Source organism: Zalophus californianus, chromosome 2, assembly GCF_009762305.2.
Source record: "Zalophus californianus isolate mZalCal1 chromosome 2, mZalCal1.pri.v2, whole genome shotgun sequence".
NCBI classification, from domain to species: Eukaryota; Metazoa; Chordata; class Mammalia; order Carnivora; family Otariidae; genus Zalophus; species Zalophus californianus.
Genome location: NC_045596.1, coordinates 11410729 through 11654521, shown reverse-complemented (window position 1 = coordinate 11654521; position 243793 = coordinate 11410729). Strand labels below are relative to the sequence as shown.

At 41.8% G+C, this 243793-nt stretch overlaps 1 protein-coding gene across 7 annotated transcripts; it reads right to left on the bottom strand.

Moving 5' to 3' along the window:
• Positions 1-7946: 7946 nt before the first annotated feature.
• C1QTNF7 (C1q and TNF related 7) lies at positions 7947-108552 on the bottom strand. 7 transcript variants are annotated; one of them, XM_027600703.2, is made up of 4 exons: positions 108418-108432; positions 32279-32340; positions 14352-14597; positions 7947-8861 (listed from the first exon to the last, which is right to left on the bottom strand). In XM_027600703.2, the coding sequence occupies exons 3-4, from the start codon at positions 14587-14589 to the stop codon at positions 8230-8232; spliced, it is 870 nt and encodes a 289-aa protein (XP_027456504.2). In that variant the 5' UTR covers positions 14590-14597; positions 32279-32340; positions 108418-108432; the 3' UTR covers positions 7947-8229. The 7 variants fall into 7 exon arrangements, with proteins under 7 accessions (XP_027456504.2, XP_027456502.2, XP_027456499.2 ...); XM_027600701.2 differs by lacking the exon at positions 108418-108432 and adding an exon at positions 108092-108294; XM_027600698.2 differs by lacking the exon at positions 108418-108432 and adding an exon at positions 74775-75017.
• Between the last annotated feature and the right edge of the window lie 135241 nt (positions 108553-243793).

Sequence of the window (243793 nt, the reverse complement as noted above, 5' to 3'; positions counted from 1 at the left end):
GCGAGCGAGCAATAGGAAGCCAGTGAGTCATATGAGAAGCCCATGGTGTGCAGAAAGAAGTGAAAACATGAAGAGAAGTGTAGTCAAAGTCATTGCCGAAGGTGGGAATCAGGACCTGTCATGTCCTCCACTGAGGTTCTTGAGGACAGTTGGAGCCATCCAGCTCCCACAGGGTCCAATCAAAGCAGGACTCCTGTGTCCATTACTCCTGCTCTGAATTTGAAAAAGCTCTGCTTCAAAAACGACAGTTGCCATGTTTTACTTTTAATCAAGGGTGTGAAACTTGCCATGATCTTGCTTTTCAGAGTCGAATTGGGATTCCAGAGAATTCCAAACTTCCGTTAGAGCCGGAAGGGAAGCCCAAGGCTCATTTATTTAATTTGGGGAAGACAAATGGTTTCATCTCAAGGGTAGATTCTTGTCAGTGCATGATGAATGATGGAGATTTGGTTGAGCAGGGTCCTGAGGCTGCCCATGGGCCCAGTGAGAAGGAATGCAGAGATCACATAACAGTATCTGCCATGAGTTCAGAGATAGAAAGACAGCCATGTATTTTCCACCATGGATCTAATATGCAAATAGACTTACTGGGTTTAGATGACTTGTCAAAAGAGTTACACAAGCCTGGTTACTGTAATTGCTGGGGTTACATCTTACATCTTCTGACTTTCCACCCAGCTTCTCTTATGTCTTTCTGATTCAGTTAAATTTAGTTCTTTGAAGCTCTTTGGGGAAACTAAGAATTCCTTCTCATAAGAAAAGCTGCTTCTTATTATATGAAAAACTATGTGTACTGCCTTTCTGAAGGTCACTTGGATTCACATTACGCCTTTGCAGGGGAATTCTAGGGGAGTAGAGTTGCCAGATTTAGCAAATAAAAATACGAGGCTCCCAGTGAAACACTTGGGACATCTTTATACACAATAATGATTTGTTGTAGCTACCTGAGATCCAAACTTGATTGGACATCCTGAATTTAATCAGAATTTTATGCCTAGGAGGAGTCAAGTGGATACGGACCATGTGTGTGTGCCTGTGTCGTGGTATATTGATGAATATGTATTCTGGAAACTGACAGTCTCCCCTACCAACCATATAATTATTTTTTGCCAGTAGTCTGACCAACTGGACCGCTTCAGGTGGCTGCACTTTTTAAAAAAATTTTTATTGTTATGTTAATCACCATACATTACATCATTAGTTCTTGATGTAGTGTTCCATGCTTCATTGTTTGTGCATAACACCCAGTGCTCCACGCAGGACGTGCCCTCTTTAATACCCATCACCAGGCTAACCCATCCCCCCACCCTCCTCCCCTCTAGAACCCTCAGTTTGTTTCTCAGAATCCATCGTCTCTCATGGTTCGTCTCCCCCTCCGACTTACTCCCCTTCATTCTTCCCAGGTGGCTGCACTTTAATTTTAGTTGTCAGTATAGTCAGACCTGGGCGTTTTCTGTAGAAGACCCTTACAACTCCCTTTCATTATTTCAGAGTAATTTCAGTAACAACAGGGATGTACTGCAGTGCCAAGAATGTTATCTGAAGCTGTGGTAGGGATAGATTACAGAAACTTTGCCTTTTCCTACTGTTTATTTTAGCCAAGGCAGCATCTCACGAGCAATCTGGTAAAAGAAAATGTACGAGTATCTATGCAACCCCTTAGAGTTTAAGATTTTTCTACTTCCAGTGCTTTCAGATAATTTCTTGGAATTCCGACTAGATTGGGCAAGGTTTTATTTCAATAAATTCTGCCACCTTCATGATGGCACGGAGCGAAGCCATGGACGTGGTCTTCTTCATATCGCTGCTCATAAATGCCTTTGCCATCTGATAGATGCATCGATTCGGAATGACTTCATACTGTGGTTAATCCATTGGGTTTATAGTTCCGGACTAATAAAACTCAATAAAATGATGTCAATTCAAGACTCATTTCCTTCCCCGTTCAAGTTAGGGTGGGATAATTTTAAAAATATATAAACTAGGATTATTCTGGTTTATTCTTGCTTTAAAGAATCCTCTGGAATAGACATCCAGGTATGCCACCAGAAAACAAAGGATGATGTTTCACACGTAACTTACAATTTTAGTTTTTTTTTTCTTCTCTCCTTAGACTTTTCTCTGCAATCCTTTGGGACCATAATAGTGTACAATTCTTCTGACTATCCAAGAGCTTATATAAACACATTTTATGTAAAATAAGTAAAATGTTTATTATAAAAACGAAAATGAAGATCAAAAATGTGGAAATTAAAAAATCCGCATTAATCACTTATTTTCATTCAACTTTTTCTATGCACATATGCAATCACCCTTTAAAAGTGGGATAATTACTGAAATGCTTTTTAGTAATCCGCTTTGTTCTGTTTGTGTTTCATGACGATCTTATGGGGCCAATGCATTTCCATCCTCACTACTTTTTATGACCCTCCATATATTCTGTTGGATGAACGTATCACAGCTCATTTAACCAATATTCTATTATCACTTAGGCTATTTCCCACTTTTCCATATTATAAACTTTCCTGCAAGGCTCTCTCTGTAACTAAATCTTTGCACACATTAGTAATGATTTTCTTGACATACATTCTCAGAAATTGGAGACTTTGTGATTTTTGTATCTTAGACAAAACACAAAAGAAATATTTTGGCCATAGCAAGAGGGCACTGGGATGAAGGCATAGTTTCTCGCTTTTTTTGTGTGTGTTTTGTTTTTTGTGTTTTGAACACTCCTATTTGAAAATTGTGTGTGTGTGTTTAAAATTTTTTTCTCCAAAGGACTCTTCAGTTACCCAACATATTTGGCATGTCTTAGACTTGAGTACCAACCATACTTGGGACACAGGAGGCCTGTGCACAGTGTAATCCTGTTTGCTCCTGGCTTCTGTCAGGATTAGTCTGGACAAGATTGTGTGTGTGTGTGTGTGTGTGTGTGTGTGTGTGTGTGTGTGTGTGTGTGTCCTAACTATAGGGACTCTCTTTGAGGAAAACCGAGAGGAATTCAGGCTGCCTGATTTTTCTCAGCATGATGATAAACATGGTCATGTAAAAGATTGCCTGAGTTCTCCTTGGCAGAACTAAACCAGACCCATAGACTCAGCACCTGTCCCAGGGCTAGTCTTTGTTTCCTGTGCAGAGAAAGGGAGGTTAGAGCAGCTTTGTCTCCTTAGAGTTCGCAGAGCCCCCTGGTCGAGCCACACTGCATATTTTGATCAGGCAAGAGCCAGTCCTGATTGTGATGGGCTTAGCTGAAATAGGAAGAAAATGATGTTTACAGGCATCAAAGGAAGAAGATGGAGGAGTGGGACACTTTTCCCACAGTGCAATAATTCGTCTGTGAAACACATGTAAAGACTGAGGCTAAAAAGAACTTGGCACTGATCAATTCATCACATTTTTTTATTGAGCACATATTAAGGCCAGCACTGTGTAGAGCCCTTGGGTATAAAAAGATGAATAGGATAGATAGCCAAATGTAGTAATATATGGGCAGTGCAGGGGTGCCTGGGTGGCTCAGTCGTTGAGCGTCTGATTTGATTTCAGCTCAGGTCATGATCTCAGCGTTGTGGATTGAGCCCCACGTCAGGCTCTGTGCTCAGTGTGGAGTCTGCTTGAGATTCTCTCCTTCCCCCTCTGCCCCTCCCCTCACTCGTGCTGGCTCTCTGTCTGTCTGTCTCTCTCTTAAATAAATAAATAAAATCTTAAAAAAAAAAAAAGAAATATATGGGCAACGCAGTGACGCACAACTGTGGAATGGGTGTGTAATAGGAGAAGGACCCAGCATGATGATTAAGAGCGGACTCCGGGGTTCAACTGCCTGGGTCTTTGTGACCCTCTTTAGATAACATATTTCTTATCTTTTCTGTCTCTCAGTTTCCTCATCTGTAAAATAGAGAGAATAATTGCTGTAAGGACCAAGTGAGCTAATCCACGTAAAGCATTCGAAATAGTGCCAATTGTTCACTATGGCTATTGTAATTGCACTAGGTCCCAGATCATTAGGAAGATGTATGAGGTCACCTATAATTCCTCTTGGGCACAGGGGAAGAGGAATATTAGAGAAAACGAAGAAACTTCCTAGCTGAGTCTTAAAAGGTGAGCCAGGCAGGCAGACAAGACAGCAATGGCATGATGAGCAAATGAAACAGTGTGTGCAAAGGCTCTGAGGCACACAGGAACAAGGCATCCTAGAACTGTGGGTATCTTGCATTCACTTGGATTATAGGTTTCATGTGGTGACTTTTGGCAATGTGACTATAAAGTAAGCAGGGGCTAGATCCCAAAGGGCCTAATGTGCCTTGCTAAAGGATGTTTGTATTAATATTAGGTAGGATATCTTTTGCAAGTGCTTGAATACCCACCTCAAAAGGGCTTGGTAAAAAGGGAATGGAATGGCTACCATAAATGACAAGTCCAAGGGAAGACTGGCTACAGGCATGTCTAATGGTTGAAGTGACTCTCTATCTCGGTCCATTATGCTCTGTGACGGTAAGATAGCTCATAGAGGCTCACAGGCTCAAGTCCAGTGGGAAAGAATGAGATTCTCTCTTAGAGAAGTCCCAATAAAGTCTCAGTCTCTGATTGAGTCGCCTGAACCAATTATACTGGTGAGTGGAAAGCTATGCTCTGATTGTTCAGGCCAGGGATTTATATAGTATACGAGTCAATTCCATTTAGAAGCTCAAAGACTTAGCATGTAAAGGAGGGTGGTCCTTCAGAAGGAAATTAGGTATGGATACCAGAAAAAAAGATACGGAATGAATACCAGATTAGCAAAGTGCCCAAAAGTTCCAGCCCCCTTTCGTACTACAGGGATTGGAGGGCCATTGCTAGCCTTTAAGCTGTGGATTGACACGATCATATCTGTATTTGTGGAGAACGGATTGGAGGGTTGCATCTGGAGGCAGAGGGTCAGTTAGAAAGTTTTTACTCGTCTGGGGAAGTAACAATGAGTATACAAACGAAACCTTGGCACTGGGGATGGAAAGAGGCAATGACTCAGACTGTACATGTAAGAGCTGGAACCATTAAGGATTTTATACTGAACAAAATCCAGCGGGGAAGGGAACAGCAACATCCACAATGTCCCTTAGGTTTGGCTTTGGTGACAGGGTGGGTGTGGATGTTGTTTGCTGGAAGTGGAGGCTACAGAAGGCGAGAGAGAAGAAGGTATGAGACAACACGTTAGCCGATTTCTGAAATATTTATATGTCCATGATCTTTTTTCATAGGGTGGCAGAGAAGAAGTATATTCAGAGTTTATAGAACGTTCTTATCACCACAAACAACATCATTCACAATGATGAATGACCTGGGAATGCCCTTTTGCATGCACAGGTACAAGGAAACACACGTGTCCTGAAATTGTGCGACACAGGCACACACGTTTTGTGTTGGTCTCACTTTTTAAAAAAAATTTGTTTTGCTCTTTTATTCTCACCTGATTCTGACTAATGCATTCTTTCTGTGTTTTATCTATCTTTGCAAGTGACTCTAAATCCTTTCTGGAACAAGATGTTATATAGTTAATAAATCTCTCTTAATATATATTCATTACAAGTCAGCCCTTTCAAAGAATGATTGGAATGAGACTTAGAATTTTTTTAAACCAAAATCAGTCATCTATTTTTTTTACACAAATACCCATAAATGTGGATAAATGGTATCTGTCATTTCTTTTTTGAGGAATAAAAGACACCTATGTTTGCTTAAGGAGTTTATCCTTTTAATACCAAAATAGTCGTTCCTTTCTCACTTTAGCTCTCTGGTCCCTATCACCAGCCCACCAGATATTTCAAAATAAAATTCATTTTTGGGCCTAGAACCAGCTGAAGAAGCACGAGTTTAAAAAGGCTACTCAAAATAGGCTTTGTAATGAAAGAAACATTTAAAAGATAAGTAAACAATGTCCACAAAATGAACGCATGAATGGATCATGATCAGAAAAAAATTTAAATTACACAATAATCTTGTGGGTCATGACTGTCTACAAATCTCCTCCATTTCGAGTTTCTCCAGCAAATCCCATGGTCTTCAAAGGGCCCATATTTTCATGTTCCCCAGATGAGCTTCTGCTGTTGGCTGTTTTTTTTTTTTTACACTCTGTAGCCTGGCCTTCCAGGTCCAGCTATTATGTAGAAGCAGGTGACTATCTCAAACCACCTTTGCTTTCTCTTCTTTTCTACTTTCATTTCTCTTGGCCTTCCAGACCTGTGTCCCGACTCCAGAGGAGAGCAACCAATGGGCAAAGCATGGCAGGCAGAAGAAGATGATGGGAGATAGGTCTGTAGATGGGAGAAGTGAGCATTGCCCTTACATGCTGCTACTTAATCACTGCCAATGTCACCTCTGATCATGGCAGTCCCCACCTCTGGGGCACACAGGTGCTCCATGGTTCCTCATAAATGAAGTCCACATTTGTCAGGCTGGCATTTGAGGCTCTTCTGGGTCTCTGTTCTTACTTTCATGCTTTGTCCCTGTTACCTCTGTCCCCAATTTGGCCACTCTACGTCCCACCTACCATGGAAGGCACAGGGGGCAGAGGAAATTTCCCAAGCCCTCCTCTCTCACCCCTCAATTTTAGAGTAAACCTGTTCCTCTCAGCATTTCTTCCAGAGCATTTGTCTCTATGTCCAGTTTAACACTTAGCATATTTTAGCCTGCTCATTTCCAGAATTCTTGGTATTTTGTGTATGTGTATACATGTCATTTCCTTTCTTGTGTCCTTAGAAATTGGGTGGCAGGGGCTGTGCCGTATTCACCTTGGTGTTCCTCCACCATCACAGAAACCTGTGGTGACTCACACAGAGGAGGCATAAAAGTATTTATCAAATGAATGGGCCAAGGGAGAACACAGGGAAGGAGGATTAGAAGCCACCAAAAAGGAAGAGAGTAAGGGAATCCTACGACTGTCAGCTAAGGGGGTGGCAGATGGGAGGGAATCCTAACTGAGATGGAACGGTGAGGAACTGTGTTGCAGCGGGGAACCAGATGCCCATCCCGAGAGATGGCTGGACTGCGGGAGCCTTGAGGCTTGGAAGGGACAGTTTTTTGCTCAGACGTCTGGTCTCTCTCCCTCCTCCTCCCGTTCACCCCCATCAGTTCACTGTAAATCAGTGGACGTATGTTTCACTTTACTTGAATTCAATACCTTGGAAATCCACGAGAAATAATGCCTCCTGACAATGTAAAGTAGTGCCCTCATTTGTGCACAAGCTAAGAGGAATAATTATTGTCTTGGGAAACTGTCAAGCTAAAGGATTTAGGAGAATGCCCTCCTGGCTGATCTCAGTAACTTGTTTTTCTTCATTTCTATTACCCCTCCCGGGCCCCCTCTAACTCTGAGTTTTTTACCCCTTTCTGATGGCAAATACCAGTGGTGTTTTGAGGGTGAGATGGGGTGAATACAGCTGCTGATTCATGTTTCCCTTGTATTCCTCCCACCTCCTTAAACACACACCACTTAGAATGCTTAGCATTTTTCCATGTGTGAAAGTTTCTCTGGCCCCCTTCTCCAGGATAGAGCAGCTCCCATGTGCGTCCAGCTTCGAGTCAGTCTGTCAGGTGTTCATCTCACTGAATTTGATGGTATGCTCATCCAACACCAGCCTGTATGAACGTAGAGATTTTGTTTTAACTCACTATTAAATCTGACCCACCACCACAGTGTCTGGGTCACAGAGGCCTACTAAAGAGTTGTTGAGTGAATACATATACGAGTGTGAAGGAACAAATAATAAAACAAAGGAAGTTATCACTTCACTTTAGCTTGCCTGAAATTACTCAGTATCTCTTACCTCTAGCTTTTGACTTTTGAGAATTGTTAAAGACCTTGTCTAGGGTGTTATGATTCTCTTAAGTAGCAAGCAAAAATGTAATTTTATGAAGATTTAATGAGACAGTATCATTGCCAGCTGATTTTATCACTCAGGGAATTTAATAGAAAATTTGTTAACATTGTCTTTAATTTGTTTAAATATTTATGAACATTGCTTTCGAGAGGATTCTTATCTGGGGTTATTGTTTTATAGAATTCATTTTGGTGTGGTTTCAACCATTTGGTGGTTCATCTTGTTTTAATAGATGCTGCTAGAGTTCTCTGTAAGTGCTTTGGAATCTGAGTGGGAGTCTCTTTGGATCTCGTTTCTGCTTGCTCCACCTTCCAGGGCCCCAGATTAAATCAAAGTGTCTGCCACAAGAATCTTGGAACGTTCAGGACATGAGTCCAGATCACAGCTCATCATCTTCTGATATGGAATCTAGATAATCTGTGTCAACATATAGGAGAAATCCAGAGAACAAGCTGTCTGCCCAACCTGGGTCTGAGAAGAGGCCATTCTGGTCAGTGAAGAAGATCTCCAGCCAGACTTCATCTTCTGGCTGCAGATAGATGACCGTGGACCCCGAAGCCACGTCATGGTTCCCTGTGTTGGCGTCGAAGGTCTTTATCCGGTACTGCCCATTGTGGACCAGCCCGATTGCCAGATGCTTATTTGCCAATGTGATATCATAAGAAAAGTAATAGATCCCTGGGAAGGCACAGATGAACTTCCCTGTCGCAGGGTTGTAATGCTCTCCCTCATTGAAGAGGACCTTGTTAAATATAATCGGTAGCCTTTCTTCTGGGTAGCTGGTCGTGATGCCAACAGAAAAGGCAGATTTGAGCACAATGCTTCCACATCTACAAACTCCGGGCGGCCCTGGGTCCCCTTGCTCTCCTCTGTCCCCCTTTGCTCCGGGAGGCCCAACTGGACCGACTTCTCCTTTTTCTCCCTCTGGTCCCATGGGTCCTTTCTTCCCAGTCTCTCCTTGGTCCCCTTTCTCTCCAGCAAGGCCCAGGGGTCCAGTCTTACCTCTCAAACCTTTAAAAAGAGTTTACAGTTTAATTAATGGTTCCTCCAAATATACAGTCACAAATAGCATGCCCCACATAGTGCCAGCACACCCTAAATGTGTTTCTCCAGTCAACTTTCAACAGTACACTACTAAATACTAATGCATCTTTAAAAAAAAAATCACTGATGCATTAAAACAGAAATATAAAATTTTCATCAGAATTTCAGGTTAGTTTTCCTGAGTACATGAGAAATCATTTAAATGCTGTTTTGATGATGGATCATTTGCAACAAAATCAGTCACATACAGTATTTGTCACTACAGGAGAAATTCAATGAGCATAATGATTATTATTCCCCAGAGTGAGGTCATGGGGGCAGACAGAACCAGATGAATCCTTAGAGGCTATTTTGTCTTATGCCCCCTCCTACTTCTATCGGTATTAATAATACAAGGATTAATGAAAATTAGATTAGCTTGTATTTATTCAACATTTACTATGTCCAGGGATAGCACTTTATTCACAGGCATTGTCTTCTTTAGGTCTTGAAACAACTTTATGGATTAGGAAATTGTTATTGTTTTCATTGCAGATGGGGAGAATGAGTGGCAGAGAAGTTAGTTTGCTCAAGAAAATAGCTAGTAAGTGACGGAGCTGTGACCTGAACTCATGCCTGCCTGACTCTGGAGACTGAGCATCCCTCTGGGTCAGGGGCTAGAGTGTACCTTGTAAAGTGCACCTGGCACATAGTGAGGGCCCAATATGCTACAATAACCAAACAACAGTGATGGCCACCACTATGTCGTAGTTCTTTTTTGGAGGACAAAACAGTCCCAGAAAGGTGAAGAAACTCGCTTCTGAAGCAAGGCCAGGACTGGAATCCAAGTCCTAGTGTAATGATGCTTCCCCTTCGTCAAAGTGCCTCTTACCTGTGGGGCTGGGATCAAGAATCCTAAATTCTGTTTGGCTCTGCAGCTAAATGGTTGTATCATTTTAGGCAAGTCCCTTAATTTCTCTGGGTCTCCTTATATATAGAAAAGACATAATATCTGTGAAAGGATTTCAACAAATTCAAAATCACCACAGTGAAATATTTTTTGTTTGTCCAAATCTTTATAACTACAGATCAACCATACGCTAAATGAAGAGAAATTGTGATCATTTGTTGAAAGGGATAAGCAACATTTATTTAATTTTTAAACCATATATATATATATATATAATAACAAAGCATGAAAATGTCATTTAATTTTTATGGTCAAATCCATTCCATAAATAATGTTTGTATAATGATATACCCTCAAAAAATATCCAAATTATTGGAAATTTGTGATGTACTTTTGTAGTCAGGGAAAATATATTACTGATATACTGTGTAGTTTCACTCTTAACTATGTATTGGTTCTCAGGAATTTTATTAAGCTAAGCCTTTTTATCTTGATAGTGCTCAAATAAAAGAAAATATTCTTTTATTTGAATATTACATGTATATCAGTGTATGAGCTTAATTATTTTTCAGTGATTTGGCAAATGTAGGAATGAAATGTTCTGGATAATGTAAATTTGAGGAGAATTAATGCTTTACCCTTAAAACATACAGAATTTTGCTTTAATAATTCGGGAAAGAGGCTGTTTAACAATTTGTGATGCACAGAAGATTCTAATAATGAATGAAACCTTTTTTTGTGTGTGATGGGATCAGTGTTATTACTGATCACAGAACTGTCCTCAAGCTCTAGGTGGCTTTTGTTGTGAAGTTGAAATTCCACTGGTCCCAGCCAGAATATACTCTGGTATATTTCTTGAAATAAGGCCATAATAGTCTGATCTTTTGCTTCTTTTTGGTAGAAATAAAATATGAATACTATTTTATTGTTGAATTTACTTGTGAATCGAGGATCACAACTTCTAAATTGTTATTTTTATTTTCAATAGGAGCTTAACTTTTGCTGTCTCCATGAGTGATTTTGACATATTAATAAAAAAACTTTTTGACATCAGCAACAATTTCAACTATTAAATTTCTTTATGTACTCCAGTCCTCCTGCCTCTATGACTTTTGGCAGGTCACTTCTTGTCTGTGTTTCAAATACTCCACTTGTAATATGAAGAATTGGATTTAAGTCCAATCTCAGCATTTGGATTTTCTATGGTTATTGAATTAGATAATCAAGGATTAACTATAATTTGAAGTAATTCTTCCTGTTTGCATGAAGGATTTACACCTGTGATAAGGGACAATTAATGAATAATGGAAAGAAGGGATACATCACTCTCCCTCTTCCTATTCAGTTAGACATATGCTCGGGTAGAGAGGAGAATTATGGAATAGTGGTTAGTCTACACTTAGGTGCTGACTAAGGATTTCTTCTTAGTTCTCTAGGAAATGGGCTTACAAAGATTTCTTCTTCAATGTTATTTCTTTCTCCCATCTATCCATCCATCCATCCATCCATGGATTTATGTGTGCATGCATACATATATCTAAATCATGTAATATTGATTGACCCATAGTGCCTGACTAAATGCCAGGCACTATGCTATGGGCTGAGTGGGACCTTGACATGAATGACACCTGTTCCACCCTCAAGCTAGCTGTTACTATGTATTACACTGTGATCTGCAAATATAGGTCATAGCTAAGTTCGTGACTATCTAAAGCCATATAATAAACTAGAATGATCTGTTTCATGAGGCGGTTCTAGTGTTATTTGAAGATATCTATAGGGTTGTGCATTCAGATTAAGTTAAAGGGTGAGATTATGCTACAAGAGTAATTGCTACAGACCAGTGAGGGAGGCAGATATTTTTAACAGAAAATTTCTAATTTGGTATAACCAGTTCTGTACTTGTAATTTAAAGTAGAGAAGTTGGACAAAACTATGCTTGATTCTGTTTGCACTTGGTTGGATGCATGTAATTGGCATGTTTACCAAGGGTACATGAATGAGAAAACATATGTGGTGTCATTCAAGGGGACAGAAGAATCAAAGGCTACCACCCATGTTGTGTCCAGTTCCAGCTGCATTGAAAGCTTGTCCCTAAAGCTGCAGAGCTCCGTTACTGTTGTCTGTAAATGGGATGTATTTTTCTTCATTGATCGCAAAGGCATTCCTACCTTTCTTGGCTGTTACAGATCCTTATATGTGTATTTGTGTATATTGGATTTAAGTCATCTCAGGTTGGGGAGTCATTTTATTTTTTAACTTAAATATTTTCACTGTAACATTATTGTTGATTATAAAGACTTCTAACAGGGTTATGGTAGACATTAAGTACTAAATGTAAAATTCCTGACACAGTTCTTAACAAATGGCTACGATGATGATGATGATGATGAATATTATATGTTTCTATATTGGCCTCCCACACCCCCATGTTTGTTTATCAAGGCAAGGACAATGTCTTATCCATGTTTGTGTTCTCGTTGTCTAGAACAGTAAAATCAACCATGGACAATTTTACACTGCCAACCAAGGGATGTTTGGCAAAGTCTGGGGACATTTTTGTTGTCTTCGGTGGTGGGGATGCCGCTGGCATCTAGTGGGACGCTGTTAAGTGTCCTACAATGCACAGGATAGCCATCCCACATAACTAATTATTTGACCCCAAATGTCATTAGGGTGGAGGTTGAGAAACACTGGTGTAGAATAATACCAGATAGCAATATGTGCACAAGAAGCTTGTTGAAGAATAATGCATGGGTGGATAGACGAATATGGGACTGTAGCCAGCCTCTTATGGTTAAAACTGTAGCAATTACGAACATTCAATTTAATCTGAATGCATAGCCGCATACCTATTTTTAAATGACGCTAGAACTACCTCATGAAACCCATCACTCATTTCTAGTTTATTATATGACTTTGGATATTCAGGAACTTAGCTATGACTCATGTTTGCAGAGCACTGTGTGGTATGTAATGACAGCTAACATTTCCTGAGTGCTTACCACATGGCAGCTTTTCTACCAAGTGTTTTGCATGTATTATTGTGCTTAATCATCACAATCAGCCTTACTACTTCCAATTTACAAATGAGGGAACTGAGGCTAAAAGCGGCTATTTGCCCAAGGATACTAAGTTAGTAATTGAAGGAGCCAAGATTTGAGCCTAAATCCTACGGACTCCATTGCCTTCTTGGGTAAGCACTACATTATTGCTTCCAGACACAGTAAACTAAAAATGTTGGTCATATGTAACTCTGATCCTGGTGTTCTTACAGGATTTCAAGGCTATTCATGATCATGACACAGCAGTAAGTTATATTCATAAGTGTTACAATAGATAAGATGCTGAACCTTTACCTAAAGGTTTTTTTTTATCTAATATTGAACAATATTCATACACATTTGGTAGCTACCGATTTTCCAACTATTTTCTGCATGACAAATTCAGAAATGAATTATTATCTGGTAAATTGCATATATATTGTGCTACTGTTTCACATAACACCAGTAAATGAGGTGCAATGACTAGATAGAGACTTATTTCTTAGAATGGATTAACTTTTCTCTTCCTATCTTTTGTCCAAAGCTTTACACTCAGAAACTTGTTTTCAAAGATTGATGCCAAATCACTTCCTCTTTTAGAATTAACCCGGCTTCTCTAGAATTTCAATTTGGTTTACTCTGGAGGATTGCAGGGTCTGGCAATCTTCCTGGCCCAACCTATTTGTGGAGAAAAAAGTAAAAATTACTGAAGTGGTAGAGGGCAATTGTGTTGCCGTAAAGAGCTATAAGAGTCTACTTTTTATAGCTGTTACAGGACTGGTGGGAAAGAGATGAGCCAGGAAAGGTGGGCTATACAGTACTATTGTCATTTCATCTCTGAAAAGTAAAATCTAGAAGTCTTTTATGTAACTTTGCTCTGGATATTAGCGCAGAGCAGGATGGCACCTGTGCTTTTGGTTCCTGATTCCTGCCTCTGCTTCGTCTGTCCGTTTCCCTTCCTTGTCCATCCACGCCCTTGCACGTCCAGACATTGCCTGCTAGTTGTGATTGCCCTGTGGTCTTGGGCATCAATGTTTGAATCCAGCTCTGCTGTTCACTAGCAGTGAACTTCCCTCTTCAGTAATTAATTTTACCATGTTATTGCTTTGTGTTCTCATCTGTAAAATGGGATCACTGAAAGAATTGTCATTACAATAAAATAAGGTTGCAGGTAAAGAGTTTCTCGAGCAGTATCTAAGGCATAGTGAGGGCTCAGTATTAATTACGATTAAGGAAAGTGAAGTAGAGAAGGGATTTCAGGAGCAATTCTCATTAGAAAAGGCAACAAAGAACGGAAACAATTTAAGGTGGGGGTGAACCAGAGGTGTTTATTTATTCATTTATTTTTAAAGATGTATTTATTTATTTGAGAGAGAGAGAGAGAGAGAGAGAGAGAGAGACAGAGCGAGCATGAGCGGGGGGAGGGGCAGAGGGAGAGGAGAGAGAGAGAGAGAGAGAGAATCCCAAGCAGACTCCCCACTGAGCACAGAGGAGCAGAGTTTAGGGAACTTCATTGTTCATTACCTGCAGCCCCCTTTTCACCTTTCTCTCCTTTCCTGCCGTCTCTACCATCTCGTCCTGGAAGGCCGATCCGACCATGGGGCCCCGGGGAACCATTTGCTCCAGGGGGTCCTGGAGGTCCAGGTAAGCCAGGGATGCTGCAGATATATCTTGGGGAGTAGCTCTCTCCTTTGAACTGATTACCCCGAGGCTGTCCACTGGCACAAATGGCAAAACTTGTAACATAGAGCAAGATAAACATCTTTGGCTCTGGAAGAGAAACACAGGGACATAAGTGCACCCTTGGTGGGAGTTTTGGCATAAATGAACACGAGAATGGGCATCTGCAGGCACTCACTCCAGTGCTCACCTCTCCACGCATGTATAAAACCCCAGCTTACTCTCATAATTCCCTTGGAAACTATTAACACATTACTTATAGAGAGTTCTCAGTACCCCACAGAAGGGTTGGTGGAGATGAAGGATTGATTTAGACAATTTCAAAATGAAGCCACTTGTTGCATTTTTTTCTTCCTGTAGGGTCAATGACGGATTTTGAAAAATAATGCATTATTTTTAGAAAATTAGAAATGCTTATGAATAAGATAAACATTAACATTATTCTCACCACTAGAGATAATTATAATTTACATTTTGATGCACACATCCTTCTGGTCTTTCTATGCTGTGGAGGAAAGAGATATTATGCCACTCTTGTATTTTTTCAACTTTTTTCACTTAAGAGTATATCATGAGCATCTTCTCATGTCAAAAATTATTCGTAACATTAAAAAAAGTTGCATTCTTCTCCATTATCCTTTATGTACATGATTCTCCATTGTAGATATTTCCTTCCAGTTTTCTGCCAATATAAACACTATGCTAGACATTGGTATATCTAGTCTTTGCGTGCATCCATGATCGTTCCCTTAGAATTTATGGGCTTCCTAAGGCTGGAGAAAAGAAGAGGCATTCTCAGGAAAACCATGCTTTTCACTTGATAATCATGTGTAAAACCAATTAGTGTTAATTGGAGTACTGTGCATGTCCTGCAGTGGGGTCTCAAACTTTAATTTAAAATCTGCAGGATACAATGCCCTGGTGAACCATTAAGCAGTGAGCGCCAAGGCTCAGTTAAAGAGCTGAGTGAAATTAAACCATGCATGGTGTCACGTGCTTCTAGGGAAGCAGACAACAGGTCTCTTCAGCTATGATTTAATAGGACTTGGTTTTTCCCTCCACAAATAGGATCCTGAGAATGACGGATCATTTATTAGCATGACATTTGGTATATAAGCTAAGGGGTGGGTAGCATAGGCTGGGACACTTGATTTTCTAGGCTAAATGGTCCTTAGGATTAGCAGCTTCTTGGATGGGACAGTGTATACACATGGTTTTAGGGCAGTGTGAATTAATACTTTTTGGTTGGCTGAACTTGTGCTTTAATAAGAAATCTCAACAACACTTGATGTATATGCCTGGCATGTACTTGCCCAAAGGAAATTATCATAAAATGTGAAAAAAAATCAGATGGAGTTTCCTTGCTTTTTGACAGCCACATCAGAAAATTAACCAGGCACACTGTACCAGTTTTATGATACCCATGAGGAAATTGCAACATCTTGGAATTAGTTCTAGAAATTTGCCAGAGCATAGGAATGACAAACTGAGAAAAGCACAGTGTGCACATGTGGTTCAAAATAAATCTGATTCCTAGAAATCTTATTAGTGAAAAACTGAGGCAACTTACCCAAATATAGGCTCTGTATCCTTGACCAAATCTCCATGTCACCAGTGTCTCTCCCTGCATGTCCCCCCACCCTCAACTCCAGGAGAACATTTTTGCTGTGTACTGTCTGCTATAACATAGCACAAACTCAAAATTACTGATCCCATTGTTCAAGTGGGATTAAGGCACTTTCTGAGACGCCCAGAGGATCTCATAAAGATACCAGCCCTTTCAAGGGTGTCCCAGATGAAAAAAAAGTAAAGAACATTCTATCCATACCCCTGCCACAGTTAAAACAAACTACAGTGATTAAATTGCTAGCTTTTTCTTGTAAAAAACTGATTAAGGGAGGTTTTGAGAAGGAATTTGAAAGAGAAGGACATGCTCATAGGAGATACTCATAAAAAGGTGTTTAAAGAGACAAGGAATGTGATCCTGTAGCCAAGGTCAGGATTTGGTTCTACAAGGGACTTGAAATTATGTGGAGAGGAGGCACTTTGGGCAGTGGCATCTCAGACACTGGTGGATGCTGAAAACACAAACATGCCCACAGTCAGGGATCAGTCTATAAAGAAGCTTGTGGTAAGGTCCAGGTTATGGTGGGTAGAAGAAGCAGAAATTTTAAAGATGTGCTTGGAAGGATGTTAATATTTCCAATAGCCAGGCAAAAATGTGCTCAAAGAGGGTAAAAATGAACACAACTGAAACAGATGCATTCATTGAACAAATGGTTTGCCTTTCATTGACAAATGCATTAGAATATTGTCTGTGCTGTAGTCTAAATGCTGGAAGCATCCCCAGTTAGTTTTTTTTTTTTTTAGATAGGGAGGGGACAAGAGGAGGGGCAGAGGGGGGAGAGACAATCTTAAGCAGGCTCTACGCTCAGAGTAGGGCTCCATCTCACAACCCTGAGATCATGTCCCCAGCCCAAATCAAGAGTTGGATGCATAACTGACTGAGCCCCCCAGGCACTCTCCCCTCCCCACCCCCCATCCCACCCAGTTAGAATTTTTGAAAGGCACTCAAAATGATTATCCATTAACCATCCTCGTCGGAACACCAACATGATGTGGTGCCTGATGCATGACGACAGCATGGTGGTAAGTGGCCACTTGAGTCTTGGGACTCAATTTACTAGGATAACAAAGGGCTGCAGGGTATAAGGGAAAACTACAGTGGCATCACCCTGTAATGGTTCTTCATTTTACTTAAAAGTCAAAAGCCTTATGGTACATGGTCTTCAAGGCTCTCCTTGATTGGACACCCAACCTCCTTACTTCTCTGACTTCATCTTCCGCTTCTCTCCATCCCACTCTCCAGCTCCAGTCGCTTTGAGAAACACCAAGGAATTCAGAGTGACTGAATTCAGATGAGAGAGTGAGACATGTTCTGCCTTAAGGCATTCATACTGTCTCTTCCCTCTGTCTAGAACTCTCTGCCCCAAAGTGTCTACATGTCTCACTCTCTCATCTTCCTGTGTGAGTCTGCTCAAATACCACCCTCTCCCTGACGCCAGTTCTTACACTGTATTTAACATTGCAATTGCCTTTCATACCTCCTGACTGCTCCCTCATTCTGCTGTACTGTTTTCTCTTCTTCTTTGTACTCACCACCTCTAACTTATTAGATTATTATTATCTTTATTGTGTTTTAAAAATACTGTATATCTCCATCTGCTGGGATGTAATCTCCATGAGGGTCAGGGACTTTGTCTTAGTCATTGACTTCTACAATCATCTAGAACAGTGTTTGGCACAAAAAGGTTGTGGACAAGGAAGGAGATTTTTTGGGGGGCAGTTCTGAGTTTTGTGAAAAACAAGATGAAGAACCAGAGAGAATGGACTATGAGACTATTACAAGGGAAAGAGAAAAGAGAGACTTAAAGAAATATTCTGGAGTTTTGTGGGTCCCTTTCACCGTGTTTGAAAAATACAAACAAAAGACTTGAGTTGTTTTAATTTTGCATAGTCTAGAGTATTTAGAAGTATTTTAAATATTTACTTTTTTTGGTATAGATAGAACATGCACATTTATAAAATTAAAAAAAGTGTATGCAATGAAGGTAAATCTCTTCTCCCTCCTTCCAGTCTTCCAGACATGCAGTTTCCCTCTCTGGAGGCAATCACTGTTGCTAGTTTATTGTGTGTCCTTCTTCCCCATGTTCGCACAATATATGCAACTTTCTGTACCTAGCCTTTTCAGGTAGCTAAGAGATTTTCTCTTATCAGTATATATATATATATATATATATATATATATATACACACACATACTGTACATAGTTTATGACATGAGCAGCAAATAGCTTTTCCCAGTTTGCCTTTTCATTTTGTTCAAAGCATTTAAAAATATTTTTATCATGAAGACATTCCTGGGACACCTGGGTGGCTTAGTCGGTTAAGCATCTGCCTTTGGCTCAGGTCATGACCTGGGTTCCTGGGACTGAGCTCCATGTCAAGGAGGCGGCGGGGGGGGGGGGGGGTCCCTGCTCAGCAGGGAGTCTGCTTCTCCCTTTCCCTCTTCCTCTGTCCTTCCCTCCCAACTTAGACTCTCTCTTTCTCTCGTGTTCTCTCTCTCATGCTCTTGCTCTCAAATAAATAAATAAAATATTAAAAAAATCCAACATTCTTGAAGTTCAATTTATTGTTTTTAAAAGGCCTTCCTCACTTAAAGATAATAAAAAGATTTTTCCCACTTTCAGTTCTTTTGTTGTTTCATTTGTTCACATTTAATATTTGACCCATTAGAATGTTTTTCTTTTTTTTTTAAAGATTTTTATTTATTTATTTAACAGAGAGACAGAGAGAGAGAGAGCACAGGTAGGCAGAGCGGCAGACAGAGGGAGAGGGAGAAGGAGGCTCTCCGCCAAGCAGGGAGCCCGATGCGGGGCTCGATCCCAGGACCCTGGGATCATGACCTCAGCCGAAGGCAGCCGCTTAACTGACTGAGCCACCCAGGCACCCCCCCTTTTTTTTCAGTTGAAGATTTATTTATTTATTTGAGAGCGAGAAGGGGAGGGAGAGAGAGAGAGAGAGAAAGGGTTGAAGGGGCAGAGGGAGAGAGAGAGAGAGAGAATCTTAAGCAGACTCTGCACTGAGGGTGGAGCCCCATGCAGGGCTCAGTCTCACCACCCTGAGATCATGACCTGAGCTGAAACCAAGAGTTGGACACTTAACTCTGCCACCCAGGTGCCCCTAGAATGTTTCTGATAACAAGTGTGAGACAGGGATCCAACTGTATATTTTCAATACCTTATATTGAATAATCCATCCTTCACCCATTTTCCCACTGGTTTGCAGTGAACTTGGGTATTTTGGCTGGGACCGAACTATGTGGGTCATGGCTTTATAAACATTACAATATTTTTGAGAAAATCTCTTTATTGAGATTTAATTTACACACCATAAATTTGGCCAGTTTGAAGTATACAACTCAACATACACTATAATCCAATTTTAAATCATTTTCAAAACTACAAAAAGAAACCTCATACACATTTGCAGTCAGTCTTCATACAAAATATTTTGAAGGATTGCACTGAATATGCAAATTTATGTAGAATATGTGTTAAAATGTATTTTTTCCAACATCACGCTCCTTTGGAGTGAAAAAAATCAAAGATCTGGAAATACTGTTAATCTTGAACAGAGCTGTCCTGGGATGTTAATGTATCCTATTTTTCTGTAGGGATTACAAAGTAACAGGTTTTTAGTTTTTTGAACTTCTTTTGACTTTGTGGTAATTTAGATTTCACAGCCTTTATGTGAATGTGTATTTGAATCTGTAAAGCATGAATGTAGTATATAGTGTTTTGTAAGATTTTTCGTGATAGAACTCTTTGTTCTTGCTAAACGAGCCATGAAAAATACTTGGAGAAATACTGAATAAATCACAGCAAATATTGAACTTTTAGACAATGCACCCACAGATTGAGATTCCTTTTTTTAAAAAGTAAAATAAACCCATGTATATACAGTCAACTAATATTTGACAAGGAATCCAAGAATACATCCTTCATGGGAAAAGAATAGTCTCTTCAATAAAATGGTGCTGGGACAATGATATTTATGTGCAAAAGAATGAAATTGGATCCCTAACTTACACCCCTCAAAAAACAACTTGAAATGGATTGAAGATTTAAATATAAGATCTAAAACCATGAAACCTCTAGAATAAAACATAGGGAAAAAGATCCTTGACATTGGTCTTGGCAACAGTATTTTTGGATATGACAACAAAACACAAGCAACAAAGCAAAAACAAACAAGTTGGTACTACATCCTACTAAAAAGCTTCTGCATAGGAAAAGAAACTTTCAACAAAATGAAAAAGCAACCTAGAGAATGAGAGAAAAAAATTGCAAACCATGTTAATGGAGGTTAATATCCAAAATATAAAAGGAACTCATACAACTCAACAGGAAAAACCAAATAATCTGGTTAGAAAAGGACAAAAGATCTGAATAGATATTTTCCCAAAGAAAACATATAAATGGCCAACAGGTACCTGAAAGATGCTCAACATCATTAGTCATCAGGGTAATGCAAATCAAAACCACAATGAGATATCACCTTACATTTGTCAGAATGGTTATCAACAAAAAGAGAAGGAATAAGTTTTGCTGAGGATATGAAGAAAAGGGAACCTTTGTGCACTGCTGGTGAGAATGTAATTGGCATAGCCACTATGGAAAACAATATGGAGATTTCTCAAAAAATTAAAAGTAAAACTACCACATGATCCAGCAAACCCACTTCTGCATATATATCCAAAGGAAATGAAAACAGGATATCAAAGAGCTGTCTGCACTCCCACATTTATTGCAGCATTATTCACAATAGCCACGACATGGAGGCAAACTAAATGTCCATTGACAAATGAATAAGGAAAATGTGGTATACATACAATGGAATATTATTCAGCCATAAAAAGAAAGAAATCCTGCCATTTGTGACATCATGGATGAACCTTAAAAGCATTATACTATGTGAAATAAGTCAGAGAAAGACAAATACTGTATGATCTAACTTATATGTGGAACCTAGGACACTGAACTCAGAAACAGAGAGTAGAATGGTGGTTGTCAGGGTCTGGCAGGTGGGAGAAATGGGGAGATGTTGTTGAAAGACAAACTTCCACTTATAAGCTGAAAAAGTTTTGGGTATCTAATGTGCAGCATGGTGTCTATAATTAACAATACTGTCTTCATGTTTACTTGAAAGAGAATAGATCTTACTGCACGTGATTACTACACACAAAAAAATATTCTTACTGCACGTGATTACTACACACAAAAAATATTCTTACTGAACACAAAAATGATAATGATGCAAGGTGATGGATGGTGTTAATCTTGTAATAATCATTTCACAATACATACAGGTATCAAACCTTCACATTGTAGAACTTCAACTTATACGATGTTATATGTCACTTCTATCTCAATAAAGCTGGAAAAAAATGCAGTTGGTAGAATGTAAAATGGGGCACTGCTGTGCAAAACGGTAAATTAATTCCTTAAAAAATGTAATCTAGAATTACTATATGATCTAGCAGTTGCACTTTTGGGTATATATCTAAAAGAAGTAAAAACGGACTCAGATATTTGTACATCCATGTTTATAGCAGCAATCTTCACAAGAGCCATCAACAGATGAATAGATGAACACGATATGGTATATACACACAATGGAATATTATTCAACCATTAAAAGGAAGGGAATGTCGACCCATTCTACAACATGGAGGAATCTCGAGAACTTTCTGCTAAGTGAAATAAGCCGGTCACAAAAAGACAAATACTGTATGATTTTTACCTATGGATATATCTAGAATAGTCAAGATCATAGAGACAGAAAGTTAAATGGTGGTTACCAGGGGCTGGGGAGTGGGGTGGGGGGTTCATGTTTAATGAGTGTGAAGTTTTAGTTGAAGATGAGAAAGTTCTGGAAACGCACGGTGGTATGATGGTTGTAAAACAGTGTGAATATGAATATACTTGCTGTCCCAGAAATGTATGCTTCAAAGGTAAATTATATGTGATGTCTATTTCCCCACAATACAAAATACCAAGTGAACAAAACAAGATGAATTGGGAAGCAGGGAACCTACTAGTATTTTTATGACTGTGCTGGGTGTTCTAAAACATTGTTTACTTCATCATTACACTGCTTTTATGCAGTAGGTGATATCTTCATTTTACAAATAAGAAAATTGAGACTTTGAGGGATCACATCCACACAGCCATACGATGGCGCAGGCAGGATTTGAACTGAGCTCTTTTTGTCTCCAAACACTCCCGTTTTCTCCCACATCGTGTGAGGGAACTGTAATATTACTTCATGACAAAGGGCTGCACTTGATTATTAATTCGACTTGAGAATGTATTCTGCCTGGAAATCATTAGGAAAAAGATAGGTAACTAGGGGTGGCCAAAACACGACATATCCTTGGCCTGCAGAGGAAGAGATTTCACAACAGCAGGCTCTATCCCTCTCTAGCTGCACTAGGAGTGGCTCTAGGAGTGAGCAAGACAGGGTGGGGACCTGAGGTGTTCACATCCCAGCTGCTTCTGGTGTGTGGTTCCTCAGCTCTGTCCTTGGGGCTCCAGTCTCCCTCCTTAGAACTGCCTCTTCTGCTGGCCATGGAATTCCTTCCCTTCTGTCACTATGCAGCAAGCAGCACCTCACAACCATGTTGTGTTATGGCTATCTATCTAACTTGCTTTTTCTCCAAAATATAAACTCTGTGCCACCAACATTTTTAGGACCAGGACTGGTCTGCAGTGGAGCTCAACAGAGGTTGAATGAAGAAAATATTCATTCATCAATATCTCCTTAAAGAACAGCTTGTGATTTACAAAGCTTTGGCTGCTTTATATATAGTGCTACAATGGCACAACAGTAAAAAATGCTGACATTTGGCAAACATTTTGTAGTCTACAGAGCAATGTTAAGTCCGTATCATCTTTCCAAAAGACCCTTTTGTAGTAGATTGGACAGGGAACTGATGTCTCAAGAACTCAGGTAACTTGTCTATGGCCACAGAGCTCATGTCAGACCGGAGATTTGAACCCAGGCCTTCAGTTTCATGGAATTTTCTAGCAGAGCTGTCTAATAAACTCAGAAAGCTACCGTAATGAAACGGGCCACTGCATCTACATTTGCCAAAGTTCTATAAAAAGAGTAAACACCATACCTTGCTCTGGGTTGGTGGGTTGCTCCAGGATTCTAAATCCACAAGAGACTGAGGATCTTTCATGAGAGCTTCAGCGAAAAACTTGCTTTGGTACCAGACAGAAAAAGAGATCCAAGTTCTCAGAGGTTTCCAAATAGTTGTGCTAAAAATAATTTTCTCCTTTAGTCCCAAAGAGCCAAAGGCCCTGGAAGTCATTCATGGGGTGAGGCTCAATCAGGGGCTGGTCAAAATTATGGTTTTGTTTGAGATAAACCTTAAGCTCCTGCTTTCTTTTACTGGTACTTTTAGAGGTGCCTCCATCTCTGTGTGTCGTGGCCTCTTTTTCAGATTTGTTTACTTAAGTTTTTCCCTCTTCATTTGTTTTCCACTGGGTGGAAGTTTCAGGAAAAAAAAATTACTCACTGACTGGAAATTAGTTGTTAACTTAGAGAAAAGAGTTATTTCCTACTTGAGAATTTTCAAGGTAGAATCTTCAAATTCTGGAGATTGGGTGTTGTCTCATGGAACAAACAAGGAGAGGTGGTAAATATTCTTGGTAAATATGGCAGGAAAGGGGGCCCTCATCCTATGTGCTGTGAAATGGAAGAGGCTTATGAGCACTGCACTGATCTTTTCTTTGTTCTCTGCTGAATGGGTAAATGATTGGGTATTTTTAGAAGACTGATATGTCTTTGTTACTATAGAGAACTGATCATAACAACTCAAAAGGCAGAATGGTTCTCCAAAGCCCGTGACTACTCATCTTCGATGCAATCAATTTCTTTGTTTCCTTCTGATACGTACTTCTCACATCTCCTCAGCAACAGCAATATATAATTCATGATGCCGTTTATGGAAATTCAGTGACTGAAAAATCTTGTTTTTATCTTGCTTTCCCTACCATTCTTCTCAAGCATTTGAGAATGTTAATTGGAAGAAATATTTTCAAAGTTATCGAAGTAGACATTGATGATAAATTTGACCAAGAAGATGGATGGGCTCCCCATCCCGATAATCTTCATTTTTGCCCAGCTATCCACCCTCCCATCTGGAGGAAATAGTCTTTTGAATTTGTTGCCTGTCCAAAATATGAATGCTATCATAAGGTGGTAAAAACCACATGCTGGGCACAGAAGTGAGCAGGCTTTTGCTAAATTAGAGTAGGATTTTTTTTCAATTCAGTAGATTTGACATGTGGCATTTTGTCAGTGTAAGGTGTGCAGTATATTACTTGATATATTTATATATTGTAATATGATTGTTGTCATCATATTACATAGTTATAGTACAATAATATTGTCTATATTCACTATACTGTGCCTTAGATCTCTAGGGCTTATTTACTGCTCGTTCCGAGTTAGTACCCTTAAACACCTTCAGTTTTATCCCCCTCCTCTGATAACCACCATTTTGTAGAGTATGATCTTAATCAGATGTCCCCAGGTTTGTCTTCTCATCCTCAAAATAAAAAGGTATCTTTCATTATTTCTAAGTTTTCTCACAGTTCTTAATATTCTCCAACAAAGTGCTTGTGCCTGATGAGATTGAATTTGTAAAAAAAATGCCCCTCCTATACATATGGGTAGAGGTACAAGTCGCGTTGAAGGAGATATTTATTGAGAAAAGTCACTCAAGTGACTCTTTAGGTGCTGCGCAATATAAGGAGGCACTTGGCAGTAGCTCAATGAAAGTTTTTCCTCTCAGGGATTTTTGGCTGGAGAGGTGTTGAGATTATTTGCTTAAATGGTCTTCTAGAAGGAAGGAACCAAGGGTCCAATTCCTCTTTATGATGCAAATTTAAGGAAATTAGTCATGTACTATAGGGTTGGTCTGGTTCAAAGCTGGTCATCAAGAAAGGACGCAGTAGATCGCAGAATGGACCTGACCAGGAGGTAAGTGAGAATCTGGACAAAAAGGCCAAAAGCATTTCAGGGTGGCGGCTTTGGTACAGTATATGAATGAGCCTGCAAGTTTGTCTGCTTTCATTCATTCTGTCAGAGCAGATATCCTTTGGCGGACAGTGGTTAAACACACGGTGGTGGATTAAAAGGATTATTATATTAGAACTTAGTAAGGGGGTAATATGGAGTCAGCAAGAGCATCCCCTGCAAAAGCAACTACTGGAATGTGCGTGACTAGTGTTTAACTGTGTCACCATTTGGTGGCCGCTAAATCAACGGGAAGGGTGGGCAATCAAAGGTCTTTTTTTTTTTTGTATGTTTTACCTGGGTTGGAAGTAGGAATAACTCCTTTGAACCAAGCAAGCCTCTAGAATTCTTAGGTTGTTCATGGAGGGGAGAATTGAGGTCTTGAGTAGTCTACCTGTTAATAAGAGCAAATGGGATCCTAGCGATTCACTGAAAGCAAAGAATGGCACGACCAGACTGAACTTAGACAGGCAAAGCAGGTCACTGGGGTAAAATGCTGCCATTAGTTCAATACCAGTAGAACATCACACACCAACCCTTTGTCGTGTGTAAGGCTTGACTTAACTCTCTAACTTCAAGGAATCTCCCCTTCTAAGAGGCTGAACCAGAACACCAGTCCTTACAAGCTTAATTTCAGGTGTTTCAGCCTTTGGATGTGTTAATTTATTTATATAAAGTGATGGCTTTTTTTTTTTATAATTTTTTATTGTTATGTTAATCACCATATATTACATCATTAGTTTTTGGTGCAGTGTTCCATGATTCATTGTTTGTTCATAACACCCAGTGCTCCACGCAGAACGTGCCCTCCTCAATACCCATCACCAGGCTAACCCATCCCCCCACCCCCTCCCCTCTAGAACCCTCAGTTTGTTTTTCAGAGTCCATCCTCTCTCATGGTTCGTCTCCCCCTCTGACTTACTCCCCTTCATTCTTCCCCTCCTGCTATCTTCTTCTTTTTCTTTTTTCTTAAAATATGTTGCGCTATTTGTTTCAGAAGTACAGATCTGTGATTCAACAGTCTTGCACAATTCACAGCGCTCACCGTAGCACATACCCTCCCCAATGTCTATCACCCAGCCACCCCATCCCTCCCACCCCCCACCACTCCAGTAACACTCAGTTTCTTTCCTGAGATTAAGAATTCCTCATATCAGTGAGGTCATGTGATACATGTCTTTCTCTGATTGACTTATTTCTAAAGTGATGGCTTTTTAATGGGCTTTTCTCATTCACTCTTTGAAATAGCACAATCTCTGTCAAAGAACTTAGAACTAGTTTCGTGACGTCCAAAAGAGACAGATGTATTCTTACCGTACTGCCTTACCTTGGCCAAGTATTGATACAATTTACGGTTATTTATATTTGCTTTCCTGTGTCATCCCCAACTTCCTTAATTTCCCTTTAATGATTGAGAATAAAGTTTCTTGTTATTATTAAGGTATTTTTTCTGTTCTACAATATTAGATTTTAAAAATTATTTTTATCTCAGATAACTCATTATAATCTGTATCTTCTCAGACATATTCTTCTTCACAAAGAGAACTAGCCTTTGAAATTGTCTCCTACAGCATTCAGAGCTCTGATGGGGCTAAAGCTTGTTAGTGACTATTTCACTCAGCTTTTTTGATGCTTTTTTTAGAGACAATGGTGAAAGTGATAGGTAAAATAATATGCTGCAGGGAGTATTAGCTGAGAGTAAAAAATCAGATTCTGTTTTTACCTGCCAGTAATGCCAAGGCCAAGGTCTTCCTCTGCCTTTCCTATGCAGAGAAGTTTTTCCTCTCAGCTTGTGCTTTGGTTTTCCTGTAGCCTTAACTCACTTATCAACTGAAGTCAGTTCAATCTAGACCAATCCAATCAATGCCCACAGAGCATCTAACAGTGTGCTGGTTCAGCTCTCAAAAAAAGAGTTCAGGTTTGTAGTTTTGCCAATTTTTTTTTTTTTTTTGGTGTAAATACTCCCTTGATGGGGGGCATGTATTTTTTTGAATTAACATTTTTATTTTCTTTGGGTAGATACCCAGTGGTGGAATTATGGGATCATATGGTATTTTTAATTTTTTTGAGGAACCTCCATACTATTTTCCACAGTGGCTGCACCAATTTACATTCCCACCAACAATGCATGACAGTTCCTTTTTCTCCACATTGTCGCCAACATTTGTTATTTCCTGTCTTTTTGATTTTAGCCATTCTGATAGGTGTAAGGTGATGTCTCATTGTGGTTTTGACTTGCATTTCCCTGATGATGAGTGATTAAAAAAAAAAAAACAAAACACCTCCCATCATGGCCAATTTCAAGCCACCAACCTGACCTTGATTAAATGCAAAGTTGGGAAGATATGTGCAGAATTGGCCTTTTTGCTAAGTACTAGATTTATTAAAAAAAAGTTTTAGCTGATATACAATGAACACTTATATGCTATGACATTACATCCTGTTGAGGTGAATAATTTTATCATCCTTCTTTTAGAGATGAAGACTGTAGCAGTCTGATCCACAGTTGGCCCACCCAACCATTATACCATATACCTCCCCAGGGTGTTGTTAACTTTACAAGATCAGGTTCCTGCATCCAAAGAGCTTTCAGGAAGGTAGAATGCACACCTGACTCCTCCTCCTCCCTGGAGCACTAGATTCTGTCTGGAATCTAATCTCTTTCTTGCCTCGGTGCCTTATTCATTTCATCTCCTTCGGCTTGCAGGTTCCTGCTAACTGTGTCTTCCCCATGCCCCTTTCTTCATCTGCTCACATTTTTCATCCTTATCCATTACTTTGTCCAGAAGGTCTCCTTGATGCTTCAGAAAGTCTCCCTGATGCTCTCCATCAGGTACAGCCTTGTCTTCCCTTGAACCCTCCTGGCACATTATTTGAGCCTTTCTTAGGCACTTTGGCTCATGGATTCTCAATTAGGTCTATTGGTTCAGCATATCAGCAGATTAGGTCAAAACATTTGTATTTTTCAAAAGGCCTATGAGTAATTCTGATGGACAGCCAGGCTTTGGAATCTTTGTCTGATCTTTTCTTGTTCAAATGATGCCCTGTTTGTTAGTCCTTCCAAACCACAGGGTTCCAGTCATACAAATCTGGTCTTCTCCCTCTTTCCTCTTGTTCTTCTATTCATTATCTCATCACATACTTATTGAGCTGTTATTTTATGCTAGCTACTGAATGCTTGGTCTTGGTATTCAAGGGAGAGTAAACCTAGAGCTCTTATAGAGGAAAAGTTTAGTGGAGAAGACAGACATTCATCAAATAATCACAGAACTATGTTTAAGAGGATGTTAATTTGGACTTCCCATCATCTTGGAATTTCCTTTGAAGACTCAAAGCAAGGAATAATGGGCAATCAGTGTCCACACATCCATTTAAGACTTGCTAAGAACAGCTGGATCTGACACTGACCAGTGTCTACTTTCCATCCACATAAGAGAAAACTCGAAGTTAGAAAATGATTAATGGTTGGTTGGAGAGAGCCTTCAAAGTAGAGAGCTGTTGGCTGATAAGGGAGTGCTGATGAGTTCTCCCCTCCTTTCCTATGAGGGAGGTAAGGGAAGAGTGATACCCACTCTCCAGCCAAAAGATCACTGATAGTGTGAAAGGTGCCTGCAAGAAAGAAGGTGTTTATTCTTCAGTTGGATGTTTAACTAAACTGTGAAGCTAAAAGACTTGCAGCTTTCACAGGATCAGAGAAATGTGATAAACAGGTTCTGGGGGAGCTTGACCCACCCCTGGAGGTTGATGTCTTATGGGATCATAGAAACTAGAGAATTCTAGTTCTATAAAGGCGGAAGGCTGTCAGAGAAGGGAGCCAGTATAGGGGAAGCCATTAGAGAGACAAGGGTACAAGAGTTTCCTAAGAGGCAGGTGGTACTGGCAATGAAGCTGGGGTTGGGCCATCTAGATGGGAATTAAGCCAGGACAAAGTCCTCCTAGAGCTAGGTAGCCAGTAAGAAGTCACTGAGTACGTCACTGAGTACATCACTGAGTACAGAAGCTGAGGTCGGTGTGGGGCAAAGCAAAGTACCAACCAAGGAGTGAATCACCCATTCAGGGAACTGTGTAGTATGGAGGTCTCTCAGAAAGTTTCTAATGACCCTGGGAATATGTTCAACTAGAGAGAGTTGGCATTTGAAGACGAGGCACACCTGTGTGTGGCAGGAGAGAACCATGCAAATAGCACATACTGAGCAAAAATACTTTGATCATGTTTTTCTAATTCTTTTATGCTCTAATCTGACTCTAGACATGTTCAAAGTGGAAGGAGGGAGAAGAGATGGGGGAAGAGTGTAAAACCATAGCAGATCCTGAGCTGAAGGCATGGAAAAGGGAACAGGCTGTATTTTGGATGTGAAATGAAAGTTATGATTTAGATTTGTCTTTTTAATATCTGAAAATGAGTCACAATTAAATAATGAAACTGGGTCATGTAATTGAAAATGACCAGAAAGTTAAGGAATTTGCCTGAGATGTCATGAAAGGAAAAGGAAGAAGGATCCAAAAGAATTTGACTAGAATAAGTGATGAGAGAAGAATGAAGTTGTTTCTTACTTATGTCAAGCACAAATAAGGTCATTTGATAAACTCAATAAACTCTGGAGAGTGTTCTGAAGGAAAGGTGAGGGGTGTTTCAGGAGTATCTAGCAGGGTGACGTAGCTGAGACTATGGATCAGGGAGGGCCTGCCTTGAGATATGGCATCTGGCCTGAAATGTGAAACAGAAGCTGACATTAACCAGTAAGAGGTTTTGAGAAAACACTTTCAGGCTGAGGGATTGCCATGTGCAAAGGTCCTGTGGTAGAAGAGGATAATTTTGAAAGAAGGCCATTGAGAAGGAGCAAAGGAGAGCATGAGCCTGGAGGGAGGATGGCTCTCCTGGCCATGGAAAGTTCTAGTCTTTTTCCTGGGATAATAGGATCCCCTGAAGGACTGTGAACAGAATTTATGAGCCAGGCCATCAACTATCTCTCAACCCTGATAGGTCACAACAATGAGGATGGTATACAATGAGGTGATGCCTGTTTGCCACTTTCCCGGCTTTTCAGTGTGGTTTCTGAACCCAGTTGCTTTCACTGTAGGGAAAGAAGAGAATTCTTGTGAGAAAATTAGTTTGCATGTTCACTCACTCATTGAATGAACAAATGTTATTGACCCCTACTGTGTGTCAGGGCTTGTCCCAGGCCCTGGGGATCAGAGTTGAAAGAGGAAGAGAAAACCCTGATGTGCACAGAATTCGAATTTCACACCATTGGAGAAGGAAGGACCCTCAGAGGGCATCAGCCTGATTTTCCCATTTTACAGACCAGAAAACAGATGCAGTGAGAAAAAGTGACTTGCCCAAAGTTTACAATTACATATGATGTTAGAATTAGAACTCAGGTCCCTGTATGATTTCCAAGAGTCACTCCATGCATAGCATAGCCTCTCATCAAGCCCTCATTCCTAACTTCACATGGAGAAGACACTGCAGTATTCTTTATATATAGAAATATCCATTACTGGGGATAATTGAGAATTAACAAACAGCATTATCTCCAACCATAATACTCGATCCTTGCCCGTATGTCCAAAATATCACCGCTCATATTTTAAATCATAAGAAATGTTTTCAAAATTGCAGAACATTTCAAACATACATGAAAGTGATGCATACTGATGCCCCAGGCACCCGGCTGCCAACTGCAAGTTACCCAAGGGGATTATTATTTCCTCGGTGCCCTATTCACTTAGGCTCCCTTCCCCCCAACCCTAGCATTTGGTATGTTTTGAAGCAAATTCCACACATCATATCATTTATTTTGTAAATATTTCAGAAAACTTAGGAATTTTTATCATCTCGGATAACAAATAACAGAGCGATTGACACCCTGCAGCTCCATCGGCCCTTGAGACTTCTTAACCGAAAACGAGCATACTTTAGATAAGTCAAAAATGTCTTAAAAGCACTTTACTCACAGAATGCCATAGTGTGCACTAAAAGTTCTGAAATGTAATTTTATGGGGCTGTCAAGCTTTTTCAGGGACGTTTTCAGAGTGCAGTGGGAGCTCTCTGATGACCCGTTACAGAAATTCCAAGAAGCTGTGAGTTCAGTAGGGAAGGCCTCTCAGAGCTGGTCTTCCACCCTGCCGCACGTCCAGGATGGGCCCTGCTGGTGCCAGCTGCTGCAGTGTTTGGCTTTCACTAACAAAACCTGTCAAACTGTCCTGGGATTGTTTAGGAAACATCGGAGAACCAGTGCTGTTTTCAAAATGTTGGGTAATTCTGGAGTCTTGGCAGGTGAAGGCTAATGGGGTGATCTGAGTTGCCTTGGGAGCTGAAGAGTCCCTCGGCACCGAATGGGGCAGGTCAGCCCATCAGGTGTGTGCAAGGCTGGGCACTGCTGCTTCCATCCCCACTATGGTGCCATCCATCAAGAGAGATGGGGGGAGAACTTGGGCAGTGACACCCGGGCTGACAGACCACGAGAGCAAAACCTCTGTGTGTCTGCTTCACAACCCCTATGCTTCCAGGTTGTTCCAACTTCAATTTGCACACTTCCCTGAGAAATATGGGGCATATGAAAGCCGCCGTATCTTTGTGTGTGTGCATGTTCTTTTTTTTTAAACATTGAGACATGATTGGCATATAACATTATATCCGTTGCAGGTGCATAGCATAGTGATTCAGTATATGTGTATATTGTGACATGGTCACACAGTTTAATTAGCATCCATCACCACACATGGTTACAAATTTTTTTTTTCTTGCCAGGAGAACTTTTAAGATTTGCTTTCTTAGCAACTTTTAGATGTACAGGGCAGTGTTAACTATAATCCCCGTGCTGTTCATGGCACTCCCAGGACTTATTTATTTTATAACTGTATGTTTGTACCCATTGGCCCCCTTCACCTATGTCACCCATCCTCTCCACCCCCAGCCTCCAAAACTACCAATCTGCTTTCTGTAGGATGAGTTTGGGTTTTGTTTTTAGACTCCACACATAAGTGAGATCATACGGCATTTGTCTTTCTCTGTCTGACTTATTTCACTTAGCATAATGTCCGTCCATGTGGTGGCAAATGGCAGATTTCCTTCTTTTTTTATGGCTGAATAATATTCCATTGTATATACATACCACATTTTCTCTATCCATTCATCCATCGATGGACACTTAAGCTTGTTTCTGAGATGCCGCATCTTTGAATGATGAAAAATAAAAAAACAGTTACCATTTATCAAGCGTTTATTGTGCCAAGGCACTGTCCTAAGCACCTTATATGTATCTCTTGGTTATTCTTTACCATGAGCCCCAGGAGGTAGCTGCTAGGACTTCTTCATGGTGCGCAAGGGGACCGAAGTTAGGGGCAGATTGGTAGTGCTGGTGAGGGGCAGAGCTGGACTCCAAAACCCTCCTCCTCCCCAAACCAACAGCCTCCAATCAGCCTCCTGGTTTCTTCTACTATAAAGCTTTCCTGCCCCTCTGCCTGTCTTTGAGACTCTGCCAAAATGCAAGTGATGGTGGCTCACTCCCTTGCTATAGCAAGTTCAGAATAAATAGCCTTTTCTTGCTCTCATCTGGTTCATCTTCACTTATTTCCACAATGTGGATGCCCACAACCCTTTGTTTCATTTCTCAGTTGTCTAAAGTTCTAGAAGGGAAGAGGGGTACTAGTCATTGGGGCCCCAATAAATGTGGGGAAGCCAATCCCTACTTTTAAGGGGTTTGCAGTCTCTGTGGGGAATCTAGGCTTCTGTGCATGAGTTATACCTGATACAGACTCAGGTACAAGAATGCGCCCCTTACAGTGTGCTCCTCTCTTACTCATCTATGCCCCCCACATGGCAGCCAAGGGCTAGAATCTAAAGGTGCTCACTATATACTGGTGGATTAATGACTTATTCTAATTAGATGCCTGAATAAGAACAAGGAAGTTAGTCTTAAATGCTGATTGGGTTCTGGAGGCAACCACTGACCAGTATGGCCCAACAGCCATGCGAGTAGCTCCCCTACCTTCCTGTCTCTCTCCCCCGACCTCTTGCAACAGCCTCTGACCTGCTCTCTCTGGCCTTTCCATCTCTGCCTTCAAGTCCAAGCTCTCCTGTGTTACTAAAATGAACCCAAACAATGGGCACTTGATTAACAGAAATTTGTTAGATGAGTGAATAATATCACTTTCCTATTTAAATTCATTCTAATAGTTAAACCCGCTCTGTAATTTTTTTGATCCAAAATATCCATTAGATAGAACTTTGCCACAAGGCAAATGCAAGGGAAAATCACAGAAAGCACAAATGGGAAGAAGAATTATTTGCTGGTATGTGAGATGGCTTTGGTTGGAATGGTGAGACCCACCTTGTTCTTGGATTCCCAGAACACCTTGGAAGCCAAAAACATCGCCTCTCCCTTCCAGCTGGCTACATAGGGCCACTCTTTCTCTAATGGTCATTAAGAGGTATATATCTGCCCTCCGAGGCCATTAGTTAGTGGCCAGGGCAAGGGACCTATCGGAAGGGTTGCAACTAGCAGCCCAGAGGAGGTCCTTCAAGGGGCTAATGATCAACATCATTTATGGGGACTCCCAATTTGAAGGCAGCAAATAATAACACCCATTTATGAAGCACCTACTATAGAGAATCCTGACCATTTAGTGAAGTAGGTATTATTATCTGTTTATTAGAGATATGGAAAGTCAGGAGCCCAGATGAGAGAATTTGCAAAGGTCATGCTGCCACTAAGTGATAGATTTGGCATTCAAACTCAGATTTTTCTGACCCCCCCAAACAGACCTTTAGTTTAATGTGAGGACAGTAATACTGCTTAGCTCCTGTGATTGTTGTAAAGATTAATTGAAATAATCCACAGAAAATGAGTCCCAAGTTGCCTAGAGCATAGTAGGCACTCAGTAACTACTAGGTGAGTTAATATTGCTGGCATTATCTTTGCTGCTCTGACTATTGCAGTTTTGGCTCCTGGTCTCTGATGAATCTTCCGTCCTGTGTTCTCTGTGCCCACTTCGCCCCTGAAAACCACCCAGGGACCTGTCTTTGGTTTCAGGGAGGCCAGAGGTAACATGGCCAGTTAGTGATGAAACTTTTTATCCTGAGGGTTTTGAGAGTGTCTGTGTGACATTATCTAGGCAGAAAAATAGTGATGATGGTGGTGATAATAACAATAATAAAAATAAAATAATAATAATAATAATGATAGCTTAAATTTATTGAAAACCCCTAAACTCACTTCTTTGTGGGCATTTCAGTTCTATTCCAACTGCCCGGTGTTTCTAAATGTTTACCCGGATAACAGAAGACCCTTGTTCTCTGCTTTGCTTCTTGCTGAAAACATTTGAGGCATTCTGGAGGAGAACCATGGACATGAGCCAGTCTCAGAGTTAAGAGTGACAATAGACCCAACAAAGGCAAAGATTTAGCAGCAGGTGGTACCACTTGCACACACATCCCCTGCCAGCCAAAACAACATTCTCACTGACTCCATTCCAGTGGAGAGAGAGCTGGAAATCCAACAGTGACTCATAGTGTGCTTGGGAAGAAAGCTGAGTATAGTGGTTTTGGCAAAAAGGACAAAAGCAATGAAATGTTACCACAGTCTAAATTAGCAGGACTCTCCACATCTTCTCTCTTCCCACTGACATTTCTTTGTGGCAGCTGATGGAGTAAGACCACTGGCTTTGAAGGCCAAAGTCTTCATTGCCCAGCCATGCACCCTTGGGCAATTTGCATGAGCTCTCTAAACCTTACTTTTCTCTTCCATAAATTAAAAAATCTAAAATAGTTCAAACCAGGTATGATTGTTAAGATTAATGAAGTAATGCATCTCATTGACTGGCGTTTGTGCCACTCAAGAAATGTTGGTTTTTGTTGGTGAAAGGCGAAGCAATTCTAAGTCAGAAACATTCCTTTCTTTTCTTCCTTTTTTTTTTTTTTTTTTTAGCAGTATTTAGAATTTACCTGCTTGCTGGTGCTAGGAAATGCATGTCTTTGGTGGCGCTCCTTCTGGGCTCTAGATCTGTTTTCAGAATAATCTCATCTGTGTGGTTAGAGAAACTCCCTGAGAGAGTAACTTCTAAACAACTTTTTTAAGACTTGAAGGATGACGTCAGTATCTGGGAAAATAGGTGTGAGGCGGGGTAGAGTAGGCTGTCGAGGAAGAACTAACAGCTTGAGGAAAACGTGGCATGAGAGAGGACAGGATACGTCGGAGAAAGTAGGACAGAGCTGGTGAGGAGCAGAATATTGTGAGAAGCATGATGAGAAATGCAGGTGGGGGTTGAGGCAGAGGCTGATCACAGGAGTGGAAAGGCCATTGTGGATCTTGGAATTTAACTGAACAGCAATAAGTAGTACATGGAGAGTAGGATTGGGAGTGACAGGACCATACATACAGTTTAAAAAGATCTCTTGGACTGCCATGTCCAGAAGGAGTGGAGGAAGATAAGAATGAAGGGCTATGTAGACAGCACCCTTGGGCAAAGGCAGGTAAGAAACCACTCAACCACGGGACATGTTTCTAATGGAAACAATGACAGGTTTAGTTTGTTTATTTTTTTGTTTGGTTCTGTGTGTGCGCGCATGCGTGTGTGTGTGTGATTGCCTTCCAATATGTTTTCCTATTCATAGTTTACAAAGTTTTCATCAAAATGCATGTATTCTCTTTTAACCTCAAAATTTATTGTCTGTGCTCATTGCTGAGTATCATTGTCATACAAAATTATTCATATTTTATTTTAAATATGTGTTCATTAAAGAAAACTCGTAGAAGAGGAAAATGTGGAAAAGTAAAAGTAACAAAAATTATAGTTCTATCTCTCAGATAATCACTGTTACCATTCTGGTTTATTTTTTTCTGTTAGTTTTTGTTCTGTGTCTGTGTGTGTGAGCGTAGACCTTCTATTCAAAGATTGTGATATTATCTATCATGGTTGCTGCTCTTTCTTTCTTTTTCTTTCTTTCTTTCTTTCTTTCTTTCTTTCTTTCTTTCTTTCTTTCTTTCTTTCTTTCTTTCTTTCTTTCTTTCTTTCCTTCTTCTTCTTTCAATTGAAATACATCTGACACACAACATTGTGTATATTTGAGGTGTAAAACATGTTGATTTGATACATATATGTATTAAAATATGATTGCCATTGTAGCCATAGTCAGCTTTTTTAGAATCAACATATAAGTGATATCATACAGTATTTGTCTTTCTCTGTTTGACTTATCTCCCTTACCATAATGACTTTAAGGACCATCCATATTGTCACAAATGGCAGGATTTCCTTCTTTCTCATGGCTGAATAATATTCTATTATATATACCACAACTTTATCCATTCAATGGGTAATGGGCACTTAGGTTGTTTCCATATCTTGGCTGTTGTGAATAATGTCGCAATAAACGTGGGAGTGCAGATATCTCTTTTATATCCTGTTTTCTTTTCTTTTGGATATGTACCTAGAAGTGGGATTACTGGATCATCTGCTTGCTTTTTCTTTAACCTAATATTATATAATAAGCGTTTCTCCTCTGTTATTCTTTGGAACAATTAATGGCCAAATAATATTCATCAAGTAGTTATACCATAATTTATTTAATCTTCTCCCCCCCATGATTGGACAATTAAACTATTTCCATTTTTTTTTCTGTTATAAATGAGATTACATTGAAAACTTTTGTGGATAAGCCTTTATCCCTATTTAGGATTATTTCCTTAGGATAGATTCCCAGAAATGGAATTACTCCGTCAAATTTGGATGTTTTATGTCTCTCTTGGTACACGCTGCCAAACTGCTTTCCAAAAGGTTGTGTGAATTTATACTACCCTGTTCCTGTATGAAAACAAAATCCAGGAGAATGTAAGCTCCCCAACAGTCAGGCACCCTTAGTCCCTGGAACACAGACAGAGCCACAGAATCTTCGATTTGGAAGTAACGTTAAAGGTAGGCAAAGCTGACCTCTATTGATGCTTGATCATAACAGCATGTTTTGTGGAGAGGACATCGAAGCTTGTTCCACAGTGGTACTGACAATGACACCAGCTCTGGGTTGGGTGGCCCCAAATTCCCTACACAGCTCTAGCCAGGGGTTAAGCCCTGGTCATTTGTAATTTCACAGAACTAGAGCCATAGTGCCTAGTGGGTGCTCTGGTGACCTTGCCAGATGGGATACAAGTGATGAGACACATTGCCTGGGTTGAAGTCATCTCATTGTCTCCCTGGGTGGATGGCTCTGGCAAGACACCAGAGTTGCCTTCTGGTGTGGTCAGGTCTCAAGGGCATCAGAAGCCTTCAGTCTCCAGGGGGTTCCTCTTCTATGGAGTCTTTGAAGTATGAGCCACTTTTAAAAAGCTTTCCAGGAGCCCTTGCTCAAAAATCTGAGTTATGTGGCCAGGAGGTAGAATCTGTTCTTATCTCTTCTGCACCCAAAGTGCCAAGCCCTCCTGGCCTTTTTGCCGAAGCTCTACACTGACCTTGACCTACCAGTGAGCCTTTGCCCTGTTCATTGCTGGCCTTCTTTTGCTTTTCTTTTGCCCTTCAAGCTATCTAGAGCCTACCACTCTTCCAGATCAGCTGAAAGCTGGCTCTGCTAACTCTGGGCCATTCATTCACTTCACTGAGATTTATTCTACTCCCCTATACCAACTACTGGCCATATGCTGAGGTGTAGAGTTAGACAAGCCCTTTCTAGTTCTTATATACACTTTATTCTTGTGGAGCTCTATGACATTGCATGTTGTTGCTCTCTTTCAACCTGCAAGATCTTTCTCTCTGTTTCTTCATATGGTTCAAGCCCACACTTATTAAAAAAAAAATCTTCATTAACATTCAACTATGTGCCCAGGCATTGGTCAATACTGTTGACTCAATGAGGCCTCTGAATCTGCAGTGGGTTAGGGGGCTGAACAACTCCCAGGAGTTTCACTGAGTGCTGTCCTGGGTTCCACACTGTGCTGAAGGCTTGACACACATCCACTCACTTCATCTTCTTAAAACCGGAGAAGGTAGTTACTATTATTACTATTTTCACTTTATACATGGAAAAACCAGTGCACAAGAAGTATGTATCTTGCCTGAGACCATGCAGGCTTAGACTCTTAACCACTATATTTTACTACTTCTTTGTAAGTAACGACACACCAAAGATAGTAAGTGCTACAAAGAAGAAAAAGGGGAGTTGGTGTCAGAAGTTAAAAAGGGGGAACTATTTTAGTTCTAGGGGTCAGGGAAGACCACCCTAAGAAAGGGAAATTTAAGGAGATTCCTGAGGATGACTTAGCTGGGTGAAGACAGGAGAGGAGTCCTCCAGGAAGGGAGGAGAGCCTGAAGGTCCTATGGCAGGAGAGGGCTTTGGGAATTCTAACAAATGAAAGGACAGTGGGTTGGGGCTTACAGAGCAAGATGGCCTATAACAGAGGCAGAGAAATAGATGAGGCCAAATCATTTCAGGGCTTGAAGGGTTAAATTTTATCTTAAGAGTAATGGGAGGGGCACCTGGGTGGCTCCTCCAGTTGAGGCTGAGCATCTGACTCTTGATTTTGGCTCAGGTCATCTTTGTTATTCTTAAAATGATGCTCTGCTGAGTGGACAGTGGATTGGAAAGGGCTGGTGAAGGGAGATGAGTGATCGGTTGGGAGGCTGACGCAGCCAGTAGGGCAAGAGATAATCATGGTAGGCACTGTGGCAGCAGGAGATACAGAGAGAGGAGACCTATTTTTGTTTAAGTCTTGATTGATTAGACATTGTGTCCTATGGGAACCCCTCTGACATTGTCAACCCCACCTAGCTCTGGAGCACCCTCTCTCTGCTCCATAGCACCCCAACCCATGATCACACAGGTGATGGTCTTCACTTTATATTATCTGCTTTCTCTCTGGACTGGGCGCTATCTATTGTTTATTGTTTTGCCTACTGTTGGACTCTTACCACTAGAACAGTGCCTGCCACAGCGCAGGTGCTTGATAAATGATTTAAAAATGTGTTTAATCGGTCACTTACTGTGTGCTGGTCCCTGCACAGTCACTGTGCATTGTCTTGTGTGCTGCACTCAGTAACCCCAAATGAGGTGGTTAATATTTCATGCTCATTCTACAGAAGAGAAAACAAAGGCATAAAGGGCCTATCACCTTTATCACACTCATGTAATTACAAAGGGTTAGAGCCATGGCTCGAACTCGGGTTTGTTGGTGGCAAAGACCATGTGCCAGAACACCTAGCTACCTTCCTGCCTGCACCATCCACCAAGTTTGCACATTAGGGAAGCAGGGCTCTTGCCTGGATCATCACTGAATAAGAAATCCTGGCACAGTGCAGTAGGCAGCAAGTAGGTGTGCATGGAACTCTATCCCAACTTAGACAGTGTAGGCATACAATGGAATATTGTTCAGCTCTGAAAAAGAAAGGAAGTACTGATATATGTCACAACATGGAAGAACATTGAAGACATTCTAAGTGAAGGAAGGCAGACACAAAAATCCATGTGTTGTATATGTCCATTTGTATGAAATATCCAGAACAGGTAACTCTGTAGAGATGGGAAGCAGAGTGGTAGTTGCCAAGGGGTGGAGGTGGGAGTAAGAAATGAGAAGTTGACTGCTTAATGGTTACAGGGGTTTTCTTTTGGCATGAAGGAAATGTTTTGGAGCTTGATAGAGATGGTGGTTGTACATTGTAATGCACTAAATGTCACTGAACTGTTTACTTTAAGATGGTAAATTTTATATCATGTAAGTTTCACTTCCATAAACAGTAATGCATGGAAATGAAATGCACTAGCTCCAGGCTAGTGGTTAACTGAGGAGCAAGGAAAGGATCAAAATGGAGCCTCAGCTTAACTAGTAATTTTTTATTTTTTTAAATAAAGAAATAAACTTAAGAAATTTTCTTTATAAAAGATCTGAAATAAAAAAACTAGCATTATTTGAGTTATTGCTGGAAATTCTTCCATATAGAGAAGGGGAGCTAAGGCAAAACAGAGTGCCAGAGCTGAGAGTGAAGGCAGAGTTGGCCAAATTTTAGCCAAATTCTACATCCACTAAAGCCTCTGACTTTAATGTAAAAGGAGGGACTTTGAGGTCATGTGACTCAGACAGTGTGTGTGTGTGTGGGGGGGCGGGGCACAGTTCTCACCTTAGAATGAATGCAATGTCAATGTGAGATCTAACAAACTGCAAATATCAGCTTCCGATAAATTGGTCTCTCTTCCCTCAGATGGAGAAGGAGTTGTCTGAGATACCAGAGTACATCAAGTGGAGGGCTGAGTCTTCCCAACTGAGGCTCAATCAAATGTCATGGAGAGAGCTCGTGCCTCAACAGAGTAGCTGCCCAGGTTTGCAGGGAAGTAGAACTCAGGTACCAACACTTACTGAGAGGCCCTGGGACCCTGCCTGGGAATGCAGCATTGTGTACATATGTCAGTGTGGCTAACTTCCAGACTCACCTCTTGGGTGGGTTGTGTTTGCCTCCGTGTTGTAGCTGAGGAAATGGAGGCTCAGGTGAGGAACATGCCCAGTGTCAAAGAGGGAGCAAGACAGAGCTGGGAGTCCAACCCAGTCTGTCTGCTGGAGCTTGTGTTTGCTGCAGTGCAGAGCCTGCACAAAGAAGTTCCTGGATAGGCACTTGTTTAATAAATAAATGAATGGTAGCAAAACAAAATAGTTTTAATGGCCAAGTAGTTTGGTAAAGATTCACAGAATTCAAACTAGCTAGAGGGTAGGCATGTCCATAGGTTGTACAAATACAAAGTGGTACAACCTCTTAGGAATGCAAAATTTATATTGACAATATATACGAAGAGTCTGAAAATTGTGCAACTCTTTGTCTCAACATTTCTACTTTTATGATTTAATCTGATGAAAAATTTAAAAAACGTAGACAATGCTATATGTACAATGATGTTGATCACAGCTTAACATACTCTTTTTTGGTTATTAGAAATTATTTCTTTTACAGTTATAGATTGGTTAAGTCAATGGCACATCAACAAAAGGACTATTTTGTAGCCACTAGAATCTATGTTCTACAAGAACATTTAATGACAGAGGCAAATGTTTATTATATATTAATTAAGGGGAAAAATAGGCTGTCAAATAGTGTCTCTAGTGTTGGAACATTCATTTTGGCTTCAAGAAATAATAAATGTATCACAAAGATGAGAAGCCTCAATATCAAAATATTAATGTGGCTCTATTGTTGTGTGGAAGTGTTATGGGTGATTTATATTTTCGACTTTCATTTCCATTGTGGTTTCCAAATTTCCATGGGGGGCAATAAGCATATTCCTTTTGGTTTTAAAAAGTCAATAAATGTTGCATTAAAACAAAACAAACTCACTCTACCCTCCCAATGGACAATATCATGTGTAGATAGAAGGAAGGTCCTATTTCTCAAAGAAATAAAACATTGATAATATAAGAGATTATTTGTGGATATTTATTTCAGTGTATTTTCTCTTCCTCTTTTCTTTCCTTCCTTCCTTCTTCCTCCTTTCTTTTTTTCTTTCCTTCCTTTCTTTTCTTCTCTTTCTTTCTTTTTTTCTTTCCTTCCTTTCTTTTCTTCTCTTTCTTTCTTTCTTCCTTTCTTTCTTTCTTTCCTTCTTTCTTTCTTTCTTTCTTTCCTTCTTTCTTTCTTTCTTTCTTTCTTTCTTTCTTTCTTTCTTTCTTTCTTTTCTTTCTTTCTTTCTTTCTTTCTTTCTTTCTTTCTTTCTTTCTTTCTTTCTTTCTTTCTTTCTTTCTTTCTTTCTTTCTTTCTTTCTTTCTTTCTTTCTTTCTTTCTTTCTTTCTTTCTTTCTTTCTCAGTGTACAATTTTAGCTCCTTCTCTTCTTGGCGCCAGATTTAAACATTTGGTTAAAGTCCCCAATTCTCTTCTTCTACACTTTCTCATTGAGGAATTTGAGAGCAAAGAGTCTTGTATTTTAGACATCTGGGAATGGCCAAGATTTTGGATCAGTTTTGTGAAAAGATGTATTTGTTCAGTGGAGCAAGTGTGAAGCAAATGCTTTCAGCGTGTCTATTAATCTTAGTGGTCTGAGTGATGTAAGGGTATGCTCACTCATGTTTTATGATGTTTGGTTTCATAAAAATATGTTTGGTTTCAAGGCATTGGCCCCTGTTCTCTGTTGACTGGGAACAAATTTGGACAATGGAAGGCATCTTGAATTTTTTCCCAAACCTCGTTTGTTTTTTAAATATCAACTGGAACTCTGTGATGGTTATGACTAACACATTTGTGAGTTCATGAAAACATTTATTTTAATAGAAAAAAACCCAATAGAACAGCACTAGAACCAGAATGCCCTATGTCATATTTTGCCAAAAGTCTCCTGCTGGATGGTTGTAGGGATAGATTCAGATGGCTATTGCTGTTTATCAAGCTGAGAAGACATGGGGCCAGCTCCATTTAGGTCATGGACTGTAAAAGGTAGAAGAGGAAAAACAAAAGGATTTTCTAGGTGAGTTGAGGAAATTAAGCCTGATTTATTAGTAGCTGGGTCACAAGCAGCATTCTCTTCGGAAAACACCAGAGTTTAAGTTAATAATGCACCCAATGGTGCCCTCAAGAGCCATGTTAGAACATTTTTATCTTTAATCAGTCTTCAGAACTTTGAGATGGCACAGGGCAATGCTTATATTATAAGGTTCAGTGAAAAAGTCCCAACATAGAAATGTGCACATAGGATTTTGTAAGGAGAAAAATAAAAAGAAAAAAGACGACTCTACATTAAAAAAAGAGAGAAATATAACAAAATCTTTCTTGTTTTTTTTCATGATCCTGGAACTGTTTGTTGTTCTCTACCTTTATTTTCTGAAATTCATAATAATCATGCATTATTTTTATAATAAAAGACTCATTCATTCCTCCAACATGCAGTGCCAGTCACCGAGGTTAGGATTCAAAAATGATGTAGCCACTTATCTGCCACAAAGAAGCTTACAGCACTCTTGGGGGAGAGAGACAGATAGAAAAGAAGTGACCAGTGGCCATGAGGGAGGGATATGTGAGGTCACAGTGTGAATCAAAAAAGCAATGGTATTATATTTACATGCAGAGTCAAAATTTAAAAATAATCAAGTGCATATGACCATAATGACAAAGTCCTGTGTACATGAAAGAATATCATCTCTTTGAGTCCAGGTAGTTCTGTCTAGTTATGTGTGTTTCAGAGGATGGGATCCTTACCCTGGGATGATCCATTTTGTAGGGGCTGAGGGAGGGGCACACAAGTGTTGGGGTTGGAGCTTTGCAACTTGTCAATTCGAGAAATGTCATGACTCAGTTTCTCTGAATTGTCTCCACCTATAGAGGCTGTAACTCTCTTGTATTCATGCAGTTACCTTGCTCCCTTGGATCCTGTGTTTCAGATGGATAATCATCATCTTCAATTTCAGTCACTGAAGCATATCCTTTTTAGCAGGAAGTAGAATGATAAAGAGCTCAACAAATTAGTTAGAAATCACTTTTCAGAAAGAGAACACAGGCTCTGGATTGGGTCTCAAGGGGTTTTCTAAAGAGATAGTGCATTAACTTGGAATGTAGAGTTGTTTGTTTTGGCTGTTGAGAGACTTTTTGGGGTGTTTGTTAATTTTAAGCATCTCAGCCATGTTGTATGTGGTGGAGTTTGCTCACATTGGTTATCTCTTGGTCAAAGAAGTGTTAATCGTTTGTTACACAAACAGCTCTCAGTGTCTACTATGTGCCTGGCCTGTTCTCAGAGTTGGGGTGACAGCGGTCAGCAACAGACAAGATCCTTACCTTCATGGAGAGATAGGTAACAAACATGTAGACAAACAAATGGATAAGGAAATCGGTGTTAAATGTTGTGCAGGGGGTGGGTGTGGAGGGATTGTGTGCACACTGCTGGTGTGGTTCATTTTGATCACTTTTGTCAGCAGTCACCTGGGCAGGGTAGACTACATCTGCGCTTTGGGGTCAGAGTCCTCTGGGTCCTAATCACAGGCCTGGTGCCCACCAGACTTGCTAGCTGTGTGACCACAAGAGAGTTATATAACTAAATCTGAGCCTCTCACCTCTGTTTTATGGACAAGGATGCTCCCTGTCAGGGTTGTTGTGATCATAAAGTGGGTTAAGTGAAGGATGTGGACCGTGTTAGCTGCTCAGAAACAGAGTGGTGGACACTCCTTTGGATGCTGTCTCTATCCCTAATGCTGGTTCTGTTGGCATTGCTGGGACTCAGCCTGACAGCTTTTCTTTCTTGTAACATCTCAGAGGAAATAGCTCTGCAGGTACACCTGTGGCCTGCTGCATTGTCTTTCAGCTTTACTTACTTCCCAGGTGTGGCAAACTGAGCACAGGCCACCCAAAGACGTGCACGTCCTAACCCCTAGCACCTATCACTATGCGACCTTGCTTGGCAAAGGGGCTTTGCAGATGTATGATGTTATGTCTTGATAGAGGGAAATTATCCTGGGTTATCCAGGTCAGTCTCCTGATAAAAAATCAAGAGTCCTTACTAGAGGGAAGCAGGAGGGTTGGTGTTAGAGAGGGAAAATAATGTGAGGATGAAAGCCGAGGGAAACAAAGTCAGAGAAGGAGGTGCTATCTGATGGCTCTGAAGGTGGAGAAACGACCATGAGGCAAGGAATGTAGGCAGCCTCTAGAGAAGAAGAAGCTTCTCCCCTAGAGCCGCCAAGGAAGGAACACAGCCCTGGGAACCTGTTTTAGACTTCTCATCGCCCGAGCTGTAGATTAAGAACCATGTTGATTTAAGCCACCAAGTTTGTGGTAATTTGTAGCAATAGGGGAAACAAGTACAGGTGAAACCGGCAGATCCTGCCTGAGCCCCAGGCAACATGAGAGTAGGGGTCTCTGGGGCAGCTCAACATAATGATTTCTAAATCCAGCATACCTGTGCTTGAAGCCCAGCTCCACCACTTACTAACTGTGACCTTGAGAAAATTCCAGTCTCTGTGCCTCTGTGTGCCTTCTATAAAATGGGATGAAAGCTAATCTATATTTAGGATATATATTAGAAGATTGGCACGTAGCAAGTGCTTGGTAAATATAAGTTGTTATTAATATAAACAAGTTCTTACCGAATCGAATTATTATCTTTCTGGAATAATGGAAAATGAATAAATTTTTGGCATCAAGGTGCTGATAGAAGCTCAACAGAGAGTTGTTGAATAGCGTCAAAGGATTGTTTTAGTTAGTGTACACGTTCTTTTCCAGGGAGGGTTTTTTCAGGGGGGCCAAGGGCAGTTTCTTTCCCTTCCTGGTCACATGTGGACAATGGGACATGAGCTGGGTGACCAGCACTGATGCTCCTCAAAGCTCTGGGTTGTCTCTTGCTTGTAATTCAAAATTGATGTTGAAGCTGTAAAAGCCAAATAAAATGTTGCCCTGTGAACTTTTTGCAGTTCTGTTTGTCTCTAGTAGATCACAGACTGTTTGTTTCTGCTATGCAAAAAGTTTTTCCCCAGATAATTCTGAAAACCAGAGAAAGAGTACATTCACATGAAATTGTTATTTTTCTAAGTTTATCTATTAGGGTAATACTGTTCTCTAATTTAATTTCATATTTGAGAAACAGAAGACTTGCCATTTGTGTGAATTTAGCCTAAGGAAATAGTTTTTGATTCGACAGAAATATCTACATATAAAAATGTTCATTGCAGCTTTATTAAAAACAGCAAAAAAAATTGGAATAAATGGAAATGTTAGACAATGGGGGGTTGTTAAATATATCGTGGCATAGCCACTCAATGGAATATTATGCAGCTAGTTGAAAGTTTGGTCATAATGATTTTGCCATAATAGGGAAAATGTTTGCAATGTACTGATAGAAGAATCGAGACAAAATGATGTTTAGTGTGAATATAATGCTTATGATGATTATAACTCACATGTTAACAGCCTAGCAGAAAATATAACAAAATACCAACATCCATTGTGTTCACATCATGGAATTGTGGACTTTTTTCTCCTATTTTCCAAATATTTTGTAATATAGTTATTTATATATTTAAGGAAAAATTTAGTTAAAAGAACATACAATAAGCCAAAGCTTCACAATAGTGTGGAAGATGCCCAAGAAAATTATGAATGCAAACATTTATAACTTAAGTGAAAATCTGTACAGAGTTCTGATTTTCCTAGATTTCCTGTATAGTTCTGATTTCCTGCTGATTGCAGGAACCCCATGGTGAGCAATCTTGGCTTTTAGCACCTAGCAGGGCATGTGGAGACTGCTCTAACACATATGCTTTTTTGCTTTAAGATAGCTGCTTTGGTTTCACAAAACAAAGAAAAGTTTTGCTCTCCAAAAATAATTCAGTCCTGATAATATCAGTTACCTCCATTCCAGCTCAGGAGCTCTGGAGAAAAAAAGAAAATCTTTTCTTTATGGAGGGCCTGCTATGTGCCAGGCTCTGTGTTGAGTGCTCAAGTTCATTGTCTCCAGTCATCCTCATGGGTCTGTTAGGTAGGTCCTATTGTACATATCTGACAGACCAGATGCTCAGAAAAGTGAATGCTAGTTGTTTGAGGGAGAGGCATGTTCAGAGCCTGGGCTGTTGGACTCCACAACTCATTGTCTCAGCCAGGACTCTAGCTTATGAGGCTTCCCTGAGACCCTCTAGCTGATTCTGTATAATGCTCTGTTTTTCAGGGACCTGACAGTGTCTCCCTAGATTCAATTGCTCCTTACCATGGTAGCGTGTGGGGAGTTAAGTGTAGTTTATTTTTATTTATTTATTTTTTAAAAGATTTTATTTATTTGAGAGAGGGAGAGAAAGAGAGAGGGAGAGCACAGAGGGAAAAGCAGACTCCCTGCTGATCTGGGAGCATGATGGGGGCTTGATCCTAGGACCTCGAGATCAGACCTGAGCCAAAGGCAAACGCTTAACCAGCTGAGCCACCCAGGGGCTCCCAAGTGTAGTTTAGTTTTAAATAGGCAGGACGCAATGGTGTTTGAAAAATTCGTATATCAAAAAGCATATACAGTGAAAATGAGTCTTCCTTCCAGATCCATCTCTCATTCCCCAGGTTGTCTTCCCTGAGAAAACCACTGCAAATGGAGAGTGCTAATAAATACCAGTCTCAGGGACCCATTCTCAAGTTGTAATGATTTAGAATCTCCTAAGTTTGCCCAAGAATCTGGATTTTTAACAAGCCCCCCCAGATAATTTGGATGCAGGGTCTGGGGCTGAGGACCACTGGTCCAGTGATACTGTTATACCAAATTCAATAAAAAAAGAGCAAATTCACTCTGTATATGTCAACAATATTTCAGTGCATACAGCCTCTCAGGAATAAAGGTGTTTGATAAAATGTGTTCAACTTTTCTTGGTTTTACACACATTTATTTTTCAAGTTCTGGAGGCCGGAACATCCAAGGTTAAGATGCCGGCCAGTTCAGTTCCTGGTGAGAACCTCTTCTTGGCTTACAGATGAACACGTCTTGTCATAACCTCACATGGTGTGGGAACAGTTCAGTTCCTGGTGAGAACCTCTTCTTGGCTTACAGATGAACACGTCTTGTCATAACCTCACATGGTGTGGGAACAGTTCAGTTCCTGGTGAGAACCTCTTCTTGGCTTACAGATGAACACGTCTTGTCATAACCTCACATGGTGTGGGAACAGTTCAGTTCCTGGTGAGAACCTCTTCCTGGCTTACAGATGAACACCTCTTGTCATAACCTCACATGGTGTGGGGAGAGAGCTCTAGTCCCTCTTCCTCTTGTAATAACACTAACCCCACCAAGAGGGCTCCATGTTTACGACCTCATCTAAACCTAAGTACCTCCTAAAGGCCCACCTATAAATACCATCACATTGTGGGTAAAGGCTTCAACAGAGGTATTTTGGTGGGGACACAACATTCAGTCTATAACTCTGGGTTTCTAGTCCACTCTGCCATGTGTAGCTGAGAGCTCTTTTCAAGTTACTTTGACTGTTGGGATTTAGAGGCCTCATCCATAAGGAAAGCTGACTGAATCAGCTCAAGGGGATCCGAAGTGCTCCTCTGGGGAACCTAGAGCACTCTTCGGGGCTGAGATGGAGGGAGGTGTTGATAGCTGAGTAGGCAGGTTTCTATCTCAGTAGGCCAACTCCCACCCCCCAACTCATCATTCAACAAGAGCAGGTCCATCTTTTCTATCATCTCTCTAACATCCATCATCTAACATCCATCATCTATCATCTTTTTAAGAATAAACTCCAGACTGTTTGGATTTCACCAGCTTTTCCACTAACGCTCTTTGTCTTTTCCAAGACTCAATCCAGGATATCATTACGTTACATTTAATGTCTTATTTGATTTTGCCTCTGATTCAGATTTTCTTCAAACCAATGGTTCCAGAATAACAACAGAAAGAAATGTTTCTTTTCCATTAGTCCATATCCACTGGACTAACTGCTGGCTAGTTGTCTTCCACTTCCATGGCTTGAGGCTGACATTACAAATGAGGTTTAGCTGGGACGTAGTGGACAAACAAGGTCTTTGGAGTCAGGCTCAGCTGGTCTAACTTTTGCTCCCTGAAGGATATCAGACAATTCACTGAGCCTCCCTAAACTTCAGGATTCTCATCTGTAAAATGGGAGAGTAATACCTAATTTGCATGGTTTTGAAGATAAAGTGAGTTTGGCACAAGGTACATCTATAAGAGGCATTCCGTCCATGGTGGCAGATCTTCAGGTTCATATGGTGCCACCGGCCCTCAAGTCAAAAGACACCTAAGGCCTCCCCATGGCTGTACCATTGGTGTTGCCATCCAGGCACTTGTCCCCCTGCCCTGCTGAATCTCTTAAACATTTTGTGCCTGGAATAATATTTAACAGCAGCCTGCTCTCCCGCTCCAAGAAAAAACCCTCTGATATCTAATGTTTTGATCATACTGTCGAGATGGGATTTAAAACATGATTCCTAATTCAGTTGTTCCAAAGTGGAAAAAGATTACATAATTAATACATGTTAATCATAGAAAAATTAGGTTATATGGATAAACAAAAGGAAGAAAATAGAAATCAGCTGTAATCATCAGACCACCCAGAAATGACCTTGTTATCATTTTGGGATCTACATCTGGGAAGATCCATCTTCTCTTTCTGTCTTCTTTTTTAAATTGCACTATTCTATGCATTACTTTTTTTTTGGAATCCCATTGTCATTTACTCTATATTTACTCCTATTCCCATGTAATAAAATATAATTCTGGAATGTAATTTTTTGAAACTATATTATATGGATGTATTGAAATTGTCTTAACTAAGTCTATTGTTGGATGGTATGGTGGTTTCAATTTTCGCTTTTGCCAATAACATTGCAATACGCATCCCTCTAGCAAAATCTTTGTGCACCATTTTCCAATTTGGAAGTTTGAAGCCGGCAGCTATCATGCTGCGCCCACACCCTGTTTTCCTCTTACTTTCCTGGGGGGACTGTGTGCTCCTTTGAGGGCAGCGAGCACAGGCTGCTCTCTTCATTTTCATGTAACCCTCCGTGCATTTCTACTCTTTTTTTTTTTTTTAAGATTTTATTTATTTATTTGACAGAGACACAGCGAGAGAGGGAACACAAGCAGGGGGAGTGGGAGAGGGAGAAGCAGGCCTCCCACAGAGTGAGGAGAGAATGCATTTCTGTTGTCTTAAGCACCAGGTTTGTTGTCATTTGTCATGGCAGCTCTAGGAAATGCACACATCACTAGGGTAAGAGGGTGGACAGGATGAGACCAACACTCTGTCTCTGAAATGAGAAACACAGGCTAGGCTGTGTTGCTTAGGACAGTAAGGAAGAGCTACAAAATCTAAGAATTTCATAAAAAAGCAAAGAAAAAGAGCAAAGCAAAAGCTTCTACCTGTCAGAAACCATTTTGCCAACACTGATGAATATCATCCTGAACTTCTCTATAGGCACGTATTTAGATAGAAGCCTTGGTAGATATAGCTTTATAAAAATAAGTTCATACGATGTGTGCTATTTTTATAAACATGATTAAACCCAAGTCTACTTGTATTTACCAGAAGAAAAAGGAAGTAGAATCAAACTGAAGGAATTGTTGAACTACGCATAAATATTTGTTCATAACAAGAGCTATTAATTCCTAAAAGATATTTCTCAGGTGAAGACACAATTATGAAAAAAATATTAAGAGTTTGGCATGAATTTACTTTTTGAAAACTGGATGTTTCAATTGTACATGACAGGTATTTACTTTCTGCTGTGAAGGGGAGATTTTATGCACTTTCTTTTCCTTTCCACCCCTGGCCTTCCGATTTTTGTTAGTTACATTATTATTTTTAGATTTTTTGGAATTATAACATTTATATTCTGTTCCATCAACTCATTCCCACTGTTGCTCAGCTTTGGTTCTGTGTTTAAATGGATCCAGTGCTTATGGTTGTCCTTTTACGGTGCTGGGTGTTTAATTTCGATTCATGCCTTAGAATGCTGGATTTCATTGTCAAATATTTTTCAGAAAGCACTTTGTTGCTGTAGTCCTTGAATTCTTGCATGTTTAAGAACATTGGTTTCTTGTAATAGTGGTACAATTTGGCTGAGTAGAAAACTCTTGGGCTCCCCTTTTGCCCCTAGAACTTGGTTGATGTTTTTATGTTGAGTGTTGGTAGGGGTGGTTGAGAGGAATCATGTGATTCTTGTTCTCTACACGACGCAGACAGGACACGTCCCTTTGAATTTCAGTATCTTCACAGTACGTGTTCTGATGCATCTAAATTTGCTGATTTTTCCTGGGATATGGTGTGTCCTTTAAATCTTGAGATACCTGGGGGGATGGGCTTGATGGGTGATGGGAATCAAGGAGGGCTCTTGTTGTGATGAGCACCGGTGTTGTATGTAAGTGATGACTCACTAAATTCTACTCCTGAAATCCATATTACACTGTATCTTAACTAACTAGAATTTAAATACAAATTTGAAAAAAAAAAACCAAAAAACAAAAAATCCTAGAGGTACCTACCTTTCTTTACCTCAAGAAACTTTTTTTTTTTAAAGATTTTATTTATTTATTTGACAGAGAGGGAACACAAGCAGGGGGAGAGGGAGAAGCAGGCTTCCTGCCGAGCAGGGAGCCCGATGCGTGGCTCGATCCCGGGACCCTGGGATCATGACCTGAGCTGAAGGCAGACAGACGCTTAATGACTGAGTCACCCAGGCGCCCCAAGGAACTTTTTCTGAATTTTGTTTTTTCCCCGTCCCCTTGTGTTTTTCTGTTCAGAATACCAGTTTGAAGATGTCAGCCTGCCTCGTTCTTCAGTTTGAATTGTCTCGTTTACAATCATTTTGATCCCATTGTTCCTTTCTCTTTCATTTCGTGTGATTTCTTAAGGATGGCCTGCGTTTTCCATGGTTTTTATCTATTTTCAGTTGCTTCTAAGTTGACTTTCATCTCCATAATTGCTTTATTTTTAGCTTCCATTTATTTCCTGAGCTCTGCCAGTTCACTTTGTGACTGGTTTTCTTCTTATTTCTTTTTGGATTACTTCTATTCCCTCTCTGAACTTTTTTTTTTCCTCTGAAAACTATGCTGTCAATGATTTAATACTGAAGAGAACTAATGTCTTTGTTCTCTGGAATAGATCGTTTAGGCTGTATATTTTTTTTAATCTGCCTTCAGCATTTACTTTTTCTCCCTGTTTTCCCCCTCTTGCAATACTCATCCTGGGGTCTTTGCCACCTGGTTTCTTTCTTGGAATTACTCAAATATGAGTAGGTGCATCCAACGTTGATCAACAGTAGTGCAGAGAGGACATGGGGAGGGGTGTGGTTAACCGTATTAGTTTGTGGTCTCTGCCCTCCTATTCAACCTGCCCTGGTGAAATGTCCCCATCAGACTTTGGTCTCCAGGGGGTCAGTGTGGCTTAGGAAACGTGTAAAGTTGTGACTCCAGAGTTGTCCCTCCCTGTCCAATTCATCCCTTTTCATACCAGGCTGTAGTCCTTGAATTCTTGCATGTTTAAGAACATTGGTTTCTTGTAATAGTGGTATGATTTGGCTGAGTAGAAAACTCTCAGGCTCCCCTTTTGCCCCTAGAACTTGGTTGATGCTTTCATGTTGAGTGTTGGTAGTGGTAGTTGAGAGGAATCATATGATTCTTGTTCTCTACATGATGCAGACCAGACATGTCCCTTTGAATTTCAGTATCTTCCCAGTATGTGTCCTGTGGCTCTTCCAACCAGAGACTCCCAACCAGAGACTCCTAAACCTGTGAGGTACACAGCAGGGATGCCCACCAGTATTTCTGGTCTTATCCTCTTTTGAGACATACCCTTTGTCACCCCTCAAAGCTAGGCATGGTCAGATGAATTGCTTGGGCAGCAAAATGTGAGTAGAAGTAACATGAACCTCCTACCCTCTTTCTTCCCTTTCCATGTTGGACTGTGAAGACTCATGCCAAGACAGTGGTCTAGGAAGATGGTAAAGTTGGCTAGGTCTCTGAGCTCCTACTCTGTTACCTCATGTCGAGCATGTGACAATAACCATATTGTAGCATCAACAATATGTATCAATAAAAACAATAGAAAATACAGAAGCCTTTGCTGTTTTAAGCCACTGAAATTTGGGATTTATTTGTTTCTCCTGTAGAGTCTTTGACCAACATAGGGCAAGAAAAACCAACAATTTCTGTATCAAACATTAGAGAGCCTGGATATTAGGGTGGTGAAGGGGGCTTGTTGGAAGGTGTGCATCAGAGCAGACCATTTGTCACACGTCCAGGACACTGGCTAGCTTCACTGTCTTCCTTGTACATTGGAGGGAAAATTTTGTAGAATCTGCAAAGTGAAGGCCTCTTGTTGCAGAGGTTTCAGATTTCTTGAGTTCACCAGGAAATGAAACAATGGAACCTAACCTTTTTTTGTTGTTTGTTTCTCTTTGCTTCCTTTTCTACATCTTCTTTTGCCTAAATGTATTGCTGTTGACAGCCTCAATTACTACCTCAACAAACTCAGTTGACTTCTGATCAGTTACAGTGATCATGTATCCCTCTTAAAGAGCCAAGGGAGCTGCTGCCTTCAGGTCTTTTGGCAGTTTATAGTCTGTAAAGTTTTCTCTTTTTCTTTTCTTTAATCAAGTTATTTGTTCTCTGTGTAATTAAAAAACGTGTGTACAATCCTAGATGTTTCCTAAAATTAAACCTTGCATCTTTGAATTACTACCATGCCAAGAGACAGTTGAAGATGTCTTAGGTCTGGTCCTGTCTGTAGCCTGCATATTAGCTCCATAGTGACGTCTCTTCCCCAGAACCAGACCATCCAGTCTTACATCCCTGCCTGGTCATTCTTTAATGGCATGGCCCCAGGACAATTGCATAAATTTTCTGAGCTTATTTTCTCATCTGTAAAAATCCTATAATAGCAGTGGACTTTTTAATCCCACAGGAATACTGGGAAGAACTGATCAGCTATTATGTGGGAAAGCCCCTGGAGCAGTGCCTGGTCCCAAGGCGGCACTCAGTACACATTACTTGAAAGCAATTTGCTAATTTTGCAAGTGGCCTATCAGTTCATTTATTCCTGTACTTAACACATATATAGTTATTTATCATTGTGCAAGACATACATAAGGAGGTGATGGTGAAATTAAGGTAACAATGGAAATCAGATGTTGTGCGTATTCTGAGATTACAGTAGCTAGTGTCTGGGTGCTTACTATGTGCTCAGGCACTGGGCTACATCTGTATGTGGGTCATCTCATTTAATCTGTAGAATCAGCTCGACATATATTGCCGTCACTACCCCTACTCTAGAGATAAGGAAACTGAGACACAGAGATATGAAGGGACTGGCCCAGGTGACCTAGTGGCAGAGTTGGAGTGGACACTGTGGGCAGCATGACTCCAGCTGCACCTGTTTGACCAACAACTCCAACACCTCTAGCGATACCCATTGGCACTGGAAGCAGAGAGCTTCCTCAGGATGGATGGTTACAAAAGGTCTTTGGAGAAAAGGGTTCCTGAGCTCAGCCCTGAAGTTTGAGGAGGGGTTGCCCCCTTGGAGGAGACCTGAGCCTGGGCCGCTGGTGAGAGACCAGTACTGGATGGTAAGCATGAGTCCAATATGACTGTCTTTGCTGTTAGGTTTTGGGAAATGGATTCTAGCTGGGGTTCATTAGAACTCTGGGTAACCCCAAGTGTTTTAAAATGTTCACCTGGGTGTGGAAGAATGAAATAGCTACCCTCTCTCAGGCCTATAAGCTCCTTTTTACGTGGGGCCATACCTCATTCCCATTTGCATTGCTACAACCAAATACAGCGTCTGACCCATGACTGGCCCTCAGGAAATTGTTGGCTGAGTGAGTGAATAAATGAATGAATAAGTAGATTAATGACAGCAGCCGCGGTGGAGAAAAAAGCAATGAAGACCAGATTTATGGAAGAGCTCCTGTGTTGGTTGAGTTGCGCTGTGCTTGGGAGTGGGAAGTGGAGGTGGCACCTTCCAAAGTGGTTTGGATGATTTGGGGATTCTTGGAAGTAGAACTCGGTAGTTACCAGCATCAAGTTGGAGATTTCCCTGGCTGTGGATGGGGCTGCCTTGTTCGGCTATTAGGTGTCCCATGACTAAGTTAGCATCTAGAGTGAAACTGATTCCAAAGAATGTTGCTTGTTTTCATTTCTCAGAAAGCATGTTTCTAAAAGAAGCCTTAAAGGCTCTTGGAAGTGTTCACAGCCTAGAAGGTGTTAGGATCTTCTCGAGCTGCAAATTGTGAGCCTCTTGAAGATAAGCACCAGGACTTACTACTGTCTTTAAGCCCAGTGTGATTCAGAGCACGAGCTTAACCACTGTCTAGGGTCCCTCTTGGAATACTCAGCGGCCAGAAGCAGACTGTCACCTAAGGATGGATGGTCACAAAGGGCCTTTTGGAGAAAGGGATGTCTGAGTTCAGCCCAGGACTTTGATTAGAGGGTTCCCAATCAGATGGAGTTGTCCTGAGCCTGGGTCCGGATTGTTGTAGAGCTGGGTGCCGGTAACTACAAATAGTTCAGTATGGAAGCACAGGGTGTGTGAGGGCTCTCTGTGGATCAGAAACTGGTATTGCCCTGCTCCATGGCCTCTAGCCCACCCCAGAGCCCACTTGCATCTGCAGGGGAAGTCCCCATCCACCCTGACAGCTGCCTCCTGACTTTCCCGTGGCCCTGTGCCTCCCTGCCTGGGGGATTTCTCTGGAGCTACAGGAGTCTGTGGGCTGCCAGCAAGTGCTGGTGATGGGGACCCCCAGGGGCGATCCTCAACCTATGAGGGACATGGGTTGGTGGATAAATACCTTAGCCTCCCTATCTTTGATGAGACCACCCTGAGGCGTGTTTTACATGGCTCCTCAGAGTCCCTGGAGGGATGGAGCCTCGGCTGCCCACAGTGCTGATCCATTCGATAACACCCCTCCTTTTTTGCTTTATTATCTCTTTTCTTTATGCACACTTTTTGCTTTGTGCGCAAAATCAATCTGCCCCCAAGTCTTTGTCTCAGGGTTCGCTTTTGGGAAAACTAAAGTATGATCCCCTGTGTCATGCACATGGTTGGTATTCCGTCAATACTGATCGATTCCCCCCTGGATCACAAAGAATGCTAGAAGTTCGCAGACATTAGTGTGCACCTGTGCTTATTCACTTGACCTCCAGATGGGACCTCTCCTGCTCTGTGACATGCTATTCATGGTCCTCTGTACCAGTCCCTGTTTGCTCCCTGGCCCTCCCATTTAGAGGCCTGCTCCCCTCCCATCCACAGCCAGTCCCTCTCTGTCTGGTCTCTAGTCAGACCCCACTGAGGCTGGCTCAGGCTACCTCAGTGGGGATCTGAACCACGGGGGCCCAGGATGCGGGACAGATGGCTGAGTCTTCACATTTGGGCACCCTCCAGCTGTAGTCCTCTCCCATTCCTGCTGCCTGGCTGGGCTTGGAATGACATCTGCCCTGGGATCCTTGTGAGAGTCTCAGTGACATTTAAGGGGACACCGTTGCTGACAGCTGTCATTGCTTCTTCCTCCTCACCACCACCCCCCGACCAATCAATCTCTTTAAAGATCAGCATCTACCCTGGTTTGAACCCAGATTTATGAGGAATGGGGCTTTGAATCTGGAATCATACGGGCTGAGGATTAAACCCTACTTCCACCATTTACTGGCCAGATGACTTTGGGCAAGACACTTAGCCTCTCTGAGCCTTGGTTTTCTCATCTGTATAATGGTGATGGTAATACGTGTTTCAAAGGGTTATTAGAGGTAATATACTTAGGGTACTCTGTATTTGCTCAGCACATAAGAGGTTCTATGATTTTCTGGTGTTTTTTCAAAGTCATTTAAAATATTTGCCCTGCTCTGGATTCCCAGGTCTTGGCCCTGCATCTCTGTACCTTTCCCCCCTCAACCCTGGCAGCAGAGAATGTCTGAGTTATGACCCAGGACACTGGCCTCTTTTAAATGGGTCATTGTTGTAACTGTGTTTTCTTAGATTCTGAATCTATTTGACATTAATTCATAACAGAGCCAATTAAATTCACCGGTTGTCTTATATTTTGTATTCCTGATGCTCTGGGATTTATGGCCTCACTGACTGGGGAGACACTGCTCCTCCTAGGGCTAGCCAATTTTTAGAGATGGCAAAGGCTCACCTGGGAGCATAACTTATTTTTTTTTAAAGATTTTATTTATTTATTTGAGAAAGAGAGCGAGAAAGAGCACGAGCCACAGGGAGGGGCAAAGGAAGAGGGAGAAGCAGGCTCCTCGCTGAGCAGGGCATGGTCCCAGGACCCTGGGATCATGACCTGAGCTGAAGGCAGACGCTTAACCCATTGAGCTACCCAGGCGCCCTGGAGAGCATGACTTTTATATGCAAAGTCCAATCCAGAGCCCAGATCCCACCTCAACTCCCCCAACAAATCCTTTATCAAACTCTTCAAATCTGTATTCCTCCTGCCCTAAATCACCTCAGGGCCAGCTACCTGACAACTGGGGACAGTCCCTATGCCCCCAAACCTGCTGGAATTATTCAAACTAGCCAATCTTTTTTTTTTTTTTTTAAGATTTTATTTATTTATTTGAGAGAGAGAGAGAGAGAATGAGAGATAGAAAGCACGAGAGGGAAGAGGGTCAGAGGGAGAAGCAGACTCCCCGCTGAGCAGGGAGCCCGATGTGGGACTCGATCCCGGGACTCCAGGATCATGACCTGAGTTGAAGACAGTCGCTTAACCAACCGAGCCACCCAGGCGCCCCTGAAACTAGCCAATCTTGTGTTCTCTGACCTGCCTCAGCTTTCTTATGGAAAACACAACAAAGGTTTTGTCCCTTAGGGATCTCTCTCTCTCCCTCTGTCTTATAACCAAACCAGGCGCTTCCCCAAGTGGCCCTGGGTGTCACGGTACGCCCTTCCTCTCAGGAAATGTAAGTAATAAAGATCTTTCAGAGCTCAGCCTCTCCGTGTTATCAGCTGGTCACCTCCCAAAGTTAAAGTCCCACAGGTACATTTTGAGACCATCCTGCTCAAATCCTTTTGGGAAACAAATGAAGTGCTCAAATTCTTATTAGTGATTAGAATTCCTTTGGGTACAGATTTCTTCCCAAGACACTTTCGGTTCCTTGGGTAAGAAAGTGCCAGAGCCATGTCTTACGGTTTACAACCTGTAAGATTCCTCACGATCTCATCCGTGATCCCTGAAACGTGAAGAGAAGATTCCAATCCTATTTGGATCCAACGCATATTTTGTGGTTTTTGAAAATTACAAAATAAATATATTTCTTGCAAAAAAATGAACATGATATGGAAGGATATAGAGTTAAATGTGAGAGTCCCTCTCCATAAATCTCCTCCTTTGAATCCTGACGCTCAAAGACTTCTACTAACCATGTTGTATGCACATCCTTCCACATCTTTTTTACTCTGCACAGACATGTACTCATATCGAGATACATTTCTTTCAAAAATGGGATCCAAACAGATCTCTTTCCCACAACATGCTTCTTCACTCAACAGTCTCTGGTGAATGTCCGTCTCCGCCCAGAGTTCTGTGGTATGAGCAAATGATGACTTATGTAGGCCTACTCCTCTTGATGTACATTTAGGCTGTCTTTCATTTTGTGTCAGTTCAACTGCTATTTCTGCAGAGCTCGCTGTTTGGCTACAGTGGCCGGCAAGGCTCTCCTCTGTCTGTCCTTGGGTTTCTCTCTGACCTCAGCTCCCGTCATTACCTCTTGTCTCCCTCTGCCTCAGCCACACTATCTTATCTCACTCTTCCTCAAATATTCCAAACGTGTTCTGACCCCAGGGCCTTTGCATGGGACTTTCTCTCTGCTTGGAATGCTTATATTTTAGGCTTTCAGAGGCTCGTGCCCTTACCTTCTTTAGGGTTCTGCTCAAACATCACGCATCTGAGCCCCTCCTGCCCCTAGTATGAAATAGAACTCCCCCTGCTTTGGCCCCGTGCCCCCATCCCTGTTCTGTTTTTTTCCCTGAGTGCTGTGCCATCCTCTGAGGTAGGGAGTGGTTACTATTTTATTGTTTGGAAGGTCCGGGTGCGTGCTGAGTTTCTGTTTTGTTCACTGTGTCCCCCATATTTAAAACAGAGCCTGGCACATGGCAGGTCCTCAATAAGCGCATGTTTACCGTGAACAGCCCTGCTTGTTGCTCACGCTTTCACAAGTTTGGTTGTCACAACCACCCTATGGAATAGGCAGGTTTGCCTCATTTTAAAAACATTGAGGAAACAGGCTCAGAGAGGTGGCCTCCTGTGTCCCAGGTCACACAGTAAGGAAGTTGCATGGAGTGGTGGTGTTCAAATCCAGAACTTCCAGGTTTTCAAAATCCCAGGCACCACACTACACAGGGTCAGGATCTTTAGGTGTCAAGACTAGGGGTTTGTCTCTTCACTGGTTCCCAGGGGATTCCGAGAAAGGCCAGGGCTGGGAACCCTGTGTTTTAGCTTGCCTGGAAGGTCTGCTCCTGGCCTCTCTGGAAGCTCCAGCAGCCCAGGCACCCTGGGTTCTGACCACAGGGGAGGGTTCTGCAAAAGGCCCTGAGGGATGAGTGTCAGAGGCTCCTGGTTTTCAGTTAGGGAACTGAGGCTTCCAGGCAAGCTCACCGACCATTTTGGGGCTTTTATTGCAATTGTTATGATTATTTCCTTGTCGGTATGTGTGTGGGGGTAACAAACTCTCAGGTTTTGGCATGCGCCTAGTTTCCTGGTTATTCTCACTCCTATGTTTTCATTTCATTCCATTCCCTCCTGAAAAACCTGTTGGTGCTCTTTTCATATGGTAATTATTGCTGTTTACCGTTAGGTGCTGGAGAAAGGAAATAGGCTCGCGGAGAGCCAAGTGGGAATTCCCAGGAATTCCTGGCTCTGAAGCCTCTTACCTTACTCTCTGTGCTCTGCCTGACGGTTCCGGGGAAGCTTCTGGTGGCGCTCTCCGGGAACGAGGGCTGCGACTGGACGTCCCTGGAGAGGCTATGGACATGGATGTCCCACAGGGTTGTGCAGGGTGGCGGGGGGGTCAAGGGCCCAGGGCTGGGGCTGCTTTCACGGACAGAGGCCAGCACAGAGCTGAAGGAGCAGAAGGCTTGGGGGTGAGGCTTGGCTCACAAATGGCTCTGTCACTCTCTCCTTTTCTGTCCTTGGGGCTGTGATGCTGGCAAGAGCCACTCTGGGGCTGGGATGAGGAGCGAATGAGGGATGTCAGGTGAGCGCTTCTAGCTAGACACAGGTGAGGACCACGAGGTGGATGGCTGTGCCATCCGGGCTTCCTGGGAGGAAAATGGAGTTCAGTTTCTCGATGTCTGGAGGAATGGAGAGTTTGGGAATTTCCAGAGAAGAACAATTAAATTCAGCTTGGTGTCTCTGGCACATTTCTCAAATTTTCACTTCCTTTTGTGCTGGCCAAAACTTTCTCTAACAAAGCCATTTAAATTAATATCACTCAATCCAAGGCTAAAGGAATATTCCACAATCTCTGGTGATCTGTTGTGAAAGTAAATCCAGGTTAAGGATCTGGATACTTGTGAATGCTTTTCTGCCCCTCCTTTCTTCCCTCTCCTTCCCTCCCTGCCTGCCTGTATTTACAAAGTCCTTGTTGCAACAGAAAGAGCATGAAATTCAGTCAGTCAAATCTGGGTTCACATCTTTCCTTATCCACTAAATTCTTTTATGTTTTAATGTAGAAAAGTGGTGTTAAGAATACCTACCAAGGGGTTTTGAGGACCGATAACAATAGTTAATATTCGTAGAACACTTAGTCTATGCCCAGCACTTCATCTATATTAACACATTTAATTCTCACATTTATCCTATGAGGCCGGGTACTGCTATTAATGCCGCTTTACAAATGACGAAACAGACAGTGAGAAGTTAAAATAACTTTCCCAAAGTCACGCAGTTAGTAGGGAACAAATCTATAACTCTCACTACTATTATTTTTATGTTTTTTAAAAAGATTTTATGTATTTGACAGAGAGGGAGGGAGAGAGAGTGTGGAGGGAGTGAGGGGCAGAGGGAAAGGGAGAAGCAGACTCCACGCTGAGCACAGAGCCTGCGGTGGGGTTTGATCCCAGGACCCTGAGATCATGACCTGAGCCAAAACCAAGAGTCTGATGCTCAACTCACTAAACCAACCAGGCACCTCTCACTACTATTATTTTATTCACTCTTGCCCATAGAATTCTGAATACAAACTTACTAAGGCTAACTGTGTTAACTATGTTGACTACGGTAACAAACCAAAACAAATCTCTTTACCTGTGAGTAACTTCGTCCAAATAGTGGTATTTCTTCCTGCTTGTTCTCTGCCTTCCTGCTTCCCCTTTCCAGCACAAACCCAGCCTCACTTCGTTGATTAGGCTATCATTATATCTTTTTAAATACATAATGTTTATTATTTATAAGGTATATTAGCATATATCTCATTTGACTTTTAAGAATGGTTGCGGTTGTGAAACAGAGTAAGTGTTGTTATTAGCTGCCCTTAGAGAGGAGGAAACAGCCTTGTGGTTTAGGGCAGGGAGCCCAGTGGAATTCTCAGTTCTCTTCTGACTTGCCCTGGTTTCTGGATCTTGAGTTGCAATGTTCCTGTAGAGGGCTTTGACTCTTGTTGTTTACCAAACATCCATTCCCTCTTCTGGAATAGCCTCTTGATTTTCCCTTGGGGACCTTTTCTTCTCTCCTCCCTTCAGAACTTGCAGTTCTGGTGAGGTCTGCCCATGCCCCAGCCTCTCCAGGGTGTTACATTACTCTGGTCACAATTACTCATTCAAGGGAGAGCTAGTGACTTAAATGAGTTCAGAGAAACTCCAGTGGTGGGACTTTTCTGCTGGGATTGCTGACAAGGATGTAGGCCTGTAGCTGTGGGTGACCCTACCTGCCACTGTAAGGGGAGACTTGACCAACAGTGAAGTCAACTCAAGGAAAAGCAGAACCAAGAGATGTGGAAAGACAGTGTTCAGGCCATATCCTTAGAGTAACTGAATTCAACAGAACCTGAAGCCAGAAGAGCTGCCTGAGATTTTAGTTCTATGCATTAAGAAATCCCCTCCCCATTTCTTACTTCAAAGCATCTTGAGTTGGGTGTTCTGTCACTTTCGGTTGAAAGAGCGCTAACTGATGGACCCCCAAAGAGACTGCTTCTTGACAAGGGGTGAGGCAGACTGTGGCTAATTATCTTTTTCCTTTTTCACTGGAATCCTGGGCACTGATTAGGTGCCTGTAAAGATATGTCAACTCATTAATTGTGAATTCAGTGGAAGATGAGATAGTTATTAAGAATTTTGAACTATTACTTAAAAATCCTTGCATACTGGACAGATACTCCCTTTCTTGAGATATCCAGGGAAATTTGGAATAACTTTTCTTTGGGGGTTCTTTCCAGCTTGCTTGATTTCCCACTGAGACCAACTGTAGTTCACATGGATTTGCACTGGAGAAAGTCATATTTTATTTTTAGTACTGTTTACTCAAATTCTTTACTAAGAATTTTTACTACTTAAGCATGAAGATCTGATCTTCCTGAGCTGCAAGGTGGACCATCTTACCCTTCTCCCTTCATGGACTCCTGCTTGCTCACAATAAGAGCCCGCAGCCGTGGATCTATAGACTTTAGGGAATATACTGATGCCATGGTCAGTTTTATTGGCTAGGCTTCAGTCCCCAGATTTTCATCAAACATTCATCTGGGTTTTGGCATGAAGGAATTTTGCAGAGGTCATTAAAATCTATAACCAGTTGACTTTAAGTAAAGGAGGCTTTTCTAGGTAATCTGGTGGGCATGATTTAGTCAATTAAAAGGTCTTAAGAGCAGAGCTGAGGCTTCCCGAACAAAGAAGAAATCCCACCTAAGTTCTGCAGCATCTCTTCATGCCTAAAAGTCCTAGTGTGTCCTTCCTGGAGGTCTCCCTACAGATTTTGGAATCTCCAGACCATCTTCACAATTGCAGAGTCCGATTGCTTACTATATGTTGATTAATATATATTATCTTCTACTGGTACTGGTTCTCTGGTTGAACACTGACAGACAAATGACAAATTCTCCCTGGCATGGTAGGCAGAATGGATGTGCAGGGTTATGTGAGAGTAGAGGTAAGACCACAATCTTAAGTGTTCCAAAGGGCCCCTGTCACATCACAAGACTAAGAACCCTGGTCTTCTGGGTAAAGCCCCAGGTCTTCAAAATGATGCACAGATCTCCATAACCTGTCCCTTCTAACCAGAAAATAGAAGTAATCAGAAGACATACAAGCTCCCACCACCAACCTGCTCTCTGTCACTTCTTTCTGCCATGTTCTTCCTCATGTAATTGGTAACGATTTTTTTCCGATGCTCAAACCAAATACTTGCGGTTGCCCTTGATGTTCCTCATTCCCATGAACCGTACCTTAGTGACAACTCTTTGTGGCTCTCCTTAACCACCGTCTCAAGCATCTCACCTTTCTTCACCATCTTCACTGCTGCCACCTTTGTTCCTTTCCACGTTAGCTCCTGCCTGAGTTATTGCAACTATTTCCACCTGGTCTTGCTCCTGCCCTTGAAGAAGGCACTTGGCAGGAAGAGCACTCTTGTACAACTCTCTGATGGCATCTCTTCTTACTCAGACTACAAAATAAAGGCTTGGAATGAGCCACAAACCTTCGATGGCCTGCCCCTCCCCACCATGTAAACCCATAATCTACCTATCTCTTCTTTGCTCACTTGGCTCCAGCTGCACTGTCTCTGTTCTGCTCTTCAAGGGTGTTCCTCAAGGATATTTGCATACACTGTCCTTCCTGCCTAGAAAGCTTTCCCTCAGATGTATGTCCATATCTATACCTATACTTAGATCATTAATACCTATATGTATATGTGCAGGTAATGTGTTCATGCATGTGTACATGTATACATATGTGTATATTTACATCTACATCTGTATCTATATTTATACCGAGAACTACACTATCTATATTGATCATCATCTTGTTGTACCACCACTTCAGCTTTATACTCAAACTTCTCTTTCCCTGTGAGACCTCTCTAATCACTTTTCCCAAAATTACAAATCCAGCCATTCCATACTCCCTTCTTTGCCTTTTTTTTTTTTTTTTTGGCCCATTGCGTGTATTATTATATAACATACTATGTTTTTAGTTTATTTTGGAATCATCTGTCTTCACCTATGAAATGGAAGCTCTGTGGAGATAGGTATTTTTGTTTGTGCTTTTGGTTGCTGAGTCCTGAGCATCTAGAACAGTACCTGGTGTATAGTAGGGACATGTATTTGTTGATGAAGTCATTAAATAAAATCTACCAATGATGAGAAACAGTATTTGATTAGGATCCATGATTTCCCACACCTAAGTCTTCAATTAGCTCGTTTCTATATTAGCCCCTCCCCCCTCCCCCCGCTGGCCCCAAAGAGTCCCATATACAAGAGACAAGGCCAGACAAAGGAGCATCTTGTTACAGCTAGAGCTTTGGTCATAAATGCCCAAGTAGGACTCCATAAGCCTGGCGAGCTGGGCTGGGACACAAACATCCTTCCCACATTCTGGGGGATATCACTGATTGTCAGGAAAGGCAGGTCCAGGGAAAACAAAGGCAACAGACAATTTTTTCTTTGGCTTTCAGGTCTTGAACAAAGCTGTCTGGTATTTGAGCTTTCTGGCTGGTGAAATAAAATGTCACAAAGAGAAATGTCCTTAATCAAATTAATTACATTTTATTACTGTGCTGTGGTGGGATTAGTCTGCCCTCAAGCGGAGCAATGCAATGTAAAATATAAGCTGTAAGGTGAATTGTTGTCAGACATTTTATGCATGTCCATTTTATTTTGGTCTGTGAATTCTTTATCAACTGAGCCTGCTATTGTTGTTGAAATAATAATAAGTTTGGCAAGCCTGCTGAGAACTGGAGCAGGGATGATATCATTCACCCAACAGTCCATTTCCCAAATAGCAGTCTTAGACTGGTTTTAGAACTTAAGTCAGAGCCTGTCAGTCACTCAAAACCCTGCAATAGCTTCCTGCATCCCTTGAGATAAAAGCTCAAGGTCCTTGCAAGGCCTTAGATGGGCTTGATCCCCACTCCCTTCTGATCTCACATCCTGCCTCATGCACTTCATTCCAGCCACCTGGCATCCTCTTATTTCTGGAATGAACCAAGGGCCATCAATCATGCCTTCTCTCCGTGTTGTTACTCCCCAGCCCAAAATGCTCTTCCCCCAGAGGCTGGCATGACTCATTCCTCTTTATCTTCCAGTCTCTGCTCAAGTATTGGATTTGGCCCCAGTCTTCCCTGACCCACCTTTCTAAAGCAGCACACCTGCCTCTCTCTCACCCACTTCCCTCTTCATTGTCTTCATCACGTCATGACAGGCACATCTTTTGTTGTCTTTGTTTGTTTGTCTACTCCTCAAGTGGACTGTAACATCTAGAGGAGGAAGTTGGGCTGTTTTGATATCAGCTCTGTCCCAAGTGCCTAGAATAGTGCCAGGCACTTTGTGACTACTTAATCCTGGCTCTCTATGACTATACCGATCTTGTGGGTGACCAGAATTCTTAAAAGACAAGTCAAAGAGACCAGTACTTAATTACGAGAGAGAGAGAGAGAGAGAGAGAGAGAGAGAGAGAGATTGAGAAAACCAGTGTTCAGGAAATCTCAAACTCATAACCCTTGTTCATATAAGAGAAGTCTCCTCTTGGGAACCTTCAAACCTGGCTGAATCTGGACCTAGTCCACCCACATCCATGTTCCTCCCCATCATGTTGTGGGCGAAGGGTGGTAGGGCAAGCAAAAGGAGAACCTCTTCTCTCCTCAGAGACCACTACTTGCTGTGGTGTGTCAGCCAGCTGCCCTCAAGTTTGAGCATGAAACCTCCCCAAACGGACCCTTATGATTTCAAATAGTCAAAGGAAGACCGTCTAAATCTGAAACATTTGGAAGCTAAGAACCTGATTTGGCCCAAGAAAGCTGATGCTTATTAAAATCTTCAAAGGGCAAACATGGAAACAATCCATGTTTTAGATTATCTCCCTCTCATTTGTCATGTCTGGAACCATTTTAACAGCACCAAAATCAAAAGCTCCAAGAGTTCAGCTTTCTTCCTCCACACACCTCTTTGCTGGCAAAGTTCCAGAACATTCTCCAGGCTTGTGGGTCACAGAAAGAGAATATGTGTGGTCAGAGGGCTTCTCTGACAGTTTGCACTTGAGCCAAGTTATTTTCAAAACTGAGATGAGTGTAGAGAGATCATTATAGTTCAGAGTTTAAAATAAAAGTTTCAGGAAATCTCATGTGTTTCACTTAAAATGCAAAATATACGGCTGGTGTCATGGTGGCTATTTTTATATGATGTCTTTTGGAGATAAACATTTGCTATAGATTTCAATCTGTCACGGGGAAAAGAAGTAAATATAATTTTTTTTCTAGTGCTTTCTCTATGGTGAGAACTGGGCTGGGTACTTGCAGTACACATTTAATCAGCTCACTGTCCTTATCATAAGCAATGATCCCACTTCCAACCTTCTAGAGAAAAACAGAGAGCACGATCAGGATCCCTGCAATTTTTCTATCATCCCTAATTTATCCACATTTCCATCCATTCTCATTTGCTTCCTGTCAGTCTCATTTGACACTGGCGTGAGGCAGGACCCGTGCTTATTGAAAACCGAACACACCCCTGGGGGGTTGTCTCGATCTACCTCTTGCCTCTCTTAGATTACTTGGCTCAGATACCTTCTCTCATTCTCTAGTATCCATCTGCTAGCATTGGCTGGTTGCTCTCAGTCTGTATCAATGTTGAAGTCTTTTCCATCCTGAAATAACCTTGACTTGGCTGCCTCGATCCACCTCTAACTACCATACTTCTCTGTTCTTCTAAGAAAAATGGACTGGGTGGGTTAAAAGCAACTTGCAGGACCAATAAAAGGTGAAGAAAGCAAATCAGCCGTTTCTAAGAGTGCGTCAGAAGCTGCTACCTGAAGGCATTCAGTTGGGCCTGGCCATTCTGTGCTTGGGAGCAGATGGAAATAACTATTTCCAAGCTCTACTAATTTGAAGGGACAACAGTTAGAGAGATGGCCCAGATTTCACTGGTTTCTAGAGTGCTCCAAGCAAGGCCAACTAAAGTAGGATATTGACCACTAAGGAGAGGTAAGAGGTGTGGGGATGTGCGCGCACACATATCTGAATGGGGAGGGGGGTATATATGGACAGTAGAGGGTATAAATTATTTCTATTTCCTGCCCAGTGACTGGTTTTCAGTCTTTATGGAGAGAGTTGTTCATGTCAGATGTTGAAAGAAATGTTTCCAGGGAAACTTTTCAGGAAGATATTTCCAGTAAAGATTTTAATCTCTGGGTACAAGCACAACTACTTTGGAGCCAGGTGACTCACCATAGGAAAGTGGCTTTCTCTCTGTCTCTACCCAGAACTTAGCACCACTCTGGCTGCATGAAGATGATCAACTTTGGGAAAACAAGAGATTACATCTATCATTTGAATGTTACCGTTCTCAAGTTGGACCCCATCCAGGTTTGTGATTTGCATAGAGGACTATGATTTACAGGGTGACTGTTGTGCAGGAATTCATGAGCACATGTTAGCACAGCACAGAAACACTTGGGGCAAGGATCTTAGTGAGAAAAGACAGCGTGATATCAGATTGTTGACTTTGAGATGTCCTCATCAGCATGCCTACACTGGTGAGGCCAGAGGACTGAAATGTAATCTGAAGGAGGGCAGGGATTTTTGTCTATTTGGATCACTTCTGATTCAGTAAATAAGCACACATTTAATGAACGTGAAATGAATTTGGCTTCATTTTAGACAGAAAAAGAGGTGTTCAGCCTGCAGAGACCTGGATATGTAGTCTAAACAACTAGAAATCAGGTAGAAGCCAGGAAGAACTGGCTACATTCACACTGAGGTATGGAAGAGAGAGTGACGGAAGAGCAGTGGCCTCTTGTCAAGAAAGGTTAAGATAAGGTGAGAAATCAGAGGAGAATCTGAGAAGGTTATGCAATTCATTAGGCACTATGATATGGTACAAACTGTACTACAATAGACAGGAAATGCTGAAACACGTTTGAGTATATCATGTGTTATTTTGAATGGCACATCTAGCACATTATCTCAATGGTTTTCATATCAACCAAGTGAGATGGGAGGGGCAGGGATGTTCCTTAATTTTTCCAGGTAAGGATGCGGAGAATAAAGTTAAATGGCTTGCTAAAGATGACTTTAAAAGGTTCACTCATATATGAACAAAAGCCAATGACTTTGAGTTATGTTCTATCATTTTTATCCACCTGATCATAGTGCAGACAGGAGATTTTGGCTGATGGGTGGATTTTGACTTGGCAAAGTTTGAACTCTTTTTGGTTTGTTTCATTCTCCCTTTTTAATTTTGCAGTGGTGACTATGAGGTGATAAGCTTTAAATATCCACCTTTAACTGGAAAGGTTGGGGTGACATGGGGAGATAATTAAAATGGAAAGAAATGCAATTTAAGACCTGGCTTCGGGATTAAGATGAGGATAATGTATTGAAACAGCTGAGAGTTTCTGTGCAGGCTTTACTTCACATCTCAACAACACAGAACAAATTGCACAAATTCTAGGAATTATGTCCCTTGGTAACAAACACTGGTCACTTTTTTAAATGTCACCAAATGGCTCTGTTGACTGTTTTGTAACAAGTCACAAGCAGATGGCACTTTGAAGTGTATGATGCAGTTTGGAAAACAAAATCACTTGGACATTTTTGTCTGGTTTGCTAAGATAATGTGATGAAGCTCAAAATGAAAGAATCTTGGCGTGCACTGATAGAGCAAGGCTACACACCATTCAGTGGATTTGTTCTCATTTCTTGCAATCAAAGAGCTGATTTTTCAACTGTTAGCTCATAAAGTTTACACACTTGCTGGATAAAAGGTGCAAAGCAAAACTATCATTTCTTGAATGCCTACTAAGTGCCAGACTCTTTATATGATATATTATTTATAAGCTTACACATCTTTTTAATTCTAAAGTAATTTTATGGGTTGCTAAAGCAGACTTGCTGCTGAACGGGGAGCCCGACTTAGGGCTTGACCTCACGACTCTGAGATCATGACCTGAGCTATTTTATATGTAACAGATTGAGCCACTCAGGTGCCCGGATTACCCCTATTTTGAATATAAATAAATATGAAGGCCCACAGACATCCCATACCTAATTAGGTATGAACTAGAATTCAGACCTTGATCTGACACTCAGATCCATTTCTTCCCCCTACTCTGTGGTACTTTGAGTAGAATCCTTTCCCTACCTGCCCCTTACCACTTGTTTTAAAAATATTTTCATGCTCAAAGTTAAGTATCAAAATAGATGGAACTAACAAATATTTATTTAATATTTATTTATGTATCAAATTCCAAATTCCAAATTCATGGCTTTCAGAAGTAGGAATTTGTGGACAATTTTGACAAGTACTGTAGGCTTGACTCTCTCAAAACCCACCCCATCTACTTTCCCCCCTGCCTTTTTCTATACACAAACCTCTAGATCTCCTTGCAGCAAGGGGTGCCTATGTACATGGAAAGTCCTGGAAGAGGGTTTCCTTTTCCAAATAAAAATGCAAAGTTTTACAAGAAGGTTTTTGCCTTCCTGCCTGGAATATGAACTCAACACCTGGAGGGGCCACCATGAGGCCTCAACACCTCATGCCACCATGAGGACGAAAGCCACATGCTAACCAACACAAGTGAAGCAAGAAAATAGAAGGAGCCTGATTTCCTGGTGACATCTTGAATTAGCTACATCATCCTTGGATCATCTACCTCTCGACTTTTCGTTGTGTGAGAAAAATAAACCCCTTACATGTGAAAGGAACTAGATTTTCTGATGCTCACAGATAAATGCAATCCTAACTGATACACGTAGTAGCCAGAATTGTAGAAGACATTCTTATTTTCTAACTATGTTCTATTTTTTATGCCAATTTGGTCCCAGTTTGTAGTTCTGAAACATTGGAAGTATAGCCATCAAGTTAGATAATAGATTCACTGGAATGGTTTTCCTTTGGTTGGGCACAAACTGGAACAGAGTTGGGTCCCCTCCCTGGTTGTGGGGAAATGGCCAGCAGAGCCTGTGATCCGAGTGACTGTGGTACTTCCACAAAGTCTGGACATCACTCCAGCCAAAGCACTCGGCATGGAGCCGGGGAGGGACAGCAGGATGACCAGACTTGTCTTGTCACCACCATTTTGCTTGTATGGATGTAGACTTGGCCTTTGGTTGGATAAACTAGAAAGGACCTTGAGAAATCATTTTGTCTATCTTTTCACCTTGGGGAAGGACCACAGTGAAGTTATACCAGACGTGTATGATAACCAATCTGGGTTTAATAGACCTCCAAAGAAGACAATTCCTCAGCCTCTTCCCTCAGGAGGCCATTTCAACATTTAAAAACTTGTAGTACATTCTTTCCTTACTTAAATAGAATGTGTATTGCATGTGTGTAGGGGGGGTTGGTGGGGGAAACCCTTTATCTTTCTCCAGCAGAGTGGTAGAGTGGGATGTGCAGCAGGGCAGTCCTGGATTCAGGTTGTCCTGCCACTTCCTAGCTGGTGCTGAACTTCCTTGTTACTTAACTGCACCAAGCTTCAGCTTCTCATCTGTAGAACAAGCAAATAATAGCCACACTAGGGTCGTGATGAAGACTTCATATACTTAACATGCTGGGAGTAGTATCTGTCATAAAAGTGCATGTACAACAGAAGCTCCCTTCTCCTTCTTTCCCCTCTGGACAGCAGCTCACCACCGTTCTTTGGGTGAGCTTCCTTTGGAGCCGCAAGGAGCATCACTGAATTGCCCCACAGCCCTCTCTACTACCGATTAATTAACTTCAATGTCCTAATCTCATCCTGTTTGCTCTTATTTTTCAGTCCTTGCATTTTAACTTGGGAGCTTGTTTTCAAAACAATTTCTAGAAATGTCTTTGTAATTTGGAGAGACCACATTTTTATAAATTAAACAGAAAAATATCAGTACTGTATTGGACAATCAAAAACACTGACCTGTGCATTTTGTGTTGCCGTGTACACAAAATTTTCGTTCTAACTCGTGGATCCATAATTGGGGTTTACATGATGGTGATAAAGGCATAATGGAGTAATGAGACAATCATCTGGATTGTTACAGCCAAGAATATTCTGGCCACAGATAGTGGGCTGATTGAAAGACAAAGACTCCTCTGGTACAAATTATCTACGCTGTGACCTTCATTATGGAGAGATGCTGTCTCAGACCCAAGTGAGGTTTGCAGCACCATTTTAAGAAAGGAAACATTTCAGACCATGGATTGTTTTTCAAAGCCATACACATGACTCTTGGCTAATAGAGCGTTGGATCGGCCAACTTTTGGCAGCTTTGCGTGTTGGCTGCACTAACATATGTGCAATTTCAAACTCGAAGCCACACATGAAGTCATTGTGAAGCTGCACAATTCATCCCTAAAAATTTGCCATGCGGTGGTTCTTCCCTTTCCAACAATGTAATCCCGAGGAATTGTGATGATTTGAACTTTTTAAGAAGAATCATTAATTAATCTTCATGCACTTAGGACCTGCTGATTTATCTTTGATGAGGAAGAACATCTTGAAAAAAACCCAAAAGATGAAATGAAAGAAAGAACTGCAGTACAGTTTGGTTCAGAGATTTTTCTCTCCTTCTTTTCATATAATTACTCCTGGCATTTCATGCTGAGATGAGGAAAGAAAATGACAGAACAGACGTTCAGGTCTCAAAAAAGCCCCATGGATCTACTGCTGGTCACTCTCTCTCATTACCGTATTGTATTTTCTCTACAGCACTTCCCAGTCTCAGAGGTTACATCTTGGCTTATGATTCTATTGTCGCCCCCTCTAGAGGTATGAAGAAAGAGACTTGGGCTCTTGTTCACAGCTATATCTAGAATAATGCATGGCACATAGTAGGTGCTCAGTAAATATTTGTGGATTGAACAGACCAGAGCTAAGGAGAAAAGGAACCCCGTTGGTTGGGCACCCATGATGCTAGGTGCCATGCTGGGACTTTATGTCCGTTATATGCATTTGAGAGGTAAGTGACATATGTGGAGTCTCATGGTTAGAAAGTGATCAAGCCAGAATTCAAAACCATGGCTATTTCCCTTCAACTCCTGACATTTGCCACCACCGGAAATTATTTCCAGCGTTCAGGGGTTCCGGTTCCACCACACCCTCTGTGACCTCATTCTGAGGCAGCTGAACTTCCCAGCACATGTTTTGAGAACACATTTGGCTTGCCTCTGTCTGTGCTGTAGTAGTCTGCAGAGAAAGCGATCTCATTATATTTTATTCAGCACAGTAAATGCTCCAAGTCACCAGTTTCTCTGTGTAAAGTTTATTGAGTAAATTTCTCATATTACACATATAGCTCACTTTATTCTAATACTGTGATGAATTCTACTGAGCGGTACTGATTAATAATAAAAAGCCAACAAAGGGAAGGAAATCTGCTGGTGCAGTCAAAGGGGTTGATGACACAAAGTTCAGATGGTCACAGGGCTTGGGAGGTGACATATACAGAAGGAGGAAAAAAGCACCGGGATATAAATAAGACAGTAAACAATTCTGAAATGAGGTTGATTCTGACCACAGGGTAATCAAAAAATTTGAATGAGGAAAATGCCCCATCTCGTCTACTTAACTGAATTGTTTAACCTTCTTCAGCTGGATATGGCAATCTTTATTCTTTCCCAGATTACAGAACAGCCTGAGGAGGGTGATTGTCAAACTTTGATGCACATCCGATCCTCTGGAGAATTACTGACAAAGGGGCCCCGGCACCTGCTTTAATTAATGAGGCACCGGGCGAGGCATAGGTGAGGGCCTCACTGATGTCAAGCATGGTCATCCAGCTCACTCTCCCCTGCAGTGGGGGCAGTACGGGTCTGATGGTCATGCGCCCTCCCTGCCCCCCCCCCCCCCCATCAAGAGCGTGGGGTTGCGGGTCCTGAAAAGACCACAGGCCTGGGAATTCCAAAGCCGGCACTTAGCTCCCGGCCCTGCTGATTTCTAAGTGTGTGACCGAGGGCGAGCTGCCTCAAGTCTTGAGCTTGTTTCCCTGTCTGAAATCTTCGTGGGCAATGGTCAGTCACTTCCACTCAGAAGGCAGTGTGAGGGCTGGATAAGGATGCATACAAAAGAACCCAACGGCACGAGAGAAGCTGGTAAAAACGAGGCCTTTCTCCAGTATGATGCAGTCAGATTATTTACTCTCAAATCCCAGCCCTGCCGGCCATCACCTGTGTGGCCGAGGGGGAGTTATTTAGCTATCCTTAACCTCAGGTTCTTCTACAAGAGAGACAGAAACAATACTTTGCTTACGTTAACTCTCAACCTTCACACAAGCCCCCGGGGTTTTACCTTTATTTCATAGCAAGGAAACCGAGGCGCAGAGGTATTAAGTGACCACACGTGGGCCACTCGGGGATGTGTCCTCATGTGCTGTGGTTGCAGAGCCGCTACTCCTAACCAGTGAGTTGCCTGCTCCGAAGACCACACGAGACAGGGTGAGCAGACGGCCAAGTGCATGGTGAACGCTCAGTACATGTTTCCCAATATTTGGATGATTTCCTTTCACATTCCAAGTGTGTATCCCTCCATTTTATGATCCATTGCACCCCACATGTCCAACAGCTAGTGCCCAGACTTACTTAATTATTGTCATGAAAACATAAGACGGCTTGGGCTGCACAGAGTACAAACATGTTAATTCTAGAAGGGGAGCATCATCTCACCTTTTGTTTTTTTATTGCTTTCAGCACATTAGGTATATAACATATATTAAGTAAAGATGAGAGGTTAGAGATCACCTCAGACTAAAAGTTGTTCCGGGCTCGGGGCGGGGGGCGGGGGGGTGTCTACATAGGAAATAAGCTGTTAGAAATTCCTAGTAGCTAAAACCCCTTTCCAGGCGGAGCCTTCTGACCTTCTGACCACGCGGAGCCTCCTGACCCTCTGAGGTGCCTTACGCTTGTGCTGGCGCCGAGGCACAGAGGAGGTAAGCAACTAATGTATTGGGAACAAGACCAATCAAATTGCGAACCAAAATTGTTCAAAGGGAAGAAAGGAAGTCAGATATCAACCAGAGTTAAGAGCAGTTGTTCTTGTGCTTAGGGGAGCTTTCCAAGGAGTAGAAGAACCAAGATGAGGAGGTGAGCCTTTATTATTCAGACCAGAATCAAGACATATTACGAGATGCATAGTCTGATGGTGGGGCAGAGTCTGAGATCTTGGGACACCAGTTCCCTGCAACCTTAGGATTCTGGATGAGGGACCCTTGGAAAAGGACCCTCAAGTTCCTGGGGAAGCTGTAGGGTCTCAGGGAACAAAGGTTGATCGAAACAGAGCTATTTCCTTTACATTGGCTATATCCCTGCAATCCTTTCAGTCCTTAACCACAATCTGATTTAAAATATCTTTAAAAGCAATATACTCTAGTACAGTGTGTTATGTATGAAATTATGCAATCCCATCACGTAATTACTATTAATACAAACCCACAGTTTTACCAAAACAGCCTAGATGTTTACGCTCATGTGTTGCAATGAATGCATTCTCCTCCCGACAGCAGTGTAAAATGTCGAGCCCGTTTGTTCAATAAGATGAACAATTAATAAATCAGCACCCCCGACTGAAACTAAATTGAGCACAAGATTTACACCACTGCAGGGAAATCTCCACCGGACAGTGTTAGCTTATGTTTCCCTTTCTCCTCCATTAAAATCCTGCAGTATATCAAAATGAAGGGAACACCTTAAATTTGAATTATGTAGGCACAGAACCGATGACCATTTTTGTTTTGCTGGGTGAAGCCCCCACAAGTGTTCATGTCAGCCTCATGCTCCTCTTGACTACGGATCTATAGCCATTAAGGAGCAGAACTGCCAAGTCAAGGGCTTTTTTCAAAAAACTAACCCTTCCCGAGCAAAGCCGATTCTGACGACTTTCGCTTTCTCTCCTCTGTTCAGCAGAAGCATCCCCCAGAGGAGATGGTTCATTGAGTCAGCCCCAGTCAGTAAACACCCCCAAACCTCATAGATGAACAGAGAGAGAACAGCTCAACACCAATGTGAGCCAAAAGACTCATCTGTGGGAGAAAAAAAGCCTGAAGAAGTTCACTTCGATCGGGAGAGAGGGCTGTTTACTTACATTGCTCGCAAGACTTTCCAACAGCTGGAGTCTTTGAATTCTACTGCACACAGATGTGGAGCTTTCACTCGAAATCCCCTTCCCTTTGGCAGCAAGGAGCACTCATAACTCTGTGGGGCTTCCGATTGATAAGTAATTTCCTGATTGGTTTCAAAAGCGTTCTCCCAGGCTTCGAGCAGTGGCGGGGAGAGAGGGAGCACACAGGGCCCATGACGTGCAATGACGCTGTGGCCTGCAAAAAGGCCTTCTGTGTGATCGAGCTCAAAAGAAGTATCCGTCGACCTCACCAGCAAAAATAAATATCCTCCTCTATCTGTTGGCTCACTCCCTGAATCATATTTGGGAAACAGCACAAAGAGTCTGGACAATATGTGTTCCAATATTTATGATTGCTTTCTTACCAGCCACTTTAGAGAACATTCTCAGAGACCATGCAGTTCAGCCCCTTCAGTTTACAGTGGCTGGAAAGGAAACCCAGGGCTTACAAGGCTTGACCAGGACCACATGAGAAGTGGGTGGAAGGATTGGAATCCAAGGGCCTCCTGGCCGTCACGCCAGAGCTCTGTCCCCCATAGGGAGGTGGAGGAGGACACAAATGCCTGGCATCTGGCTCTTGATCTTTGGAATGCACATCATGGACAAGGTCCTTCATATTTCTGAGCCTCAGTTTCTCACAGGTGTAAAGTGGGAATCAAAATAGCAGTTATTCTTGCGTGGCCTCGGAGTACGGGGATCATTGTAGGAGAGTCTTTTCAAGGGGGAAATCATTATACCACTTGTGGGATTTTGTCAGTAGGTCTCCATCTACATGTTTCTCTTCTTCCTTCTGTTCTTGTAGTCCATTCAATGTTATTTTGTGTTCTGGAAGAAGCCATCCCGTGACTTTTGGGGGGAGGAGAATGTTGGTCAAGGAATGAGATAGGACATGGAGACAACTTTTGACCTTGGAAAACCAGGTCAAGATCAGATGCAAAGGTACAGAGCATGTCTTGACATTTGCCACAGAATGGACACTGGGTCTGGAATCAGAAAATGGAGGTTTGGCTACTGCCTCTAACACTTGCCAGCCAAGGGAACTCCAATGAAGCATTCCAAACCACAGTTTCCTCCCTGAGGACATAATCCCTGTCCTGCTGTGCTTGCCTCATTTTGCTGTGGTGAGATCAAATGGAGTATTTATGGAGATAGTGCTTATCAACCTTTACAGGCTTTAAAATTGTGAAGTAGTATTTTCCAGCATCTGGCATAGCATTTCACATAGAAAACACTGTTGATGGGATGGTGCCACCACCTCTTCCCATTTCATCCATGGCATTGGCTTGTACCCCTTGGTGCCAGGGATCCTGGGTTCTTGGACTTTTTTTCCTTCTCCTTTTAAGCAGTATATTTCGCTTTTCTTCCCCTGTCATGCCATCTCTTGGCACTTGGATTCCCGTGTTGGCCACTACTAGTCTTCTTTCTTAAAGTTTAAGTGTCCTCCCATCTCTCATGCAACAGGAAGAACGAAAACAAGGAAGAGCATTTTGCTCAACCACACAGAAAATCATCTGTAGTGTTGACCCAGGTGAGGCGGCGTGCATCCTGGAAGTAGTCGCAGCAGACAGTGGATGGATCGAGATCAACCTCATTTATGAAAATGCTCAAGCCGTGGTCCTATTCAGTTATTCCATTCTCTTCCTTTGCTTTTTCATAAATTCATTCTTTGGATGTCCTTGCAGTTAAGATTTGCACTCCATCATCTGTAAGAGCAGTTTTCTAACTGGGCTTTACTGTAGCCAGCTTGGGCCACCATAACAAACTATCATAGACTGTAGTTTAAGCAACAGAAATTAATTTTCTCAGTTCTGGAGGCTGGAAGTCTGAGATTGGGATGCCAGTGTGGTCAAGTTCTGGTGAGAGCCTTTACTCTGGCTTGTGGACGGCTGCCTCTAACTGTGTCCCCACATGATGGAGGGAGAGGGAGAGAGAGAGATCTCCTCTCTCCTGCAGTATATCAAAATGAAGGGAACCTTAAATTTGAATTATGTAGGCACAGACCCGATGACCATTTTGTTTAGCAGGGTGAAGCCCCCACAAGTGTCCATGTCAGCCTCACGCTCTGTCTCTCCCTCTCTCCCTCTTCTTTTTTTTTTCTTCAAAGATTTATTTATTTATTTATTTTGGGGGGGAGGGGCAGAAGGAGAGAATCTTCAAGCAGACTCCCTGCTGAGCAGGGAGCCCAACTTGGGGCTTTATCCCATGACCCATGAGATTGTGACCTGAACTGAAACCAAGAGTCAGATGCTTAACCAACGGAGCCACCCAGACACCTCTCTCCCTCTTCTCATAAGGCCACAGTCCATTTGGAGCAGGGCCCCATCCCTATAACTTCATTTATCCTCAGTTACCTCCCAAAGACTCTATCTGCAGATACAGCCACATTGCCCCATAAGTCAAGATTTCAATGTATGAACTTTGAGGGGACACAATTCAGTCCAGAGCAAACCCGTAGAAAGTAAGCAGATAAAGCTAACCTCATTGAACACTGGGTCTAAGGCCCTCTTCATTTCTTTTCTCACTGAATCCTCGTAACAACTCTGAGAGGCTTTCCAAGGTCACAAAGTTAATAAGTGGCAGTATCCATATGTAAACTCTGATGATCAGCACCATGTTCTTTCCATGACACAGTCTGCTTCCACCGCCTCCTCTTCTCTGCTGGATTCTGAGCCATAAACCTTTACGTTTCCTTCCCGCTAACTCTGAGCTCAGCTACCTCATATCAGGGCAGTGTTACCCAGCGCATGGTGAGAAGGGGAGAAAGGGCTGGGGAGCTCTGTGGTTTCCCTCAGGACCCCCCTGAGTTCAGGCTGACAGCTGTGGGGAGTCTGCCCAGAATGTTCTTGTTCTCTCCCTGCTTTCCTCCCAGCCTCTTCTATGTGGACCAATCCCTCTCAACAGCTTGAACTCAACTGGCATTCTCACCTCAGGGAAGCTTTCTTTGACCCGCCCCTCACCCGCCCCAGCTCTCCCTTACACTATCCTATCCTTCCCCTTCATAATTTTTTTCCTTTTGAAAACTTTATAAATGTTGCTTCATAGCTGTAGTTGTTTCAATAGTTATATTATTCCTAAGATAATTGAATGTTTGTCTTCCTCACTGGTTTATAAGTTCACTGTGGGCAAGGGTGTTTGGCTCACTGAGGTATCTGCAGCCATTAGACCACTAACATGAGAACCTACAGGGAAGGAAGGGAGGGGTAGGAATCAGTGAATCAGGGAAAATAAATAGTAGTAAAGAGGAGCTACAAGACCCATTTGCAGTAGTGTTATGACTGGCAAACATATGTCTGAGACCACAGTCTAATGGTGGAATCTTATTAAGCCCTCTGTGTACTATCAAATTAATTTTTCTGCTTGCTGTTTTGCATGGGAAAACTAGACTTGGCTCATCAAGAGTGAGGTTCTTGGAGTAAGGAGAAGAGGAATGGATCTTGGGTGATGCCTGCTGACCTGCTGGTCAACCCCTGGACTCCTGCAAGGGCAGCACAGCCTGACCCTCTGCACAGTGGGGCTGCCTGTTCATGTTCCATTAGCCTCGGTCTCTTTCAGGGAAGAGATGAAGCAAGACCCTGATGAACAGGGTGTGAGGAGGTGTGGGGCTGACCAGGAGGAATTTGTACCAGGAAAGACATTCTCAGCTAAAGGAGCCACATGTACAAGGACATGGAAAGATAAGGTGTTGTGTATAGAGAACTACAAAGAACACACTTTTGTTGGTGGGTTGCAAGGAAATGTGATAAGTGAAAGTTCTAGATAAGTATTATGTGTTTTCATTATTTTCTGTTTCTCAGCTTTGTTTGATAGGCCAATGAAAGAGTTCATGTGAAATTGTTTTATAAGCTGGAAAAATCTTAAAAATTTTTGCTTATTATAAATTCTTTTGGATGAAGATGGCTTGGCAGAGAGAATGAGAAACTATGCTGGGAAATGAAATTATTTATGAATTTTTTATTTACAAACTGAAAAATCTGACCAATTTCCTTCCTCTAATCCCCTTCTCAAAGACTGGGTGATAAATGTATAGTATTTATTAAATATCAGTGAGCTGGGATGTAAGTTTTTAACTCAGCATTATCCCTGAACCTTTCCACCACCCACCTCATAGGTAAGGGACTAGAAGCCTGAAACTAGATTTTCCCCAAACCTTTGCAGTCAGTTTCCCTAGTTAGAGTCAGCCAATGAGAGCATCCACAGGCATGTAAAAGGCAAAAGTGAATGAGGGGACATCCCTTGGTGGCAGTTGCAGTCAGAGCGAGGACAGTCAACTGATGCAAGGTTTGTGGGAGCTTCTGGGTGGAGATCCTGGAATCACATACTCTAGTGGGGTTTCCCAGCAATCCTGCACTTCTGGGTATTCAGAAAAAGAGCATGGTCTTTTCTCCAGTTGTCTGTTCCACAGCCTCCTTTTCTTAATTTAGAAATAATTATAGACTCACAGAAGTTTGCAAAAAAAAAAAAAAAAGTTGCGTAAAAACCAAATAAAAACTAGCTTCTCTCAGTAGTGACATCTTTTATCACTGTAATATATCAAAACTAGAAGTTGACATCAGTACAACAGTATTAACTAGATTGTATAACATATTCAGATTTCACTAGTTTTGCATGGATTCATTTGTGTGTTGTATAGGTCAACGCAATTTGATCCTACGTGTAGATTGCCTACAGTTCTTTCAATGGTGTTTTAAGGCTTTGATTTTTCATCTTCAATCCCTACCTAGAGTGATTTTTAACTTCCTAACTGAACCCTGATTGATACAAACGATAATTTCCTCATGGCATTTCATATTTGAAGCCCTACAGTCAGGTTTCGATTCTTGCATTCGATTGTGTTCATTCATTTATTCAGTTGAAATATTGCTCACTGATATTTTTTTCTGTATTCTTTTCTACCCATTGTCTTTGTCCAGGCATTGTCACATTACCTACAAATTATTGTGACATATTTTTAGCTATTTCTTGGGCTTTTAGTTGCTACAATCTCAAAGTCATCCTTACCATAGTGTATCAAAACAGGCAATACTATTTTAATCAGCCCTAAATAGTGGTAAAATAATTTACATGTAATAAGACAGGAAGCAAAAAATAAGGGGTACAGGGATTGGATTAGAAGAAGCAAATTTATCATTATTGGCAGATAATACAATTGTACACCTAAACAATGCATGCAAATTTTAAAGGCTATTAGAAAGAATATATTTTCAATATGGTGCCAGATAAAAAATAAATACCCTAAAAATAGCCTATATACTAAAAATAATCAGAGAACAGAATGGTAAAAAAAAAAAAATAACATCCTCGTTGTTGGCTTTTCTTTAGAGGAAGGGCAACCAGCCTCTCCCTAACTCTGGGTTGTGCTTTCTCACTTGGGCTCTTAATCAGCTCAGCTTGTGTGGAGAGACTCATAAAATCTTGTTAAAACATTTTTTTCGCCCTCCTGATTATTACCTTTGACTCACTAGCCACAAGTGATAAAAATCCAGTCTGGGACTTCAAGCTCTATTACAAAGCTGTAATCATTAAGAGAGTATGGTCCTGGCACAAAAACAGACACATAGATCAATGGAACAGAATGGAGAGCCCAGAAATGGACCCTCAACTCTATGGCCAACTAATCTTCGACAAAGCAGGAAAGAATGTCCAGTGGAAAAAAGACAGTCTCTTCAACAGATGGTGTTGGGAAAATTGGACAGCCACATGCAGAAGAATGAAACTGGACCATTTCCTTACACCACACACAAAAATAGACGCAAAATGGATGAAAGACTTAAATGTGAGACAGGAATCCATCAAAATCCTAGAGGAGAATGCAGGCAGCAACCTCTTTGACCTCAACCACAGCAACTTCTTCCTAGAAACATCACTAAAGGCAAGGGAAGCAAGGGCAAAAATGAACTATTGGGATTTCATCAAGATAAAAAACTTTTGCACAGCCAAGGAAACAGTCAAAAAACCAAAAGACAACGGACAGAATGGGAGAAGATATTTGCAAATGACATATCAGATAAAGGGCTAGTATCCAGAATCTTAAAGAACTTATCAAACTCAACACCCAAAGAACAAATGATCCAATCAAGAAATGGCAGAAGACATCAACAGACATTTCTTCAAAGAAGACATGCAAATGGCCAACAGACACATGAAAATGTGCTCAATGTCACTCGGCATCAGGGAAATCCAAATCAAAACCTCAATGAGATACCTCCTCACACCAGTCAGAATGGCTAAAATTAATAAGTCAGGAAATGACAGATGTTGGCGAGGATGCAGAGAAAGGGGAACCCTTCTACACTGTTGGTGGGAATGCAAGCTGGTGCAGCCACTCTGGAAAACAGTATGGAGGTTCCTCAAACAGTTGAAAATAGAGCTACCCTATGACCCAGCGATTGCACTACTGGGTATTGACTCCAAAGATACAAATGTAGTGATCTGAGGGGGCACGTGCACCCCAAAGTTTATAGCAGCAATGTCCACAATAGCCAAACTATGGAAAGAGCCTAGATGTCCATCGACAGATGAATGGATAAAGAAGAAGTGGTATATAAATACAATGGAATATTATGCAGCCACCGAAAAAAAACCGAAATCTTGCCATTTGCAATGACGTGGATGGCACTAGAGGGTATTATGCTAAGTGAAATAAGTCAATCAGAGAAAGACAAGTATCATATGACCTCACTGATATGAGGAATTCTTAATCTCAGGAAACAAACTGAGGGTTGCTGGAGGGGTAAGGGGCGGGAGGGATGGGGTGGCTGGGTGATAGACATCGGGGAGGGTATGTGCTATGGTGAGTGCTGTGAATTGTGTAAGACTGTTGAATCACAGACCTGTACCTCTGAAACAAATAATACATTATATGTTAAAAAAAAAAGAAGATAGTAGGAAGAGAAACATGAAGGGGGGGAATCGGTGGGGGAGATGAACCATGAAAGACTATGGACTCTGAGAAACAAACTGAGGTTTCTAGAGAGGAGGGGGGTGGGGAATGGGTTAGCCTGGTGATGGGTATTAAAGAGGGCACGTACTGAATGGAGCACTGGGTGTTATATGCAAACAATGAATCATGGAACACTACATCAAAAACTAATGATGTAATGAATGATGACTAACATAATAAAATTTAAAATAAATAAATAAATAAATAAATAAATAAATAAATAAATAAATAAATAAATAAAAATCCAGTCTGGAGGAAGCCAGTTTAGAAACAAAGATGATGACGCATCCTTTGTCCCTTCCTAGCTAAGGCACAATTCCTCCCAAAGTGCACCTTCTGAGCTACAGAACTATATAAGTCTTCTCTCTCTTCACTAATGGACTAAGAAGAGAATGTTAGTAACGATTTGTCATGTGCTAGCACTGTTCGTCAATTCTTTCAATTAATTAATCCTCACAACAATATGGGTCAAAAATTGAAGTCACTTATCCCAAATCTCAAGGCTACCAGAAGGTAGAACCTTTTGAGGTTCTGAGCTGAGGACCAGGTGGTGAATCTCTTAGCTTTTACTCAATGCCTCCATAGTATACTGCTTTTCTTGCCAGTGATACTTTTCTTCCCACAAAGGTTATTCACAAGCCCTAATTCACAGCCCTTGGCTGCATCAGCTTAGTCTATCTTATTAAAAAAGTAAATTTGCAGCAAAATGTTAGGTTAATAAATGACAGAGGTGGTACTATGTAATGACAAAAATTGTGAAAGGGACGTGAGTACTCATATTTGGAAAACCCAAATGTTGTGGAAGTCCGAGTTGATGAGCCTGACTTGTGGGTGGAAACTTGCTATAAGGGAGCATTTGGATTTGTCTCTAAAGTGCAGTTAGTTCTTTAGAACTTTAGCGCTTTGATCAGGGCAACAAAATACACATCATTCTCCGAAGTACAATTCAGAAGACAGTTTTCCCCACTGATAGCTCTCCTTTGAAGAGGAGAAATTGCTTTCTCTCTATTTTTACTTTAAGATTTTGATTGAAAACACTCAAATGCATGCCTGGCTTCAAAGCATAGTTTGTAACCAAGAAGGATTTTCTGGTTTACATTGCTTAATTAATGATAATATTGATTCAAAAGAAGAAAGAGTTCCCAAATCCCAGCAATTTCCAATAGTAGTCGATGTAACCCCTATGTAAATACTTAAACCAAAATGGCCCTTGGAAGAACTCAATCTCAAGTCTTTACAATCTCCAACTTCCTCATTTCACAATCATCACTGTCTTTTCTCCCCCCGCATCCTAATAGTTTCATTCTTTGCTCTCAACGTCACGACCATGTTGTCTCTGCAAACTCCTAGTAATCATGTGTACACTTCTCGTTTTAATCAGCAATGAAGTTTCCATTTACTTGGTGTATTGTCCAGGATAAATGAATTTACTGTGGCCTATTTGTTTCAGTCAAACAACACATAACAGCTCCTTTGAAGATTTTAAACAAAATCTAAGTCATATGCAATTTGAAAGGTAAATATGTCACCAGAAAAGAAAGTAAAAGAGAAAGAGGCAAATAAGAGAGGGAAGGAAGGAAGATCAGTCAGAAGGCAAGAAAGAAGGAAAGAAAGGGAAGAAAGAAAAAAAAGGGAGAAAGAAAGACACAATGAAAGAAAAACAAAGAAAGCAGAAGGGAAAGAAGAGTAAAGTTACAGATCCTGTAACTCTAAATGAAGTAGTTGTGATCTATGCATTTTTCCCATAGGACCAGCTCCAGTTTGGGATGTACTATACACATCATTCTTCTATTGATGTAGCAACTAATAAACTGACTTAATAAGACTTCAAATGCAGGGGCGCCTGGGTGGCTCAGTCGTTAAGCGGCTGCCTTCGGCTCAGGCCATGATCCCAGGGTCCTGGGATTGAGCCCCGCATCAGGTTATCAGGCTCCCTGCTCAGCAGGAAGCCTGCTTCTCCCTCTCCCACTCCCCCTGCTTGTGTTCCCTCTCTCGCTGTGTCTCTATCAAATAAATAAATAAAATCTTTAAAAAAAAGATTTAAAAAAATAAAAAAATAAAACTTCAAATGCAGCTAACATTTATACCTACAAGTGCTGTGCCTGGGCAGGGTGACCAGCCATCTGGGTTTGCCCGGGACTGAGGGGTTTCCCCAGATGTGGGACTTATAGTTTTAAAACCGGATAGTCCAGACAAACCAAGATGGTTTGCTTGGGACTGAGGAGTTTTCCAGGGCATGATACTTACAGTGCTAAACCAGAAGGGTCCTGGGCAAATTGAGAAAAGTTGGTCACATATCTTTAGGTGAAACCTTATCTTTGAGTAAATATTTTCTCTTATGTCCTTTGAATATTGTGTCGGAAATGCTTTAGCTAATTTTAGTGCATCTCCTGCATGCCAGGATCTGTGTTAAGTATTGCACACAATGTAATGGATATCTTTTTTACCTGCCTACCTGGCATCCCAATATTCTTTGGTTAATGCTTTCACTATCTTATGTGGTTCTAATTGGGCTATCATGTATAGTGCCCTTCATTCCTGCCACCTCCCTTGAAGCGAGAAAGTCAACCAGGCTGGGTCAAGCAGAGTAGATCATCTGGAAACAGTGACTGGTAGGGGTGAGGATGTAACCCAAAAAGGACAGCCCTTGGGAGAGAGAAGTCCCTTTTGCTTCTACTAAAGACTGTCATTGGTCATCCTGTCCACCATGCATGACAAAGTCAACAGACAGAGAAGAAAGTGGGACAGGAGAGAAAAGATACATAGAGAGAGAGAGAGAGAGAGAGAGGGAGAAAGAGGGAGAGAGGATCCAGAGTATCATCTGAACCCCTGGATTTTGCCATGCATGAAGCTAACACCATTCCTAAACTGACCAAATACATGAGCTAATGTATTCCCTTTCTTCTTAAGCTCTCTTGAGTAGGGTGCCTGTCACCTGCAACAAAGGAGTTGTGACTAGTAGACATCTATGGGCTTGGCCTTCTATTCTGAACTCAGTCCTGTGAGACAGGTATAGATTGAAATGTATGAAATTGCTAATATTTGCTTCTTTTGATGGCAAATATGGCAATTTCACTTGGTTCAACTTAAAGTATTATTTTTCCCATTTCACAGATGAGGAAAACCTCAGTGGTGATAAGTAGTGTGCCTAATGTTGCACATCTTTAGACAGGAGACCTGGGAATCAAATCCAGGTCTGTTTGATTCCAAGGTACACAAATACATTTCCAGTTGTTCATGCTTCCTGAAAAAAAGAAATCTTTTGAAAGCTATCTTTTGCTATTTGACAAATGCTTTGAAAATATACTAGGCTGTGACTCACACCCTATGTATGAACTTGTATATGGTGCCAAATACCTGCTTGTGGCTTCCAAAATTCCCGTTTCATTGGCTGTTGATGAAAAGAAGTCAAGTACACGAGCGCATCAAGCAAGATGGAAAACCCCATTGTACCCTGGTGCGTATTTACATTTTGGGAGGGATAAAGCTCCAGGTGATCACATGTCAGATTTCCAAATTTACTCCAGCTTTGGTTTTCACTGACAATCAAGAGATGTGATTTTTGCCTCACCAAAGAGAGATTCTTTACCCATTCTATTTTCCCTGTAGAGAGATTGCTTAATTGTTTTCCATAACTCAAACCTAACACATTTATAATGCAGCTGTGTCAGTGAGATAAGAATTCAGGGTATTTTCTGAATCTTTGGCATCCCATGTGCTTGCTCACTGATGCAGCAGAATGATGGCTGCCCAGAAAACATTTATTTTCTACGCTGGTGATCTATATATGCTCTAAAAATCTCAGTATGATTTGGGGAAGTTTGTGTGTCATTGTTTTTTAGGATTTATTATATGTGAGATTATTATAATTCAAGATTGTCTGTTAATTGTAACGAATGCTAGAAAAACAATGTGTCTTGTTACGGTGTGGATATTATTCTATAGTAAATGCCTTTGGCATTATCTATGGAACATTTATTTTCTGTGAATTCTCTCCCCCCACAACAGCAGGCTGTAGTAACCAGCTAGTATAGCTATAATACTACAGCATTACAAATGACTCCCAGATCTCAGTGGCTTGTAATGACAACAAACACTTATTTTTTTCTTACTCAGGGCAGGTTATGAAACTTGCCCAAGATCATACAGCTGGTAAATGCTGACGCTGAGATTCATTCATTCAATGGATATCATTGAGCCCCTACTAAGTGCCATGAATCATGAAGAGTCTGATAAGCCACCAAGCCAAAGACTATTTATGTCCTCGCTGATGAAATTAAAAATGAAAACAGTATCATTACAGCTCTGGAGAGTCAATCAAAAAAAGAGAACATATCAAGCAGGAAAGATTTGACATAATCTAATAGAGTCAGAAGTGCTATGTTTGCCAAAGGTTGGGGGATAAGGATGTACAGGCCAGAACAGTAGTCATAGTTAGATCATAACAAGATTAATTAGACAATGCAAATATAAAGATGTTCCAAGTGAAAGCTGGCATTGCATCTCTAATTTCAATTGAGAGGGAGGACAGAGAAGGGAAACATTTGAAACCATTTTTGAATGTCTACTCTGTGCCAGGCATTCTCATATGAGAAAAATCTACATACTGATCTTCTGAGAACAGTGCCTCTCACTTCACACTTTATATCTCTGTGGATATAATTTCCTGTATGGCTAATGCAAGGATAGTGTTATTTCTTTCTTAGCTTCGTTTTAGTTTGTGCCTAACACACTGCGAGCCCTCAGCGAATGGTAGCTCTCTTGGAAGACTCTGTTAGTTGCTTCCCAATATCCCTCTTGCCCTTCTTTTGTACTAACAGAAACATTTTTTGTTTGGGGAGGCAAGGTGACCATGTTATGCCCCCTTTCCAGGCTCCCCGTGGCCAGGGAAGGCCAGGTGGCCGCCCAGTTGGGACAAGGATATAGAAGTAGAGGTTGATGGAAGAGGTTGTTGGGAAAGCTTCCTGAAGGAGAAAGACAGCTGGTGTCACCTGTTCAGATCTTGTTCTTTGTATTTCGCCATTTGCCAAGAATATAGTCATGGCGTTAATGTAGAGTAGACATCTTGGGATCATGATAAAGACAGCCACATTCTGGGATGCAAGAACAGGAAGGAACGTGGGTCTCTGATGACATCGAAGCCATCATACCAACCCTTGACTGCGTATCTCCAAACTAACTTCATTGTAGATAAGAAACATAAACCCCTATTTGGGCAGGCCACTGAAGTTGGGCTTCTGTTACATGGGCTCAAGCACATTCCCTAACTGACACAATTCTACTCCACATTCCCATCCTATTCTCAATCTGAAATACTTTGAAATTTGTGTATAATGCTTCATTGTTGCAAAAAGTTTGGCTTCTTTCTGAACAAACTTTCTAGAATAGTTCATTTTTTTTCTTTCTAGATGAGGCATTATTTGGCTGCAGTATAACACAATTCTGCCTGAAAGAAAACACCAATTAAACAAGTCTTTTTCTTCTTAAACCAACCATCTAGCACACAATCATTATAGCCTACAGAAACAGCTCTAGCCTAGCCACGAGACTGCTAAGCTTGAGCTTGCCAACCATAGCGACATCAGAGAAAACAGAAAGAAAAGAAAAAAAAAGAAAAAAAAGACATCCAGTGGAGGAAATGCAGCAAAGAATTAATGAGATTTCTTTTAAGATTTTCACTCTTGAATCCTATAACTCTAGCAGTGGAGTTCGGTAGGAAAAAAACAGAATGGCAACACAGAGAATCCAGATTCAAATCCTTACTGAGTCACAGACAAGCTGCATAATTTGGGGCAAGTCTTTTCATTTGTTGAGGCTCCCCAGCATGCGGAATTATCACGATAGCAGCACCAACAATGACAGTAATAATAATACCTATTTACGGAGTTGAGACGAAGTGTAAGGAAGGTGATGTAGGTGAATGGGATCTGTAAATATCAGAATATCACACAAGCTTTCATTGCTGTGGAGAGGTGAAAAGACACGCCCAGTGTGAAATCGTGCCAAGTTTGTCAAGTTGCCCTCTGGCATGGATGCGTGGTCTAGAGGGTTGAGGTTGAGATGCTGAAGGATATACAGACTGTAAATTCTCTCTTGAAGGTTAGCAGTGGAGGTCTTTTATGGGTATGACTAAGTGTTTCTTGCAAACATCGATACCAATCATTAATGGTGAAGGAGAAATGAGGGAAGAAGACTAGCGTTTTTGAGCACTTGTTATGATACTTTGGTGTTTTACATATATAATCTCCTCTAGTTAATTGGAGATGTCAAGTTCCCTCCACAAATTCTCTGAGGACAGAGCTTTTACATTTTCTTGTGTGGCGTTGCCCTGGATGCAAGATTGGTGGGATGGTGTGGTCCAGGCATTGAGATCAGGAACGTAGACTCAGGTAGTGCCCACACAGGCCAGGATCAGGGGAAGGGGCTTGTATCTGAATTTAGCTTGTTAGTCCCTCATGGAAGAAAGGATGATTGTCTTCTCAATGCAAGTTTCAGGAGACTTACCCTGCTTATCAAGATGGAAAAGAGAAAGGAATCTTTTAGCCACTGAGGACCTCACCAAGCTCCTCAGACACATACCTGGTAGGTGACAATGAGTGCATTTTGCTGTGTGGCTGGCACTGAGCTAAACACTTCCAATTATTAACCCACTCATCCCTCCAACAACCCCACAAGATAGGGTACTGTGACTATCCCCATTTCACGGATGAGAAAAGTGAGGAATACAGAGGTTAAGTGACTCGCTCAAAGTCATCCAGTTGGATTGGATTTAAGACAGCCTGGCCCAAAGCCCTGCGTTCACGATGATGCTGTTTCACCCGTTGGGGGGAGAAATAAAGCAGAACATATGTCAAACAGCTGGGCTGTAAATCTTGAGGACTCAGCTCCTTAAGAAACTCAAAAGAATTCCTGTATTTTTTTCATGGAAGCAAGTCTAACCAATTGCTCAGAGATCCGTTCAGTTTTTCAGTGAATTACAATGTAACCACCGACTCATGTATAGCTGTATCTCCCCTCATTCTCGTGCAAGATTTAGGGATTTGGGAAGACATCTGGAATTCATTTATGCCATTTGGATTTTGAAACTCAATATTAAATTCTTATAATGAAAGAGACAAAGAAGTCAAAGTAGACCATATTAGTGAAATCTGATTACACACTGCATATGTTTGCAAACTGGGCTTTAATGTCTACCTAAGATATTGCTCCAGATACCCTCGATCATCCTTCTCAAAAAGGAAAAACAGATCCCAGGGTCCTGGGATCGAGTCCCGCATCGGGCTCCCTGCTCAGCGGGGAGCCTGCTTCTCCCTCTGCTTCTCTCTCTCTCTCTCTCTCTGTCTCTCATGAATAAATAAATAAAATCTTTAAAAAAAAAAGGAAAAACACACTTCTAGAATCATTTTGACTTTCTGTCTATAGGACAACGGAAAGAACTCTATTTCAGGGCTTTTTCTTTCACCCAGACAATGTCATAAACAGTGTAAGTGTTTGTCTATGCTGAGATTAAATATGGTACAAAGATAATTAGACAAATATCACCCTGACTATCTCAGTTTTTCATCTGGATCATGGGGAGACAGCATGGGCTCCAGAGACAGGCAGCCTGGACTAGTTTTGTCATTCATTAATGATATAATTTTGGATAATCTCCCCAAATCTTTTGAAACCTAGAGGATATCTCAAGCAGAAGGTATAAGGTGGAAAAGAGTGATACAAATCTGGGGCATTTTAGAATGTGGTTGTGTGTGTAGCTTTTTAGGGTATGAACCCTAAGAGGTGAGATCATAAAAGGTCTCATGTCCCAAGCCAGGGTGTTTGGATTCTTCCCTGAGAGCAATGGGGGAACTACCAGAATTGTTTTAATCTTTTTAAACACTAAATAGAATTGTTTTTCTTTATTATGAATGTAATAGATTATTATAGAAAAATAGATAAGGAAGAAGGGAACACTTGAAATGAAACCTTCAAGTGCCTGTGTTAACCTCTTAGGAATATTTTTCTTTAGTTCTTGGGAATGTTTTTCTTTACCTCTGGGAATGTAGATGGATGTTTTAATAAAAATGTAATCAGACTGTGCCCACTCTTTCATAATCTTCTATTCTGATTCTATAAATAGCTATGTTTGTCAATGTAGATTTGTTCACATTGTCTACATAGTCTTTAATGGCTGTACCAATGTACCATACTTTCTTTAATGTTGTTCTATTCTTGGATGTTTAAATTGTTTCCACGTGTTGGAATTGTAAAGAACCCCGTAATGAACGTCCTCGTAACAAAATTTCAGTATTTACTTAGAGTAAATTTTAAGACATAGAAGGATACGCTTATTTTAAGAATTTCATGTATGTTGTTAAGTTACTCCCCAGTAAAGTTGTTCAAGTTAACTGACTTACCAGCAGAGTTTGAGGCTACTCCTTTTATTCTAGGGCCTAAGTGGGTGATAGCAGTTAATTTCTGAGAGATTAGAGCATGTTCCAAGAAAACGACAAAGATGGTGAAAATAAGGAAATTATTAGGGATGGCGGTGTCAAACTTGGGAAATCGCTGTCTTGGAAGAGGGAACTGGTAATGTCTTCAAATATTTGAAAGACTACCATGTGGAAGGAGGGCTGGCCTTGTTCTGTATAGTCCCCAACGACAGAACTAGGATCAATTCAGAAAGTTCCAGAAAGAGAGTCTGATTCAACAAGAAGACAATTTTCTATTATTGAATGCTAAGATATGCAAGTGGCTGATGTAGTATCTTGGAAAGCTATCTCAGGGATAATTCCATTTGGGGCCTATGTCCTTTGGAGAAAAAGATACCCCACTTTACAATGGATTTTTTTTTTTTTTTTGACGATTGTGTCCTCTGGGCTAGTTAATACTTGCAGGTCTTAGATATATACTGAGTTGATATGAATTGACCGGAGCTCTTCTAGGCTGCCTTTACATGTAAGTATAGGTTTCATATATAAGTGTGTGAATGGATTTTTGGAGACAGCCTCTTGCTGAACTTTATTGGTGAATGCAAGTCAATACTCATGGCTCTTCCATGGTCATTTGCAGATATGCACAGAGCAGCAAAAATTTGGGTCCCCTGATGTGCATGTTCCTAGCTGAGATCACACCAGGTGATGCATTAACTTCTTCTTTCAGTTTCTCATACTAGAAACAAGTATCCTTTTACCAAGTCTGTTTAGTGCCACATTTTGGGCACTTTTAGTTTTTTTCTTGGGGGTGTGTGCCGATTTTGCTATTCAAATGGCCCCCAAGCATAAAAGTCCTTTCTAGTGCTCCTGAGCACAAGAGGGCTGTGAGGTGCCTTATGGAGAAACTTATGTAAGATAAACTTCATTCAGGCATGAGTTACAGTGCTGTTGGCCATGAGTTCAATGTTAAAGAATCAACAATACACATTAAATAAAGTGCTTTTAAACAGAAACACATGTAAAACAAGGTTATATATTGATCCACTGCTGAAAATGCTGTGACTAGAAGCTGGCAGGACCCTAATGTGTTTTCCCCAGGAGCAGAGGTTCAGTATTTGCTAAATCAGTCTTTGGAATGACTTTACATAGACCAGAACTACCGGGAATTGCAAGAATTGAGTCTATGTGTTTTAAAAGACTGATGTATTATTTTTGCCCATAGAAACACCGCGCTTCCCCCCCCCCCCCCCCCCCCCCCCGCAATACCTGGTCACCTGCTCCAGTCTTAAAGCCCTCACTATCCAGAGGATGGCTGCCTGGCCAAAAGAGGCCCTTGCAGGCCTTTTCTGTGGGCCAGACCATGGTTTTTGTACCTTCCAGGCCCCTGATGCCAAACCCAAGCACTTCAGGGGTCCCTTAGCAGCAGAGACTAGCTCATGTCTAACCACATCGCTCTGTCCTATGAGGAATCATTTAAATGTCTTGTGTTCTCTAAGAGTCAGAATAGGCCTGCGTCTTTCTCATATGTTATCCCCCTTGATGCAGAGCAGTTTCCAGTGGCATGAAAACCATTCTGGATGGTGAGGAGCAGGCACAAGAGACAAACCTTAATTGAGTCTTAATAATAATAACTGTCGGGCGCCTGAGTGGCTCAGTCGTTAAGCGTCTGCCTTCAGCTCAGGTCATGATCCCAGGGTCCTGGGATCGAGCCCCGCATCGGGCTCCCTCTCCGTGGGAAGCCTGCTTCTCCCTCTCCCACTCCCCCTGCTTGTGTTCCCTCTCTCGCTGTGTCTGTCTCTGTCAAATAAATAAATAAAGTCTTTAAAAAAAAATAATAACTGTCATTACTTGTTGGACAGTATGGGGGACTGGAAACTGGGTGGAGGCCTTTGGTAAAAGCTGTTGTACCAACTTCCCACCCACCAGACCTCTCGGCAGACCAGCAACTAAAGGGTTAATGCCTGGTGCATTCTGTCACCTGCTGGGGAGCCCCCTGCACTTGGTCTCAGTTCATTTCCACCACTGCCCTCTGCATGGCCCTTATCATCCACATTTCTTTGATGAGAAAATTAAGCTTCAGAGAAGGTGAGGAATTTGTTGAAACCCACATGACTAGCAGGTGGCATACTTGGGGTTGAGCATGAGCATGCAAGCTGCCAGTCCTTGTTTGCAAACTGGCAGCCAAGTTTGATCCGCTGTTTTGTTTGGGGCTTAACTGATGGTCTGAATTAGCTGCTATTATTTAAAAACCAGAAAAGAAATCGAGAGGGTTTTGGCAGCTGGTGCCCTCTTAGGGTGGGGTGGTAGGGTCTAGCTTCCATGGTCTTCACTGGGGCCCACAGCTTTCATTTGCATCTCCTTCCTGGCCCTGCTCACTGCTGTGTGGGCTCCTTCCTACCAGTATGACAGGGTCCACCTGTATTCTTTCATCTGGTCCTCGTGTTTTTATTGCCATTCTGCAGCTGAATGAATTTGCCCCACATCATCTGGCTAAGGGAACCGAGATTCAATCTGAGCTTTCCAGCCCCCTTTCCCACACAGTCTTCTTAATTTTTACGACCTGTTAACAGCAGGGACCCATTACCTGCCCCAAAGCAAGGCCTCACCAGGATATTCCTAATGTATCCATCTCTAGACGTTGCTCTAATAAAAGCAAGAATCTAGTAGAGACGCACCTGCATACAGAAACAGGGGTGGAGTGAGGCAGCAAAATCTCTCTGGGGAATTGTTCTCTACGTATTAACAAAGTTCAGGTGAGCCCTTCGTAGCCTGACATTTCTGCTTTGGGGCCTGGATTGAAATTTGTGTCCTACAGCATTGGGAAAAATTTTTTAGGAGACAAGCACATTTTTTTCCCAGGGGCTTTCCCCTTACCTTGTCTTCCTGCTTCCTAAGGTCAACATGAGTGTATGGGGCCTCCTTCTTTAGAGGATGTTCTCAGCTGGAGGACTTCCTGGAATTCCCTCACTGCAAGGATGACATTTCCACATCAAAGGCCACAGGGATTTAGCCCATTCAACATGAGCCCTTTGGGTGGAGCACAAACAGCCTAAAGATGCCTGGTTCATCCCCAAATGGCATGTGGAGCCTCTGAAAAGCCATGGCCTTCGGAGTGTCAGGGAATCCTGAGGAAAGTTCTCCATCTGGCCTCCCCACTTTCAGTTCCTCTCTCACACCATGGCCAGGTTAATCCTTCTGAAATTCTGTATCCCGTATGTGTCCCTCACCCAAAAGCCTCTGATGGGTTCCCCGGTTTCTTGAGGATAAAGTCAACATTACTCTTCTGCATTGAGTCTTTCACAGTTCTAACTCTTATCCAAACCTTATCTAACTTTTATCTCAGTACTTTCTTTCCGGACCATTTGACTCTGATCAAACAGGGCTGCTTGGCCTTCACCAAGGGCTCCATATGCAAGTCTTTTCTGCTGTTTTCCACGGGACATGTGGGTCCTCTCATTCCTTCAGGACCCTGTCCAGCCTCCTCTCCTTTGAAGTTTGGGACTTCTGAACCTCATTTTTCCCAGCTGGCAGGTGGGTTTTGATGAGGATTAAGTGGATACAATCAGCCTTCCACAAAACAGCTGTGGAGGAGGAGGGGCTGGGTCACTTCGTCACAGAAATCCACAAATACTGGGATGTACCTTGACTGAAGCTTTGGACACAGAAAAGAACAGCTTCAGATTTCCAAGGTTTAGAATTGATACATTAAAATATTATATATATATACACACACACATATATATATTCTCTCTCTCAAATAAATAAATAAATAAATCTTAATAAAAAAGATATATCAAATATTTGGTATATCTTTATATGCATGTGTATGTGTGTGTGTATATATATATATATATATATATATATATATATATATATATCTGGTCACCTTCTAAGATTCATTCATTCATTGGTTCAGACACATTTTGGACAAATAGTAGTTTCATTCTGGACTCATAACTCGCTTCTTTTTCTTTCTTGGTAAATGGGAATAATACTAATCTCAGGGGCTGACTGGGCAGATGGAATGAGATAAGGTTTGTCTAACAATAAGGACATCAGGCACATGTCAGACACACAGCGGGCATTCAGCAAACGTCCACCTTTCCTTTATTCTGATGACTTTTATAATCAGTTAAGGTTATCATAGACAGGAATTTTGTCTGAATCATCACAAAATCCCTGGATGGATTCGGTCTGAGACCCAAGCTCTATTTGAAGTGTTTGTGTTTTATGGGTATATCCCATGGCTTCTTTCAAATTTTTCTTAGACTAACTTTTGAAGAAAATCTGAAAATAAGAGCCGAAAGAAAAATGCTCAGCCAGTTCTCCCTTTTATGGGCATGTTGGCAGTTTGTCCAAACTAAATAGTCTCTGTTATGGTCTTACCCAATTTGATTCGCAAAGAATCTAAAACTTGTCCTGGAATGAACTTGCTGGCCAGTTTCTTTTAAAACATGATATTAAAATATTTTTTTTTAAAGGCAACACAAAATGTCACTGGCTCTTTCATGTGGACATTGCAACCCCAATTTCCAGGCTTTTTGATTGGAAGGGAAAGCAATGTTTTGCTCAGTCCCCCATCTGAGTGCAAGGGATAACTAATAATACCTACAGATGGCAGCCCAAATGTAAATCATCTCTTTGACACAGATTATGTAGCTATTTGGAGCTAATATTATATTTTTTTATTAGATTTCATTCTTCTCCAAGCTAATATTCCAGGAATCAAAGCAGCCCCCTGGACCATATATACCTGGATGTACAGAAAGAAAGTATTGCTTGCAAATAGACACTAATCAGTTTTCAGGGGTAATCAAGGGATGTGGAGATTCGGTTTCAGCAAGTGAAGGACTACATGTCCAGGGAAGGAGGAAGGAGTGGGCAGATGGTGGAGAGGAACAGCGTTGAGTGTAGCTGTTTCTGTCTGAACCCTACCGCACCTGAGCTCAAGATGCTGCATTTTCAGATTAGTGTCAGTTGTCAGATCCCGGTTCCAGCTGTTCCTTCCCTACCGGGTACCTGTGTCAATGATGCCAAAGACCTTGTGCCCACCCCCTCCTGCTCAAGCTCGCTGCAACTCAAAGCAGGAGGTGCAGCCTCTGATACATTTTCCACTCTTTCATTCATTTCATTCAGAGGCCCTGGTGCTGGGACATGACCTTCCAGGTCATAGTTTTTGTCATTTTGTGGGTTTTGATGGGAGCATGCAGCAGTCCAAGGATTGAATTTGTGTTTTATCTGGTGGTACAATGGCAGGTGGGCTTTGGGGTCATACAGACCCAGGTTTGAACCCCAGTTTGCCACTTACTGACTCTGGGCAAAGCATCCAACCTCCTTGAATCTCATTTTCTCATTTGAGGAATTTCCTTATCTGTAAAATGAGAGGCAGCCACTCTACAGGATTTTGTGAGGTTTGCTAGAGGTAATCAAGGGACATATTTGAACCACAGCAGAAAATGTAAAAAGTGACGGTTAAAATGAAACAAGGGATGAGGTATAAAGCAGAGAGCACATTTGGTCAAGACTCTGTGATGAACCTGAAATCATCCAGATGAAATTTACCAGATCAATGCAAACATTTTTTTCACTATGTTCCAAAATTTAAATTGCAAGCATACAAGATATGGTAGACTCATCTCTGACTCAAATATGTTTAGGTCCTCCATATTCCAAAAAGAAATTATTTTGCTTCTGCTAATTCCTCAAGCTCTGTTCCTCATCCTTCCCCTCCCGGTTCCACCACATTTGTTGAAGGATGGAGTCTTGCGGGATGGAGCCTCTCCCTAGTCTCTTGCACCTTTCACAGTCTGCTTTCTATTTCCACAGTTCTCCTGAAAGTTCTCTCTAGAGTCTAGAAAGTCACCAAAGTGCTCACATGATGCCTACAGCCTTGTCAACTCTGCAGCTTTCTAGCTGTTGGCCACCACTTCCTTTAAAACAGCAGATCTCAGTCTTGGCTGCATATTAGAATCACCTGGCGGGGGGGTGCTTTAAAAATGATTGAAACCTGGATCCCATCCCCTAGAGGTTCTTATGTAATGGTCTGGTGTGCAGCCTGGGCGCTGGGATTTTTCAAATCTCCCTTGTCGATGATTAAGGTGTATCTAGGGTGGAGAACCACAGCTAAGACTCCCCACCTCCTTCATTTATATAATATTGCCAAGCTCTGTTTCCCCCACTTGCCAAACACTTCTGAATCTCTTTCAGGGTCTCACTCAAATCCCATTTAGAAGGCAGTTTTGTAAGTAAGGCAATTTATAGTTGGGGTTGTTGCTATAGTGTTGCTAAAGGAAATCTGCAATTCTTGGTTAATCAGAAAGCTTACTGACTGTAGGTTCGGAGTACAGCTGGATGGCTATGGGGAAAGAGATAAGGGAGGGAGGGAAGGGGAGGAGGAAGGAAGGAGGGAAGGAAGGAAGGGAGGAAGGGAGAAGGAAGGAAGGAGGGGAGGGAGGAAAGAAGGAAGGAAAATCTTATACTTTATGATCCAAACAACTTAATAACCCTGTACATCTAATGCTTCCTCTTTTTGTTTTTTTTTTTTCTATTGCATCTCAAGAGGTACCAGGAATATTAATGTTAGCTATGATTGATTGCGCACCATATTATATCCTCACAGCAACTTTGATGATAAGTATACAATTTTCCTCATTTTTTACAGCAAGGAGATGGACAGGAGGAGAGTTAGTTGCCCCAGAGCACAAGCTTAGAAAATGATAGAGCTGTTATTTTAACTCAAGTCAAATCCTCTACGGATTAAGAATCTTAAATAATTGATGCCAAATCTTAGAGAATTGCTTTAGAAGTCCTTCCTGAGGGAAATATTCAAATACCTGAAATCAGTCTTGTATCTCCCACCCCTTTTCCCTTCTCCAGGGTGGGACCCTGCCATCCTTCTATGTATGCTTTGGTTTTAACACTTCTCCTCTTCCTGTCATCCAAGCCACCCCTATTCAGCTTGACAATGGCCCTGTTGACAAGTGGTGTCCAGAGTCTAACAAGGCAGTGATAGCCTCAGGCACTGACCAGTTGCGGAGCGCATCTGGGAGAATGGCCGGGTCAATAGCAGCACAGAAAGTTTGCAATGGTGGTTTGTCTTCTCTGCTAGCAGACAGCGTGGCAAATGAAGGACTAGGTTTTCTTTGGGAGGGAGCGGCCTGAGGTGGAGACAGGATTTCTCTGTGGGCCTCAGAGGGAAGGTAATGGTGAGAGGAAAAGGAAAGAGCACAGGATTGGGAAAGATGAGGAAAATGAGTGTCTCCTGGGGAAAGTGGTAAGGATTCAGCAAAACCTTTCTTCCTACCCCCCTACCCCGTTCCTCCTCCCCACACCTCCCTCCCCGCTTTCTGTGATCCCTTTCTCCCCAAACCAGCCGGCTGTCCCTTGAACCTGCATTCAGAAAGCTTTGTGATTAACCACAGATTGCAGATTCCCTCTAGCAACACCATGGCAACCACTTCAACTACCAATTGCCTTAATTATAAGATTTGCATGCTTTACCACACAAAACAACATTTAAATAAGATGTGAGTGAGATTTTAACACAACACAGCGGTGCATAGCCAGGACTGAAAAAAAAGTGAGCTGAGAAGTGGGGGAAGACACTGGTTCCAGGGTGGGACAGGGTCAGGGCAGCAGAAAGGCAAGTCATCCCACCTCCTGCGGTCCTGCACCCTGAGCACGCCAGAGAATACACGAGTCACTGGAAGTCTGAAAAGATTGGGTTTGGCTGCCAGGAAGTGAGATTTCACGCTCAATCACAGTAACCAGATTCGTCCTTGTGGTTCACACATTTTGTCCCTCCTCCATCTCGTGGCTTTGATTTTCAATTTCCACTTAAACTGCTTCATTTTGCAGTTCTCTTTGAACTTGTCTCGAAGCCTGTGTGGGAGGGGCGCGCTGACATTTCTGGGCTTTCTGTCCTGTACCAGGCGCAGTGCTCCGCACTCCAGTTATGGAGGGCACACACACGCGCGCACACACACACACACACACACACAGATGGAATCTAGGCCTGAGGGGGAGGCAGGGAGAAGAGGGTGAGGAGAAAATGGGGAGAGGATGGGGTTTTAGAGAAGGGGGTGACTGGAATGGAAGAGACTGGTAGAAAAAGCGGAGGCAGAGAGAAATGGGTGGAGAATGTGGGAGGGGGGAGGGAAGGGAGAAAGGAGAGACAGTGTAGAAGAGAAGCGGTGGGATGGGGAGGGAGCTGGCTGAGTGATTTGGGCAGGTGGGAATAGGACAAGGGGTGTGAACCGGAAAATGAAGAAAATGGCAGAAGCAGTAGAGTCTCCATGGCAGAGGCACAGGGTGTCTCCATGGAAAGGGTTGGGGGTGTTATGGACTTAATGGTGTCCCCCTCCCCCACTCACATGTCGAAGCCCCAATCTTCAATGTGACTATATTTGGAGATAAGACCTTAAAGGAGGTAATTAAGGTAAACAAGGCTATGGGGGTAGGTCCCTAATCCAATAGGACTGGTGTCCTCATAAGAGGAAGAGATACCAGGTATCTCTCTCTGTCTCTCTGCCATGTGAGGACCCAGAGAGAAAGCAGCTGTCTGCAAGCCAGGAAGAGGGTTTTCACTAGAAACCAACCCTGCCGGCACCGTACTCTTAGACTTCCAGCCTCCAGAGCTATGAGAAGATAGATTTCTGTTGTTTAAGTTCCCAGCCTGTGGCATTATTCTGTTATGGCGGCCTGTGAGCACTAATAACAAGGGGTATGGAGATTGGAGGTTACCACAAGAGGCCAGGAGAATCAGCATTCACCCCAACCTGCCCATGTCTGGAGGGTGAGTAGGGACATAGGCTTTACATTTCCTCCTCTGATTCAAAGGACGCGAGGACACCAGCTCTGTTGGCCAGGGGATTCTATGCTCATGTACATATGCGTCATTGCTAACTGACGGCAAGGCTTTGGGTCTCATTTGTAAAAAGTGATGAACAGGACCAGGCTTATTGGGCTGCTGAAAGAATTAAAGAAGTCTTTACCACACGAATACCTTCTGGGCAGGGAGTGCCTGAGGATCACTGTTGGTGTTGAGTGTGTGTACATGTTTATTTAGGGAAGTTTTTTGAAGAGCGATTTCCCACACAATAAGAAAGTGGGAACTTTGTTTTTGTCTCTAGGTTATATTGGGTTGAATCACATGAAATCACCATTTCTAAGGGTCAAAAGCACAGTAAGTGTTTTTTTAAAAAGGAACATTTCACATACAAATCCAGATATATGGATTTACTTGAAACATCTGAAAATCTAGCACTGTGAGGCCACATTGTCCCAGGGACAAGGTCCACTAGAGTGGGGGGTGTCTGCGCACTTCAGGGGGAACACACTGCCCTAGGTCCCCAGGATCTCTGTCTCCTGCTTTCACTCATGCACACTTCCTGTGAGGTCCAATAGCTTTAGGGTGGTAGCCCTTGACCCAATGTATTGCTTGGAGCTCTGCTAATATGTTGCTGATAATGCTGAGAAATGGGTACCCTCTCTTTTGCCGGAAAAAGTATTAGAACAACAATGTAGAACCATGTGAACAAATGGTGAGCATAAATCATTGAAAAACAAACATCCAAGGCCTTGGCTGATCAGAACAAGCCCCCAGGAGATCCAGTCTGCATTTTGTCAATCTGCTTTGACAGCATCATGGAAACACTTTCCTCTTGGCTTGAAATCCTTCCCCTTGACACATTTCATTCACATGCAAGCCCATTTACTGAGCATCCCGTGTGTATTCCTTCCTTTTGCTTGTGCTTTTGTTTTAATCCCCTACTAGAAGTCAGCGTGTCTAGTGAGAAGCAATTCCATAAAAAATAAGGAAGCTGAGGGAAAGATTAGTTGGCTGGCCAAAAATATCAGGCTCCTCGCAATAACAAAAATTTGTATCACCTTCTAGCCTGCATACTTTTTCTCACATAATATCTCATTGGCTATTTCCAGTGAGTCCAGTGGAGTAGGAATATATTATTCCCATTTTCAATGATGAACAAACAGAGGCTCACAGTTCAAATAAGTTGCACAACCAGGAAGGGTTAGGACTGAAAATGGCACACAGAGCCAGCATAGTTCCTGATTCTTCCTTCTTTCTAGTTAGCTATGAAGAAAAGCAATACCACAACATGGGTCAAAATAGGTCTTGCTACAACTAAGTTTAAAAAATAATCTGAATGTCTTAGTCTTTTTATGAGATGGGCTTACTAGCAAAGCTGATACTAATTTAGCATTGAGGAAGATAGAGTATTTAAATCAAAGAGAGTTAATTGGTCTCCCTGCAGTCTGGGCTATAGACAGTATGAAGAGTCATAGCTAGATCAGCTCTAGAAACTACCTGATTCTCCCTTAGAATTCACTAATTTCATTCTACATTCTTTCCTGCTACTCCTAGAGTGAGTTCAGATCCTTTCTCAATGCAGAACTCCAAGTAGCCACTCTCCAAGCACTAGATGTGAAACTTTTCTGGAATTTGGTGTTCAGGATGTCTGTTTCAAGAGGGGCATGAGTATCCTCAGTGAACCCCATGATGTCTAGGGGCAAGTCCTCCCTGTAAGTGCGAGGAGCCCCAGGGGAGGGTGGGAAGGCACATGGTGATATCTTCAAGTGGACTTTTCCTTGCTACTGCTAAAAGCAGCACAAGGACTAATGGAGAAACATTAAAAAGGGCCATATTCTGGGCATAATAAAGAACTTCCAGCTGACCAGTGGTGTTTTAATGGAAGGTGTTGCCTTATTAAGTATTAACTTTTTGTTACGGGTGGCATTGAAGCTGGAGGTGGGATCTGTAGTGAGGATAAATTCTAAAAGTCTCTTTGGGGCGCCTGGGTGGCTCAGTCAGTTAAGCATCTGTCTTCAGATCAAGTCATGATCTCAGGGGCTTTATATTGAGCCCTGCGTCAGCAGGAATTCTGCTTCTCCCTCACCTTCTGCCCTGCCTCCGTCCACACACCCCCCCGCCCCCCTGGCTCGTGCTCTCTCTCAAATAAATAAATAAAATCTTAAAAAAAAAATTCTAAAAGTCTGTTTGGATACCTTTCCCTCTCAGACTCAGGGACAAACAGGGGGATGATTAACAATTTCTGAGATATTTTAAAGGCCTGGCACATAAAACTGTCATCAAGAAATGAAAGCTTTTGTTAAGTTTCCAGATTATATTGGAATCATATAAAATTGCCATTTTTGGTAGGTAATAAAATGGTTGAAGGTCAGGAATTTTATGATTCATCATAATTCATACAAAGGCAAGGGAATGGACCCGATTCTTTAGGCCTATGACACATAGACAAAAGGGGTGCCTGAGAAACTGTGGAGTTCACTGTGCACAGGTATTGGGTTGTGAGGAGTGTGGTCCAAGGACAGATTTTTCAAAGGTCCTCCTAGACCATACCAAGGTATATGGTCTTTATTGTGAAGGACAAAAGGAGATGTTAATGATCCGAGAAATTGATAGAAATCTACCCATGATAAACGAGTTGTTTAATTGTGATAAATTCAAAGAATCCCTTGACAAAGAGTCCATTGATGTCAAATTAGATTTCACAATGAAGTGGGATAAGAATTACTTCGTAATAAGTCTTTTCTAAAAAAAAAAAATAAATAATGATGCAAGAAAGACACTGAGAAAATCATTTGCCAACTTAAAAGGATGAGCTCCTTTGGGAATGTTGGCAATTGGCAAGGCTACCAACTAATGTCTTACTGACAGTTCTCAAATATTGTTAGGGTACATCTGGCAGGATGTGTTTTAAGGCAACTACATAAGCTGTGGTTTTCTGTTATTGGCAGATGAAAAGGCTGTAAAACTGCAAAAATTTAATTAGCCTTTCATTAATTAGGACTAACTCCTTCCCCTTGAAGTAGAGATGGACAAACATGGGTTTAACCCTTCTTCCAGCTCCATGGCCTTGGAAAAATCACCTTACCCTGCTCTTGTCTTTCAAACAGGAGTACACCCATTTCTGTGCTGCCTGCAGACTAATGATGAGATGGGGTAGTAAACCATTCTATGGGATTATTACTATATCTAGCAGAGTCACTCTATGTTCATGGTGGGAAAAAAGAAACCTTTTGTTTAAAATAAATTTTAGTTAGGAAAGGCAACCATCAAGACTAGACCAAAAAATAGGAATTCTTTCTGGGAGTCCATGTGACAGAGTGGACAGGGTGTGGGGTTTTGGAGACGGGCATAACTTGAGTTTAAATACCTGCCTACCTCATCATGCTTGTGGGATCTTAGGTTAGCTGCTTTCCTCTCCTCCTCTGAAAAATGGGGATATGGAGACAATGTTTGTAAAGTATTGGCACATGGTAGGTACTTAATAAAAAGGTTCTATTGATCATCATAATACCTCCTCTGGTGACAAACTTTGGAGGAGCCATTTCATTAGTTATTGGGGCACACATTTCACTGATGACTTTTGAACACCTATTGGGTGAGTGACAAAATAACTTTGTGTTCTCCACCTCCAGGTTATTCTAAGAATGTTGCCCTGTCCTTTGGGTGTCCTTGTTTCAAGATTGTGCAGAGCAGAAAATAAAAATTCCTTGAAAGCAACGCCTCCTGCTTTATTTTCTGAAGGTCCAAGTCCAAGTGTATGTGCTGGGAGAGTTGGAGTGGGGGGCCTTTGATATGAGATTTCCCCCTGACCTGGAGACTGAAGGTCAGGGATGGGTACATCTGTGAGAAGCAGAAACATTGGCTCTGTGTGGCCCGGGATTGCTCAGACACAGGTTCCCATCCTGCACAGGGATTCCCAGTTCCCAAGCAGGGTTTGAAAACAGAATCCACAGACATCTAAGAGACAAGGAATTTATAAGAGTGGGCATAACTGGTGTGAAGGAAGACCTCTTTGGTATTGGAAGTCATGGGGAAAGGAGCTGGGTAATATCTGAAACCTGAATTCCTGTTGGCATGGACTCTTGGAAACAGATTCAAGTTGAAGGAAAAACAATGAGAAAATGTGACACTTCTTGGAGACCTGCGTTTGTGAATTGAGTCAGACCCGCCATAGTGGTAAATCATCAAAGAATCTAAAGATGCATGAATTCCTACTCTCTGGAAGCTGACCACCTTTTTGGGAGCTGGAGGAGGTCCTATGCCACCTACTCGAATCACTACCATTTGGAGCGCTACAAGGTCCTGATGTATGAACTGCAGTTAAGACTCCTCTGTCACAAGAGGTAGGCAGCTAAATTTTGCAAAACACACACAGCCAGGATGATGGGTAAATGTTTCTCCTGAAGGGATATATTAAAATATACCCTCCCCGAATCACTGTGTGCCAATATCACTACTATGTAATAGCCATAAAACTTCTGCACACCCTCAAATTCTTTTGAAAATATGCCTCGATATGGAGAAGCAGTTTGGAAATGTGATTTAATAGGGAACTGTATAGTTAATGATTTCCATAAAAGTGCATAGTGGTCTATCTTCATGGAGTTTGAGGTGTCAGAAGTTCCTTGGACATGCACTAGCTCCCCCTGTCCCTTCCATTCCCCACCCCTCCCATTTTACAGGGCTGAATCTGGATTTAGCGGGGCCCCAAGGTTATTATTCTAATAGACCATTGTGATGGTCAGGGCCTTGGTGTAGCAGGTTTAGGGGGCTGGGCCCTACAAGCATCTCCACCTTTGAGCTGTGGTAGGAACACCTACTGCTCTTATCTCTTGTCTGGACAAACATCCATTTCTTAACTGGCGATTTAGTCTCTGCCCCTTCTGGACACTGATTAATCATCTTAAACCACCGTTCAAATAAACTGCCAAGGAGTTACTTTCTTGTTTACAAACTTACAATGATTATTCCATTTAAAAAAAAAAATCTAAACTTTGTGGTTTGGCATTCAAGGCTTGCTATGATCTGATTCCAACCAAGTCTGGTTCTTTTCTTTCCTTTTTTTTTTTTTTAACCAATTAAGTCTTTTGAGCTCATTTCCCTCTGCTCTGTATGCATGTACTTTGTTCTGCTAGGGGAGATTTGCTGCTACTCCCCATGCTGTCCTCCTTCATGATTTTACTAATGTTTTTGCTGCCTGGAATACCCCTCCCACCAATCCCTATTCATCCTTCAAGGCTAAATTACATATTCCCTCCTCTGAGGAATCTTCCCTGGGTGAGGGAAACAGAGCATCAGATGGCCCTGAGTTTGAGAGCGTACTCTGCTCCTTACTTCCTAGAACATCTCAGGCTCGTTATTGAATTTCTCTAGGGTTCAGTTTTCTCATCTGTGAGACAGGCAAATCAATACCCGTCGTGTAGCCTTATGAAGTACACATGGGTTAGTCATACTGTGAAGTGCTTGGCATAGTTCCTTGTACATGGTAAACATCAAAGAATGTTACATATTACTCTGATTATTCCAGGGAACTGCAGGCTCCTTTTCTGTGAATTCCCATTCACTCTGAGCTCTCTTAGATCCTTCCTTGTAAATCTAGTTTTGCCTTTTAGATATTGGATACCATGTGCTGTTTTCCCCATGGGATTAATAACTCCTTGAAGGTGGGATCATGTTTTCATTAGCTTGTGTCCTGTGCATTGCCCTCTATGCAGTAGGCTCTCAAACCACAGGCAAAGGTTGACCTTTCGGGTGTGAAATTTGGGTCTGACAATAATTTGCTTTGTCTTCTCTTTTTTCTTCCCTCTAAAAGTTGACAATAGTTAAAAAAAAAAAGTCTATTTCCTTAGATATGAAAATCCCAGTTGTGGGGTTTTTGTTTCCTAGAAGAATGGAAGACAATGCCTGAAGAGGCTGGTAGAGATTGATAAATTTCAACTAAATCTTGGGAAATGCATGTGCTGGAAGGCCATGTGGCCTCAACTAACTGGGCCAACTCCGCCTCACCATTGTCCACCATGCATTCCGTATTCCATACGGAACCAAACCATAGCATGGTTTGTGTGATACTCCTGCAGGGGGAGTTGGTTTTACATTCTGATGAATTTGGAAAACATTAGATTCTAATGACCCACTCATGGAGAGACAGAGGATGTAGTAAGAAACTAAAATGTGTAAGAAGTCCTACAGTAAAAAAACCAGCTAATAAGAGTAGCTAACATTCATCGAGCTCTCTCATGGCAGATACTTTGATAGTAGTCCCTTTACATGAATTTTTAAATTTAATCCTCAAATGCTTTATCCTCTTTAAGAATGGATATAATTATTATCCTCACTTAACAAATGAAGAAACTTGAATGGTCCAAGTTCTCACGGCAGTTAGGAGTTGGAGCTGGGATTGGAATCAGGTATTTGTAACCCCAGAACCTGAGTTCTGGTCCACTGTGGTACACAGCTTTTCACATTCCCCGATTTGCCTGACCAGGAAATGCTTTTGGTTATCCTCTTATTAATAACCCATGAAAGTCCTGTTCCTTGGGTTGCACTTTGGGTAACAGAGCCTTGCTTCCCCAAGCTACTTGGTTCATGGGAGCAGCCATGACCTTTCCACCTCTGCACCTTTGCTCACTGACCTCTGCCTACAGGCTCCTGCCCCCTTGCCTCTCTCATGATATTTTACTCCTTCTCCAATATCTAGTTCAAATGCAACTCTACGAGGAGCTTTCTTTGATGTTGGCAGGTTGATGTGCAAAGCCCCTCTGTGTTCTCCACTGTTGTTAATGTTTGGTTTCTCTGTCAAGGGCCATTTCCAAAGAGCCTTGGTAAAGTTTCTGGCAGAGTGGACACTCTGTTAGAGTTTGGTGAATTACAATCTTCCTAGCTGCCCTAAGGGGTCACTTCCCGAGCGACCTGGGGCTCTTCACGTCATCGGTCATGGACTTGCGGGTGTGACCGTAGCTGGTGACCTGGGCTGAGTCTGGCTCCAACCCTTTTCAGGTTTGGACACCATCGCTCCCAAATGCCCTGGCAGTTCGTTAGTTAACATTGTCCTCCCTCTGTGCCTTGCAGATGTGGCCTCTCCCCAGCCTCTATGAGGTGAGGAGCATGATTAAGTCACATCAGGCCTCTCATCACTGTCCTTTTGGGGACAAACCTGACCTGTCCTTTCCAGGGTGTTGTCCAGGTTTCATTACAAAGCCCCCCAGTGGCTGTGCCTCAGATGAGTCAGCTGGCTTGGGGCTTCATTAGCAACTCTAATTGCCTTTTTGTTTTTGTCCTCTTTGGGGCCTTCTCAGGCCCAGAGGTGGGGCCTGGCATGCTCGGCTTCCAGAAATGCCGCCAGCCTCCACAAGAGCCCATGATGGGAAGTCCGCGCCCCGCTCCCCAGCAGCCACGTCATGCCACACTGCGCATTTCTGGGCCGCACCCTTCCCCAGGGTGCACTCAGGCGCCATGCAACTGCTGGCCATCCCAACTCCCTGGCTGCCTGTGATGAGGTCATGGGGTGGGGTCCTGGAGACCCCCCTCCAAATAGGGTGGGGGCTTCCCCAACTGGCCCGGGAATGGTGGAGAGGAAGAGATGAGAATAATCTTGTCCGTCCTACTCACTGCTCCCTCTCTTGAGCTTGCATGGCCGGTGTGGATAGGAGTGGAAGGGAGGACGAGAGAGCAGGGAAGACAAGGCGAGGAGGACAGTGGAGGGGCAGGCACAGATCCCTCGCTGCCTCCACTAACAACTGGGGATGGAGAAAGGAACTAGCAGTTTCTCTTGACCACCTTGCAATGAGCCGATCGAGCTGCCTTCTCTCTTCTCTGTACCAATGTCCTTCTTCTTATCGTAACCTCTTCCCACCCGCCCCCCCCACCACGGAGACCACAAAAGGCAGGGGAAGCCACCATAATCCATCTTATATAATTAGAATTTGATGAAGAAGGAAAAAATATCCCAGAAACAGAGCGGCAGCTGGTCCGGCAAGGCAGGTAGAGCCCCTCCCAACCCAAACATGCTTCCCCATTCTCCCCCAGGCCCATCGGGCATGTTTGCTTTTACTTCTGCACCAGTGGGTTTTGTAGACTGAGGTTGCCTAGATGTCCCAGACCACTCACGCTTGGTTAAATCCATGTGGCTTTGTAGCCTCCTCCTCTGAGTACATATGTGTGCGCGGAGGAATGAACGTTCTGTTAACATCGCAGCCTGCTGGAAGAATTTGCCGATAGATCTCTCTGGATAGCTAGTTACTTGCACCTGGAATTCTGCCTCGGAAAGATGGGAAATCTGATAACAGAGACTTTCCCAGGGAAATAGGAACAGCACACCACACATTTATGTGCCTCTCCACCTAAAACCACAGCATACTTCCCATATGACCAATGCCATAGAAAACCAAGGAACATTCGAGCCTCTCTGCTCCCTACCTGTATCAGAGGCACAATCAAGAGGGCAAAGCCACCCTACCCAGACCCTAGCATTGTCAGTCAACTGCAACTGGAATGAACAAACTTGGAGTTTTTTCTTTTTTCTCCCAGGACATCATAGCCGTAACGTCCTCATCGTGTCGTTACAAAGGAAAAGCCAAATGATTTATTTAACTTTTAAGAACATATTCTGCAAAAAAGGTTATAAGAAGTCATAGTAACCACACTCAAGAGGACTTTTGGGAGTGATGTTAAACTCTTCCATGGGAAAGTTTTCTGAGTTAATACAAAGATCATAGCTCCGGAAGTTGAGTTACATATAACGGGGCAAGAAAACACAGATACTCTGACCCGAGCACTAAATGAGCCCATCACCACATTAGTGAATGTGAGACACACCAGGTTGGAGATTCTGAGGACTCTCCCGCACACATTTTCTAACAGAAATCTCATTTTTCAAATAGTCAAAGCTTTCACAGAGGTTTGCGTCAAGCGGAATAGAAAGCAGGAGAAGGCATGAATGCCAAGGATTTCCAACCTCGGATTTATAATTTGTTGACATATTTTTATAAGTTCCCCATTTCTTTACAAGTAGCTGTCTTAAGTTCTCCCAGTAAATATTTTTGACAAAGGCCAAACAGGAGGGAAAAAGAGAAAAAGTGCAATGAAAAGAGTGGCTTACCTTTTCTAGGCATTGCTGATGTCAAAATTTCCCCCCAAACATGAGGCGTTTTTGCTTTGGTTGTCCCATGAATTTAGAAACCATTAAAAAATTTAAAGGAGAAATATGTGCATCTTAATCGAAGCTGCTTTGAAACAATACAAAAAATAACTCGACAAAAAATAAAGTGCTCTTCTGAGCATAAGAATGTGTTTGAAGCTTGGAGCTCATGCTGTTGCATGAAGTTTTGCAACTGTCTTTCTCAGTTTAAACAACCTCCTGCTCCTCCCCGCAACTTGCCAACGTCTATAATTTAAAGCAACTGTGATCCTTCCCGTAATACTCACATTTCAAAGAGCTTAATATATACGCTCGTTAGGAAAGAGTAGGAGCCGGTGACGTTCTTCTGCAAACCCCGGACCGAGGCAAATGGGAAGAAAAGTTTCAGGTATCTGAGCAATTCTATTTCTCTCTTTTATCCGTAGCTCTTCTCACTCTGTGACTTCAAGTTGTTTCTTTGCCTTTTCATGTGATGCCTTGAGACCAAATGGCATCACTTCACTGGAAGCAAAAAAAAAAAAAAAAAAAAAAAAAAGCACACAGAAAAGTTTCTGTCTCATCTTATAGAACAGTGATACTAGTGAAATTGTGTTTAAACATCACTTTTGCTAACACAATTATTTCCATGCAATTTTTCCCTAATTCATCTATTTGAAAAACGTAAAATTAGTATACATTATATTTTCATAAAAGGGGAAAATACCTAAACTGATGTCATTTGAATTGGACTTATTTTAACCTGCATCCTGTACGTCTATCATAAACTCTAGGAGGGATACTTGCTGTGAATCATGAACTCTAGGAGGGATACTTGCTTTGCAGAGTGTGTCCATGTAGCTGGGTAAGTTTCTGACATAGAGACTGTAATCAATGATTTTACTCTTTCACCCACGCTTCCCTACCTGCCATTAAACATGCGTGCGCGCGCACACACACACACACTATTTGTGAATTCAAATTACAACCAACTTAAAGTGGTGATTTTAAAAATATTTATAGCATATCTTAAAGCAGGTCTTGCTCAGTATCTGCTAGATAATAAGTACTCAGTAAATACCTGCTGCATGAACAAAGTATTGCAGAGGCTCAGATCATTCAACAGGTTTGACAATTTGGGTTTGCAGTGAGAATATGTTCCCATCCGGGAAGGGTATGTCAAAGCTTGTACAGAGAGTAAATGGGACAATGTGTGCTCTTGCCAGATTTAATGAATGGCTATGATATAATAAAATCTCCTAAGTTAGTATAGAAAACATTAGTTAAGTAAATAAAGCATTTGGTGGAGAACAGAGATGTCAACACAGGCAGGATCTACTCAGTATGCTTACTATGTAAACTTATGCAAACAATGACAGAACAAAAACCTCGTTCATTATATTAAAACCATAGATTACTTTCCGCTGTGTTTTTTGAATCACCTGAAGTAACTATTACGCTAAGGACAGGGGACAATACCTCTAATGGAAATAGTGCAAAGAGAGAAAGGGTCTAAAACTGCAGGGAAGTGGTAAGGTTTCAGATTCTCTTTGCTATGAAAGCAGAAAAAAGGGTAGAGTCTATTTGCGCTGGCTTCTACTGAGGAGACATCTATAGGCAGTATTACATGTAGCATCCCAGACCCGAATCCATGATTTTCCAGTCACGTGACCTTGCATATTGAATTCCTTTCTTTAAGCATTTGCTTCCTTAATTGTGGAAGATTAAATACAAATATGTTAAACAACCCATTTGTATATATACACAGAATGTTGCATTTATCCAACCAAAGTTAATTAAATACCTCATTATGTTACTTAGCAGGACCAATTGTGAGTCACTGTGATTTACCACAGAAGCTAGTGTTGCTTCCCCTGACCAGTGTCTAAACTGGCAAAGGATGTGGGGTGCCGCTCTAACAAAAACCCTCACTAAGTGCCATTGGCCGAGTAGTCAGGAGCTGAGTGCAAGGAGGATACCAGAGGCTGGAAAGGTGAAACGCCGTGTTTTGCCCCAGCAGCACACTTGGTGAAACAGACATCTATGATAACTTGCAAAACCATCTGTGCCAGGACTGGGTGGCTCAGATGGTTAAGCGTCTGCCTTCGGCTCGGGTCATGATCCCAGGGTCATCGGGCTCCTGGCTCAGCGGGGAGCCTGCTTCTCCCTCTCCATCTGCTTCTCCCCCTGCTCATGCTCTCTCTCTCTCTGTATCTCTGTATCTCAAATGAATAAATAAAAAAAAATCTTTAAAAAAAACCATCTGTGCCACATCACCCTGTAGCTCCAGGACAGGAGGCTGGGGGTGGGGTGGGGGTGCGTCGCAGGGAAACATCCATTGTGTGCGTTGGCTGCTACTGACTGCATTTTTGTGAGGTGTTTCAAGAAGGAGATGAGTCCCAGAAAGAAATAGCTAAATTATAAACAGAAATAAAATGGAATAGAGAGATAGTACCTAAATTTGATGGCTTTTAGGAACCTACCAATCTTTTGAAGGTCTTATATTGCTAAAGTAACTATAAGCCTGTACTAGAAACGTCCTTGAAGACTGAAAACAACCTCTCCCACCAGCAGGTGAACTGTCGGCTGCCTGGAGGGCTGACTCCCCAACAAACATAGAGGTAGCAAGGGGAGCCCCTCAGAAGGAGGAACTCATGGCCATTGAGAAAAAGGGACAAGGAAGTTCTCCCCAGAGAACAGAGCCAGGTCCATAGCCAGAATGTCTTCCACCCGTAAGGCAGAGAGCCTTCACTCTGTTTGCCTGGCCAGATGTGGAATCAGTGGCTGGTGTGTGTGTCTCCTGTTCTTTCCCTTTCTGAAGCAAAATTTTTGTTGTAGTTGTATCATCACTGTTACTCCATTTGTAGTGTGTGTGTGTGTGTGTGTGTATGTGTGTGTGTGAGAGAGAGAGAGAGAGAGAGAGAGAGAGAGAGAGAGAGGAAACTTGCTTTTGCGGTGATAGAGATCATTTTCCCTTTAGTTTACAGAGCACTGGATCAAGAGATGGCACATCCAGACTTATGACAAGAGCTTCACATAACTCAGAAGTCTGCACTTTGATCTGAACGCAGTGACCAGATGGAATTTGAGGTTGTTTCCTTTGAAGAGGCGTGGATTCTGTGTTTGTGTTTTTTTTCCTTATACACAACGAAAGAGGGAAGAAAATGAATATTTGGTGACCAGAAGAGTAAATTATGGCAGATATGTTTAGGATTTTGCGTTGTCTACAGATTCCTTACCATTTCCTGGCTTCCCTTGCGGTTTGGTTGACCACATGATTGATTTTGGCCAATGGGATGTGAGCAGGAGTAATGTAGGGTTAATTTGGGACTGAGGTAGTTAGCAGATGGTGTACCTACTCCACATTTTTTCTCTCCCTTCTGTTTCTATGGCAGGAAGCAAAGAGGTGCTGGAGCTCCATAGTAGAAGGCACCCCAAACCCTGAGGCATCCCTTAGAAGATGCTGCATAGGAGAACTGCCTGACTGCATCAGATATTACTGAATCGAATACAAACCTGTGCTGTGTTCCCCAATGAGCTTGGGGGTTTGTCAGAGTTGGCTAGTGTCTATTACACTAATACAGATACCTGCCTTGAAAGATTCTTGGAGAATTAAAAGAGGTAATATATGCAAAGAATGCAGAACAGGGCCTGACACAATAAAAACTACCGAACAAATGATGGGTATTTTTATATTAAACATAAATCCCCCCTTTCTTGCTCTTGTAAACCAATCTAGGTAAATGTCACTTGTGAACACTATAAATTTTAAGGTTTATAAAAGGTGTGCTATTGGGCTAAGTAAATTGGAAACCATGGAAAGATTAGTGACAGAAATAGACACTGAAAACAAAATTTATTTTCCATCTTTAAAAAATATTTGCATTTATTAAGAAAATTGTCTAATGAGTTGCTGTCAGCTTTCACAAGCAACCTTCAAAGCAGGGGATAAAGGAAGTTGTAAACTCCAAGTTACAAGCTAAATATACTCTTTAGCTTTTGACTAGTGTAAATTCCACTTACCCAAACATTTATTTTACTGTGTGTACAGAACAAGTCTGTCATCCTGACATTGACTGTTCCAGGCTGCTCCTCAGCTGAAATGTGCTAAATAGTGTATTAGTGCTAGTTGAGAGCTAATATTTCCAAAATATTAGCTCAGGCCATGTGTGGTTGGCTTTGAACTGCCCTAAACGGGGCCATGTGTGGTTGGCTTTGAACTGCCCTAAACGGGGGCACAGAAGGTCCTATTTCATACATTTGGTCTCTAACTCAAGTATTTTGAGCACTCTCCACTAGAAATATGTCTTCCTTCATTCTGCAAACTCTTTTAAAAGGGTCAGGCCTTTTTCTCTTCTACCATTTTAAAGCAATGGTGACATCAATGAGGAACATTTGTTGAGCATCAGTTATGTACTAGGCACTGTTTTATGTGCTCTGTAAGTGTATGAACTCATTTAATCTTTTCAACAATCCTGTGAGGTAGATACTAACATTGTCCTCAATTTACAGATGGGGAACCTAAATAAAGTACAGAGAGGTTAAGTGACTAGCTCGAGGTCACACAGCCAGTAAGTAGCAAAGCTTTTTTTTTTTTTAAAGATTTTATATATTTATTTGAGAAAGAGAGAGTGAGAGAGAGCAAGAGTGCAAGCAGAGGGAGAGGCAAAAAGAGAGAGGGAGAGGGAATCTCAAGCAGACCCCCTGCTGGGCATGGAGCCCAAGAAGGGGCTCCATCCCAGGACCCTGAGATTATGACCTGAGCCAACGCTTGAGTTGTCCCATGAGTCTGACGCTTAACTGATTGAGCCACCCAGGTGCCCCACAAAGTTGGGATTTAAATGTAGGTTATCTGGTTCTAGTACCTGAACTCTTCAATGCTGGTTAAAACACAATCTCCATGCCAAGTGAAGAGAATATGCTTACACCATATATTTTCCCTAGCATCCATTACATTAGAGATGAATACAGATTACTTCTGAAAGGCACGCTAAACTCTTAGAGGCAGCAGGTTGTTATTCTTGGAAAACATGCAGTTCCCTTTCTGAATGTAATTATAAAGTTTGAACATTTTTCATATACTAAGGTTTGTGCTCTTATGGTTGACTTTATTTCTTCTCCTTTGCATGCATGCAGCAGCCAAGTTTCCAATTATATCCTAAAACCCAGGTGGCTTCATCTGGATTGTATAATAAAGCCCTTACTGAGTTCTATCAAACATGTGAAGACATCGCGGAAGAGGCCAAAGGAGAAATGAATCTTGTTGGAAAATTTCATCTTCCTCTTGGAAGATGTTACTGAAGTTTAGAGATTGGAGAGTAAATGAAATGTTCTTTATTGAGAGTGGTAGGAAATAATCCAATCCTAACTTTGAGGTGAAGCTACTCAGGGGGTGTTGACCCTGCTCCAGAGGATCAGATGGTACACAGATGCCTACTGTGTGCTTGTCACTATTAGCTCTGAGATATGGAGATGGGACAGAGCCATTTCTTTGAGTTTCTCAAGCACTCACTTTCATGGTTTCCAGTCATGGTGAGCAAATTTGAAAACTGTTTTAACTTTCTTGGTGATAAAAGGTAGTAGATCAACTTATTGCAAGTAGTCAAAACTAGAAAAAGAGACTATCTGTAAATCATAGAATTGCAGATTTGGAAGAAGATTTGAGGGGTTCTAATTCACTCTCTCTCTGTTCATGAGCTTTCTACATAGCCTTGGCAGAACGCCACTCCACTTCTGTTTGACAGCTCCCAGGGAGAGGGGCCACAACTTCACCAGGTTATTCTCTGAGTAACAGTAAATATTCCTGTTCCATTTTCCACACATAAAAGCTGTTACAATTTCCAAAGGCAACACTCTACATTTTCCCTCCCCATAGATCCATCTTCCTTATCCCAAGTTCGATGATTCTGGCTCTTTCAACTGTTTTTCATGCAACATGATTTCAATTAGGTTGCCATCTTGGTTGGTTGCCCTTCAGTGAACCAATATCCAATTAATTGTAAAATGGCTCATGAGCACTGTAGTAAGCTTATCAAGATATCAATAGTCTGAATTATAGTCTGAACTTTGATATTGGCCTTGAAAACTCATTTTCCCACTCTGGGCCTGTGTGTATGTCCCTCCTGTGTCACAGCACTTTGAAGTGCCTCGCTTGGCCTTTGACTCTCTCCTCTGCAGGATCTTTCTTTCATGAGTTGGTCACCCAGTATTTGGAACCTATAGAACTAATATGACCTCTCCTGTAGCACCATTTTTCTCATGCCTGCTGACTCTCACTTCCTGGAGATAATACATTCCCTTCAGGTTTAATATCTCAAAAGCAAAACTATTTTCCCTCAAACTCACTCTTCCCGAGTTGCCTAATTCTGTCATTAGTACCACAATCTTCTCAGGTTCTCAGAATTTTAAATATTGCTTTTACTCCCTCTTCTACTTCCCCAAAACATTCTGTCATAAAATCCTGATTGTCCTTTCTTTACTATGTCTCTAAAATCTGGCATCTTGATGCACTTATATTATTACAATTTATTTATCCCATTGTTTCCCTGGAGTGTTGTCTGTGGAATCATATTCTGGAATGTTCCATGGGAAGAGACAGGACAGTAAAATAAATTTGGATGATACTAGTTATATATAGGAATCTCTTCATCTGCCATAACAAAATGTCATAAACTGCGTGCTTCAAACCATAGAAATGTATTTTCTTATGGTTCTGGAGGCTGGAGATCTGAGATCAGAGTGCTAGCAGGTTTTGGTTCTGGTGAGAGCCCTTTTTCTGTCTTGTAGAGGGTACCTTCTCGTAGTGTCCTCACATGGCAGGGAGAGAGAGTTCTGGTGTCTCTCCCCCCACCCCCTTTTTTTTAACAGGACACTAATCTCATCATTAGGGCCCCACCCTTGTGACATCTACAATTAAATATCTCCCAAAGGCCCCATCTCCAAATGCTGTCACATCAAGTGTTAGGATTTCAACCTATGAATTTTGGGGGAACATAATTCAGTCCATAACATTCTGCCCCTGGCCCCCCAAAATTCATGTTGTTCTTCTATTCCGAATGCATTCTTTCTGTCTCAACAGCCCCAAAAGTCTTGACTAGTTCTAGTATCAACTCTAAAGTCCAAATTCTCATTTAAATATCAGCTAAGTCAGATATGGGTGAAACCGTAGGTAGGATTCATCCTGAGGCAGATTTCTCTCCAGCTGTGAACCTGTGAAACCAGTTAAGTTGTGTACTTCCAAAACAGACATAGGATAGACATTCTCATTCTAAAAGGGAGAAATAGGAAAGAAGAAGGGATAATAGGCCCCAAGCAAGCCCAAAACTTAGCAAGGCAATTTGTATTACACCTTAGGTTTTATGAATAATCCTCTTTGGTTTGATGCTCTGCCCTCCAGCCTGCCTGGGGTGGTACGATCACCCCCACAGTTTAGCAAGGTGCCCACACCCATGAGGCTAGGCTGGGTGGTGGTCTAACTCTTTGAAACTGAGGTGGAGGCAGTCTTGACCCTGGGTCTGTGCATTCTGGGTCTGTAGTGATAGTGGTAGCCCTGATGATTTCTGAATTGCTTTGGGGGTTCCTTCTTCCCTTTTCCAGAAAGATTGTACATGTTTACAAGCAAAGAGCAATATGGTCCCATCCTAGAAAATAAAAAAAAAAATTGACAGCCTTCCTTCATTCTTTCCCACCTTTTTTTCCTCCTTTGCTTCAAAGTGACAGTGTCTCTGCTGATAAAGTCTCACCCCTATTGCTGGCTTCTGTTGAGATGTCTGATTAAGTTCGTGAGCTCCACCAATGATCTCTTTATCAAATGGTTGTTCAGCTACACCCTTAGTGTGCTCTTCAGAACAAGCTTTCTCATTTTTATAATATGACTAGGCTGAGAATTTTCTGAATCCTCAAGTTCTGGTCTCTTTTTGCTTAACAATTCTCTCTTCAATTAATCTATCTCTTTTGGCATTTCACTGTAAGCAGTCAGGAGAAAGCAAGCCAAACATCCAGTTTCATTGCTCACACATTCTACCTCCCACAAAACACTAGAATACAGTTCAACCACATTCTCTGCTGATTTTAAGATTTTAAAAAAGGATTGTCTTTCCTTCAGTTCCCAATAACATGTTCTTCATCTGTCTGAGACCTTGCCAGGATTACCATTAATGTCCATATTTCTCATATACCCCAAAACTCTTCTAGTCTCTATCCATTATTCAATGCCTAAGCTGCTTCCATATGTTCAAGTATTTGCTACAGCAGCACCCTGCTTCTCAGTACCAAAAGCTGTCCTAATCTGCTTGGGCTGCCATAACAAAATACCATAAACTGGTGGCTTAAACAACAAACACTTATTTTCTTACAGTCCTGGAGGCAGGAAGTCAGATCAGGGTGTCAGTGTGGTCAGGTTCTAATGGAGGGCTCTCTTCCTGGTGTTTTAGATGGCTGCTTTCTCACAATCCTCACATGAAAAGGGAAGTGAGATCCCTGGTGTCTCTTCCTCTTCTTAAAAGGGCACAAAGCCTGTCATGAGGCCCTCACCCTCATTACCTCACCTAAACCAGCTTATTTCCCAAAGGCCCCACCTCCAGATACCATCACATTGTATGTTAGGACTTCAACGGATGAATTCTGGAGTAACACAATTCAGTCCAAAGCAATCTCATTTAGGATATATCATTTAACTATTTCTAGGTTAAAAACAACAACAAAAACCTCATGACTTAAAACAGCAACCATTTATTATTCTTCATGAATCTGTGGGTTGACTGAGCAGTTCCATTGATCTTGGTAGTGCTTGGCTAGGCATTTCTTCTAGTCTTGGTGGGTGCTGACTCCTATGTTTTTGGTCTTCTGGCTATTGGCTGATCTAAGATGGCCTTGGCTGGGGCAAATGACTCGGCTTCTTGAATCTTCTCCAGAAGGATAGTATGGACATGTATTTAGGCAATTGTAAGAGTCCAAGAGAAGAAGTGAAAATATGCAAGTATTTTTTCAAGTTTGTGCTTGTATCAAGTTTGCTATTGACCCATTGGCCAGAGCAAGTCACATGCTCAAGCCCAGAGTCAGTGTGAGAGAGTCTATGAAAGACAGACACAAGATGATGTGAAAAAGCTATACCATGAGTGCAATCAATCTCGCACTAAGGGGTAAAATATTCCATATTTTCTAAAGAAACACTTGATTCAAAGAATGCTTAGATATTATGATACAAATATTGGGCAAAACACATTCGAGAAGAGGCTGTTCTAAGGTCATGACACTTGTGGGGAGAGGGAGAATATGTTTATCTCCCTCTCACCTCTCATTTTCAGCCCATGGGAGAGAGAGAGGAAATACTACTGCCTTCCCTTTCCACAAGCTCCCTTTCCTTGTTTAGCTTCCCTCTAATGAAGATGGTATTATAATCTGCTGGGTCCAAGGTTGAAATTTACTGGCCACAGTTCACTGGTGGATGGAGACACAGACTTGACAGCTTAGGGCTTTTCTGGCTGGGATTTTTTTCTGATTCTGTGGTAGACCAGGGAATAACCTGTGTCCTCGGGGCTGAGCAGAGACAGTTCTCTTGTCTACCCCTTCATTTCCTGTGCTCAGGTGATGTGTGTGATTTTCAGTTTCTTGCTTCTGTGTAGTACTAGGCAAGTCATCTCCCTGAAAGGTGGGTCCACCACTGTTTCAATCTGTTTTGGGCTTTTGATCCACATAGTTGATTAAGTAAGCAGGTTCAGCATTAGTTTGGATGTGGGGATCAGAGATGTGGAGTAGCAAAGCTCAATTTGAGTTGAAATTACAAACTTCATGCTTCAATGCCAAATATCAGAAAAGATCACCTTCACTTCTCTCTTACCAGGGGGTGGTGTAAAGGGGCACTTGCAAAGCTAGTAAGTATTACTTTATTCCCCACTTGGCTAATAATTCTTACATGCATAGTTCTCTTGGCACAGGAAAGCCCTGCCTACAGGGACACTCAAAACTTCCAAGCTATAATCATTTATCTCACTTACAGGGTACTTATTGCTTTCTGCTTTATGTTATAGTTCTTTATGTGAGTGTCCACCCCTCCTTTTCCATACTAAAGTGTAAGTTTCTCAAAGGTGGGGATTATGTCTTAACCTTTTTTGTAATTTTCTATTATCCATGGTGCCTTGTGCGATATCCTGTATTTATGTACATGCTGAAAATTTGCCAGATGAAACCCCATAAGGGTGAAACCATATGAAAGGTTATGTTGTGAAAATGTGTTCAGAGTTATGTAGCAAATTTAAGGTATGTACGCATGTTTCCATCCATTTTTAACCTGTCAGGAGGTGTTACCAAATATAATGCTTGGGACTGGACATTATCATATTGTGAATTACATTGTGAGCAGGAAAGAGACAGACTATGTAAAATTGAAATCATTACATTCTGATGGTAGTTTATTGCCGGAATGAAAGAGGAAAATGGGAAATGAATCAAGAGAACATTTTTTCTTGGATTTGGTTTCAGGGATGGACAGAATCTCTGGCTCAACTTTTATTTTGTCTTCATGGAAAAACTTGTACCTGAGTGTGCAATATAATTCTTTCAATTCACAAAAGGTCAAAATAAAATGTTAGAGGATAAATCTTCACATTTATTTTAGAATTGGCCAGAACTTGAAATAATATATTTTCATTGATAATGGTCGTTCTTTAATTTGCAGTGTGCTTTTAGGATGTAAGTTTTGTTCTTCAAACCAAAACACTAGACTAAAAAAAAACACAACTAATAGTTTAATAAGATGATGCACATAGTAGTGTATACTTTTGAATGCTTTCAAAGCTTATAATAATTGTAGCATGAATAATGGGGTCTCACCAGGTAACTTCTGCTCTTGGTACCTGACTTACAAACACAAATATAACCTCAAATATATTGGTGAGAAATGCAGATTTACTGGAGGTTTTATGAGGAGTTAGAGAAGACTGCATTACACACCCAAGAGCAAAACTTAATCCAAATTACAGGGTTGCTATGGAGCGTTCCCCTCTCTCAAATTGATATGTTGAAACCCTAACCCCAGTGTGATGATATTCGGAGATGGGGCTTTTAGGAAGTAGTTGGGTTTAGATGAGGTCAGGAGGGTAGGACTCACATGATGGGATTAGCACCCTCATATGAAGAGGCACCAGAGAGCTTGCTTCTTCTCTCTCTCTTTCCACTATGTGACCCAGAGAGAAGGCGGTCACATGCAAGCTGTGAATGGAAGCTTCATTAGGGAACCAAGTTGGCCAGCACCTGTCTTGGATTTCTTAGTCTCCAGAACTGTGAAAAATAAATTCCTGTAAATAAAGCTATCCAGTCTGTGGTATTTTATTATGGCAGCCTTAGCAAATTAATGCAGGGGTGCTATTGGTAATTACACTAGGACACTGGGTGTAATCCAGGACTGGCCTAGACACACTAGAATATATGATAACTCTACTCATTAGCCTTCTCTATTATACCTGTATCCAGGTCTTCTCTCTTCCTCTCTGAAAAAGTGTCTTAAGAAAAGTGTCACCAGGGAAGTGGGAAGTGAAAATATAATGAGGTAACACTCACACCCCCTACCATGGCTAAAATGTAAAAGACCAAGGGGCACCTGGGTGGCTGAGTCGGTTGAGCGTTTGAATCTTGATTTAGGCTCAGGTCATGATCTCAGGGTCGTGGGATTGAACCCCGCATGGAGCTTGCTTAAGATTCTCTCTTTCCTCTCCCTCTGCCCTTCCCCATCCCCTGCTCACCTGCTCTCTCTCACTCTCTCTAAAAAAATAAAAAATAAATAAGTAAATAGAAGACCAACAGTGCCAAGAGTGGACAAATATATGGAGCAACTAGGACTCTCATATGATACTGGTGGGCGAGTAGAACAGTAAAAACACTCTCGAGAACTGGTTGGCACATTCATATACAGTTAACTATGCCCTTATCATGAAACCCAGCAATTCCACTCATAGGCCATTTACCCAAGAGAAATGAAAGAATATCTGCAAGAAGTGACTACAAAAATATTCTTCGTGGCCTAGTTCATAATAGCCCCAAGCTGGAAACAAAATATCCATCTGTGATTGGATCAAATATATTATTTAGGTATAATTCACATATAATATATATATATATATATATAATGCAACCATTTTAGGTATAAGTTTCAATGAGTTGAATTGAACTCATTCAATTAAAATTCGAAGTATATCCATATAATAGAACACTACTCAGCAGTAAAAATATAAGCAACCCAAATGTTATCAATTGAGGAACGAATAAATCAATTTGTGGTTTCATACAATGGAATACTACTCAGAAAAAAAAAAAAATGAAGGGCTGGAACATGGATGAATCTCAAAAACATTGCTGAACCAAAGAAACCAGATGGAAAGAGAATATACCATCAGCCTGGATCTTGATGTGGATGATATGGAGATGGAGAGCTATGAAGTCCCATGGAACAATGTCCTGGGAGATGGGAGCACTCTCTTGGGAGTTATGATTCCATTTATAAGAATTTCTAGAGCAGGCAAACCAATCTGTAGTAACAAAGCACATCAGTGGTTGCCTGGATCTGGGATGGGAGTAGGGACTGAAAGCAAAGGGGCTTCAGGGAAGGGCTTCAGAAAAATTTGGGGGAGTACTGAGAACATTCTAAATCTTAACTGTGGTGGTGGTTACAAAGGTACACAGTTGTCACAACTCATTGAACCTTACACCTAAAATGGTTGCATTATATATATATTATATGTGAATTATACCTAAAGTTGATAAAAAGAAAAAATTGAAAATAATTTTTGCAATTATCTTGAGAATTATGGCTCTTCCTTTTAGTTTGTATATCCTGTATAGAAATGTGAACGCTGCAGTAGTAAGGCAAACATTTTGGCTATTGATGTTTAAACACTCCTTGTGTTGTCTTCAGTTCATTGTGCCAGAGATATATTTCTGATAAATATCAGAACACCTTGGAAAGTACTATGATTTGGTATTCATTTTTAATTATTACCTGTAAGCTGGCTTTATTTTTATATATTTATTTTCATTTGTCTATTTATCTAAGCATAGGTTCTAAATTAAAAATTCTAAAACTTCTGTCACCTCCAGCCACTCTATCCTTGGGACTATTTTCCAGACCCATCTCTACCCTCTTTTCATTAAGCCTTCAATAGTCCTGGGTATAAATGCCACATAATAATAAAAGTTCAGCTTGGCAGTAATTGGGCACCAACTTAAGTGAAGATCGGTCATTAAATTATCCCAACTATAAGCAGCCAACACAACTCAAGGGATGGAGACCGGCATCTGGTGGTCAGCTGTTCAGACTCCTTTAAAAAAAAAACAACAGACTTTAAAAGCCTTCCAGATGAAACAAAGTATGCAAGTGGCCTCATTTAACTTGATGACACGACTCATCATGCTTCAGAAACTGGGTCCCCAAGATCTGTTTGAATTTTGAGCTGTTAAAATGTCAAAGGAGAAAGTGGCTGATGGTGGGCACTGAAGGATCTGGTTCAGTGTTTTCAGCAGGACTTGAGTCCTGTAGCTGGAAGAGATCCACACCCTTAGTGAACCCAACTGGCTGCCAGGCCTGAGGTGGGACTGTATAGAAAGTTGTCAACAACAGAGTTCCTCCAGGCCACCTTTTCTTGGCCCACTCCATTGCCCCCAGCTTTTCTGGCTTTTGCTCAATGACTTGGATCCAGCTCTCCACCCTGCCCTGGGGCCATGGGAGCTGGGATGATTTCTCATAAGTGGTTTCTAGGTATTTGGTCTTTCCTTTCATGGGCTCCCTTTACACCCCACTGGTGTCTCTAGGACTGCATCCTTGAAAAGAAGGATCATAGAATTACTTTACCACTGAGGCTTTTTCAAAAACTATCCAAGGTTTTTCAAAAACTGAGGCTCAGAGCTAGTGTGTGTATTCCCAATGATAGCTGCTGATGTCAGGTTGAGAACCCATGCTCTAGATCTCAAACCTCCATCCAAGGCAGATGTTCTCCACCTTACACACAGATTCAGAAGTATGGCTGTATCACCCCAGGGCTATGGTTTGAAAGATTTCAAAGGAAAGGGCCCTGATCCAAAAATATCTCCTCAAAAATGCTATTTGGATTCTTTCTCTTTGAATTGACTCCCATAAATTGCAAGTCCCTCTGGAAGGATTTCCTGAGCCTCTTAAACAAGATTAGAACTCCTCACTATCACCTTGAGCCTTTAGCTGCCAGAGTACACTGTCTGCTAACTGTTGACATCCCTCTCCAGTGAAGAAGGTGATTATAGTCAGTCCTGCTCACCAATGGACAAGTCTGTCACACAGTACCAAGTCACTCACAAAATACTGAATTAATTCATCATTCTTTCAGTTGTTTGTGCTTCAGCAAAAATGAGCTTAACACCAGAGTTGCTTTTCTAATAATCTATGAAAACTAGTTGTTCTAAGTGTGTGGGAGTATTATTTGGATGAGGAGAGAGGGAGGAAGCATGCTTGACTTTTAAGCATGAGTTCGGGTTCTGGGCGGTGGGTGGGGTTGTGGGAGGAAAGGGCTGGAGGTTGAATCAATATCCAATGGCCAATGATTTGATCAATTATGCCTATGTAATGAAGCCTCCATAAAACTCTAGAGGGCTTCCTACTTGATGAACACAAGGGTGCCCACTTGGAGAAGACATGGAAGCTCTGTGCCACTTCTCCACATAACTTCCCTGCGCATCTCTTCCATCTGGCTGTTTCTGAATTACATCCTTTCATAATAAACTGGTAACATAGTTAGTGAAATATTTCTCTGAGTTCTGTTAGCTGCTGTAACAAATTAATGGAACCCAAGACAGAGGAAGTCATGGGAGCCTCTCATCTACAGCTGGTCAGTCAGAAGCACAGGTGGCAACTTGGGACTGTGATTGGTGTCTGAAGGCAGAGCAGTTCTGTGAGGCTGAGCCCTTAACCAGTGGGATCTGACACTATCTGCAGGTAAGTAGTATCAGAATTCAGTTGAATTTGTGGGATAGCTGGTCAGTGTTCACTGAGATTTGGAGAGGTGCTTGGTCGTGTTGGAAAACACAGGAATCATACCCCTTAATCTCAGGAACCAGTGAATGTGATGAGATACTACTCTGGTGATTGTGTTTTATGATATGGAAGCACAGTTGACCATAAGAGAGGGAGATTATCTAGGTGGATCTCATCTGATCCCATAAGCCCTTAAAAGGAGAGCATTTCCTCTGACTTGCTGGTGGCAACACAGGATGTTAGAGAGATTCCAGGGGTGAGGAGGATTCAATGTGCCGTGGCTGCTTTGAATTTGGAGGAGGCCATATGAGAAGTAATGCAAATGCAGGTGGCTTCTAGAAGCAGAGTGGGCCCTGGGTCATAGCCAACAGGAAAGTGAAGATCTCCGTCCTACTACTGCAAGAAAATGGATTCTGTCAACAATCTGAATGAGCCTGAAGCAGGTTCTTCCTTGAGACCCTCAGGTAGGAGTGGCATGGCCAATACCTTGATTTGGGGCTTATAAGACTCTGAATATAAAATCCAGCTGACCCTCTATCTCATCCCATCCTAACTTCTGACCTACAGAACTGTGAGCTATTAAATGGGTGTTGTTTTCAGTCACCAATTATGTGTGTGTGTGTGTGTGTGTGTGTGTGTGTGTGTGTGTGTGTGTATTCTTTGGTTCTGTTTTTCTAGAGAACCCTGACAGATACACAGGGGTTAAGAGAAATAATGGCACATTGGAGACATTAATAAATGTTTATTATTTTTAATTTATGTCTCTCCACTTTGCAGTAAAATCGATGGAGTAACGTCTGGCCGGAAGGGCTCATTGTGGATTCCCATATTTCATCTCCTTTATTTGGTCACATCTGTTGGTGATGTGCTTAATTCTTTTTCCTATTCCAAGGGCGGGTGCTGGTGGAGACTCAGCAGGCTTCAATAATTACAGACTATGGAGATGATTATCATTGGCATAAGCAGCCAAATTGGGGATCAAGTTATAATCATTCTGTGAAGGGAACCTGAAAGCAATTGCTGGGGGCGGATGGGCAGGAAGGAAGCACTTCTCCTGAAATCATACCAGGACCATAATGATGATGGTGTTAGTATTTCCTCTTTGAAGTCATGTCTCTGATTATCCACATCTGCCTTCCAATGGGCTTGTCTACGGCTTTTGCAAACTAAAGAAACCAAGGGTCGGTTGGCAGTTCTGGATGTGGATGGAAGAGTCACTTCATGTAGGAGGAAACTGGAAGTGCATGGATTGAAAAATAGCAATCTTGTGTGTTTGTATAGGTTTTGCAGCATGAGAAGTGATTTTGCTTCTATCATCTCATCTAACTTCTCCAAGTTGAGTACTGCTACCCTCGTTTAGATATGAAGGTGGGGAGATGGTAAGGCTTGGGGTTTCTCTGTGCAAGCTTTCTCAGCAAGCCGAATGCAGAGCCTGGGTCTGTCTGGTTTTGGGAACAGTTCCTCTTCCTCTGCAATAGCCATCTTGCTATGCTATCGGTGCATTCCAGCAGGTTGCAAAAATCACTGGCATCCCGTGATAACAGAAACTCTTTTTTGATCTTCCCCGCTGTGGTGAGTGGAGAAACCTAATGATTAGAGAGAAATTCTTGGGGCATGGGGCTCATCAATATTGGAACCTTGTAAAGTGACTCAGGGCAGTAAAGAGGGGGTGGAATTGTCAGGGAGGATGGGGACCGGCAAATGCACAATAAGGCTAAGGTTATTAGTGCTCAAGAAATGAGGTCAGTTATGTTAGGAGCAAGATTATGAATTTTTAATGTAGACCAGACAAGAATTTTCAGAATGAAATTGATTCTCTTGGTAGTGAGGTACATTTAATTTTATATATCCCAGAGAGGCTCAAACTCCTCCTTTTGGGAGGCCAGGGAAGTAGGACAAGTGAGTGGGCAGGCTGTGTACAGCATAGTGGAGAGTCAAGGCTACTTTGGAGAACTAGGGAGTCTGGTGAAACAAGACATCTATAGCTGAGTTCTTGAGGACGCTAGTTTCCTATCCTTATTTCTAGGACTAAATAGTCATATCCTTCCCCATCATAAAGCAAGACTCATGTTCGCTTTTCCAGGGAACTGGAAGACCACCAGCTGGAGCCCAGCTTTTCCCTCTAAGTAGGAAAGGTAGACATACCTGTGTCATTGAGTGGATACCCATTGCTGCAGAATTTTGCCCAACATGAGAAGGAATCTAAGAGGACTGAGGCCTGAGCCGTGAGAGCTCATCAAAGACTGAAGTGACTTAATGAGGCCAAGAGCTCAACTCTTGATTTGTTGCCTTCTCCACATTCCCCTCCCCATCCCCCTATTCAGTGTCCCTGACCCCTGTTCTCCAACTTTGTACAGCTTTGACACAATTTTCTAAAGTCTTTGGAGTTTAAACCTTTATTGGTGTCAGTGTCCACTTGGTTCTGTGAAAGGTAGTAGAGGCAGTGTCCTGAGTAGATGCCTAACATTCTCTTTCTTTACTTGCTTGACTAGTGTCCCCCAAAATTCATGTCTCCCTAGAACCTCAGAATATGGCCTTTTTTTTTTTTTTTTTTTCAAAATAGGGTCTTTGCAAATGCACTCAAGTCAAGGATCTTCAGATGAGGAGATCATACTGGATCCAGGGGCCCTAATTTCCAATGACAAGTGTCCTTATATAAGGCACACAGAGGAGAGACATACAGGAGAAAAGGAGGCCAGTGATGATGGAGGTAGAGATTGGAGTGATGGGGCCATGGGCCAAGGAACACATGGAGCCACCAGAAGCTGGAAGAGGTAAGGAATGAATTTTCCCCTAGAACCCTTAGAGGGCACATGGCCCTGGGGACACCTTGATCTCAGATTTCTCACCTCCAGAACTGTGAAAGAATAAATACCTATTGTTTTAAGCCATCCAGTTTATGGCAATTTTTTATGGCAGTCCTAAAATGAGCATACTTCCTCCATGGTCATCACAGGCAGGAACTCCAATCTCTGTGGATGCCTGGGCAGTGGGAAACATCAGCTGCTGGGAGACAAACCAGCTGGAAGAACAGTGAGATAAATCCCCTTCCAAACCATCTGGGTTCAAATAGGAACCCCATTGCTCACTAGCTGTGTGACCTTGGCAAGTTACTTAATACCACTGTGCTTCAGCTTCCACATCCTCAAAAGGAGGACAGTGGTAGGCCCCGCCTCACAGAATGGGTCAGGATAGGCCAGGGTATGCTGTTGTAACAAATGACCTCCATTTCTCATTGGTTTATAATATCAGAGATTTTTATTTCTCTGATACTCCCTCTTCACCATGGATTAGTTGGGGCTCTGCTTTGTCTTGTCAGAAGCTCATTATTACAAGTACTTATCTTTTTTCTATAGAGTAAAGTTGGAAAAAAAAAGCTGTTTTGGGCCCAACCTCTATTATCATCCATGTGACCTAGAGAAACATACTTGGTCTCTCTGAACCTCAATTCCTTCATCATAAAAATTGAGATTATATTGTTGGATTGAGGCAAGGATAAACTGTGTGAGAAACTGTTTCTTAATGAAGCATTTGGCATCTGAATGTTGCGGGTACCCATGTCAGATGGAAAAGAGGTCTCTGGAGGGTCTGGCAATCTAGCTCAGCCCAGAAAGCATACACTTCATTTTTGCTTCCAACTCATTGGTCAGAACCAGTCACATGACCTTACCCAACCACAGGAGTGCAACAGGGGCCTAGAGAGTGGAGAGACAGAAGTATTTGGTGAGCATAATTAGTGGCTAATCCTTGGGGCTGTTGTGAGGATAAAATGAGTCAATACCTGTAACACCCTTAGAACAGTGCCTAGCACAGAGAAAGTGTTCAATGATATTTATTAAATAAGGTCTCTCCTTATTTAATAGAGGACACTCCCATGGGACAGAAAAGACAGGGGTGGGCTGGTTGTGTTAAGAAACTGCAAAAGAGTCAATTCCACACTGTTTCTGTGCCTGTTGTTCTGATGTAGAGTTGTGAGGCTAGCTAGCATGGGACCTTTGCCATAGTCTTCCTTTTCTAGCTCTAAAGTCCTCTTCCAGTGCAATGAGAGAGTTAGGAAGTATGGTGACCTGAGCTCCTCAAATGGGAAGTGGCTCAGGAGCCATGGGGTCGATGAAGTCCTCAGGCTCCTGGGGGAGGAGATGGGATTTTGAAGGATTTGCAAAGGAAGCAGTAGAAAAAAAAAAAATCAGAGGCCAGAGCTACCCTCAAACAGGGAGGGTGCTTACATGAATGGCTAGCTATTCACATTTCAGAGGTTTGCTGTGGAGTCCACATCCAGAGAGGGCTGAACTCCATATTCCTAAGCAGACCATGGACCATGACATTATAGGGCAGGCCTCCTGTGTTACCTGACCTGGTTGGCTCTCCAAGGTGACTTACCCTTTGAACATTTTTTTTTTTTTTTTGCTTTCAGTGAATAACCTCTTTGGTTTCAAAAGTATTATTCACTGGATTTGAATAGTTGGGCTCCCAACTTTTTTTTCCCCTAAGAATAACTTCCCTTATCTGAAGTCACATGTATGTTGATTAAGGAACGGTGGCTGTGTGTGTAAGTGTTGATCCAAAAGGGAGAGGCTTTAAGTTCATTTTTTTTTAAAACAAGATTTTATTTATCTATTTGAGAGAGAGAGAGAGAGAAAAACCATGAGTGGGGTGGGCGGAGGGCGCAGCAGGCAGAGGAAGAAGAAGACTCCCCCCTGAGCAGGGAGCCCAACACGGGGCCTGATCCCAGGATCCCAGGATCATGACCGGGAGCCAAAGGCAGACACTTAACCAACTGAGTCACCCCGGTGCCCCTTAAGTTCATTCTTGAGAACAGCCAGAAGAGATCCCATTTTCATTAATCAAGGGACAATTATATGGCAGGCACTGTTCTAGGACCTGGGGATTTGGCAGTGATCACAACAGCCTCTTGGGCCCTAGTTTTCTGGGCAGTGGTGGAGAGAGAGTTTGGGAGACACTAGCCTGTGTGTGGAAGTCAATGAATTCATGTGCCATTCTATTTATACTGCTGGAGAGAATGTCTCTTAATCTCAAATGTGGTTGGAATCTTGTGATCTTTGGTAGGCTCATCATGATATAACAATGACAAATCAGAGACGCCTTAGAATTTTTAAATGAGAATGATTAGTCATTTTTCACTCAATTGGCAAAAAGTTATCAACTACTCTCCTTGTGGCAGGCTGTGTCCTAGACACTACATATAGCAATACATAAAATAAACAAGGTTTTGATGGCTGAATAATATTCCATTGTGTATATATATATACCACATCTTCTTTATCCGTTCATCAAGAAAAAAAAATGAAATCTTGCCATTTGCAACAACATGGATGAAACTAGAGGGTTTTGTGCTAGCGAAATAAGTCAATCAGAGAAAGACAATTATCATATTATCTCACCGATATGAGGAATTTGAGAAACAAGACAGAGGATTATAGCAGAAGGGAGGGAAAAATGAAACAAGACGAAACCAGAGAGGGAGACAAACCATAAGAGACTCTTAATCTCAGGAATCAAACTGAGGGTTGCTGGAGTGGAGGGGGTGGGAGGGATGGGGTGGCTGGGTGATGGACATTGGGGAGGGTATGTGCTACGGTGAGCGCTGTGAACTGTGTAAGACTGTTGAATCTCAGACCTGTACCCCTGAAACAAATAATACATTATATGTTAATAAAAAATAAAAAATAAAAAAAAATAAACAAGGCTTTGCTCTCACGGAATGGATGTTCTGAAAGACAGAGGTAGACCATAAAGGGGAAGTGAGCAAACACCATATTGCACCAGTTCTTAGATGTGCAGTCTTAACATTGCAATAATAAGAAAAAAACTAGAGAATGTATGCATACTTATATATGTGTATACAAACATCATATGCTGGTATGTGTTTAACAACCAGATCCACAAACAAGCAAGACCTTGCTTTGTAGCATTTATGGATTTCCATGGTGTAAATACTCCCACTATGGCCGATTTTAAGCTACCCTCAGGTGATGTTACTGAACATGGTGTTGAGAACAGGTACAATAATTCAACTAATATCAGGCACATAGACAATAGTAAAATGTAGTAAAATAAGGAGGATGTTATGAGTTTTGTATCTATTACCTTTATTTTTAATGTAATTAATTTTAAGCTTATATAACTTAATTTTAATAACAGTTGTATTAGCAATGGGCTCACAGCAAGCCTGTAAATTAAAAAATCAGATCTCTGTCTCTCGCATGCCATGGACACACATACACATGAATACACATGCACATACACATGTGTGTGCACATGCACGTATGTTTTGGGAATCATGAGTGTGCCCTGACTGGAACCTCTAACTCCAGTCCAGTGGTTGTTCTGGCCATCCCCCATTCTATATTTAAATTTCCCTTCTTCCTTAGTGAAAACCCTGGGTCCCCACAACAGCAATGGCACATTACTCATTTGTTCAGTCCTATTATACATCCTAAAGTAGTTTTATTTTTATTTATTTTTTTAGAGAGTGAGAGAGCACACAAGTAGGGCGGGGGCACAGGGAGAGGGAGAGAGAATCTTAAGCAGACTCCATGCTTAGAGCCGAGCCTGATGCAGGGCTTGATCTCATGACCCTGAGATCATGACCTGAGCCGAAGAAATCAGGGGGCAGACACTTACCTGACTGAGCCACCCAGGCACCCCTCTTAAAGTAGTTTTAAAATTGCTTCACCCACACCACTGGGGAAAGCACATCCACTAAGCAGAAGTCGGTTGTCCCCCAGTCTCCAGGCCCACTCAAGACTAAGGGTACACAGTGACATACTGGATCATCGTTACTCATATTAGTTATCCACCCTCTGTCAGTATAGTTTTTGCGTTTGTTTTAAATACTTTTGGGTTTATTTACTTTAGTGTGTATTGTGTTCTAGGTTTTCTTTCCTCCATCCCATCCTTGCTGATTTAGAATTATTTTTAAAAGACATAGAAATAAACTTGCTTCTTAAGGTCAAATCTATGTCAGTGGTCTACTCAGAGAAGTGACATTCACTCTTGGACTCCCTCCACCTTGTTTTCCCTCCCTCAACTTCAACTTTCTCTGCTTTGATACTTCCTGTGGTTTTCTGCAAAGATAGGCAGATACACATTTGTTTGTTACTTCCTCTTCTTTTTTACACAAAAGATAGACTTTGTGCACATTGCTTTCATCATTTGACATTATTTCCTGGAGATCACTTCACATCAATCCTAAAGCTTCCTGTCTTTTTTCAGGTTCATAGTACTCCATTGTGTGTATATGTTACAGTTTATTCACCCCACATCTATATTTGGGCACTTAAGTAGTTTCCAATATTTTTAATTGCCAATAAAACAATAAGGCCATGTACATGTGTGTTTTCATGCTGTTGGAAGTGTATGTTTGGGTGAATTTCCAGGTATGGGGTTGCTGGGTTGATGGAGAAATGCTCTCTACTTGGGTTGCTTGTTAGGTATTGCAAAATCCCCTCCGGGAACTGTGTCGTTTTGCATCCCCTCCAGCAATGAATGAGGGTATCTGTTCCCCCCCATCGTCTATCCTATTTCTATTCTTAAAGTGAAATATTAAAAAAAATAAAGATTGGATTTGAAATCTGGGAGTGTTGGATTTGAGCCAAACCCTTGATTTTTATCACCTGTATGAGTTTAGGGAATCCTCATATGCAAGCCTCAGTTTCCTTATCTAGAAAGTTGAGATGGTGTTTGCAAGACCAAGGCAAGGGTACAAAGCTTTCAATCCTGAGAAGTGGACAAACATTGCTTGCTTATACTGTGTTTTTATTTGCTTTACACTAATCTTGATTAAGATAAGGTTCAAACAAGAATTCTGGCAACTCAAGATTCCAAGTAGATAGGAATCTCCTTGTGGTTTTACTGAATGTGGGCTGTAGAGCTGCCAGATAAAATCCAAGACACACAGTTAAATTTGAATTTCAGATAAACAATGGATAATTTTTTAGCATACATGTGCCTCAAATATTGCATAGAACATACTTACACTAAAAATCTATACCTATTTTTATTTAACCTGAAATTCAACTGGGCATTCTGTATTTTTGTTTGTTAAATCCAATAACCCTGGAAGGGGGTGCAGGAAAAGGAAGGAAGATTTTTAAGTGAAATGTCATGTCTTTGGTCCAAGATGGTGAAAAATAAAAATTCAATGTCCATTGGTGGATGACTGGATAAACAAAATGTGGTATATACATACAATAGAATATTATTCAACTTTAAAAAAGGAATGAAATTTGGAAATATGCTACCACATGGATGAATCTTGAAGATATGTTAAGTGAAAGAAGCCAGACACAAAAACGTAAATATTGTATGATTCCACTTATGCGTGGTGCTTGGAATAGTCAATTTCACAGAGACTGAAAGTAGAGTAATGGTTGTGAGGAGCTGGGGGGTGGGGGATGGAGAGGTGGTGTTGAATGGGTATGCAGTTTCATTTTGGGATGATAAGAGTCCTGGAGATGGATGGTGGCGTCAGTTGTACAACAAGGTAAATGTACTTAATGTCACAGGACTGCACACTTAGAAATGACTAAAATAGTAAATTTTATGTTAGGTCTATTTTACCATAATAAAAAAATAATTCAGAGGTGAGTTACTTCCCTTCTCTGGTTCTCAGTTTTCTCATCCACAAAATGGGCCACTACACCAGTGAGGAAAGGTTGGAATGGGAGTGTTCTGACCTGCTTCAGAGTCACCTGTGGCCTTGTTGAAACTAGGAACTCCTCCTGCACCCCACTCTTGCACCTGGGCTTCTAATTCTGTAGGATTCTGATATGATTAGGGAACCTGTCATTTTAACGAGCATCTCAGGTACATTCTAAGCAGCAGGAAAGTCTCATTCGTCAGAAGAATCTAGACACTTTACCAAGGACTTCAGGAGCTGAAATAATTAATGGATCTCATTGAATTCCTGTGTTCACACTGAGCTTTTCCTCTGGAAGAAATATTTTTCGATGTTTTTGAAAAAAGTTCAAAGCCATTGGAATTCAACCCAAACAGAAAGTCAAAAAGCTTAAATAAAATATGTCTAGGTTGATTTCCTGCCCTGGCAAAGATTCTTATTAACCCATTTTTTTTCTTCTTTATCTTTCAACTTCCCTCTCGTATACTTTGCATATTTTGCCCCTGAAGTTTTCAGCTTTAACTTTGAACTTAGCTCTTTGAGAAACACTGCCACACACAATATTGATCTTTGTCTTATTTCTCCCTTTTATCAGAGAAAGAATGTAATTTCCAACTAGGTGTTAATCTGTAGATTAAAGAGGATTTCAAAATGTCTTTAGAGAAAGGGTCTAGAATATCCATTACTGGAAGAAAGAACAACAAATTTGCAGACTTTTAAAAGTCACTTTTCAAAAAAACCCACGGCTGCCTGCATTTTAGAACTCCAAAGTTGTCTCACTGGTTTGTATTAAAACACTTAATAAAAAGCACTACTGTATGGGTTTCCATGGCCCCAAATGGATAATCAAAGCAAGCTGCCCCAACCTATAAGGGCTTCCTTCCTTGGTTTACAGGACATAATGTTGTCTGTCCTGCCTGGTCTATAAATTAAGGCTAATGAGGTCAGCCTGGGAGTAGAAATTCCAAAAGTGCTGCTAATTCTCTCATCCATCACTGCAAAATCAAGAAAACCCATTTATTAAGAGCTTAAATGACTCTGGAAAAAGAAGCATATGATATAATTGTTTATACTAGTCAGTGTATATAAAATAAATTTTTCTCAAGGGCGGGTGGAGAGGAAGCTGGAGAATGTTTGTATTGGGTTTGGAGACAGATTTTGCTTAAGTTCTGGCTCTGCCTTTAATAACTGTGTTATTTTAATAAGACTACTTGGCTTCTTTATAAAACACAGGTAATAGTCCCTACAAGTTCGCTTTGCAGCTGGTGCCGGAGGTACAGGAGGTAGGTCATGATTCCCTACAAAAGTAATAAAGACAGTAAGAAGAACAAAAACTATTATTTATAATAGCAGGGCCTTCCATATGCCTCTACGCTGTGCTAGGTGCCGTTTGAAGCACTTCACATTTAATAATTGAATTTTCCTCAAGACTGTGTGAGGACAGTTCGGCTCTTAACTACCGTCTCACAGGTAAAGAAATAGGCACACTATGAGGATGAAGCATGCTGCTAGAATGGGAGTTCCCTGAGGGTAAGGACTTTTGTTCTTGTTCTGTTCTCTTCACTGCTGTGTCCAGAATCCTTAGAATAGCTCCTAGTAGAGGCTTCGTGAAGCTCATTGAATAAATGCAGGCTTAAACATAGAATGGAGGACTTGTCCGACATCAGGTGCTCAATCATTGGCTAGCTCCATCCACCCCCTTGTCTGCTGTGCTCTGGTTATCAGGTATTTACTGAGTGGTTACTATATGCCATGCATAGAGCTAAATGTTTTGCATTTATTACTTCATTTAGCTATCACTATAACTCTGTACCAGTGCTATTATTATTTCTCTCATTTTTCGTATGTGGCCACTGAAGCCCAGAGGGATTTGTACTCACCCAAGATCACGCTCTTGATGAAAAGCATAGCCAAGATGTAAAATCAGGTCTGCCTGACTCCAGAGTTCATGTCCTCTATCACCATGTGGGAATTCTATACAAAGTTCTTATCTTTGAGATTTAAAAAAGAAACCAGAACTTGACAGAGACAAGCACAGCTAAGCATTTATGGGAGAAAGTATTTAGCTATTTTTCAATTTTATAGCAGCATATCGTCCTTCCATTTCTTTTTGCAGCTCTGCTCTGATTTCAGCCCACTGTGCAAAGCCCTTCAATGACTAAACATGGTCCCTCGCATGACATCTAAAATCCTTGGCATGGGCAAGGTACAGCTTACTGGTACATTGTTGGTGGTCAATAGATATTTGTTGCATGAGTGGACACATTTGTGCAGTGACCTGATTTCTCATAGTTTCCTCACATGCAACCACGGAGAAGTTATGTCTGCTTCAAAGTGTTGCATTCACTTTGCATCCCTCAGGGTGACCTCAACAGGTCCTTGGGAATAGCAGGCTTTTATTAGCATTTGTTGAAAAAATGAAAAATTTATAAACTCTCAGTGTTCAAATGTCTTCTGATAGCAATCAAATTCATTCATTCGTTCATTTATTTGGTATTTATTGAAACAATATATTTCAAATTCTATGCTTCACAGTAGAAATAAAGGGATGAATAAAATATTATCCTTGTAATCTACTTATTTAGTGCTATTGTGAGGAAGTGTTAATTAAATAATAAATTTTTTAAAAACCTGCAAAATTGAACTTAAAAAAAAAAACCTTTTAAAAGCCCTGAAAGAGAAGCATGCATATACTGTGAGAGAATCCAGCAATTCAGTTGTTATTTTTTCATAAAACTTCCTCCTAACTGTATTTTTAAAGCACTTTCTGCACAAGAATCCCTTAATTCTCAGAATGGTTGAATCAAGACCATCCAAAGAGCATTTCTAGCTTTTGTACTCTGCTAATTGTGTTTGCAGTTTCATAAAGGAGGGGAATTGCAACCAGATTCAATATTTTGGTGAAAAATCTCCTAGACATTAAGGTATACTTCCCCTTTATCTGAGCAGCCAATGATCTATCCTAATATCTGTTTGCCCATTTCTCCATCCATCCATCCATCCATCCATCCATCCATCCATCCATCCACCCCACAGTTGATCCATCCGTCCATCTCATCCACCCAACCATCTATCTGTCCATTAATCATTATTTTACAAAGCAGGAAAACGAGGCCAGAAAAGATGAAATGAACAGTGTTTCGGGTACAATGAACTTGCAATAACCGTTGGTTATCATTAGTATGAACTTATTCAGTCAACCTTTACTGTGTACTGCTGATTGCTGTGCTAAGCCCTGAGGATGCAGAAATGCACCCAGAGCTGGGGAGGCATACATTAAAAAATTTACTGATAGTAAAATAAATACAATAAGAAGCATCTACACTTAATAAAGGGTCTTCAGAAGATCTAAGGACTTCTACTTCTCTGAGACAGTCCACTTGTTTTCTAGCAAGCCTACCAGAGAAGTAAGGCTTAAAAGAAAGAACTGGGGCTTTGGAGTCAGGAAGATCTGCCCCCATCCTTAATTGCCCATTGCCTACACCTTTGCCCTTAGGTTCCTCATCTCTAACATGGAGACCGTAATCACAACAGCGATGGAAATAGACCCTCCCTCCTTGGGTGCAGTCAAGATCATTAACAAGTCTATCATGTTGAGAAGGTTCTAGGCTTTCCAAGCCCACCTTTGCAGCTTCATAATTGTACCTATGACTCTTGGCAAGTCTCTTCTCTTCTTCAAGTCTTCATTTTCCCATACATATTAAGAGAGAATTAGCTTAAAATCTGTTTTTCAAGCTGTGTGAGGTGAACCCCTTCAGGTTCCAAAGAGATCCACCCAAGTGACTCTTGGGCTGGTGGTAGAGGGATGGAGGCAGGTAGGGTTCTGTGGCCGCATATCCTTCCCCTGATTGGAAAGATTTCTTTTAAAATTAAGTTCTTCTGGTGAATATGTTTGAAAGCCACCAGATGAAGTGATCTTCAAGTTGCTGTCCAGCTCTCAACTTGAGGAAGTCTAAGTAAACAGATGGTGACTGGCTGCAAGAATGCAATCAACACAAATATGTTAGTATAATTTGTAATCGTGGAGAGCAGTGCATTTCAAACTTGAAGTGCATCTGAATCATCTGCACATCTTGTTAAAATGCAGATTCTGAGCCAGTTGGCCCCTTGTCACTTTTATTTCCTAGTCTGCTGGGTGCTGCTAAGGCTGCCGGCCCATGGACCATACTGAGTAGTGAGCATATAGAGTACACTTGGCTCACTGAGCTGGAGAAACAGTATTTCAAGACTATTGAATGGCTTCTGGCAAAAAGGGTTTTTAGGTCAACCTTCAGTTAATCAGAGAAGACCCCAAATTCCCCTTTCTGGAGTAATTTCAGTTGATCCAGGCTCCAGTTTTTAATCTCTAAAAAGACTCAGTGAGGGAGTGTATCAGTTTTCTATAGTGGCTGTTACACACATAACTACAAATTTTGTGGCTTAAACAATACAAATTTGTTGTTCTATAGTTCCATAGTGTAGCAGTCCAACACAGATCTCACTGGACTAAAGTCAAAGTGTCAGCAGGCCTGCATTCCGTTCTGGAGCCTCTAGAGGAGAATCCATTTCCTAGAGGCTGTCCACCTTCCTCGGCTTGTGGCCTGCTTTCCCCATCTTCAGAACCAGCGGCAGCATTTGGAGTCCTTCCCACACTGTACCGCTCTTACCTCCCTTACTGTCTCCTTCTTCCATTTGTAACATTCCCTGTGATCACATTGGGCAACTCAGAAAACCCTGGATAATCTTCCCATCTCAAGGTCCTTAATTTAATAACATTTGCAAAGTCCCTTTTAACCTGGAAGATAACACATTCACCGGTATTGGAGATTAGGTTGTAAACATCTTTGGGGAGCCATTATTCTGTCAACCTCATTGAGTAACAACACATGAAGCATCAATAAGGCAGGGCAATTGGGAAGAGATTGTACAGATCCAGGTGTGAGAAGAAGCAGGGACATCTGAGCCTGGAAAAAGTGAAGAGCTTGGACATTCATGGCCAGAACATGATTGAGAGACCCAGGGCAGCAGGGCAAAGAGAACTGTCCGGAAAGAGGGTGAGCACCAGGACTGGCCCAGTGTGGATGGAGGGGAGGACAGGGGATTCCTGGAGGACAAGATGAGAAAGTGGTTGCAGGTGTGAGGGAGAGAGAGCATCATGGGAGGGATGTAACTGCTTTTGGCTCGATAACTGGTTTTTAATGGGCTCCTTCAAGAAGAGAGGCATCTGTCCTCTCCTCACGTGTGGAGAGGATTTACAGCTGGGCCCCAGCTGTAAATCATAATAACCAAAGTGCAGAAGGAGAGAGGGGGCCTTGGCAAAGGAGGCCTCTATGGTCTAAAATTGAAAACTAAAGACAAAGATAGAGATTGGAATTCAAAAGAAGGGGATGTGGAAAATAAAATACATTTTGACATGAAATCACAGATGGGAGGCTAACCAAACACATATTTCTATTTGAACAGATGGAAGAGGAAGAGACCATCTAAATGAGGGCTGTGTGAAGCTCTTAGGTGTCAGGCTTTCCTGTCAAGGGGCCTGGAAGTGTTCTTTTGCTAGTGTCCCAAGTGCTGTAGAGCAACTGTGGACTTGAGCCCCAGTTCCATCCCTCACCAGCTATGTGACCTTGCTCAGTTCCCTAAATCTCTCAATCTCTGATCTATTAAATAGGAGGCAATAGCATTAAATCACATGGCTATGGGGAGGACTAATGAAGTGAAGCAAGAGAACACATGTAAAGAGCTTATCATATTACTTGATACATGACACATGATAGTTGACACGTAACCAGAGTGTGACTGCCCTTCCTTACATTGCATGGTTACTCTTCCATTCTTTCTGGTCCCTTCCTCTCATGTTTGTTCTGGATAACATTTTCTTTATTCCAGTGTCATGCAATTTATGCCAAGGCAGCGTATGACTCCTCTCCCTTCCACCCAGTATCACACAGAATCATTTAGTAAAGTCTGCAGAAGCTCCCTGCTGCCTTCAGACTGGAAACCTAGACATCTCAGCCTGTAACTCTGGCCCACCACTGTTGGACCACAGCCTTCCTTTCTCACTCACTGCTCCCCAAACACCTGCTGCCCCCCTCCCCAAAACATGAACCTTTGACTCCAGCCCAACACATACATCCTTGTTGGGATCACTTCTTGCTCTGTCCTCCCTCCTGCCCCTAAGACCTGCTGGTTCTCACCTTCAGTCACACCTTGGCCTCTGCTTGGAATGTGTTCTCTCCTCTACAAGTCATTCCATTTGTGATATAGGATGATGTAAGAGGAGAGGAGAAAGGGGAGAATTAGCGATGAAACCAATAATGACAGGAGAGACTGTGTGTGATGTGGGGGTGGGGATCTGCTGGTGGAGGCACGGGGAGGGAAGGTGTTGAGTGGAAGAGGAAGAGAAAGAACAGGTTCAGAAAGCAGGAAATTGTTATCCTAAAGGCAGATAAAAGCCCTTCGTGTCAGAGGTGGTGCAGATTGAGTGGAGATGGGTGAGATACAGATGACTCACTTACTCATTTCCAGGGCAATAATCCATGTGATAAAGGGAAGTGGAAGAAGACATAAGAACATCCAGATTCCTTGGGATGGCATGCAAAGTCTGCCATTATCTGGCCCCTGTCTGCTCAGCAAGACTCATTCCCTCCTGCTTCCCCCTGCACCTTACCTTCCAGGAACACACAACTGCCCATAGTCTATCCCCACCTTTGTTACCCACACCCTGGGGTTTTCACTTTTTTAATTTACACATGGTCTTTTTCTCAGCCTGGAATGCTTTCCCCTGCTTTGTCCACCTCTTATCTTTTAAAATGCAACTCCAAGAATAAACTCCAAGAGGCTTTATTCAATGGATGCTGCTTTGCCTCCCCCTTTCTTCACCTGAGACGGTTTTCCTATCTCTGTGCTAGCTCTGCCCCTCCCCATGTTTCTGCTGTTACAAGCATCCTGCTTTCTGCATTTCCTTTATTCATGTATTGTTTGCTCTTATTACTGTAAGCTGTCAAGTGTAGGGACTGTGGTTTACTCATCTGTAAGTGCTCGGTGCCTGGCTGATCATGTAGTAGATATCTAGAAACATTTATTTAATTACATAGAATATCTTGGGAAGATCTGTTGACATTGCAGATGGGGGATAAAATGAGAAGTTTTAGGTCAAAATATAGGAATGGCATTGGCTTCACTACATAAAGGTAGTGGAGATATAAATAGTGCTGTGGGTATAATAGATATTGTTGCCTAGACCAATAGAAAGAGTTTAATAAAAACCATTGGCCCCAGCCAATCAGAAGTTATAAGTCAAGTATAAATGCTGATGATTTTGTGTAAATAAATCTGTCATTATAATTAGGATCTAAATATTGCCATTTTACCTGAGGCTTGAAAGATAAGAAGGGAGCCAGTACAGTAAAAAGAAAGAACCTTCTCAACAGGATAGTTTTTATGTGTCAGTTAGCATTTGCTGCATAACAAACCAGCCATAAACAGCAAACATGTATTATTTCTCACAATTCTTTGGGTCAGCTGGGTGGTTTTCTGCTCCAGGGCTGGCTTGGCTGATCTCTCTATGCTCAGCTGGCTTCTTGGCTGGGGCTGGAGTGTCTAGGATGGCTCCATTCATATATTTAGTGGTTGGCAGAATGTTTGGTCTAGAGGTCCTCAAATGAGATGCCTCATCTCTGCTTCAATGCTGTCTCTTCCTCCAGTTGGCTAGTGAGGGCTTCTCTGCGTGGTAGACTCAGGGTTCCAAAGAGCAGAAAGAGAAAGATTTGTTGAGCAAGTATCTGCTTATCTCACATTTTTTATTGTCTAGTGACCACAGTGAATCACACTGCCAAGCTCAAAGTCAATGTGACAGGGGCTTGAGGGAGTGAGGACAGGGAGGTGTAAATTACTGGTGGACAAGTTCAGCAATAGTCAACCACACTTTGGGAAGTCCTCAGAGGAGGGGGAGATGCAGCCCTTTTTGGAGGTCTTCAGAGTCTGATGTGACAGAAGTGAGAGAGGGGTGAGTGGTATGAGGTGAGGATGGAAAGGCAGTCATGATGGAGGACCACATGGTTTGATTTGACAAATCAAATGTGAGTGAAAGTGCTACATGTTACTTTCAGGCAAATCAACTAATTGCCTATGCAAGATTCAAGCACCCAGTTTTCTCTTACCATGGAAGCTCTGACACAGAGGAGACATGTTGAACATCATGTAAAGGATAGCCAACACAGAGAGACATCCAGACCCCCAGTATTCTTTGTGTGAAAGATAAATAAGCCTTTGTTGTTTTAAGCCTCAGAGTTGGGGGTATTGATGGTTTTTGCAGTATAGCCCAACCCTTGCTGACTAGTATGGAAATGAAAAGCATGGATCTGTGAAAGCCACAGAGATGGATGATTTTGTCTGGGGAGAGAAGGGAAAGAGCAAGACTGAGTCTGGGATAATTGCAACATTTGCAAGTTAGATGGAGGATGAGGAGCTAGCAAAAATCTGCCCCTGTAGAGACAAACGTTTGTATGAAAACTGCATATCCTAACATTTTCCTCTATAAATTCATGTATAACAGAGACTGATGGTTTTCACCTGTATGGAGCTACTCCCAAGGAAAGCAGCTGCCACCTTTGGGTTTTCCTGGGCTACTTCATACCCTGCAGCTGGATTTACCAAGGGACCAGTGAGAGGAGGTGTGGCTTAAAAAACGGACAAACAAACAGTGCTCAAAGAAACAAAACACAACAAAACTCTTGTGTGGATGCAAATCACATCTTTTTATCTCAACAGAGACATTCTTAAAGCCGAGAAAAGGGCAGAAGAAGAGCATTCCTACATTGGTCATTGTTTTCACCTTCTTCTCCATATTTTCTTGAGTTTGTCCAGTCAGCCCCTGGGGGGCGGCACAGGCTTGTACACCCACTGGCATCCCCAAGTATCTTCCCTGTGTGTGACTTCTAGTTTAAAGCTGCAGGGGTTAGGAATCTGGAAGGTGGGGTGATTTTGTTTCTGGAGTCATTTGTTGCAAGAAAGTTATTTTCTGTTTTCAAAGGTGTCCTAGGCATGTTGTTGAATAACAGCCTTTCCTCTGCAGTGGATGTCTGCAAAATGTAACTGCTGTCAGCATTATAGTCTGCCCTTATGATATTCCTGGGCCTGGGGAGGCTGCCAGAATTTCTACCTTTGCTAATCTCTTAAGTGGAGATGTGCTGACCTCCCTCATGCTGTGTGTCCTAGCTAATGCCAACTTCATTCTTCTGAGAGCTGCACAGCAGGATATGGTCTAACTCGACTATGAACCACTCAAAACTAGCTTTGCCAAGCTAGGTCTCTATTCCATGTCAAACTTCACATGGAATGCAGGTGGCAAGGGCTGATGACACTCCAGGGAAGACCTCCCATCATCCCCATTAAGTTTCAGTATGATAAACAAATCTGGGTGATTTGGCTCTGCAGTTTGAACTAGACTGGTCCTGCATGGGCCATTAACTCAAGATAAAGTTTTTAAACTTCAAGATTCAACTTCCTTTGACCTGAACTGGCAGGGAAGCTGTTTTATCCTGCAGGTACCTTCATGGTGAGAAAATGCTGCAGTACATTTTTGGATCTTGTTTTTTCTCTATGTGGAATGTTCTACAATGCCATACCAAGTCAACCCTGGCTTGTTCTTCGCCAGTCACCCCAAGGACCCCCTTCTTTAGAAAGCTTCACTGCCACCTCTTCTCATCACTGTCTGAGTTAGGTGTCCCTTCTCTAGGCCTCCATGGCACCTGGGGTCTACTGCCTTGTGGTATTTTCCACACTTTGCTGTAAGTACCCAGCAGGAGCTGCTTGGGTCTACTTGGGCTGTGTTCTGTGTCAGGGCTTCACACATAGCATCTCATGTAAAGCTCAGTCAATGCAGATAAGAAAATGGAAGGTTGCAGAGATTAAGAAACTTGCTCCAGATCACACACATAGCTAGTAACTGGTATTTTAGATTCAAATTAAGGCAGACCAAGTCCACATGGGCCTCCCTGTGACTCCCCTGACTTCATATAATTAGGGACCATGGCATGTCCATCTTTGTGTCCAGAACACCCCAGAATGCTTGGTACATGGGGAGAACTCTAGAATGAACTGGCAGATTGACCACATACTGAGGTTAGCTGCATGCAGGTCTGTCTTGTGAGGCTGCAAATTCTTTATGGGTAAGAGTTGTAGCTGTTTTATAGCTGATGGCTGGTCAATAGCAAAGACTCTGGCACAGAACAATAAAAACACAAAGAATAGCAAACAGCAGTGAGCATATGTTCATATGCCAGGTGTTACTGAAATACTTTACATCTATAATGTTTTTGAAGTATTTTATTGTATTATTATTAGAAGGAGAGAGAGTGAGCTTGAGTGGGGAGGGGCAGAGGGAGATGGAGAGAGAGAATCTTAAGAGGGGGCACTGAGTGTGGATCCTGAAGCAGGGCTTGATCTCACAACCCTGAGATCATGACCTGAGCTGAAATCAAGAGTCAGACGCTTAACCGACTGAACAACCCAGGTACCCCTATATCTATCTTTTTAATCTTGACCACAACTCTATGAGGCAAGTTCTCTTACGGTGCCTATTTTATAGATGCAGACACAGAGGCACAGATAGGCTAGGTAACTTGCTCAAAGTTGCACAGCAGAAAGGTTGCAGTTCTGGTCTATGGTCCCAAATACTTTATAGAAAAAAAATTCTTGTTATGAAATATATATGAAATAATGGGTGGGTAGCTTACTACACTTGGTTTGATAACAATATAGCTTCCCCCTTATTCCCTAGTTCCCTTGGACTAAAGATTCACTGATGTGGAAGCTGAAGTCCAGGACCCTTTCTCAGCTTCAGCTGGAGTTCCTGTGGGGGCATACAGTGAAAAAGTGTTGTCTGGCTTTTTCTTATGGCTTTTAGATAAAAGAGGAGGCATCTTGGCCACAGGCATTAGAAAACTATGGCCATACCTCACACGTGGAGGAAGAGGAATAGAAGCAGGAAAGAAGAGAAAATTCTGGGGGCCTTGCCATGGGATGCATCTTTTCTGGGGAAAATCAAAACATGGCACAGCCCACAGGAATCTCAGAGATGGCCCAGGGCCGTCCTCTCATAATGAAGAAAGAAAGTAGGACTAGAGAAAGACTGACTTGGTTTCATCACACAATGGTTGGGGAGTGTTGTCAGGAGCACATCTCTCCCAAGACCGGGTCAGAGGAAAAAGAATTTGGTTGCACATGGAAGAGAAATGCAATCAGCTTCTCCTGGAAACTTTATAAAGCATCGTGTTAGGCCTGATACATACCTGATTTCGTTTAATCCTCAAATAATCCTAGGAAATCTGAAAGCTCTCATTTCAGATGAAGAAATCCAGACTCTGAATTCATTTGCTCAAGCTCATGCAGCTAATATGTATTTGAACCAAGGGATTTTGAAAATGTCAATTTTGTCTAGAGTTTTTTAAATTTCCAAGGTGTAGTGATTATTTAGCATGAGACCAACTACTCAATTATTGCACTAGCCATAATAAAGGAAATTACTCAACAGGCAGTTAGTTTAGTGTTGCTATAACAATGAAAAAGACCCCCTTGCCTCCTGACTCCTTTTCTTTTCCGTTTTTCTGAGTGTTTTCTCTCAAGAACTAAACACATTGCTTCCATTCAGTTAATCTGGATGTCCAGTCCATCCCAAATACAGATGAGGGAGAGTGGCTTGTTTGATCTCACAAAGCATGCAGCCCAAGGAAAGCAGCTCCATGATGGAAGGTCCACCCTCTCCCTAGAAGGACTCTCTGTGAATCCAGAGACACTTAGGGTCCCTGGTGAGTCTGCATGTTCTGGACATGATTTCAGCTGGGGTGCAAGGTTGCTTCACTTCCCCCCCTCTGCAGACTCCTTTTGCTCACCTGCAGAAGGTGGACTTGGGGACGTGGGGGCTGAGGTCATGATCATCTGGGAGCTCTTGACTCTTTCCCTTGAGTCATCTCTATTTGACCCTATTCTCCAGGTTGGGACAGGAGGGGGAGGTGGATGTTCCTGGACTAGGCTGGTGGGCTAAGGCATTTCCCCAGAGTATCTGGCTGAGCCAGGAATCCACTCTAAGTTGCCAATTCAGTAGGACTTTCATCAGAGATGCAACAATCTCCAGTGAACACATAGGAGGGCATTTAGCATCTTCGAGAGAAGAGAAAGGAAGCTCCTCTCGGCACCATCTCTAAATGGGCCAAGAGACAAATCTGCTCCCGATCACTGTTGAAAAATCAACGTTCTTACTAGCATTGTTATACTGCAGTGACTTCAGACAGCAAGCTGACGGAAACAGTGAGAGAATGGGATTATTCTCTGGAGGGGAAGCAGGAAGTTCAAGATATGTTTTCTCTTTACCTCATCCAGAATTTATGAAATGTTATCTTCAAATCATTTAACTTCTTCATATCTCAGATTCCTCAACTATCAAGAGGAAAGGATTTCATAGACCCTTTTTGATACTCCATATGAATGTTGTCAGAGCCCAATTTGTTTAAACTCAAAAATATGTTGTGATTCTGGGACACTGTATGATATAAAAAAAAAGGTTGAGATTCCCTCATTTAAATGACAAACATTCACAAACTACCTACTAGGTGTACGGACTTTTTCTAGGCACTGAATCATTACCGTTACATTATTTTATGTGTTTAAATTATCTTGAGATCTTTAATCCTGTCTAGCTCAATCTGTTGTTTGGGGTTCACTTACTGAAGGATATTCAAGGCCCCAAATGACACCATCTCTGCCTCTCACTTTTTATTCAATTACAACAGTCACCTGGATAATACAGAATCCTTTCTAAGCCATCAATTATAGCTGACAGCCTGGGCTGGTTTCCTGAGCCCCATTTTTCCATCTCAGTAAAGTTAGGCTAATGCCAATGAGCTGCTGGGGCACAAATGCATCATGAGAAAATTAATCTGCGACTTTTCATCAATGATAAAGTTATGAACAACATAAGACCCACACTCCCCTCTCCAGTGTTCCATCTGACTTTTCATTTTGGGAATGGTTTTGGGGCCCCATTGGAACACGCATCTCAGGGAATGAGATGTGTCATCACTCCTATTGGTGTGGTGTTCCCTTCCTACACAGCACACCTATATGTGTGTTCCTGGGTGACATGCTCCAGTGGCCACAGAAGGTATGGTTCGATCTTCATTTTCATCACACACCAGCTGTGAAAAGTTGAGTGTTAACTGAGTTCTCTGGACTACCACTCATCATCCCCATGGATGCCTTTTTCCATTAGCATTGTCAGTCATTCTCCACCAGGGAAGACCCAGCCACCCATTTTGGGACTCAGTCACATTGCTTTCCCAATTGTCTATGTAACTTTTTGAGAGTTACTTGTAATACATTGGATAATCCCTCTGTCCACTCAGCTAGTTATACTTTGATCCATGGTATGAATTGTAGATTAAGGAGCCTGACATTTTTCGGTAAAGGCTTATATCAGAGACTGAATTTAAGTCTTTATAATCGATCAGAGCAGACAACATTCTAAGATAGCAGTACTGATTCCAAGACACTTTTCACTCAGATCCTCAAGAAGACAGCACAGATGCAATCACTCATCCACTTGAGCCTGTCAGGAAGGAAATTGCTTATGAGAGGAAGGGAACTGTTACGTGCATTTCCATAAGATTGTGGGCCAAGACTATTACATGTCATGACTTTTCAAATATTGAAAAAAAGAAAAAAAACCCCCACCCTATCACTTCTCTGGCTAAACACAACCTTCTCTTGTATTTACTCAATTCACTGAAAAAATTGTATATAGCTGCTTGGAAAATTGCAAGATAATCTACCAGCAAATCTTGCACTGGGTATTATGTTTAGTCTGTGGGTATTGGCTCATGGTCCATACATTTGCTTTAACTCACTCTGACAGATGGAGTTTACAGTATTTAGGGAGCAGGGAGGGAGGAGAGAAATATTTTCAATTAGTGGCTTCATTCACCTATTCAGGGAGGTGGGATTTTGCCTATGGTTTTTGCCTGTGGTGTATTCATTCTCCCTTTTAGGTAAAGTAAATCCTCCTTTCGGAAATCACTCTTCCCCACTCCATGGTCTGATATGATATCTTCTATTCCCATGCTAATCTGTTTCATGCTAGTCACACTCCATGGTCTGATATGATATCTTCTATTCCCATGCTAATCTGTTTCATGCTAGTCAATCAGAGTACTAGGTTTCCCTGGTTACAATGATTGGTTCAGAGATGATTATATATATATGGACATATAAGCCAATCAGGGCCAATTGGGGTCTTTATTGTGATTTGTATATGGGCATTAAGAAAGAGAAGTCCTCCTTCCACTAACATTAGTAATCTGGGAGGCTGTGAGTCCAAGGCTGTGTGTGGCCGTCATATTACCCATGTGAAGAGAATGTTGTTGAAATTAAGCCAAGAAGAGTCACAAAGAACTGAAGGCACAACCTTGGCTTCTTCTCTTGAGTACTGACTTCATCAGCCCAGACTGGCTTGAAGCCATCCAAAGAACCCACCCTTGGACTGATGCTTGGTTATGAGAACCATACAAAATCTATTCCACCTTTTATTAACACGGTTTGAATTAGATGTCTGTCACTTGCAATTGAAAGAGACATTCCTCAAAACACTTACTAGGTGCTGAGCAATTGGCCAGACATCTTTCTCTCTGTACCTTTCTTAGTCCTCACAGCATCCATAGCATGATTTCCATGAAATGAGGTTTTCAGAAAGGCTGGTGGGAAGGTCATTCACTCCAGTTTGGACAGATGTGGATCCAGGATGTAGGGGGCGCGGTGGAAATTCCTGGAGTGACCAGAGATCGACTGAGTTAAGAATCTACTCTAAGTTGCTGATTTGGTGGGAAAAAGGAAAGTCAAGACTGAAGAATCAGTTTCCATTGCCACATTTGAGGGGGTTTAAAATCTGAAACTCAGATGTGATGTGAGAGGTGAAGGACCAAAAGTATTGACAATAGTTTGTGAAACACTGTGCGAAGCAGTCAGAGGCAGAACATGAAATTCACAAGCTCTTATTAAAGTGGGCTGGTTGGTTCCTCCTTAATCCCCTCACTAAACCGAGTGTCTCTTTACTGCACACTGCCTTAAAGCAAAAACAATTGGATAGGTAATTTGCGTTGTATTTTTCTCAGGCAATCAATAAATGACAAGCTATATATTGACATCTTAGCGAATCAATCTCCTGAAGGGAATTTATCTTGAATGCAGCAGTTCTTACGAAGTTGCTGGGACAGTAAGTCTGACAAATTTCTCTTCTCTGGAAGTTAGGCACTGAAACATCCTAAAATGACTTTAATCTCCTCTAAATCATCTGACCAAACAGTGAATACAATTTTGTCCACTGGACAATGCTTTCCTAATTTAAGTGTTGTTGAAACACAAGGAATATAATTTATGTTTTTAGCTAAGTCAACACAGTAACATGAGGATATTTTTAAAAGCTCTGCATAAACAAAGGTATGATGTTTGGGCTCAGAAAGACAGAGCCAAAAATGAGACTTGGCTGCGGTGTGCTATTGTTTGTGTGCAAAGACTCATATTTCTGGAAACAATGAACTAAAGGGTGCAAGTTCAAAACCAGGCAAGCTCCCTCTAGTAACATTTTGCAGAGTGAGTCAACCTTCCCAACACACAGATGATGATCTGTTACTCAAATGGCATCAGGGCATAAGTGTCAGGAGAAAACCCGAAGGAGCAGAGAATTGTCATTATGTTCAGAAACCAAGCCCTTCAGGACCCTTATGACAGTGGTATGTTTCAGTGATAGACATAAATTGCCTTAACACCTTTTCAAGAACTTGGCTTTGATGTAAAATTCTTTCTGACTGCCTTAAGTAATTTTTAAAATGCTGGTCAACCCCAAATTAGTTCTGTGAAATTTACTTTATATGGTATAACCATAAAAATAATTATTCATGAAAATATTAGTTTGGGGGTATTTTTTTCCCCAAAAGATTTTTTTTCCCTCAGTAGAGAGAAGAAACTGTTATGAGTACAGTGTGAATTAGGCATTTTATGCTGTTAGTTGTCTGATGTTTCTTTTTGACAATCGACTGTCTCATCGTTCCCTCACCTTCCACGATAAAGAGATTTGTGTACCGAGCTCCTCAATCTTTCCTCTTTCCCCCCTCCCCTCCCCTCCCTCCCTCTGTCTTGTCTTTTTTCCTTTCTACCTTCCTTCTTTCCTTCTGTCTCTCCTTCAACAAATAATTCTTGAGGTTCTGCTGTGTGTCAGACTGTGGCTTAAACTCAATTGTTTGGTTACACAAAATGATGAAGAACACAGTTTATTATTGAGTATCTGCAAGAGGAAGAAAAATCAAACAATACAAAATGGAATGCCTTCATTGTTTTATGGGGGGAGGTGAAATAGTGAAGGGATGAAGGTCATGGCCACTGTTATTAGACATCCCCTCCAGTTGCAGTCCTGTTGCTATCTTTCCTTCCTAGGGACACTTCTCAAACCAGTCATTTAGAACCACTGTTTCAGTTTCTTGATCAGACCATGTCATCTGGCTTGGACCATCATCACCCACCAGAGGGCTCTTGCTAAATTACCAATGTCCTCTTAAACCCAAAGGATATTTTTCAACTATAATCTCACTTGGCATCAGAATTCTATATTCTTGAAACAATCTCTTCCTTTTGTTTTTAATGATACAATACATTATTTGCTTTCAATATTCTTTGCAGGCTAAACTCTTCTTCCTGTCCCTTACAAATTGGAGCTCATTAAACTCCATCATAGATCATTTCCTAAGTCTCTCCTTAAAGAACTTCATGGCTTCCATTTCATCATCCATAGATTGGTGGCTTACACATTCATATCAGTCAAGGCTCCATTTCCAACTCTCCACTCAACCTCTCCACTAGGGTGACTCAAAGTTGTCTTGTGCTCATCATGTCCAAAGTCAAACTCATCATTTCTCTTCTGCCTTCTGACCTAAGCTCCTTCCACTGTCTTGCTCTCAATGAACGGCAGCAGAGTCTTTCCAGATTACTAGAAATCTAGGGTCATTCTTGACAGTTTTATATTCATTCAGCAAATTCCAAGATTTTGTCTCCTAAATATTTCTCAAAACAGTACACTTCGATTGCCACTATCACCATGCTGTTCTTCCCCCAGTCAGCCCCTAATCATTGTTCAGATTGCTGTAGAATCAACTGACCCCAAAGAAAGAGCCTTTTGACCTTTCAGATGAGGTGAGGCTCAAATGCTATACACAGTTTACAACTGTACATTGGATTTTATGGTTATTTGACTAATATTTATCTCTTCCATGAAAGCAGAGAGGTTGCCTGACTATGCCCTCATTGTATTCTCAGTATTCTAGAACTGTACCTAGGACCTAAGAGTTACTTAAATATTGTTATTTAATGTGATAGGTAAAATTTCTGGCTTTGCCATTTGCTACCTATGTGGACTTGAATGTGTTTTTGCCTTCCTCAAGCCTCTGCTTTCTTGTCTGTGAAATGAAAATATAATTTTCGTACTCTTAGGATTGATATGAGGTTTACATGAGATTGTGTACTTGAAATATTTCTTAGTGCAATGCCTTGTGAAGCACACAGGAAGTGGCTGCCCTCCCCACATATGGAATATGGGTATATTATAAGGAGCATTATTTTGGAGTTCATATGAAGGAAAACAAAACCCTCATCTGACTCCAAGTTTATGACTTAGAGTCTTTGGGGAAAGAAAGTCCTGTTGGAAGATCAAGTGTTGTCTTTAAAATATGTTGTTTAAGATTGTCTTTAAAATATGTTGTGGGGAACTGGATATGGGGTCCAGAGGTTTTCAAACAAATTCAAATTCAGAGCAAGCACCACCCAGATAAAAGGACAGTGAAGACAGAGAAAGCAGCATTCAGGGATGCCTGAGCCCTTCTAATGTTCAAATACCCAAGAATAGGCAAGTCTTGGTCCCTAACTAACCAGTTTTGCAGAAAACACTAAGGGATACACTGGGGTTACTTTGCACATTTTCTTTTTTTTTTTTTCCTAAAGACTTTATTTATTTGAGAAAGAGAGAGAGAGCACATGAGACGGGGGAGGGTCATAGGGAGAAGCAGACTCCCTGCTGAGCAGGGAGCCTAACGCGGGACTCAATCCCGGAACTCCAGGATCATGACCTGAGCTGAAGGCAGTCGCTTAACCAACTGAGCCACCCAGACACCCTACTTTGCACATTTTCATTTCTTAACAGGCAGGCATACTTCCCGGGGTCCAGTAACAGGAAGAATGGGAGAGTAGTGAGTCTTGCCCTCCAACCAGCACCCAGTGAGAATGGCAGAACCCTGTGACACGTACAGCATGAACATCCCTATCAAGGCGTGGGATGCTGTTCTTCCAACTAGGAATATGCTGTGATGGCTTCTGCTTTGAGAATTTATCCCCATGCAGAAAGCTTTTTATGACTTTTGCCACTAAATAAACATGACCTCTGACTGTTGTGTTGAGCTCTTCTGCTAACAATGTTATGATGTGTTGTCCACATAGATGGGACTAGATCCTACACATTTGAAGGTTAAGCATTCTAGGTGGAGGGGACTGTATGTATAAAAGCACAGAGGCAGGAGTGTAGAAATGCAGTGAAGAAAAGATAGCAATCTTTGGTATTAGGAGGGCAACATTCATGAGGGGAGCAAAGAAAGCTAAATCAGGAAATAAAATTTATCACAAGATCAGGAAAAGTCCTAAATTTCTGTCCAGGGGCTATTTTCATTAACATTATTATAATTATGATTATTATTTGCAGGCCATATAGCATTCTTGAAGACACTGAAGCAGATGACTGTCAAAATTGCTTACATTTAACAAAACTGAGGTGGTGTAATAGAGTGGTTAATAGTTCATTCTTTGTAGTCAGGCTACTAGGGTTCAAATCCTGGCTCTACTCCTTACTTGCTGTAAGACTTTGGGCAAAGTACTTAGGCTTTCCATGCCTCAACTTTTTCATCCGTAGAATGGAAATAATAGTTGTACCTCTCTCATGGGGTCCTTGTCAAGATCAAGTAAGCTAATAGAAGTAAAGTGCTTAGAAGAGGACTTCCCTCTGAGTAAGCATTCAGGAAATATGAACTACTCTACAGGAGAAATTTCATTCCTTTGACAGGAAGTCACAAATCCTTTTAGGCAGGGGAGCCACCTTGTTGAGGAAAATGCTCTGATAATCTCCCTTAAAGCTGAACATCCAGAACCTCCATGACTGGACACTGAGGCTTCCTAGAGAAAAGAGATCCAAATTGCAAAATAAAAGGAGAAAACACAAGTTTTAGGGAGAAAGCAGGTAAATTCAGCTTTGGATTTGTTAAGTTTGAATTGCCTTTGTGCTAAGCACATGGATATGTATTTAGCACTTAGAAGTAAGTTTGGGGCTAGAAGTACAGATGTATAAAAAGTTCTGCAAAATAGTCCTATTTGAAGTTTTACACATTTTACTTAGTTTGGGTTATTTAATTCCTAACAGCTATACAGTAGAGAGCTACAGCAAATCCTCATTATTTGTGGATTCTATGTTTGCAAATGCATCTACTTGCTAAAATTTACTTGTAGTCCCCAGATCATGTCATTTTCCAAGTCATTTGCAGATTTGCAGAGAGCAGGGAAAATGTTGGGTTGCCTGACACACATTGCCAGCTAAGGTTGGACAAGAAGTTGCTCTGCCTTCTTGTTTCAGTTCTCATACTACAAACAAGTGTTAGTTCCACGGTCTGTTTAGTGTCATGGCTTTTGCATTTTTGTTCCTTTTGTGGTGATTTTGCTACTTAAAATGGCCCTCAATGCTGAAGTGCAGTGTAGTATTCCCAAGTACAAGAACACTTGGAATGTGCTGTGCCTTTTGGAAAAATACACGTTAGGCAGGCTTTTTTCAAGTATGAGTTACTGTGATATTGGCCATGAATTCAGTGTTAATGAACCAACAAAATATATTAGAGAAGATATCTTTAAATAGAAACATACATGAAACAAGGTTGTGTATTGATCAGTTGACCAAAATATGGTGACCAGAGGTTTGCAGGAACCTAACTCCTAATTGGTCCTAAAAGTGATGGTTTGGTACTTGCCAGATTCATGTTTGTGGTGACTTTATAGAGAATAGCTCCTGGGAAAAATGAGAATCCACTGTAGATATGAGAATACAAGTTGCGATAGACAAAGGGAAGGCGAACATGATTGGCCCTCTTTGAAAAGGTAAGTGTCATACAGGAGGTGCACTTCCTTAAAGGGTACTGAGAAGTTCACTAGGAAAACTATGTCCAATCTACTAAAGTCAGTAGAAGGAAAAGGAGTGACTAATATCTCAACATTCCATCTTTAAATTCAGCTCTTTGCCACACACAAAATTTTCAAATCACAGCACAAAGTTGCATGACATTGAAAACACATGTGTTAAACAATTGCAGGGAGATCTTTAGTGAGACACTGAGAGGTTGCAGGTCTACTCCTGCCCTGCTGACAGCTCAACCCCAGGGAGAGGCTGTGTCAACATCACTCTAGGGATCAACCTCTTTGCTCCCACTTTTCTTTAACCCTAATTTGCCCAAGTTGTTGATGTTCCACAAAGCTTGTTTGAGTCTCTAGGATACCATGTCTAAGATGGCATTCCCTGGTAATTTTCATAGAAAACTATGTTCTATCAATGATAAAAATAATATACTACCTTATTGATACTAATGACTAACGTGTGCAGTTTGACATTTCCCAAAATAATTTGTGTCATAGCCACCCTGAGGATAGTAAGACTCCTAATTTACAGATAACAATCCAAGGCTCAGGAAGGTTAGATCACTTGTCCAAAATGCACAGCTCATAAATGGAGTAGCTGAGACTCAAACCCAGGTCTTCTGGCCCCAAAGCTCATGTTATTCCTATTAAATGTCAGTGAATTTCTGGCTCAGTTTCAAGGTGCTCCAGATTTGTGCTGAGATGTCTCAAAATCTGATGAGATGTAGCATTTGACTACACGTTCTCACCTGTCACCTTAACCAGACCAGCTCTGCTTTTATTTTCATTTTTAAAAATAATTAATCTATACATTTATAGATTTATACATTTCACTATAATTAAATTTATAAAACCTAATTTCTTCTATTTTCAGAGTATTTTTTTAAAGATTTTATTTATTTATTTGAGAGAGAGAGAGAGGGCAAGTGCATGGGGGGGCAGAGGGAGAAGCAGACTCCCTGCTGAGCAGGGAGCCAGATGTGGGTCACTGTGGGTCTCCATCCCAGGACCCTGGGTGGTAAGGGTCCTGGGATGGTAGTAAGACTGATGTTTTGATCATGACCTGAGCCAAAGGCAGACACTTAACTGACTGAACCACCCAGGTGCCCCTATTTTCAGAAGTTTAAAACCTGTGGAGTTGTAGCACTGAAGATATGGAGGGAGGATTAATATGAACTGAAGAAAAATCTTTGATCTGGAGGAACTTTCTTGGTGTTTTGTTTAAGCTCTTGATTTTGCTGATGAGAAAACTGAGAGTAAGAGGGGAAAGTTCCCTAACCTGTGCTGTGAAAAGAAAATTGGTGGTTGAAGTTAACTCAAGGATGGGCATTTGTTTTCTGGGGTGACAGTGTAGCATGGAAGACAGAACACAGGCTTTGAAGTCAAAGGGTCTGGGTTCAACTTCACCTTTGCCACCTGCTGTCTTGACAGCCCTGGGCAAGTTACTTAACTTCACTGAGCTTCAGATCTTTCATGTATTAAGATGGGGTTTAGGAGGCCCATTAAATAACACCCCCTGTGATCTCCAGTGTCTGGAACCCCTTGAAAGACAGCTGCAAGGATCACAGAGGTCATGATCAAAACATCGGTCTTACTACCTTAAGGCTGAATTGAAGAAATATGGTATGGCTGTGACCACATGGGCTTCTTAAAATGTCCTCATTGACCTCTGTCCTTGTCCCAGGTGGAGTCTCCGAACAATTTACCTCTCAGAAAGAGGCAAAGTGCTCCCTTGTAAGCTCCCCAAATCTAGCATCAGGAAGTAATGTGCCCATTAATGGAGGTGGGGCATAGAGCTGTGGCTATTTCTCTCAATACCACACTTTAGGGACTTTTTTCTTTTTCCCCAGAGGAGAGGGCCAGAGAGGTGGGGAAAGGCCCTGTGTGTTCACACTCCTTTCCCCTTAGGTGAGGTGAGGCATGCAGAGTCTTTGGTTGATGCCCACTGTACTGTATGTTCTTGACATGAATATCATACATGATGTTGACAGAAGCAAGTCCATAAAGCCAGACTCCTAGTCCATTATTCTTCCCGCTATGATGAAACAAATGAACATTTTACACAGGGCCCAGCCGCTTTTAGTATGGTTTAGAACTACATTTTCATCCATACTCCGTTTTCTGTAGCATAAAACCTGGAAACAGCTCGGGATCAACATAGCTGATATATACACAGTACTTCCCTAACTTGTCTTCCCAACGGGACCTGAATATTCAGGTGTGTGTGTGTGTGTGTGTGCGTGCGTGCATGCACACGTGTGCATAAAGCTGGTGAGGTAACAGAAAAGAGTACAGCCCAGTAAAACAAGCATCAGAATACACAGGAGTCATTTACTAAACACCTGGTCCTTATAGGCACGATGCTGAGATCGCTCCATACATTATTTGTAGTCCTCATAGTAGCACTGCAGGGTGGGCAGGCATCTTCCTCAAGGATGAAGAAACCCAGAAATTAGGCTTCAAAATCAGGTCTAGCTTATTCCAGTGTCTTGCCCCTTTCACCAGTGCTATAAATGTCTCCTCTCCCTGCTTTGAAGGGGGTGTTCCTGGAAAGGAATGCCTGTTCCTTGGATTTGGTAGGAAAACAGCAGAAAACTCTGCCTGAAAAGAAAGCATGGCAGAGCAGACAGACCCAGATGCCAAAAACACCTTTGAGAAAGAGCAGACTCTTCATGGAATCGCAGGGCATCTGGAATTCCCACTGGAGGATGATCTTCTCTCACTCAAAGAGAATCCAGTGTCTGAGGCCACAGGGCATGTCCTCATTTAATGACTTGGTAAGAAAAATAGGGCTGATTGGGAAATTACTCACACCCACTCTTTCAAAGGGATGGCAACAGAGACTGCTAGTGCCAGGTGGGTGTGGCTCTGGCCATAAGGCTGATGCCCCACAGGCAGTCCAAATAGGTCCTGGGTCCACCTTCTCACAGTCTGCCTTTGATGTGAGTTTCTCTGGTCCATGCATTTTTAGTCTTGACGTGACTTGCCTTCAGATAGATCCATCCTAAGTTGGATGCAGACCTTTTCTCTCCCTGCCCCCCCGAGTCCCCTTTATGTCCTTCCCTGGTGTGCTCAGAATCAGGTCACAGAGCCACGGCCCTAAGTCAGGGAGAACACTTTGAGGTGGAGACAGAGAAGGGTTTTGAGCAGGGACTGGGTCCAAATTAAAGCCTCCAAACATCAATCCAACATCATTTTCCTCTTGGCAGGAGACATTTCAAGCTCCTTTCTTTTACAGTCCGAGTTATAGTAAGTGCTGTTAAGGAAGTAACATTTTACAAGACGTGTTTATTCATTGTGACATTACCTAGTCCCATCCTTGGGTCCCCCTGTGTATGAGGGGCCAGTAGTGTATATATCCTTCTAAGTAGATTTCCAAAGAGCCACTAAAAGTAAAATCCAATGGACAGTTGCAGGCTCTTCACTTGCAAATGAAGTCAGAGCACATCCCACGGTCTCTCGGCAACCCAGAGGAGTATGGTGTCAACTCCAGCTGTCTGCCCAAATGGTGTCCTGTCTTCCATCTCAACCACTAGTTTTTTCTTATCTTGTCTTAAGACGATTATGCCGATAACACCAAGGAAACAATTTTATATAGAAGTGGGAGGAAGGATTCCTCTGCCTATTGGTAATTAAGGGACTCGGTCTATTCTGAGTGAATTCAAGTTCGGGGGGAAAAGAGGTTTGAGGAAAAAACACTTTTCCAGACGTCTGAGACAGACCATGATATCATAGATGGCAATCTGCTCTCTGTTTTGTTCCTCCTCAGTCTCCTTCCTTCCATTCATCATCTCCTTCAGACTGTCAATTAGTGATAAACAATGACCTTTGAGATACGAAACAAAACAAAACAAAACAAAACCTCTGTTTTTCTTTTCTTTTAAAGATATATTTCTATTATTATTATTTTTTATCATTTCTTTCCTCTTAGGTCCCAGTCCTGTCTTATTGAATGTGGTTGACATAGGTTCCAAACTCAACCCCATTTTCTATGGCTACCTCCATTAAAAAGGCTGTAAAAGTGAAATAGTTGATTTCCTAACTTCCTTGTACTTCTTTGAGAGATAGTTGAAATTTGAAGAATCTACACTGATTCCCTCTTTTTTCCTACCTTGAATGGAAGCCTGATATCTAGGCCTGAAGACACCATTTTGTCACCATGAGCTGATGAACATAAGGGAAGGACCAAAGGAATCTCAGAGAGACTACTTCTGATACCACATCAGATTTTACTCGATTATTTGTTTATTTTCTGTCTACCCAAAAGCTTATTTATGCTATTTGCTTAACTACACATATATATATATATATCTCCTCATATATACAGTCCCCAAGACTGTAATTCAGCAGACAGAGATAGACACTAATTAATAGACATAATGATAATATAGGAAGAAATCGATGCCGTGAAAAAAAGAAAAAGGAAGACAAGGTAAGGGACATGGGAACGCAAAGTTAGGAGTAAGTTTCAATTATAAATTGGATGGTCAGCATTGATTGTAAGCTTTACGTGGTAGGCACATAGGGAGATGTAAAGTGGGTGCCCAGTAAGGATTTATTGAGTAAATGAATAATAAGTGAATCAATAGCTGTTTAATCCTGGACTTCTTAGAGGAGAAAGATTACCTGTTTGCATCATTTACAGTTAGTTAAGTTTTCTAAAATTGCAGTAGAAAGCATTCATAACTGATGCACTGAATTATACCCTTTTATGAGTTTTTCAGTGAACATCTAAATTTGAGAATGTATTAATATTACTCCTATTCTTGAATAAAGGCTAGATTAGGGGAGTTTTTCGTCCCTTTCAGCACTTCAGCACGATGATTTGAGTATTTTGTTATCTGTTGTTTCTGAAGAGATGTGTTTGAAGGTCACTTGACCATTCTGTTTCACAAATCTAAGATTTCCCAGTTTTCCTTGATGTTATATCATTTAAATATTGATTGTGTGATTAGTGAGTCTATTTACATTTAGGCTGCTCAAGAGTATGCTTTTTTTTTTTTTTGGTCTGGAGAACTCAATTCTTTTTGTTGTTGTTGTGGTTGGAAAATATTCTAATTTTCTTTCAGTATTTCTCTTTGTTCTCTCCCTTCTAGATTGCTGAAACTCTTAGATATCTGTTCAGTCCTGTGCTTTTCTATTTCATAAGCCTTAATTTCACTTTCATATTTTCCATCTCCTTATATCTTCGTGCTACTTTCTGGTTGATTTTCTCAGATCTATTTTGCAGGTTCCTTATTCTTTCTTTGACTGTGTCTAGTCCACTATTTAAGAGTTTTTATTTTATCTAATGTAATGCTTCAGTTCTAGATTTTTTTTTTTTTTGGTTCATTTTAAAATCTACGTGATATTTTATTTAAAAAGTTCTGCTTTATCTTATTCCCTTATTTCTTTACTTGACTATTTAAACATGCTTTCCTTATTTTAAAGTCCCTTTCATATTACTCCATTATTATGAGTTGTTTAGATAAGAATTATCCTATTTCTGAGTCTACTGGCTCTTTAACAGATATTATCTTTGGGTACTTTGTAAATTTCAAAAATACATGTTCATCTTTAATGGGAGTTATGTTCCATAGGAGTCCCTCTTGTACCTTGGATTGAAGGAATCCCTAATGGGATGTCTTGCTTTTTTCTCTGCATGGAGCTTAAATAAATAAAATTATTTATTTACCTAAATAATTTTTTAAAGTCCTAATGGAGGGTCACACTAAAGTAAATATATATTAACACACGAGGCAGAATATAGTGAGCTCTTTTTGGAGTAACTCAAGGAAGCATTAGTAATAACTGGTTTTGGAAAAGACATTAATGAGGAATTGAGCTCTGCAGATGAGATATTCTGCCATCAGTGTATCTTAAGGGTGATGTTTTTGTTATTATAGTCCATGAACAGACATTTTTCAAGAATATTTGCAAGGATGGCAAAGAATCATGTGGATTTAGTAGAACTGAAACGAATGTGGGAATTCAGGCTCATGAAAGTATAATCATTTATCATGTCAGCAAGTGGGATGGATTTAATAGAGAAAAGGCTTTCAGAAACTGGGAAGTCAGGGACTCTAATAAGGTTTCCAAGATTAACCTTTAAAAACTGTCCTGTAATCCAATGATATAACATATTGCCTAATATCCTTATTGCTATTAAGAGTCAGAATCTAATTAATCCATGAAAAATTTAAAAATACAACTTCCCTGTTTCTTATCATTTATAAAATATAACCAGAATTAAAACAGAACCCTGCCCTTAATACCTGCATTTGTGTTTTAATTGTGTTCCATTAAGATTTGCAGGTCAACTTCCTAACTTAACCAGCTGCATTTCTTTTGCCAACTTACCATCTGAGACCCAGTTTCCTTATCTATAAAGCCATTGTAATTACAATATTAATTGTAACTACTGTTAGGGCTGTTGGATGATTAAATGAAATAATTTTCATGGAGAGCTAGCACAGCATCTGGCCCCCAAGGAGAGTAGCTATTTTCTGTTACTTTCAATGTTCCAAGCTAGTCCAATTGTTTAAAGTTTTCCTTCCATGTAAATTTCACATCAAAGACACAATCTAAAATTTCAAGTACTAAGAAGATCTATTTTCTGGAAGAACCATAGCAAACAAACAAACAAACTAAAAAACAAACCCACCTACTCACTAAACAATCTCTTACATCATTGTCAGCAGCCCACAATTTAATAATTCTATTCTGGGGATGGTGCACATTCTCAAGAGAACCAATGAGCTGAAGTTCTTGTCCCAGGACTGCAATTCATCTGCTCCGTGAGAGCATATAATCTCTGAGCATTCCAAAGCCTTCTGAGGGATGTAGAAATAAGCAGAGTACGTACTATTTTTTAAGCTCATGGACAACCGGGAATAAAGAGTAGTTGTTGCCAATAGCCCATAGAAACAGTGATAAACTGGAAACGTTAGAGGCTTGGACTCTCTATAGATAGAAACTTCAGAGGTAGAAGGGGGATTTTAAAGAAGGCCCCAGAACACAGTTCCTGCAGAGGGATGCAGTACAAAGGTCTGTAGGTTTGGGCTCAAATGATCTGGATTTGAATTTCAGTGCTCCCACTGAGCAATCTCTTAACCATGACCAGTCAATGTACTCTCTGAGAACATCAAGTGGTGATCAGTAAAATGGGGACAATAATATCTATTTAAAAGAGCCATTCTGAGAATGAATTTACATGGGCTAGCTCCATTCATTCACCCACTTGTTCATACACTAATTTATTACAAAACATTTGATAAGTCTCTCTATATGTGATGCACTGTACTAGGATATGGGGAAGGGGAAATGAATGAGAATCTGATTCCATTGCAAATTGACTTTAAAATTCTGTAAGTGCCATGCTTTTTTAAATAAATAGATCCTACTCATGATTCCAGGGCATGAAATACTAAGTGGACAGCTGTTCTGGTTGATGTGATATTGATAGGTCTGAAATCCCACCAAATGGGCTTCTTCTTGACTCCCAGGGGTGCTGATGAATCACTTTCTAGGGAACTTCTGAGCCACCTGGAAAAGTTGGAAAACCACTGTATCACAATGCAAGCTGCCTTTCTGTATGACTCTGTAGTACATATACAGTGAAGTTTCCCACATTCTGGACTCCCCAACAGGACTGGCTTTCACAGAGTCTAAAGAATCAGAGGTAAATCCTAGTGGCTTTGGAGTAACCCACATTTTTTCAGGAGGCTGATGAGAATTTCCATGACCACCCAGCTCAAAAAAAAATATTTTGTGTAGCCTAGTTTAGAAAATTGGCCTTGATTTTTACACGTAGCATAGCACCTGGCATATAGACACTCCATACATGTTGGTCTTGGATATACATATTTACATACATACATGTAGGCCCTCCATTTACATAAATGAATAGACTCCACCATGACAATTTTTCCATCAGGTTCAGAGTTTCCTGCTTTGGGGACCGTGAGAATATGCCTCCAGACCTTCAACCACTGACAGCAGAGTTCAGTGAGAGCCCACTTGGTGGGCTTTGAAATCCACTGTCATGTTCATGCCCAGGCTGTGCCTCCCATGGCTAACTCTTGCTGAAGGCTGAGCATGGTGGAGATATTGAGATTTAGGCACTTCTCTGAGAGGAAACTTTATCTCAAGGCCTTGCTGATGCCTTTGCTGAATCCTCTTTTGACTTGATGGTGGACAGTCTTATGATACTTCCACCTAACCTTGTCTGCCTCTCTCCTTCATTTAGACTCTCCTCCCAGTCTTGCCTGGCTCTCTCTCTGTTTTCTCTTACACGGGCATTTCTCCAAAAAAAAATCCCAGCATGTTTAATCCTGTCTTATTGTCTGCTTCTCAGGGGACCTAGACTAACACACCTGCCAATCTCTTCATGCCATTTTCCTATGGGAATTCAGATTCAGTTGCCCGGCTGCTGCTTATGGATCCTGTAAGAGCAAGTCCAGGATAATGACCATCTGTGGGGCTGGGCTGGAGTAGAAAGGCCATGGGTCTGAATCAATGAGAGAAGAGTGTTCCCCCAGGATGGCTTAAGAGGAGCTAGTCAGTGCTGGGGGAGTGGAACAAGCCCCACTTCAAAAAAAGAGAAAGAATCACAGGAATTGGCAAATGACCTATTCAAGTCAGTATCAAGGAGGGAAGCAGAATAGAATTGGGAGGGCTAAATGGACTGAGGAGGACAGATCAAAATAAAGACCATCAACAAGTGCTTAGGGAAGCTTACTTCTTAGGTGATGGCTGATCAAAACAGTTCTAGAAACTTAAATGGATCACACAGGGGTTTCTAAGAAATACTTGGCACATGGATTTTGGTACAGGGTAGTGGTCAATATCAGGGAAACTGAAGAAGTTGGTGGAGTTCTGAACAGAGTTAGACTGGGGACAGCAGCCCATGACCCTGACATCAATCACTCCTTGTCCAGGCACACTGATTAGAAGGAGGTGAAGATCCTATAGGCCTTTGGAGAGGAAGATAGCCTGGGGATCCTGGCCAACAAGTGGCAATGTGCCATGATGGAAACTCATGTAGAGTAGGACCAGTCACTGTTGTGTCCACATACTAGCATTGCCAGTCCCTAGCTGAGAGGGAGACTTTGGGTGGGTTTTTTTCACCCTGCTTCACTTCAGTTACCCCATTTATAAAACAGAGGTAATATGAGCCTTGAAGGTCATGGTGAAGTTAGAGATAATGTAAACATAGTGCCTAATACAATGCCTGGTACATAATGGGTGCTCAAAATATGGCACTTATTAATATCAGAAACCAAGAAGGCTTCGTTAGCTGGCATATGTCAAACCAGGTAGCAAATATATAGCCCCAGAATTCTGACAACTAGAAGAATGAGTTATTCTGAGTCCTAAGAAGTTTTCCTTTTTTATTCAAAGAATTCACTCCTAGACCTATTCTATGGCTCAGTAATGTCCCCTTTGCAAGCATTCCCTTCTACCATTCAAAGTTAACTAAAATAACTTTTATCAAAAATGAAAGTTGTTGTGTCCAGCAACTGGGCAGTTCAAGGGGTGCACCTGGCCCCTGGGGCTGGACTGAGTGCTCAAATGATGCTTGGAGGCCTGTCTCTCATTTCTTTTGTGTTGTTTCTCTTCCTGAGGAGGCTAAGAGGGCTCAGAGCAGCTCTGGAATTGTATTATCTTCTCAGACCATGATCCCAGGGAAAAGAGGGAATCTCTTTTCAGATAATTTCAGCAAAAGACCTGGGGAGTGATTGATTGCCTTGGCCTAGTTCAGATGTCCATCCCTATGCCAGCCACTGGGCCCAGGAAGTGGAAGGCTCTCTGATTGGCCTGTCCAGCTGCTCATCTCTGGAGTTAGTGATAAGACTGAGTGATGAATCACTAAATTCTACCCCTGAACTAATAATACAATATATGCTAACTAACTTGGGCACCTGGGTGGCTCAGTTGGTTAAGCGACTGCCTTCGGCTCAGGTCATGATCCTGGAGTCCCTGGATCGAGTCCTGCATCGGGCTCCCTGCTCGGCAGGGAGTCTGCTTCTCCCTCTGACCCTCCCCCCTCTCATGTGCTCTCTCTCTCAAATAAATAAATAAAATCTTTAAAAATATATATATATATGTTAACTAACTTGAATTTAAATAAAGTCTTTAAAAAAAAGAATGAGTGAAGAATATTTTGAGAAATGGTTGTGTAGGCAAAATCATATGCCCAACACACCTATCTGCTCCTAAGAGGGTTTGTTTTTCCTCCCTCTTTCTTTTTCTGTTCTTCTTCTTCTTTTTTTTTTTTAGCATTCTGACAGTTTATGTATTTCTGGTCCATATTGTTGTTTTCTTTTTTATTATTATTATTATGTTATGTTAATCACCATACATTACATCGTTAGTTTTTGATGTAGTGTTCCATGATTCATTGTTTGTGTATAACACCCAGTGCTCCATGCAGAACGTGCCCTCTTTAATACCCATCACCGGGCTAACCCATCCCCCCACCCCCCTCCCCTCTAGAACCCTCAGTTTGTTTCTCAGAGTCCATAGTCTCTCATGGTTCTTCTCCTCCTCCAATTCCCCCCCCTTCATTTTTCCCTTCCTGCTATCTTCTTCTTCTTCTTCTTTTTTTTTTTAAACATATAATGTACTATTTGTTTCAGAGGTACAGGTCTGTGAATTGTGTAAGACTGTCCTCCCTCTTTCTTCTTCATTCCCAGAAAGTTCCTAGAGGGCCACCTTCCTTTCCAGAACTAGATATGTTCTGGCAGTTGGTTCTACTGGGTCTCCCAGATAGGAGAACTATCCAGGGATACTCAGACAGGAGGATAATCCAGACCCTAACCTTAGAGATGGACATTGAAGTAGAAGCTTTAGTTACAGATTTGTCTCAGATTAAAAAAAAAAAAAAACAACTTAGGGAACCTCTGTTTTAGATGAAGTAATACAAATGTCTTCTCAAATATTCTGGGACTTTAGACTCATACCAGTTCATAGCTTCTTAGGCTTCAAAACAACCCAAAGACATTGGGGAGTGGTTATCTTCCCCTCCCATCCTTTCTCTTTTTCTTGTCTCCATTCCATGATGTACGTAATCAAAACATGTATCCTCAGGAGCCAACTACTCTTGGTGGTGATGAGATTCCCTCCAACAGGAAGGTGCTGGGGCACATCTGTGCTGTGTCAAGCCATGACACATTGGCATGAAGGGAATATTCCAAACGGTGCAGATGCTGCTGGCTTCAACGGTCTACTGCCTCTGGCATTAATTCTTTCTTAAAAACAGATTATGCAACACTCCATTTACTTATTTAGAGTCAATGAATATTAATTTTTAAAAACTAGGAAAAATATAAATTTAAAGAAAATACAAACCATTTATAATTTCAACCCCCCAAAGCCCCACATTTAATGTTTTAATGTATATCACTCCAGATTTTATCTGTATAATTCCATTTGATTTCAGGGATGGATTCCAAAAGAACTCACCTGATTCAAACAAACTGTGAAGTTGATTCTTTTATAGGAATTTAATATAAAGTAGAGAGGAATGTGTTTTTGCAACACATGAATCTATAACCCATAAGTGGAAGGACACCTTTGTGATGCGTATCCTGTAACAAAGTTTTGGTGGATTTTTTTTCCCTCAAGGTTTCCGTTATCCTTACCTGGTTATATTTTGACAAATTCTTGCCCCATTTCATGCATTTCTAACTTTAAAATTCATACTTCATATTATTTCAGGCAATATTAAGGCCTTCTTCATAACACTTAATTGTTTCTAACATTTAGTTCCAAAGTTGTTGATTTTTAGACAGGTTTTCCCATTCTGTGTCACTGCCCAGTGAAAGTTTGGTTGACACTATTTGAGGCTATGAAAACAAAAACAAAGCAAGAGTCAATTTAGACTAACAGATCCCCGAAGTCCCTCACATAAGGCCAGTGCACACAGCGATATGGACCCCAGGATGGTCAGGATTTCTCACTAGTAGCCAAGGGGCCCCAGATGTCACACAAACATAGATGAACACTTGCCTAGGCCTCTAGATTTCAAGTTTTTTGAATCCTGACAGTTTTCTTTCAAGTTCTGATGGATTTATACTATTTCGACTTTATGATGAGATTCTAAACATTTCTATATCCCACCACTATAGATCCACCTAAGTTGTGACCTTCTCTGTGTATGTATGCGTATGGATAAGCCTTTTCTTGCAGAAATAGGATTCACCGTGGACATGGTTTGGAAACTTGCTCTTTTGACGCATCAATATATCATTATTTACAACGTGTGACAAATAGAAAATAATTCAGACTCCACCAGAACAGAGACTTTGTTTTTCACCACACTGTTTAAAGTGTTCTCACCCATGGGAGACAGACATCCAGATATACCCTGTGTAGGTGGTAGGTAATTTATCTAAATCTCTGTAGTGAGGTGTTCCTCATTCTAACTCTGGTCAGTGGGACTCCAAAATTGTTAGTAAAACCCAGGTCTTCTCAAAATCCCTCATTCCAGAGGAGATGATCCAGATGTCCCTCATTGCTCAAGGTGCCAGCATAGAGCGGCAAACATGGTCCGGGTTCTTCCTGAGCGGTGAGTCCTGGGTGCAGACAGGTAATAAAACAAAGCTTGTGAGAGACTGCCACACAGCTTGAATGACAAGAAGGAATCTGATTAATTTAGAGAGTGCAGAGGGACTGCCTCATGGAAAAGATGTTTCAGCTGCGACCTGAAGTATCCCTCTGTGGAGGGAGAAGCTGGGAATTTTTTTTGAGCGGAAGAGAACAGTGTTCCAGGATGACAGAATGGAGTGTTTGAAAATCTGGAGGGAAGATGGAACAAGGCAATTAGAGTTTCTGAAAGGCATCCAATTCCATAGGACCCAAAGCAAAATGATGGGGAATCTGAGGGAACATCTTGGGGACAGATTTCAAGTTGATGTAAGGGGACATTCAGTGAAGCCAGAGTTGACCAGTGAAATCATGGTCTTCCTCAGTGTTTGTCCCTGGAGTGTGTAAGCAGGGTGGGGTTGCTGTAGGGGGAACTGAGCTTTGGAAGGTGGGGGGGGAGGAGGTCAGAGAGATGACTTAGATACTCTCTGATCCTATAAAATATACTTCCTAAAAACCAAAGTCCATAACCAGAGCCTCTTTCCTTAGTTTTATGACTTTGTGTTTTTCCTTTGGCCAAATACCAAAGAATATTATTTAATTCCCGTAGAACTGTGCACGGAGTTCAGCTTGTGTTCAGCACAGATCTCATTCAACTGCCATTCACCTGAAGATCTAAAGAAAATTTAACTTGCTCTTGGGCATTCGCTTAGCAGAAAATAGAATTTGAAAAGTGTTGAAAAGCATCTTTAAAAAGATGAATAAAATCCATGACCAATGCTGGATTTTAGAACTGAAAGGGACTCTGGAGGCCAAAAAGCCGACATCTTTATTTTATAGATAAAACATGGGGGCAAAGAGAGACCCGGGGTCCAAGGCAAAGTCTTTGGACAATGAGGGCCAGAGGCAGGGCTGGTGAAACAGGTCTCCTTACTCCCCGGCCACTATTCTTTCCATGTGCCTAAACACGTCTGGGGGCAACCTAAGAAATAAAACCTATATATTTCATAGAAATTCAAATTAAGTCTAAGGAATCAAATGTCTGAGGAGCTGCCATGTGTCAAAGACCTTCGTTCACACTCTCACTGATTACCCAACTGGCTCCTTCTCATTATTTGGGCCTCAGCTTAAATGTTAAATCCACAGAAAGACCTTTGGAAGTGCGGTCTACTCTTCCCTTTGTACACTTAGCAAAGTTCATTAGTGCATGGACTTGGTTATTTTCTCTCTCCCTGACTGGCCCATAAATTCTGTGAAGTCAAGGACCAAGACCGTTTTCTCAGTTCCTCCTCATTCAGTGATAGTGGAGTGTCTGGCAATGGAGGGAGGGTTAGGTACACCACATTTGCCCCTGCATACCTACCCCGCTCTTCTTCACCCTGTTCTGGAGCTGGGAAACTGACATTCATTGACTTCATCCATAGGTTCCCTTGACCTCTGACATCTGATCAGGTTCTCCATTGGGAGGTGCAGGCAGGAGAAGAGGGAGGTCTGTTTTCCTCCCTCTGTTCCTTCCCAGGCAGCTCCAAGTCTGTTGGTCAAACCCTTCTACCCAAAGCCACAGCTTTAGTCTTTTTGGCTCTGTCCTGGAGGTAACCATTCCCTGGCCAGCCCCTTTGGTCGTAGAGGTGGTAATGGCTCCCCTCTGTGGCGAGCTCTGGTTAACGCACTGCACATTTGTCTCATTTTACTCCAGCCAAGCCTTTGGAAATAGGTCTGTCTTTTACCAAACTTTTCTCAATGCCTTCATCCAGGTGTGCTGCCTCCGTCTTGCGGAGACACTAACAGATGCAGTAGTTGTTTGAGAAACTAAAATGGAGGAAAGATCATACACATTCCATAGAGCCCCAGAGAGGAGAACCATGACCATGGGAAACCTGAGTGAAGCACAGGGACATGTTTCAAGGAAAAGACATCAGAGATAGGAGGGTCAATCCTTAGGAAAGTGTGTGGGTCTCATGAGTAGGAGTTCAATAGATCATTTCCATGCCACATAGATCACACATCAAGGGAATGGGGCTGACTGCGTGACCTGGCTGTGACAGTGAGTCTGAGGGGCTTGCCTGCGTACGGTCCACAGGGACTGGACACGTCACGGATTTCCTTTCCTCTGCAGAAAAACAGGCCAGATTGAGTCATTTATAAGACCCCTTTCAGCTCTAAAATTTCTTGACTCAACATTTCCATGGGGTGGGCTGGCTGGGGGGGGGTGACTTTAGAATTTCTTGGGAGGATGGAAATGACATCAGGAGAAGGGTCTTTGGTTTTGAGTGTGTGAAGCCATCTTGGTAGCAGTTAAAGCTGCCTTTTTGCCAGATCTCTTCAGGAAGAGCCCTGCCTCTCCCAGTGACCCTGGGCTTTAGGGCAGACAAGCCCACCCATGCTCCATGAGGCCAGCGTCCACCCAAAGTGAATCTTGGATTCCCTGGAGGCAGGGACTGAGTTTTCCTCACCGTTGTATTCTCCAACATGGAAACTGACACATTGGAAGTCCTCAGTGGACATTCAGAGAATGGAGGAAATAAATGTTTGTGGCAGAATTTCTTGGCTTCTCCTGTCCCTGCCTTCAATCCTATTTTGAGTCCATATTTTCCTGGCTCTTAACCCCTTTTGACTAAATTTTCTGTTCCTGGCTCCATATTTTCTCCTTGGAACCAGGAGTGGCTTTGGCTTCTCTGGAACCGGCCTTTGATAATTGCCATCTGTGAAGTTTGCATTCAAACTGCCTGTATGTGCTTCAGGAAATGGCATCCCCAACAGGTCCCTTGAGATGCCACCTAGATAGCAAGTCTTAACAAAATCTCCAAGTTATGTGACCAATAGATCTCTCTCTTTCAGCCTCATCGTCTTCCTGACCTTAACTTCATCCCAAACTCACATTTCCTTAACCCCTATATGAAAGGGCAATAATTTTTGAGTAAAGTACTTAGAAAATCTAAATGTCCTCAAAACAAAAAACCATAATAAACCTGTCTTGAGAAACTGTCACATGCTCCAGATGTCACAGTAGTTGCTCAGCACATTTGGTCATAAGGAAACTGCTAGGGGTTTGTCAACTCCTATTTCCTGTTTTCTCTTGGGCACAGAGCCAGACTGCATTTCCCAGACTCCTTTGCAGTTAGATGGGACTAACCAGTAGCAACCAGCGGAATGTGGGCACCAGAGATGTGGGTCACTAAAAGGCCTAGTCCCTAAAATTTCTCACACTCACTTCTGCTCTCTCTCCTTTTGTTTGCTGTCTGGAGGCAGGGTATCCAGTGGCAGATTCTAAAGCCCTCAGGGATATTGGAGCCCATAAATGAAGGAGTTTGAGTCCCTAAATGATAGCAGAGTCACTGGATGAAGGAGCAGGTTCTCGAATGGAACAGGGAGCCCCTACCTGCTGATTTTCACTGGAATCTGACTTGAACAGGAAGTAAACCTTCATCGTGTCAAGCTACTGCGATCTGGGGGCTGTCTGTTACAGCAGTTGGTCTCCCTTGACTAATACAATACATCTACTTGCCCCAGATTTTGAGGCTCCAAACCAGCCTCCCTGAGTGTCCAAGCTGGTGCTTCTCATAGGAGAAATCTGACCAATTCTAAAACAGAATTCTACCAAGAAGTATATGTTTAGGCAGAAATATTTCCCCTAAATAATCTTTTCAATGAGGTGTGTGTGTGTGTGTGTGTGTGTGTGTGTGTGTGTGTGTTCAAGATTGAGGGAGCTTCTTTCAGAGAAGGAAACAGATTAGCTTTGATGTCTAATAATCTGGTACATGCTGCTACAACCAAAATGACCCAAACAGAAAAAAAGCATCTTAGGAAGGGGGAAAAGAAGAAGTTATCCCCATCAGCTGTGGTGACCAATTATTACTGTGGCAAAATTATTGTCAGTTCTCCCAGTCTGTGCTGTTTTTGGCAGAGGCTCCAACTTATGACCTTCTAAATTAAAAGTTTTCCCTTGGAGGAGGATTTTAAGAGAGGAACTTAACAATTAGGAAAGAACAGATAAGTTTCTGCGCTGTGCAGCAGGCCAGCTACATTCCATCCAAACCTTGAGATAGGAAACGCTTTGCCTGATTGGCCAACAGCCATGTGCATTTCAATGGTTCCATTCTCTTCATCCCATCAGATGCTGCCCAGGGCAGGTGAAATGAGAGAAACATTAAGTTGTTTCCTAGTTGTTTTTGGTCATTTCTTTAGGAGATATCATCGAAAATATAATAGAGGAGAAACCAAGGAAAAAACTGGTTCATTTTGTCCTCTGTGGTTTTTTTGCTGTGATCAATATCTGCCTTTTCTTCTGCCATGCGTAGTGACCTGGCCAATACTACTATAGCTGGCTTGATCTGCCAAAATATGGGACCCCCTACATAAATACATAAACAAGTAAATAACTAAAATATGGGAAACCTCAAACCCATTGTATGTGGGGAGAATTCCAAGACTATTTTGAATTGCTTACCATGGGGTTTTTTCCTAAATAATTTATTACTCTGCAAGACCAATATGGCTAAATTAACTTGTAAATTAACCCATCATAAAAGGCTGGGAAATACCCTTTTTATTGACTTCCCATTTAAGCATTCACAACGGAGTTGGAAAAGTGACTATTATCAGTAAGAATACTTGTTTTCAGTTTTTTATAGAGGTTCCTGACCTTTAGAGAAGGAGAATTTTCATTTTTCCAATGTCTTGAGATTATCTAGGGGCTGTGGGGTTTGGGACACAGGTGGACATGAGTAGAAGTGTAGCTTGTGCCGCTCTCCATTAGTGTGACTTTGGGAAGATCCTGTAAACTGTCTAAGTCTGTTTCCTCTTTTGTGATACTGGTGTCCGCATCAAGCGTTACTGAGAGGTTCAAGTGGGAGAATGAAGGAGCAGTGTCTGAATCAGAGGCTGGTACTTAATAGATGTTCAAAAATTACTGTCTTCCTTCTGGAGATTGGCAGTGGAGACCCCATGGTCTACCTGTGATCCCCTGGGAACTCTAGAAAATCAGTGCAGGCTGTGGGGGACAGAGTGGTCATCTTTGGGGAACACCACTGCAGAGTGCTCAGAGCCCCGAGAGAGGATCATGTTTCAGTGTCCTCCTTCACACAGGCTAAATTCAAGCCCATGTGTGGGGCAGTGATCAGTCTGAGGCTGCCCAGCTAGAAGAAGGTGGTGCCAGGCTCAGACCTATTCCTTTATTGCTTTCTAACCCCACGTGCCCATTTATTGAGCGTATACATTAAGTTCTTGATATTGACAACAACCCCATGAAAAAGGCTTTGTTGTGACCCCCATTGTACAGAGAGGACACTGAAGCTCAGAAAGGCAAAGTTACTTGCCCAGATTCACATCCCTAGTGTGTGGTGAAGCATTCCCAGTCCATCGGACTCCAAAGCCTTTGTTGATCACCTTGTTTTATGCACCACAAAGAGGCTCTGAGATTGATCAGTATGTTCCAGTTCCAGAGGTCAGAACTCCAGCCAGACATTCAGAGACCAACTAAGGATAGCGTCAGTAAGCCAAACCTTTTCTGCTCATTTATGTCATACCAGATGTAAAAGTTCCATCAGCAGGAACACCTCCAGCCAGCAAAAGATCGACTTCCTGTCCATCATTTTAGACTGTGTTCTCCTGATGACTTTCAAAGGGGCTTGGAGCCAGATTAGTTTGACAGCATAACAGAGCGAACCAGCTCTGTTCCCACAAACACCACTTCCAAGTATCTATGAGGTGACTTCAGTTCACTGTCCAGTTTAGACTGGAGTGGCCAAGCTCTAGGGAGTCCCCCATGCCCACGGCAGAGCCAGCATCTGGATGCCCAGATTGAAGGATGGACACAGAAAGCCCAGCCCATCCCTTGGCCAGTGAATGCAATCCTTTAAAGAGCTTTGTATGAGCAGCTGCAGCATCCCAGAAAGATCTTGGCAGATGACACCAAATTAGAGGAGAATAGATCCAGGGAGGAAATACTGTTTGCAGCCTGGGCAGGTTTTACTTGGTAACAACCTCCTCTTTTCTGCTGAGTTTCAGACCTGTGACTTTCTAACAAAAGGCTTTTCTGATCCAAACCTGTAGATTAATACCATGAAAAACAACAACAACAACATAACAAAAACAAAAACAAAACAACCCATTCACAGGAGTGGATTCAGATGATGTCAGTGCACTCCACTGTCCTGAGCCTCTACTCTCTGCAAGGAAGCAGAGCACAGCATTGAAACAGGGCGGCTTTGCTATTTCCCAGCAGAGTGGCTTGGACCTCAGCGTACACATCAATAATAGGGAACAGCATTGGTACTTACCACAAACGCCGTTAAGGGAACTAAATGAACTAAACCACGGAACCCTTAAAATGATCCCAAATCCATGCTAAGCACCATGTCAGCACAGTGGATGCCATTATTATATTTTCTCATCAGAAAGAAGGGGATAATAGCAGCACATACGCAGGATTGTTGAGGAACAAATGACTGGATATTTCTGAAGGACCTAGAGCAGTGTAGGCACTAGGAAGTAAGTACTGGGTCTCATGCTGAGAGGCTGATCAGAGGTGCCTCCAAGAGTGCTTGTTTGGGGATCCAGGAAGCAGATGCCCGAATCTTGTCTCTTCCAATTGCCAAATACATATTCTGCAGATCGGGTTGTTCACATATGCAGTTTGTTAGACTGGGAGGTGATGTTTAAGGAAAAAGAAAAAGTCAGGTAGGCAGAAGGTGGGCCGGGGTGAAAAGTCCCCACCTAGAACCTGACTCAACCATTGAAGACCAGTGTAGCCTTGGGCAAACTCTCCTCCACTTTGACCTCAAGTCTCTCTCTTGTGGAAGGAGAGAACAGGTGATGTCCCAAATTCCTTGGAATGCTAATATCAAATATTATTCCTCTGGGGTCTCACTCTCACCCGCTGCTGGTGGGGATGGAAATTGGAGCATCATGTGAGGGAGGAATTTAACCATCTCTAGTTCAGACAAAGTTGTATGTGCCCATCTCTATTGCAGCATGCGTCAATAGCTTTATTTTGTTTCATTCTACATATATTTTTGAACCCTCGCTATGTGGGGGCACTGTACTAAGAGCTGGGGGTCCACCAATAAACAGAACAAATAAAATTTCAACTCGTGAAGAGTAGGGTAGACAAACAAAAACAAGATAAAATGAGAATATGCTTCAGAGAAATTGAAAAGGAAGGGAACGTGGCAGGGAAAGCCGCCCCGGGAAGGTGGTGAGGTTGTCCAAGGTCCGCTTCCATAACAGACGGCTCCGGTCCCAGGGCAGTGCCTGGTGGACAGTAGGTTCTGATTAACAGGTTAGATGAGCAAATGCCTTAATGAGCAGAACCTGAATCCCAAAAAGACTGATTTGGATGCAGATGTGAATAGGCAGTATATTTTCATCTGAAATGAATCAGTTCTGACAGTTTCCAGAGCAGGACTAATATGATTACATTACCATTATTTTAAACCTGAGAAACACAGGCGGAATGAGCACCACATTCTCCTCCCAAACCGGGCCCAGCTTTGGAGACCCAGTGCAGTTAGAGGCGTTATTTGCACTTTGCTGCCCCCTGGTGGTGACATAAAAATATAGCCAGAGCTCCACAGTTCCGGAGGTTTGTTTAGTTCTAAGGTAAAAAAAACACGCCAGTGGGCAGGCACCTCCATCCCTGGGGTATTGAGATTAAACTATCAGTGTGCTGACCACATCTTTCAAATCCAGAAGTATGAATTTTCAGGGTCAAATGGCTAGAATATATGAAATGAGGACTATTTCAGTTAAGTCAGTACCATGAGGTACCTTATTTTCACTATTTTGGAGCAGGTCATCTCTGCTCAAATATTACTCTTCATGAGTTTATAATGATTGGAATGGGCTCAGAGCTCCTAGGGACCTAAGATATTTCTCAGGCCCAGAACTCCAGGAATGTTTCCTAGGGAGTCCATGCATGGACGTCAGGGACCCTCTGAATTTTGTTTGTAAACCCTATTCCCAAAAAGTGTAGGGAAGTGTCAGATCCAAACTGCCTGGAAACTCTGGGCCAATTGTCCAAGGTGAGTCCTCCATGCAAAGAGAGACTTGTGTTTGATTATCACTGTGGTTCTTCTGGCTGGAACATTCTATTTCACTTATACACACGTTTCCCATTTTACCTGACATCACTGTGGCTGGTAATGAGGTCACCTCTGCCACTGGTCTTTTGGCAAGTTTCCTAACCACTCTGAACCTCCGTTTTCTCATCTAGTGAAAGAGGAAAGAATATCTATTAAATAAGATTAATCAACACTTGATTAAGTGGGCATGTGAAAGAAAATAGAATGCCAGGCACCCATTAGATGCTTAACAAAAAGTTTGAAAAGCAAGCTCATTAATCATTAATATTTATATAAAATTATAAAATATTCGATTCATAAGTGATTAAGAAGACTTTATCTGATGCATTATTCCCGGTGTTATGCTCCCTCTAAGCTATGAACAATCCATCAAATAGTGAAAACTTCTGATTGATGGACTTTGTCCATTTTTCTCCAGGTGTATTTCTATTGGAAAGTACTATGAAAGCCATTATGAGGAAAATTTTGTTGTGTTTTGTGTTTGAAGGTAACATGCTGACCCCATTTCTGTTCACACTTGGTTCTGATTGAGAATAATAATCTACAATAAAGGCTAATATTTGCTACATCATATACTCAGGAAAACTGCCCTGGGTCTGCATCTGGGGGGCTCCTATTTGCAGAATCAGCTGCTTTCTTCTTTTCTTTTATATCTTTCATTGTTCTTATTTTTATTACTACAACTGTAATATGTGATTATTGTAAATACAATTGAAACATTACAGAAACACATGGCCTATAAAGAAAACATTTTCCGTAATCCCAACCTTTTCTCAGAGGTTCTGCATATTATGCTCATTTTATTTAATGAATATACCGGTGTGTGTGTGTGTGTGTGTGTGTGTGTGTGTGTGTGTGTGTGTGTGGCTGTGTTTGTTTTAGTGAAAATAGATGGTACTAACATGTTGTTCTGCAACTGATTTTTTAAAGATTTTATTTATTTATTTGAGATAGAAAGCAAGAGAGAGAGAGAGAGAGCATGAGGGGAGGGGAGGGGCAGAGGGAGAGAGAGAGAAGCAGACTCCCCAATAAGCAGGGAGCCCAACGTGGGGCTTGATCCCAGAACCCCAGGATCATGACCTGAGCTGAAGGCAGACTCTTCTCTTTTTTTTTTAATTATGTTATGTTAATCACCATACATTACATCATTAGTTTTTGATGTAGTGTTCCATAATTCATTGTTTGCGTATAACACCCAGTGCTCCATGCAGTACGTGCCCTCCTTAATACCCATCACCAGGCTAACCCATCCCCCACCCCCCTCCCCTCTAGAATGCTCAGTTTGTTTCTCAGAGTTCATAGACTCTCGTGGTTCGTCTCCCCCTCTGATTTCCCTGCTCTTCATTCTTCCCTTCTGCTATCTTCTTCTTCTTCTTTTTTTAACATATAATGTATTTGTTTCAGAGTTACAGGTCTGTGATTCATCAGTCTTACACCATTCACAGCGCTCACCATAGCACATACCCTCCCCAATGTCTATCACCCAGCCACCCCATCCCTCCCACCCCCCACCACTCCAGCAACCCTCAGTTTGTCCAAAGGCAGACTCTTAACCAACTGGTCACCCAGGCGCTCCTGCAATTGATTTTTTTTTAAACTTTGCACATCTTGGATAAGCTCTACATCAGTCTGCCTCCTCCCTATCTCTGTCTCTGAATCTCTCTCTGTAATTGTTGTGTAGTATCTTACAGCGAGGTATCCCTCTTGTAACTCTGCGGCTTTCCTTCCAGATTGCCTGCTGCCTTTGATCAACACGGGGGATCAAAGATCTCATCGAGGCAAGGTCTCTCAAAGACTGGAGAAAAAGAAGCAGTAAGAGAGAGTGTTCTCATGGCAGACTCAGAGCAGACAGCAGTAGTGGGCGGTTGATGGAGGAGGTAGAAGGACCTGGAGGCATTGTGGACAGTGTTCCTTAGCAGCTGAAGGATGCATGGAACTCTACCAATCCCATCTTACCTGTAAGAGTGATAAACTTTAATTGGTGAGTTCTTATGGCTTATGTTTTAAGCTTCAATGTCATTCATTCAACCAACAAACATTCTGAACTGTCTATTGTGAGGCAGTCAGACCTGCTGAAATAAATTTTCTTGACAGATGAAAACTGGTTATGATCCACAGGGCAATAATCAATTGCATTCCACTGGACATGATTCATTTGCATTCCTCTGGATAAGACTAATTTGCAGTATCAATTTTCTGTGATTCACAGAGTAGTAAAGTAAAGTTTAAAGTAGTTTAAAGACAATGAAAAGGTAGAGATAATCTGGAAGAGTATATTAGACTGGTCACAAAGAATATTTTCTGTTCATTTCAACTTCCCTGACAAATATCACATTAGCATGCAACTGGAAAAATGTGGCATGCAAATGTTAAGCCAATGGATACAAAGTCATTTAAAAAAACAGCAGAAATGGGTGCCTGGGTAGCTCAGTCAGTTAAGCCTCCAGTTCTCGATTTCGGCTCAGGTCATGATCTCAGGGTCATGAGGCTGAGCCCCATGTAGGGCTTCACACTGAGCATGGAGACTGCTTAAGATTCTCTTTCCCCCTCTTTCCTTCCTTTGCATGCTCTCTCTCTCTCAAAATAAAAAAATTAAAAAAAGAAAAGAAACAGCAGAACCAATCAAATTGTAAGATGGGTTTTGGAGAAAGAAGGAATACCAGGCTGAGGAACGGATCTATAGAAGCAGGAAACAACGGTGGGTGATGGCGATAACATAGCTCCCGACTCCAGTCTGGAGCCTGTGTTTCTTGCCCTCGGGTTGAATTTCCTTTTTAAACCCAGCTTTCTTGACTTTGACCCTCAGTTCCCTCTAAGAAAATTGACCTTTCCTCCTCTTAGTTTATTTCTGGAGATATTGTTCTGACTGGAGGCTCACATCCCATCAGTGAGCCACTTGACGGAACTTGGACCCAAGCCACCCCAGCTCTCACCAGGTGGGCTCAGAAAACAGAGAAAAATGGCAGGCTTTTGGAGATTCTTCAAACATGATGTTTGAAGAAAATTCAGTGTAATTTTTTCTGGCTCAGCTCTTGTTTTGGACCCAAATGTCAGCAGAGACAGGCTGTCTTTGGGGATTCAAATGAAAAGGCTCACATCCCATTCTGTACACAGGGAGTTCTGCCCCTCTCTAGCAGGAGCTGTCGTGGATAGAGACGTTTCCTGCCGCGGACCTAAGCTGTGTTCCTCCATGTCCCCACTTTTCCCTGTCTGCCTCTTGGAAGAAGAATTGGCCGCGACCAAATTTTTTGGAGGGGGCGGCAATCAGTTTTGGTTTTAAGCATTTTGTTGCCCATGAGTGTACTTTTACCTGCTTTAATCTCCATGACAACCCTATGAAGTAGATATTATTACTCTCATTTTACAGATGAAAAAATCGAAGCCTTGGGGAGGTTATATGATTCCAAGGTTACATGGCTAGAAATGCAGAAGACAGATTGTAGACTCAGGGCTGTCTGATTCCAAAGTGCACGTTCTCATTTGAAAGCTATTTTATTTTATTTTATTTTATTTTATTTATTTTATTTATTTTAAGATTTTATTTATTTATTTGAGAGAGAGAGAATGAGAGATAGATGGCACAAGAGGGAAGAAGGTCAGAGGGAGAAGCAGACTCCCTCGCTGAGCAGGGAGCCCGATGCGGGACTCGATCCCGGGACTCCAAGATCATGACCTGAGCCGAAGGCAGTCGCTTAACCAACTGAGCCACCCAGGCGCCCTGAAAGCTATTTTATTTTTGTCAAAACTATGCATGCCCATAGTTCAAGAATAAAGTCACTATTCTGTATCTATCTCTATGTCTCTAAATAACCCACTTATATTGTCACTTATTGATCTGTTTTAATCATCCTCCTCTTACTTCCAGTTCCTGGATGTGGGGCCTTTCCCAGCTCAACACAGTTCCTGCCCATGATTACAACAATCCATCATAATTCTACTTAGAAACTAATATCAGTATTCAATAGATATTTTACAGTGACTGTGTAAATTTTATTGACAGTGATGCCATGGAATACGCAGTAATGTTATGTAAACAGTATCTTCTCTTGCATTTCATTTTCTGATTGTTGTTGGTAATTAGAAATGTGACCGATTTTGTTACGTTGACCATGAATCCAGCAATCTTGCTGTATAAATTTATGAATTCCACAGCCTATGTGTAGTTCCTCTGGTTTCTCTACATTTGCAATCGGATCTTTGAATAACGGCAGGTCTCCCCTTCCTTTCTAACAGTTACTCTTTTTCCTTAAAGTAGACATTATTGGGTGTAAATCATAGACTACAGGGTGAATGACTTTTAAGTGTGTAATTCAATGAACTTTGACAAATGAGTGGACCCAGGAGAGTATGACAACAAACAAGATGTGGAAACTTTCCCTGAGCCCCTTGCTGGGCAGTAGCATCTCATATCTTCAACCCCAGGTAAACAGTGATGTTACCTTTTTTTTCCCAAAATTTTCTATTTTTGTCCCCTTTTCATTTACTTTGCTGCTTATTTAACCTTCTCTTTTTTTGTCTGACCATTCTTGCCAGCGGTTTATCAGTTGCGTTAGTCTTAGGACATTGTTGATTCTTTCCGTTGTATGCTTGTTTTCTATTTGATTGATTTCTGCTCTTATCTTTGCTATTCTCTTCTTTGGATTTAATTGACTTTTTAAAAAAAGAACTTCTTGAGGTTGATGCTGAGATCACTGATTTTTAACCTGTTATCTTTTTCTAATAGACCAAAAATTACCTTCTAATCACAACTTCTCTCCATTCTAGAAATGTCAATATATTATATTTTTATTATCATTCCCTTGAAGATATTTAAAATTTTTATTTTGATTTCTTCTTTTACTTATGAGTTGTTCAGAAGAACATTTTTAAATTTCCAAATATAAGGTTGATTTCCAGCTATCTTTTCACTGTAAATTACCAACTTAATTCTGCTAGGTCAGAATATATTTTGTATGATTTCAATCTTTGAAAATTTTTTAGACTTGCCTTCTTTTAAAATATTAGTAAATACTCCACATGTATACACTTCCAGTTGTTAGAAGCAGTGTTCTATGTAAGAAAATTAGGCTGAATGTGTTCACCACGATGTCAAATCTTTTATATTTGTACTGTTTCTGCCTACTTGTTCTATCAATTACTGAGAGAGTTGTATTAATGTCTACCTTTTTGATGGTGGGCTTGCATATTATTCTGTATAGCTCTTCTCATTATTACTGCTTTAGAAGTCTTGAGGCCATATTGTTAGCTACATGTTGCTTACAAATACTACATCTTCCTGGTGAAATAAAACTTTTATCTCATGAAATAACCCGTTTCTGTTTTAGGAACATTTCTTGCCTTAAAGTCCACTGGGTCATAACAGCTATTTTTTTTTTAAATCCAATTTACTGAGGTGTAATTTCATACAATAAAAACTCACTCTTTATAAGTGTATAGTTGAATGAGTTTTGACAAATGTGTATAGCTAAGTAAGAACTACTCTGTTCCAGACACAGAGTATTCCCATCACTCTGTAATGTTCTTTCTTTCTTTTTTTTTAATTTTATTTTATTGTTATGTTAATCACCATACATTACATCATTAGTTTTTGATGTAGTGATCCATGATTCATTGTTTGCAGATAACACCCAGTGCTCCATGCAGTACGTGCCCTCTTTAATACCTATCACCGGGCTAACCCATTCCCCCATCCCCCTCCCCTCTAGAACGCTCAGTTTGTTTCTCAGAGTCCATAGTCTCTCATGGTTTGTCTCCCCCTCCGATTTCCCCCCTTCATTCTTCCCTTCCTGCTATCTTCTTCTTCTTCTTCTTCTTCTTCTTCTTCTTTTTAACATATAATGTATTATTTGTTTCAGAGGTACAGGTCTGTGATTCATTAGTCTTACACAATTCACAGCACTCACCATAGAAATGTTCTTTCTTGCCTCTTTGGAGCCAATCCTTTCTTTCTAAATACTTTTTTCACCACATTTTTTCTTTTTTATTGACTTAAAAAAATCCTAATGTTCCCTTCTATCAGCATGTTATTCTAATTTACTTACTGTGTTATAATTTACATATTATAATTGTTATATAAACCATAAATAATTCATCTTGCTAAAAAATGCAATAAACTACTGATGTATTGTTTTATTGGTCACTCTAAGCTCTGTGATATGTTTTCATCATCTACTGAAGCCCAATAGGAATAATTGCTTTTATCATGTCCCAGTACGTGCAAGGATGATGGAGCCCTTTAACTGTGTTTACCTTTTCCTGATGCATCTGTTATTGGTTATTTAAATTTTCTCTATAGCTCAAACCACATAAACATTTTTATTTAATGTAGTCAATATTCATTTAGGTTTGTACATGCTAATTATTTTTCCTCCCATATATTTTTGAGCTACTATCTAGATAGGACCATTTTCTTTCTCTTTTCTTGTTTGCTTTTTCTGTTTTGTTTTGTTTCTGTCTGTTGGTGACAACTTCCCTCCATTGTTGTCTGTGCTTTTACTTCATCTTTGTTTTTGAAGGATACTTTCCCTGGGTATAGGAATCCAAGTTTTCTCTAGCACTTTGAAGACATCACACGACTATCTTTTGGCTTCTATTGTTTCTGGTGAGAGTCAGCTGAAAACAATACATATTTTAAATCCATTTTTTGATATCTTCTCTTTTTATGTAGTTTTCATCAATTTTTATTATATTAGGATTGGGAGTTAGCATGTTTCTTGAATCTTTGGCTAAGTGTCTTCCCATAGTTTTTAAATGTATGCAGCCATCCGGTCACCAAATATTGCTCCTACCTTCTTTTCTTTTCACCAATGTTTTCAAATGGGTCCATCTTGTGCCTGGTATGTCAGCAAGTGCTATCAAGTCTTCCCAAAGCATTACCCCAGTTCTTTTTTTTTTTTTAAAGACTTTTATTTATTTATTTGACAGAGAGAGACACAGAGAGAGCAGGAACACAAGCAGGGGGAGTGGGAGAGGGAGAAACAGGTTTCCCACTGAGCAGGGAGCCCGATGCAGGGCTCGATCCCAGGACCCTAGAATCATGACCTGAGTGGAAGGCAGATGCTTAATGACTGAGCCACCCAGGCGCCCCATACCCCAGTTCTTATGATAAAAAAAAAAACCTTGGAGCTTGTTTCTATTTTCCATTTTTTCTATTTTCTATTGTTGGTATAACAAATTACCACAAAGTTAATGGTTTAAAATAACACAAATTTATTACGCTGTAGTTCTGTAGGTCGGGAGTCCTACACTGCTCTCACTTGGGTAAAATCAAGGCAGGGCTGCATTACTTTCTGGAGGGTCTAGGGGAGAATATATTTCTTTGCTGTCAGCTTCCTCGGTTTATGGCCCCTGTCCTCCATCTTTAAGGGGAAGTCAGGTCAATTCTTTCTCATGCCACCCTCTCTCTGGATCTCTAATTTCTGACAGCCTTTTAAGGACTCCTGTCATTACATCACATCCACAGGACAATGCAGGATAATCTCTGTATTTTACAGCCAATTGATTAGCAACTCAATTCCATCCACAAATTTAATTCTCTCTTGTCATGTAACCTAACATTTTCATAGGTTGTGGGGATTAGGGTGAGCACATTTTTGGGAGCTATCGTTCTGCCTATTACAGAGCTGGTACTTGTTTTACCTTGATTTACATTCTATTAAGCAAATTATATACTTTCTAGTGTAAATCAGGTTTGGGAGCTGTTATGGACTGAATGTTTGGGTCCCCTCACCCCCAAATTCATATGTGGAGGCCCTGACCCCCCAGAACTACTTTATTTGAAGGTGGTCCTCTAAGGAAGTAAAGTTAAATGAGGTCATAAAGGTGGGGACTTGATCTGATAGGACTAGTGTCCTACAAGAAGACACATCACAGAGCTCTCCATCTTGCTGTCCACATGCTCACAAAGACAAGGTCACATGGATACAGGGCAAGATGGCGGCTGCCTACAAGCCAGAAACTGAATGGTTGAGGACTTTAATGTTGGACTTTGAACCTCCAGAACTGTGAGAAAATAAATGTCTCTTGTTTAATCACTCAGTCTGTGGTATTTTGTTATGACAGTCTGAGCTAAGACAGGAGCAAACACCACCCACCCTTTGTAGCCCTGAATGACAGGAACAGAAATACATATGGAGAGTAGCCTATATGGAGGGAGAATATTTAGCATACCTCAGCATTAGTTAGTGTCTTTTAAAAAGGAAATAGGGACACCTGGGTGGCTCAGTAGGTTAAGCGTTTGCGTTTGGCTTAGGTCATGATCCCAAGGTCCTGGGGTCGAGCCCCACATCAGGTTCTCTGCTCAGCAGGGAGCCTGCTTCTCCCTCTGCTAGTGGCTCCCTCTACTTGTGCTCTCTCTCTCTCTCTCTCTGTCAAATAAATAAATAAAATCTTTAAAAAAATAAAAAGAAGTAAAGGACACCAGTTAAGCCAGTAAATTGGTGAAGAAGAGGTCAGATAAGAGAGCTGCTGTTGTGAATTTATTCTTTACTCTTCCATAGGATTTTCACTGAACTTCTCTTAAATGAAGTATTCAAAACCCCCAATCCATACATAGAAGCAAATTGCAAGCAAACACATCAGCATGTGTATATGTGTGCATGTGCACATATGTGCATTTTTCTGGTGAGAGAGTCTGTGGCTTTCATTGCATCTGAAAAGCTTTTTGACCCAGAAAAGATTAATACTTACCGTGGCCTCCCTCTGTTCTTGTTATTTGGGTAGATCCCATTTCCATGTATTAAATTGTATGTCCTTGAGACTCACATAGCAGAAACTATGTCAGATGGATTTCTCAGTCAACCTATAGCACTTACCGCAAATGCCTGTTACATAGTTTGTGCTCAGCAAATATTAACTTATTTTGAAATTGGACTATTGCTTTTGTGAGCTGAACATTTGCAGAGTTAATGATTTCACCAGATTGTTCCAGCTTCAGTTGCTTTACTCCAAAAAAGTTAAATATGTTTATAATAACATATGCTCACAGAGCGTCTTGCCAAGTGGTGACACTCCATCATTTAAGAGGAAAGAACCCTAATTCATTTTTTAAAACTTGTTTTGGAATTTTTAAGAGGTGTTCCAGTGTTCTGTGGTCAGATTGTCCTCATGTCTTCAATTGTAATGCTGCACTATAGTTACAGAGTTGGCACCAACGCATTATTGAAAATAGGATCAGTGGTAAGGGACCTACTACTGAGAATTTTATTAACACAAATGAGGGCCGCTAGCAGGAACCAAGGGTAAGAAATTTATTGATTACAAGCCTCCTCTGTCTAGAAATTTAAATAACCTTGCCATTTGGATTCATTCATTTTGTGACTTACACCACTGAAATATTTTCCTGTTACAACAATGGAAGAGTTTCTGGATTTTGCTTCTCCGGTGACTTCTCGCTGGAGCTGATGAACACTGTCATACAATGTGTTTGTAATTACTACATGGTTGGGGGGCTTGTTTCTGCCATGTGTGTTTTGGCAATGCGGGGTGTCCCACTATCTCCTCGGTCCTGGAAGAGCCTGACATTTTTTCTTCTTTGGTGCTGAGGGTTCTGGCATAATCCATCAAGAGTTAGATGGAAACTTAGGGGCTATCATATCCAGCTTCCCACCCAGTGCAGGAATTTCTTCTATCATAGTGTGTTTCAGAGATTTTTAAGCTGCAAATCATATAAGAAATGAATCTTACACGGCAACCAAGCACGTGCACATGGGCCCACATACATTTCTGAAAAGTTTTCAAGAAATGATACCCTATCATATGTAGTATATATCAATGGTTCACTTAGATTATGATTTCTTCTATGGTATTCTGATCAGTTATAGATGATATAAAATATATGACACAAAATATGTCAGTGCTGGTTGGGTACCCACTAAATTGATTTCATGTCTCACTAAGATGTTGCAATCTGCAATTTAAGAACATAGGCCTACAGACAGAATTATTGGCAGATGTTTGATCATCCAGTCCTCATTTGAACAATTCCAACACTGAGTGGTTGAATACCTTAGGAGCAATATTCATATGTGTAATACTCTTCGCAACTGGCTTTAATAGTGTCTACTTATGTCATTCACTGGTCTAGGCAGTCTGCACCTTCAAGTCAGGCTTGAACCTGGGTGTGCCTGAATCTCATGATGTGGAGAATGGTGCAGCCAATAAAACTGGCAAGATTCTCCAATGCAGTAAGGGCGCTCCCTCATTCTATGGAACTTCAGGATCCTTGCTTGAAACTCCATTTTTCTAATATGGAGATCCCCTCAACTATGTGGCCAATCTGATTAAATAAATGTTAAGGATGTTGATGACATGGCCAAATGTCTACTTACAACATTATTAATTTAGTCACTATATATATATATACACACACATACACATATATTACTCATTATATATACATAATATTAGATAATATAAACAATATCATATAAAATGATATATTGGTTACGATTTTTTTCTTCTATCACATTTCATGAAACAACTCTATTCAACCCTCCACACGCTTCTTTGAGGTTGATTTTTGGTCATGTCTAGATCCACTTTGGGAGTCATATAAGAAAGATGTCCAGAGCACTTTGACCCCATTCCCATCTCAGTTATTGGGGACTCAAAGCTTTTTGGATCCATGATGCTGTCATTGTAAATTTTGTTCCAAGCAAACAATACCCATTCGCATAGGTTTCCTTTCATTCGTCATGTGTAATATTTACATGGTAACAACTTACAAAGTTTTCTTTATAACAACTTTATTGAGATACAGTTTGCATGCTATAGAATTCATCCATTTAAAGTTCACCATTCAATGGTTTTAGTATATTCACAGGGTTGTGAAACCGTGACCACAATCAACTTTAGCACATTTGTTAGCACATTTCCTCACCCCAAAAGGAAGCTCCATACCCAGGAGCCATCCTCCCCAAGGCCCTAGCCCTAGACAAACAACAGTCTGCTTTCTCCCTCTGGATTCGCATATTTTGGACATTTCATATACATGTAGTTATACAATATGTTTCTTTGTGACTAGCTTCATTCACTTAGATAATGTCCTCAAGATTCATCCATGTTATAGCATGCATTGGTCTTTCTTTTTATTCACGTGTGTTTTTAAAGTCATCTTTAATACGGTTGCTTAACTTGTGCTTCCATCTGGAAAATCATACCTCCTCTCCGGAAATAATGACTAAGTCTGTCAAATTCCTTTTCGTCCTTTTAAAAATCCAGTGCTGTCAGGTGATTTCCATCACTTTGAAAATCAGCATTAATTGAGTACATGGCAGGCTAATGTATCTTGACAAATAGTTCTGCTTTGTTCCAAATAAAAGAATGAGAAAGACTCCTGTAATATGAGAGACCTTGTAAGCCCTTGAAAATAGGGCTTCCTTTGTTCTGAGGAGTAATTTGGGGGCACTGTGCTTGGCACTCTTTATTTTATCTGGTTTAATCTTCATAACACCCTATGAAGCAGGAAATATTTTCTTCATTTTATAAATATAAGGAAGCCGAGCTTTTAGTTTGAGAAGCGAGTCAGGGAGCCTCCAGTTCCACCTGCCTGGCCGTTACTGTGCATCATTTCTGATCTGCCTGTCAGCCTCATTGCACACAATGTGCAGTTCTATTCACCGTCAAGTCCATTCGAGAGTTCCATCTCTCCAAACACTGTGCTCCATGACAGTCAAGTGCCCTGTGGCACAATCAGGCTTGTTGCATATCCCGTGTGCTCTGCTACACTTGCCAGTCTTCCTTGTAGTTGGAACACAGCCATATGACTTGGTTGTGAATGAAAATGTCACTTCCAGGTAGAAGCAGTATCCAAACACTCCTTTTTGTTGTTGTTGTTGCCGAGAGGCCCTGAAGTCACATGCTAAGATGACATAATCATAACACGATGGTGATTCCATAAGATTGGGTTCTTGAAAGTCTCTGGGGAAAAGTCTCTCACCAAGCTGTATCAGACATGTGCCATGAGCAAGAAATGAACTAGTGTGTGTATGACTTCATAGTTAATTTGTTGCCAAAGCATAACCTACCCTGTCTTGACTCATCCATATATTAGACTTCATTTTCTTTGAGTTCAACCAACGTTTATTGAGAACCTATTTTTGGCATAATAGTATTGAAGACTTCGTAACTGTTGGATTCTTTGAGTGAGTCCCCAGTAAATAGCCTCCATTTCCCCTAGCTGGGCTCTGAACCAAATGAGAAATCATTATGAGTCATTAGACAGAGGCCAATATATGACTTAAAAAAACTGACAAAGATGATATTGGAAAATCAAGAAAAAATAGGGTTCATAGAACGACCCTCCAAGATAAGGAAGACTGATCCCTTCAGTTACAGGGCAGTTTTGGCATGGAGAGGCAAATAAATGCTCATTGCAACTCATTGCAAAAGCTCTCCTACAAGAGACCAAAAAAGATGGAGCTAAACTACACATGCCCAAATTTTCCTTCTAAACTCTCCGATCAGAAAAATCATTCTGTTTTCCCTGGGGAGGGAAGGATAGAAGCAGTATCCATAGGGAAGGAACCCAAGAATGAGGAAGAAACTGTCTCCCTAACAGTAGCATTCCTCTTAACACTTAGTTCAATGCCTGGTACATTTTAAGCTCTCAGTCAATGCTAAGTGTTGTGGCTGATACAGATGCTGTTGTTTGAAGACACTGTGCCAGGTGGTGGGACTATGTGCTTGAAGGACACAGATCTTACTCTTGAGATGCTACATCCTGGAAAGGGAAACAGATCGTACTACGGACTGAATGTTTGTGTCCTCCTCCCTCCCATTCATATGTTGAAGCCCTAATTCCCAATGTGATGATATTGGGAGTTGGAACCTTTGGGATATAATTAGGTCATGATGGTGGAGCTCTTCCTGATGGGATTAGTGCCCTTATAAGAAGAAATATGAAAGAGCTTGCTTCTCTTCTCTCTCTCAGCCATGTGAGGACCCAACAAGATCATGGCAGACTGCTAACCAGAAAGAGGGTTCTCATCAGACACTGGATCTGCTTGATCTTGAACTTCCAGCCTCCAGAACTCTGACAAATAAATATCTGTTGTTTAAAGTGCTTGGTTTGTGGTATCAGTTATATCAGCCTTAACTGAGTAAGATGGGTAGGTAAAAAGAAACCAAAATATAGGTAGGTAACCAAGATACCATGGGAGTTGAAGGAGGGGCACTTGAGGCTGGCTAGATGGCCAAATAATGCCTAAGTTGTGTCTTTATGAATCAGTAGGATATTGATAAAGAAGGGGGAAAAACCATGTACTCTGAAAAGGGAAACACATGAGAAAAATGTGCAGGAAGTTTTAAAATAGCTCAATCTTTTGGAGGTACTCCATTGATCATAGGGCATAGGGTGAGTATTGGGGGTAAGAAGGGTCTGAATATGTTGAGAGATGAGGCTTGGAGAGTGAAGTGGGGCCAAATCTTGAAGACCTTTGGTGGATTTTAAATAAGGGTGTGACATGGTTAAATTTCTCCTTTGGCATACTAAAGAACAAAATATACCCAAGAAGAGATGACATTTAATAGGAGTTAATGTGTGTATCAGGAGAAGTCAAATATTTAGATGAAATTTGGAGTTCAGAATTGTACAGCCATTGGACCAGATGAGCTCATGTAGGGAGAGTATAGATAGAGAAGGGAAGGGGGCTTTGGAAATGCCCTGGAGCATTTCAAGTGACTGGGAAGAAATCAGCAAAGAAACACTGAAAAGACACAGCTAATTCTATGGTAGGAAGAGCTGGAGCACATGGACCCCAGAAGAAACCGGTGTTTTATGCCAAGTGAGGGTCGGCTCCACTGAATGCTGCTGTGAAGTCAAGTGCCACTGGAGGGAGGTATGGCCAGTGAATTTGGCAACACAGAGGTCACTGCTGGGTTTGATGAGCGTTTGCTTCAGTGATGGTGGGAAAACAAGCCTGATCACAAGGTAAAGAAAAGGAGCAGGGATAAGAGATGACTGCAACTGAAAGGTATTTTTTGTGTGTGTGGAGTTTGGCTGTGAAGATGACCAGATAAATGAGCAGCTGATGGAAGAAGATATGCGGACTAGAAAGATTATTGTCTCTTTAAAATTGGTAGATATTTGGGGGACATCTGGGTGGCCCAGTTGGTTAAGAGTCCGATTCTTGATTTTGGCTCAGGACATGATCTCAGTGTTGTGAGATAGAGCCTTCCGTCTGACTCTGCACTGGGCATAGAGCCTGTTTGAGATTCTCTCGCTCCCTCCTTCCCTCCTTTCTCCCTCTCTCTCTCCTTCTCTAAAAAAATTGGTAGATATTTGGGATATTTTTGTCCATAGTAGCTCTCCATGGATATTTGTTGGATTAGAATAGACTTTTTAAAATAAAATGAGGGCACAGCACACACACACACATACACAGCAGAAGTGCTCAGGATAAAATAGCAGAGGGGGAAAAGCTGATTAAAACCCATTTGGTTTTTCCATCTCAGATTAACTCTCCACGATGAACCCCAAAACATGACTTTAGCTCCTTAAGGCTCTGACATTGAAGTAGGAAGACACACTGGGGATAAAAGTGATGCACTTGGAGATGGCAGAGAATAACAATAACAATGAAGAAGAAGATGATGATGGTGATGACGATGACAATAGTAGCTCACATTTATTGAGCAGGTACTGAATGCCAACTTGTAGTGTAAACACTTAACATGCCTTATTTCACCTGTTCCTCATAGTAAGGCTTGTAAAGTGGGTACCACTCTGACTCCTCTTTCCAGGTGAGGTGATGGAGGCTTGGATTTGGAAAGCAGCTTGCTCAAAACCATATAGTTAATAACAACTGGTGGAGTGAGCGTTGAAGCCCCAATGTATGTAATTCCAGATCCTCTCACTCTTACTTTGTGGGAGATATGGTGCTAAAAAGAACAGGCCAAAAAGGGCCTCCCCAAAGGGATTCATTTTTCACAAGGCTAATAAAAAGGAGATTCCACAAAGTGAACAAGCAGAGCCTTGAAAAACAGCTTTGGCAAATTAACTTCCATCTTTCCAGGCCAGCAACCTCTGATTGATTGATTGATTGATTGATTGATTTTTCATAGTAGAGGAACATATACCACTTGGCATTACTCTTCTTGACAGCAGGAGATTACATGCTGGACTTGACTGAATTTCTGTCAGGGAGAATTTATTGCAATTTCAAAGGTGGTTCTTAAAAGAGATGGTTGTTTTGCATTTTTTTATACAGGTCCTACAAATATGTCAGGTTTGATCTTCTACAAAATCATCTTGTATAAACTTCCTGCTTCTTTTCCCCCTCTCCTGAATCCCAGGTCCCCAGAGCCTTTGCAAGCAGTGGCTATTGCCAAGCCTCCCCCCAGACAGCCCGGCTTCTGGCGGCCTTGACCCACATTTTGTAGAGCTCCTGCTTTTTCTCTACAAAGTCAAATCCCTACTGTCCTTAAAGCGCAACCTGGAATGCTCCCTCTCCACAAATCCTTGTCCACTGCCTGGCTGGGGATCCCCAACTAGCTCTGAAGCCACAGTGACCTATCCATCAGTCACCCCAGGGAAATGAAAGCCAAGATGTAATGATAGTGATAACACAACAATAGAAATGACAAGAGGACCTGTTTGTTGAGAAGTTATTGCTTATTATGAGCTGGCAAATGGGCTAAGTGTTTTGCATGTGTTGCCTGTGACTTCAAAATAACACCTCATTTACCTTCATGCCCACATTTTGACGGTTTGAGTCCCACTGATGTGATTCCTGGGAGGCAGCTTTTCTCAAAGTGTCCCTGGCTCTATCTGAGTGGTACAGGGAGACTTGCATGCTCAGAGACATGAGTCCCGGGTTCTTCTGCTCCCAGCTTCCTGTTGTCCCACCACGCTACTTTCTTTGCTTCTAATGGCTAATGGGATGGCCTGTCTTCTGGAAACAGTGGTTGCTAGTAGGTATTACTCTTTCCACCATTGTAGCCTCAGAGGACTTTGGCATTATTCTTCCTTTTGCTACTCCACCTGAGTCACAGGACAAACCACTAGGATTAGGTGGTGGAATAGGATTGCACTGAAGTTTCAGAGATAGGGCTGTGGAAGGGCTGTGCATGGAGGGTGGGGAGAGGTTATAACTTCTAACTCTTCCCAACTGACTCAGTGTTTCCCTAGCGTCTCTTCTCAGGTCACTTCCTTTCATGTCTGGTGGCCTGACCCCCACAGACACTCCAGCACCTTTGCACTTGGCTATGGGCCAAACCAATCCTCGCCTACTCTGAGACTTGTGCCTGGCCCTGTTTCTCTTGTCAGTATCTGCATCTTCCTAGGACTAGTGACAGCAAGGACCTCAGGGCATAGTCTGACCCAATGCCCCAGAAGAGATCATCCTATGAGAGTCTAACATCAGCACATCACTGAAAGACATAGTTCTTCAGTGGAAAAATAACACCAGAGTGTTGGTGATGGAACAGCATCTTTCCTCTGCCTTCATGCTTCCACATGGAGGGAGCTCTGTTAGAGTGTCATTCCTAGTCTCTCACCGCATTCCCTCTCCAAGGAGGGAGAAGTGACTTATCTGATTGGTGTGCTTGGAGAAGGAGCACAGTCTGTCTCTCTCTGTCTTTCTCTGTTACTGCTTCTTTGCAGAAGCAAATATTCAGGAACAAGTCTTCATAGGGAGAGCCCTGAAGTTGGTCAGCCCAGCCAGGGTCTGTGAGGTGATAAGTCTGTCTAACTTAAGGGTACTAACAATAAAGATAGTATTTTCATTTCTGTTTGACTGCTAGGATTTTCCAATGATTGGTTTCTGAACTCAAAAGGGGAAAAAAGTGTAGTGCTTTCAGTTTCCTGACCTAAACCTACATGTTGGTGAAGTACCAGTAGCCCAAGCGTGGTGGATTCCATGTCAATGGAATTGCATGCATGATCATGTACCTTGAGTCTGTCATTTGTCACAGGTATGGAGAAGACCTCAGTAGAGTCCTGTGCTCAGGAAATACAGTACCAGATTCAAGAAGGTCTTCCATGATGCTTCTGTAGCATTTAAGCAAATTAAGTTGTCTCCATTCCACAGCATGGACCAAGGCTCTGTTGGGGTGACCTTCCTATCACACCCTCTCTCTGCTTAGAACCCCTCCGTGGCTCATCATCTTCTACATGGGGGTCATCAAGGCCTGAGCTGTATGGTCTCTGTAGCAACTGTTCAGCTTTGCCATTGGTGTGCAACAGTGGCCATAGACAGTAGCAGACACATAGATCAATGGAACAGAAGAGAGAGCCCAGATATGGACGCTCATCTCTATGGTCAACTGATCTCCAACAAAGCGGGAAAGAATGTCCAATGGAAAAAAGACAGTCTCTTCAATAAACGGTGCTGGGAAAACTGGACAGCTATATACAGAAGAATGAAACTCGACCCTTCTCTTACATCACACACAAAGACAATACATAAAGGAATGGATGTGGTTGTATTCCAATAAAATTTTATTTAAAAAATAAGCAGAAAGTCAGATTTGGCGCCCAGCTACAGTGTGTTAACCCCTGTTGTATATTACGAGGCCAGAGCATTTCAGCTTAGCATTTAAAGCCCCTTAATCAGCTCCTACCTAACTCTTCAGCTTCATATCCTGTCACTGCTAACTTTTTGCCTTCCCTGACCCCCCATTTAGAATCCAGAGATACTCACAACTGGCTGTAAAAACCCCACCCCACATCCCCCACTCCTCACATACACATACACATATGCATGCACATGCACACTCATATACACAGACACTCTGCTGTTTCATGATTCTGTGATCTTACTCACTGTTTCTTCTCCCTGAAAGGACTTTCTACCCTCTTCACCTGGCCACATTCTACTCATTCTTCGGGACTCAATTCTAAGATGACTCCCTCCTCTAGAAGCCTTCTCTGAGTCACCTGTGGCTAGGCTGGGTACCTGCCCTCTTTATGAATCAAGACATTTTCCATTTCTGAGTCTGTCTTCCCTAGCCATCCACGGAGCTCTTGGGGCTGGAGACTCAGTCTCATGATCTCAACATGCCTGGGACATCTCACAATATCCAGCATGGGTCAGCTGCTGAATTTGCGCAGAATTGAAGCAGTGAAGCCAGAGTGATCCAGAGAAAAAGGGGCAGGTTATTATGCACATATTACAAATGGGAAGTTCAGGGGTAGGCTAAACTGACAGGGTTACAAACACCGGAGAAGTATAGAAAAAGCCAGGGTTGAGGACAGTGGTATGGCATGGCCCATTAATAATGGCATCTGAGAAATGGATTGGCAAGTTTGATATTCTTTACTTTCTGCCTGAGTCCGAAAGTCAAAAGCATAACTTCCATGTTCTAGAATTCATAATGCAGTTGGCAGGTCAAGATTAAAGCAAGTGAAATAATCAGAGAACCATGAAAAAAAAGAGCACATTATTGAATGCTGAATTTTATGGCACCGAGTAAGTTTGGGAAAGAGGATGATCAACAGAAACTAGAATAGTTTTTAAAAAAAGCCTCTGGTGGTGGTGTTAGGGAAAGGTTCCAAAAATATAATGAAATGTATAACTCTTATTTTTTTACTTAAAAACTGTTTGTCAATGTATCATACACACCCACAAAATGATATATATTGCAAGTGCATAGCGCTCTGAACTTTCATAAACTGACCACATCTCTGTAATTAATCCTCAGATTAAGAAACAGAACATTACCAGCATCTCAGAAGCTCCTTGTATCCCTTTCCAGTCATTACCTACCCCCAAGGGAAACCACCACCCTGACTCTAGTAGCAGAGGTTAGTTTTGCCTATTTAGGTAAATGAAATAATACAGTGTGTATTCTTTTGTTTTTGGTTTCTTTTGCTCAACATTACATTTTGAAATTCATCCAAGTTATGTTTAGCAGTAGTGTGTTCATTCTCACTGCAGTTTAGAATTCCATTGTATAAATATACCACATTTATTTATCCATTCTTCATTACCCATTCTTTCTTTTGATGGAAATTTGGGTGGTTTCCAGTTTTAGGCTCCTTTGGAAAGTGCTGCTTTCTTGCACAAGTCTTTTGAGAGAAACATATATGCATTCTGTTGAGTTTACTCCTAAGGAAGGAAATCACTGGGTCATAAATTATATATATGTTCAGCTTTCATAGATAATGCCAGATAATTTTCCAAAATGTTGTACCACTTTATACTCCTCTCTGTAGTGTACAGAATCTCAGTTGCTCCACAACCTCTTCAACTCTTGGCTTCCCTGGTGTCTTTAACGTCAGCTATTCTGCTGTATGTGTAGGAGTATCTCTTTGTGGTTTTAATTTGTATTTCCTTGAGGACTAATAAAGTTGAGTACCTTTCCATAAATGTATCAACTATTTGTAAATCCCTTTTAGTTAATTTTTTTTTTCTGTTGGTTTGTCTTTTTGCTCATTGATTTGTAGGAGTTCTTTATATATGTTGGGTATATGTCCTTTGTCAGATATATGCATTGCAATCTTGCTTGCCACTTCATTCTCTCAATAGTGTTCTTAAAGAACAAATTAAACTCCCATAGTTTCTGATTCTTCCTTGGACCTTTGGATCCTTATCACTTCCTAGTTCATAGACTTACTGAACAGGAAGAGAAAGGATTCCCATTAGGTATAGAGAGATCTTGAAAATTGTAATAGAAGGAAACTCAGAGATTACCCAACTGAAAGCCCTCCGTTTTTCCTTTGGGAAACCACAGGCCAGGGAGGGTGAATGACTTGCTCCATGTCATGGTCTCAGTGAGCAGCAGGATCAGAATTAGGGCTCAGGGCTCTTTTTTTTTTTTTTTTTTTAAATTATGTTATGTTAGTCACCAGACAATACATCATTAGTTTTTGATGTGGTGATCCAGGGCTCTTGTGCAGGGTGCTCACTCTCATCAGCTTGGGGCGGTGGGAATCAAGCGAACGTCTATGGGAAATGACAGCACAGTTGTTAACTTGCATCTACATTGGAGGGGTGTGAGTTTCATCAGCCCAGGGCCAGAAGACAGAGAGCAGACCCTTCTGGATCCACTCCCTCTGCTCCCTGAGCAGGAGCAGCAGTACACTTCAGGAACTCTCGATATGCTTTGCTAAACCCTGCCACGCTGTGCACAGCCAGACAGCTATGTCCCCAATTCTAAAAATAGTGAGGAGTTGTTGATACTGGCAAAAAGCTTGGCACAATAAAAGGAGATGGTGGGTTTAAGTCTACCACAGTTTTACTCTAGTAAGTAGTTGTGCTCTAGCAGAAACCCTGGTTAGCCAAAGTGGTTGGGAAATTATAAAGTCAAAGCAACAACTCATCTCATTTTAAGGAGCTGATGAAATCACTTGTCAAGGCCACATCCCTCACTGGCCAGGGCCAAGGGTACCTGCTGAGTCAGCACTCTGACCTTGGGAGGGGACAAGTGGAGGGTCAGGCGGACAGCCTGGCCACTGCTTTGGAAGACTCCTACAGAAACAGAGCAGCCGGGAGCCTCCCTCCTGTGGAGTGGATGTTAGCAGTGCCCCCCCACCCCACCACCCGGGCCACTGCCTACACGCTCCGCCCATTACTGTGGTGCCCCCTGGAGGCACTTTGACCCTTCACTAGTCAGATTGAGCTTTTAAAAAACCTGCTCTGATCAGGATTGCACCCCTACTTGCAATCAGCATTATTTATTTACATATGTACAAGAGGACCGAAGGATACACCCAAGTGTGTATCTCTGGATGGTGGTGCTATGAATAATTTTTGTTTTTCAATCTGAGTTTTCCAGTTCTTCTGTTAGGCTGAACCATATGAACATTTGCTAGCTTTGTAGGTCAAAACTGACTGAAGTGGTTTGACCTCACATAACAAGTATTATTGTGGAATTATAAAAATAATGAAGACTTCTGGGATGCCTGGGTGGCTCAGTTGGTTAAACATCTGCCTTTGGCTCAGGTCATGATCCCAGGGTCCAGGGATCGAGTCCTGCATTGGGCTCCTTGCTCAGCAGGGAGCTTGCTTCTCCCTCTGCCTGCTGCTCCCCCTGCTTGTGCTCTCTCTCTCATAAATAAATAAAATCTTTTAAAAAATAAAGACTTTTAAAATACTATTTTTTTAAGAGAGAGAGCACAAGCAGGGGGGCGTGCAGAGGGAGAGGGAGAGAGAGAATCTTAAGCAGGCTCCACACTCCGCACAGAGCTCAATGGAGGGCTTGATCTCACAACCCTGAGATCATGACCTGAGCCAAGATCAAGAGTCAGACGCTTAACTGACTGAGCCACCCAGGAGTCCCTAAAATACTATTTTTTTTAAATTAACATATAATGTATTATTTGTTTCAGGGGTACAGGTCTGTGATTCATCAGTCTTACACAATTCACAGCACACACCATAGCACATACCCTCCCCAATGTCCATCACCCAGCCACCCCTTCCCTCCCATCCCCCTCCACTCCAGCAACCCTCCGTTTGTTTCCTGAGATTAAGAGTCTCTTATGGTTTGTCTCCCCCTCTGGTTTCTTCTTGTTTCATTTTTTCCTGTCTTCCCCTATGAGCCTCTGCCTCCACTTCAAGCTCTATTACAAAGCTATAAAATTCTATTCCTATATTAGAATAAAAATAATGCTAATAGCTACCACTTATTAAGTTTTTTTTATTGCTAGACCTTCCACTACACATCCAACATACTATTTAATCCTCATAACAATGCTATGAGGTAGGAACTACGATTAAGCCCCATTTTATAGTTGAGCAGACTGAGGCTCAGATTGCTCAAGCTCCAGTGGAACAATCATTCCACTAGTAAGGGCAGAGCTGAGTCAGAAGCTCAAAGCCCTTGCTCTTCACCATTCCCCCATGCAGTGTAAACCTGTGCCCTCTGAGTTCAACTGAAACTGTTAGTCAGAAAGTAAAGGCAAACCTTTGATGATGAGACCCAGCATTTGTGGGTATGGCTGTGCCTTCTTCATGTTCTATCATGATGCCTCTGCATATAGCAGATGCCCAGAAAGGATTTACTCCGCAAATGCAAAGTTACTACTTATAAGCAAAGGCAGAGAAACAAAGGGACAGACACATTGCCTGCCTTGTCCTTAGCTTTTCGGGTATGTTCCCTGTCTCAGAACTAACCCATGAGCCCCCTAACTCCCCATCTCCCACCTTTGTCTCTGTGAGCTTCTCCCAGGACCACACCAACACGCACTGGAATCAAAACAAAGAGTGTGTGTTAACCACGGACCAGCAGAGGGAGAACCAACATCAACCTCTTCCAGTGTCGAAAACAAACCTCCTTCTTGTAAAATCTCTGTTTTAAGCTGCCCAGCCTCTGTCTCTCTCTCTCTTTCTGAACATTTCCCGGGTCTTTGTACTGTTTCTGGAGAATGTGTTTCTTCCCATATTTACTGAGCACTTGCTGTGGATGAGCATCATTGTTAGACACTTCACATATAACCAATATTTAAAAAACTCCATCCAGCTGACAGAAGACACCAGACATTTTACCCCAGAGCTGCAGTCTGTGGGTTTCAGGGCGGCTGTAAATCCCTGCAAAATTGTACCTAATGTGTGTGTGTGTGTGTGTGTGTGTGTGTGTGTGTGTGTCTGTGTGTGTGTGTGTGTATACAGGCTGATATGTTTTCACTTTTATTTTTTCCTAAGGAGAGAGGTCTTCGCTTTCAGCAGAGTCTCAAGGAGGGGAATGATGAAGTAGAATTTAAGGACCTCCTTAGGAAGAGGGGGTTAAGAAATAGCTGCCTAAGTGACATGAGAGAGACATGAAACCATTCATTGTTCTTAAGCCTCTGGCGTTACAACAGGGTTCAGGCAAGCGTGTAACAGTCAAGAACATTGATCAATGAAGGATGAATTGCAAACTCTTAAAGCTGTGTTATCTAAGCTATGTTGGACTAGAACGAAACATCCTGTACTGGAGAGATTGTGAAACCAGTTTTGTAATCAGAGGAGGTCTCCTATAACACAGCAGGGGTGGGGGCAGGGGAAGGCCAGACAAGACAATGTATGCATTTGTTTCAGAAAGAGAGCAGGGCAGGGAAGTAGTGAGAAAGTCTGAGGTTATTCAAGAAACATAATCCATTCCATTTGGATAGCACTTTACAGTTTATAAAGCTCCTTCACATACATGGATGCCAAAGGTCCTCAAAGTAATTCTGTGACTACCATCTGCTTTTGATCAATAAAGAAATTGAAGCACAGAGAGGTTAAGTCTTCCACCTAAGCTCACACAGCTGGCAAGTAGCTGGGACTTCTAACAGCTAGCTGGATAGATTTTCCACTCTACCAATATGGAACATTTTAGTAAGAAAGAGATTTATTGCCAAATTGTTCCTAATATGGGCGGAGAAAAAAAGTAACTGATGGATACCATGTTGGTTTCAATGATCTCCGGAAGCTAAGCAGGGTCGGGCCTGGTTAGTACTTGGATGGGAAACTCAAGCTTTCAAATGTAACAAGTGTAAGGAGCACAGTTTAGTGATTGAGAACTTGGGCTCTGGAACTGGATTGCTTGGCCCAGTCCCAGAGTCACCCCTGAGAGTCAACGCAGGCATCTGGAAGTACTAACTGCAAGACAGTTAATGTCCCTGGAGGGACCCCCCTATTCAGGGAGGGGAGAGCTGTGAATACATATTCTAGGGACCCCCCCATTCAGGGAGGGGAGAGCTGTGAATACATATTCTAGGCTTCTTGACCCTTGGAGATCTAATTCTGAAGTGAGCTGCACGCAGGTTTCTGGAAGGTTCTGGGCAGGGCCGAGCCTCCTTCGGTTGCCCACAGTGGTAGCTGTGTCAACACCCGCTATGTCCTCCCCTCTTCCCTGACTCTCCTCCCGGGTCGGTCTCCGTGCTTCCTGGGACGGCCTCCGTGCTGAGGCCCTCCTCCTCCTCCGAGGAAATGTGAAGACGGGTTCAAAGGAACAAGCACGTTACTGAGGGGAGATGCCGTACTGGAAAAAGAGGAGGATCAGAGTAGTCAGGGGGAATCTTCAGGTGGAGATACAGAGCCCCCCGGCCCCTGGGAGGAAGAGGGAGGAAGGAGGTCTGGCTAGGAAGATTCCCGGCCTGTAGTGCAGTTCTGAGACGGTTCTGACCATGCAGATGGAAAGTCCTTGAGCGAAAGTCAGTCAGTTGAAGAATCCCGTGTCACACAGCAAAGGGACGGTGTAGAACTCCACCGTGTTCAGTCGCTAGCCCACAAGAAGCGTGGCCTCCCACTGACGAGGAGGTGGATCCAGAAGGGCAGAGCCTGGGGCCGTCAGTCAATGGTGCGCCCCTCAGTAGGAGAGCCAAGCGCTCCTTTTCATGCATATCCTTGCCTTTGGGTCGATTCTGGGTGATCCAAATTGAGACGTGGCTCAATAATTCATTGACACATGGACCGATGAAAATAGAATTTAGGAGTCAACACCCACAGTAAGTTACTAACTCCTGTGCAAGGCTCCTTCCAAAAGCTTGAGTTTAACTTCCTTGGGAGATCTGAGCCATATTTTTACACCAAGCCCAGCCGCTCACCCTAACACGTAGGAGCCCTGGGGAGAAGACCCAGACCAAGACCGGAACAGATCAGAACATGGAGACACAGACTTCCTCGGTGTCTTGTATCCCTGGGGGCGGCAGCGAGCTGTGGGGAAAGGCCACTCACAGGACTGGAGAGGCAGGCTCTGCTCCCAGCTCTGCCAAAGGCAGCCACTCGACCTTGACGGGTCAGCTCCAGGCTGCAGCGAATCAAGGCTGCTTTGGGGGCAGGTGCACACTGTACCGCGCCCTGCCTCCAGTTACCAGGATGACTAAGTGAGAGTCTGCAGAACGCATTTCACAAGCTCCGCTGTGAGGAGTTGGATTTCAAGATCACAGATCGAGCCCATAATATTGCCTCTCCCTTTCTTCCAAAGATCCCTAGAAATGATAGAACCAAAACATTTGAAAACTAATAAGCCTAACAAATTATTCTCTGACTGAAAAAGTCAGAGTTCTGTGGTTATTATGTGCAACATCGTCTCAGCCTCACTTTTTGTGGGTTTCCCTATAGCGAGAGATTAGTCCCAGAGAAACAGCTGCTCAATAAAGTGGAGGTTGTGACTTCTTCTTCTTCTTCTTTTTTAACATCATGAACAGAAGAGGCAAGGGGAAGAGGAGCTGTTGGGAAGAATGTAGGGACCGAGCAGCCCAATCTTGCCATCAGCTGCTTGCTGCAAGCCGGGAGCCTGGCTGAGCCCCGGGAATAATGTGTGCTGACCAGCTGGGGAAGCAGTCAGCTGTAACCAGACAATGCGGCTCACGTCTTTCGGGCTTCCCTCTGAAAAGGAACAATTTGTCTGGATCAGGTTTCACAAAAGGAAGAAAATATAAAAACACCTTACCTCTTATTTTCAAGATACCTTGTCTCCTATTCTGCCGCATTAGGAGTAAACTGTCTTAGAAAATCTGAAGTCACAGCTGTTCACTGAGAGCCTCCTGTGGTCTAATGGGAGAGGAGACCATTTCGCAGACAGGAAATCAGATCAGAGAAGTTAAGTGACTCAAATACAGGGTTGCCAGATTTAGCAAACAAATTACAGAAAACCCTGTTAAATTTAAATGTCCAATAAACGATGAACAACTTTTAGGACATATATGTCCCATGCAATATTTGGAATATACTTAACACTACGAAATAACTTGTTATTTATCTGAAATACAACTTTAACTGGTGGTCTGCATTTTTTTCTTTCTTTCTTTTTTTTTTTTTTCTCTCTGGCTACCCTACTTAAATATAGCCAGTTAGTGTCACATCTAAACTGAAGATGTTCTAATTTCAGTTTTCTACTCCACTCTACGGACTCCCAAATGCAAGAATTAAATCTGTATGAGATTATTTTATTATTATATCATATACTGTATTTTCTCATATTAGAACATATATTATTAAGCTCTTCTTAATTACATTACTTGCATACTAATCTTTAGCTCAGAGTCTACTTCTGGGGAAACCATTCTAAGACAACAAATGACTTAGGTTCCCTCATTCAGAAGTGTCCCCTGACTTTGAATGGGAAGCTAATGGCCTTCAAAATCAGGGACCATATTTAACTCCCTCTGGCCATTAGTAGAGACAGTGACTCTAACAACAACCATGACTGGCTTATGGAGGTGGCATAGTAGAGTTTCTAGGAGCAGCATCCAGTGTCCATCCAGAGGCAATGGCAACTTGGGGACCAGTACTGAGGCTTGCATTTTTCTTGTGTAGCCTCCAAGTCTGGTTCCCTGACTTCTCTAGAAAGCCTCTGTTATCCAAAGTGCTTTTTTTTTTTAGACTACCTTTTTTAGAGTAGTTTTAGGTTCATAGGAAAATTGAGCAGAAGGTACAGAGATTTCCCATTGTACCTCCTGCCCACGCAGGCACAGCCTCCCCACTATCAACCAATATGCTTTTGATAAATTTGTTTTCCACTTAGATTATCCAGTATAATTGTTTGTGGTAAAGAACTCTGATGTTGCATTCATCAGGACCAGAAGTGGCATGGTTGCAGCAGTAGGCTCTTGGAAATGGATGAAATGAGGTTTGCTTATTTGGCCTGGTTAGGGTCATGGAGAGTGAAAATCCAGCTCCAGGGCTGGGACTCCGCTGACTGGACCAGTGGCAAAACAATTCATCCAGTTATCACACATGGTCAATGGTAATAAAGTAACCCGTGAAGGTGAGGTGTCGGACCTCATTGGTAGTGCCATAGAATCTGGACTAAGAAATTCTTTTTTTTTTTTAAAGATTTTATTTATTTATTTGATAGAGAGAGAGAAAGGGAGAGAGAGCAGCAGAGAGAGAGAGAGAAGCAGACTTCCTGCTAAGCAGGGAACCTGATGGGGGACTCGATTCCAGGACCTCGGGATCATGACCTGAGCCGAAGGCAGATGCTTAACTGACTGAGCCACCCAGGCGCCCGGGACTAAGAAATTCTAAGACCATGTGAGTGAGCAGTTGCTTCGGATGGAAGTGGATAGTTTAAGGAAGGACAATATTAAGCATACAGTTTTAAATTCCTGGCTCAATATAAAGACCTAACATCATGGGCTTTCAACGGCTGGGCTAAAGACTAAGAGTCTTTCAATTTTGGGGGGCTACAGGGCTGAAGGATCCAGAAAGCAAGCCCAAGACCAATCTTGTTTGGTGGCTAAAGTCAGGCCTCTGTTCCCCGGTACTAGAGGTTTTAATTACCTATTTCAAGTAACACTTCAGTAGGCTGACATTTATGTTGACTCTAGGAACACCAGGAAAAATTAGCCAAAGATCTCCACAGTTAAGACCACTTGACTGGAGTGATGGCCCTGAGTGGTTAGCTAACTTACCTGAGTCCACAAATTATATGAAGAGGAGGCTGTCTGTCCCATCTTCTTGCCTGTGCTTTGCCAACACTCACCCCTCCCAGGATCGATTCCTGCGATTCCCCACCCCGTGATGAAGAAGTCACGTATCGCTGACGTCATAGGTCAATGTGCGGTATGCCTCCTCTGAGGTTGATACAGCAACAACGATCTTCCTATACACATTTTTTAAAAGAAATATCACAGGTGGGGTGCCTGGGTGGTGCAGTTGGTTAAGCCCCTGACTCTTCATTTCAGCTCAGGTTGTAATCTCAGGGTCATGAGACCAAGCCCTGCGCTGGCTCTGTGCTGGGTGTGGAGTCTTCTTGAGATTCTCTCTCTCTCTCTCCCTCTGCCCCTCTTACTCATACTCTCTCTCTCTCTCAAATAGATAAATAAATCTTTTTTTAAAGAAATATCACAAAGAAATACAATCTAGAAAACAAAGACATAAAAGTAACCACAATCTATTCCATGCCTCTCAAAGAATATTAAAGAGAATCTCATCACAGCATGTTTTGAAATCCCTCCCTCTCATTTCTTTTGCTCTCACCTACCTCCCCAAACTGCCCTGAAATCTTTTTCTCTTCCTCCCTCATCTCCTTGTCCTCTACCACGATCCACACATGTACCCCATGGCCTCATATCTTTGCCTCTTCTTCCTGTTTTTTGCCCCCCTCCTTGCAGGAAATCTTGACTCTTTCTAGGGTAGAGAGTTCACCTCTACTTTTCTGCTTCTCCCTGCCACTGAGCTATGAAATAACTCAACTATAGCATAAGGCTAAAGAGTAGGGAGGGATAGGAGCCTGGAGGGAGGCGGAAATTCCCCCCAGCATTGCTCTGTTTTCCTGAGTGAACCAGGAGATGGGAAGAAGGAAAAGGGAATGATAATTTGGGCACCTCATACACGGGGCATGAAAAACATGGCTTGAATTTTGTCATGAGTCTTAGTTACCCATGAGGTCTTACTTGTGTCATCATTAAAATGGAGATCCCCAAACTTCCTTTTCATTTGCTTTGAATATTAAATGAGATAATATGTGCATGTAAACCGTCCTGTATAGTCCTTGGTATGTGGCCAATAGATGGGAACTATAGAGGAAAGTTGAAAACTCAACAAATCTTTCTACCTCCTTCTAAGCCATACTTCTTGCAGGTGTTGATACATACTGCATATGTATTCTTTTTCTTCTCAACATTTTACCTAAAAATTTTTCAAACATTCAGAAAAGTAAAAAAAAAAAAAAAAAAAAAGAATTGCATTGACTAATGAATGTACCTGCCACCTAGATTCTACAATTAACATTTTATTATGCTTACTTTGTCACTATCTATCCCTCTGTCCATCCATCATTTCAGCTTGTTTTTAATACATTTCAAGGTGAGTTGCAGGAGTCAGTACACCTCTCCCCAAATACCTCACCGTGCTTATTTTTAAAAGGCCTTCTGAGAAGGACATTGCAAAATACCTTTTTGTATTTGATAAGAGTGTTGGTAGGTCTCCTTTTCTGCCAAAAATGTAGGTCAGCCTCTCTCATTTTCCTTAACTTCAAAGCAGCATTTCTCAAAGTATATTTTATGGAACCCAAGTGCAGAGCTATATAAGGGAAAAATAAGTATCTGTGTTAAAAAAAATTTAGCAAAACTCTGAATTAAATAAAGTTTTGCAAATTTCTCTACTGCAGGACCTCTCAGAGACTTTATTAGGCTAGTATGTATACCCTCAGAAGTGATATATTCAACTTATTTGATCATAAGAGCTCAATTTTCTTCTGAGAAACAGGTAGCAGAGTTGGTTCCACAGAATTCACTTTGGGAAAGGATACCTTTACCTAAGCCCTGCCTTCTTTTCTTCCCCTAGCTCACACACACTGTATGATTTCTAATTCCCCGTTCTATCTACTGTTTTCTGGAAAGTTCCTCCAAGTTTCTATCTCTGATTATTATGTTTCTCTCAAATGAGTATGTCTCTGAAACACATTCTCTTTGTTAATAGTGATATCACATTAATTATGGAATACTGCTTGCATTTACAAAAAGCTAAGTTTAGTGCAAATAAAAGGAAAATTTAAGGTATATTGGGGAAAATGGCAAAATTTAAAACACCTTTCTCCATGGTAGAAACAAGCTAAAAATCTAAATAGCTTTAAGTGTTTTTATAAATGATAGATTATACAAGAATAATAGGATATTCTTGGAATATTCTTAAATTTTAAGCATAGAAATGTGGAGGCCAGCTCTGCTCTCTATGAAACCGTCCTTCGGTATCAAACACAGAGAGATGGATCATGTGTTGTTTGGTATCTCCCATGTCCATTTAAAATGTCATCTTACCACGAGGTCTGGGTGGGAGCACCCTTGGCCCTCCGAGTTCTGCCTCACCCCTCAGCTGCTCTAAGGAGGTCAGAGGTGAGCGTGCTCTGAAAGTTGTGCAGGTCTCACAAAAAGGTGCTATTTTTATTAACAATATCCTCAGAGAAGCAGGATTCTAGGATCTGAAATGACCCTGACAATGTGTTCAGCCTTAATTCTTGGCTTCTGACAGGACTGTGTGAGGTGGCGATGACCTGGTTTTCTAGTGTTTCTCAAGAAGGATGCTGTTTTCAATGCCCCTTAGCCATCTGCCATGGTACTTTGCATATAGCATCTCGCTACCCTCAAGAAGTCACCAAGTACTTTCTGAATGCTGGCATTTCTTTAGCATTTGATGAAAGGCCTTTATTATGAAGGATTTAGGAGAAAAGTAGGGCCTCCAACCTTCGTTGTTGTGTCTATTCTGTGAGAGGGACTGGAGACCCTCTCTTGCAAAACCATGCGACGGAGGATTGAGCAAGTAAAGATCTGATTCCCTGGTAATGACCCATGTCAGAAGGAGCCCACATGGTCATAAAGTGAGTAACAAGACAGTGCTTTGAAAGAGAAAGCAAAGCTTAAATATGTAATCTCTAAAATGTAGAAAAAAGAAAGAAAATTTTAACGTGTCTAGTGGACCCCAAGGCATTCGAAGCTCACCCTCTTGGTCTGTCTCCTGTTTACTTGTCCAGCTTGATCTCCTGCCACTCTCCAATAAACTAGATAAGACCCCACACGTTCTGTCACTTCCCTGAGCCTTTGAACACATTTTTGTCTTGACCCGTGACACCCCACTTAGCCTGTCCACCTCGCTGTCTCCTCCTTCTCCTTCAGAGGCTTGTTTGCTTGGTGTCACCATTTCTATGACGCCTCTCCCTAGTGACGTATGTGCCCCTTTCCTGATCCCATGCCTTGCACAGAATCTCTATCATAGCACTTGCTCTGCTATTTCACGATTGTGTTTTTCTCCCACAAGACTGTAAATTTCTGGAAAACAAGCTTTAGCATCTTGATCCTAAAACCTGGGAGGTATTCAGTAAGCACTGGGTGAATGTATATGTGAGTGAATCCAAGAGGGACCAGCTTTGTGCATAAATCTGTCAAGAATCATATTTAATTAGGATTATTTAGACTTAAAGGCAATGAGCTTGGAAGAGTATCTTTTGAAGTAAATGCATTAAGAAAAGAGCATGACAGTAGCTTTCACAGCAAAATATTATAGTATTCCATACTGTAATATTCATACTGTAATGATGCCATTTACAAATTAATCATATCTGTAAATGAGCAGGCTCAAATCTCAGTGAATCTAAACTTTCCTGGACGCACTCAAAATAATCTCATTTGAGTATGACTTTGCATTAGTTTTACTCAATATTTATGGATGATTGACACTATGCTATGGAACACTTTCGTATCTATGGTCGGTTTATCTTCTTAGGGCATTTCATGAAAGCTCTACATTTGGATTGCATTTTCGGTCATAAGCAACTCAATGGCATGAATGCTCAAGCCAGGACAAACTTGCTTTTGTCTCTATTCTATACAATTATATGACTTTGATCAAGTCCCTTAAGTTCACTAAATGCTGGTTTCCTATTCTCTAGAAGTTGGGAGAAGGGATTCTTCTATTAGAGGGTGTTTTTGATGGTTAAATAATAAATATAAAGCACGTGGGATGTAGGATATGTGAAATAACTGTTAGGTGTTCTTTTTCCTTCTCTCCCCTCTACATAAACATGATGTGATTACCAGTGCCTGTTCTGTTTTTTATTTTTTATTTTATTTTATTATGTTATGTTAGTTACCATACAATACATCACCAGTTTTTGATGCAGTGTTCCATGATTCATTGTTTTCGTATAACACCCAGTGCTCCATGCAGTAGGTACCCTCCTTAATACCCATCACCAGGCTGACCCATCCCCCCTCCCCCCTCCCCTCTAGAACCCTCAGTTTGTTTCTCAGAGTCCATAGACTCTCATGGTTCATCTCTCGCTCCGATTCTCCCCCCTTCATTTTTCCCTTCCTTCTCCTAATGTCCTCCCTGCTATTCCTGATGTTCCACAAATAAGTGAAACCATAGGATAATTGACTTTCTCTGCTTGACTTATTTCACTGAGCGTAATCTCCTCCAGTCCCATCCATGTTTATATAAAAGTTGGGTATTCATCCTTTCTGATGGCTGAGTAATATTCCATTGTATATATGGACCACATCTTCTTTACCCACTCATCTGTTGAAGGGCATCTCGGCTCTTTCCACAGTTTGGCTATTGCGGACGTTGCTGCTATGAACGTTGGGGTGCATATGGCCCTTCTTTTCACTACATCTGCGTCTTTGGGGTAAATACCCAGGAGTGCAATTGCTGGGTCATAGGGTAGCTCTATTTTTAATTTTCTGAGGCACCTCCACACTGTTTTCCAAAGTGGCTGTACCAACTTGCATTCCCACCAACAGTGTAAGAGGGTTCCCCTTTCTCCACATGCTCTTCAACATTTGTTGTTTCTTGTCTTGTCAATTTTTGGCATTCTAACTGGTGTAAGGTGGCATCTCAATGTGGTTTTGATTTGAATTTCCCTGATGGCTAATGATGATGAACATTTTTTCATGTGTCTGTTAGCCATTTGTATGTCTTCTTTGGAGAAGTGTCTGTTCATGTCTTCTGCCTATTTTTTGACTTGATTGTTTGTTTTTTGGGTGTTGAGTTTGAGAAGTTCTTTATAGATCTTGGATACCAGCCCTTTATCTATAGTGTCATTTGCAAATATCTTCTCCCATTCTGTGGGTTGCCTCTTTGTTTTGTTGACTGTTTCCTTTGCGGTGCAGAAGATTTTTATCTTGATAAAGTCCCAAAAGTTAATTTTTCTTTTGTTTCACTAGCCTTTGGAGATGAATCTTGAAAGAAGTTGCTGTGGCCGATGTCAAAGAGGTTACTGCCTATGTTCTCCAGGATTTTGACGGATTCCTGTCTCACATTGAGGTCTTTCATCCATTTTGAGTTTATCTTTGTGTATAGTGTTAGAGAATGGTCGAGTTTCATTCTTCTGTATGTGGCTGTCCAAATTTCCCAGCACCATTTATTGAAGAGACTGTCTTTTTTCCATTGCATATTTTTTCCTGCTTTGTAGATTATTTGACCATGGAGTTGAGGGTCCATATCTGGGCTCTCTATTCTGTGCCATTAGTCTATATGTCTGTTTTTGTGCCAGCATCATGCTGTCTTGGTGATCACTGCTTTGTAATATAGCTTGAAATCTGGCAACGTGATGCCTCCAGCTTTGTTTTGCTTTTTCAACTTTTCCTTGGCGATTCAGGGTCTTTTCTGATTCCATACAAATTTCAGGATTGTTTGTTCCAGCACTTTGAAAAATATCATTGGAATTTTGACCAGGATGGCATTGAAGGTATAGATTGCTCTGGGCAGCATAGACACTTTAACGATGTTTATTCTTTCGATCCATGAGCATGGAAAGTTTTTTCATCTTTTTGTGTCTTTTTCAATTTCTTTCATGAATGTTCTGTAGTTCCTAGAGTATAGATCCTTTACCTCTTTGGTTAGGTTTATTCTGAGGTATCTTATGATTTTTGGTGCTATTGTAAATGGAATTGTTTCTCTAATTTCTCTTTCTACAGTTGCATTGTTAGTGTATAAGAAAGCAACTGATTTCTGTGCATTGATTTTGTATCCTGCCACGTTACTGAATTGCTGTATGAGTTCTAGTAATTTGGGGGTGGAGTCTTTTGGGTTTTCTACATAAAATATCATGTCATCTGCGAAAAGAGAGAGTTTGACTTCTTCTTTGCCAATTTGAATACCTTTTATTTCTTTTTGTTGTCTGATTGCTGTTGCTAGGACTTCTAGTACTATGTTGAACAATAGTGTGAGAGTGGGCATCCTTGACGTGTTCCTGATCTTAAGGGAAAGGTTTTCAGCTTTTCCCCATTGAGGATGATATTTGCTGTGGGTTTTTCACAGATGGATTTTATGAACTTGAAGAATGTTCCCTCTATCCCTACACTCTGAAGAGTTTTAATCAAGAAAGGATGCTGTATTTTGTCAAATGCTTTTTCTGCATCAATTGAGAGGACCATATGGTTCTTCTCTCTCCTCTTATTAATGTGTTCTATCACATTGATCGATTTGCAAATGTTGAACCACCCTTGCATCCTGGGGATAAATCCCACTTGGTCGTGGTGGATGATCCTTTTAATGTATTGTTGGATCCTATTAGCTAGGATTTTCTTGAGGATTTTGGAATCCATATTCATCAGGGATATCGCTCTGAAATTCTCCTTTTTGATGGGGTCTTTGCTTGGTTTGGGGATTAAGGTAATGCTGGCCTCATAGAATGAGTCTGGAAGCTTTCCTTCTGTTTCTATTTTTTGAAACAGCTTCAGGAGAGTAGGTATTATTTCTTCTTTGAATGTTTGGTAGAATTCCCCAGGGAATCCATGAGGCCCTGGACTCTTGTTTTTTTGGGAGGTTTTTGATCACTGCTTTAATCTCGTTACTGGTTATTGGCCTATTCAGATTGTCAATTTCTTCCTGTTTCAGTCTTGGGAGTTTATAGGTTTCCAGGAAGGCAACCATTTCATCCAGGTTGCTCGGCTTATTGGCATATAGTTGTTGATAATAATTTCTAATAATCGTTTCTATTTCCATGGTGTTAGTCTTGATCTCTCCCCTTTAATTCATAATTTTATTAATTTGGGTCCTTTCTCTTTTCTTTCGGATAAGTCTGGCTAGTTGTTTATCGATCTTATTAATTCTTTCAAAGAATCAGCTTCTAGTTTCGTTGATCTGATCTACTGTGGTTGTGGTTTCTAATTCATTTATCTCTGCTCTAATCTTAATTGTTTCTTTTCTAATGCATGGCTTAGGCATCGTTTGTTGCTTTTTCTCTAGTTCTTTAAGGTGTAGAGTTAGATGGTGAATTTGGGATTTTTCTATTTTTTTGAGTGAGGCTTGGATGGCTATATATTTCCCCTTAAGACCACCTTTGCAGTATCCCATAGGTTTTGGACCAATGTGTTTTCATTCTAATTGGTTTCTATGAAATGTTTAAGTTCTTCTTTGATTTCCTGGTTGATCCAAACATTCTTGAGCAGAGTGGTCTTTAGCTTCCAAGTGTTTGAATTTCTTCCAAATTTTTTCTTGTGATTGAGTTCCAGTTTTAAAGCATTATGATCTGAGAATGTGCAGGAAATAATCTCAATCTTTTGGTATTGATTGATACCTGATTTGTGACCCAACGTGTGGTCTATTCTGGAGAAAGTTCCATGTGTGCTCGAGAAGAATGAATATTCTGTAGTTTTAGGGTGGAATGTTCTGTATATATTTATGAGGTCCTTCTGGTCCAGTGTGTCATTCAAAGCTCTTGTTTTTTTGTTGATTTTCTGCTTCGATGATCTGTCTATTGCTGAGAGTGGAGTATTGAGGTCTACAATTAACATATCGTTATCAATATGACTCTTTATTTTGGTTAACAGTTGGCTTATGTAGATGGCCGCTCTCATGTTGGGGGCATAGGTATTTACAGTTGTTAGATCTTCTTGTTGGATAAACCCTTTAAGAATGATATAGTGTCCTTCTGTGTCTCTAACTACAGTCTTTAGTTTAAAATCTAATTTGTTTGATATAAGAATTGCTACCCCAGCTTTCTTTTGAGGTCCGTTGGCATGGAAGATGGATCTCCATCCCTTCACTTTCAGTCTGGATGTATCTTTAGGTTCAAAATGAGTCTCTTGTTGACAGCATATGGATGGGTCCTGTATTTTTATCCAATCTGCAACCCTGTGCCATTTTATGGGAGCATTTATGCTGTTCTCGTTGAGAGTAATTATTGAAAGATATGAATTAATTGTCATCATGTTGCCTGGGTCGACCTTGCTTTTATAGATTGTCCCTGTAAATTTCTGTTGTATATCACTCTTGGGGTCTTTCTCCTTTTATAGAACCCCCCTTAATATTTCTTGCAGGGCCGGCTTAGTTGTCACATGTTCTTTCAGTTTTTGCCAATCTTGGAAGCTTTGCATCTCTCCATCCATTCTAAATGACAGCCTTGCCAAATAAAGTATCCATGGCTGCATGGTCTTCTCATTTAGTACCCTGACTATGTCTTGCCAGTCCTTTCTGGCTTGCCAGGTCTCTGTGGATAGGTCTGACATTATTCTGATGTTCCTCCCTCTGTACATAAGGAATCTCTTCCCCCTAACTGCCCTTAAGATGGTTTCCTTGGTTGTAAGATTTGCGAGTTTTACTACTACATGCCGGGGGTGTTGGCCTGTTTTCCTTGATCGTGGGAGGGGTCTTCTTTGCCTCTAGGACACGAACGTTTGTTTCATTCCCCAGATTAGGGAAGTTCTCAGCTACGATTTGCTCAAATATATCTTCTAGTCTTCTCTCTCTCTCCACCCCCTCAGGGATTCCAATAATTCTGACACTGGAATGTTTCATGGTGTCACTTATTTCTCTAATTCTATTTTCATGGATTCTGAGTTGTTTTTCCCTGGCCTCCTCTTTTCCCCTTTTATCTATTAATTGGTCTTCTAGGTCACTAATTCGTTCTTCTGCCTTGCTTACCCTGGCTGTTAGAGTATCTAGATTAGATTGGATCTCATTGATAGCATTTTTAAGTTCTGCTAATTCTGCTTTCATTTCTGCCCTTAGAGACTCTATGTTGCTGTTAATTGATTTCTCCATTCTAGCTATTGTCTTCACAACTGCTAGTCTGAATTCCATCTCCGACATCTTGGTTATATCTGAATCCATTTGTAAATCTGTCACATAAGTCATAGTCTCTGAGTCTTTCCTATTTTGGGGGCTCCTCCTCCTAGTCATTCTGTTGAGGGGTGGTTGAGGGAATGTATAGTGTCCAAATTATTGACCACAACCCAAGTAAGATGCACCTGTTTTCTAGGGACCTTAGGGTTGCTGGCCTCTTGTTTTCCCAGCCTGCCTTCTGAGGGAGGGGCCTGCTGCGCTGTTACTCAGGCAACCCTGTTTGGGCAGAGTTGCCCTGCCCCCTGTGGCAGGGGGATGGGCTCAGTGGAAACCGGTTTGGGGGGCCTTTTGTTCTCTGGCGGCTTTCCACATCTCTTCCGAGTGTCAGAGAAGAAGAGACTGTTTCCAACCCTCTGCTTCAGAGCAGAGAGATCGTAGTCTGTCCTTCAGTGAGCTCTCCAGTCCACAGTATCTCCATTTATGTCTGTGCTGCTATAAACTGCAGCGTCCTGGGTTGTGCGCCCCTCAGCAGTGCTCCCAGTCCTCACCTCCAGGCCAGGGCATGTCTCTGCCCTTTGTGCTTCTAAAACTGCCAGCCACCTCCAGTTTGCATGCTCGGCCCCTCCGCTCCAGGTTTCGTCTGGGGGGCTGCCCTAAAGTTCTTTCCCCGCTGCTACTGGTCTGCGAGTCTGTGCCCCGTCCCCAGCTCGGGAGGCTATCATTCACTGGCGGTGTAGGATCCTTACCGGTGGCTCCCACCCCCTGCCTTTTATCCTCTGATATCTACCTGTGGAATCATGGTTCCCCGCTTTGTACCTTGAAACCAACCACCTGTGATATTCTGTTTATAGAGATCCAGATCTATCTTCTTACATCTCAGGCTGATTTTTTGGGTGTTCAGATTGGACTGGTAGATATCCAGCTCAATTCCGGGGACCAGTTGGAATAGGGTCCCCTACTCCTCTGCCATCTTTCAGTGCCTGTTCTTTGGAACAATGGACACGTTGGATTGACATCCCTATAGGGAAATTTAACATGACTTGGGGGATGAGGATACCTGTTTTCCCCAGCCAAGAAGGATCTAATACCAAACTGATACATCTTTTTAAAAAGTTAAAATTCAGAGTTGTCACCATCTCTTTCTGCTTGACCCTTCTGTACATCTGGGATATCTTGAAGGGTGAGAATTGTGTTCAGAAAAGACCCGATTTGGCACAAACAGACTGAGCAGCTGGATGGCTTTTTTTTGCTTCTAGCTACAGTGATAAAAAGGACACTTACAGCTTGAGATCCATGTGTGCACTATAAAAATAATGAAAGAGACCCTCAAATGAACTTTAAAGAGATATGTACCCAGAAAGTGCCTTTCCTAGTTTTTAGTAGAAGAAGAACCAATAAGTCAGACTGTGAAAAGTACCTAAATTGCTAGCTTCGTTTAAGCTTTTACTTTGCAGGATTTTTTTTCTAAGTGACCTGATTTCAAAGCACACAGTTTCCCCAGCATGGTCTTCTCTGTCATGACATCCAATGCCAACCTTGTTATTTCCATATATATGTATTTCTAGGAGGAAAAAAGCTCTCAACATACTTCCTCTGAGCAAAGCCTAAATGGAACAGGATCTAAAAGCTCTTTTGATCATTTTATCTTCACCCTCGTTCGTAGTCTGGATCCTGGCCAAGGTGGACTGCTTCTGGATGCTTTTTCTCCCCTCTCCCTTCTTTCCCCCCACCACACAATCTCTGATCTTTTTTGTCTACTTAAGTCTTAGGAAACCAGCTCTCAGAAACGAAAACTCTCTGTGATGTGAGCTCCAAGGGTGATAAAGCGTCCCCATAAACAGTTATTAAACTCTGAAGGCATGACTGGCTATTCACTTGAGAATTTTCAGTCAACAGGTTTTGTTGACAGCCCTTAGCCAAACACATAAATGATCCTTCAAGTCATTAGTCTGGCATTTAGCATCTTTCACGATGATGCTCTTTCTTACCATTGAATTTGTTCATATATGTCGTCTCCATCCCACTGAACAACTTGCTGTGCTATGCTTTTCCTTGTTTTCATTCCTTTATTTCCCGATGAGAATTCTGTTTCTGCATGCTACCCATCCTCCCAGTCCAAAGACCCTGTCCTCCTCCTGAAAGTTGTCCCTCACTGCACAAGAGCACTACTTATTTGTCTTAATTCCTATGTCTTTTCATGTATATTTTTCTGTGCACATATATTTTCATTTGTATGTTGTATCACATGATTTCTGCCCATATCTCAGGTTCCCTTGAGTTGTAAAGCTTCTCAAGTTCCCAAACTGTTTTCATTCATGTTCATATCTTTTTTTTAACTCAAGTTCCCAAACTGTTTTCATTCATATGCATAACTTTTTTTATTTTTGTTTTTTTTTTTTAATTGGGTAGAGTTGATGCACAATGTTACATTAGTTTCAGGTGTGCAACATAGTGATTCAACACGTTTATACATTACGCTATATTCACAAGTGTAGCCACCATCTGTCCCCATACATAACTATTATAATATCATTGACTGTATTCCTTGTGCTGTGCCTTTTAGTTCCATGGCTTATTCATCCCATAACTGGAAGCCTGTGTCTCCCAACCCCCTTCACCCATTTTGCCCAAACCCCTATGACATGTCCATCAACAGAAGACTGGATAAGGAAGATGTGGTATCTATACAATGGAATCCTACACAACCATAAAAAAGGATGCAATCAGGGCACCTAGGTGGTTCAGTCGATTAAGCATCCAACTCAGTTTCAGCTCAGGTCATGGTCTCAGGGTCATGAGATTGAGCCCCACATGGGGGTCTGTGCTCAGTGCAGAGTCTGCTTGAGATTCTTTTTCTTTGCCCCTTCTCCTGCTCTCTCTCTCTCTCTTAAATAAATAAATAAAATCTTTTTTTTAAAAAAGGATGAGATCATGTCAACATGGATGAATGTAGAGGGTATTATGCTAAGTGAAGTAAGTCAGACTGAGAAAAACTTATACCATATGATTTCAGTTGTAGGTGGAATAAAAAAAAGATAGAAACATGTTCATATCTTTACCACTACCTTAGCACCTTGCCTACGGCAGGTATTTCTGATTCTGCAATTGTCAAGCTATATGTTGATTAAGGAAACACCAGCTGTTTTAACAAACAAACCCCCAAATACATAATGGATCAAACATAATAGATTATTTCTCATTATTGACAGTCCAACATGACTATACTTATCAGTGGGTGGCTGTGTTCCATGCAGTAATTCAAGGACCCATGTTCCTTTCCATTTCTGGTTTCATCATCTTCAGTTCATGGCTTCCAGCTTCATACTGGGAGTCATTGCCATTCTAACCACCTGAAAAGGGAAAAGAGCATGGAGGAGACATGTGGGAGATGTTCATGAACCAGGCCAAGGAGTGACATTCTATGATCCACTTGCATTCTATTATCCAGAACCCCATCCTGTGTCAAACCCACCTGCAAGGGCACCTGGGAAATGTGGTCTATGAGCCCAGAAAGGAAGCAACTGAGCTTGATGTCTGTGTCATTGTTTCTACTACAAGTTCTGTGATCTAAAGGAAGTCATCCAAGAGCTGTGGGCTTTAGTTTTCTCATCTATATCATGGAGGAAATGATGACAATTGTAAAAGTTATCTGTAAAGGTTACACTGCATGACAATTATAAAAACTTCTTTTTCATTTGAAAAGTGAACAAGATGTCCCTTTCACTGCTGACCAAAAAGACATTTGATTCTGCTCACCAGACTGTCTTAGCTAAGTCAAGAAAGAGGAACTAGTGTATTTTAGGAAAAAAAAATACATATATACATATGTAACATGTTCTCTGTTAATTCACTTAATCAGAAAATTTGATAGGCTATATTACCTTATTTCCCACATAATTTGATCAATGGAGGCTGTATTGAACTTTGTGGGTGAGACTTAGACCATTTAGTTAAGTTTCTAGAGTCCCTAAAGTTTAGGGGAAGGGGAGAGAAAAAACATGAATATTGACATTTGTGGCCCACTGATTTTTGGGCCTCAGTTTCTTCCTCTGTAAATGTAAAGTGGTAGGTTGGATCTGACACCCTCCAAAGTCCTAGTCAGCTGTATTATCTTATAAGCCTAAATGACAGAATAAAACACTAATTTGCATAAAATGTACATGCAAGAAGACACAGCTACATTCTTGGCCAAGCTTGCTCTTGAAAGAATGGTTTATTTTATTTTATTTATTTATTTTTAAATTTTTATTTTTTTAAAGATTTTATGTATTTATTTGATGGAGAGAGAGAGACAGCGAGAGAGGGAACACAAGCAGGGGGAGCAGGAGAGGGAGAAGGAGCCTTCCCACTAAGCAAGGAGAATGATGAGGGGCTCAATCCCAGGATGCTGGGATCATGACCTGAGCTGAAGGCAGACGCTTAATGATTGAGCCACCCAGGCGCCCCGAGAATGGTTGTTTTTTTTTTTTTAATGAAATAAACTGTTGGTCTAAGGTAAGAAGGAGGAATTAGGTGAGGCCCAAAGTACGTGGAATCTTTTGAGTAATAAACTTCAGATTCAGACTTTGATTATTCTTAGAGAAAATAAGAACAAATTGAAGCAGATTCATCTATGCCACTATCCAAGAGTGAGAAAAAAATACTTATGGCCAAGGTAACTATTTAATTTAGTTATGTCTAAGCCAGTGAGAAACTAAAGTTGCCCTTATATTTATAACATTGGTAATAGTGATAATCATGATCATTTACCAAGGGCCTGTTATGTTTACTTGACACTCATTATTTCATTTAATCCTCATAATAACCAATAATCTTGAAAGAAAGGTATTATTTGCCCTATTTTACAGGTGGGAAAATTGAGGCTCAGAGTCTACAAAGTCATTCATTTAGTAAAGAGTAAGTCTAGAACTGAACCTGGTATCTCTGGCTTCAGAGTCAGGGTCTTGGTCACTATAAAAACCTTTGCCTTGTGCATGGTTGAAAGCACCATTCAAGTTCTACCTACTTCAAAATTCTCCTATTTTGGGAATCCTGTGGGCAGCCATTTCTCCAAGCCCTAATCATCTATACATTCTCTATACCACTCACTTGGAAGTTATTATATAATTCTTTGAAGTGCACTGCTGCTACCTTTTCATAGAAGGTGTTACACAAATATTAGTTGATTGACACAAATCTTTCCCCATCTATGTATTAGTCAGTGTCAGCTAATCGTTGTAACAAACAATCCCCAAATCTCAGTGGCATAAAAGAGTAAAATTTTATTGCTTGCTCATGTCATGGTCCAATGTAGTCTGGTGGTGGATTAAGGAAGATTGATGAGGTTGGGGTTCTTTGCTACGCACAGTCATTTGGGTATCAGTGTCCTTTCTTCATGGACTTCTTTGCCTTCTCCAAGAGTCCTGAAGTCCTCCACTGAATCCTGGGAAGTGATGAAGAAAAAGCAAAAGTATAGAGAAGGCCTACACCATCTAACACCTTGGGCTGGAGGTGATGCATTGTTGCCGCTGCATTCCATTGGCAAGAACTAGTCGTGTGACCCACCTAGATGCCAGTGGGCTGGGAAAGATAAAGTTGTCTAATAAGGAAAAGGTGAACATGGATATTGGAGAGCAAAGCATTTGATATTTCTGAAGGCCAGCTTCCTCATCTATAAAAAAAATGGCAATGACAGTTGCAAAATTAACACACAGAAGCTGCTTAATGAAAGTCTTGATTATGACTCTCAGCTTCTCATGAACAGTAGGAAACCTTTGTTAGTTTCAGAGTTACATTGAAAAGGCTAACGAAAGGCTTTTGAGAAGGTCCAAGGGATGACTGAAAGGTAAGATGAAAAAATAGGGGAAGAAAAAAGAGAGAAAACAAGACAAAAAGGAGGGAAGATATAGCGGACAAAGGGTGTTGGCACCAGCAGTTTCTCCTGATGCCTAATCTTAGGTAAGGTTTTGTAGTGACAGGGACTTTACTCAGAATTCCCATCATGACTCACAAACAAGGTGGAGGCAGATCATGTTGGTGCTCGTGTCTTTTGCAGGCGATTAAATGAAAGACCAAGCTGGGAGCATGCATCAGACCTACAGAAAGACAGTCATACTATTAAATTTTTTTTTTACAAGAACAGTAACACATAGATCACCATTAATCCTCGCCCTCTTCAGAAACAGCTCTGACCTAGTTTCCCACATGAATCATTCCCTTTGAAGGCAGACCCAGCCCACTGTAGAAATTCAAGACTTGCTCCCCTTCACTCTCCACCTCTGGTTTCATCTCCCCCCACGCTTTAACTTCTCAGCATGCAGACCAGTTTTGATTCCCTGCAAAGGGCAGGTCCTCATGCCTGCATGGATTTGCATACACTGTTCCTTGTGCCTCTAAAGTTCTTCAATCTCTTTCACTCTCTTCTTTTAAGGCTCAGAGAAAAGGTTGTCTGTTCCAGGGAGACTTCTGAATTCGTGTGAGTGTTCACCTTTTGCATTCTCCTGGTAGCTTATTCTTACCTCTCTCATAGCACTTCTCACAATGATTTGGCTATTTCCCTTGTAAATGATAGAGATCTTTGGGATAGGAAATCTGCCTTTATTTCTACATCCCTGTTGCTTAGCACAAAGTACACATTCAAAGCATTTTCAAATAACAATTCTCATCTATGTAGTTTTTAAATGGGTTACTTCATTTATTATCCACAATAATCCATGATGTAGGAACTATAATTATGACTACATTTATATATATAATATATATTTATATTTATATGTAATATGGAAACAATATATCTTATAAAACTTATAAAATATGTCTTATATAATATACATGAAATGTATATATTTATATACATAGGTATATATGTTTATATATAATCATAATTGTAATTAAAATGAAGAAGCTGAGGGAATTTGACAGCTGTCCACTGAGAAGTATAAAAGTTGAGATTCAAAGCTACATCTGTTTAATTTGAGAGGCTCGGCTCTTAACCCTGACATATGGTAGACCAATGAATATCAAGAACAATTTAAATTATAGTTCCTTCAAAAAAAGAGACATTATACAGTGATTGATTAATGCAATCAGTACAGTCAGTATGAAGAACACTGTAATAGGGCATAGTTCTGAGAAAAGCCATGGTCCTGTCTGGGCTCTGGGCAAAGAATTTCAGACTGGTGCCTGATGGGATGCTGCAGGGATAGGACTTTCTTGAAGCAGATAAAAAAATCATCAAGATGCCTAGGAGATAAATTATGGGGGTGGGGATTTCTGATGAAACAGGAGGACTCCCATCTTCATCACAGCATCCTCTCTGTTACTGGTTGAATGGTGCTCCCTCAAAATTCGTATGTTGAAATCCTAACCTCCAGTACCTCAGAATGTGACTGAATTTGGATACAGGGTCTTTAAAGAGGTAATTATGTTCAAATAAGGTCATTAGGGTGGTCCTAATCCAATCTGAGTGGTGTCCTTATAAGAAGAGGAAATTTGGACAAAGAGAGAAGACCATGAGAAGACACAGGATGAAGCTGGCCATCAACAAACCAAGGAGAGAAGCCTCAGAAGAAACCAATCTAACTGACACTTTCATCTCAGACTTCCAACCTCCAGAATAACTTTCTGCTGTTTAAGGACCAAATCTGTGGTACTTTGTTAAGGTAGCCCTGGCTAACTAATAGAATCCTCTTCATCCTTCAGTGTCTCTCATCTGAGTACATCTTGGTTGTTAACATCTGAGTACATCTGAGAATAAAAATGGCCTAGCCTCATTTCTTTTAGAGAGCAAAACATGGGTTTTGAATTCATGCTCTCTAATTCTGATTAGTTCATTCATTCATTTTTTTGTCAGACACTTATTAGGTGTCTACCATCGCCCAGGCAGTGTGCTTGCTCATTAATGGAATTCAAACCCATTCTTTGCATTTGAGAGTCACCATCTAGTACAGGACCAGATATGGCATCAACTTTCAGATGCCTTTCCAACATATAATTCCTCCTTTTCCTTGTTAACAGAACTCTGATTTGTTAGTGTTGAACAATATGATGAATGAATATTTCCCAGTTTCCTGTGCAGAAGGGATGACTACACGACTAGATCTGGCCAAGGAAATGTTAACAGAAGTTGTGGGGTATTGTGTAGTGAGCACTGGGAGGAGCATCCAGATCTTCCTTCTGTGAAGGGCTTGTTGCCCCAATGTCCACTAGTGCTGGGATTGGACAGCCTTCAGCTCTCATCCCTTTCAGGGTTGGCCTCAACTGAGGAGAGCTGCCTTGCCCAAGGTCATGGCCTTCCCAGAGTGGTCACAACAGTGATTGATGATGGAATATCAGTCTGGTCATCTCAGACTGATAAGGACAACTCGGAAGAGCCTTTTTCTCTGGGGAACTCTTCAAGGAATCAGCCAAGGCTGTTGTTGGACCTGCACTGAGGTTCCACTTCTTGCATTTTCTAGTTCCTTCCACCTCCTTCCACAGAGTCAATGCCAATGGCACTCTTCAAACATCCTGCATACTCTTTCTTATGTGGCTTCTTCAGCTCTAAACATATGAAATAAATTTTTCCTCCTTGCCCTCTCCCTTCTTCCCACCTCAGTGTACACTGGCTGGGGTTCCAGCAGCCATTTTGTAACCATAAGGCAACTTCAAGAATCAAAGCCACATGCTAAGGATTTTGGAGCAGAAATAAAAAGATCCAGGACGTTTATCGACAACTACCAGTTACCACTGTCCTGCCTACTTCTGGACTTCTCATTATGTAATAAAAACAAAACTCTTGATATGCTTGAACTACTGTTTTTGGTTTTGGATTTCTGTTACATGCAACCAAATATAATTCCCATTGATATAAAATATTAAACAAATGCTTATATAAATTATACACTTATTTTATTGAGTGAGAATTAACATATTCAATGAAAATGCATAATTGGATATGGATGGTGGTCAGGCAAAATTTTCCTGTGGTGGTGGGGGTGGGTGCTTCTTGAAGTTGGAAGGAATTGAATGCTTTCTAGAACTAAAATAAGTCAGTTGCAACTATATAGAGCAAAGAGGTAGGTAGCATGTGGATGAGGGATAAAAATATGCAGATTAGAAGAATTTTGAAGGCTGGATGTTTTCAGTTTGCTCCTGGATTTATTCTCCAGCTTTCTTCACCCAGTTTTCTGTCCTGGGAAACAAATCTATATGGATTACATTATTGTGAAGAGTTTGAATGAGATCAAATAGAAGGGAGAGAAGGACATTAGGGGATTTATTTCCCAGTTCCCTACCAGTGGTGTTTCCCTGGCCAGCTGTGTGGCTGTGGTCCTTCTATCAGAGGTCACTGTTCTTTTTAAGATGGCCTTCTTGCATGACTTTCTCCTTCTGTGTTAACAACCAAGAGTCCGTGGATAGAGTTCATGAGGTCTGTGAACTTTAATAAAGAAAATAAAAATACATCTTTATATTCACTAACCTCTGTCCAAAATTTACCATTTCCTTCAATTATCAAATTAGGCAACACATCATAAAGGCATTAGCAATGCCTATGGTTGCTGTCATGGCTTTTGTTCATATCACTTTACAGAAGGTACAGATATGTCTAAATATCTTTTATGTTCATCACTACTTTGAAATTGCAGTCTATATTGGACTCACTGCCAGATCTTGTTAGGTAATGCACTAATAAAGAAACATTTATATTAATACATCACAAACTTATTTTATTTAAATAGTTTATTCATCATGTTTTAATACAATCAGTTTCTTTTGTAAGTATTTTACTAAATTCATTTAAAGACATTATCTTGAGTTGGGGTCTTTGGGTTCCACAAGACTGTCAAAAGTTGAGGGGACTGTATACTAAACATTTCCTCCCCTTGTTCCATTGAGATGATGGTGGTAACTGCTCCCCTCTCACAAGCCTGGTGGTCCTTTATAGCCTGCCACACTTTTGTAAGTAGTCCCTTTATTAAACCTTCCTTAAATTATCCTAAGTCCAGTGTGCCATCCGTGTCCTGCTGGAACACTGACTGATATACCTTATAAAGAATTGGCTTCATGGGGGCGCCTGTGTGGCTCAGTTGTTAAGCGTCTGCCTTCAGCTCAGGTCATGGTCCCAGGGTCCTGGGATCGAGCCCCGCATCGGGCTCCCTGCTCTGTGGGAAGCCTGCTTCTCCCTCTCCCCCTCCCCCTGCTTGTGTTCCCTCTCTTGCTGCGTCTCTCTCTGTCAAATAAAATCTTAAAAAAAAAAAATTGGCTTCATGTAGTCAAGAGTAATTGTGGGCTCTTGGGCAGGTCCCTTGACTTCTCTGAATCTCTGTTTATTGCATTTGTAAAATGGAGATAATACCCAAAATAGTAACATCAAACCATCTAGGTTATTGTCAGGAGAAATCAATGTAATGTTTGAATATTAGTTGGCATATTAAAAATATTGCATAAACCCTGTCATTTATGTCTCAGCTTTCTTTCCCCTCCTTCCACCTGTTCTGCTTGGCTAACATGTTGGCAGGACCAAAATATAGGCAGGGGTTTTTCCAGATAATCATAGTACTTGTGTTGCTTCTATCAATAAAGTTTCATGACAGGAGAAGTATTTAGTCTCTCCCTCTGTAATTTTTGAGTCAAGGCTAGATGAAGTAAGTTCTCAATTAAAAACCCAAAACAGGGGTGCCTGCATGGCTCAGTCAAGTGTTTACTCTTGATTTCAGCTCAGGTCATGATCTCAGGGTCCTGGGACTGAGCCCTGTGTTGAGCATCCCATTCAGTGGGAAGTCTCCTTGTCCCTCTGCCCCTCCCCCTGCTCATGCTCTCTCTCAAATAAATAAATAGAATCTTAAAAAAATAAAAATAAAAATGCAGAACAATGTTTCTCAAATAGGGATAACATATAGACACCATTTCCAAGAATATTTTAAAAATAGTGATTTCCCCATGTTCCATTATTTTAATTATACTATTACTTAAATGTGTACAAATAAATTAGATACATAACCTTATGCTTATAGTTCTTGTATAGCTATGAATCAAAGACAAATTTGCAAATTAAATACAAGAGATGCTATTAAGATGATAAACTGAGCATATGCTTCAATGTCCTTTTTCCACCCTAAATACATAGAATAAAATTAACCATAATAGTGCTGTAAACCAAGAAAGAGTACTCTCCATAGACCAGCAATTATAAGGAATTCCTGAAAGGCTTGAAGCAGATGGAATGTGAATAATTGATGAAGCCTAACCACTCAGGAGGGGACCTGCTCCCTATTGGGAGTGGCTTCAGATACTCTGTCTAAATGCTGAGGATTGAATGCTGGAGCAGGAGTGAGCTCTAGGGAACTGTTGGCAGTCAAGGTGACTTCTACAATACCATAGTAGGAGAGACCAGATGGCTTGCCCCCTCCCCTTCCCCACCACCACACACACCACACACTTGTGAGGGCAGTGGCAGAAGGGTCTGTCCCTAGGCAGAAGCAGTACATGGAGACATTAGACCTGAGAGGGAAAATAGCCCCCTGAGTGGCTGCTAATACTCAAGGGAAAAGAGGAGTCTCCAGACCAGAAGACTAGATAATAACCATCCCAGCAATACATTCTACCTTTGTTTTATCATCACTGGCAACAGGCAGTATAATCTAGCTCTCAAATAGGCAAACAGAGAATCAAAAATACAAAGATCAGTACAAAACCAAGACTCATCTAACATTTAAGAAAGTCAATCTAAAAAAAAAAAGTCAATCTAATAAAAGAGAGTCAGCAAACTCAATAAACACAAGTTCTGAGAACTAAAGGGACCAAATAAATATAGCAAATATAGAGAGACAGGAGAGGACATTGCATTCAAATAAAGAAACTCAGCTAAAGATCTTGGATGCAGAAAGTTGTTGAAATAAAAGGAATATTTAGTAGATGTACTGAGGCAGAATGTACAGAACTGAGAAGAAAACTTGCAGCTGGAAGACCTTGTTGACAAATTTTCCCAGAACACCAAGTAAAATGGCAAAAATGAAAACACAAAAGAAAAATTAAGAAACTAGAAGAAATCAGATGTTTTAAGAGGGATTCTGGAAGAAAAGAACACAGAATAGACAGAAAAAAAGTAGTAAAAAAATTATAGACAAAATATATCCAATTTGAGGAAGACATGAGTTTTCAAATTAAAAGAGACTCTTAGGGATTGGGCAGGAGGAATATAAAATGATCCACATTGAGAAATATTGTAGAAAAATTCAGACCACCAAAAATAAAGAGGAAATCCAAAAACCTAGGCAAGGCGGAGAAAGTGCTATTCTACAAAAGAATAATAATCATATTGGCAGAAGTCTTCTAATTCACAACACTGGAAGCAAGAAGAAAATATAACAGTATCATCAGCATTCTATACCCAGCTAAACTATTGTTCAATTCAAATGGAAAGACAAAATAGACACATTTCACTGACTTGGATATTTTACCATCCTTAAACTCTAACTGAAACAATTACTAGAAAATGTATCTGGCAAAACAAACCAAAATGAATTTAGAGGAAGATGTGGGGTAAAAGAGAAAAAGAGGGAACAAAAACAGTAACATATATAACAAAGAATAAAAATGTTTTAATTATTAAAATATCTGATAAATAAATCTCAGATGATCTTGACATGGTATATGAAAGAAGACCAAGAAAATGTGGGAATTTAAAATTTGATTAGGTTTTGTCTTATTTTTGGAAGAAGTGATAGATACCAATTAACTCTTGATATTCATTAGAAAAGAAAAAACTACCCATAAACATGTGAGTTGGGAACTGTGACATCCCACCCCCACCTTGGCACAAAAGGACTTTCCTGAACACTGTGCTAAGAGATTTGACCAAATTTTAGCCTGGTTTCTACCTGCACTAAGTCATCTCCCTAAAGGTAACCCCATCCATCCCTTGGGCTGAATCTTTGTTCAAGAGAACACGATGCTTCCAACCTGCACAGTGTACATTGCTGCAACTTGCATTGCCACACAATTTCATTCATTCTCTACTTACTCCCCTTCTGTAATTTTCCATTTCTCCGTAGCCTCCCAGTGCTGCCCCCACCTTATGCTTCCCCAAAGCCCCCTTTTGTTCCTTCTCTGTTCTCCCTCTACCACCTCGGTCACCTTGTCTTAGTTGGAGTTGAGCCCCATCTATACTGGAGTCTCTCTCCCCTACTGCAGTAGCCTAAATAAAATCTGTATTGTTGACTTAACAAGAGTCTGGCTCTGTTTTTCTCTGACAGTGTAAAAAGTTTTTGGGTGAGAATTAGAATGGTAAAAGTAAAGTGTGTAGTCTGAATCTGAAAAGACCCCAACCTAGGTCTCTCTGAGGAGGAGACATTTAAGCCAAAGGATGTAAATGAGGCCGACTTCCCAGAAGCTGGGGAAGAGGGTTTCAGGCAGAGGCCATAGCAAATGCAAAGGTCCTGAGCTGGTAGAGTATTTAGCGATTTGGAGCAACAAGTAGGAGATAAATATGAAAAAAGTAAAAAGTGAGCCAGAGAGTCTTTTGAGGTGAAGTTGGAGAGGGAGGCAGAGTGCCTTGTAAATCATACTTGATTTTAGGGTACCCACATTTCTGTCTGAAGCTCTGAAGTAATTCTGAATTATGTATAATCCAGCTGTGTCTTTTTCTTTCTCTCCCCAAAGGCAGGGAGCTTGACGAAGAAAAGGACCCTGTCTCATCATTGATATTCCCCCAGCTCTTCATCCAGTAGCCAGCTCACAGTAAATGCTCAATAAATGGATGGTTGTTCATTCCTGTCTTTTTTTTTTTTTTTTTTGGTCTCTCTCTTATAACATTTATAACCCTGCCAGATTTAAGATTTAAAATGAGAGAGAAGCAGCAGATGTCTTTTTATGTTTCTTCAAAAAGTCCTGGGGTGGTTTAGAAAGAAAGGCTTTAGCTATAAGCATGTCCCCAACAAAAAGTCCAGGTTGTGAGAAGGGGAGCACTCCCTGACACTTAACTTGTCTCTGACCTACCCCCATCCACCTTAACATACAGGACACTTAAACCTGAGAAGCTGAAGTACAGGCTCCTGAGTTTAAAATACAAAGCATCTTCCTGGAATATGTGCCCACACACTGCTCATCATCGTACTGGGGCTGTCCTGCCAAACTGGAAGATTGACTCAGAAAGTTCTACAGCTTTTAGCCAGGATACAATTAGGTGCCACTGGGCAGGGGTAGATAATGAATGACAGTCAGCCGGCCCTTCCACCTAAGAGAAGTTTCTCAAAGGACTCTCTGTTCCTTTTGATCAAACACAAGGGAATGAACTCACAACCAACTCAATGGGTTTCTATTTTCTTGGAAGAAAGAAGCACCAGGAGAGGTGGCCTGCCATTTTTCTGAGCACGCTCAGATGGTATTATTGACTGGAATTGCCTTACACGGGGCTGTGGGAGATAGCCCTTCCCCCTGACATGAAGGACATGAACTTCTTTGAAAACTGAAGGTTTCCCATATCTTACCCTGGAAACACTCAAAGATGTGACTGATGTGGCTTTGCATTCTATAGAGAGTCTTCTAATTCTGTGGAGAGAAATCTTCTGTGCCTTGAGGAAATCTAGGGTGGTAGATAGGGCTCTATCAATTTTCTCCACACTAGGGGTTAATGTTATGTAAACGCCGGAGCCAGTGAATGCCCCAGTCTCGCTTCACACTGAAGGTGATGCAAGATTATGAACAGAAGCCTTCTTATTTGGGTGTTTTGAAAACAAAAAAGTTCTTCAGATGATTCTGATATTTTCCCATAGTTAATACCATCACCCCCCCCCTTTTTATAAAAGAACAGAATGTATCCTATTTTTTCTTGAGTTTGGTGTGTGTGTGCACGCGTTTGAGGAACAAAGGTGTGGAGGTGGGTTTTAACTTGTGTTTCTCACTGTTTTTGGAAGGCAGTTTTGAAAGGCACTGATTCCTGAAATAAGCTGATTTTATAAACTTTCTTACTCATCCTCTTAAGACCTGGTTTAGACATATCCTTCTTGAAGCTTTTTCTGACTTACCCAAGCCAACTGATCCTTGTTCTCCACCATAAAAAAGCATTTATTAAGGTGGTTATAACCCTGTAAAGTGTTTATGCTTATCTGTCTCCTCCTGTCCATAAAGATCTTCTCCTTGAGCTCAGGTAGAATCCTTCCTCTTTACAGTCCTAGTCATCTGTAAATGTTTGCTGATTAAACGAGATTGAATGGGTGGGGCAATAATTCCTAACCCAGGGACCACTGGTCCTTCAGACACTTAGAAAGGCAATAACTAGCATTCACAAGCTATTTTCTATACCGAATAACTTTAATGAATACCAGACATCTACCACGAGGAGTTTAGCTCTGGTTTCATGAAATGCCTCTTTGCTTGGTGGTTATTTTATTAACTCTGTGCTAATACTGTTGTCAGATGGGATATTATTGTCTATAAGTGAATCAATAAAGAAATTATTACTTAGTCAATAAGATTTTCTTTCCTGGTAGACAAAATCATTGAAAACATTACATCTTTGTGGGGAATATAAAAACAATAAGAAGAAATGGGCAACCAGGGCTTTGGGGGCACATGGTCTTACCAAATCTGCAACTGACCAAGGGGTAGAGCTAGGTAGGAGTAGTTTCTCTGCAGAGTATGTTAAATAAAGCCAGGCAAAGGAGACTTCTGGATTTAGAGAACAGTAGACGCTTCTTGATTTCAAAACTTCCCCACACCCTCCCCAAAGGGAAACACATAGAAACAACAGGGAGAGCAGCTAAAAGTACACACGATCGCGCCTTCGGCATTACTAGGATACAAGGCCCCTTGGCCTTTAATTTCCCCATAAGCAGAGGAGAGGATGAATCCCAACAGAGGCCCTGCCTGTGGGTGAGGAGTAGAAAAGAAGAGGCTTAAGAGAAATGTAGAAAATAGCAGAGAACCAATATAAAGCATAAACAAAATAACCCTAGAAATAGAAATTCCAGCATTAAATGCAAACAAACAAACAAACAAAAAAACCCAACCCAAAACAAAACAAAAAACCCAAACTCCCCAGGCTGCAACTTGGAAGTTCAGAGCACTGAATACAGGTTTTGAATGGGTAAGAGAATGAAAGGGCACAATTTGCAAAGCACTTCTTCTGGGGAAGACACAGATACATGGAGAAGGGCTGGTGTTCCTTAAAGACAAATCAGTGAAGGAAGTAAGTAGGAAAGATTAAGAACTCGCCAAGAGAAATAAGCCTTCCTTTTTCCACCCCACCATCACCAAAATCATCCGGAACAGAAACTGCCCAGAAGGGGGGAGAACCGACTTAAATTAAGGGAGCTTTTAAACAAAGAACTCTGATCACAAAAGAAACAAGAATCCAGAAAAGTAGACCACAATCATACAAAACTACTGTAAAAAAATTAGAAAATGAGACTTAAAGCATGATTTCTACTTTGGAGATTTCTGCTGATGGAAATTCTTACCAAGAAATTCAATGAAAAAGCAGAAGAGCAGCCCAACAGACTTTTCTGGTCTTCTTGAGTTTTTGTAGTTGTGTGATGTGGTGCTCAATGGATACAGGAGATATGTATATGTAGAAAGACATAAGACAATTTTATCATAAATGGGGAAGGCAAAGAGACTTAACTGGGAGGGAGGTTTTCTACACTTCACTCAAACTGATACAGTGTCATCACCAGCAGCCTGGGATAAGTTCATGTGCCTATAATGTAACACCTAGTGCAACCATCAAAAAGCTATACAAAGAGATACAGTCAAAAACTTCTGCCCAAAGCTGGGGAAAGCATATTTCAGTCAGAGGGCACAAAAAGAGCAAAGACCCTGAGTTGGAAAAGTGTACCAAATCATGCTAGCACTTAGATAAATCAAAATGAAATCCTAAAAAAAAATTTGAGGGATCTATGGTAAGGCAGGAAAAAGAAAAGATAATTAAACAGAGGGAACAAGCCAAAAATATATATATATGGCAGACGTAAGCTTTAATATATATCCATAATTAAAGATGATGTTCTCACAATGACTAACTATAGATGGAGGACGGATGGATTCAGGGATTGGGAAGGGATGGGAGTGGGTCTATCTCCAAGGGGCAACACGAGGGATCTTTGTGATAAGGAATAGTCCTGTATCGGGATTGCAGTGGTGGTTACACAAATGCTCATACGGGAGTAATGACGTGCAACCATATACACATCATGCCAATGTTAACTTTGATATTGTCCTGTCATTCCATAAGTTGCAACTACAAAGGGAAACTGGGGGAATATCAGACTTCTCCATGATGTCTTTGCAACTTCTTGTGAATCTATAATTATTTTGAAATAAAAAGTTAAAAATAAAAAAAATGTTTAAATAGGGAGAGAAGAGAGGTCGTGGAAAGTAGGATAACTGTTTTAGATGTAAGAGGATACCTTTTAAAACTGACATAGAAGATAGTGGAGTAGGAAAATAGAAATTTGGTAGAACTATAAAAAGTATTAAAACCAAAAGAACTATTAGAATAAAAATGAAACTTTTTGTAACTACTGAAAGAAAAAAGGATAATACACCAAATAGAGAAGGAAACATAGTAAATTAATGTAATATATATACATATAAATGTGTATATATAATAATATAAGGTAATAAAAACAAGAAACAACAAGTGTTGGCAAGGATGTGGAGAAAGGGGAACGCTCATACACTGTTGGTGGGAATGCAAGCTGGGGCAAGCACTGTGGAAAACAGCATGGGGGTTCCTCAAAAAGTTAAATATAGAACTACCCTATGATCCAGCAATTGCATTATTGGGTATTTATCTAAAAAAACATAAGAACACTAATTCAAAGGGATACAAGCATCCCTATGTTTATAGCAGCATTATCTACAGTAGCCAAGATATGGAAGCAGCCCAAATGTTCACTGACAGATGAGTGGATAAAGAAGCTGTGGAATATTATTCAGTCTTAAAAAAGAATGAAATCTTGTTCATTGTTGCCATTTGCAACAATACGGATGGAGCTAGAGAGTATAATGCTAAGAGAAATAAGTCAGTCAGAGAAAGACAAATATAGTATTATTTCAGTCATATATGGAATTTAAGAAACAAAATAAACAAGCAAAGGAAATAAAAGAGAGAGAGAGAGAGAGAGAGAGAGAGAAGCAAACCAAGAACCAGACACCTATAGAGAACACACTGCTGGTTACCAGGCAGGAGGTGAGTGGGGGATGGGGGAAATGGGGGATGGGAATTAACTAGCACACTTGCTGTGATGAGCACTGGGTGATGTGTAGAACTGCTGACTCACTATATTGTACACCTGAAACTAATATAACACTGTATGTCAACTATACTGGAATAAAACAAACAATAAAAAATAATATAAGGAAATAAGACAAAATTGAGACTGAACATCTTAATCGTACCCATAAATGTGAATGAACTTAACTCACCTATTAAAAGGAAATTCTTTCAAATTGGCTTGTAAAGCAAAACCCAACTCTCCACTATATTCAAGAGACACTCTTTAAATGAGTGATTCAAAAGAACTATGGAAGCGGAGATTTCCTAGGCAAATGGAGATAATTAAAGGAAGTCAGTTACCTCTGCTGGCTGAACTGCGTCAGAGCAGGCTGCCTGGGTGGGAATTCCTGCTCATTGCTCCCCAGCCGGTCCCGGCCCTCCCCTCCGCTTTCTCCTGCTTCAGTCATGGTGCCCTAGCTCTTCCTCAGAAATCTCCTACTCTCTCACGTGGGTGCTTTCTGTCTGCATCACTCCTTCTCCAGGTGCCCACTTAGTTTGCTTCTCCACTTTTTCACACTTCTTCCCTAAAGTCTCCTTATCAGAAAGGAAATACCTAATGGCTACATGAAATAACTCCTCCTTGTGCTGAAATATAAAATAGCCATCTCCATAGTACTTATCACCACTTGACATATGACATGTATTAGTCAGCTTGGGTTGCTGTAACACAATACCATAGATGGGGTGGCTTAAGCAACATATTTCATATTTCAGATGTTCATATTTCTGAAAACTAGTTCCTGATCAAGGTCTGAGAGGGTTTGATGTCTGGTGAGAGTTATGCTCCTGGTTTGTAGTTGGCTCTCTGGTTTCTTCATTCCTCACACGACCTTTTCTCTGAGCTGGGGATGAGGAAGAGGGAGAGAGAGGGAGAGAGAGAGAGGAAGAGAGAGAGGGGGAGAGAGAGGGAAGGAGGCAGGGGGAGGGAGGGGAAGAGAGAGAGAGGGGAAGGGAGAGAGAGGGGAAGGGAGAGAGAGAGGGAGGGAGAGAGAGATTTTCCTCCTTTTATAAAGCCACCAATCCTATCAGATTAAGACCCTACACTGTGACCTCATTTAAGCTTACTGACCTCCATAAATAGTCACATTTTCCAAATATTTGGAAATTTCTAATATTTAGTCACATTTCCTATTTCCAAATATAGTCACATTAAGCTCAGGGCTTCATACAAATTTTGGGGGGGCACGATTCAGTTCACAACATGACCTATTTATCTTTTTATCATCTGTCCAATGAGTGTTCCACGAGGGCAAGAACCTACTGACATTCTGTCCACTGCTGCATCTCTCGTACCTTCAATACGGGCTGACATAGTGGGAGCTCAGTAAAATCTGCGACCTCGTGAATGCACACACACAAAGTAACAGCATGATCTTTCGCGTATCCTTGCACTCACTAATCTTCCCTTTTCTCATCTATCAAAAGGGGATAATAAGTATACCTGCTTCACAGTTTTGTTGTAAATGTTAAAGGAGATAATTCATGCCAAGTGCCTCACCTTGTACCTGGCATATGGTAAGAGCACAGTATCAACCATTTATTTCTGTTATGATTATTGTTGTTGCCAATATCAGGATTATGTTGAAGCTAATCCTCAGTGGTGTTCTCCAGTCTCCCTCGGAGCAGGACTAAGTGGTGGAGACAGGGCCAGCCGGCGCCAGCACGCTCTAGAGGGATGGAGGTCATCATTGTTGCAAGATGTCACCTGTGGGTGCTCTTGGTTTTAGTCTGTGGTTTGAGATGCAATTTGACGCGGTTCCTTGGTTTTATAATCTAGGTGGGTATTTAATATCCTGACCCCTGACTCTTGTTTCAGGTTTCACAATGTGGCTATTATCTATTCTCTAGCCACACTGCCATTTCCATGGGAGGTTGGGAGCCTTCCTGTGTGACTGGCGGACAGGTGAGGCAGGAGGGAAAGAGGGGGAAGATGCTTTCAGCACAGCTCTTCATCCGGATCCACTCAGCTGGGAAGGCCCTGGTAGTCCAACCCCTTACAAGGCCTATGGCCAGGCATGCCCGAAGACCCCCTCAGGGGAAGAAAAAACAAGCGGATGGGCTTGTCCAACCCTCAGACTCAACCAGCTGATACTCACACTTCTGTTTATTTTATCTCAGGGAACAGACAAGCATCTTCCTGTTGCCACTGCCTGTCCCCCAGTCCTCGCTGCCCCACACAAACACTTCACGGAATTCTTGGTCACGAAGGAATCCTGGGCAGGTCTCCACTCTTTGAACCTTTGTCTTGGGGAAGAATTAACCGCTGCTAGGAAGCAGGTGTGATTTGTGTGTGTGCGTGTTCCCCGTCATACTTGGAGAACCGAAGAACCGTCCAGCTATATACTGGGGCTGCAGGGTGGAGGTTGTCGCCAGTAGCGGCTGACAAAATATCTTTCTAGAACATTCAGATCCATGGTGTTTTTCTGTTTCAGTCAATTAATCCAAAGGGTGTTGTCTGCTTTGGGGCATAGAAGGCAATTACGCATGCGCAGGCTCCTAGCCCAGAAGCCAGGCTGATCCACGGAGACAGGTGAGTGATGATCTTCCTTCCGTGTGGGATCCCAGAGATTCTTTGATAGCTACTCAGCTCTCCCCTGTTTGTTGTTGTTGTTGTTGTTGTTGTTTGTTTTGGGGAATAGAAAGATTGATAAGCCAATACTTACCTTCTGATGACAATTACCTTGAGGAAAGACAAACTTTGAGGAGTACCTTAAAATACAAATAAAACAAAAGACCTGTGAAAAATCAGCCTCATTGCTACCGCTATTACTTCACACTGCCAGAAGATGGGGCCACATCTATTTTTCTATATTCTTTTGCAAACTGCACATATTGTGGGGGAAATCTGTGTTGGTAGGTTCATTCCACAGTGAATGACTTTAATCTTGGCTTTATTTTTGCATTCTGTTCTCCTTCTTCCCTCCTTTTCTACCATCTTTCCTACTCCCCTCCTCCCTTCCTTCCTTCCTCCCTCCCTTCTTTCCTTCCCTCCCTTCTTTGCCTTTCTCTCTTTCTTTTTCTTTTTTCTTTTTTTTTATTATTAACATATAATGTATTATTTGTTTCAGGGGTACAGGTCTGTGATTTGTTTTTTTAAATCACTGCTTTATTCTTAGGAAGCCATTAGAGAACTTTTTTTTTTTAAGACACAGAAGGACCACTCCTCGTTTGACTTTGAAAACGAAAATGAATTTTCTACTCAGAAAAATAAAAGTTAAGAACATCTGTTATACTTATTTAGTAGAGCCTTATTTTAGGCCATCAAAAGCTTCGGAAGAAAGGTGGGATGAACACCGGCCAACAAAGAGTTATTAACTGTCCTCCAGAACCCAGCTTGGGAGCCCTCATTATCACACCACTCCCACGTCTGGAGGTAGTTCAACAAAAGGTACTGAACCTAACGCTGCTGTGAGTGTGTTGTGGGGAGAAGGGGAGATGTCTTGAAGGATGAGCAGGAGGAGGTGGGAAATTGAAAAGAACTGGAGAGAAATGTTATTTTTTTTAAAGCTTTATAATTTACTGTATTCATCCTCTGAAATGCTCTATTGTATTTTTTTTTCCTCCGTGAAAGGCCTAATTTCCCCCTTCATTCAATTCCTCTGCCCTAGTTTAAGAAAGAAAAAAAAAAAAAAACACCCAATTGATTGGAATCAAGGGCAGTGATAATTTCCATGACAATATCAACAGTTTTAAAATCAGGCTCACAAATTCTGAGCGAAATTACCCCGTGGCTCCTGGAAAATCGGCCTCCCAAGAGCAGCTTTTGCTAAACTCTAATCTGGTTTCCAGTCAGGCCACAGTCCACAGAGAACCCCTGTTAGCAGAGGGGAAATCGTTTGATGGGTTTGATTGCATGGCTGGGCCAGCCCCCCTCAGTAATCTGGGCAACCCCGGATGTAAGGAACTCACAGCAGCTCCTAATGATAGAGGTTGGTGGGCAAGTGGTCTGGCTGTGGTTAAATCTTGTTTGTCTTGGAACCACTCTCAGATGATAACCAGTTCTCTCTGACTGGAATTGCCAGCTTCCTTTGTTCATCTTTCCTATTTAAGGCACTCTGGTGTCCCTTTGTCTTGGGTTTGCATCGTTGTATATAAGATATTCACTGACTAGAAACACCTGCTCTGTGTATCTTGGTTTGCAGGCTGGTTTAAGGAAGGTTCTTTTGAGCTCAGTTCAACACCCTGAGTTCTGAGCCAGGTTATGATTTACTAGAGGGGTCTGTGGTATTGCCAGAAATGTGAAACCATCAGAAGATCAGGTCTCTTTAAACCCCTGCAAGCCCAGTGTTCCTCCAGACTCCAAACAATAGAGTTGGAGAGATAAGAACATCCACCAGCCAGCCCTAGAGAGTACAGACACCCCTACCCAAGGTTTTTATTCCTAGAGGAGATGAAGGTTGACTGGCTGACCCACCTTCACCAAACAGCTCTTCACATGCTACACTTGGCTTTGTCATTTGCTCTGTCTTCTTATCGCAAAGCAGGCAAAGTGTGGGTGTGTCCCAGCTCCTAACTTCTCTCCCTAGACAACTCAAAAAAAAAAAAAAAAAAAAAAAGCAGTGAATGGTTAAATCACAGACTTCAACTCACATCTCAAGTTTATTCATGACCATGTGATCTTAATGCAAGACTTTATCCTCTCCTGTTGAATGGGAATAACTTGAATATGTGCAGTAAGCACAGTGCTGTCACGTAAGAGGGATTCTGTACATGTTAGCCATTACTCTCCTTCATCCTAATTAACAGATAAACAATGGAAAACCTGGAAGAGACTGTAGACATAATTATCTAGTCCAGAAATTTTCAAATATTTTAAAAACCATAGACAGTGTTTTAATGTACTGTGGACAGGAACACAGCCATAGGAAATGGATCCAAGAGGAGCCTTTCAGCAGAGGTATGAGGACTCAGAAAATGGGAGGTCCCACCGGCTTGGGTTTCCTTCCTTTCCACCCCTCTCTTTCCATGACAGTCTTGAAAGGTCTCTAGAACTCTAGGAATTCCAAGGCTTATACTTTGACAACCACTCATCTAACCCAATTTCACCATTTTAAATAACACACCAAGAGGAGGAAGGAGACTTGTGTATGGTCATATAGCTAAAGAGAGACCCGCTCTGACTTGACCAGCCTTACACACCCTTGAGCTACGGCACTGGCAATACAAGTGAGATATATGATCTTCATCTACTCTATTTTCTGAAACTAGAATCAGGGCTTATGATCTTATGACAAGCAAAATATTTTGACTTAAAATTGTCCTGGAAAATTAGAGATGTTTGGTCATAGTCAATGCATGTTAGCTATTACTGTCCTCTGGTGCTAGTAGCAGAGACCAGATACCCTCACAATGGATGGCTAAGGCATTCATGGCTTAAAACCCAATGTGTGCTCCAGACACTATTATAGGACTCCTAAAGTGGTAACAATCTGGAAAGGTTGGAACACACGGGGAATGCTCCCTGAAGGGTATTATACCTAAGATCGCCCTAAAAGGAAGACTCAAGCACTGGCAAAGGGAAAAAAAGATAAAGGCCATTCACTGCAGAGGAAATTCAACGGGAAATGGTGTGGGAAACACAATATATGTGGAAAGCTGAAGAAAGTTGTAGAAACAACCAGCTTGGTAGGGGATGAAGCTTCTACTAGAGAAGTTGAGATACATAACATCAGAGATGCTGAGGAAGGAGATGATGACCTTTATTAAAGGAGCCTCCTGGAGATTTTCAGCATGGAGGAGCCAATGTGTGCAGAGTAATGTTCTGGGGGAGATTGACAAGTTACAAATGTATGATGAAGGGAGAAATCAGGAGAACAAATTGGGAAGCAATCATAGTACTTAAGACATGACTTCATGAAGGACTGGACTTGGGGGTGGCAGTGAGACCAAAAAGGAAGAGGAGAGCGTGAAGAACCACACAAAGGAAGAAACAACAAGCTTCAGTGACTCAGCAGGGGTTGTGGGCAAGGAGAGAGGAGCTGAGAATGAGGGCAGGATGTGAAACCTGGTTGGGCAGCCTGCATGATGACAACGAAGGTCTCTAAAGGGAAGCACTTAGGAGGACTCAGGTGGACATTTGGCTGGTTGAGTGTGTAGGGATGGTGAGATAGTAGATAGGTCTAAAGGGCTTACAGTGGAAGGGGGCCTCAAGACTATGGGTCCTGAAGGCTGACCACAAGGTTCTATCCATTCCACCACTCCTAGTGTGCAGGTGGGATCCCCATCTCCCAGGTCATCATGTCACTTTGGGCAGGTTATTTAAACTCTTTTAGGCCTCAGTTGCCTTACCTGATGGTTGTGAGGATGAGCTAAGATGAGGTGTAGAATGTGCATGGCACAATGGCCAACACTGTGTGTGCTCTCTCTCTACCTGTAGCTCTAGCCCGAGCTCTACTCTAGCTCTTAGATTATCTTGGCAGCAAAGAGTGAAGCACTCCAATCTAGCAAGCACTCCAATCTGAAGATAAAGACGTCAGACTCATTTTAGAAGTGGTAACTGAAGATGTTAATTATTCCTGAGAAGAAGGGAAAGGGATGACTAGGTTGCCTAGTCTTTAAATTGCAACCAGGTGTTTACTGTCACCAAAGGCCTCTCAGGAGGCTTAATAGAGAGGACACGCTGGGCAGATTATCATTATGGTGCTTGTGCTTTAAATCCCAGTGGGGAACCCCAGCTCTGGTAGACCAGGGCAGACAATAAGCATGAGAACTTGGAAGTCTGGCCAGTCAGACACCAAGTGCAAGGCAAGATCGGGGGTCACACTGGCTCTTTTCCCTTAACCCACATTCTTTGATTCTAAGTCTGTTCTTGAAGTCTTACCATTGAAATAGTGATAAAAGGCAAGGTGGGACAAAGCCAAGAACAGAGCTTCCTCCAAACACCCAACCCTACAGTGGAAGTCAATGCTTGTATTATTACAACTGCCATTTGGAATTAGAGAGAGAGAATGGGACGGAGAGGAAGAGAGAGAGAAGGAGGGAGGAAGAACAGGGTGATTTTATAAAGTTAAAACTCTAAAACAGACCTCTTATTTTCTTACAAAAATTTTCCTGTGCAATGTCCCCAGTGACATTGCCAAATTATGTTCTTGGCATGAGCAAATCAGAAGAGCTATCCTGGCAGGGTGGAATGGTAAAGGTGGAAGAAGTAGGCTTCTTGTTGTGGATCATGTTACCAATAGAAGCTGTAAGCCACAGCAGACATGAAGCCTACCATTGGAAGATACAGAGGAGCAAATCTAGTAAGTGACTTATATGTGGACAAGAAGAAACAAGAACAGTGGTGAACCTGGAGGGGAGAAGGTGAAGGAAAACCATAAGGTACCTTGACACCAAAGGGGGCAGTGGACAAAGAAACATTTGCTCAAGGACCATGGTTCTGAATGCCTTCCCATCCCAATTAGAATTAGGTCTCGATGGACTCTGAAAAACAAACAGGGTTCTAGAGGGGAGGGGGGTGGGGGGATGGGTTAGCCTGGTGACGGGTATTAAAGAGGGCACATTCTGCGTGGAGCACTGGGTGTTATGCACAAACAATGAATCATGGAACACTACATCAAAAACTAATGATGTAATGTATGGTGATTAACATAACAATAGAAATTATTAAAAATAAATAATTAAATAAAAACTAAAAAAAAAAAAAAGAATTAGGTCTCATTTGAAGTCAGTGCCAGACACCTTCCTAAAGCTCTTTGGTCTGAGGGTGGAGCTCTCAGGACCACTACCTTTTTAAAAATTTAAATCCAAGTTAGTTAACGTATAGTATTGGTTTCAGGAGTAGAATTTAGTGATTCCTCACTTACATATAACACTCAGTGGTCATCCCAACAAGAGCCCACCTTAATGCCCATCACCCAGTTAGCCCATCCCCCCCCACCTCCCCTCCAGCAACCATTGGTTTGTTCTCTATATTTAAGAGGTTTGCCTCCCTCTCTGTTTTTATCTTATTTTATTTTTCTTTCCCTTCCCCTATGTTCATCTGTTTTATTTCTTAAATTCCACAAGTGAGTGAAATCATCTATTTGTCTTTCTCTGACTTATTTCACTTAGCATAATACACTCTAGTTCCATCCACATTGTTGCAAATGGCAAGATATCATTCTTTTTAATTACCAAGTAATATTCCATATAATTGTGTGTGTGTGTGTGTGTGTGTGTGTACATACCACATCTTTTTTATCCATTCATCAGTTGATGGACATTTGGACTCTTTTCATAATTTGGCTATTGTTGATAGTGCTGCTATAAACATTGGGGTGAAGGTGCCCCTTTGAATCAACACTTTTGTACTCTTTGGATAAATAGTAGTGCAATTGCTGGGTCACAGGGTAGTTCTATTTTCAGCTTCTTGAGGAACCTCCATACTGTTTTCCAGAGTGGCTGCACACACTTTTGCATTCCCACCAACAGTGTAGGAGTGTTCCCCTTTCTCTGCATCCTCACCAACATCCGTTGTTCCTGAGTTGTTAATTTTAGCCATTCTGACTCGCATGAGGTGGTATCTCATTGTGGTTTTGATTTGTATTTCCCTGATGGTGAGTGATGCTGAGCATCTATGTGTCTGTTAGCCATCTGGATGTCTTCTTTGGAAAAGTGTCTATTCATGTCTTCTGCCCATTTCTTAACTGGATAATTTTTGGGGGGGGATGTTGAGTTTGGTGAGTTCTTTATAGATTTTGGATACTAGCCCTTTATCTGATATGTCATTTGCAAATATTTTCTCCCATTCTGTCAGTTGCCTTTTAGTTTTGTTGATTGTTTCCTTTGCTGTGCAGAAGCTTTTTATCTTGATGAAGTCCCAATAGTTAATTTTTGCTTTCCTTTCCCTTGCCTTTGAGACGTGTCTTGCAAGAAGTTGCTGTGGCCAAGGTCAAAGAAGTTGCTCTCAGGACCACTACCTTACTGTGAACTTGGGTGACCCCAGATAAAAGCCGATGATTGGACATGAGTGGCCCAGACCAGGGCTAACTGGACACCAGATTTGAATTCGTAGACGTTTTCTCCAGTTACCAGCATCTGTCCTCTGGTTCAGGCCCCAACAGTGTGGGCCAAGGCCACCCACCACCCATCACCATAACTAAACGTCAGTTATTAATCTTGTGGTATTCATCATTTTGATATTTGTCAGCTATTTGCTATAAAAATGGCAATAATTATAATACATATAACAACAACAATAACTACCACTCTTTGGGTGTGATTTAGAGACAGAAGGCTGTTAAAGCCCTCTACAAATGATTTAGCATCTGATTATTCTTTATATTGGCTCCAATTTGAATTCTCAGCTCATAAGATTTAAGGACCTCACGTGTTTGGAGGTTTGTTCCAAAACGAAGAGTCCTATCCTGGAGTCAAAAATCCCAGCTTCTGATTCCAGCCACACCTTTCTTGCTCTGTGATCTTGGCTGGATAACAACTCTGAGCCACAGTTTTTCATAATAAGGGGAGCGGATGACGCATGCTGTGTCTTTTCCAGGTTTGTGGTGAGGCGCAAAAGAAATAAAGCATTGAGAGTGCACTGGTACGTAAATGTACTGATTAGAAACACACAGAAGGTGCATGACCACTTGTTTCTAAATCACTCATTAAACTTGGCGAGTTCTTGCTCTGTTTACTATAATTACTATTAGGTGTTTGCAGCCAACCTTGTACTTGAAAGGCCACTCTAGGCAATTGCCCAGAATAACATTTATATAAATTAAAAACAGATTCAAGTTTACCTTCCTCAGAATAAGGTAGGTTTCACTGAAAATAATTCAGGGGCTTTGAACAGCAAAGATGTTTCTCTTGCTCGAATGACATGTTTATCATAGGGCTCTGCTTCTCGAAGCGGCCAGGCGACTCAGGCTGATAGAACAGCCACCATCTCCAAGGGTCTGTTCACCACGCTCTGAGGGTCTTGTCCCTGTAACTGAATGTTCAGCCCGGAACGGACATATCTCACTCTGTTCACAACTTGTTGGCCAGAACTGACCACAGGGCCCTCCCAGCCTCACGGAGCCAGGAAGTGAGTGCCATCCTACCAGGGACCCAGAGGATCGAGGACTGGAAATCCTCAGCCACCCATAGGCAGCCTCTATTGATCCGTGCAGGTGTAGCGCTTTGATTCAGTGATGGGGCCACCCACTGCTCATTTTATGGACTAAGCATTCATTGAGCACCTGCTGTATGTCGGGAATGGTGCCTGATGGGGTTTCTGCAAAGTCATAGACAAGCTCTCTTCCTTTGAGTGCAGCATTAGAAACATGCTCTGGATGGATGGTACGTGAGCTTCAACCCGCCATTTCATCCAGCCCGAGGAGGGAGGGACAGATTCCTACAGGTGGTCCAAGGTGAGTCCTATTAGTCAACAACGGAGAGGCAGGGGAAGAAACGCATTCTGGCTGTAGGGATGGCGCTAGCCAAGAGAGGGGAGGGCCAGCGCCATGCGTGCGGGCCCTCCAGGCAAAACATGTTGCTAGATTATCAACTGTGAGGCAAGGATGGCCAGGACAGGGAGCCTGGGTGAACGAAGGGCAGGTTAGGAGGTGGTGACAGCATCCGGGGAAGAGAGAGTGAGGCCTGTGGCAGGGCAGGTGGTGTGGGGATGGGGGAAAATGTTCAAGAAACCATGGAATGCTGGTCTCCAGCTCTGAGCTTCCCCAGACACAGCGGAGCAGAGGGAGGGAACTCACCCACAGCCAGCAGGACAGCGACCTGGGCCGCTGTGTGCAACCCTGTAGAAGCTAGACTTTTGGCCTCGAACCCGGCTCCTCCACCTCCTGGCTGTGTAACTCTGAGCAAGGTATTTGGTCTCTCTGTGCTTTCGCTTCCCCGTCTTCAGATGAGAATAATGATAGACAGCTCATACCTAGGAGATGAAAGGAGTTAATACCTATAAGGGCTCCGGGCAGGGCCTGTGGGGTGTGGCCGGGCGGCAGAGTGTGGACTAGAAGAATTCCAGGGAGGTTCCAGCCTCTCCCAGCCAGGCCTGGCCTGTTCCGCCAGCTGGAAGGTCAGCATGGGCCATTCCTGTCTGAAGTCCCTACAGACAAAAGACAGTTTGTGGCCACCTGGGGACCTGAGCTATGTCTTTTTCTGTTTTCCTCACAGAGGCTTTCCTGTTCTGGCCAGCAGGGTGGGCGGGCGCTGAGCAGGAGGCCCTTTTCTGCTGAGTCACCCTGACCAGCCCCCTCCCCCCCAGACTCCTCACAGGAAGAGCCAGCGACCCCCCCCCCCGGAGCTGTTTTTGTTCTTGGGGGAGGGGGGTGCTGCAAAGAGCATTTTATGTGGGGGGATCAAAAAGCCTTCCGAAGGAACAATAGAGGTTTTTTATGGGCGCAGCGGGCTGTTTGCCGAAGCCTGGCCTGCGGAATCATGCCAGGAGAGAGGGGCCTGTTGCCACGGGGGCTGTTTGCCCTGATTTAGCATCGGCAGAAGGGAGCAGGCAGCAGCAGGCCAGGAGGGCCTGTGTTCCCATCGTGTTTTTGCCGCTGAAGGGAGATGTGCCTTCGGCAGAAGCTTAGAGACTTTCTGTTTCACTTCCACAGCTCCACACGATAATAGTCGCTGATCTTTTGTGAGCGCTTGGCATATGCCTGTTGGACCTCTGAGGATGCGGACTCTCAGGGCAAGCCACGTGTGTGAGGTCACACAGTGGCAAGTGGCAGAGCAGGCTGCCTGACTCTAGGGCCCACGCTCAACAGGTGCATCTGGCGGGAGGCTGATGGGTTCATGTGCAACAGTGGGTCTCACACCTAGTGCATGTGCAAGAAATGGCCTCCGTCGGTGTTATTACTATCATGTACTTTTTTAACAGATGTGTTCCTTGACAACAACCAATAAAAACACAGCATAGTAACATGGTTTCCTGGGCTGGCTTTAGGTGCTGAACGAGGTGAGGGCTCGTCCTGTCTTGTGGCCCACACATCATTACGACATGGAAGGTCTGTGGGCAGAGGCCACCCAAGCCACATACTTCACCCAGGTTATATTTGCTTCCGAACTGTCTTGGGCTGACCTTGTTTTGAAGCCGAGTGACCTTCAGTCTGCACGTCCTTATTTTTGTGGTTCAGGCCTGAAGTGTGTAGGTTGTAGAAATTGCACAGATTCCAGACAGGCTTACCGCACTTAAAATGCCCCTGACAGGTGTGTGACGCCTACTTTTCTAATTCCTTGTGGGTCAGATACAAGGAGTTCTAACTCCTCAGAGAGCAAGAGTTTTTCTAAACCAACTTGCAACTGGGCTATTTTGCTTGCTAGCTTGTGGCCCAGTAATACCAAGGCTGCTGCTTCTTCCTTTTTTTTTTTTTTTTAAAGTTTCCAATAAGAGAGATTTGTTCTTCTTCCTGTTTTCCCTTAGAGTTCCCCGCAGAACCAGTCCCTGCTGCTGTAGCCAAAAGCACATTCTTCGCTTGGCCACCATCAAAATCAAATTACCTAGCAAGGAGGTGCTGATGAGGCCTGTCACTACACAAAGTTAATTAAAAAAAAAAAAGAAAAGAAAGAAAAGGTAAGTGACCCAGTTTCCTATGGCCTGTTTCCTGGGGCTGTGCCTCTTCCTCACCGCTCCCCTCGCCGCCCCTCTCCTGTGCCCTGGAGATGCCCGAGGATGAGGCCAGGCTGCTCTGCAGGTAACAGGGAGATGCGTTGGCAAGACTTGCTGCTTGGAGTTTGGGATCTGACTACCATTTGGGCTCCCGTCAGAGTCCCTGTCGAGACCATTAATCTTCGACTGCGGCTGTGTTTCCTCGGGGGTTGATTTTTCTTGTTCTGTTTTGTTCAGCATGGCATTCAGGATTCCTTCACAGAAATCTGTGTTGGGGCAGGAAAATGCTACGTGAATTATGTCCTCGTGAAGTCACCATCTGGCCAATATTCATCTTGCAGCTCGGAATACCAAAGCCATCCTTCAGCACAGATGCTGGGCCAGATCAGCACGCGCAAGTGACCGTAGTCATAAACCAACATGCCATCAAGTGTAATTAATGCACCTGTGCCCACTTCGGGTTTCTATCCCGCACTTGCACAATGGTTGGCTTTTCCTTTTCATATGTGCGGTCTTGTTTTGTTTTTGTCCCTTGGGGGCAGGGATGGAGGTTTGCCGTTTGAGTCAGGCCCCGCATCTTCAGAAGTAATTAAGTCACCGTCACGGGGCTGGTAAAAATGGGAGTGTTTGTGTGTGTTCACGAAGCTGCATCACATGCAAACAATAAAACACTGAGCAGCTTTCTGTGGCTTGAAGAGGCCATTGTCCTGTGTGTCTGGACTCTGTTCTGCTGTTGGTGCTCACTGGCTCCGGAAGGCCAGCCCCAGCCACTGGTCTCCTGGTGGCTTTGTGCCAGATGGAAGAAGGGAAGGGACCCCAAGCTTGGAGAGATAAAAGAACACAAAACAGCCTATCATGACTTCCCTATGAGCAGGATTTCACAGCTGCCTTCCTCTCTGCCCACACTGGTCCTTCCCGGTGCTGTTTTAAAGGGGTGAAGGGGATGGGAGGGAAGCGTCCCGTTCCCGGGCAATTGAAATTCTGGGAAGTCATGAATGCGCTCTCTCGGCAGAGACCAGCAAGGGTTCAAAAGTGGGACATGGCGGAGGGTGGCCGGGGGGAGCTAGAAGTTGCAGGATGGCCAACAGTGATGGTGACTGCTGGTCCCGACGTGGTGGGGGTGTCCGAGGGTCGCTGCAGGCTCCTTCCATCCCAAGAGCCATGTAAGGGGTGGGGGTGCTGGAGGGCCTTGATCTGGTTCAGCGGTGACCCAGGCTCCTGGGCGGTGTTCTCCCTCTGCACACAGGGGAGGGGCGGTGCTGTCACCGTGACCTTGCTGCGGGCAGTGTGGCCCGGGGCATAGGGCAACCCAGAGCTGCTCCCATGTCGCATCACTTCTGCACAGAAATAGCAAAATTGTGGGCAGCAGTTAAAGGTTTCAAAAGCTCTCGAGTGTCGTTAGGGGCTTGTCACTGCCTTTTTCCGAGATCCGCGATGAATGGCTCCCAAGGTCTTATCAAATTAAAGCTCCTTATCCTAGGCTGGAGCTTCCTCTGCTAACTGGCACCTGCTCACCTAACTAACCCCATGGCTTGTTCTGAAGCACCTGTCCGTGGCCCGAGCTTCCTCTCTGAAGCCTTCTCCTTCCCAGCTCTCTTGAAGTCAATTCCAGGCAACAGCTGTGCTTTGAATTTCTGCCCCAGGCCCTGCTAGAAGGGGAGGTGGGTTAGGTAAATGCGTCAGATGGCATAGGCGTCACAATGCAGAAAGCATTTCTGAGTGTCTGAGAGAGGAGGCGGTAGTTTGAGTTTCAGTCCGAACATAGGAGCTAAGTCCTGTTGGGCAAGTTACTTAAACTCTCCAGCCATCTCTTTAGGAGGCTCAGCAGTAAAACAGGGAGAATAATGCAGAGTTGCTCTAAGAATGGAATGAGGGCTTTATCTATCTAACTACTGATCACTATATATTTCACATATGTATTTCACACACACACACACACACACACACACACACACACAGAGCCCTCAAGAGCCCATTGTTGCTCTCACTGCAGTTCAGAAGGGCCATGAAGAAAGAACAGTCATCTTTGCCTACAGAAGCCTGCAAAGGCCTCCTCTGAGGAGAGACTCAAGACCATTTTCTCTTCTTCCAGTAGACACAAAAGCAAAGGACAGTTCCAGTGCAGGGAATGATGTTCACAAAATCAGGGAGGCGGGAATCAGCCCAACATGTTCCAGGAGTGACATGGACCCCTGGGGCCCTGACTGCCAGGGGCTGAGGTGGACGATGACCCTAAAAAGGCATTTGGTAGCCAGGCTGACACCTGCCAAGGCCGCACGTCCCTTATTTGGCAGGCTACTGCAAAAATGTTCCTCCTCCGGGTTCTCCACTGTGTAGATTTTGGTCCTCCTTCTCCTCCTCAGATTGCTCACACCCAACTTTTCCATTCAGCCTTGCTGGCTTCCAAGGTCTGTACAGCCTCTGGCACTGCTCAGGGCTGGTCAGTTGTCATCTGTCACCTTGTTTGTGGAAACATCATAGAGGACTTTGCCTGTGAGCACGTTTCCACAGCTCTTTGCATGCAGACAGAGCTTCATAAATATTGCTTCAGTAGGCAGACTCTTAATTAGTAGATAAGTAGTAGGGCTGGGAAGAACAGACCCAAGTTCTAGGGAGTAGAATCCCCATAAAGATGGACACCTTATTCTCTGGTGACCTTGCGTGAGTCATCAGCCTCTTTGATCCCAACTTTTTGTATGACCAGTACAAGGGCCACTTGGCCTAAGGAGGATCTGAGAAGTAAGGAGGAGGCTCAAGGACCTTGGGAGAAGTGTGCAGCCTGGAGGGAGCCCTTGTTTCCCTAACTACATTGCGAAGGAGCCCAGAGGGCTTGGAGTCCCCAGAGCTGCATGCCTTCCCTCTCCCTCTCTTGTGAGCAAAGGCCTAGATGGGGCCCCTGCACCGGCCAAACTGTGTCGATGTCACACTTTGGCCTGTTTATCAGGAGATGGTGAGTGCAATGGTAACCAGAGTGGCTCTGATGGGAGGGAGCCTGGAGTCAGGATTGACACTTGCCAAAATCCCCCTGCCAGTAAATGAGCTGATGAGCTGGGACCAAAATGGAAGATTTTCTGACACCAGACCCAAGATCTTTTCCCCATCCCACCCAGTGAAGATGCCCAATGTGCTCCAAAGCTTGGAGCACCACCGTGCCCAAAGGGAAAAACACATAGAGTCAAGAGTACGAATCATAAAGACTAAAACTTGGGAACTGTAGGGAGGAGACAGGAGAGAGCAGGGAGAGGTGTGGTGACCCTTTGGTGTGGGTGGAGGGAAAGGCTCGGTGGAGAGTGGAGAGCTGGGGCTGCAGCAGTTACATGTGGACCACCAGAGAGGGGAAGCAGAAGGGCATTAGAGAAGGCATGAGCTGGGTTCATGGTTGTGAATGAGCAGTCACAGATTTGTAAAGGGTGCGGGTACAAAAGCTGCAGGGAGCCCTGACTCTGCCCAAAGCAAAGCAGGGTTCCTGACTTCGAGGAGAAGGGGCTCTCTCTCTCTTTACTTGTGCTCATGGAGTCAGGATGAGCATCTGGGCTGATTCCAGAAAAGAAAGTTGCTGCTGGTCACACTCAATGAGGAGTCTCGATTGGGGTACAGAAGGAACGTACCTTCACTTTCTTATTTATCTGTCTTGCTCTGTGTGATCGAGCTGGAAGGGATGCTGGGTGTCCCTCCCTGCCATGGACCCTCCCTCTTCTCCTTCTTCATGGCCTCTGTCCTTACAGCCCAGAGGGACAGCCTCAGAACCTTGATCTTCCCTGCCTGCTGACTTTCTCTAGCCTGGAGCAGTGATGCTGGATCCTCCGAGCATCAGGCCCTTCAGATTCTTCATAGCAAAGCATCCACAACACTAAGAGCTTTCTCCCTTGCTAGATTCTTGTCTGTATAAACTCACTATGCTACTATACCAGCAGGATCTGGTCCAATAACTCAGTTATATTAAAGACCTCTTTGTGGACTGAATGGTTCTGTGCCCACCCCACCCCCCAAATTCATATGTTGATGCCCTAACCCCAGTGTGATTGTATTTGGAGGTGGGGGCCTT

Coding starts and splice junctions, on each gene's coding strand:
- C1QTNF7 (XM_027600697.2), bottom strand. Junction 8,862..14,351: donor AGGTGAAAAGGGGGCTGCAG/GTAATGAACAAT, acceptor CTCTTTTTAAAG/GTTTGAGAGGTAAGACTGGA.